Source organism: Lithobates pipiens, unplaced genomic scaffold (genome assembly GCF_037356315.1).
Source record: "Lithobates pipiens isolate NorthernLeopardFrog02 unplaced genomic scaffold, aLitPip1_a1.2 Scaffold_13, whole genome shotgun sequence".
Classification (NCBI taxonomy): Eukaryota; Metazoa; Chordata; class Amphibia; order Anura; family Ranidae; genus Lithobates; species Lithobates pipiens.
Window position 1 is genome coordinate 222,874,472 of NW_027507718.1, and position 252,796 is coordinate 223,127,267.

The 252,796-nt window shown below is 43.8% G+C and overlaps 2 protein-coding genes across 6 annotated transcripts; one reads left to right on the plus strand and one right to left on the minus strand.

Annotated features, from left to right (window-relative positions):
* Window positions 1-2,266: 2,266 nt before the first annotated feature.
* Window positions 2,267-103,732, minus strand: TBC1D2 (TBC1 domain family member 2). Of its 5 annotated transcripts, none has more exons than XM_077476253.1 (14): window positions 103,681-103,732; window positions 67,389-67,834; window positions 59,342-59,486; window positions 57,390-57,522; window positions 46,099-46,190; window positions 45,277-45,467; window positions 40,769-41,149; window positions 39,883-39,993; window positions 35,258-35,448; window positions 34,562-35,032; window positions 29,998-30,118; window positions 19,796-19,981; window positions 16,204-16,325; window positions 2,267-3,809 (listed from the first exon to the last, which is right to left on the minus strand). In XM_077476253.1, the coding sequence occupies exons 2-14, from the start codon at window positions 67,806-67,808 to the stop codon at window positions 3,608-3,610; spliced, it is 2,766 nt and encodes a 921-aa protein (XP_077332379.1). In that variant the 5' UTR covers window positions 67,809-67,834; window positions 103,681-103,732; the 3' UTR covers window positions 2,267-3,607. The 5 variants fall into 5 exon arrangements, with proteins under 5 accessions (XP_077332379.1, XP_077332380.1, XP_077332378.1 ...); XM_077476254.1 differs by lacking the exon at window positions 103,681-103,732 and adding an exon at window positions 103,437-103,584; XM_077476252.1 differs by lacking the exon at window positions 103,681-103,732 and adding an exon at window positions 103,194-103,428.
* Window positions 103,733-108,484: 4,752 nt separating this feature from the next.
* Window positions 108,485-241,622, plus strand: ELP1 (elongator acetyltransferase complex subunit 1). Its single transcript, XM_077476258.1, has 37 exons — window positions 108,485-108,637; window positions 114,839-115,010; window positions 118,651-118,803; window positions 120,611-120,692; window positions 122,130-122,210; window positions 123,253-123,338; window positions 125,985-126,084; window positions 138,149-138,239; window positions 139,580-139,703; window positions 145,793-145,883; window positions 149,891-150,121; window positions 150,986-151,156; window positions 151,611-151,704; window positions 156,360-156,521; window positions 158,044-158,150; window positions 159,539-159,642; window positions 162,725-162,778; window positions 162,874-162,979; window positions 166,113-166,228; window positions 168,211-168,284; window positions 176,266-176,344; window positions 176,428-176,507; window positions 186,255-186,392; window positions 196,919-197,004; window positions 204,665-204,810; window positions 205,113-205,236; window positions 208,302-208,399; window positions 208,945-209,146; window positions 212,548-212,609; window positions 213,325-213,387; window positions 225,787-225,847; window positions 230,827-230,940; window positions 233,183-233,294; window positions 233,381-233,508; window positions 235,736-235,890; window positions 240,101-240,179; window positions 241,328-241,622. Exons 2-37 carry the CDS (start codon window positions 114,861-114,863, stop codon window positions 241,393-241,395), a joined length of 3,972 nt encoding a protein of 1,323 aa, XP_077332384.1. The 5' UTR covers window positions 108,485-108,637; window positions 114,839-114,860; the 3' UTR covers window positions 241,396-241,622.
* The last annotated feature ends 11,174 nt before the right edge of the window (window positions 241,623-252,796 follow it).

Genomic DNA, 252,796 nt, shown 5'->3' on the forward strand with positions numbered 1-252,796 from the left:
CTGCACATGCTCAGTTTTGTGTGTATTGCGATCCCATTGCAATGAAGAGTTTATAGAAGAATAAATAAAGATAACGAATGCTAAATACACCATATATTATTTGGAGTCCCTACCTTACAATATCACCTTTGTTTGAAAATAGGGGTGGGCTTTAAGGCATAATTTCATATGACTATAGAAAGCAGCACATAAGTACTGTATATGCGAAGATTGAAGAAAAAGTCGCTCTCTGGCGACATCACTGTCCTTAAAACCATTTTATTCAGGTCACACAATCCACATTATTGAATCCTACCTGTCACAATGCGTTTCACTCTTACTGGCTCAATCATGGAGACTAGGGGTAATTCCGGGGAGAGTACGCAGCTCAGAATATACAGCTCTAATTAAACCTAAATAATCCAACATATCATGGCAACATTTTAAAGGGGACATATGACCTTAGAGGAACAAAAGATTTACATAAATGAATTGGATTTGACTGAATGGTCCTGTGATAGATCACAGGGTTCAGGTAAAAGCCTATAGAAAACCTATTTCAAAGTACTCACTTTGCGCTAATAGCGGTCTTCCTGTTCATGTTAAAAAGGATATCCTAATTGGATAGTTCATTAGAGCTAGATGTACTGAAAATGCTCCACTTTAGTGGATTTTGAAGTAGAAAATTTGGCTCTGGGGTAGAGATCTTTTGAATGGGGGTACAATCAACCGCAAGTACCACCTAAATAAGTGCTAAAAATACTCAGAGAAAGAAACCCTTGAAAATGGTCCTTCCTGGAGAGAGAAAAAAAATCAACAAAGGCTGTATATAGATACTTACCTATCCTAAGGGGAGACCCCAAACTAAGGCAAGTGTTATCCTTAGGTATACGTTTTGTGGCTAAAAAAGGCATCAACATTAGGCAATACCATATCATCCAGTCTAATTCACTGACGTGGTTGAGGATTGCAGGGATTTACAAATGTGGGGAATCCTGTTGCTCTAGTTGTTTCCTTTCAGGAGACCAACATAGAGTAGTGTCATACACAAATGAAGATGATTTGAGATCAAACAATTATTGACTTACCAAATTATATAGTGTACGTCATTGCGTAAAAAACAATGTGTGGGTAGGACAACAAGACACTTTTGTAATTGTATGAGGGATCATCCTTCTAATATTAGGACAGGGAAAACTCAAATGTGGCAAGACATTTTGTAACACACCATAAGTCACATTTAGAATCATTTAAAGTCCAGGTAATAGAAAGTATTGACTGTACAGTGAGGGGCTGTGATCATTTTTATATGTTAAGCAGGGATGAAATATACTGGATACTTAGAACGTTTGTTACGCCGACATTTCTCATTTTTGATATGTGTCTGCTATACCATGTACTTGTATGAGAAAATATCATCTTCTCTTTGTATTGCTTCCTTTATGTGAAATCCCCGGTGTTCCTGCCAATCCCTCTGCACTCCTATTAAAAACTGACCAGGCTAAGCAGGAGAGCACAACATGGTAAATTCTCTAGCTATGCTGGGAACGTGTTCTCTCCTCCAATGATCAGATTTGTCCTGACATGCCCCCGATGCATAGCCATTTACTGGGAAGCTTAGTATCTGCTGCTTCTCCTCCACCTAGTTCCTATGCAGCTGAGAACAGAGGGAAAGAGATCACTTATAAAAAAAAAAGGGGAAAAAGTTACAGAATTTATGTTTTTTATATCTATACAAAAATGTTTTGCTATTCATTTTTATTTTAAACTGAAAGGGTTGTTTTAAAAGTTGATGGTTTACAATCACTTTAAAGTGGTTGTAAACCACTTTGACCTACAGGTAAGCCTAGATTAAGGCTTACCTGTAGGTCCAAGAAATATCTCCTAAACCTATACGGTTTAGAAGATATTTACCTGAAGACAGCCAGCGCAGGCGCACTGGGTAAGCCGCAGATCGTGGCGATATGCCGTGAGTGTCGGCTCCCGTGCGCACGCGTGGGAGTGACGTCGTTGCTGCTCCGGTGAATCACAGCGCCGGAGCAGCGAGACCCACGGAGACCCACCAAGAAGATGGATGGTCGGAACTACAGCGGACAGCGGTGACTTCGCTGGCTCCTGTGTCAGGTAAGTGACACATAATGGGCTACTATGCAATGCATAGTAGTCCATTATATTTTACCTTTGCAGGGAATCAAAGAGGAAGTAAACCCATCAGGGTTTACTTCCTCTTTAAGTTGGATACTTGTATCATATCATATGGAATTAAGTTTGAATAAGACATGACACATTGTTAATAATAAATAATGATGATTAGTATTGTTAAATTATACTGCATATACACTATATTTACACACACATGAACATTAATGGCATCCTAGTTTTGGTCTGTAGGGTTTAACACTGAGTTGGCCCAGTCTTAGTCCGTAGGGTTCAATATTGAGTTGGCCCACCCTTTGCAGCTATAACAACTTCAACTCTTCCAGGAAGACTGTCCACAAGGTCTAGGAGCGTGTCTATGGGAATGTTTGGCCATTCTTCCAGAAGCGCATTTGTAAAGGCAGGCACTGATGTGGACAAGAAGGCCTGGCTCGCAGTCACTGCTCTAATTCATCCCAAAGGTGTTCAATCAGGTTGAGGTCAGAACTCTGTGCAGGCCAGTCAAGTTCATCCAGCCCAAACTTATACATCCATGTCTTTATGGACCTTGCTTTGTGTACTGGTCCAAATCATTTGGTGGGGGGGGGGGGGGGGAGGGGGATTATGGTGTGGGTTCGATTTTCAGGGGTTGGGCTTGGCCCCTTAGTTTCAGTGAAGGGAACTTTTAAGGAACTCTTAAGGTGTCAGCATACCAAAACATTTTGGGTAATTTCGTGCTCCAAACTTTGTGGGAACAGTTTGGGGATGGCCCCTTCCTGTTCCAACATGACTGCACACCAGTGCACAAAGCAAGGTCTATAAAGACATGGATGAGCGAGTTTGGGGTGTAGGAACTTGACTGGATTGTGGCTCACTGGATACCCAACAAGTGCTTTGAAACGTATACTAAAATGCAATGCCATAAGTGGATGTTTTACTGAATGAAAATTAGTAATTTAAGTTTGTCAAAATCTTTGCCAACATCATTTTGGTTACTCCAACTTGTCAAAATGATAAAGCTCAAACAGTATTTCATATTTTATGGACAGAATGTAATATGAGCATAATTTACAATGGGTAAAAAGATATATCTGCGCTATCCCAAAAGGATAAAAAAAAATAAAAATACGTGAACAGTGCTGCTACTTAAATAGCCTGAATACTCAGCTAGAAGTGTATGTATATAGAAAGAAAGCACGCATCCGCGATTTCTGTTCACTAGTGGATGTGCGTTTCTTTCTATATACATAATTTACAATGGGATATAAAAAGTATTTACAGTACTTACAGACTAATATTAAATATTGGAATATCTTTGAATGACATACAGCATCCAGAGTTGCAAAACACCATGTATTGTAGTTTTGCTTACAGTAATTTGTACATAGTGACTTGAGAATCGTTAGAGGCATATATTTTAATCATTATAATATGCATCAAACTAGTTTTTAATGCCCATTTTAAGCAACTAGAAATTGCTCCTTATTAATGTTCAAGTATCATCTTCATCCTCACTAACTCCCAAGTCATTATCGGCACTTCCAAGCTCTTCCTTTTGCCTAAAATATTCCTGTTTTATCTTTTCGAGTTCATCTAGGTCTGCCTTGACTTTCACCAAATGCATATCTCGGCGATTTCTTATATGTTTCATTGGGAAAGGGTTCATCTCATTGAAGGCAATGTTCATTAGTTTTCTGGAAAGAGAAAAGATGCTAAGTAATACAATACAATAAAATACATATGTATTTGAAAGATCTTTTTTTTTTTATATATACATATTTGCACGCATTATTAAATTCGGTTCCACCGTGCTAAATAAGCATAAGCATCTCATACAGTTTAGAGCAGCCTTTTTACCCCAAAAGGAACCCTTGCAATAATTTTCAGGTCTCAGGAAATCTCTGCTAAGATTAGTTAATTGGTGGTCATTGGAAAAAATGGCCCTTACGATGGTGTTGGGCAGTGGGAAGAATGCTTTCCTTATGGTGGTGGTCAGAATGTCACCCTTACAGTTATGCCTCTGGCTCTGCCAATTGGTGTTGGACCTGGAATTACGCAAGCACCTTCACATGGGTGGACAGTTAGCCACATATCAAGGAACCCCTGGCAACCTCTGGAGGAACCCCAGGGTTGCATGAAACCCTGCCTTAGAATGGCTGGTTTAGAGTACTATAATGTACGAGTCCATGTCTACAGGCACAATACAGCCATCCTCTGATTATTTTCCACATATTGGATAAAAACATGCAAGCTTCAGTTGCCAGATTGGGTGATTTATGTAAAACTGCATGAAAGAGGTAAAAGGAGAGAGGACCAGGGAGGCCCACTGGTGTTCGCACGTCTCAAAGGCGAGCAACAGCAATTGGACATACTTTTTTTTTCGTCCTAATAAATATCTCACTCAAGAGAAGTTGGCCATTCTATTTACTGCTGCTGTAGATGTGAGACATCCATATGTAAGAGTGCCTAGACCCCTGATGTTTCAATTAAGGGGACATTTTTTCCCAGCATCTCATGCACTAGCCCCTCACAACATCTCTTGTGACAAAATACGTTGAGAAGAGCTTGGCAGGCTGATCAAGCAATGCTGTGTTTTTATGCTGTTCACATCTTTGTGAGCACCCTCGTGCTTTTAATCCAATAAATATTATCCTTTTACTGGATTACACTATGCGCCTTCCTTCATTTCATGTTTGGTGTATTTATTGAGATTTATTCATTATTTGCTGTTGAGTGTTTATTGCAGAACTTATTGGTCTGATATCCAGGGTTGATATCCAGGGTTGATCCATTTGTGTGCATAACTTCATTTTGCAGGGCTCATTTGCTTCTGCTAAAAAAAACAAACATGATTTTCTCACTGGTAGTGGAACACTGAAGTCAGTATGTGTGGGTTATTTTTCAGATAGATCACAGATTACATAATGAATATGGACTCTTTTTTTTAAAGATGTTCACGCTTTAAGGATGGATGTTTTCACCGGTTTCTATTTTCTATATACTGTCACCAGGGTTGTCATTCTGTATTCCTCTATGTACTGTTACTTGACAGTACGTAAAGTGTTACTAAACCCAGGACCCAGCATTCACTAAATCTGGTCTCCCACAGTACACAGAACATGGAAATGCAATTATTTTAGTAAATATAAACTGCTAAATACCTTTTCTCATCAGCAGTATATAGCAGTCTTGTGATTTCTATTGGTTGCTGGTGAAGCTTGTAGGAGGAGTTTTCATATGAATGCCCTGAGCTGTTCTATGAGGTTGCAGGGCTCCTGACCCTCTGTCTGGACAGTGCTGATTGGCCCAGTGCTGATCACATGCACTCTCCCAACAAAAACAAAAAAAAAACCTCTCTAGTTATACACACCAAACTGAGCATGTGCAGCTTGACTCCAAAGGCTTAGCCAAACTTGTCCAGGGGGACAGTGCAGGGAGGGGAGGATCTGTGCATACAAGTAGCCTTTTTACATAATGCAGAGGATTAACCCCCTAGGTTCCGCAGTGAGTATAACCAGCATGCTTTGCATATACAGACTGGTTTTTACTGTTGTGGGTTTAGTAACACTTTAAAATACAGCTGAGAAGGAAATGTTTTTGGAGTGGTAGAGGAGTGCGGGCTAACTTTACCAACTAATGCAAAGATGGGTGAGGAGGCTGTCTCAATGGACGGCCTCCTCATATACCTAGAGGTTACTGTTTCTCCTGGTGAGGGAATGGGGGCATCGGGGAGGGAAGGACATAAGCAGGCATTCTCCTGTACGATAAAGTGGGGAGTCACTGCACTAAATCGCTATAAATCGCACCTCCAGCTGGAGGGTAATGTAGTGGGCATATCTGTCTAGGCAAGACTATACCAGGGCTGGGTTATTACCCTTTTTGAATTTGTTGTGGGTTTTGCTAGGTGGTTTCCGCTTTATGCGGGTTATTGTTTGTTTGTATGTCATAAAACTTAATAAAAAGTAATTTACAAAAAAAGTACAGCTGAAGTCTAACTGCCTTAACATAACATGATACATTTTTTCAAACTTTGCTCCATTAATCACTTTCAGACCGGACCATTATGCTGGCTTAAGACCAGAACACTTTCTGCGATTCCGCACTGCGGCGCTTTAACTGACAATTGCACGGTCGTGCGACGTGGCTCCCAATCAAAATTGATGTCCTTTTATTCCCACAAATAGAGCTTTCTTTTGGTGGTATTTGATCACCTCTGCGGTTTTTATTTTTTGCACTATAAACAAAAAAAGCGACAATTTTGAAAAAAAACGCATAATTTTTTTTTACCTTTTGCTATAATAAATATCCCCCAAAAATATGTAAAAAAAACATTTTTTTCCCTCAGTTTAGGCCGATACGCATTCTACATATTTTTGGTAAAAAAAATTGCAATAAGCGATTATTGATTGGGTGGTGCAAAAGTTATAGCGTTTACAAAATAGGGGATAGTTTTATGGCATTTTTATTCATTTTTTTTATTATTAATTTTTATTCATTTTTATTGTGACTGCGGCATTATGGCGGACACATCAGACATTTTTAACACATTTTTGGGACCATTGTCATTTATACAGCAATCAGTGCTATACAAATGCAGTGAAGGGGTTAACCAGGAGGTGTAGGGGTTAAGTGTGTCCTAGGGGCGTGTTTCTAACTGTGGGGGGCGTGGCTGTGTTTTACAGATCACTGATCTCTGCTCCAATCACAGGGAGCAGAGATCAGTGTCACTTGTTGCTAGGCAGAAAGGGGAGATGCTGTTTACATCGGCATCTCCCCATTCCTCCTCCCTGTGAGACGATCGCGGGTATCCCAGTGAGACGATCACCGGTATCCCCATGGCGATCGAGTCCGCGGGACCCACGGTCGGACTCACGGGGGTCCCGATCGGCACTCTTGCGCACAGTGGCACGGCGGCAAATTCAAAGGGACGTACCTGTATGCCCATTTGCCTGTCCGTGCCATTCTGCCGACGTACATCGTCGTGCGCCAGTCGGGAAGAGGTTAAAATGGAAATCATTTTTCAAATTTTTCTCACTTATTACTTTTTGTGAAAACATACTACTAAACTTGTCTGAAGGGGGTGGTGGGTGAAACTATTTTGTATTTCACCTTGCATTCTGGAAGTTCTGTAATAGAATTGGAAAACAACATTTCTCAGCAGGCTTTGTCGTATTTCTGCATAGTAGGGGTTTTTTAATGAGAGTGTAGTATTACAAAGTATGTTTTTGTATTTTGGGCAGGTTTTCTTCTAAAATATCTTTTATTGTAAAGTGCGTTTTTTTTTCGGCCTCCAATAAATTTCAGTACCTCAATATAATATATAAACAAAATGGTGCATATATGCCCATTATTACAAGTGGGTGGATGAAGGGAGGTATTCTAATGGTGGGCATATCCATTGATCACAGGCTGCATGAAAAAAAAAAAGATGACAACATATGCCCAACAAGGACCAGCAACGTACTGGTATGTTGCCGGACTTTGAGTGGTTATACCAGAATGATGCCTGTGGGTTTAGGTATCATCTTGGCATCATTCTTTTCAGCCAGCAGTTGGCTTTCATGTAAAAGCAATCCTTGTGGCTAATTAACCTCTAGACTGCATTTACAAGCAGTGGGAGGGAATGTCCGTCCCCCCACCATCTTCCATGGTTTTCTCTGGCTCTCCTGTCCCAACAGGAAACCTGAAAATGCAGCTGTGGTTCCGCCAGCTGACCATAAAGCTGATCAGAGACCAGAAGGGCTCCAATCATCTCTATGGCCTAAGAAACCAGAAGCTACGAGCATTTCATAACTTAGATTTCGCCATATATAAACAGCGCCATTGGGAAATTAGGAAAGCATTTTATCACACCGATCTTGGTGTGGTCGGATGCTTTGAGGGCAAAGGAGTAATTTAGGGTCTAATAGACCCCACTTTTTTCAAAAAAAGAGTACCTGTCACTACCTATTGCTATCATAGGGGATATTTACATTCCCTGTAAATCTAAAGTGGTAATCTGGAAGGGCTTTTAAAGGCTTTTAAAAATTTATGTAGTTTGTCGCCGCTGCACGTTTGTGCGCAATTTTAAAGCATGTTGTGCTTGGTATCCATGTATTCGGCCTAGGATCATCTTTTTTATTTCATCAAACATTTGGGCAATATAGTGTGTTTTAGTGCATTCAAATTTAAAAAAGTGTGTTTTTTCCAAAAAATGCGTTTGAAAAATCACTGTGCAAATACTGTGTGAAAAAAAAAACACCCAACATTTTAATCTGTAGGGCCTTTGCTTTATAAATATATATAATGTTTGGGGGTTCAAAGTAATTTTCTTGCAAAAACATGTTTTTTTCATGTAGAAAAAAAAAGTGTCAGAAAGGGCTTTGTCTTCAAGTGCTTATAAGAGTGGGTGATTCGCGAAATAAGCTTCTAAATGTTGTGTATAAAATGCCAGGACAGTTCAAAACCCCCCCCAAATGACCCCCATTTTGGAAAGTAGACACCCAAGCTATTTGCCAAGAGGCATGTTGAGTCCATGGAATATTTTATATTTTGACACAAGTTGTGGAAAAAAGACAATTTTTTTTGCACTAAGTTGTCACTAAATGATATATTGCTCAAACATGCCATGGCCATATGTGAAATTACACCCCAAAATACATTCTGTTGCTTCTGCCAAGTACAGGGATACCACATGTGGGGGACTTTTTGGGAGCCTAGCCACATACGGGACCCCGAAAACCAAGCACCGTCTTCAAGCTTTCTAATGCCGCGTACACAGGTAGCGGACTATCCGACAGACTTAGTCTGGCGGACTTACCGCCAGACTGTCCATCCGACTTTCCGAACGGGCTACTTTCCCACACGGCACTTTTTCAGCGGACCAATACGGCCCCCCACCCTATATGAATGAGTATGGGGTACAATGTACCCCCTACCCATTCACCTGTGAAAAAAAGTACAAAAAAAAACACAACACAGGGTAAAAATAGTCTATTGCACAGCTCCGGGGGTCTTCCATCTTCGGGGGTTTTCTCACCGGACTCCTCCGCTATCTTCTGCTAGCTCTTTTGCTAGTGGAGGAGCCCGGCTTTCTTCCTCGCCGCCGGCCTCTTCTTCTGACTTCGGGGGGCAGCGGCGAGGAAGAAATCCGGGCTCCTCCGCTAGCAAAAGAGCTAGCAGAAGATAGCGGAGGAGTCCGGTGAGAAGACCCCCGAAGACGGAAGACCCCCGGAGCTGTGCTATAAACTATTTTTACCCTGTGTTGTGTTTTTTTGTACTTTTTTTCACAGGTGAATGGGTAGGGGTACATTGTACCCCATACTCATTCATATAGGGTGGGGGCCGGTATCCAGGGGCCCCCTTATTAAAGGGGGCCCCCAGATTCCGATAAGCCCCCCACCCGCAGACCCCGACAACCAACGGCCAGGGTTGTTGGGAAGAGGCCCTTGTTCTCATCAACATGGGGACAAGGTGCTTTGGGGTGGGGGGGCCGCGCCTGGTACGGCACAGGAGGGGGGGCGCTCGCTCGTCCCCCCCTTTCCTGGCCGGCCGGGTAGCGTGCTCGGACAAGGGTCTGATGTGGACCTGGGGGGAACCCCCATGCCGATTTTTTCGGCGTTGGGGTTCCCCTTTAAGTCCATACCAGGTGGCGGGGCCAGCGACGTCTCCTTCGCGGGCCCCGCCTACCTGGAGACACGCTCGAAATGAGCGGACCTTTCTCCAGGCGGGAAAAGTCCATTCATTTCAAAAGTACGGCGGACTGGCATACGCACGGCCGGATTGTCCGCCGAAATGCGAGTCCGGAGGGAAGATTGGAGTGCAAAACTACTTTCTAAGTCCGCCGTATTGTCAAAAAAGACTTGAGTTTGCCGGACTTTTCCACCCGATTGTTTGATCGTGTGTACGCGGCATAAGGGTGTAAATTTTTTATTTCACTCCTCACTACCTATCACAGTTTCGGAGGCCATGGAATGCCCAGATAGCACAAAACCCCCCAAATGACCCAATTTTGGAAAGTAGACACCCCAAGCTATTTGCTAAAAGGTATGGTGAGTATTTTTCAGATCTCGCTTTTTTGTCACATAGTTTTGAAAATTTAAAAAAGAAAAAAATATATATTTTCTTTCTTCATTTTCAAAAACAAATGAGAGCTGCAAAATACTCAACATGCCTCTCAGCAAATAGCTTGGGGTGTCTACTTTCCAAAATGGGGTCATTTGGGGGGGTTTGTGCCATCTTGGCATTTTATGGCATTCAAAACTGTGATAGGTAGTGAGGAGTGAAATCAAAAATGTATGCCTTTAGAAATCCTGAAGGAGATGCTTGGTTTTCGGGAGCCTAGCAGCGTACAGGGCCCTGAAAAGTCCCACACATGTGGTATCCCTGTTCTCAGGAGAAACAGCAGAATGTCTTTTGGGGTGCAATGTCACATATAACCATGGCATGTGTGAGCAATATATCATTTAGTGACAACTTTTTGTAAAAAATACATTTTTCTTCATTAGTCAATCACTTGGGACAAAAAAATTCAATATTCAATGGGCTCAACATGCCTCTCAGCAATTTCTTTGGAGTGTCTACTTTCCAAAAATGGGGTAATTTGTGTGTGTGTGGGGGGGGGGGGGGTTGTACTGCCCTGCCATTGTAGCACCTCAAGAAATGAGATAGGCAGTCATAAACTAAAAGCTGTGTAAATTCCAGAAAATGTACCCTAATTTGTAGACGCTATAACTTTTGTGCAAACCAATAAATATATACGCTTATTGACATTTTTTTTTTTACCAAAGACATGTGGCTGAATACATTGTGGACTAAATGTATGACTAAAATTGAGTTTATTGGATTTTTTTTATAACAAAAGGTCTTTTTCCTTTTATAACGCAAAAAATGAAAATAGCAGAGGCAATCAAATACCATCAAAAGAAAGCTAAATTTGTGGGATAAAAAAGGAATTTAGTTTGGGTACAACATTGCATGACCACGCAATTACCAGTTAACCAAATTGTAAAAAGCCCCCTGGTTTTTAGGCTGCCAAATGGTATCGGGCTTAAGTGGTTAAACCTTTAAAGTGTGTGGGGATAATGCATAACTGCAGTACTGGTGGTCACTGGATCATCACACCACTCTCTTCTTCTGTTGCTTTGGTAAGAAAGGAGAGCAAAGGGTCAGAACATCTGTCAAGTTTTATTGCTGCCTGTGACTGTATTGGGTACATTCACTTGCTCTTTTACTAAGGACTCATACACAATATGCATTTATCCCTGGTGCATGAGGCTCTGGCATTTAGGTATGTGTAGAAAGTACTGGCACACCATCCAATCCAGGGGCGGACTGACCAGTCGGTCACTTGGGCGCCGCCCGAGGGCCCGCAGACATTAGGGGCCCGGACTCGGCCATATGAGAGGCCACTTGCAGCGGCTGAATTACATGCCGCGATGCAAATGCTAACTGTGCGCTGATCCCCGCCGGCCCCTCCTTCCCCCATCCATCCCAGGCCAGGTGCTTGTACTGTATGCATCGTGACATCACCTGACCTGGGACCGACGAAAAGAGTGGAGGGGCCGCCGGGGAGCAGCGCGCTGTTAGAAGTGTCTCAGGACTCAGGCTCAGCATCCAGTGACTCGGTGAGTGAAGCCGAGACACCAGGGGGCCGCCACACGTGATGGGGGGGGGGGTACAGACAGATGCATGGGCCCCGGGTCCCTCCATCCCACAGTGTCCTCCTGGCTGTGTGCATGTCCTGTGTGCATGTCCCCCTGTGCTGTGTGCATGTCCCCCTGTGCTGTGTGCATGTCCTGTGTGCATGTCCCCCTGTGCTGTGTGCATGTACCCCTGTGCTGTGTGCATGTCCTGTGTGCATGTCCCCCTGTGCTGTGTGCATGTCCCCCTGTGCTGTGTGCATGTACCCCTGTGCTGTGTGCATGTCCTGTGTGCATGTCCCCCTGTGCTGTGTGCATGTCCCCCTGTGCTGTGTGCATGTCCTGTGTGCATGTCCCCCTGTGCTGTGTGTGCATGTCCCCCTGTGCTGTGTGCATGTCCTGTGTGCATGTCCCCCTATGTGCATGTCCACCTGTGCTGTGTGCATGTCCCCCTGTGTGCATGTCCCCCTGTGTGCTGTGTAAGTGTGTGTCCTGTGTGCATGTCCCCCTGTGTGCATGTCCTTCCGTGTGCGTGTCCTCCTGTGTGCATGTCCCCCTGTGTGCATGTCCTCCTGTGTGCATGTCCTGTGCTGTGTAAGTGTGTGTCCTGTGTGCATGTCCCCCTGTGCTGTATGCATGTCCCCCTGTGCTGTGTGCAAGTCCTCCTGTGTGCGTGTCCTCCTGTGCTGTGTGCATGTCCCCCTGTGTGCTGTGTAAGTGTCCTGTGTGCATGTCCTGTGCTGTGTAAGTGTGTGTCCTGTGTGCATGTCCCCCTGTGTGTGTGTCCCTCCTGTGTGCGTGTCCCTCCTGTGTGCGTGTCCCTCCTGTGTGCGTGTCCCTCCTGTGTGCGTGTCCGTCTGTGCTGTGTGAGTGTCCCCCTGTGTGCATGTCCCCCTGTGCTGTGTGCATGTGTCCCCCTGTGTGCATGTCCCCCTGTGCTGTGTGCGTGTCCTGTGTGCATGTCCCCCTGTGCTGTGTAAGTGTCCTGTGTGCATGTCCTCCTGTGCTGTGTGCATGTCCTCCCGTGTGCGTGTCCTCCCGTGTGCATGTCCTGTGCTGTGTGCGATTCCCCCTGTGTGCTGTGTAAGTGTCCTGTGTGCATGTCCTGTGCTGTGTGCATGTCCCCCTGTGCTGTGTGCATGTCTTCCTGTGCTGTGTGCATGTCCCCCTGTGTGCTGTGTGCGTGTCCTGTGTGCATGTTCTGTGCTGTGTAAGTGTGTGTCCTGTGTGCATGTCCCCCTGTGTGCGTGTCCCCCTGTGTGCGTGTCCCCCTGTGTGCGTGTCCTCCTGTGTGCATGTCCTCCTGTGTGCATGTCCTCCTGTGCTGTGTGTGTGTCCTCCTGTGTGCGTGTCCCTCCTGTGTGCGTGTCCGTCTGTGCTGTGTGAGTGTCCCCCTGTGTGCATGTCCCCCTGTGCTGTGTGCGTGTCCCCATGTGCATGTCCCCCTGTGCTGTGTGCATGTGTCCCCCTGTGTGCATGTCCCTCCTGTGTGCATGTCCCCCTGTGCTGTGTGCACGTCCTCCTGTGTACATGTCCCCCTGTGCTGTGTAAGTGTCCTGTGTGCGTGTCCTCCTGTGCTGTGTGCATGTCCCCCTGTGTGCTGTGTAAGTGTCCTGTGTGCATGTTCTGTGCTGTGTAAGTGTGTGTCCTGTGTGCATGTCCCCCTGTGTGCGTGTCCCCCTGTGTGCGTGTCCTCCTGTGTGCGTGTCCTCCTGTGTGCGTGTCCTCCTGTGTGCGTGTCCTCCTGTGTGCGTGTCCTCCTGTGTGCGTGTCCTCCTGTGTGCGTGTCCTCCTGTGTGCATGTCCTCCTGTGTGCATGTCCTCCTGTGCTGTGTGTGTGTCTTCCTGTGTGCGTGTCCCTCCTGTGTGCGTGTCCGTCTGTGCTGTGTGAGTGTCCCCCTGTGTGCATGTCCCCCTGTGCTGTGTGCGTGTCCCCGTGTGCATGTGTCCCCCTGTGTGCATGTCCCTCCTGTGTGCATGTCCCCCTGTGCTGTGTGCACGTCCTCCTGTGTACATGTCCCCCTGTGCTGTGTAAGTGTCCTGTGTGCATGTCCCCCTGTGCTGTGTAAGTGTCCTGTGTGCATGTCCCCCTGTGCTGTGTAAGTGTCCTGTGTGCATGTCCTCCTGTGCTGTGTGAATGTCCCCCTGTGCTGTGTGCATGTCCTCCTGTGCTGTGTGCATGTCCTCCTGTGCTGTGTGCATGTCCCCCTGTGCTGTGTGCATGTCCCCCTATGTGCATGTCCCCCTGTGCTGTGTGCATGTCCCCCTGTGTGCTGTGTAAGTGTCCTGTGTGCATGTTCTGTGCTGTGTAAGTGTGTGTCCTGTGTGCATGTCCCCCTGTGTGCGTGTCCCCCTGTGTGCGTGTCCTCCTGTGTGCGTGTCCTCCTGTGTGCGTGTCCTCCTGTGTGCGTGTCCTCCTGTGTGCGTGTCCTCCTGTGTGCGTGTCCTCCTGTGTGCGTGTCCTCCTGTGTGCATGTCCTCCTGTGTGCATGTCCTCCTGTGCTGTGTGTGTGTCTTCCTGTGTGCGTGTCCCTCCTGTGTGCGTGTCCGTCTGTGCTGTGTGAGTGTCCCCCTGTGTGCATGTCCCCCTGTGCTGTGTGCGTGTCCCCGTGTGCATGTGTCCCCCTGTGTGCATGTCCCTCCTGTGTGCATGTCCCCCTGTGCTGTGTGCACGTCCTCCTGTGTGCATGTCCCCCTGTGCTGTGTAAGTGTCCTGTGTGCATGTCCCCCTGTGCTGTGTAAGTGTCCTGTGTGCATGTCCCCCTGTGCTGTGTAAGTGTCCTGTGTGCATGTCCTCCTGTGCTGTGTGAATGTCCCCCTGTGCTGTGTGCATGTCCTCCTGTGCTGTGTGCATGTCCTCCTGTGCTGTGTGCATGTCCCCCTGTGCTGTGTGCATGTCCCCCTATGTGCATGTCCCCCTGTGCTGTGTGCATGTCCCCCTGTGTGCTGTGTGCATGTCCTGTGTGCATGTCCCTCTGTGTGCATGTCCCCCTGTGTGCATGTCCTCCTGTCTGCATGTCCCCCTGTGCTGTATGCATGCCCCCCTGTGCTGTGTGCATGTCCTGTGTGCATGTCCCCCTGTGCTGTGTGCATGTCCCCCTGTGCTGTGTGCATGTCCCCCTGTGTGCATGTCCCCCTGTGCTGTGTGCATGTCCCCCTGTGTGCATGTCCTGTGTGCATGTCCCCCTGTGTGCTGTGTAAGTGTCCTGTGTGCATTCTCCCTCCAGTGTCCCCCCCTGTGTGTGTGCGTTCTCCCTCTGGTGTCCCCCTGTGTGTATGTTCTCTCTCCAGTGTCTCCCTGTGCAGGTTTGGCTTGAGTGTGGAGACCAAGGGGGCCCCATGATCTTCTGTTGCCCGGGGGCCCCATGAGTTGTCAGTCCGCCCCTGATCCAATCCCATTGCGAGTAGCCAGTAAAAGTCTATGTGAGGTTGACAACTGCTGTGGCTGGATATGGAAACACCTGGTAAAATAACAAAATCGTTATATAACATGGTGTTTGAACGCCTATGGCATAGCCTGTTTTAAGGCCCCTCTTTCCCTCATGGGATGGTGGTGGTAGGAGTTTCAAGCCCCCATTGATTGATTTCAGTGGGGGGGGGTTGTGATAGGTCAAAAAATGTCCTGGAAGTTCTGGGGGGTCCTCTAGTAAAGGTAATTTAAGGTCACCTGATCCCCAAGAATGTTCCAGAAATTTCCAGGACCCTTATTTAAGCAGTTTTAAAGTATTTATTGATTAAACGAGTTATGGTGAGTTATGGAGAGTTATGGTTACGGTTGTTTATATTTGTAGAAACCAAATAAAGCTGAATTTTGGGTAAGAAATGTTTTACCCTTGTAGTGGGTTTCCCCCCCACATACCTACTTTATTTTTTGGCTTCTTGTGCTTTCTTCCACTGTAAGATGTTCTGAAATGTGGGCAGGCCCTCAACATTCTTCTGTATAATGCAGGACTTCTGTTGCTGCATTGTACGGGATGACGTCAGAGAGCTGCAACCTGTGGTTTTTAGGGGAGCAGTCACACAAAGAGGGAGTAAGCCTGGGTAACAAGGAATAAGGTAAGTATATCACCTTATTAATCATCCCCTAGATAAAAAGTGCAGTTAGCTCTTGCAGTGGGAAGGGGGTCCAAGTGCAAGGGTAAATCATGTTTTCCCCTGGAGTTCAGCTTTAATACTGGTGCAGTACATTTTGTCTGAACTATCTAAAATGTTTGCCTTAAACTATCCTGTATACTGTGTTGGCTGCATACTCATAAATCTAAAAAAGATCAGTGTAGTCATGATGCAAATAATAATCCTATATGAGCACCTCCTCACCAGGCTTATTGTTTAATCGTTTGGACTGCCTCTGACAAGTCCTTATCAGCACCTTGTCGGTGCAGTACTTTCATACCTTATGTACTCCTTAAAATACTTTTTTGCTATACCGTATTTAATAACACAATAATTAGTAATGATTCTGATTTACCTGCCATCACAGATGGTCTTGGTGAAAAATGAAAGGTATTGGTAGATTTCTGTTTCATCATTCAGCTTTAAGATCTCTTCCTCATTATATTTAAATATTGCAAGTGCATAACGGAAAATGACCTGTCAAAGTGTTAGAAATAAATAAAAAATAACAGCTGATAATTGTCAATCATAAGATGCAACATGTGTAATGCTTAACATTTTCATAGGACCCTACCTCAAATAATGTCATTTAAAATACAACTAAATCATCCTTTATGGCAGTCTAAACAAGTCCCAATCAAGTTACTATGTAATGCACAAGCCTCATATAGTAAACAAAAAACTTCCTTAAGGCCCCTTTCACACTGGGGCTATTTTTAGGGGCGCTTTACCGTCTTTTTTAGCGGCGGTCTGCGGCCGATAGCGGGGTGGTTTTAACCCCTGCTAGTGGCCGAAAAAGGGTTAGAACCGCCCGTAAAGCACAGCTGCTGCGGTATAGCCGCGCTGTCCCACTGATTTCAATGGGTAGGAGCGGTTTAGGAGCAGTGAATACGCCGCTTCTTTCACCGCTCCAAAGATGCGGCTAGCAGGACTTTTTTCACAGTCCTGCTAGCGCACTGCTCCAGTGTGAAAGCCCCTCGGGCTTTCACACTGGAGTGAAAGGGGCTGTTTTTTTCAGGCGCTACACAGGCATTATTTTTAGCGCTGTGGCGCCTGAAAACCGCCCCAGTGTGAAAGGGGCCTTACCCCCTCCAAGTATGTGCTGTCATTCCAGAAAGCAGTGGGCATGAGTGGAAGTGGCCAGGAGCTGACAATCTACAGGCATCTACAATTAATTTGAATATTGTGGCATTTGTTTAAGTTTGACTGCAAAAGTTCAAACTCTCTAAAGTGATACTAAACACAATCTAATATATATTATTTCTTCTACTTACATATATGGATAATGAAATTGTATTTATTAAAAAAACAAAAAAACAAATCTAAGTACCTTTTCTCATGGCCATTATACAGCAGACACCGACTTTCCCCAGCTCTTTCTGTTCTTCAGAGAAACACCAGCAGGAGTCTCTATTAGCTGGCTATTGGCTGTAAAGGCTGGTTTGTCAGCCAGTGAGCCAATGAGAAAAGGGTGGAGGGTGGTGCTGAGCCGAAGCTCTATGTGTCTCATGGACTTGCTATTGGAGACACTGGTTTAGGGGGAGGAGGCAGAAGTGCAGAAAGGCAGGGTTCGAGAATGCTCTGTGCAAAACCACTAAACAGAGCAGGTAAGTATAGGATGTTTGCCATTTTAAGAAAAAACAAACCTTTAGAATCACTTTAACAAACACTGTAATGATATCTAGGGGGAAGTTCTGACCGTCGCAGCCTGCTCCATGCCCCTCTAGCCTTTGTCTATTGTGTTTATGTACTTAGAATTACAGGGAAGTAATGCCTCCATCAATCAAAATCTAATATCCCGTCCCTATAGTGTAGACCTGTGTAGATGGTGTGGAGGAGAGAAGGGGGGAGCTGTATTTTATATCTATATATACACCCACATATGTGACTCTATGGTCACATGGGCTGCTCAGGGAGAAAATGCTCAACATAGAAACACACTGAAAACCGATCATGCTCACTAGCTGTGGCAACGGCTGTTCTTCAGAATCTTCAGCTGCAGCGAGGACCGAGACAGAAGGGAGGGACAGAGAACAGGAGAATACAGAGGACAAATCTTAAAGTTGCTGAGTGAGAGTGATCAGCATACAGTACAACATTTATTACATTATTATACATTATTTATTAGTTCTTACTGATACGGGTTTATGGTCACTTTAAGTGTTTTAAAGTTAATCTTTCTCATGAAAACATTCAGTGGAATATCATTCCAAAAGTTCTTTATGAATACAACAAATTATCTCAGAAGCACTATACTACAGCACTATACAGTATCTCACAAAAATGAGTACACCCCTCACATTTTTGTAAATATTTTATTGTATCTTTTCATGTGACAACACTGAAGAAATTACACTTTGCTACAATGTAAAGTAGTGAGTGTACAGCTTGTATAACAGTGTAAATTTGCTGTCCCCTCAAAATAACTCAACACACAGCCATTATTGTCTAAACCGCTGGCAACAAAAGTGAGTACACTCCTAAGTGAAAATGTCCAAATTAGGCCCAAACTGTCAATATTTTGTGTGGCCACCATTATTTTCCAGCACTCCCTTTACCCTCTTGGGCATGGAGTTCATCAGAGCTTCACAGGTTGCCACTGGAGTCCTCCTTCCACTCCTCCATGATGACATCACGGAGCTGGTGTATGTTAGAGACCTTGCGCTCCTCTACCTTCCATTTGAGAATGCCCCACAGATGCTCAATAGGGTTTAGGTCTGGAGACATGCTTGGCCAGTCCATCATCTTACGCTCATCTTCTTTAGCAAGGCAGTGGTCGCCTTGGAGGTGTGTTTGGGGTCATTATGTTGGAATGCCACCCTGTGGCCCAGTATCCGAAGGGATCATGCTCAACTTCAGTATATCACAGTATGTGTTGGAGTTCATGGTCCCCTCCATGAACTGTAGCACCCCAGTGCCAGCAGCACTCATGCAGCCCCAGACCCTGACACACCCACCACCATGCTTGACTGTAGGCAAGACACACTTGTCTTCCTATTCCTCACCTGGTTGCTGCCACACATGCTTGACACCATCTGAACCAAGTAAGTTTATCTTGGTCTTATTAGACCACAGGACATGGTTCCAGTAATCCATATCCTTAGTCTGCTTGTCTTCAGCAAACTGTTTGCTGGCTTTCTTGTATATCATCTTTAGAAGAGACTTATGCCGTGTACACACGACTGGACTTTCCGGGAGACTAGGTCCGGCGGAATCAGTCCGTCGGACATTCCAATCATGTGTGGGATAATCCGATCGTTTTTCATTATAAAAATCCGATGGACCTAGAAATAGAACATGTTTCAAATCTGTCCAACGGACTCAATTCCTATTGTGAAAACCGTTCATCTGAATGCTGGTCTGACGGACCAAATAAGACGCAAGGGAAACTATTGGCTACTGGCTATTGAACTTCCTTTTTTAGTCCCATCTTACGTCATCATGTTCAAAACAAATGGACTTAGTCCGTTCGTGTGTGGGCAAGTCTGTCGGAACGTCCGTTGGGAAGACTGTCGGACCTTTTCTGATAGCAGTTTAGACATTAATGGCTGTGTGTTGAGTTATTTTGAGGGGACAGCAAATTTACACTGTTATACAAGCTGTACACTCACTACTTTACATTGTAGCAAAGTGTCATTTCTTCAGTATTGTCACATGAAAAGATATAATAAAATATTTATAAAAATGTGAGGGGTGTACTCACTTTTGTGAGAAACTGTACCTTCTGAAATTACTCCACAGAAATGATTTTTCACGTATTATACAAATGGCAAGCTGGCCATGCACTTCTACACCACTTTGTATTATTATTATTCAGGATTTATAAAGCGCCAACAGTTTACACAGTGCTTTAAAACATAAGGGCACACAGTACAATTACAATACAATTTAATACAGTAGGAATCAGTATTGTATTCATTTTGGTTAGGTCTCTGAAGAATTCCTACCTTTGTTCCTTCATACAGGAAGGCATCCCACACTCTCAGAAGTATATCACTAACCAGGCTATCAACAAACACTACCAGAAACCAGTTGTAAGTGATAAGAGAGAGGTCGATCTTGTATTGCTGAAAATGTGCATTCAAACGAGGCAGTTTTTCCAAAAAGCAGTCCTTGAATACTCTTTGATCAACCTATGGACATAACAGAGTTCCATGTCAACACTTATCTGAGTGATATAACAAACTGGTCATTTTGATTTGAAATTGTTGCTGCACTAAGCAAACTCTTGTCTGCAGTGTCTTCAAATATATTCGTAGCTTAGGGTGACAATAGACAGTAATGCCGCATACACACAATCGGAATTCAGGCCAGAAAAAGACCGCTGAGAGCTTTTCATCGGAAAATGCGACCATGCGTATGCTCCATCGGAATTTAGCTGTCCGAATTTCCACAAGCCAAACATTTATAGCATGTTCTCAAATTTCCAGACGGAAAAACTTTCTATTGGAAATTCCGATCGTGTGTATGCAATTCTGACATGCCAAAAATCACGCATGCTCAGATTCAACTACGAGACAGAAGCTATTGGCTACTGGCTATTGAACTTCCTTTTTCTAGCCCCGTCATACGAAATTCTGTTGGGAAAACCATCAGAGCTTTTTCCGACGAGAATTCCGATCGTGTGTAGGCAGCATTAGGGCTAGTTTAGACTTGCTTCAAAACAAGGCTTTGGACACGCTTTGTTAAAGCTCTCTGAACGCCAGTAAAAAGCTCCTGTCACTAAATAAAATGGTTAGCTTACAGTCCTGTTTACACCTTGCTTTTGCTGGGAGCTTCGATGGGGCTTTGATGAGGCTTCGGTGGGGCTTGAAGCGAGCTATGCCATAGACTTCTATGGAGGCTTTGAAGATGCTTTGAAGCACAACTAAAGCGACAATGGGGTATAAAGCGAAGCCAAAGAAAAGCAAAAGCAAGGTGTAAACAGGACTGTAAGTTAACAATTTTATTTAGTGACAAGATGCTTTGACTAGCGTTCAGAGGGCTTTTACAAAGCATGTCCAAAGCCTTGTTTTGAAGCAAGTGTAAACTAGCCGTTAATGTGTGTTGAAGCCAAACCAAATGTAAATGAGCCCTAATAGTGTTTAAGCTGTCCAAACACTGATCAAAATTTGTCTGGTTTAGTAAGAATCAGTGTGTGGTAATCCCAGCTTGACAAAAGGTGATTGTTTGATCGAGTTCTGTAGGAGGGTCATGTTGAAATGTTTTTCTTGATCAGCCAATCAGCCCGCAACTACTGATCAGCCTATTCTTACAACAGCCAGTGTAGTCAGAACACAATTTCCCCGCGGGGGTATTCCTCCATCCACCTCATTTATGTTTATAAATTAGGGCCAGGGACCCAGCCAGTGGAGGTGGTGCTTGCAGAGCAGCCTTGTGTGCCAAGCCAGGAACCCAGCGTGCCAGTGGGGCGACGCTTGAGAAGTATCTTGGATGTCAAGCTAGGGACCCAGCAGGGAAGCAGGGGTGACACTACTGAGAGAGAAGGTTGGAAGAGCTCAGGAGATCCAGTGGCAGTGGATCAGCAAGTCTAGTGAGAGAGACTGAGAGCTCAGTTGAGTGAAGATCTACAATAGGATATTGCAAAGGAAGTGAAAGAGTTCATTGTAAACCTTTGTTAGAAACTGTTCAAGAGTGTTGCCATAGCAGACAGTGGGGGTTATTTACAAAAGGCAAATCCACTTTGCACTGCAAGTGCACTTGGAAGTGCAGTCGATCTAAATGTAAGGGGTAGATCTGAAATGAGTGGAAGCTCTGCTGATTTTATCATCCAATCATGTGCAAGCTAAAATGCTGTTTTTTATTTTTCTTGCATGCCCCCCTCGGATATACAGAAACTTTACTTCCTAATGCACTTGCAGTGCAGAGTGGATTTTCCTTTAGTAAATAACTCTGTGTCTACACCTGCAGATGTGGTGTGCGGCTGGGTGCCTTTCCCTTGCATGACTGTCTACCTATAAAAGTCTCAGAGTCTGCCAATTAACACTGCAACTACTAAAGGGTGTCCTGGCCCTAAACCCTTTCTCCAAGAGTTCTGTTTAAGAGACAATAAATCTCTTTGTATTCAAGAAATGTCTGGCGCCCATGAATCTACCTTGCATTACACCCACCATGCCTCATAACCCACTCTACATAGGAGGATGTCAGTTCTCCTCTCCCTGACTTTGGAGGTCTCCATTAGGCTTCTGGAGACCTGGGCCCTTGCTACAAATAGGTAAGTAGGTTATATACACCTTTCCTTTACAGCGTTTTGTTTGATGAATAAAGAGGATTAGCAAATAACTCAACTTGTTGTAAACTTCCTTATTGAGCCTCATATTGCACTGTATAATACGTCTATTAATAGGCATTGAGTAACTGGTGTTGATGTTGTAATGCAACGTTTTGCAATGCTGTTGCAAACTTCCTTATGTAGACTCATATTTTACTTTTATTAATACCACTGCTAAAAACACAAAAATAAAGGGTAATCCTATAATGCAAATATCAGAGTTATATGCCTTTTTAAATTTACAAATAGATGTACTGTGCAACTGTATACTTAATTGCCAAAACAACAAGTGGAAAATTACATTTCAATACCTTTTTGATCTTTTCAAGTAATATTTAAGTAATATTTCTACACTCACATTCTAATTCTTTTGGAAATAATTCCAGCTCTATTAATTGAGATGTATGAAGCAGTGATGTAACCTTTTGAAACAATAAAAATGTAATTGAAATGAACTAGCCTTACAAAAAGGGGGCAATACTTTAGGAGGCATTGGCACATATACTGTGTGTAATTTATGTAATCATGTTTTTCTTTTCATATGATCTAGGGCAGGGGTAGGCAACCCCCGACATGGGTGCCACAAGCGGCACCTGAAGCCACTTTTGGGGGGGGAGGGAACACTGTGCCCTCACACATTGTAAAAAGATGGGGAACATTGTTTTTCTAACTTTGCTGTAGCTGCGATTGGCGGCTCTTGTGACGGGGAAGAAATTAAGTGCAGTTCTGCTAGGGGGTGGCCCCTGTTGCTAGGAGGATAAGGAGGAGGAGAACTGTGATTGGCCACTGCTAAAGCCAATCACAGTCCCACTAGCCTTCCACCATCCGGAGGAAAATGCCTCGCTTAAGTTGCCACTACCAATTTCAGAAAAAAGAGATTTCACTGTGATTGAGAAAACCATAATCAGATGACAGTTTATGGATTTACTGTTGAGTTTCTGGGAGACAGAAGAGCATGGGGGTACAGTGGTGGAGCAGATGTGGTAGAAGGTAAAGTGAGAAGAGAAAAGGGGTACAGTGGTTGGACACAAGAGCATGGCGGTACAGTGGTCAAGCAGGGAGTTACAGTGGTGGCAAAGATAAGCAGGGGAGTACAGTGGTGGGGCAGATGTGCAGGATAGTACAGTGGTGGGGCAGATGTGCAGAGAGCTACAGTGTTGTGGCAGATGTACAGGGGATTACAGTGGTGGGGCAAATGTGCAGGGTAGTACAGTGGTGGGGCAGATGTGAAGAGGGTTATGGTGGTGGGACAGATGTGTAAGGGGTTACAGTGGTGGGGCAGATATACAGGGGGTTACAATGGTAGGGCAGGTGAGCAGGGTAGTACAGTGGTGGGGCAGATGCACAGGGGGGTTACAGTGGTGGGCCATATACACAGGGGGTTACAGTGGTGGGGCAGATATACAGGGGGGTTACAGTGATGGGACAGATGAGCAGGGGGGTACAGTGATCTGAGGTGTGAAGGTGCAGGAATTGGGGCTGAACTGAGCACTGGAGGTGCAGGAATTGGGGCTGATGTGAGCACTGGAGGTGCAGGAATTGGGGCTGATGTGAGCACTGGAGGTGCAGGAATTGGGGCTGATCTGAAGTGTGGAGGTGTATGAATTGGGGCTGATCTGAGCACTGGAGATGCAGGAATTTGGGCTGATCTGAGCACTGGAGGTGCAGAAGTTAGGGCTGAGGAGGTGCAGGAATTGGGGCTGATCTGAAGTGTGGAGGTGCAGGAATTGGGCTGATCTGAAGTGTGGAGGTGCAGGAATTGGGGCTGATCTGAAGTGTGGAGGTGCAGGAATTGGGGCTGATCTGAAGTGTGGAGGTGCAGGAATTGGGGCTGATCTGAAGTGTGGAGGTGCAGGAATTGGGGCTGATCTGAAGTGTGGAGGTGCAGGAATTGGGGCTGATCTGAAGTGTGGAGGTGCAGGAATTGGGGCTGATCTGAAGTGTGGAGGTGCAGGAATTGGGGCTGATCTGAAGTGTGGAGGTGCAGGAATTGGGGCTGATCTGAAGTGTGGAGGTGCAGGAATTGGGGCTGATCTGAAGTGTGGAGGTGGAGGAATTGGGGCTGATCTGAAGTGTGGAGGTGCAGGAATTGGGGCTGATCTGAAGTGTGGAGGTGCAGGAATTGGGGCTGATCTGAAGTGTGGAGGTGCAGGAATTGGGGCTGATCTGAAGTGTGGAGGTGCAGAAATTGGGGCTGATCTGAAGTGTGGAGGTGCAGAAATTGGGGCTGATCTGAAGTGTGGAGGTGCAGAAATTGGGGCTGATCTGAGGTGTGGAGGTGCAGAAATTGGGGCTGATCTGAGGTGTGGAGGTGCAGGAATTGAGCTGATCTGAAGTGTGGAGGTGCAGGAATTGGGGCTGATCTGAAGTGTGGAGGTGCAGGAATTGGGGCTGATCTGAAGTGTGGAGGTACAGGAATAGGGGCTGATCTGAGGTGTGGAGGTACAGAAATTGGGGCTGATCTGAAGTGTGGAGGTGCATGAATTGGGGCTGATCTGAGGTGTGGATATTAATTTGTCACCATTACTCAAGTAGTTTACAGCATTTGCCTTATAAAAAAATAATTTTTGTGACTGAGATTGTGAAGTTAACATTTTTTGTTATAAAATCGGCATGCTCAAAATCTTTGAAAACATTTTTCGACACACTGTGCTCAAAAGGTTGCCTACCCTGATCTAAGGCTTCTGTTGTGGAGATTGTCACAGATCAGCAGCGGAGCTGATCTGTGTCTCACCTTTACTGCAGTGGGTCGGCTGGCATCTGTTGTCCACTGTCTAGTGTTCAGCTCTGTGCACTCTCCAGCTATGGGTGTCAATGCCCTTCACCTGTTGCCTAATATATGATTCCTTCCTGCTACTTCCTGTCCAGCCCTCATGTGCTTCTCTATTTAAACCCCTTTCAAACCTGCTACTGGTTGCTTGAGCAACGTTTGTTCCTAGCTCCCCTGTGTAACCTGTTTACCTGTCTTCTCGTGATCTGATCTTCTGTGTACCGACCCGGCTTGTTCTGATTACGTTGTCTGCAGCCTGTCCTGACCTTTGTTCACTACCTGGCTTTCCTTGCTTCATCCATCCATCCTTGTCTACAGTGTCTTCGGGTACTTCCCTAGTGAGCAGAGTGAACACGGGGGTCGTGACCTGGGGTCAGCACGCAGCTAAGTCCAAACCTTTGTGAGAGGGTCACTGGCGGAACACCGGCTGACTCTTAGGCCGCGTACACACGGGCGGACTGTTCGTCCAACTTTGTCCGCTGAACAGTGTTTCAGCGGACAGTCCACTCGTGTGTGGGCTTCAGCGGACAGTTTCAGCGGACAGTCTGACGAACAAAGTTTTTCGGAATTTCCGTAAGACTGTCCGCTGAAACTTGGTTTGAGCGGACAGTCCGCTCGTGTGTAGGCTTGTTCGGCCAACTAAGTCTCGCGCATGCTCAGAAAGAATTTACACGGCGAAGGTTGCATTGCAGTGTATCGGACGCCGAATTTCTCGTCCCGTCGTACGTGCCGTTCACGTCATCGCGCAAGTTTTCAGCGGACTGTTCGTTTGTCGTGTGTGGTCAAGTCCGTTCATGCTAATTTTGAACGGACTGTTTGTCAAACTGTTTGACGAACCTAGTTGGGCGGACAGTCCGCCCGTGTGTACGCGGCCTTAGATTCCACGCCCTGGGGGATCCCGTGTCACCTGCTCACCTGAGGGTTCGCTGTAAGTAGTACCGTGACAGAGATGAGATATAGAGAGTATATGAATAAAGTTGCAGGTGCAAGAAAATGTGTGTGAATGCTTAGGAATCTTCAGATGTTTTACCAAAAATATGTAGAAGAATACATACAATTGGCTTAAACTAAGGAAAAAAATTAGCTTTTTAAAAAAAAATTGGGGATATTTATTATAGCAAAAAGTATAAAATATTGTGTTTTTTTCAAAATTGTCGCTCTTTTCTTGGTTATATTGCAAAAAATCATTGAGCAGCCAAATCTTCTTGGGCTGAAGTGGTTAATTATGGATCTGGACACAGTTACCTTGTTTTCAATGGAGCCATTCACACAGGTGTGTAAACATGCTCTGCATTCAGATCTATAATACAGAATCCAAAAATCTAAAGTGGAGTACACGCAATAAGAAAATCAGATGAACGTTCGTCTGATTTTACTCTGTTTTACAGCAAATCGGAACAGATGAATGAATATTCATATGAAAATTCTTATGCGAGAAAGGTTTTTTTTTTGTTCATTTTTTCTGATCATGCGCAGTCTTTCTTTTTTGATTTTTCTTGCACAAAAATCGTACGAAAAACGGTACACGTTAAACAAAACACATTTGTCTCTTCGAGATTTTTCGTACGAAAATTTGGAATCGGCTGTCCAAAGTTGTGTACACACTATACGAAAATCATACGAAAATTCTTTGGATAAAAATGTTCGCCTGATTTTCTATAGCATGTATGAGCTTTAAGAACGTGCACTTTATGCACTTGCACGTATAAACGCATATATATAAGCTGGACATGTGCGGTGCATTTGTTCCGAATACCCGACTTACAATATAAACGAATATTAACAAATGCTCCGAATAATGTAACGAAATTTGTCTGAATTTTGGAAATTTAGACTGAAATTCTAATCGAATTTTACATTGAACTCCAGTCAAATTCTCACTACACATATTGCTGAAATCAAAGAGTTATTAGAGTACCATTTCGAAATAATGCTGTTTTTGTTAAGCCAAAGGTTATTTAAAGGGTCATTGTAATAATTTGATGAAGCATGTAGTCTCTACCTCTCACTGGCACATTGCAAGGACTCTTGGACCTGCACCAAAGTGGAATGAAGATCGTGGAGATGCTCCTCTAATGCGGGTATTCTTTGAGGAACAAATAAGCCAGGCAACATGGATGGTTGGGAACCATAATTCGCCATAAACTGAGACAATCGGGAAGCGGTATTGATGGCACTATTGTGAGCAAACTCCACCCAAGGTAGGAGGCCTAACCAGTTGTTATGGTGGTCAGAAATATAGCAGCGTAGAACCTGCTGCAAGGCTTAGTTGGCTTGTTCTGCGGCCCCATTGGACTGTGGGTGATATGCAGAAGAGAAGGAAAGCTGTCTCCAGGTTTTGGAAAGCCTTTTTAGAAATTCAAACTACCCCTGTCAGAGATGATAACCTTGGGTAGCCCATGTAACTGAAAGATCTCCTGAGCAAACATGGATGCCAGTTCTTTGGATGTGGCCAGCTTCTTTACAATGTGACATTTTTGAGAACCGGTCAACCACCATAAGAATCAACTGTGCTGCCCTGGGAGTTGGTTAACTCCACAATAAAATCCATAGACAGTTGGTTTCAAGGCCTCTCTCCCTTGGTTATGGGTTGTAGGAGGCCCACTGGAAGGTGTTGTGGTGTCTTACTCTGTGCACAGATGGAACAAGAGGCTGCAAAGGCGGGTAACTCAGCGTGGAGACTAGGCCAACAGAATTGTTGAGAAATAGCCCAAATGAGTTGATCCTTCCCTAGGTGGCCAGCCGCCTTGGGAGAATGGTAGGTCTGGAGCAAAACAGTGCATAGACTCTTACGGACAAAGCAGCAGTCACAAGGTTTCTCGAGAGGAGACAGGATTAGAGCGGCAAGCATTCTGTTACCCAAAGGTGAGGTGAGACTGGTGCGTACAGTAGCCAGAATGCGATTGGGAGGTATTACAGGAACAGGCACCGACTCCATCTTGGAAGTGCAGGAAAACTGTAGGGACAATGCGTCAGCCCTTACATTCTTAGCACCGGGTAAGAATGAGACTATGTAATTGAAGCTTGACAGAAAAAGAGCCCACCACGCTCTTCTGGGAGATAAGCGTTTAACCAAGAATGTGAGATTATTATGGTCAGTCAAAATGAAAACCTGCACAGTGATAGCTGAGCTGAGCAACCTGAGCACAGAGAAGGGAGGGCTGAAAGCCCAGCCCTGACATTTAAAAAAAAAAAAAAAATGATGTTACTCTTCAAGTCTAAATGGGGAAGAATAAATCATAAAAACAAAGTTATGCACACAAACTCATGTGTAATAACAGAAAACGCATGTGTAATAACAGAATTTTTTTTTTACAACCGTGTGAATGAAGCCTTAACAAAGGAGAAAAAAAAATTATCATTATGTAAGTATATGTGTCTTTACGCATTTATATGCAAGTAGTTTACTGGTCATTATGCAACAACTTTTCTCCAGTAAACCCATGTGTAATAACATCAGTAACATTTTTACAGCTGTGTGAATGAATCCAATGCATGACTAAGGCTTCATTCACACAGTCCTGAAAAATGTTACTTTTGCTATTACGTCATTCATTTTCAGTGCCACTGGGGCGACTCGCTTGTGGGATGTTCTGAAAAGTCCTGCAAGCAGCATCTTTGGGGTACTCAAACGATGGTAAAGCGCCGCTAGTTTTAAAAAAGTAACCTTACTGCTGCTTTGAAAGTAGAAAGTAACCTTACTGCTGCTTTGCTTGGGAAGCCTGGTCTGTTAATAGAAGTTGTAAAACAATTGACTTACTGGCCGGATCACCAGGTGAAAAAAAAAGCCTGAAAAAAGAAAACGAATCGAATGCCCACATCTAAGAACTGGTAAGCTGCAATACCATACATTTCTGTTTTTGTGTTTAATACTGCATTGATGGCTCACAAAACTTCTCGCAGCTACTAATAAATAAAAGTACAATATTAATTTAACCACTTCCCGACCGCTGTCAGCAAATATACATTGGCAGAATGGCACGGCTGGCCAAAGTAACGTACCCGTACGTTACTTTGAATTGCCCGCCATCTGCGCCGTGAGCTCCGTGAGCGTGCCCGTGGATTCGATCGCCACGGGGATAACCGCGATCGTGTCACGGAGCTAAAGAATGGGGAGATGCCGATGTAAACAGCATCTCCCCATTCTGCCTAATGACAGGACACTGATCGTCTGCTCCCTGTCATTGGGAGCAGCGATCAGTGTCATGTCACACACAGCCCATCCCCCAGACAGTTACAAACACTCCCCTATGACACACTTAACCCCTCCCCACCCCCTAGTGGCTAACCCCTTCACTGCCAGCAACATATTTACAGTAATCAATGAAATTTTATAGCATTTATCGCTGTATTAATGCCAATGGTCCCAAAAATGTGTCAAAATTGGCCGATGTGTCCGCAATAATGTCGCAGTCACTACTAGTAAAAAAAAAAATTATTAATAAAAATGCCATAAAACTATCCCCTATTTGTAGACGCTATAACTTTTACGCAAACCAATCAATAAACGCTTATTGGGATTTTGTATGAATATGTAGAAGAATACGTAAACTGACGAAAAAAACGTTTTTTGTATATTTTTGGGGGATATTTATTATAGCAAAAAGTCAAAAATAATGCGTTTTTTTTGTTTATAGCGCAAAAAATAAAAACCGTGATCAAATACCACCAAAAGAAAGCTCTATTTGTGGGGAAAAAAGGACGTCAATTTTGTTTGGGAGCCACGTCACATGACCGCGCAATTGTCAGTTAAAACAAAGCAATGCCGAATAACAAAAAGTGCTCTGGTCAGGAAGGGGGTAAATCCTTCCGGGGCTGAAGTAGTTAAATGTCTGCACAGCAAAACTTTGTAAGCCAGACTTATAAAGAAGACAAATGAGGGTTGGTTTACTAAAAGTGGAGAGTGCACAATCTGGTGCAGCTCTGCATAGAAACCAATCAGCGTCCAGTTTTTTGTCAAAGTTTAATTAAACAAGCGGAAGTTAGAAGCTGATTGAATACCATGCACAGCTGCACCAGATTTTGCACTCTGCGGTTTTAGTTAATTAACCCCATGGTCTCTATCAACCTCTTTCTTGTACTTTCTGCTATATATTTTTTTATCTTACCTGTGATCCTGTTAGGTTATTACTATAGTACTCTGGTGGCATTATGTTTTCAATAATATCAGCTAGACAATAAAATGCACTCTCCTCATCTTCCAAAACCAAAAGTGCTATGGCGGCTAACCTGCAACAAAATTAAAGCTGTGGTTATATTAAAGTGGAACTTCACTCTTTTTTTGCTTACCTTCTTTTTTTCCGGTTTCCAGGTTTAGGTCTCCCTTATTATCCATTCCCTTATTATCCATTCAGGCAAGAAAGATGTGCAGTGCAACTTGTGCCTATTGGGATATGCACGTCATATATCCCAGAAGGCATAGGGTTCCATTAAAGCGGGAGTAAACCCAGTTTAAAAAAAACACTTACATTCCCGGCATGCCGGAAATGTTAACTTTCACATTGGTTGTGCTCTCAACCAAACTTTCAAACCATCCAATAGTTGGTTTCATAACTGATCACATGTGCAGCATTATGGCAGTTGAAGAATCATTAGAGGCCAAGATGGCAGCTTCCTTGCCTGAAAATGATAGGAGGGTTTACTTCCACTTTAATAGGGGGACAAGCCAGCGCCGCATCATCAGGAGCCTCCTACCTGAACCTAGAAGGGACAGCCACCTCCCAATGATGTCACAGAGTGGGGCTGAGCAGTAGAGAAGTGGATCTCAGCTACAGAATGCTGGATCCACTGGATGGGGTGTATCTGAATTTAGGACAACCCAGCATCAGGTAAGCAGGGATAAAAAAAAGTTCCCCTTTAACCCCTTGGTGCTGACAATACACAAATTTGCGGCCCCACTGCACTGGGCTTTTTGAAATGGGGCCGCATTCTTGCATACCTCCATTTGTGCTGGAAGCCATGCCTCCCATGCCTCCCAGCACAGTAACTGGGGTCTCACCCTGTCTAAGGACAGGGACCCGAAAAGTCCGATTCCGGGTCACTTGATCGCTGTGATAGCCTCAGATTGGCTATCACAGTGATCAGTCACTGTGAAGCCGGCCCCCATGTTTTCTGTCTCTGTGAATGGATGAGAAAGATACATTGTCTGTCCTTGTAGCGATAGAAAAAAAAAGTGTGTCGAAAAAATGTAATAAAATAAATTAAAGAAAAATACCTAGAGGTTTGATCTAGGTTTGATCTAGGTCAATGCCAGGGTTAGCGTTTGGGTCAAAGTCAGTATTTTTTGGACAGGGTTTATTTATTTTTAATTAGTATTAGTGTCAGTTATGCCACGTACACACGATTGGACTATCCGCCGGACTTTGCAGCGGAGGTCCGCCGGGCTTTCCGAACGAGTGGACCTGCCCACACACGAACGGACATTTCCGGTGGACTAGGTCCAGCGGACAATCCGGCGGACTAGGTCCAGCGGACAATCCGGCGGACTAGGTCCAGCGGACAATCCGCCGGACTATGGTGGGAGTCTGCCGGACTTTTGAAATGAACGGACTTGCCCACACACAGAGAAAAGTCCGTTCATTTTGAACGTGGCTCCAGATAGACGGGACTAGCACAGGAAGTCAATGTCGCCGACTCCATTGGCGAGATTGACACCTCGCTAGCCCCGTCACCTGGTATGGACTTAAAGGGGAAGCCCTACGCTGAAAAAACAGCGTGGGGGTCCCCCCAAAGTCCATAGCAGACCCTTATCCGAGCAAGCAGCCCCACCGGTCAGGAAAGGGGTGGGGATGAGGGAGCGCCCCCCCTCCTGAGCCGTACCAGGCCCCATGCCCTCAACATGGGGGGTGCTTTAAGGAAGGGGGGCCCTGTGGCACCCCCACCCCAAAGCACCTTGTCCCCATGTTGATGAGGACAAGGGCCTCTTCCCGACAACCCTGGCCATTGGTTGGCGGGGTCTGTGGGCGGGGGGCTTATCAGAATCTGGGAGCACCCGTTAATAAGGGGTTCTTCAGATTACGGCACCCTACCCTATGTGAACGTGTATGGGGTATGTTGTACCCCTACCCGTTCACCTGAGGGAAAAAGTGTATATATAAAAAAAAAGTTTTTTAAAATACTTTATTAGACAGCTCTGGGGGGCTTCTCTTCTTCCGTCTTCGGGGGTCTTCTCACCGGACTCCTCCGCTATCTTCTGCTAGCTATTTTACTAGTGGAGGAGCCCGACTTTCTCCTTCGTCGCTGTCCGGGGGTCTTCTTCCGACTTCGGGAGTCTTGTCCTGCTCTTCGGTTCTTCTTGCCGGGCCTCTGCTTTCTTCTTCCAGCTCTTTTACTAGCGTTGGCTCGGTCTTCTGTCGCTGTCGCCGCCTTCTGCTTCTTCTTCTTCCTTCTTCCGATGTTGACACGACGCTCTCTTCAGCCTTAATGGCAGGGATGCATTGTGCAGCGACTTATATAGGGACAAGGGGCGTGGTCATCAGGTGATCTCACATGGTGACCCTGCCCCTTATGATGTCACAGTCCCAGCATCCTCCAGGATTGTCGGGAAGACCAGAGTCCGCTGGACCATGTCCGCTGGATAATCCGATTGTGTGTACGCAGCATTCTTGTGTTTTAAGGAAGGATAAAAAAAAAACAAGATGCACAGTATTGTTTTTGGGCTCTACTAAGGGTACAAACAGCAACTAAAATGTATTTTGGGTTGTTCTTTGGTGGTAGGTTATGTTGGTAGCAAGAAATATTCAGCTACATTTAAAAAAATATTATGGGCCAGTATTGCCTTGAAAATAAAAATAAATAAATCAGGGAGATATCTATTACCATTTACCACCCAATACAAGCCCAATTTGTCCTGAAAAAAACAAACAAGGTATAATCCTCTTGAAAGCGCAAAGTAGTTGTGACGATATGTACGGTGTTACTAACACATGTCAAAGTTGCAAAATTGGGCTTAGGCATTAAGATTTGTTTTACCCTTAGGCACAAAAAGAATTCATGTTGGCATGTTTTTCCTAAAGTAGAACTCTACAGGGTCCAAGGTAGACCATGACAGAAACAATAGTATTTTTTTTCAGTAGGGTGGGAAAGGAGTTACAATCTCTCTTTTTTTATTATTCTTTTTGCTCATTGGGAAGACTCCCCTCATAACCATTCCTGGATATGAAGACGCAGACAGTGGCCTTAAAGTTCCAACATTCTATTCAAGAACAGATTTTGGCTTGAGTTTGCACTTATAATAATTGTTGACAAGTCATAATCTGATATTAACCGATAAATGACAATTAATTTGACATTTCTTGCTGAAGGACTCTGGTCTTCACTAATAGGGTGGAACTGGAGGCTGGAAAACGTATATATAGTATGTAGGTTGTTCACTACTGAAAGAACGTTTCTTTTTAAAGTAATATCATCACCAGAAAAATATACAAGCAACCACTGGGCTGCTGTTAGAAATCACGGGGCCCTGTACAGCCTACCCGACAGACACCCCAGAAATATTAAAAGGATACTTTCTCTAAAAATACAGTAAAATCATTCATAGTGGGCAAACACAAAATTCCCGGTAAATCTAACAGATAAAACTGTATTGAGTTAATAAATAATGCTCTGTGTGTGTGAATAAGGTCTTGGGGCTCGTTTGCATGGTTCTTGGGGTTTGTATAGTGTGAATCAGTGTTTTTTTTATATGTGGCTGGAGCTGTGCGTACCCTGTGTTATGCTATGAGTATGCAGCGGCTGTTAGAACACAGCCGCAGATCATAATTCAAAAGGTGTCTGGGTGCAGGTCTACAGCTCCAAAACACAGAAAGTATGCGTTCAGGGCCATTCACCTTCACACCTGTCAAATAAGGACCTTCGGCTGTGTTCATACAGCTGCTTTGCCCTCATAGAATAACAGGAGGCTCCAAACATACCCTACAAACAGGTAGGGTGCTCGGCACGGTGGGGGGAAATTACTGGAACTCATCCCCTGTATGGCTCTCTCTGCAACAGCTAAAAGCTGGCGGGAGGGAGAAGCTGGCATTTAGCTGCTGCAAAGAGAGCCATACAGGGAAGGGTTTCCATTAATCCCCCCACCGAACCAATCACCCTCCCTGCTCACATCCAATTCCCCCTGCTGCCCGGGCTTCCCAGCTAGATCAGGCCCACTACAGGAGGACCGGTGGTACCCCCTTATTGGCAGCCCTAAGTAGCCTTAGCTGTTCTACTCCTGAAAATCAATGTTGTACCCCTGGCTGTGTTGAACTTTAAAAACTGAGACAGGAACCCAAAATAAGCACATGCTGATCTCGGGACTGGCCCGAGATCAGCACAGTGATTATGCACCAGCACATCGCACTGTTCCTTTTTTTTTTTTTAAACAAGCTTTATTGAAATGTCACAGACATCTCATTCAACTGCCAGCCCACACACCACTACAAGCGGTGTGAACCGGGCAGATAGGAAGACCAGGCATTTTGCCTTATTTGGTGGCACTGCACTGGAATAGCCTCCCAACGCAGTCCCACCGCATGTGTTATGACTGAACCCTTAAAGTATCTGCCTAATAAAATGTAACTAACATGTACTGTTCATTGATTCTGTGTACTTAATAGACAGTGCAAGACATGCTTTCAGGCAAAGATGTAATTACATTTCATAACACAGTAGTTGCCGTTTTATGTATATGCTTACCTGTTCAATCCCTGACAGTACCCTATGGTTGGGTTTTGCCATGAGTATGCAAGAAGCACCCTCCTCAGCTTCTGAATAAACTCTGATGTAGGGCAACTGAAGTGCTTGTTATTGGTCAAAGTTCGGTGTATATCAAGTTCAATCTGCTGAGAGGCTGGATGCTGAGAACTCTCACACTTTGTCTGAAGATCTGCATAATGGCGTGATCTGATGTGAATCCGTTGAGCAGTGAGCCATTTCCATACACGTTTACGGTGTTCTGGAGGGATTCCACACCTTACTAAGTTCTTCAGCTCCATAGAATGGTTGAGTTCCTCGATACTGTTCCATTTTATTCTTAAAGGTTTGTCCACAACCTCATGCGTGAGAAGCTTATTGGATCGAATTTCTAATGCTTGAATTTTAGCTAAAAGTTTCAAGTGTTCCACCTCATATTCTGGTATTATAGCAAAGCCATAGTCATCATATTCACTAAAAAATATAGACAAATTTTATGTTAGTTACAAAATAAAAAGGCAGAAGATTATATTCATATATAATACAAACTGTGATAGAATGTAAATAGGGCAGGATTAGCCAATGAAAGCGAATGTCAGGGCAAAATTATATAAAAACATATACTGTATGCAGTATATTTCTGCATTGCATGCACATTTTTTCCATCCCAGCAAGGTCACATGCAAAATAGTCACCTACCTGAGAGGACGAAAATGTACACTCAGTTGGTTATGATCCCCTTTCATGTCAGATTGTAAGGCATCTTCTATTAGATTTTTTATGACTTCACAGTACTCAGCATCCAGATATGGCAGAGCTTCCTGCAACTTTCTCAACACAATTAAATATTTGCTTTCTATTTGGCAATTTCTAGCTTCCAAGTATGAGCACTGCAAGACAAAAAAAAAGGTTGACAATTGGATTTGAATAGTAGGTAAAAGCTGAACTCCAGGTTAAGCAAATATTGTCTAAATACAAGAGACGTATATTCTTCCTTGAATTTTGGTGTGATTTGTGTATTTCTTCCAGATCTGTACAGTACTCTAGTGTAAAAATGCCCCCCTGTTATATAAGCTTCCTGTAATAAAGACCCCTTCACTGCCACTCTCTCTCTATGCACAGGACGACTGGTCTTGTATCCGCCCCCTTCTGTAGTTTTCTACAGGAAGCCTGTAGTGGGTGGGGCCTGCTGTGTTTTATATGGATTTATATCTTTATATCCTTTGTGGTAATTATTATTATAATACAAGATTAATTTTTAATTTTTACAGAAAAGTTTTTATTTATCTCAAAAAAAAAAAAAAAATACATACAAAATAAATAAATAAATAAATACAAAGAAAATCAAACAGCAAGGCACAAAGTTTAGTTCAGTGCAGTATACAAGAGATATATCTGGAAACAAGCATGTTATAATAGACAGTATGTTACATCTAGAGAATCAAGTATCTTCATGTCGGGCCTAATTCTCTATCTAGCTTAATACAAAAGCAGACAGTATAAATTGCCCTGGGGGTGGAGGGGGGAGGAGAAAAGGGGGAGAGAGGGGAAAACATATCAGTACCACAAAGTATTCAGTTAGCACAGGACGAGAGCCCCAGGGTTGTCAGGAGCTAAGGCTTTAACATGGACGCAAGTTTATATAATGGTAAATCTGAATCCACCATGGATCTCTATTGCAAGATCGTAGGTTTCCATTTGGACAGGATAGTCTTTCTGGCCAAGAATTAATATTATTAGACAAGACTGTTATTTATACAAGATTTATATAACAGTTTGGACAGCACAATTAAGTTATATATTTAAATAAATGTTTTTGTGCCTGGAGTTCAGCTTTCATCTCTAACAGGACCAAGATGGGCAATGTATTTTCTCATAAATAATGCATTTTTCATTAGCAAAAAACATCAGCTCAATGCAATGTGTTTCAAATTGTTTCTGTATTTTATAGCTTTCTAGATTATCCAAGGTGTTCCAGATCAAAGGTCTCAATTATGACCACTGGAAAATTCTTTATAATTGGCATAATCTGCTGCAATAATTATTATGTAATAGCTACATCAGAAATCCCAACATTTTATGGCAGGAAGTAGCAGGTATTTGGCTTTAGAAGTTTTTTTGAAGTCTATAGGCCTCTAGATTTTTATTGGTTAAGTTTTTACCATAAAACAGATCCCTTCAAGCCTTGGGGAGTGGCATGTACATGTAACCTACAATGTAATTATATAAAATAGATCAACAAATAACTAGTTTCAATACATTTTTCACCCAACAAGTTAACTAGCTTAAACTGGAAAAAAAATGAAATTTTTTTTATAAACATCCTGGTATTCAAGGTGTCAAGGTTTTGCAACTGTGAGCTTGGTATTAATTTTAGCAGCCCACTCGCAGCTTTCAGGGAAAGTGCTCTGGACAGCTCTAATAGAACTTTCTGATCACTTTTACAGGACCCCAGAAATGTGCGCTTGTCCAGGTTCCCGGGCTTCCCCTTCCTCTGCGGTAAACTGCTGCAAATGATCCCCCTATGACTAATGAAGCCAGAAGCGGCGGGTATTATGTTTATGTATTAGTTCAGGTTCAGAGCTAGCAGAGGTTACAATGGGGGTCTAATAGACAAAATTTGTGAGATATCACTATGAACATCAACTTGGGAACAACAAGGAGAATATGGAGCCCATGAGGAATTTTGGGTACAATAGGTTTTTGCAATTTTACAGGTGCGCAGTTTTATGGCTTGACATATTTGGTATTCATGTACTCAGTGTAACCTCTTTTAAATTTTACCAAAACCTTGGGTATTATATTGCATGTCTTTGCACTAAAATTAAATTTGGTGTATTTTTTCCTGCAAATGTCTGCTTGACAAACAGTTGCAAAAATATCATGCAACATAAAAAAGGAGCTACCCTAATTTTATTCTGGTTTCAGAAAATAAATAATTGTTTAAGAGTTTAAGGTAATTTCTAGCAAAAAATGCAGACTTTACTGTGTATAAAAATAAAAAAAACTCTTTAGGTTAACAAGTGTTTAAAGTCATACTAAAGCTGCAAATACTCCCCACCAACAGATTAAAATCCACAGCTCCCTCCCCAGCATCAACATTTTCTCCTCAGCTTCTTCCAGGTGCCAGGTTTTTGTCTTTTTGATTGCAAATCAGGAGATCAGTCATTTCAGCACACAGGCATTGTGGTGACAATGTACTCTGAGCTGGGCATGCACAACTCACTGTACTTTTTAGGGAAGACTGAACAGACAAGAAAGTCTTTTTTTTTTTAGCATGTCTCTTCTGCGATAAATAGCCTGCCTGCTTGCAGCTTATTTTTTTTTGTACCTTTAGGCCTGGTTCACACCTATGCATTTTTAAGTGCATTTTCAGTTTTGCAGAAACACACTACAGTCCATTTAATATGGTTTCCTATGGATGTAGTTCACATCTGTGCATTTTATGGAAAGGGTCGGGGACTTTTTTCTGGTTTTTGGTTCCATAGACTTCAATGGATCAAAAACGTGTATGGAAAAATGCAAAATGCACCTGGAATATGCAAACTGCAACCTGCATAGGTGTGAACCAGGCCTAAGTATAGTATATGTTTTGTACATAAATCTTTTGTACAACTTCTGACTAAGCCCTGCTAAAACGTTTTAATCACATGCCGACCGGGCCATAGCCGAAAGACGGCTACGGCAAGGTCGGCTTATTCTGGGAGGGTGTCCATGGACGTCCTCCCAGAATCTTGCTCCCGCGCACCCCCTGGGGCACGCACCCAGAAACATCTGTGCCCGCCGGGTCCAGAGGACCTAGCGCAACACGGATTACGGTAAATGGCCACTGGTAGCTGTTTACCACGTGATCGCTCCGTCAAATGACAGAGCGATCACTTGTAAAAAAAACGGCGTCACTTCATGACGCCAGTTCCTCCCTCCCCTCTCTGTACCGATCGGTACTGTGAGAGGGGAGAGGGGGAGAGATGGCAGCAGCGCTGTGGGCTGGATGTGAAGTGCCCACATCACTGCTCAGCGACAATCCTCTGCCCATACTGTGCAAAACTCTGCCAATACTCTACAACACTGTGCAATTCTCTGCCCATACTCTGAAACACTGTGCAATACTCTGCAACACTGCAATACTCTGCCAATACTCGCAAATATTTTTTTTTACCAAATTTTCAGTCTTTTTTGATTAATAGCGCAAAAAATAAAAAACCCAGCGGTGATTAAATACCACCAAATAAAGCTCTATTTGTGTGAAAAAAAGGACAAAAATTTCATTTGGGTACAGTGTTGCATGACTGAGTAATTGTCATTTAAAGTGTGAGAGCACCAAAAAGCTGAAAATTGATCTGGTTAGAAAGGGGATTTAAGCGACCAGTGGTCAAGTGGTTATGCAACTGCAGCAACAGTTTTATTTCTCTTTGTGAAACAAGAAAGGTTTATACCATACAAATAAAAGCTGACTGCAGCAGCTCCACTAATGTTATATGTTTTTTCCAACCTCTGTAACTGACAATTTATTGGACAGCATGTCCTGCATGTAAATGTGGAATAAAATAAATCCATGAAAAATAAAAATGAATATATTGATTACTGTACTATCTATACAGGTGTTAACCCCACAAGAAACCATACAATATATTTTGCTAGTGGGAAATAAAACCCACCCACTGCTTTATAACTTGGTGTGAATGTTTCAGAATGGTCATACTGTAAGCCTATCAGGTTATCTACACAACAAAGGATGTAATCTTCCAAGAAATTCCCAGAACCCCTTCCTAAAAAAGAATAAATGCCTCTGCTTTACTGGGACAGTCCAATGTTCCTTTTTTCCTTTGATAGTATGTTCTTTTTATTTTACATTTCTGAATACAAATTACAACTTACCTAACATGTTGGATATCCAATTTATGCCTTAATCCATCCTGTTGGATGTTTCTTTTAAGTCATCCAGAAATTTTGAATGTCTTTGTAATATTGTTTATTTAATCAATAAAAACGATTGAACCATAAAAAAGAACAAATGCAAAAAAAATACTTGCAATATTACATTTTGTGAATGTAAACTTTTTATTATTAACTATTTATTAAAATTATTTTCATTATGTTATTATGGGTGGACGACACCATATTTTGATATTGCAATAGCCAGAAAAAAATGATTGAAAGTGTAGGGGCCTGTTGGAGATCTCATCATTGTTGATGTGGAAAGATAGAACAAGCCACCATATTTCAAGCTAATTACACTTATACAAACATGAAATACTATATGCATTTTAATCAGAGCTGACCCTAGGAAGAAATCCCCAGGCCACAAAAAACAAGGCTGTTACCTTCATTAGAAGAGCGGATTCTTTCTCAGCTGTGTTTCTCCATAGGTCTGTTACTTGGTGGATTTCAGAGTTTAAAAACTGGTTCTGTGTTTTGTAGGCATTTATGTCATCCTTCAGAAGGAAAACAAGAAATTAAATGGTTACAGTCTATCCATACATTTGTATATCATGTTGTGCAACCAGGATCTGCTTTCGATACTAAAAAGCTACATGTCTTTGTCACATCTGCCCACAGTACATTCAAACGGCTTTGTTTGTTTTTTTCTTATGTGAATACACAACACTTTACCATTTTGTGATAACTTGGAACACAAGGTAGCAGATTTAATACCATCAGGTGAGTCCTGTGACACTAATTTGGTTGCATTGTCCTACATTTTAAGCATATCTAAATCCAAGAACAAAATTTTAATGTATTGTAGCTTACTTTTCCTTAATTTTATTTGTGAATTGTTTTCCTTTTTTTTTTCTTTTCACCTAGTGATCCAGCCAGAAACACACTTTGCATCCTAGGTGAGTGACAACCACACTGTATCCAAGAGAAGAAGGGTTGCCACCCTAACAAGAAAGTGTGTTAGGACTATGTAACATCTCCCCTTCTCCATGACATAAAGGAAGTGCTTTGTAGTCAACAGAGACAGTTTGGAACAATGTTGTCTGCACAGGAAAAGCGCACAGGAAGTTATCAGCCCTCAAGTTTTTTGGCTAAATTAATAGTTATTTTTTTATTGCACTTGGTGAACAAATATAATAAAACACTTTCAATATATTTAACAAAGCATAATGGAGCAAATAATAAAAATATATTGTTAGAGTTTACATGCACTTTAAGTTGTTTTATCACCACTTTGCGTTTCATTAAAGATGCATTTCAAATATATCTCACCATTAGGCTTTCAATCTTCTGGTAATGCTGCTGTAAGGTATCATTTAAGATGCTGTTTGCGACATCTGGATCATTGTGGCTGAGAAGTTGTTCATTTTGTTTCAAGATAACTTGCTGCTTTGCGTTATTTTTCTCCATTAACAGTTGAATATGCTCTTTTAGTTCGTCAATGTGGAAATCCTTGAAGCTAGCACACTGTTCCAGATCTTTCTTCTCCTGTTCAAGAGCCTCAACTCGTTGTTTTAGGTCCTCGATTTGCCTAATCTTGTGACGTATCATTTCAAGTCTATCCTTTTCGTCTGCAGCATTCAGGTAATCATTGCAGGCTCTCTTTTCCTGGTGAGCAGATTCAAGAGCTCGGTGCAGAAGCTTTACAAGATCCTGACATAAACAGAAGAAACAAGAGCAAACATGTAATATTCCTGCAACAAAATATCCTGAGATAAAAGACAAGGAAAATCTACGATTAACTGCTTGAGAAGGCCTAATAGTTCATTTTAAAGATTTTTCAATCAATAGGGTAGCATGTTCCCTAAAGCTGGCCATACATGGATTGCAATTTTAGTTTAGCAGAGAAGGCCACATTTTGAGCCATGTATGGGAACAGTGGTTGTGCAGAAGTTTATCTTCCGATCAACTTCTGTACAGCTAGCCTATCAAATAAGGTTGCTCGATCTATGCCACCAGTTACAGCACTGATCAGTGTATTCTGACAGCAAGTCTCCCTTGCTGTCAGAATCTTCTTTTGGGGGTGGCAAACAAATACCTGCCATTGGCATGGCATGGCAAAGAAACAGCACCTCCTGCACGGGCGGTCCAGCACTTGCCCACTTGTGTGTTGGGGCAGTGGTGTCCTCTCCTGGAGTGCGCTCAGCGGCCGTAGCGGCTCCGGTGTCCACTCCTCCAGCTTCCTTCGCCGTGCGTCTCCTCTTCCACCAAAGTGCTAGGCATACAATAGGATCGCCTGATGCTTTGGCCAATTGGGAAACAGGACCTGCCTCCTGATTGGCAGGGAGGAACTTTAGTGTGATAATAGCGAAAATTAATTTGCTATGATCACACAACTGGGGGGCTTCAGAGCTTAATGCTCTGCACTCCGAGGCTACCCTTTTTTGAAGCCTATTAGAGCCTCTAATCAGCTCTAATCAGATGCTTCAAAAAAAAAAAACACCATGATATGGTATGGTTCATAGTATGGTGCTACTGAATTGTAGATCAGGGGGCAGGATGCATGGATAGGAGAGACGGCGCCTGTGCGCCCTCTATGGATGGGCCGCCACTGATCCCTACTGTCAAAATACGATAGCTGGAATGTGAGGAATCATACTGAAAAAACTGAATCATCTATCGACTGCTTTAGTGGAGTGGGTTTTGGTTGCAAAACTCACGCATCATCAGCTAAGCAAATTTTTGTTTAGCAACAGACAAAAGTAGTGCCACAGCAGGAGGTCAGGGCATGAATGTTCACCCATGTACAGTATTTCATAAAACAAGTAAAAAATCTGGATTACTGCACTCCTTTGTTTTTCTGAGCAACACTTTATTTATTGAAAACGGGTCCATAAAAGCAGCTCAATGGTACAAAAGTACAATCACTGCAGGGATACCCGCGATCGTGTCACAGAGCTGAAGAACGGGGAGATTCTGATGTAAACAGCATCTCCCCATTCTGCCTAATGACATGACTCTGATCATCTGCTCCCTGTCATTGGGAGCAGCGATCAGTGTCATGTCACACACAGCCCATCCCCCAGACAGTTGGAAACACTCCCCTAGGACACACTTAACCCCTCCCCGCCCCCTAGTGGTTAACACCTTCACTGCCAGTGACATTTTTACAGTAACCAATGCAATTTTATAGCATTGATCACTGTATTAATGCCAGTGGTCCCAAAAATGTGTCAAAATTGTCCGATGTGTCCACAATAATGTCGCAGTCATCATAAAAATTTCTGATCGCCGCCATTACTAGTAAAAAAAAAAAAATTAATAAAAATTCCATAAAACCCAATTTACGTATAACTTTTGCGCAAACCATCAATCAATATATTTTACCAAATATATCTAGAAGAATATGTATCGGCCTAAACTGAGGAAAAAAAAAATTTTTATATATATTTTTGGGGGATATTTATTATAGCAAAAAGTAAAAAATAATGCATTTTTTTCAAAGTTGTCGATAATTTTTTTGTTTATAGCGCAAAAAATAAAAACCGCAGAGATGATCAAATACCACCAAAAGAGAGCTCTATTTGTGGGAAAAAAAGGACGTAAATTTTGTTTGGGATTCACATCGCACGACCGGGCAATTGTCAGTTAAAGCGACTCAGTGCTGAATCGCAAAAGGTGGTGTGGTCAGGAAGGGGGTAAATCCTTCCGGGGCTGAAGTGGTTAAGTAAAGCCAGTCATTCTAAAGTCATGATTAAAAAATAATTATCCCCTTTAAGATGCACATATAGTATTCTATTCAGTCCTGAAAAAATTGCCACTTCCGATACATTCAGGTCCGCCTGTCAGTTTTTTAGGCAAACCTGAACGGATGCTCCATACACCTCTATGGAGCATCGGATGTCAGCGTTGACATGTCCTCTGACATCCAACCCACTCCGATCCGAAAAAGTGTGACGGAGAAAAAACCTACTTTTCCATCCATCTGCGGATCGGGTGACGACGGACTCTGCAGTCCGTCGTCATCCGATCTCCCATAGGGGAGAGCGGCACTCTGACAGGTTGGATGTTCACGGGGCGGATCAGCTCGGATCCGTCCTGTGTGAAAGAGCCCTAACTCCTTCTTGAAAACACATTAAATGTTACACCTGTATAACATTCAACATGTTGATGAGCATTTCCCCACCACCTGAGTACTTCCCCATGACAGCGTGCAGGATTATTCTCCCCACAGTCACTTTTAGAACTGGCACAGCACTGCCCACACAGCTTGATTGCTGCTCGTGGCCGAAGCTGCCAGCAGTAATTGTGTGGAAAAAAAATCAGACAGGCTAGTTGTACCCAAGTCCATTGATAGATTGGCTTGGGTACAGTCAGTCCATAAATGAATCAAATCTTGGCTGGTTCCTGCTGAAATAGTCAAATTTAGATCCATGTATTGCCAGCCTAACTGAAAGCCCATACAGAGGTACCTCCAGGTTGCCATATTGCATTGCACTGTACAGAAAAAACAGAGCTGCAGATGGAAAAGATCATTTTTAATAACGTTCAATTACAATATGACTTGTGTCAGAATTGTATATGCTATATATATTTTTTTTTATTTGCTATTTTTTTCCCATATAAGTGGAGTTACTTTAAAAGGCCTTTAACCAGCATAGGACAACATCTCACATTTTTCTGATATTTGTTTTTTCTCTCAATATTTTTAGTTTTTCCAATTGATGATAGGATGGATGCATTTGCATTAGGCAAGTGATCACTCCCATCTTCAGAGATTGCTGTAACATACCATGCTACAGATTTAAGACATACATAAACAGGAAAGCCAAGCATGTCCATGCACTTAGCAGACAGCCTCATTGCCAACTTTATTCTAAGGGAACAACAGTAATTCCGTTTTGAATAAACTCTGGCAAATTTAATTTTATTGTAGGAAATATTAGCCAGGGACATCTAATTGGATTTGAAGGTGCCCATATATTTGGCTGTCATCCGGTAAAAATCATCTGTGGTTTCACACACACAGGCGTCTAGAGGATTCAAAGTCCTCTAGAGGAAAATCCCCTGGGTTTTTCCCAAATGCGTGAGTAAACAATGCAGACGCCATTGACAGTTACACAAGTAAGGCCACGTGCAGCCATTAACTTGTATGGTCGGCTGTATACTGAACAGTGGCAGTCCGTAATGCAGAGCTCAGAGGGCCACCCCCCTATTCGTGCATGCGGCTCCCTAATCTATATGCCGGGCGCTGGACGCATGGATTCAGATTTTTTTTTTCAAAAAATCAATAGCAAATTAACATTTGCTCCTGATTCTCCTCCCTTGCAATCAGGAAGCACCACCCAATTGGCCGAGAAGAGAAGTGATCTATTGGCCCCTAGGAGGAGGAGATGCAGATGCTGAGGCGAAGGAGATACAGGGGATGCCGCCACCCAGAGAAAGCGCTGCCTGCGACCTTAATGGGGTAAGTGCGGGGCCAGTGACCACTGACCGGGGGGGGGGGTGGATGCATTGTTTGCCCCAAAAAAATATATACCACCAGCCGCCACTGATGCTGAGCCACAGGAAAGCACCAAGAATTTATATGCTAGAGGGTTTTGAAGCCTCTAGACATCCAAGTGCATGAGGGCTAAGGGTACTTTAATGCTGATTGACAAGTGATTCTGACACTTTAATCTGTTTGGAAAATCTGCTCTTATTTAATTTAAACAATTTATTGTTTTTCCCCTAAATTATACTTTTTCAGAAACCTTGATTTATTCTGATCAGGACTGCGTTAGAGAGAAAATAGTGCTGCATGGCTCCAAAACAGAAAAAATAAAATAAAAAAGGTGCACCTTTTGAGACTTTAACTCCTCCGTCAATGCTTGTATCTGTTGTTGGGGATTGGATATCTTTTCAAAATGGATGGTTTCCGGCAATAAACTGTCATGATTAGAGGCTGCGCTCCAATTTTGTCTTCTTGCCTTCCTGTTGAAGTTTAATGATGGAGACAGCTTTGGAACTTGCTTTGCTATGGCTTCACTTACTGGAGAATCAAACAGAAACTGATTATATGTTATTGTTGTCATCACACCAAGGCCATAACTTAATAGCAGGAGATTGAACTTTGGTTTATGACAATGCTAAGAATTTATAATACGATTATAAAAATAACATTACGTTAATGTTCTACACTTATATATTTTAAAAGTATAAAGTGTGTATGTGGGGGAGGTAATAGCTCAAATAAAAATAAGAACAACCAAAAAAAAATAATAAAAGCACAATGCTAATTTGATGGTAATAATAAATGAAGCTTCAGTTGTCCTCCAGAAATTGCCAAAATCATTTACCAAAAGACAACAGAAAAAAATCCAAAAATAATGATGTTGTATTTTCTAAAGTACGGTACACAAGATTTTATGAAGAAGGTATAAAATCACACATCTTCTGCTAGATGGAAAAAAAGTGTCAAGAAAGGCTTGTTCTCATAATGGTTGCTATTGCTGCAGGCTAAAAACAAACAATTATTTTCTGAAATCTACATTTGGCTTCTTTAATGTGCTTCCTGCCTAAACACACACACACATATATATAGATATATATCTATATATCTATATATTTATTTCCTATAAAGAGAATTTAAATGGATAAAAACCTAAATATCACAATGTTACCTTCAGCAGCTGGTTCTAAATCATCAAAATGAAAAACACTTCTGCTAGTTGATGGAGAAGGCTTTGTAACACAGAGACTGCGTACTGTATTCCTATTAAGAAAAAAAAGAAAAAAAATCAGTATACAGAAATCTAACCTATAATCATGTTATTTGACAATCGAGTTAAAGCAGTAGCTACTGAAAACGAAACTCTAGGCCGATAACTAAATATGTATTTGGAAAGATGATTGAGATACATATACAGTATTTGACATGTATAATTCTGAGCTCAGGGTCATGTACTATGTAAGTACTGGAGTTATTGGACCAGATTTCCGTCTATAGTGTATTATGCAATGCACAAGCTGGCGCTTCCCTTCCATTGATTTTCTTGATGGGCATGCATTACAGAGAACTACTGTAACGTAAAGGCATGCAAATGATGATCTTTCGTATAGGAGTTTGGCTTGAAAGAAAACATATGCCTCCTGGGTCTCTATGTTGTTCTTTAGTGCAGTACGCTCAACAGCAGGGAAGCAGGAGGAGGACAAGACCCACCCTTGAAAGAAAAGGTTAATATTTGGTCATACCTCAACCACTTGATGATCCCCTTCGTGAACAGGCCATTTTTTTCCTAGTTAGCGCTGCACTTTTTTTTTTTTTTTTTAACAGGTAAGTTTTTATTTATCACCATTAAATACATGAAACAAACATTGGTGCGATACAACAGCGCATCGCACATCTCAACATAACAGAGTGTTCAGTGTATAATCAGTTAAACAGACTTAGAATTTAGCTGATGATGGTCAAGAGGTATAGGGAAGGAAATAAGGCAAAAGGGAAAAAGAAGGGGAAGAGGAAAAAAGGGGGGGGGAGGGGGGGAAAAAGAGCAAAAATCACATCTCCAGACATAGCTTATAGTGACAAACAGTTCACATCAGTACCGCTTTTAACCCACATCATTCAGCAATGAGCAAGTAAATACAGGAGAACATCCGAACATCCTGAAACCCGCAACCACCCATCCCGCTATTAGCCCATCTACACTCCCACCCAGGATCCCCAAATCTTATCAAATTTGGACGGGCACTTACGACTCATGTATGTCAGCTTATATAGTGGAAGGGCGGAGTCAATCAGCCCTTTCCATTGTGAAATCCCAGGGGGGTCCGCCTTCTTCCAGTTAAGGAGAATAGTCTTCCTGGCATAAAATGCCGCATAAAATACAAACAATTGTCTATGTGTACCCACCACCACTTTGTCACATACCCCCAACAGCAAGACCACAGGGTCCAGCCCCACCGAGAGGCCCCCCACCGAATTCAGCACCCCCACCACCCCCTTCCAGAAGGTCTGAATAGCTGGGCATTCCCACACCACATGCAGAAATGTCCCAACCTCCACACCACATTTTGGACATCTATCTGAGCTTAGTGGGTATATTCTCGAAAGTCTCTGTGGAGTGTAGTATGCCCTATGAAGAAACTTCAGTTGGATAAATCTGTCGCGCGCAGAGATCATCCGGGGAATATAATTCTGAATGCCCTCCTGCCAGTCCTCCTCATCAAGTGATGGGAGATCAGACCTCCATTTGCTAAAAAGGGCAGACTCCGTCTCGGGTTCCGAAATGGAGAGCCTAAGGTACAGGGAGGAAAGGATCCGATCCACATATTTGCCTATAAGAAACTTTTCAATTTGGTTCGAGCAGACCGAGATTGGGGCAGGGAATTGGGCCCGTGCCGCATGGCGCAGCTGCAGGCATCTAAAAAACATCTTATTCGGCAGCCCAAACTCCCTCTTAAGAGTATCAAAGTTTAGGAGGACCCCCCTAGGCATAATCTGCTAGCGCTGCACTTTTTTTAACTGGTAATTGTGCGGTCATGCAATGCAGTACCCAAACAAAATTTGTATTATTCTTTTCACAAAAAAGAGCTTTCTTTTGGTGGTATTTGATCACCACTAGGGTTTTTCATTTTATGCAATATAAATGAAAAAAGACTGAAAATTTTGAAAAAGGATGCCCCTTTCCTCCAAACAGCTCTCACACAGTATAAGCCCAGTCTTCCCACCCACCTCTTTGTGCTGCTGAAAGAAGAAGAAAGATTTATAACATGATCTGCACTTTTCAAAGTGTAGAAAGGGGAAGACAGCAGATACACAAGTAAAACCTATGTAGGAGGATTTGTTTAATCTCTAATTATATATGAGGCTATTCTCTTCACTGGGTATACAGTAAGTGAGGGTTTACAACCACTTTAATGCAGGGAATGCATTAGGGTAAAAAAAAATTCAACCTTTAGGACCACTTTAAAATTCTGACTTGTAATCTATTTTATTTTAAAAGATTTCAATATAAATAAACAGAACAAAAACAGAACATAAATCTTCACCATCAAGTTCCTAACTAGACAGAACAGATCTCTTTCTGGTAAGGGATGGGCTTCTCTCAGACAAAACAAGCTTTTTGCAAACCATTTCATTTCTTACAGAGCAATTTTCAAATACAGCTCTCTTAGATGGTTTTCCCGAGTCCCAGGCCAGAGCACCTTTCTTAGCCCTTGTAAACACGGTTCGAAATTCCGACGGAAACGGTCCGATCGGATTATATTGTCGGAAAATCTGATCGTGTGTGCGCTCTATTGGACTTTTTCCGTCTGAAAAAATTTGAGAGCAGGATCTCAAATTTTCAGACAACAAAATCCAATCAGACTTTGTATAGCATTCTGATCGGACAAAGTGCCACGCATGCTCAGATCAAAGTGCGAGAGCAAAGCTATTGGCTACTAGGCTGAACGTAGTCCCGTCGCAACGAATGAACGTCATTACGCTCCGAACAATCAGATTTTCCGACAACTTTGTCCGACCGTGTGTATGCAACACCAGTTTCGGACAAAATCAGACGGATTTTGTGGTTGGAATTTCCGATCATGTGTACAAGGGCTTACTCCGGCCCTTCCTTCTTTATCCCACCAGCTCCTGGTCAAAAGGGGGGAAGCAAAACCCAGTTCAACTTTCACACCGCCAAAGTGGCCGCAGAAAACCTTAGTTTCCCACATATGAAAGCATGTAAACATACCGTCCCTCAACCACCTCGCTTTCATTATTTCACGGTGTATATAAAAATTTAAAAAACAGTGATCCACATAATTATACTGACACCACAATCTGAATATCCTAAAGACATAGACAAATGTGAACACAAAACATTCAAATAACTGTCATGTTACTTCCAGTGAAGCGTCCACCAAATATTTATGGCACTCCCTCACATTATTGATATGATCTTTTAAAAAGAAAAGGTCCATCACACTTATCCTTTTAATAGCCAGGACTTGGCTCTGTCCTCTCCAGTGGATAAAAGTTATGTTCACTCCAAGAAATCAATCCATGCTCAAAGACAAAGGGAAGGAAACACAGTGCTCTCCATATTGAGATGTTTTATTAATACAACTAGAAACAATCACTATATTAAAGAGGAGCTCTAGGCTCCTTCAAAAAAATTTAAAGTCAGCAGCTACAAATACTGCAGCTGCTGACTTTTAATAATTCGGACACTTACCTATCCCAGGTTCCAGCAATGCGGGGGAATCAAAGCCCTGATCATCTCCCCCTCCACTCAGCGGTGCCAGTATTGTAAATGTGGGTGCCCAGCTGTGGCTTCACAGGCAGGCACCCACTGCGCATGCACGAGACACGCGCACGACTGGCTGCGCAATCATTTGAGACCTGTGACGTGTCCCAGATGATTGCCTAGAGAGAGGGGGGATAAGTGAACTTCCTTCCGGTGTCGAGGGTGCGCCAGAAGGCAGTGGTAGCTGGAACCCTCTGAAAAGAGGATATCCGCTCCCTCCCCAAAAAAATGACATGCCAAATGTGGCATGTCAGGGGCTCACCTTCTCTTAAAGCGGAAGTCCCATTTTTGGGTGGAACTCCACTTTAAGGACCGAGTCTCTTTCTGAGATTTGGTGTTTACAAGTTAAAAACATTTTTTTTTGGTAGAAAATTACTTAGAATCCCCAAACATTTTTTTTCCTTACACCCTAGAGAATAAAATAGCGGTTGTTACAATACTTTCTGTCACATCGTATTTGCACTGCGTTCTTACTAGCGCACTTTTTTTGGAAAAAATAACATTTAGATTTACAAAAAGGACAACAGTAAAGTTAGCCCAATTTTTTTTTATATTGTGAAAGATAATGTTACGCCGAGTAAATTGATACCCAACATGTCATGCTTCAAAATTGCGCCCGGAATAGCAACAAACTTTTGCCCTTAAAAATCTCCATAGGCAACGTTTAAAAAATTGTACAGGCTGCATGTGTTGAGTTACTTATGAATAAATGGTGGAACAAATCATTTGAGTTTCCATTATGTCTTATGGGGACACTCACTTTGATATACAAGTGCTTTGGATTACAAGCATGATTCGAAATATGCTTGCAATCCAAGGTTTTACTGAATTTAAACAAAATATTTAATGAAAGGTTTCCCAGCAGAGCAACATAATTATCACAATGATCATTCAGCATCATGCTTTATAGGTATGAAATAAGCTAGAAAAGTGTGATAGCTCGCCATTCTGAACCAAGGACAAAAATCTTGCTCTATGTTCACAGTCCAAAAGGTACATTGTAAATCTGTACGATTAATCATTAAAAAAATTGCGATCTCGATACCCCCTCATGATCCTAATCCAGCATTTTCATGATTCATGTAACAAGTGCAAAGCCGTTCTCTGCTCAGAGCTATCCAAAAACAAAAAAAAGAACCTCCGGCAAAGTTTATCACAACATGATCTCAGTGCTGAGAGATAAAAAGAAACATTTTATCATTTGGTTCTTTTAGCTCAAAGGGATGAACTTCGGTCTGCAAATGAGGGCAGTTTAACCACTTAAAAGAGAAGTATAGCCAAAGCTTGTTTGATTGTACTTCCCTTATGGATCACAGGAGTGCAATTCATTTTGCACTTCTGTGACCTATTTTCAGCAGAGAGTGGGCTGAAGTCTGCTCTCTGCTGACGTTACAGAATGCAGTCCAGGCACTGCGTCATCACGACAATGGAAGTTTGGGTCCGCCAAGTGCCTGGACTGACACCCCGCTCAGCCTCTCATTGAGCCTCTGAGATTCTGAGATGGCCACTCCCCACCCTTCCACAGCTCATCGCTCCAGTGAATGTGGAGGAGGCAGAGCTGAGAGCTGCTGATTGACAGTCAGCAGCTCTCTGCTCGGGGAGAAGTCAGAACCGAGTGATCGGCAATGTTTGATCGCTCGGTTCTCAGTGTAAAGGTGCCCGGGGAGAGATGCAGCATCAGACTGGTGCTGCATCCAGCTAGATAAGTATAATTGGGGAGTAAATAAAATCCTTTACTTCTCTTTTAAAGACTTATGCCCCGTACACACACGATCGGATTTTCCAACAACAAATGTTGGATGTGAGCTTGTTGGTGAAAAGTCTGACCGTGTGTATGCTCCATCGGACATTTGTTGTAAAATTTTCCGCCAACAAATGTTTATTGTCAGACTTTCCGTACACAAGTCCATCGCACAATGTCCGTGCATGCTTGGAATCAAGTACGAGACGGAGATATAACTAGCGTTAGTAATAGAGATATCACATAAATCTTGTACGTCACTATGTTCGTAATTGTTGGCCAACATTTGTGTGACCATGTGTATGCAAAACAAGTTGGAGCCAACATCCTTCGAACAAAAATCCACGGTTTTGTTGTCGGAAAGTCCAATCATGTGTACGGGGCATAAGCCTTTTTCTGAGACTTGTTGCTTACAAGATAAAATCAGTATTTATTGCTAGAAAATTACTAAACCCCCATACATCATATATATATTTTTAACAGAGACCCTTGAGAATAAATTGGCGGTTGTTGCAATATTTTATGTCACACTGTATTTGCGCAACGGTCTTTGAAATTCAATTTTTTAGGAAAAAATACACTTGACATGGCGTCAGTAGATTTCTGACTGAAAAAATCGAGTCCATCTTGAACTTTCTGTATTTGATGGATTTGTTTAGAGGCTTGAAATTGAAAATCAATCAGAATTTTCCTGTTGGTTTTCTTACCAGGAAGACATGAGAATAGAACCCCTCTTGCTGTTCTATTAGTGGCACTTGGATCACTGCACCCTGCTCCATCAGTTCCTCTAAAGAGGACTTCATGGCCAGGGCTTTTACTGGATCCTGTGGGGTATTCGTCACCAAAAACCTTCTTGGGGGGTTTTCGGTAAACTCCACTGTGTAGCCCTGCGAGAGAGTGGTCAGAATAAACTGATTTGATGTTATCCCTGACCACTGCGGAAGATACTTTTGTAGCCTTCTGCCCCCCCCGCAGGGTCAAGTCATTGGGGTTTTTTCGGCTTGTGTAGGAGGATGGAAAAGAATTCCGCTTTTACCTTTTGCCTTTTGTGTGGACCAATTTTTCCTTCTCCCCTGAAACTTGCTGTCTTGCTCCTGAGCTTTTTGAGGTTGAAAAATACATTTTGGGGGCTGCTTTTCTTTTTGACCGGGAAGGACCTTTTTTATTGGCTGTCCTGTCTAGAATATTATCTTCAAAAAGAAGGTCACCCGAAAAGGGAATCCCACAAAGTTTTCTTTTTGACGATGTGTCACCTGACCAGGTCTTTAGCCATAAAGCTCTTCTTGCAGCATTTGTCAAGGCTGCTGATTTAGCCGACATCTTAATTGCTTCAGCCGAAGCATCCGCTTTATAAGCAACTGCAAAAGGTCAGGGTAGAAAAAGAATCTAAAATATCTTGTTTGGGTGAATCTGCCACTATATACGATTTTAGCTGGTTAATCTAGTATTCCAGATTCTTGGCTAAACATGTTGTGGCCATTGCTGGCTTTAAATTGCTCATGACTGATTGCCACAATCTTTTGAGCAAAAGATCTATATGTTTATCCATTGTATCCTTTAGAACAGTGGTCATCCACCCCATCCTCAGGGCCCACTAACAGGCCAGGTTTTATGTATTACCTTGGGGAGATACAGACTAGAATACTGTTATCAATGAGCAGCAAATGATATCAACTGTAATGTATTTCAGTTATCTTGCAAACCTGGCCGGTTAGTGGGCCCTGAGGACAGGGTTGATGACCACTGCTTTAGAACCCCTGCGTCTTCAAAGGAAAGGTCGGTGGATCTCGACACCTGTGAGAAAGCAGCATCCAACCTGGGCACCAGCAGAGTGCAGAGGGGTCCTCCTCAAAATTAAAACATGGGCTTTGGAGAAAAAAGGTTTTCCTTCCGGATCCCACCATTCTTTTTGAAGCTTTTTAAGCCGTCCAGTCCAGAGGATCTCTGCCGGAACCTTGGTCAACATCACAGAATCTCCTGTGATCCTGTTGAAGACTTGCTTTGCTGACATCCTTTCTGTCTCCAGATCCTGCTTGCTGTTCTACTGCATTGATCCCTGACTTCTGGCTTGGCTCACTATCTGTTCCGGTTACTGAACTTTAGCTATGTTTTGACTATGTTTGTTCTTTTTACTTTTATTATTAAACAAGTGAGATTTAACTGTACTTCTGTCTGATTTCATGGTTTCTGACACTTAATGTGGATGTAAACCCGATTCATGAAACCTAACCTGAAGGGGGCTGTTGGTGGGGACTCTGATGTGAAGGGGGCTGCTGGTGGGGACTCTGATGTGAAGGGAGCTGCTGGTGGGGACTCTGATGTGAAGGGAGCTGCTGGTGGGGACTCTGATGTGAAGGGAGCTGCTGGTGGGGACTCTGATGTGAAGGGAGCTGCTGGTGGGGACTCTGATGTGAAAGGGGCTGCTGGTCGGGACTCTGATGTGAAGGGGGCTGCTGGTGGGGACTCTGATGTGAAGGGGGCTGCTGGTGGGGACTCTGATGTGAAGGGGGCTGCTGGTGGGGACTCTGATGTGAAGGGGGCTGCTGGTGGGGACTCTGATGTGAAGGGGGCTGCTGGTGGGGACTCTGATGTGAAGGGGGCTGCTGGTGGGGACTCTGATGTGAAGGAGGCTGCTGGTGGGGACTCTGATGTGAAAGGGGCTGCTGGTGGGGACTCTGATGTGAAAGGGGCTGTTGGTGGGGACTCTGATGCGAAGGGGACTGCTGATGTGCACTCTCTGATGCGGACTATCTGATGTGAAGGGGGCTGCTGTTGGGGACTCTAATGTGAAGGGGGCTGCTGGTGGGGACTCTCTGATGTAAGCGGGACGCTGTTGGGAACACTCAAAATTAAAGTGGGCCGATCATAATGAAGTCCAGGGCCAAATTTTTGTCCCAGTCCAGCCCTGCCTTCCTTACTGTATGCAAAATGGAAAAAAAATTGCCTATAGTTCTACTTTAATGTCAGGTGGTTTAACTTACTGTCAGGGCTGGGCTCAGCCCTTCTTTCTCTGAGCTGGCCGATCAGCTGTCGGCTAATTGCCAGCTCCCTATCTCTCCACAGTTACTTAGCTGTTGATGATATCCTGCTTATCAGTCCTGCCTACTTAAGCCGTCCAGTCCAGAGGATCTCTGCCAAAGACTTGCTTTGCTGACATTCCTTCTGTCTCCAGACCCTGCTTGCTGTTCTACTACATTTATCCCTGACTTCTGGCTTGGCTCACTATCTGTTCTGGTTACTGAACTTTAGCTATGTTTTGACTATGTTTGTTCTTTTTACTTTTATTATTAAACAAGTCAGATTTAACTGTACTTCTGTCTGATTTCATGGTTTCTGACACTTACTTAATGTGGATGTAAACCCGATTCATGAAACCTGACCTGGGCTAATATATCTGTAGTGTTTACATATCTCTCTCTAAAGCCCTAAGTGCCGTGTCTTTCTGCTGCTCCTTCCCTCTGTTGCTGAAGTCAGCAGATATACAAGTAAAACTTATGTAGGGAGATTTGTTTCATCTCTGTGTATCATCTGAGGCTGTTCACTTCACTGGGTATATGTGAGGGCTTACATCCAATTTAACCTTCATTTTAGTTTGTCAGTCACAAGGGAAATATGAAGGCTGTCATTTTTGGCCTCACCTGAAAAAAATACTAGTTGCTCAACTTTGCTTGGCTTTTATAATGCAAAGTAAAAAAAAAAAAAACGAATGAAAGTCAGAGAAGTGTCAGAATTTTTTTTCCCCATTCTTGTTTTGGGTCAGTAACTCAAAGTACTGCCAAATCATCACTAGAACAACCAGGCAACTAGTATTTCCAAATAGTGAGGTCATCAATGAAAGCCAATAAGATTTCTATTAAGCTAAAATACTTGTGTAAATGAAAGTTTGTAAAAAAAAAAAAAAGTGTGAGAATTGTAAAATTATTCCCATTCACTAAGTTTAAAGAAGCATCGATAAAGATGCTTTTACATTTTAATTAACTCCCTGAGAGACCAAGCAGCACTTGGTCCTGCTCTGAGAAGTGGCCCCGTTGTCTGCAAAACACATATACACAGTATATATATGTTGGCTGTAGCGCCACCCCTTTTTGAAACCCAAATTATGGGGCTTCCTGTGGGGGGAGGGGGAGGTACAGCCAGCACAAAGCCCTGCCCCTTCTCTATGCTGAGTGATCTGTCACTATTATGACTCAACAATCAACATTACCTGTTCATTTATAATAGTAAAGGGTCACTGCCAAACGTCACCCATTCTAGTGAATGCTGCCATGCCGCAACTGAGTGAAAATGGCGTGGCACCTGCCATTTACAGGGTTAAAACAGCTGGTCACCACCTGTGAAATGCCGCTGAAAAGTAAATGGCTTTTCAGAGGGCCGACAAGGCCTGCTGCTAGTGTAAACTAGTCACATTTACTTTTTCCGCTCAGCCAGCACAAATGAGGTGGATGGAGTAATTCTCCACTGCCGAAACATTATATTCTGACAGTTGTGCATGCAGTTGTGCATGCAGCTGTCAGAATACACTGATCAGCAACTGCAGATACAAAAATGTTTTCCAAAATGTCCCTTTCAAAGAAGCCAATCAAATTGTCGAGTGGGGATAGCCACACGCTGATTTAAATTTAGTCCTGCCGAACCAGACGAATTTCGATTAGCGTATTGTTGAGTTTAGCCTTACACAGTGACAAACCGTCTGTCTGTCACAAGACCTAATTAGCAGGTTTCTTTGCTCTCAGAATAATATTATAGAAAATTGTGTACACCAAATATTTTAGCATATCAGAATGTGAACCCATAAATCAAATGCCTGCAAGTAACACTGCTTCAACACAATTTTATCAGAACTTTACATAGCTGTATTGACATGAAAATTAAAATTTGGTGTTTAACCACTTCCCACCCGGCCAATGCATATATACGGCCGGGTGGGAGCCGTCTACTCCTGATAGGACGTTCAGGAACGTCATTCAGGAGTAGCGGGATCGCGCGCGCGCGCACGCCCGCGCAGCGGCGTGATCCCGATGTGCTCGTGTCACCCGGACACGCCACATCTCAGATCGGCAGGAGGGCTCTGTGATTGGCCCTCCTGATCACATGATGGCCGTGTCCAATCACGGCCGTCATGTGATGTAAACAAACAGCCGGTTGCTAGGCAATCGGCTCTCCTCTCCTCACATGGAAGTCACCGCTGAGGAGAGGAGAGCAGAACGCTGCAGCCGGCTGATGATCAGTGAGTATGGGCTGCTTTTTACAGCTTTTTACTCACTGATCATCAGTGTAGTGTAAACACACAACACACCACACAGTACAAACACAGTCCCCACATATGTCCCCAAAACACACATGTCCCCAAATAATAATAACACATGTCCCTAATAATAAAAACATGTCCCCCACATATGTCCCACTAAAATCACATGTCCCAATGATTATCTGCACACATATGTACGTGATCACCTGCACACATATGTACATGATCATTTGCGTACATATGTCCGTGATCACACAAACCAATTATTATACACTTAACGGAATTTTTTTTACCAAAAACATGTAGCAGAATACATTTTGGCTTAAATTTATGACAAAATTAGATTTTATTGGATTTCTTTTCAAATAGAAAAAAGAAAATATTGTTTTTTTTCCAAATTTCCGCTATTTTTGCGCTTATATCGCAAAAAAAAAAACGGAGTCGTGAATAAATAACACCAAAATAAAGCTCTATTTGTGCGAACAAAATGATAACAATTTCATTTGGGTACAGTGTAGCATGACCGCGCAATTGTCACTGAAAGCGCTAGAGCGCTGAAAGCTGAAAATTGGGCTGGGAAGGAAGGGGGTGAAAGTGCCCTGTATTGTAGTGGTTAAGAGCGAAAGCACGCCGTTTGTATGTGCCTAGAGTCTATTATTCATTTATGGAAAAAGCATAAGGTCCACGTACTGTATTTCCTTCCATGGATGCTTTAGAGAGATATTTTGAATAGAAGTTGACTCCTGAGGGGCTGGCATAGAGGCCACTGTTAGTCCTACTAGTTCAGTTGGTGTTTGTACTGGAGGCAAAAAATGATCTTCCCCTTAAAACAAAAAAAAAGTTATTGCTATTATTGAAAAAACACATAAAGAATACAGCAATGCCATAAATGTATGATAGATTATCCAAACGTTTTTTTTTACATTTTTAAACTTCTGTCTCGATAACTGACATGGATAGGGGGAGAAAATAAAAAGGGGAAAAAGAAAAGAAATAAAAAAAAAAAAAAAACACAGCATGCTGGCCACACCATTCAGAATGTATTGCCTTTTGGAGACCCACACTTATATTGAGAAAACTCTGCTCTACAACATTTACCAGTCTAGTGCATTGTTTTTTTTTACAAACACACACCTACTGGGGTAGGCTAGTACAGATACATGTATTTATGTATTATTGGATTTTACTGTATAAAGCACCAACAATTTATGCATTTTTTTCCCCATAAAGCAGTTTATGTATTTTGCTTATTCACATTAGTACATGCCCTCAAGGAGCTAACAATTTAATGCTGGCTACACAGGAATTTTTTTTTGTTTAATTCAGCTAGGTATAAACATGGCAAAAGTCGGCCGGTTTCTGCCAAACTAACTGTTTTCGGTCCATTTATGTCCCGTGTGTACCTAGCTTGAGGTCCCTAACTCACACAGACACAAGGCGAGTGTGAAAAGGAGCCAAATAACCTACCAGCATGACTTTGGAGTGTGGGAGGAAACTGGACTACCTGGAGATTAAGCTCCACTAGGGGACAAAACACATCATTGGAAGGGGTGGGTTGGAATTTCAACACTCTTGCTGGAACTTAAATAATCAAGTTGTTTTTAGCTTAATGAAGAATATTTTAACCTTTTATGTAAATTAACGTGTACTGTCGAGCATGCGTTAATATGTATTGGTGTGCACCCCTGACACTGGGCAGGCACACAGTCCTTCTTGACAGCTACCTAGTGTGTGAGATAACTGTTGTACTGCCTTGTTCATTGCTAACCCAGATTACCTAACTCTGCTCATGTCTCTGTCTCCTGCCCCCACTGTGTCCTTTACGGTTTTTCTTTTGGCTGCCACCTTCCTCAAACTCTGCCTGGACATCAATGATCATCTTGCCTGCTGCCTGCTTCAACCTTTGTCTGGGTACTGACTATTCTCAAGCCTGCTGCCAGCCTCAACCTCTGCTTGAATTCCAAATACTCTCATGCTTGTTGACTGCCTTGGTCTCTGACCACTCTGTCCCAGGGCCTTGGTGGAGCAATCCTGAGGTCTACCTTATGTCAGGTTGCAGCAAAGCAACATGGGGGTCACTAGGGTCACTGGCCCATCATGTTTTCAGTGGTTCTGTGTAATAGCAAAGTTATCCTTTAGACTCTGTACCTTGGGTGAGCCCACGTCACTTGCCAGGGCTGTCAATGCTGACAGCTACAATGCTCCAACATGATCACTGAGAAAATCTGACCGCATGCATCAAACTGATGGCACCATCTCAGCTCACCAGCATGGAGCTTAAGGGCTGCTTTTAAAAGATAAAATGTACAGCTTTTCTGAAAAATTATGCTGGCAATGTATATTGTGACACATCAGGAATTTATTCATGCAGACTTGTAAAGTTACTGAGATCTACTTTATGACAGAGTTACCTGAAAATTCCTCTAAGATAAATACCTAAATTGGTCTATCAGAAAGAAAAGGGGACTTCAATTTTGTTCATATACCCTTATAAGAATTTATGTGTGTGTTTTTTCAAGCAGAAGACACATCAGACATTTTAGAATGGCAGATACGCTGAACATAAACAATTGTGAAAAGAACAAACCATGACCTAGCCTAGCCTAGCCATACTAAAAACACTAGCTACATTTTATACATACCCATATTATTAGAGGCTGGCTTAACCTCAAATATTTCTGGTGAGAAAACTTTTTGAAGATTGATTTTTAGTTCATTTTTACAAAATCCTCTTCTTTTTAGTTGTAGTTGCTGCAACCAGTACATCTTTGCATGGTTGTTAGCTGCCTAAATGAAGTTAAGAAGCACAGTTTAATAAAAAGAACCATTAATGACAAACCTAAAAAAAAAAATGTATAGTTTAATAAAAAAGAAAAAGTACATGTATTTGTATGATTATTATAATCACTACCTCCTGGTAAATGAGGCAGCGATGGGCACTACTAGTGCTCTGTTGTATGCTAACCTGTACCTTGGGAAGGGGTGAAGATTTTTTTGTGATAATGAGCTATCTGTATACCTATACTATGTATTAACATGGCAAAGATATATAGATGATATTTTATAATTCTAGATGGGTTCATTAATTTAAAAAAATAATTTGTGGAATATCTCAGCAATCTAAAATGAACATTATCATTTGACAAACAAAATATTTTTTTGACAGTCATAACAAAATATAATGACCAAAGTCTTACCACATCTTCATTGTCAAAACTACAGCAGGAAATACAAAACCGTTATGCAATCAGTTCCCTCCCTAAAAGTCTTATAAGGGAAATCCCAGTGTATATGAGAGTTTCTAGAAATTGTAATCGAAATAAGGATTTTGAGAAAGCAGCAAAAAAAACTTAGATCAAGATTCTTAGAAAGTAGGTTATAAGCAAAGACGCTAAAGAGACAGACAAAAATGGAAAATGAAAAGCGTTAGAATTGTAGATAAGTCTCAAAAAAAGAACAAAAAGTTCTAAAATGTAAGATACGTTACTATGTACAATTGTAACAACTCCATAATATTTTCCATAAGTATTGGCTTTGGAAAGCAGAAAATCCAGTATTATCCAAAATGAAACCAACCACTCCAGAAATTACATTTATAATGCAAAATCATTTGGGGGCTTTGTAATGGTTACACAAGTGGCACAAGAACCCTATCTGTTGGCAGGGCTGTTTTTAAGGCAGGGCAAAAGGGGCAGCTGCCCTGGACCCTGTCATTGTTCTGGGGCCCAAAGCAGCTGCCTCATACTTCCCAAATATCCTGGTTTCAATTCCCTCAACGCTAGAGATTTTAGTCCTGTGCTGTGTCACAATATCTCAGTGTGAAGTGCTGCTACTAATGCTGCCCAGCTCTGCCCTAGTGTTGCGTACAGATGACTCACCTGCAAACCCTGTGTTTACATGTAAATAGCGGTGACATTCATATGTAAATCGCAGCAGTCGCGGCATTGATATGTATATCATGCCCCCCTGAGGTCATATCCACAGTAATCTCTAGCAACCAATCAACAAGCCGAAATCATGTGCTGTAACCTATAGAAACTAACCAGTGAGCTGTAATGTGTTCTGTAACTTCTAGCAACCAGTCAGTGAGTAGTAATAATACATGGACAGATTCCGCACTGCGTCGCTTTAACTGACAATTGCGCGGTCATGTGACGTGGCTCCCAAACAAAACTGATGTCCTTTTTTTCCCACAAATAGAGCTTTCTTTTGGTGGTATTTGATCACCCCTGCGGTTTTTATTTTTTGCGCTATAAACAAAAATAGAGTGACCATTTTGAAAAAAATTCATTATTTTTAACTTTTTGCTACAATAAATATCCCCAAAAAATATATAAAAAATTTATTTTTTTTCTCAGTTTTGGCCGATACATATTCTTCTACATATTTTTAGTAAAAAAATAAAAATCACTAAGCAAAAATCAATAAGCGTATATTGATTGGTTTGCGCAAAAGTTATTGCATCTACAAAATAGGGGATAGTTTTATGGCATTTTTGTTAATATATTTTTTTTTTTACTAGTACTGGTGGTAATCAGCGATTTTTATCATGACTGCGACATTATGGCGGACACCTCGGACAATTTTGACACATTTTTGGGACCATTGCCATTAACCACTTCCCGACCGCCGCACGACGATGTACGTCGACAGAATGGCACGGGCAGGCATATGGGCGTACCTGTACGTCCCTGCCTTCCCGCGGGTGGGGGGCCCGATCGGGCCCCCCCCCGGTGCCAGCGGCGGTCGGTATCCGTGCAGGAGCGATCCGGGATGAGGGGGCGGCCATTCATTCATGGCCACCCCCTCGCGATCGCTCCTGACGAATGGGAGTGAACCATTGCATCACTTCCTCTCCTGTAATGTAAACACAGGAGAGGAAGTGATGTAATCTCTCCTCCGTGTCGGTATTTTTCGTTCCGGCACCGAGGAGAGAGGATCGGTGAGTTGCACCAACACGACACTTCACAGTAGAACATGCCAGGCACACTCACACCCCCCCTTTACCCCCCGATCACCCCCCCCAATTACCCCTGCCCCCCAGTCACAGTGACACCAATGCATTTTTTTTTTTTTTTTGCATTGGTGTCATTTGTGACTGTAATAACTGTTAGGGCAGTTAGGGTTAGCCCCCTTTAGTTCTAATGTACCCCCCTAACCCCCCCCAATAAAGGTTTAACCCCGTGATCACCCCCCGTCGCCAGTGTCACTAAGGCTGGGTTCACATTGCAGCGGTTTATGAGAACGGATGTGATTCGCACCGCACTGCAGTGCAAATCACATCCGATCTCTGCGATTCGAGTTCAGCCATTCGCCGCACCCGCCGCAAATTCACACGGGACCCTTTTTTTGGTCCGCAGCAGAATCGGATCGCATGGGTGTTCACACCATGCGGTCCGAGTTTGCAGATCGCACTGCGATATGCTAACTGATCTGGGGGTGTCATTAACATTTCACTGACACTCCCAGGAGTTCGCATAGGGCAGTGTGAACTGCCGCCGGGAGGCATGCGATGCGGGAACCCGCCGCGGATTCGTGGCGTTCCCGCATCACTCCAGTGTGAACCCAGCCTAATAAGCGATCGTTTTTCTGATCGCTGTATTAGTGTCACAGGTGACGCTAGTTAGGCAGGTAGGTATTTAGGTTCGCCGCAGCTTTTTATAGCGCCAGGGACCCCCATATACTACCGCATAAAGCCCCCTGATTGCCCCCTAGTTAACCCTTTCACCAGTGATCACCATATAACTGTTACAGGTGACGCTGGTTGGTTAGTTATTTTTTTATAGTTTCAGGGCACCCGCCATTTATTACCTAATAAAGGTTTAACCCCCTGATCACCCGGCGGGTGTCATTTGTGACTGTAATAACTGTTAGGGCAGTTAGGGTTAGCCCCCTTTAGTTCTAAGGTACCCCCCTAACCCCCCCAATAAAGGTTTAACCCCGTGATCACCCCCCGTCGCCAGTGTCACTAAGGCTGGGTTCACATTGCAGCGGTTTATGAGAACGGATGTGATTCGCACCGCACTGCAGTGCAAATCACATCGGATCTCTGTGCGATTCGAGTTCAGCCATACAGATAGTATGGCTGAATTTGTGTCGCACCCGCCGCAAACTCGCACGGGACCCTTTTTTTGGTCCGCAGCAGAATCGGATCGCATGGGTGTTCACACCATGCGATCCGAGTTTGCAGATCGCACTGCGATATGCGAACTGATCTGGGGGTGTCATTAACATTTCACTGACACTCCCAGCAGTTCGCATAGGGCAGTGTGAACTGCCGCCGGGAGGCATGCGATGCGGGAACCTGCCGCGGATTCGTGGCGTTCCCGCATCGCTCCAGTGTGAACCCAGCCTAATAAGCGATCGTTTTTCTGATCGCTGTATTAGTGTCACAGGTGACGCTAGTTAGGCAGGTAGGTATTTAGGTTCGCCGCAGCTTTTTATAGCGCCAGGGACCCCCATATACTACCGCATAAAGCCCCCTGATTGCCCCTAGTTAACCCTTTCACCAGTGATCACCATATAACTGTTACAGGTGACGCTGGTTGGTTAGTTATTTTTTTATAGTTTCAGGGCACCCGCCATTTATTACCTAGTCTCACTAGTGTACCCCTAAATTTAGGGGTGTCTACTTTCCAAAATGGGGTCATTTGGGGGGCGTTTGTGCCATCTTGGCATTTTATGGCCTTCAAAACTGTAACGCCCTTAGAAAGCCTGAAGGCGGTGCTTGGTTTTCGGGGCCCCGTACGCGGCTAGGCTCCCAAAAAGTCCCACATATGTGGTATCCCCGTACTCAGGAGAAGCAGCAGAATTTATTTTGGGGTGTCATTTCACATATGCCCATAGCATGCGTGAGCAATATATCATTTAGTGACAACTTTGTGAAAAAAAAAAAAAAAGTTTGTAATTTTCCCGCAACTTGTGGCAAAATATAAAATATTCCATGGACTCAACATGCCTCTCAGCAAATAGCTTGGGGTGTCTACTTTCTAAAATGGGGTCATTTGTGGGGGTTTTGTGCCATCTTGGCATTTTATGGCCTTCAAAACTGTAATAGGTAGTGAGAAGTGAAATCAAAAATTTACGCCCTTAGAAAGCCTGAAGGCGGTGCTTGGTTTTCGGGGACCCGTACGCGGCTAGGCTCCCAAAAAGTCCCACATATGTGGTATCCCCGTACTCAGGAGAAGCAGCAGAATTTATTTTGGGGTGTCATTTCACATATGCCCATAGCATGTGTGAGCAATATATAATTTAGTGACAACTTTGTGTAAAAAAAAAAAAAAATTTTTTTTTTTGTCATTATTCAATCGCTTGAGGCAAAAAAATAAAATATTCAATGGGCTCAACATGCCACTTATCAATTTCCTTAGGGGGTCTACTTTCCAAAATGGGGTCATTTGGGGGAGTTTTGTACTGCCCTGCCATTTTAGCACCTCAAGAAATGAGATAGGCAATCGTAAACTAAAAGCTGCGTAAATTCCAGAAAACGTACCTTAGTTTGTAGATGTGACAACTTTTGTGCAAACCAATAAATATACAGTTATTGACTTTTTTTTTACCAAAGACATGTGGCTGAATACATTTTGGCCTAAATGTATGACTAAAATTGAGTTTATTGGATTTTTCTAATAACAAAAAGTAGAAAATATCATTTTTTTTCAAAATTTGCGGTCTTTTTACGTTTATATCACAAAAAATAAAAATCGCAGAGGCAATCAAATACCATCAAAAGAAAGCTCTATTTGTGGGAAGAAAAGGACGCAAATTTTGTTTGGGTACAACATTGCATGACCGCGCAATTACCAGTTAAAGCAGCGCAGTGCCAAAGTGTAAAAAGACCTCTGGTCATTTACCAGCAAAATGGTCCGGTCTGAAAGTGGTTAATACAGCGATCAGTGCGATTAAAATTGCATGCATTATTGTAAAAATGTCCCTGGCAGTGAAGGGGTTAACACTAGGGGGCGATCAAGGGGTTAATATGTATCCTAGTATGTGTTCTAACTGAAGGGGGGATGGGACTGTGCAGGGAAACTAACAGATTGCTGTTCATACTCTGTATGAACAGATGATCTGTGAGTTCACTGCTCAGAGAACTGGAAACTGTGTGTTTACACACACAGCTCCCGGATCTCCGTGTCCCCCCGAGCGATCGCGGGAGCCCGGCGGCGATCGAGACCCTCTAGTGGCCTTTATGCTACTGACGTAGCATAACGGCGATTCATACAGCCGAGCCATGCTGCCGCAGTACAACTGCAGCGGCTGGTGGGCATGCGGTTAAAGGAACATATTTAGAAAATAAAAAACAAACCTTTAGTATCACTTTGAGTTCAGACAGCCTGTCAGCCTACAGGCAGCCATCATTTTCCACAAATTGCAACAATTTAAACAAATTACAAATTACCTTGCAATTAAACCTGGCATTGCAGATTTGTTTTTGTGCAGCCGTAGGTTAACAGGACAGATCGATTAATCTTCTCATGTGGGCTGTTGTATTCTACTGAGTTTCTGGAACACCAAACAGTGCCAGCGTCTGACTGGATGCAGGTGCTGTTTGGCTGAAAAAAGTCCACTCAGCTCCTTCAACAAAAGTCAATTGCAAAATCGACTTTTGTCGATCTTGGCATTGCCAACAAGATCACCCACAGAGCAAAATTCTGCAAAAATCTGCTAAAATTCGACACATGTAAAGAATATGTTACCCCATTTCCTATTCCTGATATGTGCCTGCTGTACCATGTACATGTATAGGAAAGTATTCCTTTCTCTTTGTATTGCTTCCTTTGTGTGAAATATCTGTTGTTCCTGCCAGCCCTAGCTCTGCTTTCCTAAACTGACCCCACTACAAAAAAAATCTGACCACACTAGATGTGAGAGCACAGCATGGTCAGTTTTCTGGCTGGGATGGGAACTCAACCTGCCTGTCCTTCAATGATCAGACTTGAGCTGAGACGCCCTCCTGCACAGCCATTCACTTGGAAAATCAGTGTGCTGCTGTTTTTCCTCCCCTAGCTCTCTGAGCTCTTTATACCGCTGAGAACAGACGGCATGTGATTACATAAAAAAAAGGGAAAAAAAAGTATTGTTTTATGTCTAAAGACAAATGTTTTGCCTGTCATTTCTATTTTAAACTGAATGGGTTGTTTTACAAGGTGTACATTTACATATACTTTAAGGCTATAGCACTCTGCAGACAAGATTTCCAATTTCATCTAACCTGACTCAATGTCGCAGAAATGTCAAGAAAGTGGAATATTTCTTATCACTGTGCTGAGGCTAATAATGTGATTACAGGAAGCTGACTCTGCCACTAGACTCTCACTACCAGCAAGTGCACAAGCGTGTCTTATCTCCGTATCTACAGAACACAAGCAATAAGGATCTGTAGATGTTTGCTAAACTCCCTGCAGCATATATAGCTGACCTACAGGGGAATTTTCTTGGTAAAATTAACATATCAATTAAGAGATTCTAATGTATTAATTGTGCTTTATCAAAAATCTGGAGAGACTTATGGTCATCCTACAAAATTTGGTCTCAATAAACAGTTATATTTGGGAATTGTCTTTATACCTGAAATAATAATATTTTTGGAATGTTTCTCTCAACTTTTTGAAACTATATATGACCAAAAATACCAGCCAAGCTTACCCCCTTGATGCCAGACAAATATGTGGTGGCTTGGTGCGTGGGCCTTAACTTATATGAGGCTCTGTTAAACCTATGTACTGCACTAAGAACGCTCCCAGTGCACTTCCAGCACAGTAGCCAGCAGGTACTGGAAAGCTTCCGATGCATACTAGCGATCGGGAGCTTTCATTCATGTGACTGCTGTGACAGCCAATCACAGAGGTCACATGACCCGAAAGCCCGCCTCCTGGCTTTCAGAACACTTACAGGGCCGGGAGGCGGTCGGTGGGAGGGGGTTAATAAACATTGTATGAAACCAATTGCCACCATAACTGCAAACTCTCTTCCTCTTTTGCTTCCCCTTCTTGATTGTACTGAATACTCTAGTCACCCTAATGTAGGGTCCTGGGTTTAGTAACACTTTAACCCCTGCATTCTGTGCATTATATACTCCTGACCCCTGCACTCTACACTGAGCTGTGTGATATATACACCTAACCCCTACACTCTGTGCACTATGTACTCCCGACCCTGCACTCTACACTGAGCTGTACGATATATACACCTAGCCCCTGCACTCTGTGTCTTATGTACTCCCGACCCTGCACTCTACACTGAGCTGTACAATATATACACCTAACCCCTGCACTCTGTGCCTTATGTACTCCCGACCCCTGTACTCTATACTGAGCTGTACATTATATATACTTAACCCGTATACTCTGTGCCTTATGTACTCCTGACCCCTGCACTCTACACGGAGCTGTACATTATATAAACTTGACCCCTACACTCTGTGCCTTATGTACTCCCGACTCCTGCACGCTACACTGAGCTGTACATTATATACACTTAACCCCTACACTCTGTGCATTATCTACTCCTGACCCCTGCACTCTACACCAATGCAATACAATTCTTGCAATCGCACTACGTTTTGCGACCTGTTTTGGGGTGTCATTAATTTAACATTGACACTGGTGGCAGATCGCATGAACAAAAATTGATTTCAGTGCGGTGTGGGAAACAGGATTGGCTGATATAGATTCACATTATTCATACCTTTAGGACAAAAGATTTTTCTGGTGTTTTAATCTCAAACACTCCCTCCTCTGCTTCTACACTTAAATTAAATGTAGCTGCGCAAAGATCTATACTTCCCAGCGGACCGACATCTGAAGCCATCCTGTAGTACAGCAAGCGGCACTTCTTGGCATCATAGGAGAAAAATCGATACTTCCAGGCTTTAAGAGGTCCTTTCATCCCCAATTTGTAAAGATACCCACAGAGCAGTTTGGCCTTTAGTTTTTCATCATCTTTGTTGGGAGAAATAGAAAGACCTTCAGGTGTCGTGTCCGGGATGTCTTCACATTTCACCTTGGGTATTATGTGCTCATTTAAATGTACTTCCTGATCTCTCACTTCCGATAATTCATCCCCAGCAATGTCATTTGATTGATCGTTTCCAGACATTTTTATCATTTGTTAAACATGCATTCTTGTTCTTCCTAAAATGAATAAAAAAAAGTGATTAATCGAATTTGTCTTTGATGTGTCAATATATAGAGAAAAGTAAAAGAAGTGCAACACTGAGGAGCGAGTAGCAGAGTCTGCGTATGTTGTGAATAAATATGGCTGCCTCCACAATCATATATGTTTACAATACATATATTTACAAGGGTACCTAAAAACACACTGGGAAGGTTGTACATTCAATGTAATGAAGCCTTGGCAATTAGTGATTCATCATTGAAAATTAATTATCATCTTTCCTTCACCAATTAACATTTTTGTGTGTTTTTTGGATATTCGTGTTAAAGTGCACCTGTGCCCAGGCTTATGTCTATATGCAAGTGAAACTTTATGTATCACTTTAAGGCCTACACCCATTCATGTCCATGGGTGGCACCAGGGGCTCCCGGCACCAAAATACACAAGCATTTTACAGTAGTAGTGCTGTAGTAGTTATGTGCTTTATATACTACTGACCTCTGCACACTACATTACTTACTCCTGACCCCTTTACTGTGCATTGATTATTCCTGACCCCAGGGCAGGACTTAGGGTGGTGGGGGCCCCTGGGCTTGAGTCACTTTCGGGCCCTACCTTCTATACATTATTGGCTTTATAGGCGTATAACACGCACCGGCGTATAACACACAGCTGAAGTTTAGGAGGGGATTTTAAGGAAAAAAACTTTTAGGAGGGAAGTTTAAGGAAAAAAACTTACATTTAAATGCCCATCAATGCACCCTTATCAGTGTCCATCCGCAGCCTTGTCCAGTGTCATTGCAGCCATGTCAGTGTCATTTACAGCCTTGTCAGTGTAGCCTTGTCATTTGCAGCTTTGCCCCAGTGTCATTTGCTGCTTTGTCATTGCAGTCTTGAAGTTTAAAAATGGCGCCGCCGAGATACAGAGTTCTGTATATCTTGGTGGCTCTCGGTCCTCTCGGCGGGTTTTCGGGTCCTGTTGCAGTCCCGAGCAGAACAGCGAGTAGCAGAGTGTACTCGGCTTGGCTCACGGTCACGCCCAGTCCTTGTGTTATGTCCATCATAAGGCGGGACTGGGCATAACTGTGAGCGGAGCCGAGCCGAGTGCACTCGGTTATGTATCTCGGCGGGGCCCCCTATTTGGCGGGGCCCATGGGCTTGAGCCCAGTCAAGCCCAATGGTAAGTCCTGCCCTGCCTGACCCCTATACTCTGCATTAATTACTCCCGAATCTACATTCTGCATTACATACTACTGACCTTTTCACTCTATGTTACTTACTCCTGGACCCTGCACTGTTTTGTTACATACTAATGATCTCTGAACTACTTACTCCTGAACTGTACACTAATTATTCCTGGCCCCTACATTCCACATTACTTACTCCTGAATCTACATTCTGCATTACATACTACTGACCTTTTCACATTATGTTACTTACTCCTGCACCCTGCACTGTTCGTTACATACTACTGATCTCTGCACTACTTAGTCCTGAACTGTACACTAATTATTACTGGCTCCTACACTCCACATTACTTACTCCTGAATCTACATTCTGCATTACATACTACTGACCTTTTCACTCTATGTTACTTACTCCTGCACCCTGCACTGTTCGTTACATACTACTGATCTCTGCACTACTTAGTCCTGAACTGTACATTAATTATTCCTGGCCCCTACACTTCACATTACTTACTCCTGAATCTACATTCTGCATTACATACTACTGACCTCTTCACTCTGTTACTTACTCCTGAACCCTGTGCTGCGTGTTACATAATACTGACCTCTGCACTCTGTTTTACTTACTCCAGACCCCTGCGTTGCACATTAATATTCCTGACCCCTGTACTCTGCATGAATTACTCCTAAATCTACATTCTGCATTACATACTACTGACCTTTTCATTCTGTTACTTACTCCTGAACCCTGCACTGTTCATTACATACTACTGATCTCCGCACTCTGAATTACTTACTCCTGACCCCTGCACTGTACATTAATTATTCCTGGCCTCTACACTCTGCATTACTTACTCCTGAATCTACATTACATACTACTGACCCCTTCACTCTGCGTTACTCCTGAAACCTGCACTGTGTGTTACATACTACTAACCTCTGCACTCTGCATTACTTATTCCTGGCCTCTGCACTGTGCATTAATTATTCCTGACCCCTGCTCTCTGCAATAAATACTTCTGACCCTTACACTCTGCATTACATACTAATTACCTCTGCATTCTGAGTTACTTGGGACCCATTCACACGAGCCTGGGATCCAATAAAGGAATGTGTGTTATGTTGTGCATCCATATGTGTTGCATTAGGGCAAGCCATTCATTTGAATGAGCTGCCCAGTGTACCATGATGGACCAAAATTTGTGCTTGCAGCATTGTTGGCGATGCACCACAGTGACCCTTGAACTATTCAAACCTTTTTAATGAGGCTTTGCTAGGTTATCTCCTTCAAAAGAAAACATCTGATGCATCCAGGTGAACTTTTTTCTATGTTGTTCAGGTAGATCTCCACCTCTCGAGGGTTGCCTACCCTTCGAGAGGTGAGTTTGAATTGCTCAGGTTTACTTTAAAACAAACTTCACACTGGGTGAAGCGGAGTTAAATACCTTTCTGGGTCTCATTTTCAGTAATGTTTACTGTAGTCGTAGTCTTTCAACAAAGCATACCTTATATGCTTTGTTGAGTGACTATGAATACTATCAACAGGACTGCAAAGTAGATACAGGTGGGTATTTAACGTTACTTCACCCAGTATGAAGTTTGTTCCTTCCCCTAGGAACTGCTTCCTTTTTTTTTTTTTTTTTTTAATGTGTTGGCTGTCGAGGGCCCAATCTGTCCCAATCTGTCCCTAACCGCTATTATGTGCTCGGATACATGCGAAAACCGCGGACAGTCAAGCTTGCTCTGTACAGACTTCCCAATCACATCTCTGGGGATACACTGAATGGCGTCTAATACTCTTTTCTCTTAAAAAAATAATTATATATTTTTTTCTGTTCAAATGCAATTATTTTCATTTATTTCTTTTGTTAGTTTGCAGTTTAACATTAACATTATTTATAGCAAAAATAAAGTTATTTTACTTAGAAAACACATCAACACGCTTTGCATCAAAAACAGTTTGAGCATGTTGTACTTTTTCTCTACAATACCATTTTAAAACTTGAATAAAATAATGGTGTGCTCATTCCATCTGTGCAAGAGAAAAAGTGAATCTTACTAACTTCTTTCAGAAACTAGTGAATAATTATAAACAATGAGTGACATATAATAAAATTCTTAATAACGTTCTAATAAACACCCCAAAATACATATATTAATGGTACACTTTCTTGATGATACTACTGATCAGGCAATGATCGTTCAAATGGTTAATTCCTCATCATAATGTTAACACATAATTGTGTGGAAATACAACATGAATACAGTCAGGTCCCACTATTATGGGAAAACTAATGCTAAATAGTCCAAAAAAATTAAAAAAGTGAGTGTATATGTAAAAATTGCAGTGACTGCTATGAGACAATTCACTCCATACTCATGCCAATAATGTGATGGGTGATTCCATCGACTGCCACCACCACCTTTAAGTGCAATACCTGCTCACCTCCACAAAAGACCACTGAAGGTCAAGTCAAGCCTTTCCTTTTTATGGATCCTTAGCAATCTTTTGTGGAGGTGAGCAGGCATTACACTGAAAGGTGTGGTGGCAGTCGTTGGAATCACCCATCACATCGTTGGTACAAGTGTGGAGTGAATTGTCTCACAGGAGGAGAATTCTTGCATATACACTCACCTTTGGAATTTTTTGCACTATTTAGCTTTCATTTTCCCATAATAGTAGGACCTGACTGTATTCATGTTATATTTCCACCACACAATTATGTGTTACCATTATAATGAGGAATTAACCATTTGAACGATCATTGCCTGATCAGTAGTATCATCAAGGAAGTGTATATTTTGGGGTGTTTATTAGCATGTTATTAAGAATTTTATTATATGTCACATATTTTTTATAATTATTCACTAGTTTCTGATGGAAGTTAGTAGGATTCACATTTTCTTTTGCACAGATGATATAAGCACACCATTATTTTATTCTATTTTTATAATTGCAGGATGAGATCACTATCCCAATAGTTGCAGCTGTTCACAGGGGCGTTGCTAGGTCTACAAAAGATCTGGGGCTAGAGCCCATAGCAGCGCAGTAAAGAAAGTCATATGCTTGGGCGGGCATACACATATATATAATATATGTGTGTGTATATATCCCCAGAGAGCCCCCCCTTACATCAGGGTCGGTGTGATAAAATGCTATCCCAATTTCCCAAGGGCGCTGTTTATATCAAACGAAACCGAAGTCATGAAATGCTCGTAGCTTCGGGTTTCTTAGGCCATAGAGATAATTGGAGCCATTCCAAACATGGATGATGGCAGGAGGGGAGGGGAGTCTAATTAGCTGCTAGGTTTGCTTTTACATGAAAGCCGACCACTGGCTGAAAAGAATGATACCAAGATGATACCTAAACCTGCAGGCATCATTCTGGTATATCCACTCAAAGTCCAGCAACATACAAGTGCGTTGCTGGTCCTTGTTGGGCATATATTGTAATGTTCTTTTTTTTTCATGCAGCCTGTGGGCCCTGCATCCACCCACTTCTAATGATGGGCATACATGCACTATTTTTTATTTTTTTTAACTGTGGTGGTGAATTTTTTATTATTATACAGGTTTAATATAGCACCAACAGTTTGTGCAGTACATAACAAAATAAAGTCAGACATTACAGTTACGTTACAATTTGGTACAAGAGGAATCAGAGGTCACTGCTCATTAGAGCTTACAATCTAAAAAAGGGGGGGGGGGTCAATTGATACAAAAGTTAATAGCTGTGGGGAATGAGCTGATGGAGGAAGTAAAACAGTGTTAGAAGCAGATAGGCTTCTTTAAAGAGAAGGGTTTTCAGGCATCGTCTAAAGATGGATAGATTAGGGGACAGTCTGACAGATTGGGGTAGGGAGTTCCAAAGGATGATAGAAGCTCTGGAGAAATCCTGGAGGCGAGCATGGGAGGATGTGACAAGGGAGCTAGAGAGGAGGGGGTCTTGAAAGGACCGAAAAGAGCGGCTTGGTTGGTATTTTGGGACTAGGTTAGTGGTAGCTAGGGGCAGAGTTATGGATGGTTTTGTAAATTATTGTTAGTACTTTGAATTTTATTCATTGGGTGAGTGGAAATCAGTGGAGGGATTGGCCAAGAGAGGTGGAGGACACTGAATGGTTGGTAAGGTGGATGAGTCTTTCAGTGCATTCATTATGGACTGAAGGGGTATAGTGTATGTAAGGGTAATCCAATGAGGAAGGGAGTTGCAGTAGTCGAGGTGAGAGATAACCAGGGAGTAGGGATGAGCCGAACACCCCTCGGTTCGGTTCGCACCAGAACTTTTGAACGGACCGTAAATTCGTGCAAACTTTAGAACCCCATTGAAGTCTATGGGACTCAAACGTTCAAAATAAAAAGTGCTAATTTTAATGGCTAATATGCAAGATGTTGTCCTAAAAAGGGTTTGGGGACCTGGCTCCTGCCCCAGGGGACATGGGTCAATGCCTAAAATGAGCACTGATTTTAATGACGATTAAAGTGAAAAAAAAGTGAAATATTCCTTTAAATATCGTGCCTGGGGGGTGTCTCTAGTATGCCTGTGAAGTGCCACGTGTTTCCCGTGTTTAGAACAGTCCCTGCACAAAATGACATTTAACGGAAAAAAAGTAATTTAAAACTGCTTGTGGTTTTAATGTAATATCTGATTCTGGCAATATGGATGAAAATCATTTAGAAAAATGGCATGGGTAGCCCCCCTTGCCCATTACCAGCCCCTTTGGGTCTTGTATGGATATTAAGGGGAACCCCGTACCCATATTAAAAAAAGAAAAGGATTGGGGCCCCCAGGCCCTATATACTCAGAACAGCAGTATACAGGCAGTGCAAACAAGACAGGGACTGTGTAGGTTTGTTGTGTTAAGTAGAATCTGTTTGTAATTTTGAACTGGTACATTTTTAAAGTGTAGCACCAGTCAAAAAATCTATTTTTAAGCTTTTTGGAAAACATAGGGAAGGGTTATCACCCCTGTATAATTTGTTTTGCCGTCCGTCTTTTTTCATCTCACTTCCTGTTGTCTCCTTGCGTTTGCAAGTAGGAGATGTTTGTAAGTTGGATGTTTGAAAATAGGGGCCTGCCCTATATGCTCTGCAGAAATGGCGGAACAAGGTGTTGGTGTTGCCACAACATTGTAAGCCCTCAAAGTGACTCTTGGTGGGCGCTGGAACGCCCTGCTGTGAACGATTATATCAAGAATTGTAATTACATGCCATTGTTGAACAGTGGTAGAAAAATTGGTCCTTTGGTGGTTGTGGTGCTGGTGCTGGCGCCAGAACACACAACACTAAGTCCTCACAGTTACTCTCGGTGGGCACAGGAATGGGCCCTGCTGTGAAATATTATATCAAGAATTGTAATTACTGAAAGGTTATGTTAAGCATCCATCTTGTTTCTGTCAGCCATCTTAATATTCACAAACTTCCATTTTACAATATGTACAGTTTGAACACCCCTTTAACTTCTCAGATAACTGTCTCAACATGAGATTCTTCTAACTCATTTGTTCTCACACACTTATCTAAAACTTTCACACATTTTCTCAGCATTCCTTCAGCTACTAGAGAAAACATGAACTGTCTCACGTTTTTGTTATCTTTTTCTCACATTATTTTAGCCAGCTTAGAACAAAGAACAATAGCGTTTTGTCTTGACCAGCTGTAATCGCCTTGATGTCTACTGCGAATGTCTTATTCTGTGTGACGTGTAATTTACTATATGAATCACTTTGTGATAACTCAATAAAATTAGTTCTTGAAGGACGCCATGGTGTGTGTGATTTTATTTGTCCTTTGAGAATTGATTCCAGAGTACTCTGAATTTATACAATACATTGGATCTAAGGTCTGAGAGGTTGAAGGGACCACCCTAGACACAGGATTAACCCTTTCAGCACTGGGGGCTTGTCTCGGGATGGATGTTTATTTACCCTTAATGGAATTGGAAAGCTACTTTTAACGGATTCGGTAAGTTGATTCTATTCTTATTGAGTGAAATTGACTTGCCGGGGTCCAGGTGTCAGGTGTGTGACTTGGCTTCCATCCCACAGAGATTGCTGTTGGGTTATATAACCTCTCAGTATAGATAAGTTGACCGGTCATGACCTTAGGGGTCATATAGTGTTTTGGGGACACTTGAAAAGGTTTTGGTGACCTTAGAAGAAAAGGTTTTGGTGACCTTAGAAGAAAAGGTTTTGGTGACCTTAGAAAAATTTACAGAGTACTCTAGAGTTTTAGTTCTGTTCGGGACAGAACTGGTGACTGATGATCAATGTATTGTGTAAACTTTGTGTATGATTGTATAACTGCTTTGCTTTAAATGTATCACGCTGAATGAATTGCGCTGAGTGTGTATATGTGAACTGCTATTTTGTTTCAAGAACCAAAAGGCATACTTGGTGAGTGGTATTCCCGGAGGTTATAAAGTTACAATTTGGGTAAAGCTATTTTGGGAAAGGTAAACAGATTAATGTACATTGCAAAGTTAATTTCATAGAAGATTTAAATTTGTCTGAAACAAAACAGCAGCTCCATGAGCAAGATTGTGCGTTTATTGTATGTCTGAAATACTCTTGAACTTGTTCCAAATTTATTCTGTTACAGACTTGAGGTGATTGTAGCTGTATTAGTATAAAAAAGTATCAAGGACAGTACTGATTTTTTTTGTTAAAGGAATCTAAGTTGAGGTATTGTCTGATTGTCTGATTCACACCGTTGTCTGATTGTCTGCACCGCTAGGTGGCAGTCAAGCGCGATAAATTGTTTTGTTTTCATAGGAAAATGGAATGTACATCACTGCCTAGTTAACCCTTGGGTGGATCATATGGCAGGATGGACAGAAAGCCGGTTTGGGTATTCTGACAACTTTGGATCCATTATTGATCCAGACTTTCCTGAGTAATCTCAAACCCCATTTAGTGGTCCCAGTCAAACAAATGATTACTGAATGGTCAACACTTTCTAGAACTGACTTTGGCAAAGCTCTTTCACAGAAAGATGCAGCAGGTTGTTTTGATATACCAAAGCCGTCGCCTGTCTCCACACATTTTCAAGGGAATATGAAGGGAAACTTTAGAGGCAGAGGAAATTTTAGAGGCAGAGGAAATTTTAGAGGCAGATTTAAAGGCAGAAATGGAAGAGGGACGAGTCGCTCTACAAACAATGGATGTTTCAATTGCGGTGCTGAGGATCACTGGGTGAGTCAGTGTCCTCACCCCACCCCTCCTCAGACTCCCGATTCCAGCTCTGTCCCTAACCAGACACAACAACCACAGGCAGCCATCCAACAAGGTCCAACATTTCCAATCAAATGGGGAAATCAACAACAATGATGGGGCCTGGAGGGTAGGGTCTCAGTTTTTCCTTTTGTCTCAGATGATTTCACTGACAGTCCAATGGTTGTTATTTCAATAAATGGGAGACACCTCCCCTATCTCGTCGATAGCGGGGCCACTAGGAGTACTATTTATGAAGATCATTTCAGAGGCAAATGGGAACCAGCGGAACCCTCTTTGGGAATTAATGGGATACTGACAAAAACATATAGGACCCCACCCCTATCAATAGAAGATGATGAAGGGTACACCATATGCACATATTCTTTTATGTGCCCTGTAAATTTGTTGGGAAGAGACTTGTTTGGGCCACTAGGAATCACAATTAGAACCAACTCATAAGGAGGTCAAGACATTTCCTCAGATAAAATCACTATAGTAGCATGCAAACCAGGTTTATTGATGCGGTCACAACAAAATAGTGAAGAAGATTTTGAGGATATAGACCGTCAGGTTTGGTCTACATCAGATCTGGATGTAGGACTTGTTTCATGCACACAATACAAGGCCACTCTCACAAAAGGTGCATTTCCTATCTATCACAAACAGTATCCACTCTCTATAAGATGGATAGCATAGTGCCAATGGTGAAAAAGTTCCTGGAGGAAATTATTTCTCCATACAACACACCTGTTCTCCTTCAGATTTGTACAGGACTTGAGGGCCATAAATGACCTCATAGTCCCAATAGCACCCATTGTACCTGATGTTCCATCACTACTGTCCTCCATTCCAGCAACAGCCAAATGTTTTACTGTAATTGATTTAAAGAATGCAATTTTCTCTGTCCTTGTAGACAAGGAGACAAGGCCACTCTTTGCTTTTATTGTGTCGATTGACCAACACAATCGCCAATTTACCTGGTGTAGAATGCCCCAGGGTTACATAGACTCACCTGTGGTGTATTCTATAATGCTCCAAGCCACCCTCAGGCCTTGGACTGCCCCTCATGGTTTTGTACTGTTGCAATATGTTGATGATCTTTTGATTTGTAGTTCTTCAGAGGAGGACTGCCGAGCTGATAGTCTATCCTTATTGAAATGGTTACATACATGTGGTCACAAAGTGTCTAAGAAAAAATTACAATGGTGTAGACAGGAGGTTGAGTACCTAGGGTTTGTGCTGTCTCCGGGAGTTAGGAAAGTCAATCACAAAAGAACTGTTGCTATAGTGGGTCTGCCCCGCCCACTTACCAAGAAAGACCTGCTAACCTTTCTTGGAATGATTGGTTACTGCCGCCAATGGATACCCGACTGTTCTTTCTATGACAATATATTGAGACAAGCAACCCTCTCTGAAATGTCTGACATTGTGAAATGGTCTGATGAAATGTTAAATGCTTTTGCCATGCTGAAATGTGCAATGGTTACCAGCCCGAGCCTCGGCCTCCCTGATTTTGGCAAAATGTTTCACTTGTTTGCCAGGGAAAATTGCAGAACCATGGCAGGAGTACTGGCCCAGGAACATGGTGGGAGACTGCGCCCTGTAGCTTTTTTCTCAAAGGTGGTTCCAGTACAGGTGCAAGGCATGCCTGCTTGTCTCAGAGCATTGGCTTCTTGTTCTATGGTTGTAGAGATGGCAGCACCATTTACCTTGGGCCATAACACTACTTTACACACCTCACATAATGTTAACACACTCCTCAAAACTTTACATACTCAGCATATGTCAGCACAAAGATTGAGTGGGTATGAAGTCATCCTCCTGTCCAATCCAAATCTGAAAATAAAAAGTTCAAACATAAACTCTGGCCCAGCTCCAATTTTGAATGCCTTATTAGGTCTTAAAGGAGAACAGGATGACTTACCACCCCCTCATGACTGTACACAATCAATACATCAGGACACTTCACCTAGAGCAGATATGCTTTCAGTACCAATTCCTACTGCACAAACAGTTTTTGTTGATGGCTCTTGCAGCAGACCAAGTGATAATGTCTATCATGCAGGATATGCTGTTGTCCAACTGCCGGATACTGTCCTCAAGGCCAATCCAATACCCTATCAGTCTGTACAAGCTGCTGAATTGATAGCATTATCCCGTGCATGCCAGCTGTTTGCAGGAAAAGAGGTAAACATTTACACCGATTCCAGGTATGCTCATGGTGTGGTCTGGGACCATGGTGTAATATGGCTTCGCAGAGGATATGTGGCAGCAGATGGAAAGAGCATCTCACACTCTGACCTAGTCACAGCATTACTAGATGCAATTCAGTTGCCTTCAAAACTAGCTATTATGCACTGTAAGGCACATACAGGTCAAATGACTGATATAGCCAAAGGTAATGCACTAGCTGACAGAATAGCTAAAGAAGCTGCATCTACACAAAAGGCAGACATTCAAATGCCCATGCTAACACCTCAGCCATGTTCCCTGAAAGAGACACATTGGCTCACAGAACTGCAGGCTTTTGCCACCCCTGATTATATTGCGCAATGGAACTGTGATGGGATGATACAGAAGGATCCTAAAACAGGATTAATCTGCAAAGAGGGGAAGCCGTGTATTCCTGTTGCTAGCGCCCCCCTGTTCATTGCACAATACCATGGACTGGGTCACAAGGGATGGCAGGCCACATGTGAACTTCTAGATGCAGATTTTTTCATTGCAGGATTACCTAATCTAGCCAAAGCTTTTGTAAGGAGATGTGTCACTTGCATTAGGAACAATCCAACAAGCCCAAAGAAATCAAAGCTTGAACATCTTGAGTAGCCAACAACACCGTTTACAGATAGACTTTACACATATGCCCAAAGAAGGAAAGAAACAACAATATCTTTTGGTCATAGTGGACATGATGTCACGCTGGCCAGAAATCTTTGTCACCAACAATGAAAACGCACAAACTGTAGTGAAGATCCTCACACAGGAAATTATTCCTAGATGGGGATGTCCATTGCAAATAAATTCAGACAATGGCCCAGCTTTCACAGCTAAAATCTGCCAAGATCTTGTAAAAGTACTAAAAATAGACTGGAAATGTCACCTCCCCTACCATCCACAAAGTTCAGGGTTCGTAGAGAGAATGAATAGAACAATTAAAGACAGGATAAGAAAAGCTACGGGTGGGAATTTTGGCAAGTGGAAAAAAGTTCTCCCAGCTGTATTAGCTGAAATCAGAATGACCCCTCACAGTGTGACGGGTTATTCCCCCTTTGAGGTACTCATGGGTCGGCCATTCCCCACACTGTGGGCTAATCATCCCTTGATGGTAGAGAAAGGTGATTTGGAACAAATACAGGAGGAATATGTAAAAAAAACTGATTGAAACTCTTGATATTGTTGAAAGATGAGTTGCTCGCCCCTCTCCTTCTTCTTCACAGGTACCAACCCACCCGTTCCAGGTCGGTGATCAAGTTGTGGTCCAGAGGCTTCAGAAAGGTCAAAAGCCGCAAGAGGTTCCATTCGGACCAGTGACCAAAATGGTAGCCGTCACCAGGACCGCCATCCTTACAGAGGAAAGTCCTATTTGGATCCATGCCAGCAGAGTAAAGAAGGTTGATCTAAACCCAGGAATTGAAGAAAGGCTGAAAAGAGGTGAAGCAGGTGTTTTAAGTCCTCAAAAGACAAGCACAGACGTAAAGGACAGTGATGTCACTCATTTCACCACAGACTTCTGGGAAGGCCTTTTGCCTTCTGGTGATGTTTCTACTTCTGATCTTTGTCCCAGTGTGGATAATAACTAACTGTATCTTTCATCTTGATGACTTAGGAACTTGAAACTCATATGTGGTAAAAGCGAAATACACACCAACCATACTGACTTTCACCTCAGAAATCGCAGTAAAAGAGATGTCTCTAATGAATTGATCAAAGAAACAAGTTTTTCTGGAAAAATGTTACTGTTAGAATTTAAATATGCTTATGCTAGAAAGTCAGGATATGAAAAATGCTGGATTTGTAGTAAACTGCACCCAGAAACTGCTAAGACCCCACTTTTAGCTGTCCCTCTAAACCTGAAGTCATTATTGGAAAATACTCTAGTCTTAACCACTTCAATACCGGGCACTTATACACCTTCCTGCCCAGACCAATTTTGAGCTTTCAGCGCTGTCGCACTTTGAATGACAATTGCGCGGTCATGCTACACTGTAACCCAAACTAAATTTTTATCATTTTGTTCCCACAAATAGAGCTTTCTTTTGGTGGTATTTGATTGTCTCTGAGATTTTTATTTTCTGCTAAACAAATAAAAAAAAAACATGTTTTTTTTTGTTTCAGTTACAAAACTTTGTAAATAAGTACGTTTTCTCCTTCACTGATGGGCACTGACGGGGCTGCAGTGACGGGCACTGATGGGCACCGATGAAGTGGCACCAATGAAGTGGCACTGACAGGTGGTACTGATATGCGACACAGATAGACACTGATAGGTGGCACAAATAGGCACTGATAGGTGGCATGGATTGTCATGGATAGGTGGCATGGATTGGCATGGATGGGCGGCATGGATAGGTGGCACAAATGGGCATGGATAGGTGGCACGGATGGGCATGGATAGGCGGCACGGATGGGCGGCACGGATGGGCATGGATAGGCGGCACAGATGGGCATAGATGGGCACTGATAGGCGGCTAGGATGGGCACTGATAGGCGGCATGGATGGGCACTGATAGGTGGCATTGTAATTTAATGTTTTGTAGGGATGGATGCCAATCAGTGCCAAACAATAATGCATGCCAATCAGTGATGCCCATTGTGGGCACTGATTGGCATCCATTATGGGCACTGATTGGCATTCATTATGGGCACTGGCTGGCATCCCTGGTGGTCTAGGGGGCATACCTGGTCCTGGGCATGTCCTGGTGGTCTGCTGGTCGCCGTCCCTGGTGGTCCAGTGTGGGCATCCTCGGGGGGGGGGGCTGTGCTGATAATCGATCAGCACAGACCCCCCCCCCCTGTCAGAGGAGCCGCCGATCGGCTCTCCTCTACTCACGTGTGACAGACGCGAGTGAGGAAAAGCCGATCACCGGCTCTTCCTATATACACTGTGATCAGCCGTGATTGGACACGGCTGATCACATGGCAAAGAGTCTCCGTTGGAGACTCTTTACTGAGATCGTAGTTGCAGGGTGTCAGACTGACACCCCGTAACAACGATCGCCGCGATGCGTGCCCCCGGGGGGCGCACAGCGGCTTAATATCCTGATCACGTCATATGACGTCCGGTCAGGATATTACAACCACTTTGCCACCGTCATTTTGCTATATGGAGGGCGGCAAGTGGTTAAGTATTAAGAATGTCTCAGAAGGGTACCACAATCAGAGTATTATGTTTTACACTTTAGGAAGGACACATGAACCCGAGTGGTGTGTTCAGTTAGGCAATACATCCAACGGAATAGGTATGTGTTCCAAGTCTGTATTTAACATTTCAAAGGGTATTCCCTTCCACACCAGTAAAATTATCATAGGTCATATGTGTAATTACAAAAATCAATCCCTTAACAACACCTTAGTGAACTTATTACATACAGGAACACAACCTCTGGGATACTTGTGAGTAAACTTGTTAGTGCTGCATTTGAGGCTGAAACTGAGCCCCAACGTAGTTCTCTAAGAAGTTTTTCATTGGGAAACAATACATACATATGCTGTGCTAAAATTTGTTACCCATGGATCCCCGCAGGAGTGAAAGGATGGTGTTATTTAGCACAGTTGGTACCAGTCATGCCAGCCCTAGGCCAGAATCAGGAACATCACATACAAGTTACTTCAAGTCCAGTACATAGGTTAACTTATAAATACAAGAGAAAAAACCCACCTATGTTTTCTACTTCAGATAAGTCATGGACATGGTTTCCATCCTGGACAGGATGGGGCATAACCATGATGGACAAATTAAATAACTACACTAGTCTAATAAATGATGTTATGGAAAAAAAACTCTCAAGATATAGGACTACTCAATGTCGAGTTCAAAGCAATTAGAAGACAACTAGAGTTACATGAATTGGCTATTGAAAGCATGAGTGCAGCTCTGACAGGTTTATGCGAAATGACCCAAGATTATGAATGTTGTACATGGTTTCATAATACCAGCCTGGAAATCCCAGACTACTAAGATGTTATTAATCAACACCGAACACAGGTAAATGAATTAATGAAACAAGCAAGGGACATAGATAATTATGGATGGAACCCCTTTTCTAGTTTGGGTTTAGGTGGAATGTTTTCATGGTTAAAGAACATAGTGATTATGATAATTATAGTACTATTGTTAGGATTGAAAGGCTACCTGATTTTCACGCTTATTCTACTTTGTATTAGCAAATGCACTACACCAGACCAACCTTCTCACGCATATACACAATATCTGCATCTTTATGTAAATGAATATAACAAACGTAGCAAGAACCGTAGATTTCAGGAGGCTGCGGATCTGTAGAAAGTCATTCCAGTTTGAACACCCCTTTAACTTCTCAGATAACTGTCTCAACATAAGATTCTTCTAACTCATTTGTTCTCACACACTTATCTAAAACTTTCACACATTTTCTCAGCATTCCTTTAGCTATTGGAGAAATCATGAACTGTCTCACATCTTGTTATCTTTTTCTCACATTATTTTAGCCAGCTTAGAACAAAGAACAACAGCGTTTTGTCTTGACCAGCTGTAATCGTCTTGATGTCTACTGCGCATGTCTTATTCTGTGTGACGTGTAATTTACTATATGAATCACTTTGTGATAACTCAATACAATTAGATCTCGAAGGACGCCATGGTGTGTGTGGTTTTATTTGTCCTTTGAAAATTGATTCCGGAGTACTCTGAATTTATACAATACATTGGATCTAAGGTCTGAGAGGTTGAAGGGACCACCCTAGACAGGATTAACCCTTTCAATTACATGCCCCTGTAAAACAGGGGCTGAAAAATTGGGCCTTAGGCACTGGTGCTGGTGCCACGACACTGCAACCTCTCCCATATACTCTAGTTGTAGTGCAGGAATGAGCCCTGCTGCAAAGCATTGCATCAAAAAATTGAATTACATGCCCCTGTTAAAAAGGGGCTGAAAAATTGGGCCTTAGGCACTGGTGCTGGTGCCACGACACTGCAACTTCTCCCATATACTCTAGTTGTAGTGCAGGAATGAGCCCTGCTGCAAAGCATTGCTTCAAAAATTGTAATTAAAGGCTCCTGTTAAACAGGGGCTGAAAAATTGGGCCTTAGGCACTGGCGCTGGTGCCACGACACTGCAACCTCTCCCATATACTCTAGTTGTAGTGCAGGAATGAGCCCTGCTGCAAAGCATTGCTTCAAAAATTGTAATTAAACGTCCCTGTTAAACAGGGGCTGAAAAATTGGGCCTTAGGCACTGTTGCTGGTGCCACGACACTGCAACCTCTCCCATATACTCTAGTTGTGGTGCAGGAATGAGCTCTGCTGCAAAGCAATGCTTCAAAAATTGTAATTTAACGCCCCTGTTAAACAGGGGCTGAAAAATTGGGCTGGTCACCCAGAACCAAAAATGTTTTACCAAGATATCAGCGGAGGAGGAAGAGGATAGACAATCAACATAACAGGACAGTCACTCAGCATCAGCATAGGCAGTCTTGAAGATTTTTGATATTTAAAAAAAAAATTATTCGGTTACATCAGCTTCAGGTGCTTGGTAGCTGTGGGTGATCCAAGACTGATTCATCTTTATGAAGGTCAGTCGATCAACCGAGTCGGTGGACAGGTGCACCCTGTGATCGGTAACAAAGCCACCAGCAGCACTGAAGGTGCGTTCCGAAAGAACGCTGGATGCAGGACAGGCCAGTAGCTCAATTGCATACTGTGCTCTGGCCAGTGATCCATCCTCAAGACCCAGTAAGCCAGAGGATTTTCGGTGGGAAAGGTGTCCAAGTCTGACCTTGCCCCTAGGTATTCCTGCACCATGTAAATCAGACGCTGGCGATGGTTGCTGGAACCGATCATACCTTGGGGCTGCGGACTAAAAAATTGTCTGAACGCATCGGTCAGATGACCACCTTCTCCACCGCTCCTTCTGACCGATGCCTCAGCAACACGTTGTCCAGGACCAGGAGTTTGCAACCTACCAGTCTCCGGGAACGCGTTGCACAGACCTTTCTGCAAGGCCTCCCAGAGATGTCTCATCCTCTGCTCCCTCTGCGACGGCAAGATAAGGTCGGCAACCTTACCCTTGTACCGTGGATCATGGAGAGTGGCCAGCCAGTAATGGTCCCTCTCCTTGATCCGAAGAATACGAGGATCCTTCCGCAGGCTTTGCAGGGTCAGGGAGGCCATGCAGCATAGGTTAGCTGAGGCATTCCGTCCGGAGTCCTCTGGGTCACTAAGGACAACATGATCCGCAGCTACCTCCTCCCAGCCACGTACAAGTCCACAGGTTTCTTGGGACTGTAAATCATCCCTACAAGACTGCTGCTGCTGAGTGCCAGCCTCCACCTCCATGCTGACACAATCATCCTCCTCCTCCTCTTCCTGTGTGATGGGTGGGACAGCAGGAACACTGTCTGGATAAAGGGGGCCCTGAGAGGCAAGGAAGTCCTCCTCTTCCTGCCTCTGTTCTGCCTCAAGTGCCCTGTCCATTATTCCACGCAGCGTATGCTCCAACAGGTGGACAAGAGGTACAGTGTCACTGATGCATGCACTGTCACTGCTCACCATCCTTGTGGCCTCCTCAAACAGTGACAGGACAGTGCATGCATCTCTGATCATGCCCCACTGGCGTGGTGAGAAAAACCGAGCTCCCCTGCCACTGAGGAACCGCACATTGTACAAACTCACGGAAGGGAGCCGAGTCTACCAACTGAAAAGGCAGCAGTTGAAGTGCTAGCAATTTAGCCAAGCTAGCATTCAACCACTGGGCATGTGGATGGCTGGGAGTGAACTTCTTTTGACGGTCCAGCAGCTGGGGCAGGGAAATTTGCCTGCTATAATCGGACGTGGGTGTACTGCTAGCAGAGTGCCCGCAAGCACTTGGCTGTGACACACCTAATTCTACACCTTCATTCCTCTCAGCACAGGTTTCAGAGAGGACTGAAGGTCTAGTGGGGTTGGAGATCCCAGCTGATGAGGAGCAAGGAGAGGTCTGCTTTGTTCTTTGGTGTGGGTCTTTGAGGTACGCTTGCCAACGAGCTGCATGGCAGGTCAACATATGTCTGGTCAAGCATGTGGTGCCCAAGCGGCTGATGTTTTGGCCATGCGAGATACGCTTGAGACATATGTTGCAAATAGCAGTGGTGCGATCTGATGCACTCGTCTCAAAAAAGGGCCACACCAAACAACTTTTAGAATAACGCGCAGAGGCAGCGCCCTGCACAGGCGGAGCTCTGCGGTGTGATTCAGTCAGGGTGCTGGCCCTAAGCTGGCCCCCTGAGGGCATCCTGCCTCATTGGAGATGTGCCTCCTCCTCCTCTCTCCTACCAGGCACCCACGTGGAGTCAGTGCCCTCATCCTCCCCTCCCTCTTCATCGCTGGAGCAAACCTGGCAGTATGCTGCAGCTTGTGGAATATGACTGCCAGATTGCTGTCCTTCTTGAGCATCCCCTCTCTTTGCGCTAACGCTACTGTCTTCCTCTAGCTGAGTATCATCATCAGAGCCTACAAAACACCAGGCATCCTCCTGGAGCATGTACCGAACACTGTGCTCAAAGAGTTCAGGGGACTCCTCAGGAGGATGTGGTGGGTCTAGGGAAGGAGTCACTAATGATGACATTGAGATGAGGGAAGACAATGCGTTGGCAGCTGCTTTGCTAGTACCCTGAGCCTGGGTGAGAGAGGATGAGGAGGATGAAGAGGGCTTGGTCATCCACTCTACCAAGTCTTCGGCATGATGCGGCTCAACACGTCCAGCTGCCGAAAATAAGGACAAGCGTGTCCCATGGCCACGTGCTGATGACGATGCACCGCGTCCATGACCAGCACTGTTGTCTCTAGACACAGAGCCTGCTTGCCCTCTTTTATCGGCTCGTGCCTGTCTGCCTCTCCTTGTTGGCCTTCCAGAAATGGTAATGGCCTGAAGAGAGATGGGAAAACAGCAGTTGGGTAGTGTATATTGTGCTGGAGGCACACAACACCCACTAACTCCTGCAGATGCCTTTATTATAGAACAACAGGAATTAAAGGGTAAATACGGTGTATACTGTGCTGTGCTGGAGGCACACAACACCAACTAACTCCTGCAGATGGCAGATGGCTCAATTAGAGAAGAGCAAAATAGGTGGATAATGGTATATACTGCGCTCAGGGCACACAGACAACACCCACAAACTCCTGCAGCTGGCTGAAAGCTCAATTACAGAAGAGCAATATAGCTATATAGGTGGATAATGGTGTATACTGCGCTCAGGGCACACAGACAACACCCACAAACTCCTGCAGCTGGCTGAAAGCTCAATTACAGAAGAGCAATATAGCTATATAGGTGGATAATGGTGTATACTGCGGTCAGGGCACACAGACAACACCCACAAACTCCTGCAGCTGGCTGAAAGCTCAATTACAGAGGAGCAATATAGCTATATAGGTGGATATAATGGTGTATACTGCGGTCAGGGCACACAGACAACACCCACAAACTCCTGCAGCTGGCTGAAAGCTCAATTACAGAAGAGCAATATAGATATATAGGTGGATAATGGTGTATACTGTGGTCAGGGCACACAGACAACACCCACAAACTCCTGCAGCTGGCTGAAAGCCCAATTACAGAAGAGCAAGAACGCTAAATCGGTGGATAACAGACGGTGTATACTGCGTTGAAGGTACACAGAGAACACCCACTAACTCCTACAGATGCTAACACACTACACAAGTCCGCCGCGCTGGTGGCCTTATATAGTGTGGGGTGTGTACTACACAGCCTGAGCTATGATTAATAATGGCTCTCCTCACTGCCGGCTCTGTGATTGGCCAAGCTTGCGGGGTCACAATTCATGCTTGGCCAATCATGAGCCAGCAATGCACTGCGATGGCGCCACTGCGATGGCGCCACACGAATTTGTCACGAACGGCCCACAGAGTCGAACACCAAGCTCATCCCTACCAGGGAGTAAATTAGAAGCTTGGCGGTGTTATTAGTTAAAAAGGGGCGTGTTATGGAAATGTTGGGGAGGCATGATTTGGACAGGGATTGTATGTGGGCCTGAAAGGACAGTTCAGAGTCTAAGGTTACGCCTAGCACCCTGGCATGTGGGGATGGACTGATAGATGTGCCTTTGATCTTGGCAGAGAAGTCAGGGGAAGGGGCACGTGGGGGAGGAAATTTTAAGAGCTCAGTTTTAGATAAATTCAGTTTGAAGAAGTGGTTTGACATCCAGGCTGATATGTCTGTTGGTAAATCAGTCATGCGTGAGGAGATTGATGGGGTGAGCTGAGGGGCAGAGAGACAGATTTGGGTGTCATCAGCATATAAATGGTAGTGGAAGCCATGGGAGGCTATCAGCTGACCCAGGGAGGATGTGTAGATCAAGAATAGTAGGAGGTCCAAGGACAGAATCTTGGGGGACCCCAACAGTAAGAGGAGTTGGAGAGGAGGAAGTGGAATAGTAAGTGACACTGAAGGTGTGATGAGATAGGTAAGATTCAAACCTACGGAGAGCGCAGCCATGGAGACCAAGCAAATTGAGTTTTTTGAGGAGGAGGGGGTTGTCAACTGTATCAAAGGCAGCGGAAAGGTCCAAAAGTAAGAGTACAGAAAAATGACCGTTGGTTTTGGCTGTTAGTAAGTCGTTTGTGAGCTTTAGGAGGGCAGATCCGGTAGAGTGCTGTGGGCGAAATCCAGACTGAAGGGGATCAAGAAGGTTATTCTCAATGAGGTGGTCGCTCAGTCGGTTGTAGACTAAATGTTCAAGGAGTTTGGAGGCAAAAGGGAGTAAAGAGATGGGTTTTAGGTTGTTAAGATTGGTGGGGTCTAACGAGGCCTTTTTTGGTATGGGAGTGAATAGCGCATGTTTTAGAGGGTTGGGGAAGATGCCAGTAGAGAATGAGAGGCTGAAGATATGAGTTAAGGAGTGTAGGATAGAGTCAGATGGTGATCATAGTATTTGAGAAGGAACAGGTTCCAGGTGGCAGGAAATTAGGTGGGCGTTAGAAAAAATTTAAGTGACTTCCTCTATAGTAGCTGGCTTAAAAGAGGGAAGTTTTCATTGTGCAGGAGGACAAGGAGTATAAAGTGAAAGAGATATCTGTAGAGCGGAGATCTCGAAACGAATTGTATCAATCTTATTTTTGAAGAGATTAGCAATTTTCTGGTTAGTGAGTAAGTTAGTGGGTGGAGGTAATGGAGGACGAAGTAGAGTGGTAAAGGTAGAAAAGAGTTGACGGGGACTGTGTGAGAGGGTGTTAATGAGACTGATAAAGTAGGTCTGTTTGGCAGTGTGGAGGCACGAATGGTATTTTTGGAGGGCAGATTTATATTGGCTGAAATCTTGCTGTGACTAATGCCGCGTACACATGATCAGACTATCCGGCGGACTTAGTCAAACCACCGGACTTTGCAGCGGAGTTCCGCCGGACTATGGCGGGAGTCCGCTGGACTTTGGAAATTAATGGACTTGCCCACACACGGAGAAAAAAGTCTGTTCATTTTGAACGTGGCTCCAGGTAGACGGGACTAGCGAAGGAAGTCAATGTCGCCGCCACCATCGGCGAGATTGACATCTCGTTGTCCCCGTCACCTGGTATGAATTTAGAGGGAAACACCTATGCCCCCCAAATTCCATAGCAGACCCTTATCCGAGCACGCAGCCTGGCCGGTCAGGAAAGGGGGTGGGGATGAGCGAGCGCCCCCTCCCCCTGAGCCGAACCAGGCCGCGTGCCCTCAACATGGGGGGTGCTTTGGGGAAGAGGGGCCCTGTGGGAAGAGGCCCTTGTCCTCATCAACATGGGGACAAGGTGCTTTGGGGCGGGGGGCCGCAGGGCCGCCTTCCCCAAAGCACCCCCATGTTGAGGGCACGCGGCCTGGTACGGCTCGAGGAGGGGGGCGCTCGCTCGCCCCCACCCTCTTTCCTGACCGCCCAGGCTGCGTGCTCGGATAAGGGTCTGCTATGGAATTTGGGGAGACCCCCACGCCGTTTTTTCGGTGTAGGAGTTCCCCTTTAAATCCATACCAGGTGACGGGGCCAGCGAGGTGTCAATCTCGCCAATGGAGGTGGCAACATTGACTTCCTTCGCTAGTCCAGTCTACCTGAAGCCACGTTCAAAATGAACGAACTTTACTCTGTGTGTGGGCAAGTCTGTTCATTTAAAAAGTCCGGCGGACTAGCACGCAGACAGGCGGATTGTCCGCTGGACTGCCGAGACAATTTTGAGTCAAAACTTTTTTCTAAGTCCGCCGGACTTTTGGAAAGAAAAAGTCAGCCGGAGCCAACACACGGGCATATTGTCCGGCGGACTCTGGTCCGCCGGATCAAGTGCGCCGGATAGTCCAATCATGTGTATGCGGCATTAGTCTTACGCAACAGACACTGGCTACATTTTTGGAGGCTTTTGGTATTGTCTGTCTGCCAGGGTTGTAGCGGTCGGGGCTTGTTTCTGTGCATAGTGAGGGGGGCGAAATTAATGTAGGGTGGATGACAATGAACTGTTGTAGAAAGAAGTGGCCAAGTTGGGGCACAACAAGGATGAGATTTTTTTAGTAGAGACAATCTGTACCAGAAAAAAGAAGAGAAGGGTTAAGATGTCGAAGGTTTCTATGATATAGTTTGGTAGTTGGAAGGCAAGGAGGAGGCAGACAAGGAGAGAGTGAAACTAAAAAGGTGGTGATCAGAGAGAGGAAAAGGAATATTGGAGAGGTTGTGCAGAGTGCATAGGTAGGAGAATATGAGGTCAAGACAGTTGCCAACAGAGTGAGTAGAAGCACTTGTCCATTGTTTTAGGTCAAAAGAGGAGGTTAGGCTCAGTAGCTTAGAAGTAGCGAGAGTGTTAAGATTAACAAGGATGTTGAAGTCACCAAGAATGATTGTTGGAATTTCAGAAGAGAGAAAGTAGGGTAGCCAGGCAGAGACGTCCCCAAGGAAGTTTGATACCGGTCCAGGGGGGCAATAGATAACAGCAATTCTCAATGAACCCGGAGAAAATAGACGAATACAGTGAGCTTCAAATTAAGGGAAAGGGACAGAGACGGGGGTGGATGAAGAATCTGAAAAGTGCTTTGAGGGGATAGGAGGATTCCAACACCACCTCCTTTCCGTCCACTAGGCCTGGGAAACTGAGTCCACAGGAGGCCACCATAGAAGAGAGAAGCAGGAGAAGAAAGGTCAGATTCTTGAATCCAGGTCTCACTAATTGCAAGTAGGTTCAGGGAGTTTGTGATAAATAGGCCATGGACAGTAGTGAGTTTGTTACAAACAGAGCGGGCATTCCATAGGGCACAGGAGAAGGGGAGGCTGGTTCTAGGCTGAAGAGGAATAGAAATTGGATTGTGTGGATTGCAGCTGCTATCAGAGGATGGGGGGTGCCGGGTATGTTGGCCAAAAGTAAATGATGGAGGTACAGGATTTGGGGAAATATCTTCAGAAGTTAGGAGAAGCAGAAGGGTGAGAGAGGTGATATTGGAGTGTGACTTATGTGGGGGGACATGTCCCAGTGTCCTGCAGGTTTTATTGGTATATGGGTTCAATATTAGCAGGAGCTGATACGTGCAGTAATAAGGTGAAGACAGGAGTGAGGGTGATTATATATATATATATATATATATATATATATATATATATATATATATATATATATATATATATATATCTATATCTATGTATATATATATATATATATATATATATATATATATATATATATATATATATATATATAAAAGCTGTGGGGTGGAGAAGATGGGTGAAGGAGAGAGGATGCAACTGTGAAAAGGAAAAGAAGGGACGAGAATGATACAGAGTGGTGAGATTGAGAGGAAGCCTGAATGAGAGGTGAAAAAGTTTGATGGAGAATCAGGTCACCTGAAGTCTGTTTAGTGTTCTGCAGAAGTCAGTTGTGGATTTTCGCTTTGTGCATTCACTGAAGTGCTGCGCTGAAGCGTAATTCTTAATCCAATATGAATACTTTATCCAAGATGATAGTTGCCAATGCAATCCCTGCCTGTGCATCCCCTAGAGGCCTAAATTTATTTTAGTTTGGATGGGGGTATTGCCAATTAATTAGTCAGGATTGCATAGGAGGAACACATGGCTAACAGAATGAACTTCTCACACCAGAGGCTGACTACATGACACAGCAAGGGAGCAGAAGGGTCATAATCATAAAGATAACAGCTGACAATTTAGGTATAGACAATAAGAAAGCAAAATAAACATCACAGTGATATGGACAGAGGTAAAGAATTTGAAGGCAGCATAGATCACCAAAAGCACATACACAGAATTAGCAAGCAAATCCCAGTTTCAATTAAAGGTGGAAGATGTGGTTGAGCGGATACATACACAGAATTAGCAGGGGATCAAAGCCCCACTTGTCTCCCCCTCTGCTCTGCGGCACCGGCATTGTAACTGTAGGTGCCCGGCTGTGGCTTCACAGCCGGGCACCCACTGCGCCATGCGCAAGCGGTGCCACACGCCGTGATTGGTCGCTCAATCATCTGGGACCTGATTCGGTGCCACATTTCACAATACCATGATCAAATAAGTGAATAAAAAGTGGCACGCTCGTGTAATAATTGTCCAGGTACAAGTGGTACCCATTTCCGAATAAAAGTGACACCAAGTATCAAACAATCTTTACAGTGCTCCCTATGTAGTCTGGGCAGTTCTTGGGCTCCACGTGACTATCTTTTCCCTCGTAAACCCTAAAACTATAGGTATAGCCTGTTGCCCTGTCACAGAGTTTATGTCATGGTTATGCAGTGATCTTCCTGTTTGCTTACCTCCCCTCATGTGTTCAGACTAAGAGGCCAGCCACTTCCACCTTGTAGTTTTTATAACCTCTCCTCTAAGCATGGCTCCACCCCAGGCCCTATCAGGGAACCTTATATTAACCTGTGCACTGCAAGCCAACAGTGCTGATCAACCATTGTGTATTCCATTATGTATTAGCGTCCTGTTACCTGCCGTGTGCTCTTCTGTTGTTCCGTTACCGACTTTGGCGTGTCCTTGATGATCCCTGTTTGCCTGTGATCCTGACCTTGGCTTTGTCCCTCACTATCCCTATCCTCCTGTTGCCTACTGTGGGTGTGAGCTGGGGGACGCTGGGGGTCACGACCTGGAGCCAGTTGCAGCCAAGTCCATCCTCACCACTAGAGGCGCTGGTGAACACCTGCTGGCTCTTAGACTCCGCGCCCCAGGGAATCTTACACTCTAACCCCCAGTGGGATCTGTCTCCCGTCCGCAGCAGTCCGCCATAGGGTCCACAACCTTGCCGTGCACTCCTGATCCCTACGGTGTGCATCTGTCACCTCGCCTCAAGGTGACCTGACAGTTTATACATTTTGACCCCATATCTGGTACGCTTGCTGGGAAGATACTGTTTGAAAGACAAGCAGAAAGAAAATGTAATCAGGGACTCGTCAATGTAGACAACTTAATCAGGAGTAAACAAGGCTGCAAACTGTTGGGTGAAGTGGTTTACGAAGGGCTGAATTTTGTGCAGCCAATCGTATTCAGGGTCACCCCGAGTACAACAGAGTTCATTATCATTAAAATGCATGAACTGCAAGATCTGCTCATATCTAGCCCTGGTCATGGATGCAGAGAACACTGGCATATGGTGAATTGAGTTAGTGGACCAATATGACCGCAACTCACTTTTTTTAGCTATGCCCATGAGGAGGGATAGGCCCAGGAAGGTCTTAAATTTGGAAACCATAATAGGTTTCCAATCTCTGGCAAGGGTCAACTGGGCATTAGCAGAGATGAATTGACCAGCATACCAATCGCTTTGTTCCACAATAGATCTATAGATCTTCCGTGAAAAAAAGCGAATAAAAGTCAAGTGACATAAAATCAAATCAATCAATGACTTGAATTCCGGGTTGGCCAGTGAATGGGGGAAGTATTGGTGTTGCAGAAGTGGTGGGCTCCCAATTAGGATTGGCATATTCTGCAGGAAGGACACTATGGACTCAATGGGTCTGCGTTTGTCTTCTTGGCGGCTGCAGGACACTACTTGTGCTAGGCACTGCACCAGCTTGAACCACACTTATGGGACTCACCCCATCACCACATGTTACTGCAGTGCTGGATGTATGACCAGGGTGTACTAGGCTGCTGGTACTTGCCAGTTCACCAGAAGGATGAGCGGCACTAGTACTGGAGAGCCCTGCGGTTCTTGCGCCTCAACAACAGAAGAACGGGGTCGGGTACACCTGACCTTAGCAGGGACCACTACTCCATCATCAGAGCTATCTGTCAGGGTGCCGCTGCTGTCTACAGGTTTGTATTCTGAGCCTGAATCTGACAGATGGGTGACTTTCTCTTTATGCCGCGTACACACGACCAGACTTTCCGGCAGACTAGGTCTTCCCGACTGACTTTCAGTGGAGTTCCGACAGACCTTCCGAATAAATGGACTTGCCCACACCGGCCTCCAAACTCAGCATTTACAATGGCGATTTCGCCCGCAACACCAACCGGCAGCCTCCCCCACTCCACGATGGACCGGTTTGTGGAAAAAACCGGGCCGCGATCGTACGCGGCCACCACCGCGCGGCAGGCCTCACCGCAAATCGAGGCCCCGGCTTCGGCCTACTCAGCTCCGGCCTGCGTGGCCCCTCCGGAGGAGACAGCACCTGACATGGAGGTAGGCGAACACACAGAGGGTCAGACAGCCTCAAGGGACACACCATCCCTACAGTCTCCTGCCCATCCACATCTGCCTGGCTTTGCTTCACCTCTCCTCATGCAGCAGTCCCTGATACCTCCACCATTACAAGACTGTCACACAGAACTCTTGGCACAGGCTGTGGCTGCTCTCCTCTCCCCTATGATTGCTGCCTCAGTGGAAAAAGCCATCAGTACAGGCATGCAGAAATTTCAAGCCCAATTAGGGGAACATACTTCTAGATTGAATGAGGCTGAAAATCGCATCTCCAATTTAGAGGAAGAACTCTATCAGACACAATCCCTGGAACAAGCCCAGGACAGAACCAATAAATATGTGCTGGAAAAGCTCGATGACCTTGAAAATAGGTCCAGGAGGAGCAACCTGTGATTTGTAGGAATTCCTGAATCGCTTCCCCAGTCTACTTTGTCAGAACTCTCTGCACGCCGCATCCCTGAGGCACTGGGTCTCGGGGGGCCCTTTACAGTGGAACGTGCACACCGTGTGGGAGCTTTCAACTCAGAACGCAAAACCCTGCGCCCGATAATAGCTAAATATCTCAACTACTCGGACAAAACCTCCATTCTACAGCAGTACCGACAATCCAGGTCTCTTCAGATTGATGGAGCTAAAATCTTAATCTTTGCTGACTACTCGGTGGATGTTTCCAAGAAACGAAAGGCCTTCCAACATATCTGCACGGAACTCCATCAACGACAGCTGAACGACAGCTGAAGTTCTGCGGATTAAAGCGCCTAATGGCGAACAACTTTCTTTTTATGACCCTGATGAGGCAACCCGCTTCCTGAAGTCGCTACGCTCGGACCCTCATCTCAGACCCACACCCAAGGCAGCTCCAGTCAACCGAGCCCTAGACCAAAGAAGCCCACGGAAAGACTCTCCTAAGCGCTTCAGGGCTGCGGGCCCGGCTCAACACGCTCAAAGCTCGCGTTGATGGGCTTCAGTACCCTGCAGGTTCTCTCACTTCTCTCCCGGGTTTAAGGCCCTACACAAACCCTTCTCTCGCCTGGATGAAGTGACCCGTTTTGAACCTTTCCCCTCCTGGGCCGTTCACACTTGTCAGGTAGTATCAGAAAAGGGTAAAAAAGGGCTTTTTGAGCCATCCTGATCTGTACCTTTTTCTGTACATTTTTCTTTTTTTCTTTAACTGTTCTCTTTTACTATTACTTGAATTGTTTTCTACAAATTTACAACTGCTTTTCCCCTAGGGTTTCCTATGTGCAGATCTTCACGCGCACCCTGGACCCTGCCTGGATTGATGGCGTACCCCGTTCCCCCTTTTGTAGGGCGGCAGTACCTGCATCAACCACGGGGCTTGGTTAATGGAGCTGATCTGCACAGTGGCCCCCATGCGGAAAAAAGTGAAGTTGGTGATTGTTTATGTTAACTTCCTATATGTATGTGCCTGGCATTCACACCCTTCCCCCCCCCCCCCCCCCACCTCCTCCACCTCCCCTTCCTCCTCACTAAGCCTGCCCACAAGCAGTCTTTACTCGCTGTTGTCGTACGGAGGGACATGTCGGCCCTCCATACGTTAACGTCCTCACTTCTGCAGCTCTCTAGGCTAACCAAACAAATGATACTAATACGTTCCAGTCATGTCCCCTTTAACGCTCCATTATGCTTCAGATAGTCTCATGGAATGTGAAAGGGCTTCGTTCCCCCCCCAAAAGGCTGAACATATTGAGGCACCTTAAAAGGCTTAAAACAGACATAGCGTTGTTACAGGAAACCCATCTCTCTTCAGCTGACTTTGACCGGATGAAGAAGCTATGGGTGGGTGATGTGGTTGGCTCTGAGGCCGTTGGCCGTAAGGTGGGAGTACTTATCCTCATCAATAAGACTCTTCCCTGTAAGATCTTATCTACAGACGCAGATCAACAGGGCAGACTCCTCTCTATCCGGGCCCGAATAGGGACCAAAGAGCTTGTAATATCTAATGTATATGCCCCTAATAATCCTACAAAGCAATTCTTTAGCATGTTAACTGGCTGGCTCCTGCGTTTCCCTCACCTTCCACAAATTGTAGGGGGCGATTTTAACTCCACTTTTCACCTGCTCGATGATAGGTCCTCGTCTCCGCGCCCAGCCACACCTCCAGCCCCTACCAATCCCACGAGCCTTTGCGTCGACGATAGACTCCCTTCACCTCCATGACATCTGGCGACTACACCACCGGACCGACCGTGAATTTTCTTTTTACTCCCACCCACACAATGTCTTCACTAGGATCGACTACATCTTCTGTACAAACGACCTGATTCCCATACTCCCTGGAGCAGACATCCATGACATAGTTATATCGGACCACACACCCATCTCGGTGACCCTAGAGACCCCAGACGTTCACCCCAACCCCAAAATATGGCGTTTTCCGTCCTACCTTCAACACAACACAGACTTCCAATCATACATGGAGAAAGAGTGGGCAATTTACACACAAACGAATGCGATGCACACCGATAGTCCAAACCTGTTTTGGGATTCTGGCAAAGCGTTCCTCAGGGGACACATTATCTCCTATGCATCCTCATTTAAAAAACACGCCCTTCTTAACTACAAGACCTCCAGTTCCAGATTGCACCAAGCCCAACGAGTACTCTACACCAATGATTCTCCCGAAAATCGGACGGCTTGGCACTTAGCCAAGCAGTCTTTTGACACATGGGCTGAAACCTTGGAAACCACCAAAAGGGCCTACCTTGATGCTACTTTACATAAATTTGGCAACAAAGCTGGCAAGCTTCTTGCCAGACTTTGCAAAGGTCCATACCGCCCGTTGGTCACCCCATCCATACGCGATTCAGACGGTCGTGTTACGACCACGCAGAAAGGCATAAACGCGGCTATGCTACGCTACAACTCTGCCCTCTATTCGGCAGACCCTATTGACCAGCACAAGGCACGCAACTTCCTCGGTAAAGTCGAGTTTACCCGAATATCTCCCGACCAACTCGACGCTCTAAATGCCCCCATCTCGCCTTTGGAAATATCCTCCACGATTCGGACTCTAGCCTCTTCCAAAGCCCCTGGCCCTGATGGCCTAACAGGCGAATTTTACAAATCTTTAGGTCCTCTACTGACTCCCACTCTTACGAATGTCTACCAACACATATGGTCCGGTGGCCCCTATATACCCTCAGGCAACCAAGCGATTATCAAACTGCTAGAAAAAAAGGGAAAGACCCACAAGAACCTGGGTCGTACAGGCCCATTTCGCTCCTAAACCTTGATGTCAAGATCCTTTCCAAAATAGTAGCCAACCGCCTGGCCAACGTCATCCCCTCCCTGATACATTCCGCCCAATCAGGTTTTGTCAAGGGCAGAACAGCAACCATTAATATCAGGAAGGTGATGATAGCGCTGCAACACGCTAGATGCAACCCTAACAGTGACCTGGCCATTATTACCCTTGATGCCGAAAAGGCTTTTGACAACATCAATTTTGAATGGCTGTCCATGGTTTTGGGCGAGATGGGCTTCTCTGACCCCTTTCTTCACCTAATCAGCTCCATGTACACCTCCCCAGCAGCTAGGCTAGTCGCCGCAGGCCTCCTCTCAGATGAGTTTCGCCTGCATAAGGGAACCAGACAGGGCTGCCCTCTATCCCCTCTCCTTTTTAACATTGCTCTTGAACCACTTTCCAGATACCTATCAAACGTAGCCCCGTTGCATGGGATCAAAATAGGGTCACACAAACTAAGAAAGTCTCTCTTTGCAGATGATGTTCTTATTTTCTCTGCCAACCCGTCTGCTGACATGCCCATGATTAAAGATACTTTTGACCAATTCAGAAAATGCTCGGGATTGCGTATAAATTACTCCAAGAGCGAGATACTCCCTTTGGGCTCCCGTCCACATCCAACATGGGCCCAGCATTCCATTTTCACAATAGCAAAATCACATATCACTTACCTGGGTATTAAAATTGGGAAGCTCCCTTCTTCTCTCTACAACCTGAATTACCCTCCCCTCTTTGCCAAAATTGTTCAAGAATTTGAAAACTGGATGGATCTACCTCTTTCGCTTCTAGGAAGGTGTCACCTAGTCAAAATGGTCAGTTTCGCACGCCTATTATATCCTCTTCAGACGGTCCCTCTACTTCTTCGGCACAAGGACACCAAACTCCCAAACGCCGCAATCTCCAAATTTATATGGCGAACCAAGAGACCACGCATAGCGTTTACCAAACTTCACCTTCCTAGAACCGAGGGAGGTATTAGTCTCCCCAATCTAAGAACATACAACCTAGCCTGTCTTTTGAGGGTAGGCATGGACTGGATAACCCAAAAATCCCGTTGCTCAAACTATCAACTGGAGGCTGAAATGACACATCCCTACTAACAGCCCTTCTCCACTGTCACTCCAACATAATCTTTTGCTGAGAGATACAGCTATCGCCTGGAGAGAGGCAAGAAAAGGTCTCAAACTGTCTCCTTTCATGTCAAGACACCTCCCGATACAGGGTCATCCAAACTTTACCCCAGGTCTGGACCACCATCCTTATGAAACATGGTGACAAAAGGGCCTTACTACCTTCTCATTCTTATGTGACTTGGACTCTGGTCGCGCATTATCTTTCCGGTCTTTAGCCCACAAATTCTCCTTGCCGGAATCATCTGCCTTCCACCATGGCCAATGCCTCAGTTTTCTACAGAAATCCTGCAGGGTAGAGCACACGAGGTTCAGATCCTCTTTCATTGAAACACTTCTCCATAAGGACTCCTACAGAATCTCTGACATCTACAAACCTTTACTTCTGAAAACAACGCCTCCTCTGAATTCATCCTCAGTCTCCAACTGGGCGAAAGACTTTTCGGATAATGACATAGTGGAAAAGATCCTGCACGGCCTCAACTCGGTCTACAACCTGGTCCCAAATGAATCCTGGAGGGAAACCCAGTTAAAGATTTCTCACCGAGCGCACATACCGTTCCTGCCATCAGTGACACCACATAAGTCTCCTGATTCATTGTGCCCTCTCTGCCAACACCCAAGACCTTCCCTCGCTCACCGCTACTGGTCCTGCTTGGTCATCTCATCATTCTGGGATCAAATCTTGGCCTTCATCTTCGAGATCACGCTCCTGAAGCTTCCTAAAGAGCCGCTACTCCTTATCTTTGGGTACTGGGACCCCAAACTACTCTCATGGTCAACCACTTCCTCACCTCCGGGCAAGGAATGGGCCCTGATTTGTCTGTTACTTGCTAGGAGAGCCATTCTAGCCAACTGGACGTCCACTGCCACACCTTCGGTTTCTCAAGTCAATAGAGACCTCATGCACCTTCTTTTCCAGGATAAACTTAATACAAATCTGCACCAACCAAAAACCACACAGCGTTTCCATAGCAGATGGGACCTGTTCATTGCCTCCAAACTCACTCTTCAGGAACAAACCCGCCTTGAGGACCACTCTTTCATTCGCAAGGATCCCCTGTTACCAGCGAACTTTGCTACATCCTGAAGCTTCAGTTTACAGTCTACGGAACAGCAAACTTTTTTTTTTCAAACCCTCGCCCCCTTCACCGGGTCTGGTTCCCCCCCCCCATGTATGGACTGCTATACCTGACTCAGCACGTTCCACCTCCCCCCCCTCCTCCTGCCTTCCCTCTAGTCGTCTGTTTTATCCTTATGCATGCTACATGTTTGATTTTGGCTCCTTTTGAGGATATCATGGTGCCTTACTATTCTCAGATCCATCCAGTTGAGGCCCCCCCCCTTCTCCTTCTTCTGAGGGAGAATGGGTTGGCCTTTATTTCTTGTAAAGAGTACTGTGTTCATAATACATTTCATGTCATGTAACTGCTTGTATACGACTTACATTCTACTTCAAAAATTCTTTGTGCTTACCACGTTGTATTCTTTGTCATGTACCATCCTTTTAAAAAAAAAAAAAAAAAAAAGAAAGTTCAATAGCCAGTAGCCAATAGCTGCCCTTGCGTATTTGGTCCGTCAGACCAGCATACAGACGAATGGTTTTCCCGATAGGAATTGAGTCTGTAGGACAGATTTGAAACATGTTCTATTCCTAGGTCAGTTGGATTTTTTAACAAAAAACGCATTGATGCGCCCGGACTTTCCGGCAGACTAGGTCCGACAGAATCAGTCCATCAGGCAATCCGATCGTGTGTGGGCTAATCAAATCGATTAGCCCACACACGATCGGATTGTCTGACGGACTGATTCTGTCGGACCTAGTCTGCCGGAAAGTCCGGGCGCATGTACGCGGCATTACTCTCATCTCTCATGCTCAGAAACATGTAGGCCTCTTAACTAGTGGCCTCTAAATATACTGGTACAACTAGTGCAACTCACAGGCAAAAAGAGCACCTGATTGTCAGAGCCTGCTTCAATCGCTACCAAAAAAACTGTTATGCTGCGTACACATGATCGGACTATCCAGCGGACTTAGTCCAGCGGACAACAAGCTGGACTTTGCAGCGGCGGTCCGCCGGACTTTTTGAACGAGCAGACTTGCACACACACGCCAGACTTTTGAAATGAACGGACTTGCCCACACACGGAGTAAAGTCTGTTCATTTTGAACGTGGCTCCAGGTAGCCGGGACTAGCGAAGGAAGTGAATGTCGCCGCCTCCATCAGCGAGATTGACACCTTGCTAGCCCCATCACCTGGTATGGATTTAAAGGGGAATCCCTACGCCGAAAAAACGGCGTGGGGGTCCCCCAAGGTCCATAGCAGACCCTTATTCGAGCACGCAGCCTGGCCGGTCAGGAAAGGGGGTGGGGACGAGCGAGCGCCCCCCCCCCTCCTGTGCCGTACCAGGCCGTGTGCCTTCAACATGAGGGGGTGCTTTGGAGAAAGGGGGGGTCTGCGGGAGGGGGCTTATCGGAATCCGGGAGCCCCCTTATTAAATACTGATACCGGCTCCCACCCTATGTGAATGAGTATGGGGTGCCATGTACCTCTACCCATTCACCTGGTGAAAAAAGTGTAAATAAAAAAAACACAACACAAGTTTTTTAAATAATTTATTAGACAGCTTCGGTGGTCTTCTCTTCTTCCGTCTTTGGGGGTCTTCTCGCCGGACTCCTCCGCTATCTTCTGCTAGCTCGGCGCCGCCATCCAGGGGTCTTCTTCTGACTTCAGGGTCTCGTCCCACTCTTTGGTTCTTCTTGCCGGGCCTCAGCTATCTTCTTATAGCTCTTTTACTAGCGTTGGCCTGGTCTTCTGCCACCGCCGCCTTCTTCTTCTTCCTTGCGATGTTGACACAACTCTCTCTCTGGCAGCAATAGCAGGGAATGCGTTGTGGGGCGACTTATATAGGGATAAGGGGCCCTTATGCTGTCACAGTCCCGGAGGATGCTGAGACTGTGACATCATAAGGGGCTGGGTCACCATGTGACATCACCCCTTCCCCAAAGCACCCCCCCCCCCATGTTGAGGGCACACGGCCTGGTACGGCTCAGGAGGGGGGGGGCGCTCGCATGTCCCCACCCCCTTTCCTGACTGGCCGGGCTGCGTGCTCGGATAAGGGTCTGTTATGGACTTTGGGGGGACCCCCAATCCATACCAGGTAACAGGGCCAGCGAGGTGTCAATCTCGCCAATGGAGGCGGCGACATTGACTTCCTTCGCTAGTTCCATCTACCTGAAGCCACGTTCAAAATGAACGGACTTTCCTCCGTGTGTGGGCAAGTCCATTCATTTCAAAATTCTGACGTACTAGCACACAAACGGGCGGACTGTCCGCCGGACTGCCGAGTCTGGCGGACAATTTTGAGTCAAAACTTCTTTCTAAGTCCGCCGGGACTTTTGGAAAGAAAAAGTCAGCCGGAGCCCACACACGGGCGGATTGTAAAAAAAAAAGTCCGCCGGATAGTCCGATCGTGTGTATGCGGCAATAGCGTTCGAAGGGATCACAGGCTCTGTGAACGCTGCAGTTATGTGTGTTGCGTTTTGTACGTGACAGTGATCGTTCTGTCAGTACAGAAGGCATGGATCCTCTGTTCCAGTAAAGCAGGAACACGGATCAATGCCTTTCATTAGTAAAAGAACCTCTCCCACTACACTGAAACACCAAGTAGGCACACGGTTAACCCTTTGCTCGCCCTGATGTTATCCCCTTCCCAGCCAGTGTCAATAGTACAGTGACAGTGCATATTTTTAACACTGATCACTGTATTGGTGTCACTGGTTCCCAAAAAAAGTGTCAAAAATGTCAGGTGTACGATTTGTGCACCACAAGATCACAGTCCTGCTATAAGTCGCTGATCGCCGCTAGTAAAAAAAAATTTAATTCCATAAATATATCCCATAGTTTGTAGACGCTTTTATGCAAACCAATCAATATACACTTTTTTTTTAAACAAAAATATGTAGCAGAATTGATGTGATTGTATGTGTCCAAGTCCATTCATTCGGAAAGTCCGTCGGAACTCCGCCGAAAGTCCGTCGGAAAGACCGTTGGACCTAGTCTGCTAGAAAGTCCGCTCGTGTGTACGCGGCATAGCACACTTGGGTGGGCTCCGAGCGCAATTTTCTGCGCTCCGAGTCCACCCTATTTTGAAGCCTATTAGAGCCTATTATGCTTCAAAAATACATCACCGCTGCTGTAATTCAGGCGCCCACATCCTGAAAGGGGCTGGACGCCTGAACAGGGGGTGGCCGCGGCAGCCATGGATAGATTCATGCTATCCATTATACATGCAGGGGGGTGGTGTGATAGAGGGGGTGGCGCCTGTGCTCCCTTATTAGACGGGCCCCCACTGCTTTAAAAAGAAACACTTCTAAGAAGGAAGTATTATAATCACCAAGATCTAAAAACAGAAAAGTGTGTGTTTTTGTTGAATGGAAATAACCAATTAAATAAATATTAAAATCGGCAAACAAACCTTATAGAAAGTCGTAAACACCAATATGAGTGCTTATCAGAACAGAGAAGACAAAGCATTACATATTTACCCAAAGAGCGGTTTGCCACAAAATAAATACTACATTAATAATAAATAAAAAAAATAAGCATAATTAGTAATATGAAACAACAATAGCATAATAATAACAAAATGACATAAATAATACATTAACAAAAGCCTGATAAAAGGTCAATGGCTGAATATATTAGACTTTCAAGGCAGACATACCCAGTTAGCACAGCAATGCTGTTTCTCGTAGATCCACAAAGCTCACTGACTTCCTGATCAGAGCTGTGAATCAGCTCAGCAAGTTAATACAGGATTATATTCTCCAGATAACATTCCATCCGCCTGGTATATCTGGTCTCATGACACTGTGCATAAAATCAGGGTGCTTCTACTGACAGTCATATTCTTTAGCATGTGTCATAGTCAGTCTATGTCCCAACAGCTAGATTTTGCCATACATACCATGACGTCTCCCTTAGGAAATCCTCCCAGTGTCTGGGGAGGGCCCAGCAGCTCTTCAAGCCAGTGCCTGTTGACCACTGCTATTAAGCAATTGTGGTATACTTGCATTTTGAAAAATATGAACACGTGATTGTAGGTTTTGTTGTCTGATTTCTAAATCACTGTACAGTAAGAGAAAGTTATCATGGTAAATATACCTACAGACATATACCTACAGACATACGGCTTCGGTTTCGCTTCTTACCTGATGCAGCTTTATCTGCAAATCCTGGCATGTCTGCTATAACTGCATATGCGTAGTCACAACAAATACAGCCTTCGTGACAACAGGAGGTCACACTTATGTAACAGAAAAGAAAAAAACAGAAAACCAGAGCGTGCTGGCAGTGTTGATCAATAAATTTTGTATTAAAAAAAAGTTTGCACTTAAGTGAGACAAACTTGGAAAATTATTATTATTATACAGGATTTATATAGCGCTAACAGTTTGCGAACGGTTTACAACATGGGGGCAGATAGTACAGTTACAATACAATTCAATACAGGAGGAATCAGAGGGCCCTGCTAGTTAGAGCTTACTATCTAGGAGGGAGGGTCAAGTGGAACAAAAGGTAATAATAGCTGTAGGGGGTGATCAGATGGAGAAAATGAAAATACAGTTGTTAGCTAGGGATGAGCCCGATGTTCCAGTCAAATGTAAGTTCAACTGGAACATTAGGTGTTCGCTAAACAGCGAACAATATGCGTTGTTCGTGGCAAATTCGAAAGCCGCCGGAAAACCGTTAAAAGTCTATGAGACACTAACATGAAAAATCAAAAGTGCTAATTTTAAAAGCTTTTATGCCGCGTACACACAACTGGACTTTCCAGCAGGCTAGGTCCGACGGACTTCCCAACGGACTTTCGGCGGAGTTCCGACTGACTTTCTGAATGAACGGACTTGCCCACACATGACTGGGCTTTCCGTCAGACTAGGTGCGATGGTCTTCCCAACAGACTTTTGACAGAGTTATGATGGACTTCCAGATGAACCACGTGCCCACACACGGACTAAATTCCATTCATTTTGAACATGATGAGTTATGAAGGGACTAGAAAAGGAAGTCAATCTTGCTGCTTTTATCTGCGAGATTGACACCTTGCGAGCCCCGTCGCCTGGTATGGATTTTAAGGGGGACACAGCATGGGGGTCCCCCCAAGGTCCATACCAGACCCTTATCCGAGCACACAGCCTGGCCGGTCAGGAAAGGGGGTGGGGACAAGCAAGTGCCCCCCCTCCTGAACCGTACCAGGCCGCATGGGAGCTTTGGGGAAGGGCTGCGGCCCCCCTCACCCCTATGGACCTTGTTCCCATGTTGATGTTGGGTTCTGCAGGCGGGGGGCTTATCGGAATCCGGGAGCCCCCTTTAATAAGAATGTTTACTACTGTGATTGTTGTCATTGGTTACAACGATCAAAATGTTAACCTGATCTGTGAGCTGCTGTGTCCTTCACAGATTACGTCGCAGGAATGGGGGGACGTGCTGGTACATCCTCCTGATTCGAGGAAGCAACCATTCAAGCTTGACCAATGTAACAATAGCTATACCTGAAATTCATCTTTATTATAATAAAAAATAATTAAATATAATGTAAAAAAGTAATCAAGAATAGAAAAGTGATTCATGAAAGCACTTCTATTAAAGCTCAAAATATGTGCATGCTGAAACTAGTCTGCTTTTTTTACCTTGTACACACTTTTAATTTTTTCTCTGGGTTGAATGAAAAAAAACCTGACAGCTCAGGCTGAAGCCATTGTACTAATGATCCGATGTTAGTACAGCAATCTCCCCTGCTGTGCTATTGTGTTCTAACAGGGGGACGGCCAGAACACTCCAGTCAGCTGACCTTTTTTGGTCACGACCCTTCAACATAAGTCGGACCGGCTGCCGTACACATGGGCTGAATGTCGGCTGGTTTCAGCCTGTGTGTACTAGGCTTAAAACAGTCGGCGGTCTTAATGAATAGATTTGTCACTAGTAGCTTCCACTGGTCTTTTTTTCCTCATTTAACTGACAGGTGTATGTTGCCAATTGTACTTCTGCCCTTAGCTCAGGCTTTTAGACAGGAGTGTGTGCTTAGCTGAGAAAGCACCTCCTCCCCTATTGAAGACTCTTGTGATGTATTACATAATTTTGGCCTAGGCCAGAAACCAGGAAATAACTGAAAAAAAAAGTTTAAAACAAGTAAATATGACACACTTTTTTTTTATCTATTTACTAATAATAGCAGCAGAAGGATTAATCGCTTCCCGCCCGCCCTATAGCCGAATGACGGCTATAGAGCGGGAGCTCTCGTCCGGGAGGCCGTCCCTGGATGTCCTCGTGTTTACTTCCGCAATGCGGGGAAGTTTTGTGTTTGCCGTGTCCCCCGGAGACAGGCAAACACATATCGCTATAAACGGCCAATCACAGCGGCCGTGTACAGCGCGATCGGCCTATCCAATGAGAGATGATCTCATATGTAAACATATGAGATCATCTCTCAGCGCCGCTCTCCCTCCTCACACAGACAGCGTGTGAGAGGGGAGAGATGAACGGCTGCAGCGGCCGTAAGTGAAAAAAAAAAGTGCCATCCGCCCCCAGTGCCATCCACCCCAGTGCCATCCACCCCAGTGCCATCTTCGCCCAGTGCCATCCTCGCCCAGTGCCATCCTCCCCGGTGCCATCCTCCCAGTGCTACCTGCCCCCAGTGCCACCTGTTAGTGCCACCTGTTGTCAGTGCCACGTATAAGTGCCATCTGTCATCAGTGCCACATAGTGCCATCTGTCATCAGTGCCACATATTAGTGCCATCTGTCCTCAGTGCCACGTATCAGTGCCATTTGTCATCAGTGCCACCTGTCAGTGTCACGTGCCATCTGTTGTCAGTATCACGTGTAATCAATGCCACTTATCAGTGCCATCTGTCATCAGTGTCACGCGTCATCGGTGCCATGTATTAGTGCCATCTGTGCCACATATTAGTGCCACGTATTAGTGCCATCTGTCATCAGTGCCACGTATTAGTGCCATCTGTCATCAGTGCCACGTATTAGTGCCACGTATAAGTGCCATCTGTCATCAGTGCCACAAATTAGTGCCATCTGTCATCATTGCCACGTGTCATCAGTGCCACGTATAAGTGTCATCATTGCCACGTATCAGTGCCATCTGTCATCATTGTCACGTGTCATTGTCCTGGTGCCCCAGGGCCTTCAAAAGTGTAATAGGTAGTCAACAAGTTAGATGTGTAATTTATGCTCCTAGAACACGTGATGGCGCTCCCTGCATGTTGGGCCTCTCTATGTGGCCAGGCTGTGAAAAAGTCCCACACATGTGGTATCGTAATACTCAGGAGGAGTAGCAGAATTTTTTGGGGGGTGTCATTTGTGGTATACACATGCCATGTGAGAGAAATAACCTATTACATTGACAATTTTGTGGAAAAAAATAAAAAATCTTAATTTTGCAAAGAATTGTGGGAAAAAAATGACAACATCAAAAAGCTCACCATGCCTCTTACTAAATACCTTGGAATGTCTACTTTCCAAAAAGGGGTCATTTGGGGTGTATTTGTATTTTCCTGACTTGTTCGGGTCACAAGAAATGAGATAGGCCACCAGTACATCAGATGTGATCAATTTTGTGCGATTCGCACCACAGCTTGTAGACTCTCTAACTTTCACAAAGACCAAATAATATCCACTAATTTGGGTTATTTTTTACCAAAGATATGTAGCAGTATAAATTGTGGCCAAAATTTATGAAGAAAAATTATTTGCATAATTTTGTCACAGAAACAGAGAAATATGCGTTTTTTTCAAAATTTTCGGTCTTTTTTCATTTATAGCGCAAAAAATAAAAACCCCAGAGGTGATCAAATACCACCAAAAGACAGCTCTATTTGTGGGAAAAAAAGGACAAAAAATGTATTTGGGTACAGTGTTGCATGACTGAGTAATTGTCATTCAAAGTGTGAGAGCACCGAAAGCTGAAAATTGGTCTGGGCAGGAAGGGTGTTTAAGTGCCCAGTAAGCAAGTGGTTAAAAACAGTCACCGTTTATTGAGAGAGTGAAATTCTGTTTTAAGTCAACGAGGCCTGGTTGCAACGGTGAGCCAAATGGCTGACTTGCTGTGTGACATGTTGGCCCCCTTACAAAGTGCTGCTTTGCTGTGAAGAGACATTCTGAAGGCAGTGGCATCGCCTTCTGAATACCTATGCATACATCCCAACTTTTTATGGTGGGAATGAGGGACACCTATCAACAAAAGTATGCAGGCATAGAACACACCCCTTGCCACGCCCCTTTAAAGAAGAAGTGTGCAAAAAAAACAAGATTGGTTAAACCCACAAGTGCTTTTTTTTTTACCAATATCATTCCTTTATATTGGCTTTTGGAATTTACAAATTCAGCAATTTAGATGAAAGGTTTAGCACTGGGAAACACTTTTTAGTTAGATAAAAAGTGTATTTTATATACAACTATAGAGATCAGACCAAAATGAGGGACAAATGAGGAGGAATGAGGGATAGAGGGACATTGCTCAAAATCAGGGACAGTCCCTCGAAATCAGGGACAGTTGGGAGCTGTGCCTATGGCTGGTTAGACATATTCCTGTATGTTAGAAAAAGCAAGTGTGACACAGTTGAAGGAAAGCTGTGTGTGTATATGTGTGTGATATATAGATAGATAGATAGATATAGCATTTATTTACTTCATTTGGGAGTGGTGTACCTCTAACCTATATATAATAACAGGGCCAGGTTTAAAGAAGAAACAAATATTTTGTTTATATTAGTCTTCGTTTAAAAGATAACATGTTCCGTTTAAAAAAAAAAAAAAAAAAAACTCTGGCAATTGTTTACATTTCATTTTGCCCATCTCAAACATGGCCACTCAGCCTTCTAGACATTGGAAGGCGGAATTACGTCACATAAGCGTACTAGAGCACAAGTAGTATGATATGTTCTGTCTCCACTTGGGGGAGCCATTTTGGTTTGGCCTCTCGGCTTATCGTCACGAAGCCTTGGTCTTCGGAAACATGTCTCGCCAGCTTTCAGCCGTTCAGAATAAGAGACAGCGTTGAGAGCTGAGAAGCGGACAGGAGTGCGTTGCAGTGAATGGTGGGCTTCTGGCACTGCATGGGAAGCAGGAAACGTGGATAGTGCACCGATCTTTGGTATGTGATATCCTGTTCGTTTATGGCTGCTATAACATACAGCTTCTGCCATAAGTCATTGCAATCATTCCTGCTCTGGTGTGTCGTTTTTGTTTCTGAGCAGTAATAGCACACACTGCCATTTCTTTGTGCTGTAGCTTCTCGCTTTTAAAGTGCAGTTAGAAATAATCTTGTATGTGAGTCTGCTGCAGGCAGGTGGGAGCATTTCCTCAGTCTCCTCTCTACCAGTGATCGCTGTCCTGTGTAACTCTACGGAGGCTTATAAGGTGAGGAGGAACAGCCAGTCCCCTCCCCAAGTGAGCATAACCTCAGAAGGCAGGAGAGTCTTCCCAATCACGTTGTTGCTGTTGACTGGCTGTCACATAAATGCAGCACAAGTGAATGTAATGTGATGACACAGATTAAAGGGTAAAAATACACATCAATGTTCTTACTTAAAAAGTGGGGTCAGCGCATATCTGCACGTCAAATCTGTACATTCTTTTTATGCATGCATAGTGTGAATGAGCCTAAGGACATGACATGTAGGCCCTTTTCACACAAACAAACATTCTGATGGGGTACACCTGTCCATATTATTATTATTTTTTTTTTTTTTTTTAGTTGGACCCAATCAGAACCTCTGTTCTCCGCTTTGGAGCGGGATGTAAACAGACATGTGTCAGTTTACACCCACCTGCATCCAATCGGATCTGCTAAAAACAGAAGGATCGGATGGCAGTCGTTTTTCTTTCTAGAAGTACTCGCTCCAGTGTCTGCTGCACATTATCGCTGATTCCGGTTCAGAAATGTGGGTGTGCCGCGCTGGGATAATATATATTTTCACTGCAGTAATAATCTTACATTATTCTCAAATCATTCATTACTAATCACTCGTTTTCAGAGTCCGCTAGGATCTTTAAAGTGGTACTAAATCCAAAATTTCTTTTTTTACCTGGTGATCCTGCCACAAACACACTTCTTGTCTTAGGGTGTCTCCACTCTGGATGAAGGAGCAACAGTGATACATTTTGGACAACAGCATTGTGGGTCTGGGAGCAGGCTAGTGTTAGGCCCCTTTCACACATGCGGACGGTATGTCCGTATTTCATCCATCCGTTTTCGGATGAAATACGGACATACATTCATCCCTATGGGATAGCGGGTGTCTGCGGATGAACATCCGCAGACACCCGATTTCGTCCGCCTCCCCTATTGTCCGATTCTGCAGACGGAGGAAAATCCTATTTTTCTATCCGTCTGCAGAGCGGATCGGATGAACACGGACAGACGGTCCGTGCTCATCCGATCCCCATAGAGGAGAGCGGAGAGCTGACAGGGCGGTCCCCGCACAGTGTGCGGAGACCGCCCTGTCCGCAGCCAGCTCAGCGGGGACAACGGAGCGATCCCCGCTGAGCGAGCGGATCATTACTGATCCGTCCCGTGTGAAAGGGGCCTTAGACTAGCAGATTTAGGCTCGGTTCACACCTAAACTGGCCGTGGATCACACAGAAACGCTGTGCTTCCCTGTTCTCCATTTCGGGGAGGAATCAGGGCGGTATCTTTGCCTGAATTCAGCCCTGAAACAGAGCCACAGCTGCGCCGGAGATATGTGAACCAGCTCCCTAGAGAGCCGGTCACGTTCTCCTGCTATCCCCGCATCCAATTTGTATAGGTGTGAACCCAGCTATAGACAGACATGACTAACAAATTAAAGCTAAACTCCAGGTAACACTTTGTAATCAAATACAGCATTTTTTTTTTTCTTGTTCTGGGATAAAGGTGTTACATAAATAAAGGGTGATCATTTTAAGCAACACTGTTGGTGATAAATAGTTGATCTCAAACTTCTAACTGCTAATTTATCTGGACAGCTTGGTCAGTTGAAAAATAGCAGTCTAAAGCCTCATACATACGGTACGATTGTTGGCAGGGGATTGTCTGTTGACAGACTGTTTGTCCTAAAATCTTACCGTTAGTACGCTCCTTTTGAAAACCGTTGTCCAGTTTTCCGCCAACAAATGTTGGATGACAGGCTAGTACATTTTTGGCGGACAACAGTTTGACGTCAGATTTTCGGATGGTCAGTACACAAATCCGTCACACAAAAGTCGAAAGTACAAACGCGCATGCTTGGAATCAATGGTCCAAACACAACATTAGCAGAAGGGGTCCAAAGGGTGGCGCTCAAGAGCTGAAATTTCTCGTATGTCACTATGTTTGTTGCACGACAATTGTGATTGGCCATAGACCTATACATTATCTGCAGATTTTCTATGGTCAGATGGAAAAAGTGGAACAGATTCCTCCATCTACGCTGAACTGTGTGGATGGAGGAATCTCCCACTTTTTCCATCTGACCTTAGAAAATCTGCAGATAATCTATAGGTGTATGGCCAGTCTTAAGGCCCACACACACGATCAGACTTTTTGACAACAAACATGCAAATTAGCTGTTTTGGAGCAACATCCAACCGTGTGTACGCTCCATCGGACAAACTTTTTTGGTTTTCATCGGACTTTTGTTGGCTGTGCGAACGGACAAACTTTCTGGCAACAAAAGTCTGATGGAGCAAAGTCTGATCGTGTGTACAGAAAACCATAGGACTTTTGTACAAAGTACAAACAGGCATGCTCAGAACCAATGCAAAAGATCAGACAACATTACAGAAGTTGACCAAAGGTGGCGGTAAAGAGCAGAAAAACCACGTGATTTTGTGAAAGTTGGCTGAAAAAGTCCTGCTGTGTGTATGCAATACAAGTTCAGGGCCGACGCCCTTTGTACAAAAATCCAAGGGAAAGTTTGTACAAAGTCCTATCGTGTGTATGAGGCTTTAGTATGCAAGACAAGATTCTGGCACACACCCTTAAGACAAAAAAATCAGATGCTTGGTTGGCCAACAGTCGTACCGTGTGTACGAGGCTTAAGGCTTCACACCGTGTGGTTCAGCTGCGATCATCGCACCATAAATCATGCGGAAATCACAGAAGACCACACCGTGCAAAGCTTGTCAAGTGAAAGAAAACCCTGAAACCTTTTTTGGGTGACAAGCTTCACGCCGTGCAGTGTGCCAACATAGCAGCGTGATTTATCACAGCAGAACCGCACCGCGTTTGTAGGTGTCATTAAAATGAATGACATCTGAAATGCACATTTTGTGATTTGTCATTTTAGCAGAGCTTTTTGAAATTGCGGCGATTCCGCCCGTGATTCAAAATGCCCAGGTCTATTACCGACCGGGCAAAAATAAAAGAAAGAAGTCTAAAAAAGAAACTAATGTAGCCACTACGTCCTAAGAATTGTTGAGCTGAAATAATACATTTTTGTTTTGGGCTCCAATACAACTTTAACTTTTTTCTTTCGTTCATGGCTAGTGTTTGGCTGAAGCCATTTATTATCAATCAACTGTGTTTACTCTTTTTAAATCATAATCACAACAGAATCTACCCAAATAACCCTGATTAAAAGTTTACATACCCTGCTGATTTTGGCCTCATAACATGCACAGTTGACACAAAGGGGTTTGAATAGTAACCATCCTCACCTGTGATCTGTTTGCTTGTAATTTAGTGTGTGTGTGTGTATGTGTATATATATATATATATATATATATATATATATATATATATATATATATATATATATATATATATATATATATATATAAAAGGTCAGTGAGTTTCTGGACTCCTGACAGACCATTGCATCTTTCATCCAGTGCTGCACTGACATTTATGGATTCTGGGTCATGGGGAAAGCAAAAGAATTGTCAAAGGATCTGCGGGGAAAAGGTAGTTGAACTGTATAAAACAGGAAAGGGATATAAAAGATATTCAAGGAATTAGAGAATGCCACTCAGCAGTGTTCAAACTCTAATCAAGAAGTAGAAAATGAGGGGTTCTGTTGAAACAAAACCACAGTCAGGTAGATCAACAAACTTCAGCCACAACTGCCAGGAAACTTGTCCGGGATACAAAGAAAAACCCACAAATGGCTTCAGGTGAAATACAGGACTCTGAAAACATGTGGTGCGACTGTTTCAAGATGCACAATAAGGAGGCACTTGAAGAAAGATTGGCTGAATGGTCGAGTTGCCAGAAGAAAGCCATTACTACACAAATTCCACAAAGTATCCCAAGTACAATACGCCAAACAGTACCGAGACGAGCCTCAAACCTTCTGGCACAAAGTCATTTTGGAGTGATGAGACCAAAATTGAGCTTTTTGGCCACAACCATAAACACTACATTTGGAGAGGAGTCAACAAGGCCTATGATGAAAGGTACACCATTCCTACTGTGAAACACTGAGGTGGATTGCTGATGTTTGGGGATGTGTGAGCTACAAAGGCACAGGAAAATTGGTCAAAATTGATGGAAAGATGAATGCAGTATGGTATCAAAAAATACTGGAGGAGCATTTTGCATTCATCAGCCAGGAAGCTACATATGGAATGTACTTGGACATTTCAACGTGACAATAAACCAAAACACAAGGCCAATTCGACCGGTCATTGGCTACAGCAGAATAAAGTGAAGGTTCTGGAGTGGTCATCTCAGTCTCCTGACCTCAATATCATTGAGCCACTCTGGGGAGATCTCAAGCATGCAGTTCATGCAAGACAGCCCAAGAATTTACAGTAACTGGAGGCTTTTTGCAGAGGAATAGGCAGTTTTACCATCTGAGAAGATAAAGAGCCTTATCCACAAATACCACAAAAGACTTCAAGCTGTCATTGATGTTAAAGGGGGCAATACACTAGAGCTGCCACGACGCGTCGACGTAATCGACTAGGTCGACTAAGAAAATACGTTGACGTGCGTGCAGGGCGTCGATACGTCACAGTGGGGTCAGTGCTTAGTATCTACCGCTGCCCTCCGTGCCGCCATCCCCCTCTCTTCTCCCCCCTCCGTGCCGCCGTCCCTAGGGGTGCAACGGATCGTCACCGATCCGTGATCCGAGCGCACATGCCACGATCCGTGGAGCGCTCCGCGGTCTGGGCCTTAGGAGAGGCCGCGGCTTCGGCCTAGCTCCGAAGCAGTGGCCATCTTTCTACACCCAGGCGTTTACAATGTGATCGCTCCGATGGAGCGATCACTTGTAAACAAACCGGCGTCATGACGCCGATTTTCTCTCTTCCCTCTCTGTACTGATCTGTGCAGTGAAGGGGAGAGGTCGGATGGAAGCAGCCACCCCTCCATACCCTGCCAATACTCTGCCAGCCAATGCAATACTCTGCCCGCCAATACTCTGCCCGCCAAAGCAACACCCTGCAATACTATACTCTGCCAGCCAAAGCAATACTCTGCAATACTATACTCTGCCAGCCAATGCAATACTCTGCAATACTATACTCTGCCAGCCAATGCAATACTCTGCAATACTATACTCTGCCAGCCAATGCAATACTCTGCAATACTCTGAAATGCAATACTCTGCCAGCCAATGCAATACTCTGCAATACAATACACTGCCCGCCAATGCTCTGCAATACAATACTCTACTCTCAAGGTTATCCAAAGGATTAATTAGCTAATCAAAAAAAAAAAAAACACTAGATTCATTAAAAAAGAAAAAAAATAATCGGATAGTCGTTGACTAATCGAAAAAATAATCGATAGATTAGTCGACAGACAAATTAATCGTTAGTTGCAGCTCTACAATACACGGTATTAAGATCTGAGGTATGTAAACTTTTGATCAGGGTCATTTGGGTAGTTTCTGTTATGATTTAAAAAGAGTAAACACAGTTGATTGATAATAAATGGCTTCAGCCAAACACTAACCATGAGTGAAAGAAAAAAGTTTTTGTGTTATCATTCATATTTTCTGAGAAATGTCCAAGAAATCATAAATTCTGCCAGGGTACGTAAACTTATGAGCACAACTTTATATATTGGAGCTGCTGGATTCTGGTTAAAATGAGAATCGCGATTTGTTTTTGCTTAGAATAATGATTCTCGCGGTGTAACATCTTTCACATTATACAAAAAAATTGGGCTAGCTTTACTGTTTTGTATTTTTAAATTCATTGAATTTTATTTTTTTTCCAAATAATTGCGTTTGAAAGACTGCTGCGCAAATACAGCGTGACATAAAATATTGCAACAACCGCCATTTTATTCCATAGGGTCTCTGCTAAAAAAAATATATTTAACAATCTATCTAAACCAATTTTAATATCATATAATGCAACATATTATTATTTTTTCTTTCTGCAGCTCTTTGGTAAACATCGTCAAAATGCGAAACCTTAAGTTACTCAGTACTCTGCAGTGCAGATCAGCTCAAGGAATGGGTATCCCACAATGCAGCTCCATACGCACTGACACTGGAACAGTTCTCATTGGTTCAAATTATGGGTTCGTGGAGTTAGACCCCAAAACAGAACAGGTAACTGATATAATACATATTCATTGTATGTCAATTTTGTTTCTGGTTTGCAGAACAGAAGACACAGAATCCCCCTGGTCAGGTATTCAGATCCCATTAAGATAATTTGTTACTCTTGCAGAAAGTTAGGATAAAGGCTTGCATGAAAAAAAAATCCTGATCTTGATCACTTTAGACATGGTGGAATGGTAGGCTTTGGTAAGGTTTCTAAAGTAGGTTTAGGTGTTTGTTATTGTTTTGTCATACCACTCAGGAAGAGACAAGACATTTTTCATTGAGGGTGCCAATTCTGCCAAAGTTAGAATTTCTGCTCACTTTATTGAGATTTCCTCTCCCTCCTTGTTGTGTATTGATTTGGGACACAGATGGTAATAAGAACTTGAGGTTTTTGCCCTTCCACACTGGGTCCAAAGCTAAAATACATTTTATCTTGAGTTCCACTTTAACACAGACTGATAAAACTGAATAAATCTAAATGTTGTCCCCCATTTGGATATAACAGGAGCTGTGCATGTGTAACTTTTACTTTAGATTGGCCCAGCTTAGTTATCTGTAAAGCTGTATGTGCTCTATCCAAAAGGCTGCTGGGGATTCAAAAAATCGTGAAGGCAAAATTCACTTTTTTTGTAAAAAATAAATAAACGCAAATGATTTTGCAGATAAAAAAAAAAAAAAAAAAAAAAAACAGGAGCTTGCAGAGCATTGTACCCATCATCGGTGGATTGCAGGTTCTGTGGACACTGCCTATGGCTTTGTGCCTGTACCCCTATACGGACAGACAGTTACTGTGAATGGGCTATGAGAGCGCTGATCTGTTGAGATCTACAAGTCCATCTGCCACAGTGAAAGATTGGACTTGTAGTTTATTAATTCACAGATCACTGTGAATGAATGACACGGCTGTGACAGCGGCTGCAGGGAGGTGAACCCTTGCTCAATGTCACAATGGGAAAGGGCTGTAGGGGTGAATGCCAACATGATGCATGTTACACCCTAAATAAGGGTGTAACATATAACATGTTGGTATAGGTGAAACCATCCTTTAACATGCTAATGCATTTATTTTCATTCAGCCTGTGGACTGAAGGAAAAAACAGATCCCTCCATTCACACCAACAGCACATATGGGCCATTTCCCCTGCTAGGCTATTGTATTGGGACAACCACCGCTCAGGGCCGCTGATAGGCCAGTACATCTGGCCCTGCTGTACCGGGCCTGACCAGCAGGGGGGCCCGGGCAACCTGAACTGCAAAAAATGCTATGTATAAAAAAAATAAAAAAATACCTCCTCCACCAATCAGTGATCGCCATAAATAACGCTATCAGCAGATAACATCCAACCTCGCCACTACCCCCCATTTAGTACACTTTTTTTTTTTTTTTTTTTAGATGTGCTCTACGCTGTGTATGCGGCTGCAGTGGGGGGGACTCTTTCTTCTATTTCGGGCGCGGAGGAATACATCTTCTGCACCCACTCCGCACAGCATTAGCATAGAAAGGTTATGTTGCGGAGTGATATGCCCAATCCTCTCTCTCTACGCGTGACTAACAAGAAGCAGAGAGAGCAGGGGCCAGGCGATCCAGTCCAGATCTTGAAGTTGTGGTGGACAAGGTGAGGGGTGTATTCATGAGGTCTAAAAGATGACACAAAACTGGACTGACCTGCTTTTGTGTCATACTCATAGTGATTAGAATCCTGTATTTTAAAAATCTTAAGCAATTTTGTACTTTAAGCCTGGGTTCACACTGCTGCGGCTACGAGAATCGGATGTGATTCGCACTGCAGTGCAAATCACATCCGATCTCTGTGCGATGCGAGTTCAGCCATACAGATAGTATGGCTGAATTCGCATCGCACCCGGCCCAAACTCGCACAGGACCCTTTTTTTGGTCCGCAGCAGAATCGGATCGCATGGGTGTTCACAGGACTAGTTATGGCTTTCTTTCAACAATGGCTTTCTTCTTGCCACCCTTCCATAAAGGCCAGATTTATGGAGTGCACAACTTATAGTTGTCCTGGGAACGGTCTCTCCCACCTGAGCTGTAGATCTCTGCAGCTCCTCCAGAGCTACCATGGGGCTCTTGGTTGCTTCTCAGATTAATGCTCTCCTTGCCTGGCCTGTCAGTTTAGGTGGACGGGCCATGTCTTGGTAGGTTTGCAGTTGTGCCATACGCTTTCCATTTTCGGATTAGGGATTGAACGGTGCTCTGTGAGATGTTCAAAGCTTGGGATATTTTTTTTTATAACCTAACCCTGCTTTAAACTTCTCCACAACTTTATCCCTGACCTGTCTGGTGTGTTCCTTGGTCTTCAAGATGCCTTTTGTTCACTAAGCTTCTCTAACCTCCTGAGGGTTTCGCAGAACAGCTGTATTTATACTGAGATTAATTTACACACAGGTGGACTCTATTTACTAATTCAGTGACTTCTGAAGGCAATTGGTTCCCCTAGATTTTAGTTAGGGGTATCAGAGTAAAGGGGGCTGAATACAAATGCACACCACACTTTTTATTTTTTCTGATATTTATTTGTAAAAAAAAAAAATTTGAAAACCATTTATCTTCACAACTATGTTCCACTTTGTGTTGGTCTATCACATAATATCTAAGGGTATTAATACTTTTTCAAGGCACTGTATGGGCTCGTCATTCCATTGGCTGTTGTTCCTTTCACTTTCCACTCACAGGCTGGCGAAGGTTTGACCTGTAAGTGTTAAGTTGGCCTTAGGCAGAGCGAAATTCAGCCAGTTGATACGATTTTTAATGTTTTTTTGTGTGCAATCACTGCTGGTGGCTATAGCCGCCAGCATTGATCATTGTATTCTGCCAATAGGTAAAGCTCCCCTGCCAGCACAACACAATAGTGGGAGAGCTTCCCCTATCAACACTGACTGTGTTGACAACCATGGGTTGAAGGTAAGAAAACTGCATAAGTTATGGCTAGCCTTACATAACTGTAGCAGAGAAAAGTTAGTTTTCTGTCCTGCCAAGAAACGCTCTGCTTTTGACAAAATTTACAATTCCTGTACAAGTGAAACACCTCCTATATATGTATTTAGCTGTTTGCCCGGTGTTAAAATTTGAAGGCTTCTAAAATGGTGCAAATACCTCTTCTCTCGCTCTGGACCCTTCCACTCTCAGATGAACCCTCCACCGCTTGTTTCATTCCCTGGGATCTGTAAATAAATGAAAGACCTGTAATGGACTACGAGGGTTTATAATCAGTGCCCATGTAGTCCACAGATTCTTCCTCCTGCTCTCTGAGAGCCAGAGGAGGAGTATGCAGGTGCCTGACAATGCACCTGCAATCCACTGACTACATTTATTATTATTTTCTTTATAAAAAGTGAACCTAGTCTTTAAACTATTGACGTGAAACATTTTTTTAACAGGAAAAATGGGATCATGGTGTAGGAAGTATGATTTATAGCCTTATATTTACCTTCTTGGATTCTTCCAATTCCTGCTTGGTGGAGCATCTGATCTCATTATACAGTACTTCATTGCTAGCAGAGGCATTCAGCTTTCCTGCTCCTTATATTGCATATCTTATCTCCTAATTTATCTTCTCTCTTAATTTATTTAGAAATTCACATGTGTATTATTTTTTTTTAATATCAACACTGTTTTCATTTTTAGATAATTACAGATGTCTCCCTAACATCTGAGAGTTATCTGCCAGAAGATGGAAGTGGCCAGGTGGTTGGTATACAGGATGTCCCTGATCAGCAGTCCTTGTGCCTTGCCACTGCCACAGGTGATGTCATCTTATGTAATCTCAGCACTGGCCAGGTAATTATTTTTATTCTGAAAGGATAAGTTCACCTTTGGAACATGGAACATGTTCCAGCTCCTGCCTCCACCCCGTGACACCAGGTGGGAGATCTTCTCCCAGCACCCGCTGTCAGAAATGCACCATTCATTTAAGGAATTCTGTGAATAAATGACCTGCAAGTACTGTCAGCCGCCGTGGGTAATGGCTTGTAGTTATCAATGAACTATAAAGGCACTGGTGAGCGCTCTTGTAGTCCATTGATCCTTCTTGCCATACAGTAACTGTCTGCCTGTATAGATTATGGGAAGACGGCTCTACTGAGTGCCTATAGAATCCTGGCATTGCACCCACGATCAACAGGCTGCAGAGTAAAAAAATAATAAATGCACCTTTTTTTTATTTTATTTTATTTTTTTCCTGCAAAAAGATGTGCATGTATTTATTATTTTCATAAAAGGTGAACTTAGCCTGGAAGTTTAACGTTTTTTTTCATTATGATGTGATCTCTAATGTTGCATAGTTCGTAAGGCTGGAAAAAAAAAAAAAAACACAGGCTCACCTGGTTCAACCTCTGTACGAGCATGTGATTTTTTTTATTTTTATTTATTGATTTTTTTTTTTCTCTAATTCCAAGTACAAACGGCCGGAATTTCCGATGGAAACAGTCTGATGGGAGCTTTTCATCGTATTTTCCGACCGTGTGTATGCCCATCGGTCTTTGTCTGTCGGCATGTCCGACGGACTTTAGATTGAGAGCCTGTTAACTTTTCCGTCGGAAATTCCGAGTTTTGGACAGTGCAAAGTCCAGCCGTGTGTACGCGGCATAACAATTTCCATAGTCCTGTATAGTCTGCTTCCTGAGAAAGACATCTACATATTTTGATGTTGGCACTCCCAGCTACTATCACTTCTAGGGGGACACAGTTTTCAATTTTTACTGCTCTAATAGTAAAGAACCCTTTTCGCAAATTAAGGTTCAACTTCTTTTCTTCTAACCTCAAATTTTGGCCTTGTGTCCTCAGGTACCTTAGAGTAAACAATTTATCACAGAGTCATCATTGATTTATATTTGTACATTGTAATCGTATCCTCTCTCTTGTCAATACTTTCCTCCTCATTGTAATTGATTCATTATCAATTATATAAAACCACTTTTAGATTAATTGGATATCCATCATGTTTGCAAAGTACTCCTTTGATAGACATTCAGCATATCTGATGCATATGTGATTTCATGTTTTATGAAGTCCTAAGTTGCATATTTTAAGATATCGAGTAGGATATCTTTACCTGTTCAACACTAAGGTAGTTGTCAACCTACTTGCCCTTAATAGAGGGTAAAGGTAGAGGTTTGTACTTAACCTCTTTTATGCTTGCACCCTACTGGAATGGCGTATGCTGAAGAGTCCAATGCCCCCATTATTATTTTTTACTATACAGGATTTATGTAGTGCCAACAGTTTGCCCAGCACTTTACAATATGAAGGCCATTATCATTAGGAACCCATGCTTTGGGAGTGACCCTTCTAAAAGCACCAGTTTTCATTGCTGGAAGGCATGCAGGCTGCCATTGGTCCTTTAAAATGTTAAATCTTTGAAAAACAAATCATTCATTCACTGCCAAAACTCTCAAAAATAGGCTTTTTTCTTTTTTTTTTTTACCCCTAACTTCATCATCAATCTGCCAACAAAACATTTGCATATTTTAAACAACAATTTTTACTGCCAACTGTGTGACATATCTGGCCAAGATAACATGCATCAATTCAGATGGATGTTAATTTCTCCAAATCTTTCTATATTTTTTTTTTTGTCTCTTTGCAGCTCGAGTGTGTGGGGAGCGTGGACAGTGGCATTGTTGCGATGAGTTGGAGCCCTGATCAGGAGCTTGTTCTCCTTGTGACAGGTATACCCATATGCTGTTAATTGTTTTCAGTATATAGCTAAAATAAGGTAAACTTCTGTCTTTTGGCTAGCAAAAGATTAGGAATGCTCTAACAAACAGATTTGTTCATATCAAGGCTATATCGTATTTGTAGCCAAATAGATAAATAATAGATGATTGGATATTATATTGAAAATTGGGAAGGTATCCTAACTTTGACACACATGGAAGTTTTTCATCACATAACAGATTGTTATAGCATTAGATGTTACAGAGGAATATGCATATTCCTATATAAACTCCAGTGAACTATTGGATAGATCTATTACCTGATTGGCACGTTTTGACAATATTTTTTTTTAATTATTTATTGAGGGAATTGTGCCATGTATATGGCCTGATTGTTATACAAAACAGTCAAAACTGGAGTATTCGATCAGGAATCTGTAGTAAAGTTACAGATATTTGTATGTTTAGCACAATATTTACTAAAAGACAGTCACATTGTGAGTGACCGGAGCAGCAATACCCGGGAAGAAAATGGACGCTCCATACTACAGGGGACAGCGGTGACATCGCTGGCTCCTGTGTCAGGTAAGTGACACATAGTAGCCCATTATGCTTTACCTTTGCAGGGAGACAAAGAAGAAGTAAACCCATCAGGGTTTACTTCCTCTTTAAATACAAGTTTGCTTTAAATTAAAAATATATAAATAAAATCTTTTGTTCAAATTTGTACTGTAGTGTTTAATTATTTTTGAGAATAAATGGCTACTAAGGTAGACTTAAAGCGGAGGTCCACCCTGAAGTGGACCTTCTGCTCATCGGAACCCTCCCCCCCTCCGGCGCCACAATTGGCACCTTTCAGGGGGGAGGGGGGGTGCAGGTACCTGTACAGTACAGGTATCTGCACCCACTTCCGGGATAGCTCTCTGCGGAAAGGGGCGTAGGTTACGCCCCTTTCCGAAAGTCCCCCGCTGCCTGCTGGGAAACACGCAGATCCCAGAGGCAGCGGGTCCATCCTTGTTGCGCAGCGCGACTCGCGCATGCGCAGTAGGGAACCGGGAAATGAACGCGAAAGGCTCCACTTCCTGATTCCCATACCCAAGTTGGCGGCGGCAGCACCCAAGAGACGAACGAGAGATCGGCTTCGGGTGCCGACATCGCGGGCGCGCTGGACAGGTATATGTCACTATTTTAAAAGTCGGCAGCTGCAGTATTTGTAGCTGCTGGCTTTTAAAAAAAAAAAAAAAATGCGGACTCCCGCTTTAAGCTTTAAAGAAAAAAAAAAATCAGTATTTGAATTATTATAACAGGATTTTAAAGTCCGTTCTAGTAATTGACCTAGTGCAAGAATGTAAAGGGAGAAAAACAGAAGTGGCTCTCAGTTTTATTATTTTGATGTAAAAAAATAGGGAAGTTTTCAATCAATGTCATTAATTACTTTTGTTTCTTAAGGCCAGCAAACACTCATCTTGATGACAAAAGACTTTGAACCAATTTCTGAAATACCAATTCATCAAGAGGATTTTGGCGAAGGTAACGTGTGTGTGTGTGTGTGTGTGTGTGTGTGTGTGCGCGCGCGTGTGTGTGTGTGTGGGTTTTTTTTTTTTTTTTTTTTTTTACGGTGTTTATTTTAGTTTTCAACATTACAACTTAAATGTTAAGCAGTATACATAGAATATAACAATGTTACCTAACACAAACAGACAGCTTTATATACCCTTAATGCTTATATATTAAGTACTGTATAAGTTGGTACGAGTTACCACCCAGCTTGAATGCTGTCATACAGCTCCCCGCTACCATAATCATGACAGCCAGGGCAAAAATGTTACTCGACTCTGCCAAAAGGGTACTTCAGAGAAAAAGAAGCTGAGAAACAACAGAAACGGAACAAAAGACAAGACATACCAAGCACACACCACATTCATACACATCACCGTCCTGCTGTTCATGTCAAAGTACCAAAATACTCAACATCAATGCAGTTTCTTATTGCATTGGATTTCCTTATAATCTATACTTCCTGTTAGTATTCTACAGCTCATACCAGCAACCACCAGGCCCAGCCCTACCCCCAGCAACCCCAACTAGGATAGTTGCGAGGATAGGACTGTCCCCCAGAAGGAGCCAGAGACATCCAACCACGGTTGCCACACTTTATTGAATTTTTTAAGACAAGCCCTATTTTTATATACAATTTTGAATTTGGGAAGTTCCCCATTAATAATACCATACAAATATTGGGTTTTGGGTGGGGGGGGGGGGGGTCACTCTTTCCAGTTCAACAAAATTGCTTTACGTGCATAGAATAAGATGGTATGGAGTAAAATCCGAGCAGATGCCTCGTGAATTAAGTCAGGATGCCCAGTAGTCCCACCTCCGGAGTCCGGGGTATCGGCAGGGCAAGTTGGTCTTCAAAGAAATTGAACAGGTCCTTCCAATTCTTATCAGTGTTGTCACATGAAAAGATAGAAGAAAATATTTCCAAAAATGTGAGGGGTGCACTCACTTTTCTGAGATACTGTATGTGGCTGTAGCTTTCAAAATGAAAACAATTTTGTATTTGTTTCAACAGGAAAATTTATCACGGTTGGTTGGGGCAAGAAAGAGACCCAGTTTCATGGCTCTGAGGGAAAACAAGCAGCACAGCGGAAAGTAAAGGTAGAGTGTTACAATGACTAGTAAACTGTTGGAATGGGGTTTCATGATTTGTACATGTCAAAAAGCCTGCAGAAGGATCAAAGGCTCATTCTTGGAGGCAAAGCGAAAGAGAAATGCCTAACAGTGACTGCATTTTGTAAGCTTTAGGGCTCATTCACACAAGCAGAAAAACCTCTACGATTAGATGCATATTTTCTTCATGAAAGCAAGGTACTTGCTGGCAGAACTTCAAGACCCTGCATAAAATACACACCTAAAGTACTCACGTTTTATGTGTGCATGTGTGTGAAATCTGCATATTTACATGCATAAAATCTGCCACTATGCTCTACTTTTTTGTGCGCGGCTAAATGCAGCTAATATTTTTTTTATTTATGTATGAGTGCTTTAATTACTGCAATATGTGTACAAAACTATCTGCAGTAAGCAGCGTGTGTTTTTATTTTTATTTTTTTCTGCTTGTATGAATTAATTCTTTGTCACTCTTATTGCGTGATACAGTAAACACAGAGGGTTTGATTTAATAAAACTGGAGAGTGTAAAATTTTGGTGCAGCTGTGCAATGGTAGCGATCGGCTTCTAACTTCAGCTTGTTTAATTAGGCTTTGACAAAAAAATCCTGGAAGCTGATTGGTTTCTATGCACAGCTGCGTCAGTTTTTGCACACTGCAGTTTTACTGAATCAACCGCATTGTGTTAAATCAAAGCACCTGACTTTTATGCAAAGAGCACTCTTTTACTTCTGTTACATTTTGTTTCTCAGTTAAAGTGTTACAAAAAAAATCAGTGCTTTTAATACTCTGTAGAACCTAAGGGGTTAATTCTCTGCATTGTGTAAAAAGACTGTTTTGATTCGGTCTTCTCTGAGCCTCCCCTTCTTGCACTGTCCCCAATCCATCTCGTGGTAAGACAGAGCCTTTGAAGTCACTCTGCACGTACCTCTGGTGTGTATTGCTAGAGAGGTTTTCTCTTCTTTTTTTTTTTTTTTTTTTTCTTGGTTGGGTGCATGTGATCAGCGCAGGGCCAGTCAGAACTGTCCAGAAAGAGGCTCAGGGGTCCTGCAGCCTCATAGGACTGTCAGAGTAGAATGAAAACTCCTCCTTTAAGCTTTCACCAGACACTGACAGCTGTCACAAGAACGCTATACACTGCTGATGAGAAAATATATTTAGCAGTTTATATTTACTAAAATAATTGCATTTCCATGTGAATGCAGGGTCCTGGGTCTTAGTAACATTTTAAGTTGTAGGAACCTCATGCAATGTAGTGCATTGAATTACTTCACTGAACTACACACAAAATTGTCTGTCATCAGTGTGGAAGGGTGAGGGTGCATATTGGTATATTAGGATGTGTCCAGTTGTCTATGGTCAGTGGACCTTTTAGTAACTTTATAATTTGCATAAGGCTGGATTCATACCTATGCTTTTTGCATTTTGCAGATTTGCACTACAGAACGTGTTCCATAGGAAAATGTTAAATGGACTAGTGCAAATCTGCGAAAATGAAAAAAGCACTAAAACTGCATAGGTGTGAATATAGCCTAAATGAACTCTGTATGCTGTAGGCAGTGCCCTCCTGGGCTCTGTAGCCCACTGTGAAATAGATTTTGACGTAAATAATTAGACAGCATTTGGTAACTGTAATTCTATATGTATCTTTTCTCTGTAGATACACATAAGGGTATTTTTTTTTTTTTTTTCTTAAACTTTTGCTGATATTACCAATCTTATGCTAACTTAAAGTAGTACCAAAGGCTCAGTTTTTTTTCCCATAAATGCATTTGTATCAGCTCACTATATTAAATATTTTCTTCCCGAATGTTATTACAGCTGCAGATTTTGACTTCTTATTTCTACTTCTTTCTGTTGTGGAATGCTCACTAATAACTTTGGTAAAAATAACGGGATCCTCCTGCCCAGGGATACATGTAATTCATGGTGCCACTGACCAAGCATGTCTCATGTCAGCCACTGTCAATCACTTCCAGGAGAGGGAGAGGCATGTCCTTTTGTGTATAGTGTTCGCTGGCTGCCTGCCCGTGTCAAACATGGTGTTGTCTTTTTGGAGGAGAAGCAGAGGCGTGTCTCTTTCTGTATATTGTTCCTTGGTCGCCTGTGAGTGTCGGCACAGGCAGCATGCTGACATCAGCGTGTAATTCTTTGCGGGAATGCATACGAACTGGTGGCTTCATAGACCTTGCAAAGGAGGTAATTGAGGCACCTGAAAACCAGGATGCAGGGGTAGCGATCGTGGGAACTGATGAAACCGAGAGAAAGGCAAGCTTAAAAAGATGATGATCAGAGGTTAGTGTTGACCTCAGGAGCTGAAATTGATTTAATATCACATTAAGTGAAATTTTTTTGTTTAATTTCCAAATTTCTGAGATGTCCATTACTTTGTTTGGTGTTTCAATGAACAATGTAGTCCACTCTCCCATTAACTTTTTCCTTGGAAAATAAAGGAGGATTTGGTTAGCCCACAAACCAAGCTAGGTAATTTTTTGCAATGGCAAGTGTGTGATGTAAAAATGTGCTGTACCATGTGGTGCTCCAAGCAATGCTGTTGTATTCTAGCTTAGATGGACTTGGCCTTTGAGTGACTAGTTAATATGCTGTATGTTAATGTATATTTCTCACTTTACAGAGTGTTCAGCCTGCTTTACCCTGGGATGACCATAAATCTCGCATCACTTGGAGAGGCGATGGACAGCTCTTTGCTGTCAGTACCATTTGTCCACAGACAGGTAATCATAGTTGTTATAAAGCCTCTCTCTAAAGGAGAAAAAGTACCTGTTTTTTCAATAAGTTTTGGGTTGAAATAAGCCACGGTTCTATAGGGTAAACCAAATGGAGGTTAACCACTTGCCGACCGCCGCACGCCGATGTACGTCGGCAGAATGGCACGGGCAGGCATAAGCACATACATGTACGTCCTTTGCCTCCCGCGGGTCGGGGGCCCGATCGGGCCCCCGCCCGGTGCCTGCGGCGGTCGGTTTTCGTTCGGGAGCGATCCCGGACGAGGGGACGGCCATTCATTCATGGCCACCCCCTCGCGATCGCTCCCGACGAATGGAAATCCCCGGTGACATCACTTCCTCTCCTGTAATGTAAACACAGGAGAGGAAGTGATGTATTCTCTCCTCCGTGTCGGTATTTTTCGTTCCGACACGGAGGAGAGCGGATCAGTGAGTTGCACCAACACATCCCACACACAGTAGAACATGCCAGGCACACTCACACCCCCCCTTTACCCCCCGATCACCCCCCCAATTACCCCTGCCCCCCAGTCACAGTGACACCAATGTCATTTTTTTTTTTTTTTTGCATTGGTGTCATTTGTGACTGTAATAACTGTTAGGGCAGTTAGGGTTAGCCCCCTTTAGTTCTAATGTACCCCCCTAACCCCCCCAATAAAGGTTTAACCCCGTGATCACCCCCCGTCGCCAGTGTCACTAAGGCTGGGTTCACATTGCAGCGGTTTATGAGAACGAATGTGATTCGCACCGCACTGCAGTGCAAATCACATCCGATCTCTGTGCGATTCGAGTTCAGCCATTCGCCGCACCCGCCGCACCCGCCGCACCCGCCGCACCCGCCGCAAATTCGCACGGGACCCTTTTTTTGGCCCGCAGCAGAATCGGATCGCATGGGTGTTCACACCATGCGATCCGAGTTTGCAGATCGCACTGCGATATGCGAACTGATCTGGGGGTGTCAGTAACATTTCACTGACACTCCCAGCAGTTCGCATAGGGCAGTGTGAACTGCCGCCGGGAGGCATGCGATGCGGGAACCCGCCGCGGATTCGCGGCGTTTCCGCATCGCTCCAGTGTGAACCCAGCCTAATAAGCGATCATTTTTCTGATCGCCGTATTAGTGTCACAGGTGACGCTAGTTAGGCAGGTAGGTATTTAGGTTCGCCGCAGCTTTTTATAGCGCTAGGGACCCCCATATACTACCGCATAAAGCCCCCTGATTGCCCCCTAGTTAACCCTTTCACCAGTGATCACCATATAACTGTTACAGGTGACGCTGGTTGGTTAGTTATTTTTTTATAGTTTCAGGGCACCCGCCATTTATTACCTAATAAAGGTTTAACCCCCTGATCACCCGGCAGGTGTCATTTGTGACTAATAACTGTTAGGGCAGTTAGGGTTAGCCCCCTTTAGTTCTAAGGTACCCCCCTAACCCCCCCAATAAAGGTTTAACCCCGTGATCACCCCCCGTCGCCAGTGTCACTAAGGCTGGGTTCACATTGCAGCGGTTTATGAGAACGGATGTGATTCGCACCGCACTGCAGTGCAAATCACATCCGATCTCTGTGCGATTCGAGTTCAGCTATACAGATAGTATGGCTGAATTCGTGTCGCACCCGCCGCACCCGCCGCAAACTCGCACGGGACCCTTTTTTTGGTCCGCAGCAGAATCGGATCGCATGGGTGTTCACACCATGCGATCCAAGTTTGCAGATCGCACTGCGATATGCGAACTGATCTGGGGGTGTCATTAACATTTCACTGACACTCCCAGCAGTTCGCATAGGGCAGTGTGAACTGCCGCCGGGAGGCATGCGATGCGGGAACCCGCCGCGCATTCGTGGCGTTCCCGCATCGCTCCAGTGTGAACCCAGCCTAATAAGCGATCGTTTTTCTGATCGCTGTATTAGTGTCACAGGTGACGCTAGTTAGGCAGGTAGGTATTTAGGTTCGCCGCAGCTTTTTATAGCGCCAGGGACCCCCATATACTACCGCATAAAGCCCCCTGATTGCCCCCTAGTTAACCCTTTCACCAGTGATCACCATATAACTGTTACAGGTGACGCTGGTTGGTTAGTTATTTTTTTATAGTTTCAGGGCACCCGCCATTTATTACCTAGTCTCACTAGTGTACCCCTAAATTTAGGGGTGTCTACTTTCTAAAATGGGGTCATTTGGGGGGGGGGGGGGTTTGTGCCATCTTGGCATTTTATGGCCTTCAAAACTGTAACGCCCTTAGAAAGCCTGAAGGCGGTGCTTGGTTTTTGGGGCCCCGTACGCGGCTAGGCTCCCAAAAAGTCCCACATATGTGGTATCCCCGTACTCAGGAGAAGCAGCAGAATTTATTTTGGGGTGTCATTTCACATATGCCCATGGCATGCGTGAGCAATATATCATTTAGTGACAACTTTGTGAAAAAAAAAAAAAGTTTGTAATTTTCCCGCAACTTGTGGCAAAATATAAAATATTCCATGGACTCAACATGCCTCTCAGCAAATAGCTTGGGGTGTCTACTTTCTAAAATGGGGTCATTTGTGGGGGTTTTGTGCCATCTTGGCATTTTATGGCCTTCAAAACTGTAATAGGTAGTGAGGCGTGAAATCAAAAATTTACGCCCTTAGAAAGCCTGAAGGCGGTGCTTGGTTTTCGGGGCCCTGTACGCGGCTAGGCTCCCAAAAAGTCCCACATATGTGGTATCCCCGTACTCAGGAGAAGCAGCAGAATTTATTTTGGGGTGTCATTTCACATACGCCCATAGCATGTGTGAGCAATATATCATTTAGTGACAACTTTGTGTAAAAAAAAAAAAAAAATTTTTTTTTTGTCATTATTCAATCGCTTGAGGCAAAAAAATAAAATATTCAATGGGCTCAACATGCCTCTTATCAATTTCCTTAGGGGGTCTACTTTCCAAAATGGGGTCATTTGGGGGGGTTTTGTACTGCCCTGTCATTTTAGCACCTCAAGAAATGAGATAGGCAGTCGTAAACTAAAAGCTGCGTAAATTCGAGAAAACGTACCTTAGTTTGTAGATGTGACAACTTTTGCGCAAACCAATAAATATACAATTATTGACTTTTTTTTTACCAAAGACATGTGGCTGAATACATTTTGGCCTAAATGTATGACTAAAATTGAGTTTATTGGATTTTTCTAATAACAAAAAGTAGAAAATATCATTTTTTTTCAAAATTTGCGGTCTTTTTACGTTTATATCGCAAAAAATAAAAATCGCAGAGGCAATCAAATACCATCAAAAGAAAGCTCTATTTGTGGGAAGAAAAGGACGCAAATTTTGTTTGGGTACAACATTGCATGACCGCGCAATTACCAGTTAAAGCAGCGCAGTGCCAAAGTGTAAAAAGACCTCTGGTCATTTACCAGCAAAATGGTCCGGTCTGAAAGTGGTTAAGCCCATTCATTTTCGTCCTTTTCATTGTCAATGTGTTTTTTAAATAGTTTATGCTTGATCTTTTGCTCTTTCTTCACCTGTATTTGGTAGGCCCCAGCATTTGTATGAGTGAATGTATATAAAAAAAAAATGATCACTGTCATGATACCCAGGAAACCATCAAAACTATTTTGGGATAAAGTGCTGAAGACACACCAGTCAGAGCTGTGCAGTTAACCACTTGCAGACCAGACCAATTTGCTGGTCAAAGACCAGACCCCTTTTTGCGATTCGGCACTGCGTCGCTTTAACTGACAATTGCGCGGTCATGCGACGTGGCTCCCAAACAAAATTGACGTCCTTTTTTTCCCACAAATACATTTCTTTTGGTGGTATTTGATCACCCCTGCGGTTTTTATTTTTTGCGCTATAAACAAAAATAGAGCGACAATTTTGAAAAAAAACGCATTATTTTTTACTTTTTGTTATAATAAATATCCCCCAAAAATATATAAAAAAAACATTTTTTTCCCTCAGTTTAGGCCGATACGTATTCTTCTACATATTTTTGGTAAAAAAAATCGCAGTAAGCGATTATTGATTGGTTTGCACAAAAGTTATAGCGTTTACAAAATAGGGATAGTTTTATAGCATTTTTATTAATAATTTTTTATAATATTTTTTTTTTTACTAGTAATGGCGGCGATCAGCGTTTTTTTTTTTTTTTATTGTGACTGCGACATTGTGGGGGACCCATCGGACATTTTTGGGACCATTGTCATTTATACAGTAATCACTGCTATATAAATGCAGTGATTCCTGTGTAAATGACACTGGCAGTGAAAGGGTTAACCAGTGGGTGGCAGTGTAGGGGTTAAGTGTTCCTACGGGTGTGTTACTAACTGTGGGGGGGTTGGGCTTTCATTTAGTGAACACTGATCTCTGCTCCAATCACATGGAGCAGAGATCAGCGTCACTAGTTGCTAGGCAGAATGGAGAAATGTTGTTTACACAGCATTTCCTCCATTCGGCCGCTCCGTGAGACGATCGCGGGGATGCCCGCGGCGATCGGGTCCCGCGACCGGACTCACGGGGGTCCCGACCAGCGCGGGAGCGCACCGCCGGTGGCGAGCTCCCGATGGCAGGGCGGCATTGAATATTGGACGTACCTGTACGCCAATATGCCTGCCCGTGCCATTCTGTCGACGTACATCGTCGTGCGCTGGTCGGGAAGTGGTTAAATAAATAAAAAAAATAAAAAATCCATGAACAAAAGATAAAAGTACCTTGTGACTTCTTTAAATTAGTGTGGTTAAAAAAAGACACAAGTCAATCTAGTTCAACCAACAAAAGGGGAATAAAAAAATCATACAATCCAATATACACAATCCTATACGCACAGTTGATCCAGAAGAAGGCGTAAAACCCCAATGAAGCATAATCCATTTTGCTTTAAAAAAAATCCTTCCTGATCCCCTGAGAGGCAATCTGATATCATCTGGCTCAACTTTACCTATAAATGTACTACTACTACTAATCTACTGAGCTGAACATAACCACCTCTGGAGGGAGTCTAATCCATATTTTTACAGCTCTTACTGTGAAGAAGTCTTTCTGTATTTGGAGATTTAAATCTCTTTTCCTCCAGACATAAGAGAAAGTGCCCCCTTTTCCTCTGTGATGACCTTAACCACTTGCCAACCGACTGCAGTACATATACTGCAGCAGGTTGGCTCTATTGCCTGAAACGACGTACCTGTACATCATTTCATGCAACAGCCAGCGGGGGTGGGGGTCGCGGGCTGATTGGCCAGAGGGAGAGCCAATCAGCGGTTCTGGCGGATGCGATGGCCACCTGCGATCGCTCCCCAGAGAGATAGAATGGAGGTTCGCCGATGTAAGACCGCCGTTCTGACAGGAGTGAACACAGTGATCTTGTGTTCCTGCTAATCGGGAACATAGATCTCTGTGTTCATCCATTGAGTCCATCACCTACACAGTAAGCACCCCCTAGGGCAGTGATGGCGAACCTTGGCACCCCAGATGTTTTGGAACTACATTTCCCATGATGCTCATGCACTCTGCAGTGTAGTTGAGCATCATGGGAAATGTAGTTCCAAAACATCTGGGGTGCCAAGGTTCGCCATCACTGCCCTAGGGACACACTTAACCCTTTAATTGCCTCTGGTGTTAACCCCTTCCCTGCCAGTGTCAGTACAGTATCTATATATTTTTAGCACTGATTACTGTAGTAATGTCACTGGTTCCCAAAAAAGTGTCAGGTGTCTGATCTGTCCACCTCAATCCCGCTAAAAAATTTGTATTCAGCCCCGACACCCCCGAGTCAATACTTCTGTAGAACCACCTTTGACTGCATTTACAGCTACAAGTCTTTTTAGGGATGTCTCTACCAGCTTTGCACATCTAGAAAGTTACATTTTTGCCCATTTTTTGCAAAGTAACTCAAGCTCTGTCAGATTGGTGGAAGAGCAATTTTCAAGTCTTGCCACAGATTCTGAATTTGATTTAGGTCTGGACTTTGACTGGGCCATTCTAACACGTGAATATGCTTTGATCTAAACCGTTCCATTGTAGCTCTGGCTGTTATCTTGTTGGAAGGCGAACTTCCGCCCCAGTCTCAAGACTCTCTGCAGACTCTAACAGGCTTTCTTCTAAGATTGCCCTGTATTTGGCTCCACCCATCTTCCCATCAACTCTGACCAGCTTCCCTGTCCCGGCTGAAGAAAAGCATCTCCACAACATGATGCTGCCACCACCGTGTTTCACGGTGGGGATGGTGTGTTCAGGGTGATGTGCAGTGTTAGTTTTCCACCACACGTAGCGTTTTGGTTTCATCTGTCCAGAGCACCTTCTTCCGCATGTTTGCTGTGTCCCCCCCCACATGGCTTCTCACAAACTGCAAACAGGACTAATGGTTTTCCTGTGGACAGATTCTCCCTCCTGAGCTGTGGATCTCTGCAGCTCTTCCAGAGTTACCATGGGCCTCTTGGCTACTTCTCCGATTAATGCTCTCCTTGCCTGGCCTCTCAATTTAGGTGGACGGCCATGTCTTGGTAGGTTTTCAGTTGTGCCATACCCGTTGAATTTTCTGATGATGGATTGAACAGTGCTCCGTGAGATGTTCAAAGCTTGGGATATTTTTTTACAACCTAACCCTGCTTTAAACTTCTCCACAACTTTATCCCTGACCTGTCTGGTGTGTTCATAGGACTTCATGATGCTGTTTCTTCTGTGATTTCTGAAGGCAATTGGTTCCACTAGATTTTAGTTAGGGGTAACAGAGTAAAGGGGGCTGAATACAAATGCATTCCACACTTTTCAGATATTTATTTGTAACACATTTTGAAAACCCATTTATAATTTTCCTTCAACTTCACAATTATGTGCCAGTTTGTGTTGGTCTATCACATAAAATCCCAATAAAATATATTTACTTTTTTGGTTGCAACATGACAACATGTGGAAAAAAATTCAAGGGGTATGAATACTTTTTCAAGGCACTGTAAGCTGCATGCATATTCTAAGCCCCCAAGTGCATAACTTTATATTAATCAACATTAAACCTCATTTGCCACATAGTTGCCCAATTAAACAGTGCATTGAGGTCGGCTTGTAAATTGGAGACATCCTGTAGGGATGTTATTCCACTGTATACCTTGATGTCCTCTGCAAACATTGAAATGGTACTTTTAATATAAAAGTAAGGGTCCCAACACAGAACCTTGGGGTACACCACTGATAACCTTAGACCATTCAGAGTAAGAATCATTAACCACTACTCTTTATCGTAAGGTAAGAGTGCAGTTACCAAAATGCCATGTGTACTGACTCACCAGGAATACACTGTGTGACCCAAAACATGCACATAAAAAGAAAGCTGAAAGGCTGAAAGAAAACCCAAAATGGTAGTCACACAAGGGTCAAACAATAAGTAGAAACACGGCTCTGTTAAACACTTGCCACATAGCAAAATGACGGCGGCAAAGTGGTTTCAATATCCTGATCGGACATTATATGACGTCTTCAGGATATTAAGCCACTGCACTCCCCAGGGGGCGCACATCATGGCAATCGTTGTTGCGGTGTGTCAGTCCGACACACTGCAACTCTGACAGAGACTCTTTACCACGTGATCAGCCATGTTCAATCACGGCTGCTCACGATGTAAACAGGAAGAGCCAGTGATCGGCTTTTCTCACTCGTGTCTGTTAGACGCGAGTAGAGGAGAGCCGATCAGCTGCTCCTCTGACAGAGGGTGTCTGTGCTGATCAATTATCAGCGCAGCTTCCACCTCTTGAGGATGCCCACACTGGACCACCAGGGGTGCCCACCACTAGGTATGCCATCCTAGACCACTAGGGATGCCAATCAGAGCCCACAATGGGCATCACTGATTGGCAGGCATTGTTAGGCACTGATTGCTCTCTATCAGTACAATACATTGGAGTACATCAGCGCCTATCCGTCCCGCCAGGACTGGTGCAAGGATTTTTGACACCCTAGGCAAAACCTAATTTTGCCGCCCAATTGGCTCCACCCCTGACTCCACCCCTTGTGCCCTGCCAATGTGAAAGAAGTTGCTGCTATACAGAAAGCATAAGCTCTGCTTCCTCTAGCGCTGGCTCCAGTACTGTGCTGCACCTCTAATTACATTAGCGGTCAGACTGAGTTAGTTACATGCTGCAGAGCATGCAAACGCGGAGGGAAGCCAGTGGCCAGGCGCCCCTAGGCAGCAGTGCACAAACTAGGCGGCTGCCTAGTTTGCCTAGTGGTAGCACCGGCCCTCCATGCCGCATATTGGTGCCCATCAATGTCACCTCATCGGTACCCATCAGTGCCGCCCCATCAGTGAAGGAGGAAACGTAATTATTTACAATATTTTGTAACAAACAAAAAAAAAATAATAATCTTCAAAATTTTCGGTCTTTTGTTCAGCAAAAAATGTAAAATTGCACAGGTGATCAAATACCACCAAAAGAAAGCTCTATTTGTGGGAATAAAATGATAAAAATTTAGTTTGGTTACAGTGTAGCACGGCCACGCAATTGTCATTCAAAGTGCGACATCGCTGAAAGCTGAAAATTGGCCTGGGCAGGAAGGTGTATAAGTATTGAAGCGGTTAAACAATTATGCAAATACAAAAGAATATAAAAAAAAAAAAAACATCCAGCAATACCTTTTGCCAACCGACCCCTGCACATATACATCTGCAATTTGAAGAGGGATATCTCGGTAACGGCAGCAGCTGCTGCTACAACAGAGATATCCGTCTTTACAGGAGGCGGTCCTGTTTACGATAATGGTGGTCTCCGTGGCGGGTTCGCCGCGAGATCAGTTATCGGCGACGGGAGAGGTGCCACCCCCCCTCCCGCCGCTCTCCCGCGCCCTCCGCCTCTTACCGGAGCCGTCGGTAGCGGCGGAGGCGATCGGGTCCTGCACACTGCTGGGTATGGAGACGAGTGAGGCTAAGATGGCCCCCACTCTTCTCTATACCATAGGAGGGCGGAAGCGACGTCAAAACGTCACTTCCGCCCACACCTCTTAAAGCAACATTTTTTTCAAATGACACTTTTTTTTTTATTGCATTTTAAGTCCAAATATGAGATCTGAGGACTTTTTGACCCCCAGATCTCATATTTAAGAGGACCTGTCATGCTTTTTTCTATTACAAGGGATGTTTAAATTCCTTGTAATAGGAATAAAAGTGATCCAAATTATTATTATTTTTTTTTAAACGGTGTTAAAATAAATAAATAAATAAAAAAACAGATTTTTTTTTAGAAAACACCCCGTCCCAGACGAGCTCACACACAGAACCGAACGCATATGTGAGTAGCGGCCGCATATGAAAACTGTAGTCAAACCACACATGTGAGGTATCGCCTCGATAGGTAGAGCGGGAACAATAATTCTAGCCATAGGCTTCCTCTGTAAGGCAACACATGCAACCTGTAGAATATTTTTAAATGGCGCTTATGGAGATTTTTGAGGGTAAAAGTTTGACGCCATTCCACAAGCAGGCGTAACATTATCTTTCACAATTAAAAAAAAAATGGGCTAATTTTACTTACCGTATATACTCGAGTATAGGCCGACCCGAATATAAGCCGAGGCCCCCAATTTACCCCCAAAAAAACTGGCAAACTTATTGACTCGTGTATAAGCCGAGGGTAAGACATGCCTGTCCATCCCTGTGTGTGTGTCCGTCCATCCCTGTGTGTCCGTCCATCCCTGTGTGTCCGTCCATCCATCCCTGTGTGTGTGTGTGTCCATCCATCCATCCATCCCTGTGTGTGTGTGTCTCCATCCATCCATCCATCCATCCCTGTGTGTGTGTGTCTCCATCCATCCATCCATCCATCCCTGTGTGTGTGTGTCTCCATCCATCCATCCATCCATCCCTGTGTGTGTGTGTGTCCATCCATCCATCCATCCCTGTGTGTGTGTGTCTCCATCCATCCATCCATCCCTGTGTGTGTGTGTATCCATCCGTGTGTGTGTGTGTGTGTGTGTGTCCAGCCTACCTGTGTCCCGAGCCTCCGTCCCGTGCCGAGCCTCCTTGCCTCCGTGCCTCGCCGCCGTGCCTTGCCTCCGTTCCGTCCCGTCCCGTCCCGTCCCGTGCCGTGCCTTGCCTTGCCTTGCCTCCGTCCCGTGCCCTCTTCGTTCGTCGGCGCCTCGGCGGCCATTGTAAAATTCAAAAGCTGCGCCGCCGCCTTCGCCTGTGATAGGCGGAACACTGAATTTCCCAGCAGCCTGTGTTCCGCCTATCACGTACATCGTATCATCCTCGTCCGTAGTACGAGGATGATACGATGTCCGTGATAGGCGGAACACAGGCTGCTGGGAAATTCAGTGTTCCGCCTATCACAGGCGAAGGCGGAGCCGGAGGCGCGGCTTTTGAACTATAGAATGGCCGCTGTCTGTCTGCTCGACACGCTGATCGAGCGGGCAGACAGCGATGACTCGAGTATAAGCCGAGGGGGGCACTTTCAGCCTCAAAAAAGAGGCTGAAAATCTCGGCTTATACTCGAGTATATACGGTATTTTTATTTTTTTTCAAAAAAGTGCATTTTCTGAATAAAAAAAAAAGTATTGCAATGACCGCCATTTTATTCTCTAGGGTGTTAGAACCCCCAAACATTGTATATTGTGTTTTTTTTTTTTTTTGTAAGTAATTTTCTAGCACAAAAAACTTTTAAACATGTAAACACCATGTCTGAAAAAGAGGCCTGGTCCTTAAGTGGTAAAAATGACAACATTGTCAAGGGCAAAACTAGCAGCTGCTCTCGCCAACAACCATGCTCATAGTGAAAGTAGGCCTCCTTTCAAAAGAGGACAGGGATGGATCGTTGGGCTCACAGGGATATACCCCTTATAGACTATGCAGCTAAGGGTCATGCGAAAGCCACCCCAAACTCAAACACAGATGCTGCAGGTGATCCCAGAGTTTAGTGAAACCTCAGTGAAATACTGGGGCTAATGGGGACCTTTCTCTAAATGACTAAACACATTAGGAGAATTGGATAAAGTTCATGGTCACTAATAGCACTAGTGCACTCAAGATGATTAAATCCAGATGTCAGTCTTGCTGTTCAGCCAAAGACTATATACCACGGGAAAGAGCTCAGTGTGGCTCAGATGCAGAGGATGGTATAATACACGATAGGGCTTAAAGACAGTCGATAGTATGTAAAGCTGGCATCACCGGCAGCATCTGTGTATGGGCTTGGGTGGCTTTTGCATGACCCTTAGCTGCATAGTCTATAAGGGGTATATGCCAACAATCCATCCTTGTCCTCCTTCTTTTTTTTTTCGAAAGGAGGCATATTTTCACTGTGAGCATGCTTGTTGGTATATGCGGTGTGAACAGCTGCTAATTTTGGCTTTGACAATGTTGTAATTTTAACAGTGGTATTAGTGGAGGTTTTTTTTTTTTTTTTTTTTTTTTTTTTTTTTTTTTTGTAAAAAAAATAAGTTTCCCTGTATTTGCTTAAATGTTTGTTAAAGCTGTGTTTTATACTTGCTGGGTAACCCTTGTGTGACTACCCTTTCAGGTTTCCATTCAGCCCGCTTTCTTTTCTTATTAAAGAAAATCCAGACTCTTCACATTTCCCTGGAATATGTTTAACCCTTTTACTTCTGCCACCATAACTGTTATGAGACAGCAACAGCTGAATGTTTGTTTTTATTTTTCGTTAAACTTGTAAGCCAGGACCTAAAAAATAAAAAAAAACTTTTAGGATAAGTGAGTGGCGAGAGATTAGCGAATGTCTATTCACTGACCTTTACTGCAATGAATGAACCTGGGTTCAGAACTGTTAAACCTCTGCGACTCTTGTGGGGAAAACAGCAGTGTGAGTACACAGTTTGTGCTTTGGTTGAGGAGTGTCTGGGGGTGTCATTATTTTAGGGGTCTAATGATATATTGCTAAAGAGAACCTGTCACCTGCACGATGTTATTACATAGGGGGCTTATCCTGTAACACCAGTACAGTTAGAAAAGCAAATTTGAAACACTACAACAAAAAAACTTTTAAAGGTCCCCTGCCCCCACATACAGGCACATAATAAAAAAGAAAAAAAGCATGTGTCAAAAAAAAGTATTACTGCATTGTTGCATGTCTTTGCATGGTTTCACAGGCTCCCGCAAGATCAGGGTGTGGAACAGAGAACTATCCCTGCAGTCTACCAGTGAAGCAGTGGAAGGCTTGGAACAGTCGCTGTGCTGGAAGTAAGTTTATTTCTTCTTCACTAGACTTTATCCTCAGTATGATCCTGCATTGTAAATTTATGCCAAAAGCATCAGGTTTTTATTAAATAGATGGGAACAATCCACCCATTTATATTTATGGCTTGCTTATTAGTGCAAAATCCCTGCTCCCACCAGGCTTCTGTAGCTGGCACCACAATATTTTGCAAATTGAAGCTTGGGGAACCTTATTTATTTTTATTTTTTTATCAAATTGTTATTGGTAAAGTTCCACTTTAAGCAGTATTTAAGTTGGCTGACAAGGAGTAAACACAAGATTTTGACATTGGATAGCAGACTAAGCTTTAAAGGCTAAGTTCACATTAGGAACATGTAGCAGCTCCTGCCCCTGATCCCGCCCCAAACCCCCCTCCCCAAACTGTCACTTTTTAAAAACAATGGGGCTCCACCCTCAAAGCATGAATAAAATTCAAGTGCCGTCTGCCATCACAGCTGATGGATTTGTACTTTCAATGGGTTCTGGAAGTGCTAATGACTGCTCGTAGTCCACTGACATGCTCTGGCTTTCAAACAGAAACCGCAGGTGCAATGCTTTCCAGGCTCCTGCAGGAAAAATAAATAATTAACATTTTATTTTCTGCAAAAATATCTACATTTTCTGTAAATACCTGCTCCTTTTTAAAACATCAACTATGTGAAATAAGCTCAAGCCAATAAACTTTATATGCCATGTCCATTTTTTATGTGGGGGGGAGGGAATAGAGCTAATTAAACGATACTATGTGACTAATGGTTGTTTTCAAATATTAGGCTTGCTTTATAAAACGGGAAAGATTAGAACCACTTTCAACTTTTTATGTTTACCTCTCTGAGGGGGTAGATTGACCCTCCCTAGTTTTCCTGTTGACCATTGTCACTGAGACAGGTGCATTAAGGTAAAAAATATTTAGGCATCAGTGTCCTCCCTCTCCCCCCCTTTTACTTACCCGAGCCCTCATTCAATCCAGCACTGTTCCCGTCTGCAGCTCTTGTCTCCTTGTCTCCCCTCACTTCCTAGCTCACAGTCTCTGCTGAGGCAGCAGGAGCCACTGGCTCCTTCTGCTGTCAATCAAAAACAGTGAGGGGGGGCAGGTCCGAGTCACGCTGTCTGTGTCAATAGACAGCGAGGCTAGAGAGAGCCTTTGTGAGTGCCCCTCCCCTCCCTTCCCCCCCCCCCCCCCCCCGCTACTTTACTTTCTTCTGACAGTGGGTAGGTAAACCGAGAGTGCTGAAGGTGTGTCTGGGAGAGGGGCTTGTTTATGGAACTAATTTTAAAGTTACTGTAATCAGTTGCCTGTCTTTTATATTGTATTTAATTACAGACCTTCTGGAAGTCTGATTGCTTCTACACAGAGCAAACCCAACAAACATGATGTCATTTTCTTTGAGAAAAATGGGCTTGTGCATGGAGAGTTTACCTTACCTTTTGCAAAAGGTGAAGTTCAGGTATGTTGCGGCCTAGCAATGAGTTGAGCTAGCTATGAAGTAATACAATAATATACAGGAATAATGAAAAAAAAAAATGGACGTGAACTTAAGGCACTTTTTTTTTAATAAATTCAGAATATTCTTAAAAACTAAACATATGGTGGACAGGTGCTGTAGAATACATTACAGAGTTAATATATATTTATTGCCAAAACTTTTAGTTTCGGATATAGTGGTGAGGGGTTAGTACCCTTTTCCAGTTTTTACTGTTGTCCTCAGTAGGGAGATTTACTCTTTGTGTGTGTGTGTGTGTGTGTGTGTATATATATATATATATATATATATATATATATATATATATATATATATGTATGTATATATATATGTATATATATATATATGTATGTATGTGTGTAATATATATAATTTTAGCAAAGTTTTGGCTTTTAATAGTTTTCAAAACAGCAAAAAATCAGCCTTGAACTCCTGCTCCATTGTATGCTGGACAAGAACACTAAAAATTGCATCAGAGCTCTAAGGTGGTTAAATTCGATATATACAACATGTACACACAAGCGGAATGTCCGACAGAAAAAGTCAGACAGAATCTTTTCATCGTATATTCTGATCATGTGTATGCCTCATCTGACTTTTTTTTTTTTTACGAAAATGCTGACGGACCTAGAAATAGAATGTGTTAATTATTTTCGACGGAACCAATTCCTATCTGGAAAACCGCTCATCTGTATGCTTTTCCGACGGACCAAAAACGACGCATGCTCTTTACGCAAGTACGAGACAGAAGCTACTGGCTATTGAACTTCCTTTTTCTAGTCCCGTCGTACGTGTTGTACATCACCGTGTTCTTGATGATCGGACTTTGGCGTGATCCTGTGTACGCACGATAGTTTCAGCGGAACTCCGTCGGAAGAACCTTCTGAGTTTATTCCGACGGGGAAAACCGGTTGTGTGTACAAGGCATTAGAGTTAGAATACCTGTCAAGATTTTATTGCTGTCTGTGTCCCTGTTAGGGAGATTCACCCTCTATTTGTTGTGTTTACTGTTAATAACCAGCATGAAAGTAAAAGAAAATCGCAAATGTTGGGTTGTCACTAGAACAGGAGTAGAGGGGAAATCTTCCTATGGGGACACTAGTGTTGGTGATCCTTCACTTTGGAGGGATTTCCTTTCACTTCTTGCTTTAGCTGTGGGACAGTAAGTGAAGGGGAATCCCCCCACTTCTCCCCAATGGGACACAGATGGCAAAAATACAGCTGTGCTCATAAGTTTACATACCGTGGCAGAATTTGATTTCTTGGCCATTTTCAGAGAATATGAATGATAACACAGACATTTTTTTTCACTCATTAGTATTTGACTCAAGCCATTGATTATCAGTCAACTGTGTTTACTCTTTTTATATCATAACAGAAACTACCCAAATGACCCTGATCAAAAGTTTACATACCTCAGATCTTAATACTGTGTATTGCCCCCTTTAACATCAATGACAGCTTGAAGTCTTTTGTGGTATTTGTGGATGAGGCTCTTTATCTTCTCAGATGGTAAAGCTGCCCATTCCTCTTGGCAAAAAGCCTCCAGTTCCTGTAAATTCTTGGGCTGTCTTGCATGAACTGCACGTTTGAGATCTCCCCAGTGGGGTTCAATGATATTGAGGCCAAGAGACTGATATGGCCACTCCTGGACCTTCACTTTAGTCTGCTTTAGCAAATAACAGGTCGACTTGGCCTTGTGTTTTGGATCGATCATTGTCATGTTGGAATGTCCAATTACGTCCCATGTGCAGATTCATGGCTGATGAATGCAAATGTTCCTCCAGTATTTTTTGATACTGCATTCATCTTGCCATCAATTTTTACCAAATTTCCTGTGCCTTTTTGTAGCTCATACATCCCCCAAAACATCAGCGATCCACCTCTGTACCTTTTATCATAGACCTTGTTGACTCCTCTCCAAATATAGCATTCATGGTTGTGGCCAAAAAGCTAAATTTTTGGGCTCATCACTCCAAATGACTTTGCGTCGAAAGGTTTGAGGATTGTTTCTGTGCTTTGGCGTATTGTAAGTGGGATACTTTGTGACATTTGCTTAGTAATGGCTTTCTTCTGGTGACTCGACCATGCAGCCCATCTTTCTTCAAGTACCTCCTTATTGTGCATCTTGAAATTGCCACGCCACATGTTTCCAGAGAGTCCTGCATTTCACCTGAAGTTATTTGTGGGTTTTACTTTGCATCCCGAGCAATTTTCCTGGCAGTTGTGGCTTTTTCACTTCTTGATTAGAATTTGGACACTGCTGATTGGCATTCCCAATTCCTTGGATATTTTATTTATCGCTTTCCTGTTTTTATACGGTTCAACTACCTTTTCCCACAGATCTTTTGACAATTCTTTTGCTTTCCCCATGACTCAGAATCCATAAACGTCAGTGCAGCACTGAATGAAAGATGTAAGGGTCTGTCAGGAGTTCAGAAACTCATTGACCTTTTTATGTACACACTAATTGCAAACAAACAGATCACAGGTGAGCATGGTTACCTTTAATGGCCAATCCATACCCCTGTGTGTCAACTTGTGTGCATGTTATCAGGCCAAAATCACCAGGGCATTTAAACTTTTGATCTAGGTCATTTGGCTAGTTTCTCTTGCCGTTATGTTTTAAAGAGAGTAAACACAGTTAATTGATAATGGCTTCAGCCAAACACTAACCATGAGTGAAAGAAATGTTTTTGTGTTATCATTCATACTCTCTGAAAAATGGCCAAAAAATCATAAATTCTGCCAGGGTATGTAAACTTACGAGCACAACTGTAAGTTGACAGGGGTTATAATTATCCATTACTCTATCCAAAATGAAAAAAAATAAGTTTTGCCCAGTATAAAATAACCTAAAACCCCCCAAGCATTATACATTTTTTTTTTTTAGCAGAGACCCTAGGGAATAAAATGGCAATTGTTGCAATTTTTTATGTCGCGGTATGTGTGCAGCAGTTTTGCAAATGCAATTTTTGAGGGAAAAAATACACTTTAATGAATTAAAAACAAAGCGCAATAGTTACTTCAAATATTTTTTTTTTTTTTGTATACTGTGAAAGATGATGTTACACCAAGTAAATAGATACCAAACATGGCATACTTTAAAATTGCTCACGGTCCTGGAACGCGACAAACTATGGTACTTAAAAATCTCCATAGGCGATGCTTTAACCGCTTGCGGACCAGCCGCTGCAGTTTTACTGCGGCAGGTTCGGCTCCGCTGCGCGAATTTGCCTTATTGTACGTGATCTCGTGAGGCCTGGCTAGCAGGCGCGTGTCCAACCACGATTCCTGCGGACTCTGTCCGCGGGGATACCCACAATTGTCTCACGGAGAGGAAGAATGGGGAAATGTTAATGTAAACAAGCATTTCCCTGTTCTGCTTAGTGACACTGTCACTGACCATAGCTTTTTTATTTTTTTTCTGATCACTTTTATTCCTGTTACAAGGAATGTAAACATACCCTGTAATATAAATAAGTATGACGGGTCTTCTTTATGGAGAGATCTGGGGTTAAATATTTTTAATTAATTATTTTTTTTCCAGCCTGGACCGGAAGTGACATGACGTCGCTCCGGTCCTCCAAGGCCATAGTCGATTAAAGAGTTTTAACTCTTTAATCACCTATAGGAGCAGCCGGCTGCACCATCAGATCGTTAAACGGAAACAGTAAGCCCGAGAAACACCGACGGGAAGGGGGAGATCACCTCCCGCTGCTTCGGAAACCGACCCAGTGGCTTATGAGCCACTCTGACTAGTTTTTATGAGAAAGCCGGGCGCCTGCAGAAAAAAAAAACAGTATTGGGGTTATGGCTGACATCTTCAGCCATAATCCTGGTAAGCTACATGTAGACCTCAAGGTGTGTGTGTGTGTGTGTGTGTGTGTGTGTGTATGTATGTATGTATGTGTATATATATATATATATATATATATATATATAATGTGTGTGTGTGTGTGTGTGTATGTGTGTATATGTATATATATATATATATATATATATATATATATATATATATATATATATATATATATATATATATATATATATATATATGTATGTGTGTGTATGTATATTATAAAATGTATTGTGGTTAAATTAGTAGCAGATTTTATGATTGAAAGGTATCATGGGACATTATAGTACCAGAAACATTTCATGAACAGACATTGGGAGTTATTTACCAAAGGAAAAATACACTTTGCACTGCAACTGAGGAGAAGCTCTGCTGATTTTATCATCCAATCACGTACAAGCTAAAATGCTGTTTTTTTATTTCCCTTGCATGTCCAAAACCCCCCCCCGGATCTATAGTGACTTTTACTTCCAAGTGCACTTTCAGTGCAAAGTGGTGGATTTTTCTTTAGTAAATAAACCCCATTCTGCTGCTGCACAGACCTGGCTGCTCTGAATAGCGCTCACAATGGTGTAATAAAGTGCATGGTGAAAAATAAATTTAAAGTTGCTGAAAAAATGAAATTCTGTGCAATGCAATAAAAATCCGTCAAATGTGTAAACCAATTCTAAAGAGCTTATACGTAAAAAAAAAAAAAAAGCCACAGTCCATTGAAATGTCATTATAGAAATAAAGTGAGTTAATATCCAGAGTAAACGACCCAAAAGATCACTTCACCATGTGCAATAAAGAGGGGGCTTACCAGATGGTTGTGACCCCAATTAAGGTGGTCAATATGGGCCTTTGTGGATACAATGGGACAACAATGGCAACCTCACTGGTAGTGTGGATAACAGAAGATACTCCGGGCGCTCTTACCTGCCTCAAGGAATAAACGTCTTGAACCTGATCTTCCCCTCAATCAGTAGGGTAGGAGAGTTGTTGCTGTTCCATTTCTTTAACCACTTCAATACTGCGGCACTTTCGCTCCTTTTTTTCCCAGGCCAATTTTCGGCTTTCAGCGCTCTTGCACTTTCAATTGGAATTGCGCGGTCATGCAACACTGTACCCAAATTTAATTTTTATCATTTTGTTCTCACAAATAGAGCTTTCTTTTGGTGGTATTTATTCACAAATCAATTTTTTATTTTTTGCGATACAAGTGAAAAAAAGAGCGGAAATTTTGAAAACAAAAAAACATTTTCTACTTTCCGTTTTTTTTTTTTAATCCAATAAAATTGAATTGTGTCATAAATTTAAGCTAAAATGTATTCTGGTACATGTCTTTGGTAAAAAAAAAATAAAAAAAAATCCCGTTAAGTATATAATAATTGGTTTGTATGATCACGGACGTGTGTGCAGATGATCATTTGGACATATGATTTTAGTGTTACGTGTGTGGGGACAGTGTTTTGGGGACATGGTTTACATGTTTGGGGACACTGTGCCAGTGATCAGTGTGTAAACCAACAGCTCATACTTACTGATCACAAGCTGGCTGCAGCGATCTGCTCTCCTCTCCTCACTGACAACTTCCGTGTAAGGAGAGGAGAGCCTAGCAATTAGCTCTCTATTTACATCACATAATGGCTGTGATTGGACACAGCCATCATGTGATCGGGAGGGCCAATCGCAGAGCCCTCCTGCCAATCGGAGATGCGCCATGTCTGGGTGACATGAGGACATCGGGATCACGCCACTGCACAGGCATTCGCACGATCTCCCTCCTTCTGAGGAACGTTCCTGAGGAGGAAGCTCCCATCCGGCCATATATGTGCAGTGGGAGGTGGTTAAATGACAAGTTTTATTATTTTAGTGTAAGAAAATCCAAAGCTTTAATATCACCTTAAGTAGTTCTTGTGAGATTTTTGTGTAGACACGGGTATTAAAGTTGAGAACAAGGCAGTTATAAGAGAGCTGGGCTTAAATACCAATATAAATGGTTATGCAAAATGTCCCTCATTTAAGTGTCTTGCATCACTTTCTTCTGTTTACATTTTGTATTAAAAAGCATCTATGAACTACTGATTTATTTGAAGCGATCTGATTACTTCTTTAGAATGAACTGGATTTTTGAAAATGCAGTTTTCTTGGTTATATTATGCACACAAAAACTGTTCTATGTAGCCCCTTACACTAGATTTGTCTTCAACAGGTGAAAGAACTTCTGTGGAATTCAGACTCAACAATTTTAGCAGTCTGGCTTCAAGACATTGAAAAGGATGACACAAAACCTCATACTTATGGTAACTTTCTATGCAGTGATAACAACTCCTTTTTCTAAGATGAGGAAGATAATATAGAAAAAATAGAAAAAAATGGGCTGACAAGTGGAAAATGGGCTTACCTGTATATATCTGCCAATGTAAATAAAACGAATCTTTCTAAAAGCAACTATGCCTTCTCAACCAGAAAGCTTTATATAGTCGCCAATACTAACATATTGTCCTTAGTACATTGTCTATATCTGCCTTTTTCAACCAGGGTGCCCTGCGTTTTCTTCAGGGGTGCCTTGGCAAAGTGCCTAAAATTGCCCCAAATTGTATACAAGTCAGCAGATGGATGAAGCTTGCCTTTTAGTTACACAAAGCCACAAGATTTCATTGTACACCATTATGCCCTTCTAGCCACCGGCATCCTAACAACCAATGACTCTCCCCTTCCCCTTTTCTGTCAGTTCTGGGGGTCACGTTAGCTGAGTGATGGAGAAAAACTGAGGGAGAAGAGAAACATTGGAATACTAGTCCAGTACCAGTGTGCAAAAGTGTATTGAATTTGGAAGAATAAATCACCTCTAATGTTGGGTGTCCTACATGTGTGGGTGTTGATGTATTAGAATAGGTGCCTCGACACTGTGCATAATTTTAAAGGGTGCTTTGACTGAAAAAGGATGAGAAACACTGGTCTATATTGTATGTAAAATGCATGGAGACAATTTACTGAGGACGATACATTTGTAATAATGACAAAACAAAATGTTCTGATAAGTAGTCATCTGTAGTAGAGAGAGATCTTGTTTCATTAAGGGGAATGCTGCAGTGAGAAGGGAGAAGTATGTTCTGACTTTGTTCAAAAGGTATATTAGATCTTGCAAATTGCATGCAGATGGATGTCCAGATTCTTCTGCTTTCAGTAGAAATCTGATCCTCCAGAGTATTGACAAGGTGAATATAGTGTGGGTTGGGAGGGCCCCTTTGCAATGACCGTGACAATTTCACTTGCATTAGAAAGGTATCAGAATCGTGTAACACTGCACCTCTTGCAATGCTGGTCAATGAAAAGAAAAGAAAATGACCCTGCGGTGGTCAGTGGGAAAAATGTCCGGCAATGCAGAACTACCAAGTTTGCAAAGGCTGCACATGCAACTGGGCCTTGCCGTTCCACCACCATGCAGGGACCCCAAGATGCCTGTGAGACCAAAAGGCTTGGTTCACACTGCTGCAGTCCCAAAGTTGGGAGACTTGCTTGTGATTTCCTTGCAACTTTCTTGCGATTTGCTTGCAACTTTTGTGATTTAAAATATAACTAAATGCAAAACATTTTTTTAAGTTTTCAGATAGAGTAGAGAACTTGGCAGTTTTTGCTGCCTGTGTGGAAGGGGAGATTCACTCTCTATGCCTGTTCTGTTTACCATTATCATTGAAAGTGAAAATAGAAGAAAATCCCAAATTGTGGGTTGTCCCCAGAAAAGTAATATTAATCTTCCTATGGGGGCACACTAGTTCGGGTTACCTGGAGTTAAGGAATTCCCTTAATTTGCAGGGATTTTTTTTTTTTTTTTTTTCTATGGGACAGGAAGTGAAGGTAAATCCTCCCTTACTCTATCCAAAATGAGAACAAGTTTTGCTTATAATTCTGCTTTAACTTTGCAGTCTATGGCACTCAAATCCAGACCAGACGAAAGGGCCCCAGTGGTCAGGGGTGCCCTTTATGTCTGACATTATTGTTTAGTGGAAGAGAAAATGCCCGGCATGATCGATCAGTGTAAACTAAAATTGCCTTGTGGCAGTGATCGATGGGATGAAAATGCCTCTGCATTATGGGTTGGGAAAAAACAGCATTAGAGGGAGTAAAAATTGCTCCAACATTAGTAGTCTGAAAGTAAACATGGTGTCAGAAAGTGTTAGAAAACATCTGACCTCTATACAGGTTCCCCCCCGCCCCTTTAACTCCTTCAGACCTCAGATCAGTTTTCTCATTCAACCTCTTCAGACAGGGCACTACAGGGCGCTTTGAACTTTTTCATAGACTACCCTTCTGACTGTGTCATGTGAGGCTTTGTAACATCTAAGGTCAGTTACTGGCACCAGGTACTGGAATAAACTTTGCAGCATGTTGCCCCAGAACCTAGGAAAAAACTTGGCAGGTGCCAGGAGATGAATGCATAGATACCCCAAACAAGCAACAGGGACACTGACTGCATCTGCCACCTGACCCAGCCCACCTCTGATGCCTGGAGCACCAACTGGGTCCCCCTGAAGAGCAAACCCCAAAACGGCTGCCTGTGCTGCCATAGCTGAACAGTGCCTTGAAAAGGTATTCATACCCCTTGACGTTTTCCACATTTTGTCATGTTACAACCAAAAATGTAAATGGATTTTATATAGACCAACACAAAGTGGCAAACATGGCACATACTGTAATTGTGAAGTGGAAGGAAAATGATAAATTGTTTTCAAACTTTTTTTTTTTCAAAATAAATATCTGAAAAGTGTGGCGTGTTTGTATTCCGCCCCCCGTGTCAGTACTGTGTATAACCACGTTTTTCTGCAATTACAGCTGCAAGTCTCTTTGGGGATGTCTCTACCAGATTTACACATCTAGATAGTGACGTTTTTGCCCATTCTTCTTTGCAAAATAGCTCAAGCTCGGTCAGATTTGAATAGGAGCGTCTGCGAACAGCAATTTTCAAGTCTTGCCACAGATTCTCAATTGGTTTTAGGTGTGGACTTTGACTAGGCCATTCTAACACAGGAATATGCTTTGATGTAAAACATTCCATTGTAGGTCTGGCTGTATGTTTAGGGTCGTTGTTTTACTGGACGGTGAACCTCCACCCCAGTCTCAAGTCTTTTACAGACTTTAACAGGTTTTCTTCTAAGTTTGCCCTGTATTTGGCTCCATCCACCTTCCCATCAACTCTGACCAGCTTCCCTGTCCCTGCAGAAGAAAAGCAACCCCACAACATGATGCTGCCACCACCATGTTTCACAGTGGGGACAGTGTGTTCAGGGTGTTGTGCACTGTTCGTGTTTTGCCACAAATAGCGTTTTGTTTTTAGGCCAAAAAGTAAAATTTTGGTCTCACCTGACCAGAGCACCTTCTTCCACATGTTTGCTGTGTCTCCCACATGGCTTCTCACAAACTGCAAATGGGACTTCTAATGGCTTTCCTTCAACAATGGCTTTCTTCTTGCCACTCTTCCATATTTGTGGAGTGCACAACTAATAGTTCTCCTGTGGACAGATTCTCCCACCTGAGCTGTAGATCTCTGCAGCTCCTCCCAGAGTTACCATGGGCCTCTTGGCTGCTTCTCTGATTAATGCTCTCCTTGCCCGACCTGTCAGTATAGGTCAGTGATGGCGAACCTTGACACCCCAGATGTTTTGGAACTACATTTCCCATGATGCTGCACTACACAATGCATGTGCATCATGTGAAATGTAGTTCCAGAACATCTGGGGTGCCGAGGTTTTAACCCCTTCCCTGCCAGTGACAGTAATCGGTGCGTTTTTTTATAGCGCTGATCGCTGTATAATTGTCAACGGTGTCAAAAATGTCCAATTAGTCTGCCGCAATATCGCAGTCCTGATAAAAAATTGCAGATCACCGCCATTACTAGTTTGTAGACGCTCTAACTTTTGCGCAAACCAATCAATATACATCTTCGATATACGTTAATTGCGAATTTTTTTATTTATTTATTTTTAAATATGTAGAAGAATACATATCGGCCTAAACTGAGGAAACATTTTATTTTTTACAGGATCCTTTGTTAACCTAAAAAAACAAAACAAAAAAAACTTTAATTTTATTTTACATTTTTAACTATTCAAACTGTTATTTTATATTGCCCTGTGTGTACACCCACAACTGTGTATATGTGAAACAGTTTTTACAAATAAACACAATTCCCCAGTCACTACAAGAGTAAGCACAGCAGTACATTTTTCTCATTGAATCTCTCATTTGTTAATTTGAAGGCAGCAACATGTTAATGACTTTGAATGTTTTTCTTTCTGTTTTTTTGCAGTTCAGCTGTGGGTTGTTGGAAATTATCATTGGTACCTCAAACAAAATTTACATTTTGGGAATAATGATGACAGTAAAGTTGTATCTGTGGTTTGGGATCCTGAGATCTCATACAGGCTACACGTGGTATGCGTTGGATGGCAGTACTTCCAGTACGACTGGTGTTGGAGCACAGACCGCAGCAGTGGGAAGAGCCCAGGAAGTCAGGCTGACGTGGCTGTTATTGATGGCGGTAGGATTTGTTCCCATTTTTATTACTTTGTTGCTAAATACAGTCATAATATAGAAAAATTCAGTAAATTTGAAAAGTTCTGGGTGTGAAAACAATATGAGCCAAATTCTACTTTATTTGTATCTCGTGTTCTCCCCCTCTCACATACTGCAGTTTAGAATTGGAAGGTTTCAGTAACGGAGGCAATGCTGTCAATCCAGAAAACAGTGGACAGGGCTGGGTGTGACCAAATACCGATTGATAAGCTAAGGTAGCCATGTCCCCTGCAACATTTTTATCCCACTCTAGTGTAAGCAGAAAACGCAAAAAAAGCAGCAATCCTTTCTTGGCTTTATATAAAAAATTAAGTAGGGAGAAGAAAAAGCCATTGTGTATTTAGGTTCACTTAGCAGGTGAAAAAAAATGCAATGAGCTTCATGTTTTTGTGCTGTCTGTCAAAACAAGCACACAGACCAAACTGAAACGGCAAATACTATATAAAATAGTATAATGCATTTGCAAGGAGTTAGACGTTATCATTCCATTTTGTGTGCTATATGTTACTTAAATTTCCACATTATTGCTTTTTGCCCTGCCATATTTAAAGAAAATAATCCTTTTCCACGTTTTTGTTTAGTAGTGTTCTTTTCCCATTCTTTTTTACTCATGAATATATTCGCTTTGCAAAAGTTTTTTCTTTTTTTTTTTTTTTCTTTTTTTTTAGTTTCTAAATGTACTGAAATACTTGATGTTTATTATCTTTGCCATATAGCAAGACAGGAGCAACGAGACATATTTATTATATAAATTGCCCCGTGTATTTTGTATGCTGAGACTTAATTATTATGCAGCAAAAATTTAAATGACGTTCTTCTTATTGTGCAGATAAAGTCCTGGTGAATTCTTTTGTCCAGTCTGTGGTCCCTCCTCCAATGTACACATATCACATGCAGTTCCCTCATTCAGTGAATGAGGTTGCCTTCCACATGGATCCTGAGAAGAGTAGTGACCTGGCGGTACTTGACAACAGTAATACAGTTTACATCTTCAGATATGGTGGGTTGGTAATACTAACTGTATTTATGCATTTATGTGTGCATGTATTTAACTACAGGCAAAGCCTTTTTTTTTTTTTGGAACCCCGTTCAAATTTGTGTGTCTCATTGCAGAGATTTCTTTTCACTTCCTATCCCACATGAAGTGAGAGAAAATCATTACAAATTAAGCACATTACTTTGGGACCCCCCCCCCCCCCCCCCCTTACTTGTCTGGGAGCAACCCAAAATGTGTGATCTATCTTTTTTACTTTCACTTTTGATGATAATGGTGAACAGGACAAAAAGAGAAAGTAAATCTCCCTAACGGGGGCACAGACAGCAATACTAACTGAAAAGTGTTGTAAATCCTCTCTACTCTATCCAATACAAAAAAAAAAAAAAAAAAAAAGTTTAGCCTTTTAGTTATACTTTAAGTTCAATAAGTTTTATAATTAATTTTTAATTATTTATAGGAATGGATACTGTTAAGGAATCTGTTGTAAAAATAGTAGGAGGAAATGGATTCACAGCATCTACAAAGACTCCAATCCTAGAAAAGGAGTTCAGGTAGGTTTTGGTGACTTCCTGTGATTTTATCTATGTGCTGATTTTTGTTTGGAGTCAACACCATTCATTATTGTCCCGTATACTCCAACATGCCTTTAATCAATTTCTTTATTGGAACCGTGTTGGGAGGATGTGTCGGAGTACAAATTAAAACTACATTAAAGCGGGAGTCCGCGTTTTTTTTAATCTTTTTTTTTAAAGCCAGCAGCTACAAATACTGCAGCTGCTGACTTTTAAAATAGTGACACTTACCTGTCCAGCGCGCCCGCGATGTCGGCACCCGAAGCCGATCTCTCGATCGTCTCTCGGGTGCTGCCGCCGCCATCTTGGGTATGGGAATCAGGAAGTGGAGCCTTTCGGCTTCATTTCCCGGTTCCCTACTGCGCATGCGCGAGTCGCGCTGCGCAATAAGAATGGACCCGCTGCCTCTGGGATCTGTGTGTTTCCCAGCAGGCAGCGGGGGACTTTCGGAAAGGGGCGTAATGTACGCCCCTTTCCGCAGAGAGCTATCCCGGAAGTGGGTGCAGATACCTGTACTGTACAGGTACCTGCACCCCCCTCCCTCCTGAAAGGTGCCAATTGTGGTGCCGGAGGGGGGGAGGGTTCCGATGAGCGGAAGGTCCACTTTAGGGTTGACCTCCTCTTTAATGGTTTCCTTAGGTTTGTAGATGGATCTGACCCGGCATGTCCAAGATGTGGTAATTTTGGGTCTCTGATACACCTATTGTGGCGCTACCCCAAGCCGCGCTTAAGTCACCAGTTCTAATCAGTGTGTGCTGTTTGCGGCCCATAGGAAAATTACCATTAAGTGAACTTCTCTGCACCCTGACCCTTTCCATTGGATATTACATCTTAATAGGTATATTTCTTAGGAGAGAGACACTTTATTTTTTATTTTTTATTTTTTCATGAACTCCACCCAAAAGTGGAACTTCCGCTCATGCTGGGCCAGTAGGAGAGAGGAGCCTCGCGCATGCGCACTAGGGTTCCCTGTCTGAAGCCATAAGGCTACACTGCCAGGCACCCTTACCCGCAATGGCGGCGGCGGCAGCACCCGGCAGCTGATGGAAACATCAGCTGCGGTGCCGACATCGTTGGAATCCAGGACAAGTAAGCATCCTGTTAAAAGCAAGCAGGTGCAGTATGTGTAGCTGCTGGCTTTTACATTTTTTTTTTTTGGGGACAGAACACTGCTTTAAAGAGGTTTGAAGCAATTTGGCTACCTTGTTTAGAGCAATATGACTTTTGAAGCAAATTGGTCTTTAATTCCTTCTAAGCACTTGCTCCTACACATATCTCTAAAAGCAGGACACATAGCGTATTCCAGTGTTTATACTATGCCACTTCATTTGCTTATTGCAATGGTGGTTTGGTTTGCTTTTTGTGTATTAAACTAGTCATCCCTCCAGTGGTGTCCTGGCTTGTCCGCAACCCTCCAGGGGGGTGTAACAAGCACAGGAGTAGTGATACCGATGTCGCTACTCCTGACGGCGGCAGCACCCGGGGCATACCCCCCAAGTTTCAGCCCTGAAATACAGTATCTTCATTGATCACTGAACCAAAAAACAAATGCTCGCACCCCTTTCACACCACCCTTTGCGTCGGTGGTAAAACGCCGCTATTTTTAGCGGTGTTTTACCGCCGGATTTGCGGCGCATTTCGGCCGCTAGCGGGGAGATTTTACCCCGAAAGGGTTAAAACCGCCGGCAATGCGCCGCAATAGCGGCGTTTTGCCGGCGGCATTACAGCGCTGCCTCATTGATTTTAAGCGGTGGAGGAGCGGTAAACACACCGCTCCAAAGAAGCTGCTGGCAGGACTTTTTTCTGACGTCCTGTCAGCGCACCGCTGTAGTGTGAAAGCCCTCTGGGCTTTCACACTACAAACAATGGTGCAGCTTCTTTAGGGCGGATTGCAGGCACTATTTCTAACGCTATAGCGCCTGCAAAACGCCCTGGCGTGAAAGGGGTGTAAAGCAGAAAAACCTAATGCATGGTGTGTGTGTGTGTGTGTGTGTGTGTGTGTGTGTGTGTGTGTGCGCTATATATGAGAAAGAGACATGTTGCAACCAAAAACATAAATGTATTTTATTGGGATTCTATGTAATAGACCAAAATAATGTGGCATTTAAATTGTGGAAAGGAAATTAAAAATGTTTTTCAAAATTTTTCACAAATTTGTATTTGAAAAGTGTTACATGCATTTGTATTCAGCCCCCTTTACTCTTATACCCCTAACTAAATTCTAGTGGAACCACTTGCCTTCAGAACTCCTAATTTAGTAAATGGAGTCCACCTGTGTGTAATTGTGTAATTTTAATATCCATATTAATACAGCTGTTCTGTGAAGCTCCAACGTTTGTTAGAGAACCTTAGTGCACAAACCGCATCATGAAGGCCAAGGAACACACCAGGCAGGTCAGGAATAAAGTTGTAAAGAAGTTTAAAGTAAGGTTAGGTTATGAATAAAAATAACCCAAGCTTTGAACATCTCACGGAGCACTGTTCAATCCACCATCCAAAATTGAAAGCGTATGGCACAACTGCAAACCTCACAAGACTTGACTGTCCACCTAAACTGACAGGCCGGGCAAGGAGAGCATTAATCAGAGAAGCAGCCAAGAGGCCCATGGTAACTCTGGAAGAGCTGCAGAGATCCACAGCTCAGGTGGGAGAATCTGTCCACAGGACAACTATTAGTTGTGCACTCCACAAATATGGAAGAGTGGCAAGAAGAAAGCCATTATGAATACTTTTTCAAGGCACTGTGTGTGTGTGTGTGTGTGTGTGTGTGTGTGTGTGTGTGTGTGTGTGTGTGTAAAAAAAAAAAAAAAAAAAAAAAAAAATATATAATCATTCAGCACACACAACTAAAGCTTGTTAATTTGAGGAGGAGTTGCTCCACAGTGGCTGTAGCTATAGTAGTCAATGAAAGCTTTTTTTTTTTTTCAAAGTTTGTTTCTTGTGAGAAAATATGAGAAAAAATATTGTAATGTCTATTCTTCTTTTAGGTTACTATTTACATACATAAACTAAAGCTGGCCATACATTATGTATTATTTTTCCTTCAGCCAAGGGTTAAAGGAAATAAAATCGATTGATTCCTCCATCAACACAGTCAATGTTAACAGGGAAATCCCCTCTCACTGCGCTATTGTATTCTGACAGTGGAAGGTTTCCCTGCCTATAGAATACAGTGATTTCTGCTCCCGGCTATAACTGGTGGCAGTAATCATATGAAAAAAAAACTACAGGCTGGTTGGACTAAAGTTGATTCACCAGCCTATCCATAGATGGATCAAAATGTGGCTGGTTTCTGCTGAACTGGCTGAATTTCTACGGCTGGCTTTAAGTCAAACTGCAACATAAATAACAGCATTGCTCAGGGTAAATACTGAATCCCTAAAGCTGGTGACACTCTGAAATGGAGTACTGACTTTACTGACTGACTTTATCAAGAGCTTACCTAACCAGGCCTGCCTTCAACTTGGCTGCCTAAAGTCAGTGTTTGGATATCAAAGCAACCCAGTTTTCAGGGGAAGTTAAAGTGGAAGTAAACTTCCCACAATAAATTGAACCTATAGGTAAGGATATCATAAAGCTTACCTATAGGTAGTGTAAATATCTTCTAAATGTGCACCGTTTAGGAGATATTTAGTGTACATGCAACCAGTGACATCACTGGCGCATGCATCTGAGGGAACACCCACCCATGCCGTTCCTTCAGAGCCCTGTGCCATGAATGGCGGCTCATGTAGATGGGAGTGACTGCATCGCAGCTCCCGCCAGTCACAAAGCCAGAGTCTGCAAATCGGAAAGCAAGGTGGGTGAAGATGAAAGCGGCCACAAGTGATGAAATTGTGTCGCTGGAATGCTTTGCTTTCAGGTAAGTTTCACATAATGTGCTAGTATGCGATGCATACTAGTACGTTATGGCTTTACCTTGCAGGTAAGGGAAAAAAAAGTCCAGTGCTTTAGAAGCTTAAAGCGGAGTTCCGCCGGAAAATAAAATTAAGTTAGCAGCTACAAATACTGCAGCTGCTGACTTTTAAAATAAGGACACTTGCCTGTCTAGGGCGCCAGCGATGTCCTCACCCGAAGCGGACCCGTCCCTTGGCTTCGGGTGCCAGCGCCAGCATCTTCAGTAAGGGAATTAGGAAGTGAAGCCTTGAGGCTGCACAGTCTAGTTCCCTACTGCGCATGCGTGAGTCGCACTTCATGTTCTGACTGGTCCCTTCTGTATTCTGGGACCTGTGTGTTTCCCTGAAGACAGTGGGGGGGCGGAGGAGGGGCCGAAAGTGGACTTCGCCAGAAGTGGGAGCAAATGCTTGTATTAGATGGGTATCTGCTCCCCTCTGAAAGGTGACACTGGTGGGGGGGAGGAACCGGATAAGCGGAAGTTCCATTTCTGGGTAGAAATCTGCTTTAAGAGGGTGCCCAATTTTCCCTAATAGTGTGTGTTTTCTTCATCTATGTCTGGCAGAGAAATGTTAGATGTCTTTTCAGATTTCTGATGTCTGTACCCTTGTAAAATCCCTTTTAGCTTTTGACAACTGTAAGAAAGTTGGGATGTATTATAATTTGAGTAATGGTAAAATAATAAAAACTACAGCGTAGTTATTGAGCATAAAATTTTAACAGAATTTTATTGTGTACAGGTTACATGTTCCAACAGAAAACATGCAGCCTCTTTTTTTCCACCATTTGACGTGGGTGCAGGATGACACTTTCTTGCTTATCAGCCAAGGGCAGACTTCCTCTCAGTCGACAATTTACCACGTTACTGTACCATTGGAGAATGGACAAATAATTAATCCCCGGTAAGCAGTATGGCTTTCTTTTTGCTGTCTTCTTTTTTATTTATTTTTTGGTTTTGCTTTCACGGTTTGGCTACAATTCCATTTTTATATATATTTTTTTTTTGGAATTAACGCTTCAATTATTTGTTGAATTTCTGTTACATATGGGTGCACGCCACTTTGCTGCAGGTTGGAGATGCACAAGCCTACAAGGCTTTTCTACTACTCTGTGAACTGTGCCTTTCTGGGTTTTGTGCATTGTACACCCGGAAAACAACCTTGCATACTCAGATGGTTCACATCCATTTCTGGCTCAGAGAAAATATCTATCCGGGTGTAGCACTGAACTTCAATTTTTTTATTAGCATTTTTACATCAGATATAACAATAGCAAAACATGTAGACATTATATCAATTGCAGAGTACCTGATGTTTGTTTATACAGAACACTGGGTACCTCTTTCTTGGCACTCAGTACTCGTTAAACTCCTTCTGAAACCAAAAAGATATAAAATGGAGAGAAAAGAAGAAAGAAAAGTGGGGAGGGGAAGACCCCAAGCTCTGGTCCCTGCCGCTCAAAGGCTCCTCAGCTCAGAGCCGTACGGGGGGATCTCGAGTCAAGTATCTGATCCACGGGCCTCAGACTTTTTCAAAGACCACTATTTTGTCATTCAAGACTGTTGAAAGACTTTCATTGATCATGAGCCAGGAGAGCTTGTGTTTAAGTTGGTCAAATGGGATTGCAGCTGACCTCTTATTTCTGGCTATAGCGATTCTGGCAGAGATAAATATGAAAATGAGAAGCCTTCTCTGTTTTTTTTTTTTTTTTTTTGAGGCCCTGTCATATTTAAGCCCCAGCAGGGCGTGTGTAGGGGATTTAGTGAGGTTGATTTGGGTTAGGGTAAAAATAAAGTTGTAAACCCTTATCTAGAATCTTCACACTGCATTGCCACCATATATGGTACAATTCTAGTTTGGGAATAGACACAGATAAAAAACGATGACCGTTCAGCCCTTTTCATTGTCTGAGTAGTTATTTACTTTTTTCTATTCTTAAAGTGTTGCTAAACCCAAGAACCTGCATTCACTATATCTGGTCTCCCACGGTTCACAGTACACAGAACATGGAAATGCAATAGTTTTAGTAAATATAAACTGCTAAATACCTTTTCTCATCAACAGTTGGAGCCGTCTTGTGACTTCTATCAGTGCCCAGTCAAGCACTGGTTAAAGCTTGTTAGGGGGAGTTTTCTGACTTTTCTATGAGACTGTGCTGATCACATGCACTCTCCCAAGAAAAAAAAAAACTTCTCTAGCAATACACACCAAACTGAGCATGTGCAGCCTGACTCCATAGGCTCTGTGTTATCAAGAAATTATCAGGGGACAGTGGAGGGAAGGGAGGATCTATGCATACAGGATCAAACAGCCTTTTTACACAATGCAGAGGATTAAATGCACAGTTGGATGTACTTTATCTCTTGAAATAATATTTTGGTAGCTGTGCTAAAAAATATTTTCATTATTATGTTCCTGCATACAGGCAAGGTGGCATAGTTAATGGCCGTGTTATCACTATGTGCTATAGTACAAAAACAAAGACATGTGCTTTCCAAACCGCAGATGGCCAGGTCTGGAAGTACTGCAGGGGTGAGTATATTTAAAATGGGGTGTTAAAGTATTTATTTACTAGTTATTCATTCTGCATTGTTAATTTAGCATCTGGGGGACAGATAAACGTTTATACAATAATGCTTCTTGAAACTATATATTCATACTGATTTGGTTACAAACTGAGTCGCTACTTCTAGTTCAGTTAGCCTCCTTGCTGAATGTCTGTAATAAGAACCTAAAGTATAGGATAAACCATCAAGATGGTTTTTGTGTTTTAGATTTTTTAAAGTCCATTAGACTTTGCATTTAGAAGAGTATATCCACATGCAATGTTTTTCAAATATGTTATCTTTAAAAATATTATCGTTGTCATCACACTAAGTGTGTGTGTGTGTGTGTGTGGCACATGTTACACTGTAAATACAGGTGTAACATGGTGTAAAAGAAGGAGCCTTTAGGCAAGTGTCCTGAGTAGCTCAAATTGCTGTCTCTCCCTCTTCTTATCTTGCTTCGTAGTGGATTACAAGAGGTTCATACCAAGTTAGATTCCGGTATTTATGCTAGTTCTGTGCAACACTGCATTATGTTTAAGGAGTACATACAGTAACTGAAGTAAATATTATTTGCAGTACAGTATTAATTTGTCATTCAGTATCCTTGCTCACAATGGTAGTAGTAGTTGAGATACTGTATACGCACAGGGGATTGTATTAAAACTGGAACAGCCATAATCTGGACCATTTGTGTATGGCGCCCAGTCAGCTTCTATCTTTCATTTCAAAGTTTAACTAAACAAGCTAAACATACTGTGTTTCCCCAAAAATAAGACCTAGCATTTTTTTCCAGTAGAGCTGCAATATAAGCCGTTCCCCCGAAAATAAGCCCTAGTTTAAAATGCTTGTAAATTCCTCTAATCCACTCTAATACAGTAGTATATAATGTACAATGTGTGTGTTTCTGTAATATAATTGCGGGGAACAGAGCTCCAGCAGGTCACAAGCGCAGACCGGCGCTATAATGAAGATATTTGGCACATTTATATTACAGAAACACACACATTATACATTATATACTACTGTAATAGAATGGATTATAGGATTTTACAAGCATTTTAAACTCTGTTTACACTGGGGATTCCTGTCAGGCAGGGAGGGAGAGGGGGAGAGAAGACATACATTAAATGGTAAGACCTACCCTGAAAATAAGCCCCACTGTGTCTTTTGTTGCCAAAATTAATATAAGACCCGGGCTTATTTTCGGGGAAAGATGGTAGAAGCTGATTGGATGTCACGAACAGCTGCTCCAAATTCCAGTTTTGATAAATTCCCCAATTTATTACGTAGTATCAGTTTCAACGTGCCTTATTTAATCAAAAATCTAATTTAGAATGAACCATTGCAAAAATAACTGCTTTTTCCTTTCAGAGTCGCCATCACCTGTTCTTGAGCCCTGGAAAGATGATATTGGTCAAGATGTTAAGTTTCAGCATCCTTGTATCCAAACTGAAATAACCACTATTAATGGGGAGGTATGACCTTTCCTGATTTGTGTAACATATATTGCAAATCCCCCCCCCCCCCAAAAAAAACACATTTTAAATTTTATATACATATGGGTCCAAACGCCTTTGGATGCCCTCAATATGTAGAGACCAGTATTAGGAATGACTAGGGAATAGCGAAAATGAAGATGCCCTAGATGAAGATTATGGATGTAAATATAATGTACTTTTTATAGTAATTAGTTTAGGTTACTTGACACCAACATACTCTAAAACAGTGCTCGACAAAACCCGGTCGCCAGGTCGCATTGGCGACTAGAATCAGCGACCTTGCGCCTGGGGCAGCATAGCTGGGGGTATCCCGTCTCCGTGGACCCCCCCCCCCCGCACGATCGCGTCGGGCCGCGCCGCAGGCGGCCGGTAATTGAGCCCCCGGCTTTGAGGCCTTCTGTGATCCTATGGTTCCTTCTGGAATCTGGCGCCCTCTTGTGGTGGCCGTTGGAATTACAACCAACAATGCTAATGGGCCAGTCTTTCTCCATCCCTTTACTTAGAACCCCTAAACAAAAAAAAAACAAAAAAAAAATATATATATATATATATTATATTATATTATATTATATTATATATATATATTTTAATATAATATAATATAATATAATTTTTTTTTTTTTATTATTATTTATTCTAACACCCTAGAGAGTAAAATGGTGGTCATTGCAATACTGTCTGTCACACCATATTTGCACAGCGGACTTACAAGCGCACTTTTTTTGGGGAAAAATTTTTTATTTAATAAAAAAAAAAAGACAGCAGTAAAGTTAGCCCAATTTTTTTTTTTTTTATATTGTGAAAGATAATGTTACGCCGAGTAAATCGATACCCAACATGTCACGCTTCAACCTCACATGTGTGGTTTGAACACCGCTTTCATATATGCGTTCGCTTCTGCACGCAAGTTGGCAAGACAGGGCGCATTTAAAACAATTTTTTTTTCTTATTTTAACTTTTATTTTTATTTTTTTCACTGTTCTTTAAAAAAAAAAAAAATGTGTGTCACTTTTATTCCTATTACAAGGAATGTAAAAATCCCTTGTAATAGAAAAAAGCATGACAGGTCCTCTTTTATATATGAGATCTGGGGTCAGAGAGACCTCACATCTCATATTTACACTAAAATGCAATTTAAAAATGTCCCTCTAATAGCTATGGGCTATGGGTAATGACTTGGAGACAGGTGGGGGGCGGCACTATCTTCCCCTCACTCGTCTCCATGTCAGGCCAGGGACAGGTCCAGATCGCCGTCACGGACCTGGCTCCTAACTTATTTAGCTGGCTCCTAGATTCCAAGCAAATTTGTCAACCCCTGCTCTAAAAGCTTTCTGTAGTTTCTGATTAGAGCTGCTTGGTGGTTTGGAGATCATGCCACTTAAAGTGTTACTAAACCCACAACAGTAAAATCAGTCTGTATCTGCAGTAAAGCATGCTTATTATACCTACTATGGAACCTTAGGGGTTAATCCTATACATTATATAAAAAGACTGTTTGAGATCCTATCTTCTCTGTTCCTCCCCTTCTTCCACAGGCCCCAATCTATCTGCTGATGGAACAGAGGCTTGGGGACAAGCTTTACATGCTCAGTTTGGCGTGTGTTGCTAAAGACATATTTATTTATTTTTTTCCCTGGGAGAGTGCATGTGATCAGCACAGGGCCAATCGGCACTGTCTAGACAGCGCGTCAGGGGTCCTGCAGACTGATAGGACAGTCGGGGTAGAATGAAAACTCCTCTTACAAGCCTACAGTCTTCTATTTCCAAAAAAGATTGCATTTCCATGTTCTGTGTACTGTGGGAGACCAGATATAGTGAATGGGTCCTGAGTTTAGTAACACTTTAATCACTTCCAGCCCGCCATGTAGCAAAATGATGACCGGAAAGTGGTTGTATTATTCTGACTGGGCATCCTATGATGTCCAGCAGGATAAGCCGCTAGCGTGCGGGGGCACATGGTGATCGGTGGTGTGTCTGACACACCGCATCTACGATCCCTGTAAAGAGCCTATGACATAGGCCAATCATAGCTCATCACATTGTAACCAGGAAGTGTCATGTAGATAACTACACAGTGTATGTGTGTTTTTTTTAATTTATTTATTTTTTTCCTTTTTTAAATTCTGCTAAATACCTTTTTTCACATCACTGATGTGTGGTCACACGCTCTCCTTCCCCGATCTAAGGCCTACAGAGGGAGGGGTGAGATCCCCCTCTGACTTCAGCCGGGCGGTCACATGACCGTACATCTGCGATGTGGAATAATGTATTTACCTGCAGAATTTAAAATAAATATATATACTATGTATTATATCTTGCTATAACAGAGGGGCTGGTAGTAATTGAGCACTAACTTACAGCCACACGGAGTAGCGGCAGGAGGGGAGGGGCGGGTTTGGATATCGGCCCATACACAGGAGCTGACAGGCACGGGGTGGAGAGGGAAAGACTGTGTTTTTAAACTGACCATGGTATCGTGGATCAGCAGTCATGATTACCGTGGTCTGCACACTAAGCCCTTGTACACACGGTCGGACGTTCCGACAGAAAAGGTCCGATCGGACCGTGTTGTCGGATAATCCGACCGTGTGTGGGCTCCATTGGACTGTTTCTGCCGGAATATCCGACCGACAAAGTTTTAGAGCTGGGCTGTAAAATTTTCCGACAACATGATCTGATCGGACTTTGTCCGATCGTTTGTAGAGAATTCCGATCGGAAAAAGTGCCACGCATGCTCAGATCAAATTCCTAGACCAAAGCTATTGGCTACTAGCCTGAACGTAGTCCCGTCGTAACGAAATAACGTCATCACGTTCTGAAAGATCAGATTTTCCGACAACTTTGTCCGACCGTGTGTATGCAACACCAGTTTCGGACAAAATCCGTCGGACAAAAAGTTTGATGGAATTGGTTGTCGGAATGTCCGCCCGTGTGTACGAGGGCTACACATGCTAACATGCTATAAAAGAACTGGATCTCTTTAGGTTCAACCTCTTTAAATTATGAGCCATGCGATAAGATTCTTATAAATTAATAATGTTTTTTTGTTGCATTTCAGGAAGTTGTCTTGGGTATAACTGATAGGTCACGTTTATTTATTGATAATTTGGTGGTAAGTTTTTTTGCTTTTACTTTTTTAATTACAATTATTTAGCTGCGGGTTGGTTTTACATCTGGTAAATAAACATTTCTACCTTATCCTGACAGGTAGCTACCAATATCACATCCTTTGCAATATATGATGACTTCCTACTTCTAACTACCCACTCTCACACATGTAGGTGTGTATCCCTGAGAGAAACGTCGCTAAAAGGCAAGTTTCCAACTCTGATGAATGTACAGTTCCTCCTTTGTTAATTATTGACATATGTCTTTTACAAAGTTCTGGAGGTTTTATTTTATGTGATGCCTTGCTGGGAAATGAGGCAATAAATATTGATAGTACAGCTGCTAGTTTCAATGTTGTCTTGGCAAGACTACTCTTTAACCACTTGGCCGATCGCTGCACGCTGATTTACTCCAGCAGAATGGCACGGGTGCGCAAAAGGGTGCCCCCGTACGTCCTTTCTTATATCCCGCCTAGCAGGATCCGTGGGTCCTGCAGACTCGATGTTCACCGGTGGTCCGAGATTGGAAGGAGGAGAGGCAGAATGGGGAGATGCCTATGTAAACAAGGCGTTTCCCTGTTCTGCCTAGCAACATGACAGTGATCTACTGCTCCCAGTGATCGGGAGCAGTGGTCTCTGTCATGTTCTAGTGAGCCCACCCCCCCCCCCAGTTAGAACACACTGAGGGAACATATTTAACCCCTTGGTCGCCCCCCTAGTGTTTAACACTTTCCCTGCCAGTGACCCTTCTACAGTAATCAGTGGCTATTTTTAGCTCTGATCGCTGTATAAATGTCAATGATCTCAAAATAGTGTCAAAAGTGTCTGCTCTGTCCGCCGCAATGTTGCAATCACAATAAAAATCGCAGATCACCAACATTATTAGTAAAAAATAAAAATTCCATAACTCTATCCCCTATTTTGTAGATGCTATAACTTTTGCGCAAACCAATCAATATACATATATATTTTTTGTAAAAAAAAAAAAAAAAATGTAGAAGAATACATATTGGCCTAAGCTGTGGTAGAAATGTTTTTTTTTTTTTTGGGGGGGGGGGGGATATTTAGTATAGCAAAATAAAAAATATTGCTTTTTTTTTTTTTTTTTTGTTTTGTAAAAAATAAAAACCGTAGAGGTGATCAAAAACCACCAAAAGAAAGCTCAATTTGTGGGGGGGAAAAAAGGGCGTCAATTTTGTTTTGGTACAACGTCGCACGACCGCGCAGTTGTCTACTGAATTGCAAAAAATGCTCTGGTCAGGAAGGGCGTAAATCCTTCTGGGGCTGAGGTGGTTTAATAGACCATAATTGCATGCGTGATTCTGAGGAATTGATATACTGGATTTTGTGTATTATTTTAGAGAGTAGTTCAAAAGAAGCTATTCTAGTGCTGAAAGATGACTTAAAGGCTTCTCCTAAAGACCACCTATAGGCTTGATGGAGATGATCGCCTACCGCATAGACAGTTAAAAGAGGTGGGCATTACCATGTATTTTGTAGGTATGAAGTTCTATTTTGGAATAGTGGGGTTAAGCTCTGTCTAGCTAGCTGTAGTGGCCAAGGGCCAAACTTTAGCAGGGCTGGACTGTGGCCAGTGGCAGTAGAAAATGTCCTGGCATTGTAAGAAGTAAGAAATGCCCTAGGCTTGGTGGTCAGTGGTTAAAAAGTTAAAGTTAAAAAAAAAAATGCATTCATTGGTGTCAGTGGGAGGAATAGTACTCCATTGTTGTTGTCAGTGGGGGAGGGGGGTAATACCCCATTGTTGTTGTCAGTGGGGTGGGGGGGTAATACCCCATTGTTGTTGTCAGTGGGGGGGGGTAATACCCCAGTGTTGTCAGTGGGGTGGGGGGTAATACCCCATTGTTGTCAGTGGGGGGATAGTACCCCATTGTTGGTATTAGTGGGGGGGTAGTGCTTCGTGTTTACTGTCAGTGGAAGTAACAGTGCCCCAAGGGCCAGATAAAGGCAAGCAAAGACCACAGTTTGTAGACCCCTGATAATGTGTATACTGAGTGTAGAACCTGTGACACTTAACTTTGCAACAATCTTACATTGTAGGAGAGTTATGGTAACACCAGCTGTTTTCAAATGAGTATTCGTAAAACACTGATATTCCATCCCGATGCCCTTGATTTCTGGAACTATCAAAGGATAGTAGTTGGAGGACTCATTGTTAAAGTAAAAACTTTATGTAAATAAGTATTGCATTACCAAATTACATTAATATTTTAAGGAAAAAAATGATCACATTCTTCCTACAGTTAATAAACTATTGTTACAAAGCTCACAGCCCAGGCATCCCAGGTCACGTAGTCTCTGCATAAAAATACTTTTTCTTCACTGTACTCACAGATTACATACACATTAATCTATGAAGGTGTTTTCTCCCCTCTTTGAAGTGAAAAATAAATATATATATATATATATATATATATATATATAATCTCATTTTATAATATTTTTTGTTTATTGGATTTTAAAAGGTATAATTATACAAAACAAAGCCTATTGAGCATACCCAGGCTTAAACTAACACAATATGACCTAACAACACAACTTAACACAAAACACACTTGAAATGGCAACCAATGTCTCACTCCTAGGGCAAATTAATTAGCACGACTGAAGGCACTATAACTAACATACAAATTGATCGATCCTACAGCACCAACCTTTTTATTCTATCTAAAGGCTACTGTGTAGTTACCAGGATTTACGTAATTGTCATCTCAGGGCCAACATCTTAGTCCAGTGTGATCCTGGATGATGCCCAAACAAAGAGGGCACTATCTGGCCAGAAAGGAACATGATGGTATCACCAGGGAAAGCTCTTGTTACATACATACATTGGTTACAGACCAACATATTACTTGGTATACATACAACGTAAACTAAAGTATCTGGCACTTGAAGAAAGTACAGTAAGAATCCAGGCTGTGCATGCTTTATCATGTCAACATTTAACAAATGATGTTTACTTTTGATGTAGTTAGCTGTTGAATGTTTTCCTTTGAGATAGTGGCTGAATAGCAGTGGTGGTCAACTTTGTAAATCTAGAAGGCTTCAAGTTAATTTCCTACATGTCAGGTTTTGCCACTGTTTGTGGGTGACAGAGCAAAAGACACGCCATGTTCTGCATGCAGAGTGTTGGTGGGCTGGGTGTTGGACACCAGGGCTGGATGGTCAAGGGAAAATGATGAAAATAATTTACGTTTTTGATCAAATTCTAAGATCAAAATATAGTGTTGTACAAATGCATTAAATGTTTTTTTTTTTTTTATTTTGAAGATACCCTACAAGCAATAATAACACATGCTTTATGTCTATTTTATTGCACAGAGCTGGAAGCTGTCCTGGGCAACACATCGAGCTCAAATGATGAGACCATTCGAAAAGTGGAAAGAGGATCTCGACTTGTTACAGTAGTTCCACAGGATACCAAAGTCATTTTACAGGTTATTCTGAATTTTATTTTGAAAGAAGTCCTAAAACAAATAGTGATATATAATTTCATGTAGTAGTGACTTTATCTGCACTTCTAGTGTAGGTAAAAATATTGATTAGTCAAATGACGTTGAAGTATTCAATGTTGGTGTACCTGTGTATCTGTGTATGTAGTGTGATGTAACTTATTTATCTTAAAGTGTATCTTTAGTCAACATGATGCAAGGGGAAATCTATTCCTTACAAGGATTCTAACTGTTCCCTTTTAGAGCTCTTTCACACTGAGCCGCCGTGGGCAGTGTTAGCGGTAACCGCTAACGGGCAAAGAAAGGGTTAAATGTGCCCGTGTATCGCCACTGCCGAAGCGCTTTGCAGGGCAGGAGCTGTGGAAAAGCGGTGTATACACCGCTCCTCCACCGCCCCAAAGATGGTGCTTGCGAGACTTTTTTTAACGTCCTGCCAGTGTAGCGCCCCTGTGTGAAAGCACTCAGGCTTTCACATTGGGGTGGCAGGGGAGGCGTTTTTCAGGTGCTTTTACAGGCACTATTTGATTAGGGGTCTCATTTAATAGTCAAGCCTTATATATTTTTATACTGATGAGAATTGTGTATGCTGCTTTTGGTGACCTTTATTACAATGTTGGTCACTAGAGCACAGATTTGGAACAAGCGTGCAGATATTTCTTTTTCGCTGTTCTGGGTCAGTGACTCGAAGTATCAAAGCCTTAGAGAACCAGGCAATTTGCATTTTCAAAAAGAGGTCAGAAAAGGCAGCCTCCGAATTTAATACAGGTTATTTAAAGGCTAAGTTCAGCTTTAACAAAAAATAATAAATGCAGTTTTTTGAGCGTAGAAAAATGTGTATGTATTATGTTTTTACCCAGGAACCTGCAAAGCATTGCACCCACGATCAGTGGATCACGGGTGCAATGTCGTCCTCTGTCCGGGCTTTCGGCTGCTGAGCTGCAGGTAGTAACAATGGTCTCAATGAAATGGGTCTATTATAACCCTGTCAGGATTTTTATTTGTCCTATTTGGGAGATTACCTTCACTTCCTGTCCTATAGCCACAACAGGAAGTCAGAGGAAATCCCTTCAAAGTGGTTTTCTGTACAAACCAATATTTGGGATTTTTTTTTTTTTTTTACTTTTGATGATGATAGTAAACATGACCGAGAGGGTGAAACTCTCTAACGGAGGCACAGAAAGCAATAAAAACCCATCAGGTGTTCTAATCCCGCCCCTCTCTGTAAAAAAAAGTGTTGCATTTAGCAATATTGTAAGGATAAAGACTTTGTCTTCTATTATCCCTAATTCATGAATGACTTTGAAACATTCTTCATCAGGTGACTTAATATAATGTAGCTATGGTTGATGATATCTTTGTGTTGTTTTTTTTTATATGAAATGTGTTTACTGTGCAGATTTAAAATACCCATTTTGTGTTTGCAACCTCTTTTCCTTAAATAATTTACCCAGAAAAAATATTTACTTAGTATATGTGCACTGTCCCCCAAGCAGAAATATAGATAAATGGCAAACCTGGCACAACAAGCACTTCAGGCTTTGTGTGTTTGGCCACATGTTGGCAAGTCTGGAGATGTAATTAACAGCTAAGTTCACTTTGAAAACAAAAAAAAAATATTAAATATAGATGATTATGCAGGAAATGTGTGCATTTATTTTTTTTTCACATGAGCCTGCAAAGCATTGAACCCATGATCCCTATACAGGTGTAACATGTTACTAAAAGCGGGGTGTAGCCTTTAGATTCATACAGTATATCACTACCACGGTAGTCATATTCTGCAAATGCATTGAGAACTTGCGCAAACAAATCTAACTACTTTCTGCAGTGATCACAAATTTAACGGCTCGTAACTTTTCCACAACTTTTCACCCTGTAGAATGTTTTAATTTGGATTTGATTGCGTGTGTGTTTTTTGTTTGAGTGGCATTTTTGATTATGTCCCATGATCATTCTTTCTCTAACAGATGCCACGTGGAAATTTAGAAACGATTCACCATAGAGCTCTTGTCCTTGCACAGATACGGAAGTGGTTGGATAGGTGAGTTATCAACTACTAAGTAGTTATGACATTACAAAGCTACATAATGTGTTTTTAAAATGCAGTGCAATATCATTTCAGGAAAAAATACTACTGTTTCTGTCAGAAAATGCTATTTGATTTTTTTTTTTTCCCTGCATTTGTATTATACATGTGCAAAGGTGAAGTTATAGGTTCTATGTGTGGCTGCTTTTAAAAAGCATGTATTAGATTCCTACATCTGAACAGTAATAAAAAATCCCAAGTAACCACAATGGGAAATTTATCTTGCTTCCATCAACTGTTATTTCTGCTGCTCACATGACGTTGTAGAGGGGATATGGGTAGATGCCTATTGGGGTGGCAAGTATTGGGTTTTCATTTACAAGGTACCTTTTGTGGGGGAAAAAATGGCAAAATTTAATATAGCATATACAAATGTGATACAAGTCATATTATTGAATGTTATTAAAAATGACCTTTCCTTTTCTGCAGCTCTGTTATTTTCTGTAAAATTCAATATGGCAGCCTGGAGGTGTTCTGAACACAGAATGTGTACAGGAGGCCCCCCAGAAACATAATTTCCTACTTTTATGATTGTCTCATTAATTTTCCCAGAACTCCGTATTAAGATACAAGTCAGATTTTGGGCAATCCCCTTCAACAACAATGTAATTTTTTGGTGAGGTACTCCTAATAGGAAATCACATCCAAGGCCTGGTTAACACCTATGCATTTCCAGTTTTGCAGAAACACACTACAGTTAATTTAACATGGTTTCCTATGGATGTAGTTTACATCTGTGCATTTTATGGAAGGAGCCTGGGACTTTTTTTTTCTAGTTTTTGGTTCCATAGACTTCAATGGCTCAAAAACATGTATTGAAAAACATGAAATGCACATGGAATATGCAAACTGCAACCTGCATAAGTGCGAATCAGGCCTAAAGTGATGCAGACCCTGCAGTTTTTCTCATTAGAGCCCTGCAAGTGCAGCAACTGATTGATAATTATGAAACCACTCCCATTAGATTCACTTACCACATGGACACAAACACAAATGATTTCTTCAGAATAACAAAAGGTAGAAATCTGCAGCAAAGTTTATTAAAATCCTTGTAATGTACATGGATCACCCAAAGGGGAATGTTTTTTTTATTTTATTTTTTATTTATTTTTTTCTCAACAAAAGTAGAGTTACTCTTTAACTGCTCTTCAAATTCTAGGGAAAAGTAAAGAGTGCCTTCATTTTCAAATTAGTCAGTCACATGTTAATGGAAGGTACAGATTGATGGTTAAGACCAGTTGCAAAAATGAAACATCCAAATGTATATATTTGTCTTCCCAGTTGATAAATTATGAGCACGTACAGTTAGCCAGAATGAAGGATGATACTATATGGTTGCATTGCTTCAATTTATGGCTGTCAGGCCAATCCAATCATTGATTATAAAATAAATAAAAAAACTGTGGAACAAGATAAAATGTAATACGTTTGGTTTACAATATACGTAGGACCCAGACATTTGGGTTTTTAAGTATCTAATAAAGATGTCATGTGTTGCTATAGGTGTATAGATTTTATGTGCAACTGGAGAACTTGTATTGCCACTGGTAATCGTTGAATAGTTGATTCAATCGTCTCGTTAAAATGTAGTGCACAATAAAGCACATCGTCTGTTCATTTCAGTGCTAGGGAAAAGCCTTGTGCATGCAGGATGTATAAAGTATATATTTTTTCTTCTTCCTCTGCTGAATGTCTTTACTCCAGGGAAGGTAAACCCAGCTGAAAAAAAAAATGCTTCAAGCCCTGCTTTGCATGCATACTCGTGCATTTGGTATTAATGCACTATGTTGACCAGAATAATAACTTATTCTGGCCATGAGAATACATTAATGCGTGAACATGCATTAATGCACATTTATTGTGCCCAGAGGCCCCTGTCCTGAGCATGCTGGTGGTCCATTTCTTTTTCTGTCTCTAAACACTCCAGACTATAAAATTCTATGTGTACATGGACGCATAGGCTAACCTTTAAGGGGGAAAAACGGACAGTTCAGCAGAAACTGGCCAACGGCTGATGTCTACAGCTCCCAGTCCAACAGAAGCCAGTCTCACAACCAGCTTCTGTTGACCGTGCATGTAAAAGCAGCATTGAATCAGCGCTTGAGTATGTTCTGGGGGGGGGGGAGTAGTCACTGCAGTCAGAACACAATAGCTCAGAGGGGGAGATTGCCGCACTAACATTGCTTGTGTTAGTACAACAGTCTACGTTTTTTTTTCTTTTTTTCTTTTTCTTTTTGGTGACCCAACATAACAGCTTCATTTGTGTGTAAATTCAAAGGCAGATCCAAGGAGCTTGAATTTTACGAAATGAGGGAAGAATTCTAAACCTTGTCATGTGATTAGGTCTGGGATTAACAAACAGTCAAGGCTACTGGATTATTTTAAACAGGGATTGATCTATTAACCTTCCAGCCGAGCGTACGCAGATGTGCGTACTTGGCTTTCGGGGGTTATACCGGGATGATGCCCGTAGCTGCAGGCATCATCCCGGTACCGTTTTGTAGAGCGGGTAATTGGCTTTGCAGGTATAACAACCGATGTGGCTAAAAGCCGCTCGGCTGTTATAACGGAGGAGCGGGACAGGACGTTCTACCGAAAGGCACGATCGAACATCCGCTGCTTCTGGCGGCTAGAGACAGACTGGAATGAAGCCTGAAACGGCTTTGTTCCAGTCTCCTGGATGTAAACACGGAAGCATCACAACATCACTTCCTGTTTACTCAGCTGCCTATGGCGCCGGATTTAAAAAAAATATACAGTATTCAGATACACAGTTTTTGGTGATCTGAATACTTTGAAGTGTAAAGGAGGGATTTGGGGTCTTTTAGACCCCGGATCCCTCCATAAAGAGTACCTGTCACCACCTATTACTGTCAAAGGGATGTTTACATTCCTTGTGACAGCAATAAAAGTGATTTTAATAAAATAAAAAAAACACAATTTAATAATCTAAAAAAAAATAAGAAAAAAAAATTTCAAAGTGCCCCCTCACTGCGAGGTCGCGCAGCAAAGAAAATGCATACAGAAGTCGCACCTGCATATGTAAACGGTGTTCAAATCACACATGGGAGGTATCAACCCGATTGTCAGAGCGAGAGCAATAATTCTAGCATTAGACCTCCTCTGTAACTCTAACCTGGTAACCGTAAAAAAAAATAATTAAAGCGTTGCCTATGTAGATTTTTAGGTACCAAAGTTTGTTGCCATTCCACAAGTGCATGCAATTATAAAGTGTGACATGTTTTGTATCTATTTACTTGGCGTAACATCAAAAAATTGGGATAACTATACTTTTTTTTTTGTTTTTTTAATATTCATGAAAGTGTCCCTTTTGCCAAAAAGTTGAGTTTAAAACACCACTGCACAAATACCGTGTGACATAAAATATTGCAACAATTGCCATTTTATTCTCTAGATTCTCTGATAAAATTTATATATATATATATATATATATATATATATATATATATATATATATATATATAATATAGGGTTCTAAGTAATTTTCTAGCAAAAACTACGGATTTTAACATTTAACAAATGTCAGAAATAGGCTTAGTCATGAAGGGGGTGTTAAATATTGCATAGCAAAACATTCATGCAATAGACTTGTCTCATGTCTCCACCTAATGTTTTTTTTCAAATAACAGTTTTTATTTGTTATCTCATCAGAGAATGGGACAAACACAGAACAAAATAATCTCCAAGTAATACTGAAACATGGGTACAGCAAATGCAAGCACTATAGTAACAATTGGCACAATCTCCTTGCTAGGTCATGCCATGAACTGTCAGGTAACATATGGAGTTTGCCACAGCTGAGATAAAAACTTTTGAAGTAGAAAAGAGAGTGGAGAGAAAAGAAAAAGAAGGGTAGGGAAAAGGGGGGATTTGGGGGAAAGGGGGAAATGAAGGAATAACAGAAAAAGAACGCATTAGCTCATCCACGGGCTCAAGAATGGTTCTCTCGAAGATGCCACAGCTCCCAGACCTGATCATGTATTCCCAGCCTATCCCATAGTCTAGCGGTCATTCTTTCCATTACTGTAGCTCCACATCTTTTATTCTCTCATACAGAGCATCTTGGGAAGGCGGGGAACTCCGCTTCCAGTTGAGGGCAGCCAAATAGTGTGCAGCGGTAAGGATGTGTCTGCGTAGTTTCTTGTACTGTTTGGGAATTTGTAGTGGTGATACACCAAGCAGGAAAACTTTTGGCGTCAAGGGAACTGGCACCTCAGAAGGGCACCATCAGGGGTCGGCTCCAATAGATATGGTAAAGAGTACCTTTATCCCTTTTGACAACGCCAGCTTCAATCAGAGATAGATGGTGTGGGGCACGTCTGGAGTTGGGTACCAAAAGTAAAGGATTTTATAGGCATTTTCATTGTAAAGTGTGCAAAAGGAGCTCTTAGCTGCCTGGGTCCAGATCATCTGCCACGTCATCTCAGGGATTTCTTCATCTAGTATGTTTTCCCAACAGAGCATATATACAAAGGAAAAGCTTTGGGACTTTAAATGAGGTGTAGGACGTGTAAGTCCAATGCCTCCATCCCTAATATGCGAGACAAAGAAAGACAGGGTTTGGGACTTAAGATGAAGCATATACCTGGATGCAAAAACGCACTGTGGGTCTGTAAAGTGTTTTTAATAACATATACTAATACAGATTAAATAAAACCACAATGCAGGTAAAATAAGTATAGCTGTAACCTAAGATTCAATATGTAAACATAGTAACATTACACGCAGGTACAAATAGTATCATGCCACTATCAACATCCATGTTGCACATGATATAGCACAAAACATAATTGGCAAGATGTAGCATAGTCAGACATAGTTGGTAAAAACCATATTAATATAGTTGTATATGATGATATAGCTGTGCCATCAGAGAAAGCTTGACGTGTTTCGTGGATATGTCCACTCATCAGGAGCATATGCAACAAGAATATCTATGGAGTATTTATAGATATAATAAACATCAGTCTGACTAAAAGAGGGAAGAGGTATAAAAAAGGCATTTAGAATGAATAAACCCCATCTGCCCATACGCACAAAAATGGACAGTGGGTGTGGCATGTAATGGCAGGCACAAGGTGGACTGAGAACCTCACATCTCACGGGAGCTGAGGCGGAAATATACCAATGCTTAGCATCAGGTGGTGTTAAAAGATAAGATGTTTCAGGGAATGTGTTCCCCACATAAAGAGAAGTGATGGAATGTAACTCCTCAGTAAGGACCTATGGGAACAAATTGTAAATTTGCGTATGAGTAGATCATTGGTAAATAATATATGGGTGTAAGCAGAGATAACCTAGGTGGAAACCTAAATAGTGAGATGTGTTCCAAAAAGGAAAAGAAAATGAAATGGTGATAAAGATGGAAAGAACTGACCACCAGAGTAGATGCCTCAGACCAAAGTAAACCTACCATGATGCTGCCTTAAAACCACACCAGCAAGCAAGAACTCCAACCGGTGTGTGAAACCCCAGACATGGAGACATCACAATTGTGCAAATTGGTGATACAGAAATCCTAGTACCAATGCGTTTTGGAGATGAGTGTAAATATGTAATCTAAAAAAAAATACAAAAAGCCAACAATCAATTTAACATATTTAACCAAAATTACATTGCCCATAAGGAAAAGTACTATTGGGAGACCCTGTCACATGGAGTAATTCCGCCGTCCCATACACACTGTCCCTGCTTGGAAACTTTAAAAGAGGTATCTCAAACCCAGATTCGGTATCAGAGAAGACTGTGTATATGTGGACCATGCCCCAAAATCGAGAAAACAAAAGGGGGGGGGGGGGCGGTTTATGTCCTAGGTTGGAGCAAATCACATGTTGGGGACTATAAAGCAGGAATCCTGAAAAAGATGTAATAAAACGTGTATATGAATAAATAGTCCAAACAAGAAAACTTGTGGACGAACATACCTGCAATAATGTGCATCAAAAATTGCTGGCAACCAGGCCGAGAAGGACACAAATATTCGGAGAGGCTGGGAAAAGATCCAAACACAATTACCGCAAAAGGCTGATCATAATCCCAATGTAGGGTAAAAGAGACAAAAAATGGAATGAGCGTGAGTAGCCACCCTAATCATTAAGTTTATGCTAAAATAGCCCATAGGGAAGATGTAGGAAAAAATATGAGTATAACAGAGATCCACAAAAGACACACCATAAATGTGTTGGGTCTACTTTCAGCAACTCCGGGTGTGTCCTCCTGTTGGCCGTGCTTGTATTTGTATGCCTGTGATATCTGAGTGTTTATATGCAGGCTAAACTCGGGCGTACCGCCCATCATGCCAGACAGCTAAGTAGCTGTAAATCCGATTCCATACAGGCCCCCTGAGTCATGTCCGCGCCGGGCCTTCCCACAATTCGTGCATGACATGTCATGCGCACGCTCTGCGGAATGACGTGCGGCGCGCGCAGCCCACCAGCACGGAAGTGTCTCCAGGTGAACACACTGGTCGCCCTGGAAACACAGTGGGAATGACAATGTTGATGGAATACCATCTCACTCCTAAAAAGGACACTTGAAAAGTGACCTCACCATGCCAGGAACACGCGAATGTGCCACAACCAATAAAAAAAGGCAAAAAACATATAGTAACTCGATCGGGTTAGAAAATTGAAAATGGCATATAAAAGACAAGTTACGTCTTATGAAATTTAAATGCGACAAAATACCGTCACAGAATTGCCAAGATCACATGATCCATATTGGCATCTAATAGTGAATGATCTAGCAGGTCGTGGAGGGGATGACAGGGGCTGTATGTGACAGAGTTTACATAGAGGCAGCAATAGATAAACCTGCAGAAAACGACTGAGCAAACTTGAAAATACTGTGATCAAATGAATAAATGATCCCCTCTATAGCAGAGGAGACAGACAGCATAGAGAATGGAGTAAGATAGATTAAGCAGGGAGGTGAATGGTATATATACACTGTTTTTGTAATTTACATAGATGGGACCCATTATGTGGCTATTTCTCCATCCCTCCCGAGGTGAATGCTTCAAGGAAGGGCTTGAAACAAACCGCCTCGTTCAGCCCTGGTGGATGGGTAGCCTTCAACATATATATTCAGCGCAATTCAAGTTGCAGGAGATTTTTGTTCGTCTCCTCCTCTGGGATTGGGATGAATACAATCTAAGATCAAGAATTTGATCTTCAGGACTTTGCCTTGGTAGACAATAGTGGTATGTCTAACGGGACTAGATCAGGGTTGCATGTCTGCATGCTCCTAATATGTCGGTAAGCTCGCTTCCAAAAAGCGAGTTTTAGTCTTATCGACATAGAAGCAACCACAGTCGTATCTTAGGAGATAAATCACACCAAACGTTAAGCAGGTCGCAAAATGTTTAGGTATGAAGGTCTTGCCATCTGGCAGGATGTTTTTTTTTTTTTTTCTAGTATCCATATATTTGCAGTACCCACAGGAATCACACATATAGGTACCTCCTGTATTTGCAATGTTCACTCTTCACTAATTTAGAAGCAATAGAGGTTCCTAAATGTAAAGAGGGGAAACTCAGGAATTAAACTACCCAAGGATGGGTCCATAGTAGGCACATGCCAAAATCTAGAAACAATTTTACTGATGTGGACATGCTGGTTGCAATTTTTAGTGATGATTCTCAAAAGGGTTATCTGCACTTGGGGTTTTGTGGGAAGACAAAAGCTAGCTAGGTACGTGAAGTGGCTCGTCTAAAGGCCTTCAGTGAGCTGTGATGAGATTTACCAGCCTCCACAGCAAATGTATTGTCATCAGTACAATTCCATCTTACTCTAAGGTACTTGACTGTAAGTTATAGATCTAACCTAAAGACTGTGGGAGAATTTGAGCTCTTTAATTTTGTGACTAGATCATTAATAGATGTCATGCTAATTATATAATTTTTTTTTTTTTTAAGTTTGCAGTTTAAAGATGCTTTTGAATGCATGAGAAAACTGAGAATCAACTTAAACTTAATATATGATCACAATCCAAAGGTATTACCATCTTCTACACTTGATCTTTATTTTCTTGTTTCGAATATGGTATGGTACTTAAAGTTGGTTCTATTGTGTTACAGGTTTTTCTGGACAACGTGGACATATTTGTTAAACAGATTGACTCTGTAAATCATATCAATTTGTTTCTTACTGAATTGAAGTAAGTATAATATATTTTGCTTTTTATCATATTGTTGTTCTCTCTAGTGTCACTTGAATAAGGAAAATTAAGTTCACAAATGTTACCTTGCTACTTAACTTTCTTTTTATGATTTTATTCTAAAATACTATTTTAAAAAATAGAAATGAAAAATTTACTTAAAAAAATAAACTAAAAATATCACAGTGCTAATGCAGTCTCCCTTATAATTAGGACTGGTGATTGATCTTTGTTTTACAGCATACGTTCCATTCAACTTGTTTTCTTTCTATACTTCTTTTGATATCATGAATAGTGGCTTAGCTATCATCTGACCAAGTTGTAGGCAAGCACTAGACGTGTAATTCGTTTCGGTCCACATACAAATTTGGATGAATTTTCGGTTATTCGGAGATTTGTATGTACTTGAATCTCCGAATGAAATAGTAATGAGTTTAGTGGAAATCCGTTAAAATTTGTTTTGTTTATTCATTTTCTAACTGATTCCAACTTTTCAGAACAATTAGAATTGGGATCGGTCAAAGAACAATCGACTGATATGAATTTTGTGTGAAGAAATAGCTGGTTGTTAAGCACCAGGCCAGGAAGCCGGCTGCCGTGTCCTAACGACCATGAGGAGACATCTGTCAGCAGGCTTCCCCACTGACAGATGAATGTAAAGATAAAGAATACAATAGAAAAATGTTTTAAAAATGCCAGAATTGGAAGAAAAAAAATAGCGTGGGGTCCACCCCAAAATCCATATCAGACCCTTATCCAAGCATGCAGCCCTGCAGGTCAGGAAAGGGGACGGGACGAACGAGTGAGCCCCAACCCAAAGCACCTTGTCCCCAAGCCTGCTGGACCCAAAAATTGGGAAAAAATAAAAACGCTCTGCCTGCTGGGAGGCTACCCGCCGTATGCCCACTCTGCACTTTTACGGTTCTTATATAGGTAAGGGGCGGGGTCACCCGACTATGTCAATGGTTGTGCTGCCCCTTTTGACGTCACGTGACGCCAGACAAGGGTGGTGCCTCTGCATGACCCCTTGCCTATATAAGAACTGTCAAAGCATAACGTTTTTATTGTTTTTCTATTTTACGGTTTCGGCGGACGTCGTGATTGACCATGGATGTACATCGAGGGACGCCTTTTTTTTTTTTATGAAGGCCTTGTCAAAAACTGTTTCCTGTGGTTTTTACTTTTTTGGCGAATGGTACGATGCCCGATTCCCAATACCCATTCGCATGAGGGGGCCGGGATCTGGGGGCTTCCAGTTTCTAATAAGCCCGCATGCCCGAACAACCACAGCCCAGGGTTGTCGGGAAGAGGCCCTTGTCCCCATCAACATAGGAACAAGATGCTTTGGGGGCCCCCCCATCCCAAAGCACCCACCCCCCCATGTTGAGGGCATGTGGCCTGGTATGGTTTGGGAGCGGGAGGGACCCCATTCTTGACCTGCATGCTTCGAATAAGGGTCTGGTATGGATTTTTGGGGGACCCTACGCAGTTTTGCCTTTTTTTTGGGGCTTGGGAGCATCCCTTAACCACTTTCAGACCGGACCATTTTGCTGGTAAATGACCAGAGGTCTTTTTACACTTTGGCACTGCGCTGCTTTAACTGGTAATTGCGCGGTCATGCAATGTTGTACCCAAACAAAATTTGCGTCCTTTTCTTCCCACAAATAGAGCTTTCTTTTGATGGTATTTGATTGCCTCTGCGATTTTTATTTTTTGCGATATAAACGTAAAAAGACCGCAAATTTTGAAAAAAAATGATATTTTCTACTTTTTGTTATTAGAAAAATCCAATAAACTCAATTTTAGTCATACATTTAGGCCAAAATGTATTCAGCCACATGTCTTTGGTAAAAAAAAAGTCAATAATTGTATATTTATTGGTTTGCGCAAAAGTTGTCACATCTACAAACTAAGGTACATTTTCTGGAATTTACGCAGCTTTTAGTTTACGACTGCCTATCTCATTTCTTGAGGTGCTAAAATGACAGGGCAGTACAAAACCCCCCCAAATGACCCCATTTTGGAAAGTAGACCCCCTAAGGAAATTGATAAGAGGCATGTTGAGCCCATTGAATATTTTATTTTTTTGCCTCAAGCGATTGAATAATGACAAAAAAAAAATTTTTTTTTTTTTTTTACACAAAGTTGTCACTAAATGATATATTGCTCACACATGCTATGGGCGTATGTGAAATGACACCCCAAAATAAATTCTGCTGCTTCTCCTGAGTACGGGGATACCACATATGTGGGACTTTTTGGGAGCCTAGCCGCGTACAGGGCCCCGAAAACCAAGCACCGCCTTCAGGCTTTCTAAGGGCGTCAATTTTTGATTTCACGCCTCACTACCTATTACAGTTTTGAAGGCCATAAAATGCCAAGATGGCACAAAACCCCCACAAATGACCCCATTTTAGAAAGTAGACACCCCAAGCTATTTGCTGAGAGGCATGTTGAGTCCATGGAATATTTTATATTTTGCCACAAGTTGCGGGAAAATTACAAACTTTTTTTTTTTTTTTTTTTTTTTCACAAAGTTGTCACTAAATGATATATTGCTCATGCATGCCATGGGCATATGTGAAATGACACCCCAAAATAAATTCTGCTGCTTCTCCTGAGTACGGGGATACCACATATGTGGGACTTTTTGGGAGCCTAGCCGCGTACGGGGCCCCGAAAACCAAGCACCGCCTTCAGGCTTTCTAAGGGCGTAATTTTTTGAGTTCACTTCTCACTACCTATTACAGTTTTGAAGGCCATAAAATGCCAAGATGGCACAAAACCCCCACAAATGACCCCATTTTAGAAAGTAGACACCCCAAGCTATTTGCTGAGAGGCATGTTGAGTCCATGGAATATTTTATATTTTGCCACAAGTTGCGGGAAAATTACAAACTTTTTTTTTTTTTCACAAAGTTGTCACTAAATGATATATTGCTCACGCATGCCATGGGCATATGTGAAATGACACCCCAAAATAAATTCTGCTGCTTCTCCTGAGTACGGGGATACCACATATGTGGGACTTTTTGGGAGCCTAGCCGCGTACGGGGCCCCAAAAACCAAGCACCGCCTTCAGGCTTTCTAAGGGCGTTACAGTTTTGAAGGCCATAAAATGCCAAGATGGCACAAACCCCCCCCCCCCCAAATGACCCCATTTTAGAAAGTAGACACCCCTAAATTTAGGGGTACACTAGTGAGACTAGGTAATAAATGGCGGGTGCCCTGAAACTATAAAAAAATAACTAACCAACCAGCGTCACCTGTAACAGTTATATGGTGATCACTGGTGAAAGGGTTAACTAGGGGGCAATCAGGGGGCTTTATGCGGTAGTATATGGGGGTCCCTGGCGCTATAAAAAGCTGCGGCGAACCTAAATACCTACCTGCCTAACTAGCGTCACCTGTGACACTAATACAGCGATCAGAAAAACGATCGCTTATTAGGCTGGGTTCACACTGGAGCGATGCGGGAACGCCACGAATGCGCGGCGGGTTCCCGCATCGCATGCCTCCCGGCGGCAGTTCACACTGCCCTATGCGAACTGCTGGGAGTGTCAGTGAAATGTTAATGACACCCCCAGATCAGTTCGCATATCGCAGTGCGATCTGCAAACTTGGATCGCATGGTGTGAACACCCATGCGATCCGATTCTGCTGCGGACCAAAAAAAGGGTCCCGTGCGAGTTTGCGGCGGGTGCGGCGGGTGCGACACGAATTCAGCCATACTATCTGTATAGCTGAACTCGAATCGCACAGAGATCGGATGTGATTTGCACTGCAGTGCGGTGCGAATCACATCCGTTCTCATAAACCGCTGCAATGTGAACCCAGCCTTAGTGACACTGGCGACGGGGGGTGATCACGGGGTTAAACCTTTATTGGGGGGGTTAGGGGGGTACCTTAGAACTAAAGGGGGCTAACCCTAACTGCCCTAACAGTTATTAGTCACAAATGACACCTGCCGGGTGATCAGGGGGTTAAACCTTTATTAGGTAATAAATGGCGGGTGCCCTGAAACTATAAAAAAATAACTAACCAACCAGCGTCACCTGTAACAGTTATATGGTGATCACTGGTGAAAGGGTTAACTAGGGGGCAATCAGGGGGCTTTATGCGGTAGTATATGGGGGTCCCTAGCGCTATAAAAAGCTGCGGCGAACCTAAATACCTACCTGCCTAACTAGCGTCACCTGTGACACTAATACGGCGATCAGAAAAATGATCGCTTATTAGGCTGGGTTCACACTGGAGCGATGCGGAAACGCCGCGAATCCGCGGCGGGTTCCCGCATCGCATGCCTCCCGGCGGCAGTTCACACTGCCCTATGCGAACTGCTGGGAGTGTCAGTGAAATGTTACTGACACCCCCAGATCAGTTCGCATATCGCAGTGCGATCTGCAAACTCGGATCGCATGGTGTGAACACCCATGCGATCCGATTCTGCTGCGGGCCAAAAAAAGGGTCCCGTGCGAATTTGCGGCGGGTGCGGCGGGTGTGGCGGGTGCGGCGGGTGCGGCGAATGGCTGAACTCGAATCGCACAGAGATCGGATGTGATTTGCACTGCAGTGCGGTGCGAATCACATTCGTTCTCATAAACCGCTGCAATGTGAACCCAGCCTTAGTGACACTGGCGACGGGGGGTGATCACGGGGTTAAACCTTTATTGGGGGGGTTAGGGGGGTACATTAGAACTAAAGGGGGCTAACCCTAACTGCCCTAACAGTTATTACAGTCACAAATGACACCAATGCAAAAAAAAAAAAAAAAAAAAAAAAAAATGACATTGGTGTCACTGTGACTGGGGGGCAGGGGTAATTGGGGGGGTGATCGGGGGGTAAAGGGGGGGTGTGAGTGTGCCTGGCATGTTCTACTGTGTGTGGGATGTGTTGGTGCAACTCACTGATCCGCTCTCCTCCGTGTCGGAACGAAAAATACCGACACGGAGGAGAGAATACATCACTTCCTCTCCTGTGTTTACATTACAGGAGAGGAAGTGATGTCACCGGGGATTTCCATTCGTCGGGAGCGATCGCGAGGGGGTGGCCATGAATGAATGGCCGTCCCCTCGTCCGGGATCGCTCCCGAACGAAAACCGACCGCCGCAGGCACCGGGCGGGGGCCCGATCGGGCCCCCGACCCGCGGGAGGCAAAGGACGTACATGTATGTGCTTATGCCTGCCCGTGCCATTCTGATGACGTACATCGGTGTGCGGCGGTCGGCAAGTGGTTAAATTCTGGTCTGGTATGGGCTGGGGGGGGGGGGGGGGCGGGGAGGCAGGCCTACGCAGTTTTTTTGTTGTTTTTTTTTAAACATTTTTCTATTCCTGGGAAATTGCAGCATTCTTTATCTTTACATTCATCTGTCAGTGGGGAGGCCCGCTGACAGATGATGACTCATGGTTGGTTAAGGTTGTGGGTGGCTGGCTTTCCAGCCTGCTGCCTATCAACCAGCTAATTCTTTACACACAATTCAGATTCGGTCGATTGTTTTTCAATCAATTTGAATTCTAATCGTTCTGAAAAGTTGGAATTCCTTTAAAACATTATTAAATTAAACCAATTTTAACAAAAACAAAACTAAATTTTACAAAAAGGTAACAAAACTAATTTCAAAACCAAACGAAACAAATTCCATAATGAAACGAAATGATACGAAACAAAACAAATTTTTCTGTTCTAGCAAGCACAATGTCTTGATTTTGGCTTGTATCTAGTGTATCTAAACCCAAAAACAGAAAATTATACTATGGCAGCATTCCAGTCCTTAGGCTGGCCATACATTAATCTTTTTTTTTTTCTCCATTCAACTAGCAGGTTAAACAAAACAAAATGATCAGATTTTCCCCATCCACACACACTCAATATGGACTGGGGAATTACTCCCACTGTGCTATCATGTTCGGATGGTGGGGAGCCTTCCCCGCCATCAGAACACACAGATCAGTGTTGCCGGCTATGGCTGGCAGAAATTATAGTTTGGGGAAAACCTGACAGATCAACTTCTGTACAACCAGCCTGCTCATATATGGAATTAAATGTGTCTAGTTCCCTGCTGAACTGGCCAAATTTTGATCTATATATGGCTGCCTTTGGATGTGGTGGCTGCATTAGTTTTCTTTTTCACACTTTTTTTTTTCCCTCTCTTTATTTTACCCTGGTAATCCTGCCTTGAACTCTGTTCCTGTCCTAGGTTGACAACCATACTGAGCAGCCTTGTGACCCTAGGAAAGGGAGTGTGTTAGGACTACATAACATAACAATTCTCTCTCTTCTCCATAGCAGTGGGCAGTGTTTTGTACTCCATAACTGGGGAACAATGCTGGATAGATTAGATAGTCCAGGGTGTATCCGTTTATGTGCCTCCGTCATCCATGGCCCTCTCCTATCCTCTCTTTTTTTATACAACACACACACAGGGGAACATATCATTAGGAGACTGAGCGGATTATATAAAGTAAATCATGTGGGTTAACAAACCCTTTTTTATGATCTGATCAAAGAGTAACAGATGATCAAGCTGTCGGCTATATGCTGCCAGCTTACATGTCAGAGCAGAACTCTTTAATGATATCTTGCAAAGTGGCTATTAGCTCTGCTCACCAAGGTGAGACACCTTCACATCAGACCTGAATGTTCACAAGCCACAGAATAAAATGATCTTTTTTGTAGAAGAAGACTGCAGCGTGACTGGCCCTGTTAAAATAACTCGCTGTGCTGAGAGTTCCAGGAGGGCAGAAACCAGAGGGGATCTGTAAGCTCCCAATGCATACTTTTGATCAGGAGCTTTCCGATCATGTGACTGCTGTGACAGCCAATCAGTGACCACATGACTCGAATGCCCACCTCCACCTACGCTTTTAGAACTCTTAAAGGGACGGGAGACAGTTGGCACAAAGGGCTTAATGGAAACAAATTGGTTATCATAATGTTAATGAAAACCTAGCTTTATGACTACATTTCATAGGTTTCACCCCTTTTTGCTATGCCCACTTCAGATAAATGCTAACCATTTTACCTGCAGATAATGACTGTCGCTTTCACCATAACCACGTTATGTATGGACATGCAGGCAGAGTCCTACTGACCTCAGGCCTCTCCACTGTCCAGTACTTTCTGAAAAAATTGTGATCCGACTTCAGGTCGCCCCAAGTTGCGCTTTTGAGGAAATCATTGTTAGTTAATTGAGCCCTCTTAATGTACACTACAGCAGTCACTCCGACTTCAAAAAAGGTTCCTGTACTACTTCAGTCCGACTTCTAGGCGACTTGTACCCATTGATTTCAATGGAAGTCGTCTCCAAGTCGGATTTCCATCTATATTGAAGCGACAATGTCGCCTCTCACAGAATAATCAGCTCTTGAGGGAGAACTCCACGCCAAATTTTAAATAAAAAAACTGGCATGGGTTCCCCCTCCATGAGCATGCCAGGCCCTTAGGTCTGGTATGGATTTTAAGGGAAATCCCCCTACGCCGAAAAAACGGTGTGGGGTTCCCCCCAAGATCCATACCAGACCCTTATCCAAGCACTCAGCCCGGACGGTCAGGAAAGGGGGTGGGGACGAGCGAGCACCCCCCACCTCCTGAACCGTACCAGCCCGCATGTTCTCAATATGGGGGGTGGGTGCTTTTTGGGAAGGGGGGCGTCCTGTGGCCCCCCCTACCCCAAAGCACCTTGTCCCCATGCTGATGAGGACAAGGGCCTCTTCCCGACAACACTGGCCATTGGTTGTCGGGGTCTGCGGGCGGGGGGCTTATCAGAATCCGGCAGCCCCCTTTAATAATACCCATTCACCTGGGTAAAAAGAGTCAATAAAAAAACACACTACACTGGTTTTTAAAGCAATTTATTAGACAGCTCCGGTGGTCTTCTACCGACTTCGGGGGTCTCTTCCGACCCGCTCTCTCCGGCCTCTTCTCCCACTCTCCGGTTCTTCTTCCGGGCTCCTCCGCTATCTTCTTCCAGCTCTTTTACTAGTGGAGGAGCCCAGTCTCCTCCGTCCTTCTTCCCTCTTCTTTCTTCTTCTGATGTTGACACAACGCTCTCTCCCGCTGTAATGGCATGCGCGATGACTTATATAGGCATGGGGCGTGGTCAACGGGTCATGTCACATGGTGATCCCACCCATTATGACATCAAGTGGCATGATTGGACTGTGACGTCATAATGTGACATCATCCGGTGACCACGCCCCATGCATATATAAGTCGTCGCGCAAACCATTACAGCGGGAGAGAGCATCAAGTCAACATCGGAAGAGGATAGAAGGACGGAGGAGACCAGGCTCCTCCGCTAGTAAAAGAGCTGGAAGAAGAGGCCGGAGAGCGAAGGAGTCGGAAGAGACCCCCGAAGTTGGAGGAAGAGCTGCGGGGCTGTCTAATAAATTACTTTAAAAACCTGTGTAGTGTGTTTTTTTTTTTTTTGTGTGTTTTTTTATTGACCCAGGTGAATGGGTAGGGTTAAGATGTGCCCCATACTCATACACATAGGGTGGGGGGCCGGGATCTGGGGGCCCCTTTATTAAAGGGGGCTCCCAGATTCCGATAAGCCCCCTGTCCACAGACCCCGACAACCTACGGCCAGGGTTGTCAAGAGGCCTTGTCCTCATCAACATGGGGACAAGGTGCTTTGGGGTGGGGGGGCCGCAGAGCTCCCCCTTTCCCAAAGCACCCACCCCCCCATGTTGAGGGCATGCAGCCTATTACGGTTCAGGGGGGGGGGGCGCTAGCTCATCCCCACCCCCTTTCCTGACCGTCTGGGCTGCATGCTCGGATAAGGGTCTGGTATTGATTTTGGACGGACCCCCATGCCGCTTTTTTCGGCGTAGGGGGTTCCCTTAAAATCCATATCAGACCTAAGGGCCTGGTATGCTCTTGGAGGGGAAAACCATTCGGTTTTTTTTATTTAAAATTTGGCGTGGAGTTCTCCCTCCAGAGCTGATCATTCTCTGATTGGCCACGGCCAAAGTCTGGCCTGGGGCGACTTAAAATCGTGTTGAAGTCCCCCCAAGTTGCGCTGTTATTCATACTCAAGTCGTGTCCAAGTGGCCTCCAAAAGTCGTGTTGTGCCTGTGTGAACCGGCTCTGAGAGATTTGTGTTGGTGTGTACACACTCATACACAAATACACCCATCCTTTGTTTACAGCATAGTTTGCAAGTACCACATAGACTTTGAAAATGCAGTGGCTGGCCAGTTATTTCCAAATCTACTGATTAAAGTACAACTAAAGGCATAATTTTTTTAGTTTCCATTTTGGATAAAGAGAGGGAAGGTAATAACGACTGTTAGTTGTTTGTTTTTTTGCCATCTGATTTCCCTACACTTCCTGTCCCATTGCCAATACAGGAAGTGAGAGGAAATCGCTCCAAAGTGAGGGAATCCTTGGTAGTCACCATAAACGGTCCCCTCTGGAGGATTTCCGCTCTACTACTCTACAACCCAAATTTGTGACTTTAACTTTCTCTTTCAGGGCAAATAGGGCAAATATCCCACAGACGGATAAAAACATAACAGAAGTTCTAAACCCTTTCTACCCTATCAGAAACAAAATAAAAATGGTTTGCTTTCAGTTATACTTCTATTGTAATGGTCCCTTGCACATTACCCAAGGACATTTTGAAAAAAAAAATAGGTAACAAGATAAAGAGACTTAAAGATTAGGAAAATAAAACAAACCTTTTATTTTTTGAATCATTGTTGTCATTGTTCGAGTTCTTGCTAATGATATAACTTTGTTCTCAGAGAAGAAGATGTGACAAAGACGATGTATCCCAGTCATACGCCTTTATCCCCGCCATCTTCCCAGACATCTCGAGCTAAAAAAGTTGATATTGTATGTGATGCCATCAGAGAGGCCATTGAGAAATTGAGTCTTCAGAAGTACGTTGTGAAGGTTTTTTCTTTTTCTTACTATCAATGCATAAAATCATATCTGAGACTGATAGAGAAGTATGAAATGATTTATTTGAAGACATCATGCACCAAATTACAACCCCAGTTCCAAAAAAGGGACACTATTAAATCTACATAAAAACTGAATGCTTTTATAAAAACAGATTTGCAAATCTCATAAACCCAGATTTTATAATCGCAGAATAGAAAAATAAAAAACATTCATTGTTTAAACTGAGAAAATGTACAATTTTAAGAAAAAAATAAGCTAATTTTGAAATTGATGGCAGCAACAGGTCTCAAACAAGTTGGGACAGGGCAACAAAAAGCTGGTACAATCCTAATTCAATTTTTTTGGGAATTGTGGTTGTACATTAGGTTATTTAGTATTAGTATAAATCAGTGTTTCTCAATTATTTTCTGTCATGCCCCCCCTAGGAAGAGGAAAATATTTCGCGCCCCCCCGCGCGACTGTAAATAGTATCATTTGTCTATAAAATTGTTAAGTACACCTCTACATAACACTGTATCCTTATTAACGTATATGGAAATAAAAAAAAGAAAGAAATGTGGATCAATTTAGCACAGGATTTAACGGAGCGGGGGGGGAGGGTATTGCAGAGTATTGGGTAATGCAGAGTATTGGCGGAGTATTGGTGGAGTAATGCGGAGTATTGGTGGAGTAATGCAGAGTATTGGCGGCGTATTGGTGGAGTAATGCAGAGTATTGGCGGAGTATTGGTGGAGTAATGCAGAGTATTGGTGGAGTAATGCAGAGTAATGGTGGAGTAATGCAGAGTATTGGTGGAGTAATGCAGAGTATTGGTGGAGTAATGCAGAGTATTGGTGGAGTAATGCAGAGTATTGGTGGAGTAATGCAGATTATTGGTGGAGTAATGCAGAGTATTGGTGGAGTAATGCAGAGTATTGGTGGAGTAATGCAGAGTATTGGCGGGGTAATTCAGAGTATTGGCGGGGTAATGCAGAGTATTGGCGGGGTAATGCAGAGTATTGGCGGGGTAATGCAGAGTATTGGCGGAGTAATGCAGAGTATTGGTGGAGTAATGCAGAGTATTGGTGGAGTAATGCAGAGTATTGGTGGAGTAATGCAGAGTATTGGCGGAGTAATGCAGAGTATTGGCGGGGTAATTCAGAGTATTAGCTGGGTAATTCAGAGTATTTGCGGGGTAATGCAGAGTATTTGCGGGGTAATGCAGAGTATTGGCGGGGTAATGCAGAGTATTGGCGGGGTAATGCAGAGTATTGGCGGGGTAATGCAGAGTATTGGCGGGGTAATGCAGAGTATTGGCGGGGTAATGCAGAGTATTGGCGGGGTATCGCGGAGTATTGAGTAATGCAGAGTATTGGTGGGGTATTGCAGAGTATTGGTGGAGTAATGCAGAGTGCTAGTGACTAACCTGGTTTACTTCTCGGGTAGAGGGGAGGGAGGAGACAGTCCGGATCCCAGCGGCGTGTGTCTGCCGCTGGCTGCGCTGGAGGCCGTATGCGCACTTGTCCACGTGTATGGCCGATGTCATGTGACCGGTTGCTAGACGCGGAGCGGCCCTAGCCTAGCAACCAGTCACTCGGGAGGCAGAGGAGGCGGGCTACTCGAGCCCTGCTTGGAACGCACCGCACTGCGTGTAATGCCGCTTGTCCGAGCGGCTGTTTGTCACGTGGAGGGCTCCGAGATAGGAAGGGTTGCCATGACGACTCTCCTGCTCCTGCTTACATGATGTCAATCTCCAGTGTCAGACGGGCCCCCCTTTACGGAGCCTCGCGCCCCCCCTGGGGGGCGCGCCCCACTATTTGAGAAACACTGGTATAAATAAAGTTGGCCATACTCTAGAACAGGGTTTTTCAACCGGGGTGCCGCAAAGTATCCTCGTACCACAGCCACATCCCATTCTGAGCTCTACTTTATGTTAACTCCCATGCAGTGGGACTCTGCAAAGGGAGAGAGAGCTCAGCCCATATGGCTCTGTCCTCCTCCTCCTCGTAGCTATGTGTATTATTGCTGGCAAAGTAGAAAGCTCTGCGGGTTGGCTGTCTGCGTCCTACCAAACGATGATGTCATCAGTTGTTAAGGACATGTCAGCGGCACTACAGCTTTATTTTTTTCCTGGCAGTACTAAACATAGCTGCAGGGAGGAGGAGAGAGCTGTACGGGCTGTGCTCTCTCGCAGATTTCTTGTGCTGGGGGGGGGGGATTGGGGAACAGGGGCTTTGTGCTGGAATGGGGGCTGAAGGGGGGATTTGTGGGGGTTTGTGCTAGGTGGAGGGGTTGTGCAAGGAGGTGGGTTATCTATGCTAGGAGTGAGGACTTGGGAACATGGGGGGTTGTGCTAGGAGGGTGATTTGAGGGGGGTGGGGTTGTGCTAGGAGAGGGGATTGTGTAAGGGGTTGTGCTAGGAGAAAGAGAGGATTCAGCAGGGGATTTGTGCTAGAAGGGAGGATTGGAGTGGGGTGTGTGCTAGGAGTGGGGATTTGGGAACGGGGTTTGTATTGGGGGGGGGGGGGTTATGCTGGGTGATGGAATTTGGGGGGGGGGGGGGTTTGTGCTAGTAGTGGGGATTTGCGAATGGGGGGATTGGGGCGGACGGGTGGTTGTGCTAGGAAGAGGAATGGGGGTGGTTGTGATAGGAGGGGGGATTGTGATAGGAGGGGGGATTTGGGAACAGAGGCTTTGTGCTGGAATGGGGGTTTGTGCTAGGTGGAGGGTTTGTGCAAGGAGGGGGGGGTTATTTATGCTAGGAGTGGGGACTTGGGAACATGGGAGGGTTGTGCTAGGAGTGGGTTTTGAGGGGGGGTGGGGCTGTGCTAGGAGACTGGATTGTGAAAGGGGTTGTGCTAGGAGAGGGGATTGTGTAAGGGGTTGTGCTAGGAGAGGGGATTGTGTAAGGGGTTGTGCTAGGAGAAAGAGTGGATTCGGCAGGGGATTTGTGCTAGAAGGGGGATTAAAGTGGGGTGTGTGCTAGGAGTGGGGATTTGGGAACAGGGGGTTTGTATTGGGGGGGAGGGGTTGTGCTGGGGGCTGGAATTTGGGGGGGGTTTGAGGGGGTTTGTGCTAGGAGGAGGAATTTGGGGGGGTTGTGCTAGAAGCGGGAATTTGGAGGAGTTCTAATCTAAGACCACTAAATTTTGCCTTAAGCCCCGTACACACGAGCGGACTTTTCAACATCCAAAGTCTGACGGAATGATTCCGGCAGACTATTCGATCGTGTGTGGGCTGCAACAGACTTTTGATTCGCAAAAGTCTGACAGACTTTAGAAATGGAACATGCTTCAAATTTTTCCGCCAGAACTCTGCCGGACCCAGTTCCTACCGAAAAATTTGCTCGTGTGTATGCAATTCCGACGGAAAAAAACCGACGCTAGGGCAGCTATTGGCTACTGGCTATGAACTTCCTTATTCGAGTCCAGTCGTACGTCATCACGTTCGAATCCGTCGGAGTTTGGTGTGATTGTGTGTGGCCAAGTCCGCTCATTCGAAAAGTCCGTCAGAACTCTGTCGGAAACTCCGTCAGAACTCCGTCGAAAGTCTGCCGGACTTAAGTCCTGTCGTGTGTACGCGGCATAAGTCTACATTTTATGGCTTGTTCACACCAGGTGCAGACAGTGAGGAAACACGTGCAAAATCACACGTTTTCCTGTACTGCACAAATATGTGCTGCATTTCGCAGTCGCATGTGGGTGCCATTATTTCCTAATGACACCCCCACGCCTCTAGCAAATGCGTGTACATTTGCTAGAGGCAAATGGAATTGCAAAAGAAATGCATGCTCGGACGCACCTCCTGGTGTGAACGAGCCCTCAGACTGGTTTTTCTCCCTGGGATTGTGCACAGTTCTACAGGATGCCTTGACTGAAAAAAAGGTTGGAAAACGCTGCTCTAGAAAAATATAATTTGAAACTTTTATTTCAGGAACGTCACATGACTGGCACACCCTTGTGCTGCTGTGGTGCAGCTCTGTGATATCCTTATCAGTTCCAAGAGGGAGCATGATCCATTTAGATTTTGGTTCTGTGTGCTTGCACAACAGTGGTTTCCTTCTTTCTTCCTGGAGTTTTTCTGGCAGTCTGTTACATAATGTAGAAGTCGTGCTGTAACATCTTGGTTGGGCTAAGGTGTACCCAACAATAAGTCTATCTTTTGTGATACCTATACTTAACAATGATTGAAGCAGCACCTAGGAGCCCAAGTACAGTGTTCTCCAGAGAAATCAAGTGATAATTTTTTCACATCCTTCTGCTGTTACTAAAGGAATTTCCTTTAGGTGTTCATTTATGAAGCAGAGATCCCAAGGATCGCTGCTGATCACAGCTCATAAACAGTTTATGAAACAGAGATAATCGGGGGGAGAAATGTTTGAACATGTTCTCCCGCCTATTATCTCCGCACACTGAGAATCCTCATAGAACGACACAGAAACGGGCAGTTTATGAAGCTGCAATCTCAGCGCTTCATAGGTGATCTGTGTCCGAATTCACATTCCCTGATTCACCAGCTCAGAGGTGGAGAATCGGGGAGTGAAGAGGAAATCTGGGGGGATCCGAGGAGGAAAGAGGAAGATTTTTAACTTCCTTATGCCTTGTTCAGACCCCTCAAGGCAGTTACCACGTCCCCCTGTCATATATATGTATGTATGTATGTGTAGATGTGTGTGTATATATATATATATATATATATATATATATATATATATATATATATATATATATATATATATATATATATATGTGTATATATGTGTGTGTGTATAATAAATATATATATATATATAAAATGTAGGGGGACTCTTTATTTTACTGACATTTAATCACGCCGTCTGTCAGTGTATTAAGCGGTGATAATTTATCTAATTTAATTAACTCACATCTCGGTGTTTCTGTGAATTTCTGGTGCTGTAATCTCAAAGTCTCATGAGATTTCAGTATCAGGGGCCGTTCTCCACTGTTAGAAGCGTTTGTAGATCACTTCCCTCCTTCAAGAGTGAAGAGATCTACTCCGCTTCATAAACGGGCACAAAGAGGAGAAATATCTCCTCCTGAGAATGGCGGAGAATGAAGCAGTGAATAGATTTCACTGCTTCATAAACGGACACCTTAGGCCGCGTACACACGCGGGGACTGTTCGCTCAACTTTGTCCGTCAAACAGTTTCAGCAAACAGTCCGCTCAAAATTAGCATGGACGGACTTGCCCACACACGACGAACGAACAGTTTGCTGAAACCGTGCGCGATGACGTGAACGGCACGTACGACGGGACTAGAAAACGACGTCCTATACACTGCAATGCAAACTTCGGCGTGTAAATCCTTTCTGAGCATGCGCGGAACTTAGTTTGACGAACAAGCCTACACACGAGGGGACTGTTCGCTGAAACAAAGTTTCAGCGGACAGTTTTTCGGAATTTCCGAAAAACTTTGTTCAGCAGACTGTTCGCTGAAACTGTCCGCTGAAAGCCCACACACGAGCGGACTGTCCGCTGAAACACTGTTCAGCGGACAAAGTTGGGCGAACAGTCCCCGCGTGTGTACGCGGCCTTAGAGTGAAAACCTCTTTCGCTTTTAAATGGTAACAAATCAATCAATCAATTAATTCATCTCGACACATTGTTATATTAGTACTTATGGGAAAAAAGGCTTCCCTAAGTACACCAAATTTCTCTTAATCGTACAGGACACAAGAGCTTCAATTTTAATCATGGGTTATATGCAGCTACCTTCACACTGACAAAAACAAGTTGCAGGGACAGCCGCTTTAGAACTCCTACCACAACCTAGCAAACCTTGTCTTTCGCTAGTATCCTTGGATGATGGACGCTGCACCTGACTCCTGAAGTGCAGCACAGCAAACCCTGGATGCTTCCAGGGTTCCAGTAGCCTATAGTGACTGACACAGAAACCTGCACCCTTCCCTCTCTGTGGCAAAGAAGCATGTGACCCCTTTTGGGACACCTGGCACAACACATGGCAGATGGCAGATCATAAACTCATAGACAAGGGGTGTTTATAGATGGGGCCTCTTTCTGTCTCTCTGAAGGGCCCTTGTCCATTCTGTTCTGACCACTCACCCCAGTGTGATTCTCTGCCTTCTTCCAAGAACTCTGCTGCTCAGTCACACACCCCTCCACCTAGACACACCCCTCCACCTAGACAGTGAAAATTTATTTAAAACCTCGTGCCAAAATACCTAATTTGTGATACAATCAAGTGGTATTAATAATTACCTTAGTGCTAATATAAACCATTAAGCAAAAAGATGGTGACAGCTGCTGACCCTCGTGCTAGACAAACCTTCTAGATAAATGTGACAAAAAATTGTGTAATGAGAGGGCTGAAAATTGAACATATTTATCTATAATTACCAAACGCATCTACGCAAAAAAAAAAAAGAATGTGAAAATAGTGCTATTAAACATAAAAGTCCAATCATAAATGAAGTCAGAAAAATGCAATAAGGTACATAAAATGTGTGCAATCCTGAAAAGATATATATATATGTCCTCTGTGCAGATTCCAATCCGAGCTGTTTATGATTATGCGCAGAAATTACTTCCACTGTGCAGATGAAACCACCTTCACCAACTGTAACACACACCCAAATGTGCTCAAAGTATGGATGTCTCCTTACTAGCAGGTGTTGACCTTAATGGTTAGAAAAAGGTCAAATGCGCTTTCTGCAAGTGTTACTTGCTGTCTCAACCAAGCATTGTCCCATGCAGAGTTTATGCACCTCCTCTCCACCAGTGTATGCCAGCCGAGGTATTTAGCCAAAGAAATCAGGCAGCAACATAGTGTAAACCCATTTTAATCGAACATATGATAAAAACAAGATGCCAAATGGCCACTTACTTTTGATAGTACCAGCACACGGCACTGGGGCTAACAAGCGCATACAATAATGGCGCGTACAATAATGCCGCGTACACACGATCAAACAATCCGGTGGAAAAGTCCGGCAAACTCAAGTCCACCAAACAATCACCCCGTGTGTAGCCTCCGGCATACTTTTTTGACCCGAAAGTACGGCGGACTTAGAATGCCGTGTTGCACTCCAATCTTCCCGCCGGACTCGCATTTCGGCGGACAATCCGGCCGTGTGTATGCCAGTCCGCCGTACTTTTGAAATGAGCGGACTTTTCCCGCCCGGAGAAAAGTCCGCTCATTTTGAGCGGGTCTCCAGGTAGGCGGGGCCCGCGAAGGAGACGTCACTGGCCCCGCCGCCTGGTATGGACTTAAAGGGGAACCCCAACGCCGAAAAAAATCGGCGTGGGGGTCCCCCCAAAGTCCACAAAAGACCCTTGTCCGAGCACGCTACCCGGCCAGCCAGGAAAGGGGGGGCGAGCGAGCGCCCCCCCTCCTGGGCCGTACCAGGCCGCGTGCCCTCAACATGGGGGGTGCCTTGGGGAAGGGGGGGCCGCGCGGCCCCCCACCCCAAAGCACCTTGTCCCCATGTTGATGAGGACAAGGGCCTCTTCCCGACAACCCTGGCCGTTGGTTGTCGGGGTCTGCGGGCGGGGGGCTTATGGGAATCCGGGAGCCCCCTTTAATAAGGGGGCCCCCGGATACCGGCCCCCCACCCTATGTGAATGAGTATGGGGTACAATGTACCCCTACCCATTCACCTGTAAAATAAAAGTACAAAAAAAACACAACACGCGAGATAAAATACTTTATTGCACAGCTCCGGGGGTCTTCTGTCTTCGGGGGTCTTCTCGCCGGACTCCTCCGCTATCTTCTTGTAGCTCTTTTGCTAGCGGAGGAGTCCGGCTTTCTTCCTCGCCGCCGCCCTCTTCTTCCGACTTCGGGGGTCTTGTCCCCCTCTTCGGTTCTTCTGCCGGGCCACCCGCCTTCTTATAGCTCTTTTACAGGCGGTGGCCCGGTCTTCTGTCGCCGCCGCCGCCTTCCGTCCTTCTCCTTCTCCTTCTCCTTCTCCTTCTCCTTCTCCTTCTCCTTCTTCTTCTTCTTCTTCTTCTTCTCCAGGAGATGTTGATTCCAGGGACGCGCTGCGCTGCCACTTATATAGGGACAAGGGGCGGTGTCACATGGGTTTATGTCACATGGGTTGATGTCACATGGCGACAGTCCCAGCATCCTCCGGGACTGTGACATCGTAAGGGGGCGGGGTCACCATGTGACACCAACCCATGTGACATAAACCCATGTGACACTGCCCCTTGTCCCTATATAAGTGGCAGCGCAGCGCGTCCCTGGCATTGCGGCCGGAGAGATCGTCGAGTCAACATCTCCTGGAGAAGAAGAACGGAAGGCGGCGCCTTCTTATAGCTCTTTTACAGGCGGTGGCCCGGCAGAAGAACCGAAGAGGGGGACAAGACCCCCGAAGTCGGAAGAAGAGGCCGGCGGCGAGGAAGAAAGCCGGGCTCCTCCGCTAGCAAAAGGGCTACAAGACCCCTGGAGCTGTGCAATAAAGTATTTTATCTCGTGTGTTGTGTTTTTTTTGTACTTTTATTTTACAGGTGAATGTGTAGGGGTACATTGTACCCCATACTCATTCACATAGGGTGGGGGGCCGGTATCCGGGGGCCCCCTTATTAAAGGGGGCTCCCGGATTCCGATAAGCCCCCCGCCTGCAGACCCCGACAACCAACGGCCAGGGTTGTCGGGAAGAGGCCCTTGTCCTCATCAACATGGGGACAAGGTGCTTTGGGGTGGGGGGGCCGCGCGGCCCCCCCTTCCCCAAGGCACCCCCCATGTTGAGGGCACACGGCCTGGTACAGCTCAGGAGGGGGGGCGCTCGCTCGCCCCCCTTTTCCTGGCCGGCCGGGTAGCGTGCTCGGACAAGGGTCTGTTGTGGACTTGGGGGGGACCCCCACGCCGATTTTTTTTTTTTTTTTCAGCGTTGGTTTAAGTCCATACCAGGCGGCGGGGCCAGCGACGTCTCCTTCGCAGGCCCCGCTTACCTGGAGGAGCGCTCGAAATGAGCGGACTTTCCTCTGCGTGTGTGGGCGAGTCCGTTCATTTCAAAAGTAGGGCGGATAGTACGGCGGACTTAGTACGCCGTATTAGTCCGCTCAAAAAGTGCCGTGTGTGGGCAAGTAGCCCGTTCAGAAAGTCCGACGGACATACCGCTACGTGTGTACGCGGCTTTATGGAGAAACCGCTCTGTATCTGTATTCTGCTACAGCGTGCGTTCCAGCGCTGACAGCCAGAGGGGCCAGAAGAAGAAAGCTAGACTTGCGTAACCAGGCACGCCTGGACGTACGTTTCGAGTCCCGTCCTCAGGAGGCGTGGCGCTTTCTCCATTATTCTTCGCGCTTGTTAGCCCCAGTGCCCTAGTGTGCACTATACCAATACTTGGTCGGGGCTCCTTTTGCATGAATAACTGCATAAATGCGGTGTGGCATGGAGGCGATCAGCCTGTGGCACTGCTAAGGTGTTATGGAAGCCCAGGTTGCTTTGATAATGGCCTTCAGCTTGTCTGTATTGTTGGGTCTGCTACCTCTCTGGTGTCCCCAAATCATCGACTGTGAAACTGCAACTTGGATTATGTGCCTTTCCACTCTTCCTCCGGACTCTGGGTCCTTGATTTCCAAATGAAGTGATGAATTTTCCACAGTCTGTGGTGAATTTGGGAGCCATGTCATCTGCCAATGTTGGTCCACTGTGTTTCATCAAGTCCAAAGTCAGCGCAGCCCTCTACCTGGAAATTCTACAGCACTTCATGCTTCCCTCTGCTGACCAGCTCTATGGAGACGCTGATTTCATTTTCCAGTGGCACTTCCAGTGCCTGCTTAAACTGCCAAAATGACCAATACCTGGTTTAATGATCATGGTATCACTGTGCTTGATTGGCCAGTAAACTTGCCTGACCTAAACACCATAGAAAATCTGTTGGGTATTGTCATGAGGAAGTTAAGACACCAGACCCAACAATACAGACAAGCTGAAGGCTGTTATGAAAGCAACCTGGACTTCCATCGCACCTCAGCAGTGTCACAGGCTTCCCTTGTTATTTATGATCTCCCTGTTGCTTGCTACAAAAAGCAGGCTGGCTGGGAATTGGAGGGGTTATATAGGGGATTTTCTGGCAACTGTTATGCCAGTGTCTATTCACCTGAAGGTAGCTGCATATAATCCATGGGTAAGACCAAAGCTCCTCTATTCTGTGTTGTACTCCAGTAAAAAGATTTTACAGGTAAGTCAAAAATACTCTCTTGCTTTGCCTTGGTGAAATAATGTTACATATTTCCTTCATTGGCCTTTTTGGCTTTGTTGCTTTGATTTGTATTAACTTTTGTGCTAAAATTAAGGACAAAATGTGTTGCTGGTAGTCATTTTACAACCATCATGAAAGAATATTTACTGACACGTTTAATATTGTTCTATGCATCATCTTAACCTTATTGGAAAATACAGACAAAAACTGTGTCCGCCTGCATTTTTTTCATGCTTTCTGAAGGCTTGCCTGTATTTCTGAATCTTTGTTGCTAGACTTCAACACATTGCATCTGACAATATAAATAATCCTTCTACCTTTATCCCCTAAGATACTTCTTATCAATCCTCACATCTTATGTCCGTAAAACAATCCCGGAATTGGAAATCGCTCTTCAAAAAGTACATGAACTCAGAGGTAAAAAACGAAAGAATAAAGATCTAGTCATAATAATATATTTTTGTGTGTGTTTTTAAAGTAGAATTCCGGGATAACCTGAACTACTCCTTATACTGTCCTACCCGCTTACCAACACCTGTGCTTACTAACCTGTATAAGAAAGATGTGTATATTTACTTATTTTCAGGTCACTCTGGCCCAGTCACATGATGCCGTTCCCCCGTGTCGGTTAGCGCTGCTGCAGGGGAGAGGAGGAAGTGCTGACAATGAATGGACCATTGAAGCCTATGGGTGACATCAAGGCTCTGGGTTTTGCTAGCCGTTGTCGGAGCTCCCTCTTCTCTCTACTGAGGCTGCCACTGCATCCCAGTTGTCCCGGAATTCCACTTTAAAGTTAACCTATTGCAAAGATGTCCCCAGCACTTCAAATAGATACATTTCATGTGTTTATTTTGAAGACTGCATAAGAAACCAACATTTCAGGGCTCTGTAGGGTCACTTTTTTTGAAGACAACACAGTGACTATGTGAATTCCCGGAACAATGGTTTCTTACAGAGGGGATGGAAAGTTTGGGCACCCCAGGTAAAAATGTGTATCAATGTACATAACGAAGCCAAGGAAAGATGGAAATATCTCCAAATGGCATCAAATTACAGATTAGACATTCTTAGAATATGTCAAAAAAAGTTAGATTTTATTTCCATCATTTACACTTCAAAATTACAGAAAACAAAAAATGGCGTCTGCAAAAGTTTGGGCACCCTGCAGAATTTATAGCATGCAATGCCCCCTTTGCAAAGCTGAGACCTGCCAGTGTCATGGATTGTTCTCAATCATCGCCTGGGAAGACCAGGTGATGTCAATCTCAAAGGTTTTAAATTGCCAGACTCATCTGACCTTGCCCCAACAATCAGCACCACGGATTCTTCTAAGCAGTTGTCTAGAAAACTGAAACTGAAGATAGTTGACGCTCACAAAGCTGGAGAAGGCTATAAGAAGATAGCAAAGCGTTTTCAGATGTCAATATCCTCTGTTTGGAATGTAATTAAGAAACGGCAGTCATCAGGAACAGTGGAAGTTAAAGCAAGATCTGGAAGACCAAGAAAAATATCAGACAGAACAGCTCGCAGGATTGTGAGAAAAGCAATTCAAAACCCACGTTTGACTGCACGATCCCTCCAGAAAGATCTGGCAGACACTGGAGTTGTGGTACACTATCCCACTATAAAGAGATACTTGTACAAATATGGTCTTCATGGAAGAGTCCTCAGAAGAAAACCTCTTCTACGTCCTCACCACAAAAATCTGCCTTTGAACTTTGCAAATGAACATATAGACAAGCCTGAGGCATTTTGGAAACAAGTTCTGTGGACCGATGAGGTAAAAATAGAACTTTTCAGAAGTGCCGGAAAGAGCAAAGGTACGTTTTTGGAGAAGAAAGGGCACAGAATTTAATGAAAAGAACCTCTGTCCAACTGTTAAGCATTGGGGTGGATCAATCATGCTTTGGGGTTGTATTGCAGCCAGTGGCACAGGGAACATTTCACGAGTAGAAGGAAAAATGGATTCAATAAAATTTCAGCAAATTTTGGATGGTTACTTGATGCCATCTGTGAAAAAGCTGAAGTTAAAGAGAGGATGGCTTCTACAAATGGATAATGATCCTAAACACACCTCAAAATCCATGGGGGATTACATCAAGAGGCGTAATCTGAAGGTTTTGCCATGGCCTTCACAATCTCCTGACCTCAACATTATTGAAAATCTATGGATAGACCTTAAGAGAGCAGTGCGTGACAGACAGCCCAGAGATCTCAAAGAACTGGAACACTTTTGTAAGGAAGAATACCTCAAACAAGAATTGAAAGACTCTTGGCTGGCTACAAAAAGCGTTTACAAGCTGTGATACTTGCCAAAGGGGGCAGTACAAGATATTAACTCTGCAGGGTGCCCAAACTTTTGCAGACGCCATTTTTTTGTTTTCTGTAATTCTGAAAGTGTAAATGATGGAAATAAAATCTAACTTTTTTTGACATATTCTAAGAATGTCTAATCTGTAATTTGATGTCATTTGGAGATTTTTCTATCTTTCCTTGGCTTCCTTATGCACATTAATACACATTTTTACCTGGGGTGCCCAAACTTTCGATCCCCACTGTATGAGGAGAAATGCTCAATGAGTACACAGTGGACCTCTATCTAAATTAAAGAAAAAGTTTGGGCTAGAGTTTGGATTGGAGTATAAACCATACAGAAAGTGTATTTTTTTTTTTTTTTTTTTTTAAGAAAATCTACAGACATAACTTTGTCCATAGGCTTTCCATGAGGTAATATCATTGAAGTGCAAGAGAATGTATGGTCTGTGTGTGTTTTTTTTATTTTTTTTATTTTTAATTTATCTCCTATTTTATTAATTTTCAAAGTAATATAGCGATCAGTACAGGGTAGAGGTGCACAGCAAGATGGTGCAGGTAATCCTGCACAGATGAAGTATTAATGTACAGCATATGTATAATGACGTCAGTAATTCAATATATCTGTCTGTATTTTAATTATTGCTCTCTGAGGGACACAGCAGACCTCCAGATGCCAATATAATGTTTGAAATAAAAATTTGTCTTTTTTGAGTTGTGCTGTAAAAAGAATCTCCTCTTTTGTTTGTTTAGTGGAAAAGGTAGATTCTATGCGCTTTTTCTGGCCTAGGTTTTTATGAGAGAAGTAGGTTGCTGTTGTTGTAGGTTTCTTTCTCAAATTGCTAGATGTCTCACTGGGGTTGATTAACTAAAACTGGAGAGTGCAAAATCTGGGGCAGCTCGCTAGCTTCCAGGTTTGTTTGTCAAAGCTTAATTAAACAAGCTGAAGTTAGAAGCTGATTGGCTACTATGCACAATTGCACCCGATTTTGCACTCCAGATTAAGTAAATCAACCCCACTATGTCTGGCGTTGATGTGTTTCAGTCTTATGCTGACCATACATACCATACAAAAAATCGGCCGAACCCATTTTCAAAAAAATGAACATTCGGCCGTGAGCGCAAATGATAATGCCATCATGTAATGACCGATAAATCGTTCAATGGCCATAAATGAATACATTTTTTGTTAGTTTTTTTTTTTTTTTTTTTTTACATATACCTAGTGCAAACGGTTTGGACGAGAAACACATAACTTTTTCAATTTATCGTTTGTTCGGCAGAAAATTTCCAAACCTGTGCTTCGTTTTTTCAGCTCAAAAACATCCCAACTGATTACTGATTTTGTGCCCATTAACTGGCTGAAAAATGAACAAACTGGCCAAATGACCAAATTTCGGCGTTTTTTTTTTTGTTTTGTATAGTGTATGGCCAGCATTAGGCTTGATTCATACTAATGTGTTTTCTCATTCTTTTTGCAGAAATGCAGGGCATTTTTTTTTATTTGGATTCCTATGGAACCATTTCACATCAATGCATTTTTTTGCCTTTGTCTTTGGAAAGGGTCGGGGACTTATTTTTTTTTTTCCCCACAATTTTTTTCCGTGAATATTTATTTTTTAGCTGCAATTTTTACATTTTTTTACATACATATAAGGATGCCACGACAAAACATACAAAATGCAAATGGTGACAAAAACACAAGCACAGCAAGTGGTACTGCCGAAAACGCTCAAAAGCAACATTGTATAGATGTGAATCGAGCCTTAAAGGGGTTGTAAAGCTTCATGTTTTTTCAGCTTAATGCATCCTATGCATTAAGATGAAAAAACACCTTGCACTCTCAAACCCCCCCCCCCCCCCCCCCAAGCCCCCGTTTTTTACTTACCTGAGCCCCGAATCTCCGTGGGCGCGATCCTGCATTGCTTTCCCCCCGCTCTTGTGGGCTCTTCATTGGATGATTGATAGCAGCGCAGTCATTGGCTCCCGCTGCTGTCAATCTAATCAATGACGCGGTGCGTCGGGGGCCGGGGCCGAGTGTATAACACGGGAGCGCGCCCACAAGCTAACCCCCTTGGGAGAGCGCTTCCCAGAGGGGGGTTATCTCTTGCGGGGAAACAGCCGCCGAGGGATCCCAGAAGACGAGAATATGGGCCACTCTGTGAAAAACGAACTGCACAGTGGCGGTAAGTATGATATGTTTGTTATTTTAAATAAAATAAAAATGAAACCTTTACAACCCCTTAAAGGGAAGTTCCACCAACCACTTTAAAAATTAAGTCAGCAGCTGCACATACTATAGCTGCTGACTTTTAACATTAGGACACTTGCCTGTCCTGGAGTCCAGCGATTTCGGCACCACACCCGACATTACTGGTAAGTGAACCTAGTAGTGTCTTTTGGCTTCATGGCTGGGTCCCTACTGCGCATCTGCGAAGTGCGCTGCACTCTCTCACTGGCCCAGCAAAAGGGGAGGAAGGGGGGCAGAGCTGCTGACAGACTTCCACGCAGCCCGGTCTCCCGAAAGTGGGGACTGGGTACCTGTAAAAACCAGGTACCCACTCCCCCCCGTAAGGTGCTAAATGTGGCACCAGAGGGGGGTAGGAATCAGATAAACAGAAGTTCTACTTTTGGGTGGAATTTCCGCTTTAAGTCTCTGAAAAAGAATGCTGTTAATGAGTGTCAAAAAATGTCAGAACGACTTTCACAATAATGAGCTTAATATACTTGTTCCAGCAGCAACTTGGCTCTAAAGTCCAAGCATTAGAATAACTTCCAGGGAGCTAGCATCCTCAAAACAGAGTTCAAGAATGGCAGCCTCCATTAGCCTCCCATGACTGTTTCCCTTTAGTCTTTTTTTCCTTCCATGTTCCTTTTTATTTATTATCTCTTCTGTCATGTAATTAAAATGATTGTAAAGGCTAACGTTGTATTTATTTATTTTTTTACCATAATGCATTCTCTAAGGATGAATGAAGCACAATAATAAGCATTTTTTTATTTCGTTGAAAAAAAATGACACTAAACAATATCCTTATTCAACAAAAAATAACCCATACACATCCACTACTTAATAGTCCTTTGAAATATTTTTAATGAAATAGTTTTTATTGTGCTTTTCTGCCTCCTTGTAACATCCTCTGTGAGATTCTGAACCTCTCCTTCTCTCCTTTACGTTTGTTTGAAATGAGCAGTGCAAATTAGTGGCGGCCATATGCACTACCTTATGCATACTACAAATCCCATATTATCTTGTCCATCTCAGGAGTGAGTGATTACATTCCTTTCAGCAGTGGAACAATGAACCTGGTAGCCACCCTCTAACTGGAAGACAAATCACAGCAGAAAAAAATAATTTGGAGGAGACTGAAAACATGGGTGTTCTCACCCATGCAATCCGATTCCACAGTTCGCACTGTGATCTGTGAACTTACATAAACTGAGCAAGTGTTTTTCCTGCAGCCACAGGTTGCAGGAAAGAAATTAGCTTGGTTCCCCCATAAACACAGAGCGTGTCGATGCTGTAATCCCTCCTGCTGGGCCAGTGTCTTCCCCCTGGCGGGGGGGCAGGGGGCAGACCGGGGAAGCCATCCCCACCAGGAGAAGACAGTGATTATAGATAATCGCAAGAGAATCCAGCAGGCTGGTTGTATCCAAGTTGATCAATCAACTTGGTATATTCAGCCTGCTCATAACGGTTCGAACCATGTATGGATGGCTGAGCTGTGTTTGTTCTTAAAAATGTACCCCCGTCCCCCCACCACCTTTTCTTCCTAAACTGTTTAAAAAGATTTGTATACTTGCCTATTTTGAACCTCCTCCAGTGCAGTCATATTATTCTGCAAATCTGGCTCCCCTGTGTCAGTAAGTGTCAGATCACAGGAGCGGAAGCTTGGTTACTCAAGTACAATACTGTTTGTTAAATACAATGCTATTTAGTTTCTTTAATCTTTATAAATTAATGTATGTGATGGGAAACTCTTCTCACCTTTTTATGAGATAAGTGGCACATAATACATTAAGGTTTAGCAGTAGGTATAGATGAACCACATTTACTCCAAGGATGGTTCAAATTTATTTTGTTGATTCTAAGTGTAGCGCTACCCCATAGAGATCCACTGGATTTTGGGTCCCCCCATCCCTGCTCAGCCAGGCAATATGCATTTTCAACTCTCATTCAGAGTCAAGGAATCAGTCCATGGGCTTGTAGTTTTATTGAGTTAATAACTTGGATAGGGTATAAGGTTTATGGGATACCCAACTTGACTTAAAGTATTACTAAAGTCTTAATTTTCTTTTTTTTCTTTTAGTTAAAAATAACAGTCATTACCTCCTCTGTGTAATGGTTTTGCACAGAGCAGCCTGGATCCTCCTCTTCTTCCACTCTCCTGGCCCCTCCCTCCAGTTGAGTGCCCCCACAGCAAGCAGCTTTCTATAGGGGCACCCGAGCCACAGCTCCCTGTGTCCATTCAGACACAGAGCTGTGGCCTGGCCCCGCCCCCTTTCTCTCCTCACTCGCTGACTGCTTTGATTAACAGCAGCGGGGGCCAATGGCGCCATGCTGCTACCTTAGCCAATGAGTAGGGGAGTCCCGGGCAGCCGAGACATTCCTGCAACATCGTGGATCTAGATGGACCTCTGGTAAGTATGAGGGGGGCTGCTGCACACAGAAGGCTTTTTATCTTAATGCATAGAATGCATCAAGCTAAAAAAAACTTCTGCCTTTACAACCACTTTAAAGAACAATGGTGAGGATAACTTCCTTCTCTATGCACACCAAAAAAAGTGAACAAATCCTTGACTGCATTCTCTCCGGAACAGCAACAGTCTTTCTTGGTCTTGGCAAAGGAAATCCCTCTTCTAGGAGCTCTGTGTCCCCTGGGTAGAATTTTAGCAAAGTCCCAACTTGCCGGAGCTCTATGTCCCCTGTCTTGAAAATATCAGCCCTCTGGATATTGCGTCTAGCAAGTTTAACCCTTTTCGGCCCTGGAGGTGTAGAAGTACTCACACTGTCCCTGCAAATCTTGCTGCTTCAGAAGAGACTACTGTTCTTGCTGTCTAGGTGCTTCCATGCAAGCCAGGGTATCTCCTAGAAGAGAATGTAGGGAGGGTAGTGGAGATCCCTCTGTCCTTCCTTTCTCAGTTCCTAGCCTGGAGGCAGACCCCCCCCCCCCTCAGCCCCAGGGTCCCCTCCCAGGCTGAACGACACAGCTTTCTCACTCCATCTTTCACCCAACTCCCCTTCGCTGCCCAGGCTCCACAATATTTATGGGCTGACCCAGCCACCCCACCAGGCCTCCTGTCGAGGGATTGGCCAGATTCCTGTAAATATGCAAATCAGGACCTCCTGGCCTCCACCCGCTAGCTTCTTGAAACTTCTCCAAACTTCTACAACAAGGGAGAGGTACCAGAGGCCTGACCTGTAGAGCCCTGCAGCCTGACAAACAGTAACCCCCAACAAATTACCAGACTCACACAACTACCATGAGTCAGAAGTAAATTTTCCTACTCTACACTGGGCACTAGAGGGTGCTACATACTTAAGGATTAAGTTTTTTTAATACTTTTGTTGATAGTTTACTACATGATCAACCTGTGACCCTCCAACTGTTGCAGAACTACAAATCCCATGAGGCGTTGCAAACTGCTGACAGTTACAAGCACGAGTCCCAAAGACAGAGACATGATGGGACTTGAGGGCCACAAGTTGAGCACCTATGGTTTACCATAATGAAGTATTTAATACTCCATATTTATTTTATAGAGAATCCATCATCTCATGACGATGTCAGCGCAGAGGAAGCGCTAAAATACCTGCTATTTCTTGTGGATGTCAATGAGCTTTATGATCACTCCCTTGGAACATATGACTTTGATTTGGTCATTATGGTGGCAGAGAAATCGCAGAAGGTAGGTAACCAATTTTAGTTGTGTGTCCTCATTGCATGTTTTTTCCTTTGCAAGAATGTGAATATACAGAACTGTAGACCAATTTGCCCATGCAAGAACAGTATATTGGAAAGTGAAACCGATGTTCTGAAAAATAGCACAGCTCAGGAATATCTGATATGGAGAGTTTTTTTGATAATTTCAATAATGACTAGTCAAGGACTAAAACCATGTTTGGGATGAACATGTTTTTGCTTATCTTTTTTTTTTTTCTGTTCCGATGAAGCTCCAATAGTTTTTCTTCTCTCTGTATTTTTTCATAGGACCCTAAAGAGTATCTTCCTTTTCTAAACTCACTGAAGAAGATGGAGTCTAATTACCAAAGATACACTATAGATAAACATCTTAAAAGATACAAGAAAGCTCTTGGACACCTCAGCCAATGTGGTAGGATATGTATTTGTATTATGAGCCTTCTCTGTGGGGGGAGGGGGGAGCTTACCTGGCAAATATTGCAAAATTTTATGATAGAACAATTTCACCCATGTGTTATCATCTCTCAAAATTTCATTTGGACTGGTATGATCAAGCCAACTGATTATCCCTGCATAAACCTCTCCAAAGCAATGTCAGAGACCACATACAAGCTTCAGGACCCTTTGAAAACTGCCTGCAGGGCATAAACATTTTAATATTGAATAGTCTACAGTAAAGAATGCTTTGTCCACTTTTTGGCATCTCCTAAATTAGATTTTTGAACTCAGGAAAAGTTAAAGTAGAGCTACACCTAAAATGAAATATTGTCCTAAATACGCATCCTGTATTTCAGTAAGCAATCTATTATAATGTCTTTTTACATTTATTATGTGTTCTGCGTATTTACCTGTGTGCCTGTGCTGGTGTGAAAATGCATAATTTCCTGTGGAGGGTTGTCAATGATTTGATAGTGCTGCTGAATTCATAGCAGCTTGTCAGCCCTTCGATCTGCTTCTTCCCATTTTTCTTAGTGTTGCCACATTTATGCCACCGCCCACCACCCTATAGGCATTGCTAGCAGGAAAAAGTGCTGACGCCACCTTCAGGCTTAAAGTGTTTACCATTACATTGAAATTGTAAAGGTGAACTAACACGGACACCCCCTCCCCACCCCCAGTCCCTGCTGTACCTACCTCCCAGGGTTGCCAAGCTATCAATGCAGCCGCTTCAGCTGTCCAGAAAATTTGAGATTCTAACTCTTCTCCCTCTTTTCTGTTGGCACTTTCAGAGCAGAGAAAATGGATTTTGGTCAGCGTCGTCTCATTTACTTTACTGCTTCTCCCCTTACAACAGAACCCCACTGCCCGTGAAGGAAGAAACCTAAATAAGGCATTGGTGGCCAGAATAAAATGCTTAAACACTTGACCTCCAGAAGATTTGTCTCCCTTCATGACCAGGCCATTTTCTGCGTTACTTTAACTGACAATTGTGCATGCGACGCTGTGCCCAAATAAAATGTATGTCCTTGTTTTGTTTTGTTTCCCCCACAATAGAGATTTCTTTTGGTGGTGTTTAACCCGGTGACACGGGCGCATCGGGATCGCGCCGCTGTGCGGGCACGCGCGCGCGCGCGATCCCGCTCCTCCTGATGGACGTTCCTGAACGTCCTATCAGGAGTAGACGGCTCCCACCCGGCCGTATATGTGCATTGGCCGGGTGGGAGCCGTCTACTCCTGATAGGACGTTCAGGAACGTCCATCAGGAGGAGCGGGATCGCGCGTGCGCGTGCCCGCACAGCGGCGCGATCCCGATGCGCCCGTTTCACCGGGACACGGCGCATCTCAGATCGGCAGGAGGGCTCTGTGATTGGCCCTCCTGATCACATGACGGCCGTGTCCAATCACGGCCGTCATGTGATGTAAACAAACAGCCGGTTGCTAGGCAATCGGCTCCTCCTCTCCTCACACAGAAGTCATCGCTGAGGAGAGGAGAGCAGATTGCTGCAGCCGGCTGATGATCAGTGAGTATGAGCTGTTTTTTACAGCTTTTTACTCACTGATCTTCAGTCTAGTGTAACACACCACACAGTGTAAACACAGTCCCCACATATGTCCCCATAACACACATGTCCCCAAAACATACATGTCCCCAAAAAATAAAAACACATGTCCCTAATAATAAAAACATGTCCCCCACATATGTCCCACTAAAATCACATGTCCCAATGATTATGTGCACACATATGTACGTGATCACCTGCACACATATGTACATGATCATTTGCGTACATATGTCCGTGATCACACAAACCAATTATTATACACTTAACGGAATTTTTTTTACCAAAAACATGTAGCAGAATACCTTTTGGCTTAAATTTATGACAAAATTTGATTTTATTGGATTTCTTTTCAAATAGAAAAAAGAAAAATATTGTTTTTTTTCCAAATTTCCGCTTTTTTGCGCTTATATCGCAATAAATAAAAAACGGAGTCGTGAATAAATACCACCAAAATAAATCTCTATTTGTGCGAACAAAATGATAAAAATTTCATTTGGGTACAGTGTAGCATGACCGCGCAATTGTCACTGAAAGCGCTAGAGCGATGAAAGCTGAAAATTGGGCTGGGAAGGAAGGGGGCGAAAGTGCCCGGTATTGTAGTGGTTAATCACTTCTGTGTTTTTTTTTTTTTTTTTTTTTTTTTGCACTATAAACAAGAAAAGACAAAAAATTTTACTTTCTGCTATAATACATATCCAATAAAAAATTCGAAAAAATTTTTTTTCACAAATTTAGGCCAATATGTGTTCTGCTACATATTTTTGGTAAAAAAATAAATCCCAATAAGCATATGTTGACTAGTTTTCACAAAAGTTATAGTGTCTACAAGAAAGGGGATAATTTTGTTTATTTCGATTTTTTACTAGTAATGGCAGTGATCAGTGAGTTATAGCGGACTGCGATGTTGTGGTGGACATTCTGACACTTTTTGGGGACCAGTGGCACCAATACAGTAATCAGTGCTAAAATAATATGCACTGTCATTGCACTAATGACACGGGCTGGGAAGGGGTTAACGTTAGGTGTGATCAAAGGGTTAATTGTGTGCCTAACCAGTGTTTTACTAAACTGTGAGGGGGTGCTTTTACTGGGGGATGGCATGTATCCATGTCCCTGCTTTGCAGGAACAATGGATCCATGCCTTCCTTATTGTCAGAATAGCGATCTGCTTTGTTTATATAGGCAGACCACCGTTCCATCTCTGCAGGATGATTGACCTGTACCACATCGAGTCCCCTGTACCCACCAATAGGGAGTCACCAGCGGCATGCATGTGCGCACCCCCTACCCGAAAATATACACGATCTGGCGCAGAGGTGCTGCCCTGTAACTGGTTAAACAATATTTAAAGGCAAATTTGTTGAAAAAATAAAAATATTGCTGCAAAGGGCTATTTTCTTTGCTTTACCACTTCCTATTTTTCAGTGTTCATTCTTGCCACCTACTTTATCCTTTTATAATGTTTGCTTTTCAGGCCCAGAGCATTTTGTGGAATTTTTGAACTTGGTTAAAGATCAGAATCTATACACTGAAGCCTTGAAACTATATCCAGCTGGATCAACTGAGTATAAGGTTAGTAACAGCATGGTACTGTATATCACAAAATATTCATCATTACTTTCAATCTCGGGGATCATGTCTGGGATTGCCTACTTTTTTTTTATACTTTTATCTAAATCGTTTCAATATTAGAGAAAAGGAAAATCGTTATGAGAGAAATATGTCAGCTGCCATTGATTACATTTCTTTTCAGTACTTCCTTACCTGAAAGTATACAGATAAGGACGTTTTTTCTTTTTTTCCTGTAAAGTTCTCAATAATTGTACTTGTTCAGAGACAGTATATCACTGAAGCTAGAGCGCAAGTGTAATAGCATTTTCAGAAATAGGTCAACATTAGCAGTCTTGCTCCCCTCATGACCGATCTACTTTAAAGTATATGGATGATTTTAGAATAAGCGTATTATTTAGTGTCACTTTAAGCTTAATCATCCACACAACTTTCTGTGATTTACTGATGCTCCACATCTGTGCTGTACTGCAAAATTCATAATGCATGTTTAACTGCATTTCTGTATGTTATTGCTTTCTAAGAATTCCATGAATTGTGTTTTACAGTCTATCAATGATGCTTATGGGGATCATTTATTTTCAAAACATCAATATGAACAAGCTGGTCTGATCTTTGCTCGTTGTGGAAGTTTGGAGAAAGCTCTTGATGCTTTCGTTGCATGTAGTAGCTGGCAGCAGATACTGTGCATAGCTTCCCAGCTGCAGTACCCAGAGGAAAAAATGGCTTCCTTAGCTCGGAGTGTGGCAAGTGAGTTATTACCCCTTCTGTAATGGGAAAGTCTTTTAAGTAAATCTATGCTGAAAGTGTACATAAACCTACATGCTCAATCACATTTCACCATTTATTTGCTGCAGTTGTAGTTTTTTTTTTTTTCTTCTCGAAATACCTACCATTAGTAACTATATATGAATACTTATGGACTTATAATCTTATGGACTCAGATTTGAAAATACACAAACAGCTGTTTTCATATGAAAATTTATAGGTGTGGGGAAATTCACTAATAAAATGATGTGGAAACCATGACAAACCAAATGTGGAAGGTGCCTGCAATCACTTAGCAACACTGTGTGAACTCTTATCAAAACTTTATCAAAAATGTGGAAGTTTGTATAGCACATATTGTATAACCACGTGCCAACTGCCCCATAGCAGATTTACTGCTCCAGGGTGGATGTTCTGTGCGGAATCGCGTATATATACTTGATTCTGCAACTTTTGCATAGGGGGCGCGCATGCCACTTCTGCCAGTCAACGGGTGCTGGCCAGTGGATGTCCACAGCAACCGCTGATTGCAGAGGAGACACACTGGACAGAGCTCTGCCTATATAAACAATGCAGAGCTCCATCCTCTCTCTGGGGGTGTGCTGGGTTTTGTTGCCCCGCAAAGCAGGGAATAAAATCCAGTACATCCCTTATTAAAAGCAGCACACTGTGTACACAAAAACACTGATTGGCACACATTTAACTCTTTGATCACCCTATATTTTTAAGGATTAGCTCAGGCATGTTCATAACTCCATGTGCCCACGCCCGCCAGAAAGCTGACACTCCACACCCCTAATCACAGGCAGACATTTCCCGATCTGCGGCTGCATAGATAGGGAAATCTCATTACTTGTGATTAGCGCTGCAGTGTGTCAGCTTCCTGCCGGGCACGGGGAGTTGGTAACACGTTTGCGCTGATCTTTCTGTTTAACCCCTTCCTAGCTAGTGGCATTACTACAGTGACTGTATATTTTTAGCACTAATCACTGTATTGGTGTCACTGGTTCCCACAAAGTGTCAGTGTCAGATTGTTAACGGCAATATCGAAGTCCTGCTATAAGTTGCTGATCGCTACCAGAAACTAGTATAAAAAAAAAAAATGTATAAAAATTCTAGTATGTATACCATAGTTATGAATACAAAGGAGGGTTTGAATGCGGCACATGAAAGCGACCAACAAAAATAGTAAACCTCATGACATTTATTCAGCATGTACACGTCTTGTGGTATAACACCTTGTACATACAGGTGTAAAAAAACAATTTCACATATCGTGTATCATTTTATACAAATGATACATAATTCATCTATATACAGAAATGTAAAATATTGAAAACCAATCTTGTTTATACTATAGGATGGTCACGAAAAACAAAAATTGCATGGTAGGATCTGAAGTAAAATATCAATAAAATGTATACGCCGTATCCTGAAAACATTATATGCATCTGGAATTTCTCAACTCGTTTCGTGGACCTATTCCACTTCTTCAGGAGTGAATGCATAAAATGTGTCTTAAAAAGATATATAAAGAGACCAGTATAGTCCATTATTTGATTCTGGTGAAAAGGAACAACAGGGGGATAAGAGTGTAAAAAGTTCATCCCTATGGTACTTGCATATAAATTGGCTCTAGGTCTGCTACTGAAGGCTAAGGGCTTGCCAAAGGTGTCTATCTCGGGAGCTGTGGTGTTGAGGGCCCACGGGAGAGCCGGGCACATACAGTTGTCCCAAGAGGATGGGAATTTCAAAGCTGGAATCACTAGTGGCACACAGCATGTTCATTCAACGTGTCTAGGTTATTAAAAATATGCATACTATAGTTGTGTGTGAATAAGTGATGCTGCTGCCATAAGTGAAGTGTATCAATAATAATGAAAAACTTGAAACAAAAAGGAGGCGAGTGTAAATAAAAAGGCAATTGAGTGAAACATAGGCCCGGTGTGAAATGGAGGACGAAAGTGGTGATAGAATATTTGCATGGAACTCACCATGAATTTGCCCCGAAGGGGGGACAAAGAAAAAGGCAGGGACAGTGATGAAAGCATTGCATAGACATCACCATGCAGGTTCCCAAAATGGGAATAAGCATTGAACAGCCTAAAGATTAATATGTGACTAGGAAGAACGCTATAAGTGAGCAGGCCCTGGAAGGTTACCTTGTAAGTCCCCATGTGATCATGGTCCACATATGTTGTGTGATGGGCCCAGAAAAAATGGGCAACAGGATAAACCAACCTTCATAGGGACACTATATGCATCCTGCGCAGCCAGGGGCCCCACCCCCAGTGTCACTCTGGCATGACCAGTATGGAGAGGTGTCCTCGCCAGCGCCTCTCCCATGAATAGGTCAATTGGATGAAGATGCCGCCCTGTCACCATGACGTCGGAGACCAACACCATGCATGCTGGGTGTGGCACCAATGTGCAGCGGCACAGGTGCACTTACCCTATTTATGGTAGGCAGCGGTTCTCCTGTGCTTGACCGGTGGCTTCCCCTGCTCGGCGGCAGCTTCCCCTGCTCTCCACAGGCATTGGGATGGCTTCCGTTTCCCCTCCTCTATGGCAGCCAATTGGGACTCTTCTCTTTTCAGTCATTCGGAAAACAGGTCTCAGACCTGCTTCTGGTTGGCCGGATTGACGATCTGTGTTTCAATAGCGAATATTCATTCACTGTTGTAACACTTGAGTGGGCTCGTAGCGCAATGCTCTGCATCATGAGCCCACCCTATTTTGAAGCCTATTAGAGCCTCTGGCTCTATTTAGGTGTTTTAAATAAAACACCCCCACCGTTGAACTTCATGCAACCGGTGTCCTGAAAGGGGCTGGATGTATGAATAGGGGGTGATGGCCATGGATAGAGGGGGGCGGCGATTGGGCGCCCCTGATGGATGGTCCGCCATTGCATGATAGTATGGTATATGGCCAGTGATTGTCTAAACTGATACAGACCCAGGTGGGTTCTGCTAACTGGAAAGAATAAACTAAAATAAACATTAATAAATAGTGAGTCGCATAGCAGCAATACATGTGCCTCCATCCCTATTGCAGTTACGCTAAAGGGGTTATATACCATAGTTTGTAGACACTATCTTTCGCAAACCAATCAATATATGCTTTTTGGATTTTTTATTTCTTTTTAATCAAAAATATGTAGCAGAATGCATATTGGCCTAAATTCATGAAGAAATTAGATTTTTTTTTTAAAAAATTTATTGGATATGTTTTATAGCAGAAAGTAAAAATAGCACAGTGCTTTATAGCAAAACGTGGCCTGGTAATGAAGGGGGGGGGGTAAATCTTCTGGAAGTCAAGTGGATAAAGTAGTTTACTTTATATGATCCTGTACATAATTTTGTGGTTTTGTTGTTTCTATCCAGGCAAACTGGTAGAGCAGCGGAAGCATGAAAATGCAGCATTACTTCTGGAACAGTATGCTGAGGTATAGTCTCCTTTTAATTATGTTATTTTGGACAAAATAATAATTTTTTCTCTATATCCGGCATTGAAAAGGTGTGAAGATATACAACAGTATATAACATTCATTTACGGTGATATTGTGGTTTTGCAAGGCAATAATAGTAGATGTTTGGGAATTTTTTATATATGTTATATGGTGGGGATCATTTATGACTTCTATTTGCAAATAGTATTTCTTTTGAAAGCCAGTTGGATTTGTCTAGGTGGGTGACAATAGATACAGTTCTTGATATAATGTTCCCTTTCATGTAGCTGTTAGTTTAGGAAGCTTTAGGGCCTGTGTTGAAGGGCTTTTGGGTTGTGTTGATTAAATTTGATTGAGATGCAGCTGTATTTGACTTGCAGTCAACCTCCTTCTCACCTGCAGTCAATCTGCTTCATGAGGGTTTTGCGCCCCCATAGGTTTGTAAGGGAATGCAAACCCTGCCTGACGTGAACAAAACCCATAAACAAAGGCAGTTACTGTGTGTACATATGGTTTAGTTTACCCAATGCTTTTTTATCTAAAAAAAAACAAAAACAAAAAAAAGTGTACATTGAGAGGTTTTACATGCTTTTCTTTTCTTCTTTCTTTCATATATATATATATATATATATATATATATATATATATATATATATATATATAACAGTGAAATAGTTGCTGCTTTCTGTTAATAATGCTCTTTTTATTTCAGGATTATGAAGAAGCAATTCTATTGCTGTTGGAAGGAGCCTTCTGGGACGAGGCCTTGCGATTGGTAGGAATGTTTAAAAAGATGAATTGTTGGCATTATATAAGGCTGGCCATAGACAGAGCGAGTTTCTTTCCTACAATAATTGCATGTAAAATCTGGCAGGCTGGTTTTACTCAAGTTGATTGATCAAATTGGGTACATTCAGCCTGCCCATAAATGGTTCGAATCTCGGCCACTTCCGGCTGAACTGGCCAATATTCAAGTCTAAGGCAGTCTTAAATGCCTGTAATAAATGATTAAATTACTACTCTGCTGCCTTGTTGGCTTAATTGACTTGGGTATATGATTTGATTCTGACAACCAAATAGGACATCAACAAGTGGTGTATTGTCTTTTATATTATACAAATTTGTCAGGTATCCAGATGTGCAGTATTCTCACAACTTTTATTTATTGTAAGGGCTTGTTTAGGCTACTTTTACACTGGGGCGGTGCCGGTAAAGCGCTGCTTGTGCACTCTGAATGCCAATCAAAGCACCGCTCTCTAAATAAAGTGGTCACCTTACAGTTCTCTTCACACGTTGTTTGCTTCAAATATTATACCCCATGTTGCTTTCTTGGTGCTTCAAAGCATCTCCAAAGCCTCCATAGAAATGTAGTTTTTTTTTTTTTGGTTGAACTAGATGAACTTGTGTCTTTTTCTCTAGCGTTCATTGACGGATACAGCAGCTCTTCTTAGGGTTATATCGCCCCTTTAGGAGAGCACTAGGCAGAAAGTGGTAAAAACAGCTTGCACAGCTGCCCAGGGGGCGGTCCTACTGGCTATAACCCCTCACACTGCATCCAGCAGCTCAGTTTTTTTCTGCCTAGTGTAGGAGAAGGATCTGGCTCCCTGAGGGGACCATTGGTCCTGGGATTTTTTTTTTTTTTTTTTCTGCATTTTTGATCCTGTAATCTACAATCAACAGCCGGGCTGGGTGACAGGCTGGATAATATAGATCCTTGTAGTCTCCCCAGTCTGGCCATCGAGCATGAGTAGACCTTAGCTACGTGCTGGGTTGGCCACGACATGCCCCTTTCTGGTCCAAGGGCAGCTGGTGAGCTATATGCTCCAGGGCACACATATGACCAGGCTACGGCTGTCCGTATCACAGTGTGCCGTGGCTGACAGCCACCCCGTACTGCTCGGGTGATGGGTCTGTGGTGGAATGCGTCCAGAAGTCCCGGCAGGAATGGCAAGTATGGTTCCACCTGTCTCGGCAGGATGGAGCAGCTGGGCATTCCCTGGGAGGTCAACTAGGGGGTCTCACTCTCCCTTTCTTCTCTCACTGTCCCTCTTTCCCTTCTCCCCATGCTATGGGCCACTGTGTGACTGGGCATGAGTGCAGTGCACGTACCTGGCCGGGGGGGGGGGGTGGCTCCAGGCCTTGGGGTTCGCTCATTCTTTTCCCTGTTTTTCTGGGTCACGGGGAGGTGTTCAGGCTGTTTGTCACAGGGGGGAGGCCGTCGCGCGGTCCGCAGCCATTTTCCTGTAGCCTTAGTCAGGATATCACTGTCGGACATTTTCTAGTAGGTTCGGTGGCCATTTTCTCGGCGCCTCAGACGTTTTTGGCTAGGACGGCCAGCGGCCATTTTCTTGTAGCCACAGCTTGTTTTACCTCTAGCGCTGGGTGACTGCTTGCTGTAGAACAGCGCAATTTTCACACACAACACCTCATGGCTGACACAGGGGAGAGCGGACAGCGGCAGCACAGCGCAGTACGTTGGTCAGGGTGGTGAGTCCTGCGGGGGGCCCCTCAGTCTGACAGCTAGGAGGGTGGGCTTTTGTGTACCTTGCCTTAGGACCCTGAGTGGTGACAGGCGAGTGTGGGTCAGCATGGCGTCAGAAGCAAGCGCTTCTTCCCCAGACATCCCTGTTATTGCAAGCGGCGCACCTGTGGTGCCTATGGACGCATTGTCGGTGGTCCTGGAGTCCTTTGTTGCCAGGGTGGAGGTGGCATGCGGGCGCAAGGGGTGTAAAAAAAAAAAAGCCCCCTCCCCCCACCGTCTTCTGGGGAGAGCTTTGATTCAGACCCACTGTGACTGGCGGCCCCTGTTCTGACGTGTCAGAGGATGCGGACCAGGACCGTTTGGACAGTGAGGATAACTCTGTGTCCGGGTCAGCGCAGGAGAAATTGCTAGTAGGAGCACATATTACAGCGGTGTGGGATACCTTGAAGATACAGGATACGGCAGGGACATCTGCAGAGGTGTCAATCCCTTTTGGGTCACACAAACTGGCCCGCAACTACTAAGGTATTTCCATATTTAACTTATTTTGATAAGTTCATTCACAAGGAATGGGGAAGCCCGCAACGGGCCTTTTCAGTCCTGAGAAGAATGGCAGTGCATTACCCTTTTGAGGAGAGCCTTCTGAAAAAATGGACATCTCTGGTCCTCGGTATCCAGGTTGGATAAAGTAACCACGATTCCGGTAGAAGGGACTCCTGCCATCAAGGACCCTGCCAACAGGAGGGCCGAGACAGTGACCCTGTCCATGTTTGCGGAGGTGGGGTCAGCGTTACGACCAGTATTGGCCACGGCCTTGGTGTCGCAGACGCTTACTGAATAGGCAAAATTGTTACACCGTGAATTGGAGAAGCAACAGGCTTCCCCAGACTGCATAGAACTGGCATAGGTGCATGGCCTTAAGTATGTCTGTGATGCGGCCCTGGATACGGCCCCCCTGCTCTCTAGAGCATCAGTATCAGCAGTAGTGCTATGGTGCCTGATTTGGCTGAAATGCTGATCTGCAGACCAGGCATCTAAGAAAGCACTGGCGGATTTTCACTTCCAAGGTGGGAGGCTATTTGGAGCCTCGCTGGATGAATTTATTAAGAATGTTACTCCTGCGAAGAGCACGTTGCTCCTACAGTCCAGGAAGGGTAAGGAGCCAGGCCGTAGGCAAGGGCCCTCTTTTTCCATTCAGAAGCGGCTTTTTCGCCCGCCCGGGTCAACAGGTAAGCGTTCCCAGTCCGACAAGGCACCTGCTGACGGACAAAAGCATCCCTGGTTTGGCAAGCTAAACAAGCCTGCGAGCAAATCTGCCGCATAAAGGTTTGCACCCACCCGACTCTGGGGTGGGGGGGTCGCCTTCGGGAGTTTGCAACTCTGTGGGCCTCCCTACTTTCTGACCAATGGGTCAGTGGACTGGTTTCGTCAGGCTACAAGATAGATTCTTTCCCTTCAACCTTCACCTCCTTCCGTCTCGTCGGGAGGCCCTGTTTTGGGCAGTACAGGACCTGCTACTGCGTGGCGTGAGATTACCTGTACTGACGCTGAAAAGGTTTCAGGGATTCTACTTCAATCTGTTTGTAGTTCCAAAGAAGGAACGGGTCCATCCAATCCTGGATCTCAAGGCCCTCAACAGCTTTGTGAAAGTACGAATGTTCAGAATGGAATCTGTTCGCTCCGTGGTCGCTGCAGTCCATCAGGGGGACTTCCTGGTGTCCTTGGACATCAAGGACGCATACTTGCATGTACCCATATGCCTCAGGCATCGGAGGTTTCTGCGATTTGCAGTCAGGGAAGAGCACTACCAATTTGTGTCTCTCCCTTTTGGCCTGGCGTCGGAACCCTGGGTCTTCACCAAGGTGTTAGCCCCAATTCTAGCACTGTTAAGGCAATATGGGTTCGCAATCGTGGGTTACCTAGAAGACCTCCTGTTGAAAGCGACTTCCGCCTCAGAATTAAGGGAGGATGTGGCGATCACCATACAGACTCGGGAAGTTTGGTTGGGTACTGAACCTCCAGAAGTCTGTGTTGGTACCGGCTCAAAGTCTGGGGCACCTAGGCTTACTGCTGGACTCTTCAGAAACGAGAGTCTTTCTCCCTTTGGACAAGCTGCAGACTCTTCAAGCTGCGTTGAAGTTGTTGGTGAACCGCAGGTGGTTGTGTGTGCATTTGTGCAGGCGAGTCCTGGGTCTCATGGTAGCCACTTTTGAGGCGGTACTGTATGCTCAATTCCACACTCAAGTATTGCAGAAAGAGATCCTGACCAAATGGGACAAATCTCCGTTATCCCTGGATTGTCAAATTCTGGTGAGCCAGCTAGTCAGGGAATCCCTTCTCTGGTGGCTGAGGTCTCCGGCCCTTCGGTCCGGAAAATCGTTCCTTCCTTTCCATTGGACGGTGATCACAACGGACGCCAGCCTGACCGGTTGGGGGAGAGTTTTGGGCGTACAGTCGGCCCAGGGTCGCTGGACGCAGGAAGAATCCCGCCTGCCGATGTAATGTACTAGAGCTTCGGGCGATCAGGCGGTGCCTCTCCACATGGTCAAAGAGGCTGCAGGGGCAGGATCCAGTCAGACAATGCCACGGCGGTGGCATATGTCAACCATCAAGAATGAACAAAGAGCTCTGCTGCAGCACGGGAGGTCGCTCACATCCTGCAGTGGGCAGAGCGGGGCATGCCAGCCTTGTCGGCCGTATACATTCCGGGCATAGAAAACTGGCAGGCCGACTACCTAAGTCGTCTGATGCTGGACCAAGGGGAATGGTCGTTGCATCCGGATGTATTCTGGCTCATTTGCCTAAGGTGGGCCACACCAGATGTCGATCTCTTGGCCTCTTGGCTCAATCAGAAGGTACAGAGGTTTGTGGCCAGAATAAGCGATCCCTGGGCAGATGTGTTGGTGGCTCCATGGAGGCATTATTGGCTGATTTATGCCATCCTCCCACTAAAACTTCTACCACGCCTGCTACGCAGAGGGGAGGCTGAGAGGATTCCATTGATTCTGATTGCCCCAGATTGGCCTCAGCGTCCTTGGTACGCTGACTAGTACAAATGGTGGCGGATGTTCCTTGGCGGCTGCCGTTGCGAGAGGACCTTCTATCGCAAGGTCCAATAATTCATTCTGCTTTACCATCGCTGGTTTTAACGGCATGGCTATTGGAAGCCAGGTGCTAAGGGCCCGGGGTCTGTCAGACTCGGTAATTCCGACTATGTTGAGGGCACGGAAGTCCTCTTCTCTGAAGATTTATCATCATATGTGGAGGCCTACATCTCCTTTTCTGAATCCTGCTGTTTTTGCATCGAGGAATGGATCAGAAACTTGCTTTAAGCACCAACAAGGGGCAGATATCAGCCTTGGCTGTCTTCTTTCAACAACCCTTGGTGACTCACTCATTGGTGAGTACATTTGTGCAAGGGGTTTGACATGTGGCCCCTTTGGTTCGACCACTGCTTCCTATGTGGGATCTGAATCTGGTGCTGTCGATTCTTCAGAATCCGCCATTTGAAAGTATTAGGGAGATTCCCTTGTTGACTCTTTTCTCAGAAAGTAGTCTTTCTAGTGCCGATTACATCTGCCAGGAGAGTTTCTGAATAGGCAGCCTTGTCATGCAAGTCCCCCTACCTGCACAGGGATAAGGCGGTACTGCGTCCGCAGACCTCTTTTCTCTTATGTTCACTAATTGACACAGCTCCTTTCTTAGACCATAGGGTTGTTACCCCACCTTCAGGAGAGGACTAGGCAGAACATGTTAAAATGTTATAATAAAAGTAGAACTTTCTAGTTCCGCCTAAGGGGCGGTCCCTTAGGTAACAACCCCTCTGCCTGCTACTGCAGCCTCAGTTTTTTTTTCTGCCTAGTGAAGGAGAAGGACCTAGGAACCCTGCGGGCCCATCGGTCCGTGGATTTTTCTGCAGAAGTTTTGCTTTTTGCGCAAGATTAAAGATCCTGTGATCTGCTGTCAACAGCCGGCTGGGTGACCCTTATCCTTGTAGTCTCCCTAGCCTGGCCAGTGAGCGTGTGCAGACCAGAGCTCCGTGCTGTATTGGCCACGACATGCCCCCATCTCCAGGGGCGGCCGGTGGGCATAATGCCCCGGGGCACACACATGACCGGGCTACTGATGTCTGCGTCACAGCGTGCCGGGCCAGCAGCCACCACGTACTGATCGGAGAGTGGGTCTGTGATAGAATGTCTCCCAGCTCTTCAGGACTGTTAAGTACAGCTCTCCCTGCCTCTGTGGGGCTGAGCAGCTGGGGCATTCCTGGGAGGTCGATTCACCTCCCTCTCTTCTCTCCCTGTCCCTATCTTCCCTCACCCCCCCTTTTTCCTGTGTGGGGATGCTGCATGGGCTGCTGAGCGGTATGTGTGCCATAGACAGAGACTCCCCGGGGGGGCTCTCATCTGGGGGGGTACTGTGCTGGATAGCTGTGCCCTTAATGTGTGTAGGTCTCTCCCCTGAGGTGTCTGGAGGCTGTGTCTGCTGATCGCTGTAGCGCTGTTTTACCGCCATTTCTCTGCAGCGCTGTTTTACCGCCATTTCTCTGCCTGTTTTTTCACTGTTCTTCATTGCATACAGTGCTCAGCCATTTTTGGTGTGACCAGGGAACAGCATGCTCTGTCCTCATTTCCCCTGTGATTATGTCCTTTATACTGGACGCTCGGCGACCACTTTGTTAAAGCCTGAACACATTTTTCAGCTTCAACGCTATTCAGAAGAGTTCAGCAGAGAGCAGTTTGGTCTCTTCTGCATCTGGGAGCTGACACAGGCACACCTAGCTGGATGGCGCAGATCTCGGTCAGGGTGGTGAGTCCTGCGGGAGGAGCCTCTCAGCCAGCAGCAGTTAGGAGGGTTGGACCATCACTGTCCTAAGTCCCCAAAAGGTGGTAGACAGGGTAGGGTCAGCATGGCTTCAGAAACTGGTGTTTCTTCCCCGAAATCCAGGCAATTGCAACCGGTTTGCCTGCAGAGAGTGCAGTGCCTCTGGACGTTTTGTCGGCGGTCCTTAATTTGTTTTTTGCCAAGATGGAGGCGGTGCATGGGGGCAAAGGTGGTAAAAAAAAACGGCCCCTGCCCACCCCCGTCCTCCGGGAAGAGCTCTGACGCGGATTCGGGACCCGCTGAGACTGGTGACCCCTGTTCTGTTGTTTCAGACGACGCTGACCAGGACTGTTCGGACAGTGAGGAGGATTCCCCGTCCGGGTCCATGCGCGATAAAGCGCTTGTTGGAGCACTTATCACAGCTGTGCATGATGCCCTGAAAATTCAGGAGCCAGCAGATCCCTCTGCTGATGTAGCGGTCCCTTTTTGGGTCCCGTAAGCCAGCCCGTCTGCCTAAGGTGTTTCCGTATCTGACTTATTTAGATAAGTTCATATACAAGGAATGGGGTCGACCGCAACGGACCTTATTGGTTCCCAAATACATGGCGGTGTGTTATCTCTTTGAGGAGAGCCTTCTCAAGAAGTGGTCAGCTCCTCCGGTCGTGGATCCCCCAGTATCCAGGTTAAACAAAGTAACCACGATCCCGGTAGAGGGGACTCCTGCCTTTAAAGGACCCCACAGACTGGAAGGCGGAGGCAGTGGCTCGTTCCTTGTTTACGGTTGTAGGGTCAGCAATGCGACCAGTACTGGCATCTGCACTTGTGTCACTGAGTGGGCAAAACTTTTGCACAGCGAATTGGGGGAGCAGCAGGCTTCTCCTGTCTGAGTGGAACTAGCAGACCAGTTAGTGCTAGGCCTTAAGTATGTTTGTGACACATCCTGGATACCCTTCCTCTGTTACCCAGGGCTTCAGTGTCAGCAGTGGTGCTGAGGAGCCTGATTTGGCTAAAATGCTGTTCGGCAGTCCAGGCATCTAAAAAAAAAAAAGCCCTGACGGATCTATCCTTCCTTGGCGAACAGCTTTTTGGAGCCGCATTAGATGACATTATTAAAAATGCCACAGGTGGTAAGAGTACACTACTCCCACAGGCCAGGAAGGCTAAGGAGCCACGCCGTAGGCAAGGGCCCTCTTTTTCCGCTCACGGCTTTTTCATCCACCCGGGGCTTCTGCTAAGCGCCCCCAGCCCGACAGGACGACCTCTGAAGGACAAAAGCATCCCTGGAACCGCAAGCCTAACAAGCCTGCGAGCAAAAGTGCTGCCGCATGAAAGTTTGCCCCGCCTGCAACACGGGTGGGGGGACGCCTTTGGGAGTTGTAGCCCGGTGGGCCTCTCGGCTGTCTGACCAATGGGTCTGCGATCTGATTTCCTCAGGCTACAAGATAGAGTTCCTTGGCCACAAAACAGATTCTTCCCCTCCAGCATACCCGTACTCCCGGAAGCGAGAATCTCCCTTCAGACAAGCTGCGAACTCTCAGAGCCACGGTAAAACTGCTGATGAACCGCAGGTGGTCGTCGCTACGCTTCTGCATGTGAGTCCTGGGACTCATGGTGGCCTCCTTTGAGGCAGTACCTTATGTCCAGTTTCACACAAGTTTTGCAGAAGGAGATCTTTACGAAATGGGACAAATCTCCGTTATCCTTGGATCGGCAGATTCAGGTGAGCCAGTCAGTCAAGGACTCCCTGCTCTGGTGGCTGAGGTCCCCGGCACTTTGGTCTCAGAAGTCATTCCTACCTCTACGTTGGACAGTGATCACAACGGACGCCAGCCTAACCGGCTGGAGTGGAGTAATGGGAGTTCAGTGGACCCAGGGCCTCTGGACGGAGGAGGAATCCAAGTTGCCGATCAATGTGCTCGAGCTGTGAGCAATCAGACTATGCCTCTCCACATGGTCGATAAGACTTTGAGGGTGTCCGATCAGGATCCAGTCAGACAACGCCATGGCGGTGACATATGTTAATCACTAAGGAGGAACAAGAAGCTTGGCTGCCGCACGGGAGGTCACTCACATCCTTCAGTGGGCAGAGTGACATGTACCGGCCCTATCAGCTATTTACATCCCGGGAGTGGAGAACTGGCAGGCGGACTACCTAAGTCGCCAGATGCTGGACCCAGGAGGTGTTCAGGCTACTGTGCCTGCGATGGGGCACACCAGACATGGATCTTCTGGCCTACCGTCTCAATTGGAAGGTGCCGAGATTCGTGCCCAGGAAATCCTTGGGCAGACGCGTCAGACTTGCTGGTGGCTCCGTGGGATCAGTACCGACTAATCTATGCCTTTCCTCCACTTAAACTGTTACCACGTCTGCTCTGAGTGGAGTCCGAGGGGATTCCAGTAATGCTGATTGCCCCAGATTGGTCCCTGGTACGCAGACCTAGTGCACCTGGTGGTGGACGCCCCATGGCGACTGTTATTACGAGAGGACCTGCTGCCTCAAGGTCTGATTCTCCATCCTGCTTTACCATCGCTGGTTTTAACGGCATGGCTATTGAGAGCCAGGTGTTGAGAAACTGGGGTCTTTCGGACTCAGTGATTCCAACTATGCTGAGAGCACAAATCTTCTTCTAGGAAGATATATCATAGTACCTGGAAGGCCTGCATCTCCATGTGTGAGGAGAAAGTATAACGTCCGCGCTCCTTTTCTATATCCAGGATCCTGCTGTTTCTACAGCAAGGAGTAGACCAGATATTGGCTTTAAGCACCATTAAAGGACAAATATCAGCTTTGGCTGTTTTTTTCAGCGACTCCTGGCGTCTTACTCTCTAGTGAGCACTTTTGTTCAAGGAGTCCGACTCCTTGTTTGTTTCGGTGGCTGGTCTGAAAAAAGGCATGGCGGTCTCGTCGGCCAACATTTCCAGGTGGATCAGACAGATTGTATTACAGGCCTACACCTTGAAGGGGTCCCCCCTTTCCGGTCACGGTCCACTCCACCAGGGCAATTGGAACGTCTTGGGCCTTCCAACATCAAGCGCCTGTCGCTCAAGTGTGTAAAGCAGCGACTTGGTTGTCTGTTCACACCTTTACAAAATTCTACAAGGTAGATGTCGGTGCTTGGGCTGATGCCTGTTTTGGCCACAAAGTTTTGCAGGCGGCCGTGTAATTGCAATTTTTTTAAAAACACAGTACCTTGGAGTAAATGCACTGTTGCATTTGTTACCCCAGGTTCTGGTGCGGTTTGGAGGTTGTGACTCCCAGATTTGAGGAGCACTCTTTGTTTTTTATTTATTTTTTTGTTGTTTTTTTTTGGTGGGTAAAAAAGTTCTTGGTTATTCCCACACACTGTTGTTTTTTGTGGGTAAAGTTTTTATACTAGTTCCCACATGCCATTGTGGGTGAAGTTTTTATGCCCTTTTGGCACTGCTTGGGGACGTCCCGATGGTCTAAGAAAGGAGCTGTGTCAGTCGGTGAACGTAAGAGAAAATAGGATTTTTTGTACTCGCCGTAAAATCCTTTTCTCTGTAGTTCACTGACACAGCACCCTCCCCTCCTAATTTTATTTATTTTTTATTTTTTTATGTTCTACTGCTTGTTAACGTACTGAGGCTGCAGTAGCAGGCTGAGGGGTTGTTACCTAAGGGACAGCCCCTTAGGCGGAACCAGAAAGTTCTAGTTTTATTATAACATATGTTCTGCCTAGTCCTCTCCTGAAGGTGTCAGTCAGTGAACTACAGAGAAAAGGATTTTACGGTGAGTTCAAAAAGGTATGGCGGTCTCGTCCACCACCATCTCTCGGTGGATCAGACAGATCGTAGTTCAGGCTTATACCTTAAAGGGGCGGCTGCCCCCCTTTCCTGTCAAGGCACATTCCACCAGAGCACTTGGCGCCTCCTGGGCTTTCCGACATCAAGCGTCTGTCTCCTAGGTGTGTAAGGTGGCGACTTGGTCATCTGTTCACACTTTCACAAAATTTTACAAATTTGATGTTCGTGCATCTTCGGATGCTTGCTTTGGCCGCGAGGTTTGCTTTGGTGTGTAAGGTTGCCATTCACACTTCCATTTAAGTTACAAGGTTATTGCAAACGCAGGCTTTACTGGCGGCCGTTTAAGGTGGCAACTCCTCTGTTGAGGAGTTCCTCTTTGTTGTAGATGAAGTTATTTTTTGCTGTTTCCACCCCTTTTTTTTTTTTACGCTGCTTGGGGACGTCCCTAAGGTCCAGAAGAGCTGCTGTGTCCGTCAATGATTGATAGAGAAAATAGGATTTTTGTACTCGCCGTAAAATCCTTTTCTCTGAAGTTCTTTGACGGACAGAGCACCCACCCCTCCTATTTATGTTTGTACTGCTTATGACGAGCTGAGCTGCTGGATGCAGTGTGAGGGGTTATAGCCAGTAGGACTGCCCCCTGGGTGGTGCTGTGCAAGTGTTGCTGTTTTTAACGCTTTCTGCCTAGCCCTTTCCTAAAGGGGCGATATAACCCTAAGGTCAAGAAGAGCTGCTGTGTCCGTCAATGAACTTCAGAGAAAGGGATTTTACGAGGAGTACAAAAAATCCTATTTTTTTTTTCAACCTGACTAACTATGTAACTATGAATCCAAAACTAATATTGAGGTTAAAACATGCTCTGTAAAAAAAAACAAAGGCAAGGACCCTGACCCCTCATAGTTTCTGCTTTAAGTATATTCATTTAGGGTTTGATTCCCTCCATGGTTATTTACAACTCTTTGCACAGAGTTGGTGCAAAGCTTACTTTATTATAGTGACAAAGTCGTGCATCTCTGTTCAGTTTGTGCATATTTTTTCACAAGTTAATTCTAAGGGGAATGAATTCTGTTAGGCACATGCTATTGTGTGCTTAGGCGTCCAACATTAAAGTGGAACTACACTGCGTCTGAGCACCACAAACCAAAAACACTTAACTTTTTAATATTCAGAACATACTAACCCATCCATGCATGTCTCCATGCTTTATTTTGATGAGAAATCACTTTGAAAAAACACCCTCTAGATGGCTATGGCCATCTTGAGTAAGGGCAGATGATTCATGTAGCATTTATTTCCTGGAATCCATCTGCTCTTAGCTCAGGAATGCATGCAGAAGGGTGTGTTAGCTGAGAAAGCCCCTTCTCTTCTGAAGACTCCTGGGATGTTTGACATAATTTTCCTAGGCATGGAAAGCAGGAAGTAACTGAAGAAATGTGAAAAAAAGTAAAAATGATACATCCATCTGCTCTTAGCTCAGGAATGCATGCAGAAGGGTGTGTTAGCTGAGAAAGCCCCTTCTCTTCTGAAGACTCCTGGGATGTTTGACATAATTTTCCTAGGCATGGAAAGCAGGAAGTAACTGAAGAAATGTGAAAAAAAGTAAAAATGATACATCCATCTGCTCTTAGCTCAGGAATGCATGCAGAAGGGTGTGTTAGCTGAGAAAGCCCCTTCTCTTCTGAAGACTCCTGGGATGTTTGACATAATTTTCCTAGGCATGGAAAGCAGGAAGTAACTGAAGAAATGTGAAAAAAAGTAAAAATGATACATCCATCTGCTCTTAGCTCAGGAATGCATGCAGAAGGGTGTGTTAGCTGAGAAAGCCCCTTCTCTTCTGAAGACTCCTGGGATGTTTGACATAATTTTCCTAGGCATGGAAAGCAGGAAGTAACTGAAGAAATGTGAAAAAAAGTAAAAATGATATACTTTCCAATCTATTTACTGATGTTAGCATTATAAGGATTAAAATGGTCACTGTTGATTGAGAGAATGAAGTTCTGCTTTAAACTGTGTGGTAAAAGGAGTTCTTTGTAAAACAAGAGCATTGTAGAAACTAAAGGTTAAATTAGATAATGTGATTTATTTATTTTTTTTAACCCTTAGATATACAAATATAAACGTCTCGACATAATAGAAACAAACGTGAAGCCTGCAATAACTGAAGGTAAATGCATTCTATGGATAATAAATATCTGAGCATCATTTAGCAGTTTAATTTTAAAAAAAAATGTGTTTGCCTAGTTTTTTTTTGTTCTAATAATTTTTATTACATTTTTCAAAACCGCATGCAGAAATTTATGCTCAGATATTCATCATAAAATTGTTGAAACAAGGATTTAATATACACTATGATCAGTTGCCCTTATCAAATACATATTAACATAGTAAGAAAGGTGGTATTTTGGCAAGACAGACTTCCTTGTCCCCTGACGGCATCTTACAAAACCATCATTTGCCCCCTCCGCCTCCCCTTGCCCCATCATCCTGGTTTAACTGAACCAATGCCTAAAACAGTGAGGGAGCGGAGAGAAAAAAAAAAGGGAAAGAAGAAATGAAGAATTATGCCACGTACACACGACCAGACTTTTTGACAGCAAAGGTCCGACGGAACGAGTCCATCGGACAATTCGATCGTGTGTGGGCTCCATCGGACCTTTGCTTGCCAAAAATCCGGCGGACTTTAGAAATAGAACATGTTTTACATTTTTCCACCAGAACTCCGCCGGACCGAGAAATCCGTTCGTGTGTATGCTAGTCCGACAGACAAAAACCGACGCTAGGGCAGCTATTGGCTACTGGCTATGAACTTCCTTATTCTAGTCCGGTCATACGTCATCACGTTCGAATCCGTCGGACTTTGGTGTGATTGTGTGTGGCCAAGTCTGTTCATTCGGAAAGTCAGTCGGACCTCCGCCAAAAGTCAGTCGGACCTAGTCCCTCAAAGTCCGGTCGTGTGTATGCGGCATAAGAGTAGAACAGATTGGGAATGGGTCCCCCCCCCAACCCTGGCCACTCATCACAAATAACCCAGCATTCAGGGAGCTTGGCGATAAGCAATCTAGGGATTTCACACCTTCTCAAACCTGGCTTGCTTATCTCGTCTTATACTGGCCAGTTTTTCATTGATCGTAATCCAGGACACCTTGTGTTTCACCAAGGTAACATTGATTACAGGTGTTTTCCATGCACGTGCTATAGTTATTTTAGCCGCTAGGAGAATGAAAAATATGAGAGATCATAGATGTCTGGGGATCTCCTCAAACAGGTCAGTAAACAACCCCTGTTTTGGCTTCTCTAGGTATATTTTGTCCTGTCACTGAGTAGATCAGGTTGAATGTTCTGATTCAAAAACATCGGACCTTCGGCATACATGATACATATCTCCTTCCTGTCCGTACCCCTGAAAGCAAAGGGGTGAAGTACCGGGTATAGTTTTGCTAGCCTTGTAGGGACAAGGTCCCAACGCGCTAGCACCTTTAAAATTTACCTCTACCAATGATGTGTTTAGTATGCCTTTGTGCACCATGGTTGACCATTTTATCCATACTTCCACTTTCACTATTTCCCCCAGGTCCGATTCCCGACCTGTTTGGTAGGCAGGTTTGTTACCCTGATTATTGAATAGGGTATATAACTCTGTTATCCCTCCCCGTGATTCAGGTCCTCTTAAGCAACGGTTTTCAAAAAGGGTCCTAGTGGTTATATCCACCTGGTCTTTCAACAAGGTTCTCATGAAATGGGTAATTTGGTACAGGCGATAAGTCTCTGTGGGGGGGGGGGGGGGGGGGGGCATTTGTAAGGTTTCCGTAAAATATTCAAGTCTTCTTATCCCTTTATTATCTATAAAGTGAGCAATTCTGTAAAGACCCTTGTTGATCCACCACGTGAATTGGGTGATCTGTTGGCCTGGTCGGAAGTGTGGGACATATTAAGAGGGGGAACGAATGCGCAAAATCAAACTTGCTCAGACGGATAAATTAAAGGATGTGAGAAGCCGACAACATATGTGTTCCCACACACAAATGTATATAAGAGGAATGTGGCGTTAACTAAAATAATACACAAAATCAAGTGACAAAAAATATAAACGCACTGACTGCCAGCCACTAACAGGGATGTGCTATGGCCAGTGTTTTAGTAGATAAACGTGACAAATCTTCAATAACAATGTTGACTAGACTATATAAAATAATTAAAGTGCAAATGGATTTAAAAAATGCAAAAATAGTGCAATATATGATCTGTTAACGTCCGATATTCTTGTGAAGTGCATACAACATAATAAAGTGGAATGTCCAAAAGTGCAATCAAACTCCAATGAGGAGGGAGCAGCTCTCCATGTAATAGTTCATGCAAAAAAAGAAAGAAAGTGCATGTGCAAGGTATTCGATTGGTGTCCATTTCCTCCAATCACTAACACCATCCGTAGTGTGCCACTAATTTCCCCCAGCCTCTCACCTCAAATGGAGACCCCTACGGGTCAAATCGAGCCTTTAGTATGGGATAAAACCGAGATCCCAGCAATCAATCGACTTCCAGCGATCGCCACGATAATACCGGTGTTTGGAAGGCGGCTTCAGGCTCATCAAGTAAGGTGAGATAATATTTGTTGGAAATACTACACGATAGAGCCATCCCTCTTTATTTCATGTTCTCACCTTACTTGATGAGCCTGAAGCCGCCTTCCAAACACCGGTATTATCGTGGCGATCACTGGAAGTCGATTGATTGCTGGGATCTCGGTTTTATTCCATACTAAGGCTCCATTTGACCCGTAGGGGTCTCCATTCGAGGTGAGAGGCTGGGGGAAACCAGTGGCACACTACGGATGGTGTTAGTGACTGGAGGAAGTGGACACCGATCGTATACATTGCACATGCACTTTCTTTTTTTGCATGAACTATTATATGGAGATCTGCTCCCTCCTCATTGGAGTTTGATTGCACTTTATGAGAATATTGGACGTTAACAGATTTATGAAATCCATTTGCACTTTAATTATTTTGTATAGTCTTTATTCAACGTTGTTGTTGAAGATTTGTCACGTTTATGTACTAGCGCAGCACATCCCATTTAGTGGCTGGCAGTCAGTGTGTTTATTTTTTGTCACATACCTATAAGCCCTTGTACACATGGTCGGACATTCTGACAAAATCCGTCAGATTTTGTCCAAAACTGGTGTTGCATACACACGGTCAGACAAAGTTGTCGGAAAATCCGATCGTTCGTAACGTGATGACGTTATTTAGTTACGACAGGACTATGTTCAGGCTAGTAGCCAATAGCTTTTGTCTAGAAATTTGATCGGAGCGTGCGTGGCACTTTGATCGTTTGTAGAGAATTCCGATCGGACAAATTTTTATATCCAGCTCTCAAACTTTGTTGGTCCGACATTCCGATGGAAAAAGTCAGATGAAGCCCACACATGGTCGGATTATCCGACAACGCGGTCCGATCGGACATTTTCCGTCGGAATGTCCGACCGTGTGTACAAGGGCTTATATACATTATTGAAAAGTGGGGCTGCTGGCAGACAGGGGGGATTATAAGGGTGTAACCTGCATGCTGTGTCCCACAGACACTCCCTTTGCAGGGAGCCACATTAGAAGATCCAGTGGAATGGTCGGACTGGCTTGCACCTCTAATTGGACCCAGTCGGGTCTGTATCCTTCAGCAAAAATTTTAGTATAATTGGACCAGTTGTGCCACCCTATATTATTGCAAGAAATGTGGGACTCCCAGCCCACCTTGCCATTTGGACCTGTATAGGGTAGAACAGGCCACCTGGCAACCACCCTTATTCCAGATATATTTATATATTAGGGACTGTAACTGCCGGAAGAAAACAGAAGGAACTGGTATCGAAAGAGATCTAAAATAATATAGTATGATAGGGAGAACCGTCATCTTGACGGCCGCTATTCTACCCAGCCAGGAAAGATCATGGGTTTGCCAGGTCTGCAGGTCACATTCTGTAGCATCAAATAAAGGTCTTTGCCTAGTTTTCAAATACATTCTGTCACTGACAGTCATCTTTACTAACTGAATCTCCACTGTCGACTCTTAAATTTACTTTTTTTGTATTCAGTTTTCTCCTTGTCAGAGCAGGAGTATTAGACTGTAAAACTGTCCAAAAAATTGTCAATAACAAAAGATGCTGTTAGGATTACGTAAATTAAAGCTAATGGCTTTTTTATTGGACAGCTTTACCCCTCTCCAGCAGTCTGGACAGCATCCATTATTAGGCACATGGATGACATATCTGTTCTGACCAGGAGAAAATACAATATAGCACACACACGCCTATCACTAAAAGAAAGGATTTAATGTCCTAACAAACCTAAGAGTGGAGATTGGTTAGACATGGAATGGTTATTGTTATCCTTGCTGCATGTTTCACTAGCCAGGAACCAAGGTTTAGCTGGCTCACAGCTGTATAGCCACATGACCACTTTTACAGTGGAGGCGGTGCAGTAACCCCCCCCCCCCCCCAGCGTGGTTTTCAGGCTCTCCTGCTGTTACTATATTGATGGGCTTCAGGATGGCAGGTGTGAGAAGACTAAGGGCCATCCATTCTTCGATCTCCTCTGCAGTGAGTGAAGCCGGAAGCAACAATGATATCCCCTCTCCCAGTTTAATAGCCGTCATTCCCTCGCTGATACAGTAAGGTAAGCAGCTATTCCAGCATGATCTGTGCTTGAATAGCTGCTGTGAAGGGCAGGGAAGACATTGGTGGACTGATAGACCAGAGCACCCAATTTCAGAACTTGACATATTTGGTATTTACTCAACGCAACACCTTTTATATTTTAACAAACAAATTGGGTATTATATTGTGTGTTTGCACTAAAATTAATTTTATTTTATTTTTCCTGTAAATGTGTGCAAATATTGTGATAAAAAGAAATGCAGCCAATTACCTTTTTTTTTTCTTTTTTTTTTTTCTACAAGGCCACTGCTTACGAAAAACATATATGTTCTAAGGGTTTTTAAGAAATTTTATAGCAAAAAATTCAAATATTTACATGTTGCGGAAAAATGAAACTGTCACTCGGATGGTTATGTTGAAAACTTTAATGATAATGCCTGGATATGATTTTATCTCCTTAACTGTTTATTGAAAAAATCATTCATTATTTTCAGCTCAGAAGAGTCACATGATATTCCTGGACAGCCAGAAAACAACATTCGCTCGACACAAACAGCGCCTGTCTGTTGTACGAGAGCTGAAGGAGAAAGCTCGACAAGGCTTGCTGGGTATTTGATGTGAATTGTTTTGTATATATATTTTCCAGTCTTTTTGGGCCCATTCACACCAGAAACTGCACGTTCTTGCGTTTGCAGTGATATGAATTTGAGGCACATTTGCTGTGCATTTTTTCCCAAGCTTGCATTTCCTTTGAGGTCAGTCCTTTCTTCTTTGGCCTTTTATGTGCACTGTACTGCGTTGCAGTGCATTTTCATGCATTTCTATGCATCTGCAGTGCAGAATAATGCAGCATGCTGTACTTTTTTCCCCCTGCACTGTAATAGTGTGAACTATGCCCATAGGATAACGTGGATTTTGGACTGTCTGTTCAGTTGGAGCACAATCAAAAATGTATCCCACTGCATCTGGTTTGAATAAGCCCTTAAATCTTCAAGAGCACCTTAATAACTCACCTCCTTAGACAACCATACAAATATTAGGTCATTCTCTTCACTGATACTTTTTTCTTTATCATCTGACAAGGGGCACAGAAACACTTTATATACTGCTTACCTTTGTGCTTCACCTACTTGTTTCTATCCCTGTAGCGCATGTCGTTTTATCTCATGATGTGAAATTAAGAATCTCATAACTGCTACCACTGTAGTGTTTTGGCTCTTAAACCATTATTTCAGTGATCAGATCTTGAAGTGATCACCAATTGCCTGGCGGTGTTCATCTTCAGTTCACTTGCAGCGACCCCAAGCAAACTGATTGATTATATTTGCAATTTAAATCTCTGGACATAGCTGCATCAATAAATTCAAGATTGATTAACTTTTTTAACCACTCCACAGTAACACAACCTTAGTACAGCAAGTTGACGCCTTTCAGCCTCAGTTGGCCTTAGTCATTGTTATGACTAAGGCCAACTTGCTGTACTAAGGTTGTGTTACTGTGGAGTAGTTAATAAAGTGAAGATTTTTACGAACAATACACAGAGTTGTGGATCATCTATCTGGACTTTATTGATGCCTTTGTGCGACCGTGGATCATGTACCTATTTTCTCAGGGGATTTTCTGAAGTTATTGGGTTGTAGCACCATCTGTTTCATAAACATATTGGAGTCTTGATGACATAGATCCATTGGCAGAACAGACACACTTGCTTAAAATGAATGAAAAATAAGTCACCCAACTTATAAAAAATGACAGGTTACAGAAACAGCAGGTCTTGTAGTCTCAGGATTACCCATTATTTACTAGGGACTGACTTGCATCTTGCCCTGCAATCCGATGAGTTTCATTGGTCATAACGGCAAAAGCCCCCTGGCCAGGCAGGTTGTGAATGCTACGCATATCAGACTATGCAGCCACTCAGTATTTTGTGACATCCAAATTTAGACTCCAGTAACTCTACTCCACATAGTAAATATAACACTGAGCTAGCTGATTACTTAATTTCTCTGTGGTAAGCATAAATGTTGCTCAGTAAATTCTAATACCAGTTGCAGTCTGAGCCCAATAACTTTATATGAAGATTATATATTAATCTAGCAAGACAACCTATTATCCTTTCAAATCGTAGCTTATGAAGGCAGAGTTTTGTCTCCTGAGGTTCTTGTCTTTGCTGGACAATTGTACAGTAGGTATAACTCTTTAGTACAAGTTTAATTAAATTGGGCTTTCAAATAGACCAAAAACCATCTACCAGCAGAATGCCCTAAACATTTCAAAGACACCGAAGACATTAAGCCCTCATTCACACTGAACACAGCTTTGAAATTGTGAGTTTGTCTGAATTCGCACGATTTCAAAGCCACATTTCAGTCAGACTTCGGGGGCGACTTGAAAGACATTGGTGCATGTTCATGCACTGATGTCTATTGAAATCTCCATAGAAGTTGCCAAAAGTAGTGCAGGAACTATTTTTGGAAATTGGTACGATGCCGCAAAGTCAGCGTTGCACCGATTGGGACTATTGCCGGCAACCTAGGGCTGTCAATCAGCTGGAGATCCCTCATCTGTCACCTTTTTTTTTCTTTTGGTGTCAGGAAATCTTGTCATAAGAGACTATTGCTCATAGCAGAGGAGCGAAGCAGCAGACAGAAATGGCACTTAGTGCTCTTATTGAGTAAAGTACACACTATAGAATGATCTGCTTTGTTCATATTTCATGTATGAGGTTTACGACCACTTTAAGTTCCTCCATTCACAGTATACTATCTTTTATAGGGCATGGTTATGAGATATTATAAGATTAACACATTAGCATCAGTAAAATTGTTTTTCTTTTTCTTCCCTTTCTAGACGATGAGATCCCTGGAGGTCCAGAATCTGATCTGTTTTCCGACACGAGCAGCATCATGACTACAAGTGACATGAGTGGAAAATATTCTCACAGTAATTCCAGAATCTCCTCGTAAGTGGCTTTTTACGATAGGCATAAAGATAGTTTTACACACTGCGAAAGTGTTGTGACTTGAGATTTAATTGTTTCACATGTAGAAGAACTTCAAAAAACCGTCGAAAAGCAGAGCGCAAGAAGCACAGCCTAAAAGAAGGAAGTCCCCTAGAAGATGTAGCTTTAGTAGAGGCACTTGGAGAAATTCTCCGCACAGTGGATAAAATGAAAAGTGAGTGTATATGCAACCATATTTTGTCGTTTGAAATTTCATAGACAGTTCCTTAGGCAGTGGAGGTTGATCCTGAATACAGAAAAGCCCCACAGGCCTCTTTTTTTGTGATTGGCTTTCCTTATCGTAATTCACATTAATGGCTGACCTTCAGTACCTGCCATATGAGAAAAGCTGCAGCATCACACACCTTGTTTCCATGGGCTTTGAATAACATTACTGAAATAATGCTGTTCTTAAAGGATTTTCTACTTTCGTAAAGCCCATTTCTTTAGCGTACATCACAGGACACAGAGCAGGTTATAATCATTGCTATCTGGGTTATGCGCCACCTATAGGTGAATGGACACTGGCAGATCAAACAGGAAGCCCTCCCCTATTCAACCCCTCCTATACAAGAAGTGCCTCAATTTTATCCACCAGTGTCTGTAAGATGGGGGTCACTGATGTGCTACATATGCTCGTGGAGCATACTTGGACATCCAAAACGGTTCTAATGAGAATCATGGACTTCAATCTGATCCATTTGAAAAGCTATCAGCCAAAATGGATGGCACCTGAGCCTCGGCGGATATAACAGAAGAATCTTTGAGGTTTGCCTGTAATGCAGCCTTACAGCACTGGACCTTGTGCATTGTTTGTTCTTTCCAGCAGGGTGCCAGACAGGTCCAGGGAAGTGGACCCCAGTTTAAGGGGGACCGATTCCTTGAAGGTATTTTATAACAGAGCTCGCAGTGATGGGTGTACAGTCCATCCTCTTATTATGAGGAATCCTGTGGCGGGAATGATAGGTTTGCATTTGCAGTCTAGAGGGCGCAGGCTCGTTTGGTGTAGCCTACTCTTGTGCAGTTTAGGCAGAAAGTAGAAGGGCAGCCATTTTTTACGTTTGAAGTGTCAAGTGGGCCGAAGAATCGGCAAGGCTTCTAGAGACGCACAACAGTCTGTGGCTATATGAGGTATGAGTACTACCTATGGGAGAGCTGGGAGACCAGACAGCACAATTATGTACTGTATTGGTGCATAATTTGCATAAAAGTATACTTGTCTAATCTGGGGGGGCTTGTACAACTGTTGGTCAATACACCCCTGCATGGGTATCAGTGCACTTAAAGGAGTTGTGTCTCCAGAGTAGCTTACATTTTATCTGCAGGAGCTTACATTTAGGCTGCACTAAAGCGGCATAGAGGCTGCATTGAGGATGTGTTGGATATGCTTGGCTAGTCCTGAAAAATCTAGTATGGGGCCAAGTGCAGGTGGGCATAAATGATATTATGGCATGTGTACATGTATAATTGCATTAATCTGCATAATGCATATTTGCTTTGAACTGCATAAATGCATAATACCTTTGTACTGCATACATGCATCTGATCTGCATACATGCCTTTTTTACATATGAACTGCATAAATGTGGTTTTTGCATATGAACTGCGTGTTGGTATAGAACTGCGTACATGCATTTGGAACTGCATACATACATGCGTATGTGCATTGAACTGCATATTTACATGCGTATTTGCAGGACATTTGAAGAAATCTTTCAAAATAGGGATGCAGATTGCAGATAAAACCTGACAGAGGCTTGACTCTTCCCTGGTCCATCTAAAGTTTTGGCTGGCACTGGGCTTTAAAGACACTAGGGAGGGGGTCTTGCTGATCAGCTATTTCCAATGAAAGTTTGAAGATCTAAGTGTTGCTTTTGTTTAGAAATGCCTACAGTATGTTAACAGCAGTAATGCCCAGTAGCATATTGTAGGTTTACTGCTAATTCTTTCTCTTCACAAACTGGAAAAACAAAGCATTGTTACCCACTGGAGACAAGGGTAAACTAGAAGGGAGACCAGTTAGACAATACTGCCCTAGACCAGGGTTTCTCAACTAGGGTTTTGCCAGAGGTTACTAGGGGTTCCATAAGCTATTTATTATAATTATAAAAATATATATATTTTTTTTAGCTATCTGTAAGGGGGTAATTCTTAATGACCACAAGTGTAAGGGGCATTCTTCCTACTGACCATCACACTAATGTATCATGTGCTGTCGATATATACATTTTTAGCAGGGGTTCCCTGAGACAGGAAATTTATTTCAACGGTTCCTCTGTGTTGAAAAGGTCGAGTAAGGCTGCCCAAGACACTTTGGCTTGCTGTTTTTACTAAAAGTGATACATGTGTGTTTATTACCTTGGTTGGTGGTGTACCTTATTATAAAACTTGTTTTTCTGCAGCCGAGGTGAACTGTCTTCTGAAAGTGCATGTCCTCTTTGGTTATGATACTGAAGCCAGACATCTTCAAAAAGCATATCATGAATTCCTTCAGTTGATAGAGATCTCAATACCTGAAATCTGGATTCCTAATAGCCAATCAAATGCAGCAACACCGGTAAGTTTCCTGTTTGTGTAGTGTATGGGTTTCTGTAGACCGGAAATAGGTTTTCCCATAACCAATTCTCGGAAAGCTAGTGAATATTCCTTGTCTTGCACATTGTTTTTGCTTGTGAATCCCAAAGAGGTATGACTGTAGTTTGAAGGAGACTTTTTTTTCCTTGGCCAAAGCAATATTTAGCTATCCCATACACCCAAGGCGAAAAGCGTTATAATTCGCTAAATGCCTCAGCATCTGCCCCACCTTTTGCCTTTAGAACCACTTTGAATGATTCACAATGAAAATGACCTCCAACCTTTGTGTGGAAAAGCTGAAGCTTAGCTATAGGCCACTTCAGTGCTCAGCACTTCTATTATAGGAAGCACAGGGGAATGTACAAACATGCCTCACACCTGAAAGTATAAGAATGTTGATGGCACCAGTAATGGATTGAGGCAGTGGGTGACACTATCCAAGAGCAGGAACCTTATCCTGTCTCCTGCAAGGCTTGCTTATTGTTTTTGATTAATATTTCCTAAATGCAGAGTCGCTTTAAAGGGGTTGTAACCCTAAATTAGGGTTTGCTGCCAGCCCCCCTATTTTAAGCTGCCATCCTGCACTTTATAACTTTGTTAGAATCGATGACTCTAAATACCTTTTTGTGACGTATCTTCAGGCCGGTCACGTGACTCCTGGCCGCTCTAATACTCTGATCCAGGGCTCCAGCAGAAGGAGCTGAGCTCTCCCTTTGACGTCAGTCGGGAGTCACATGACCGCCAAACTAGCCACTCAGCCCCTTCCGCTGTAGCCCTGGAACGGAATAGCAGAGTGGCTGGGAGTCACGTGACCAGCCTGAAAATGCAGCACAAAAAGGTATATATAGGCTTTGTTTCTAACAAAGTGCAGGATTGCAGCTTAAGAAGGGGACTGGCAGCGTTTTTTTTTTTTCTTTTTTTAACTGTAGTTACAAACAGCAGAGGGGGCACAGAGACACAGACTCCTGAGCTGGCAGGTGGAGAGGGGGGAGAGAAGAGAGGAGAGACAGCAGATGACTGAGGCACGTAAGCTGACCACGGTGTTAAGACTCAGCAGCTATGATATACCGTTGCCAGTTTACAGTGGGAAGGCAGGATCAGCCAGGTTTTTTTACAGTTTCAAGAGGGGCAGGTTAGACAGCACAAGCACTGTGCCGTTTAACCTGCTATAAGGAAACAGGATCTCCTATATGTTTTGTTATTTATTTTTTCGGGTCAATTGTGTAATTCCATCCTCCTGTTCAAAGAACCACAGACTGTACACGTTCTCATGCGCTGTAATTTTAATGTGGTCACTTAATTGTCTGTTGTTAGTTAGAAGGAGGGGCAGCAACTTTAAGGCTGCATTTGCATGGGCTTTTAGCCATGGTGAATCACAGTGCCAGGAATCTACTGTTCCTGCCACAGTGTTTTTCATGTTTATTTTGCAAATTCTGTTTGAGTTATTATTATTACTAATATGAAACAAAGCCTATTGGGCATACACAGGCTTGAGTAGAACAGGGGTAGGCAACCCCCGGCACACAAAGCCTCTTTTGCTGGCACTGGACTCTCTCTCCATCAGCAGAGCAGGGAAGTGTCAATGAGACACTAATGCATTCCAATTTCAGACTTCCCCACGCCGCACCTGCACTGAGGGGGAGGCACCGTGCTCTCACACATTGTAAAAGAAGGGAAACTGTTTGGTTCTCTAACTTTGCTGTAGCTGTGATTGTCAACTTTTCTGATGGGGAAGAGATTGGGTGCAGTTCTGCTAGAGGGGGGCGATCCCTGTTTCCAGGAGGAGGACAGTGATTGGCCACTGCTAAAGCCAATCACAGTCCTGCTAGCCCTTCTCACCATCTGGAGCAAGATGACTCGCTTGGTTGCCACTACCAATTTCAGAAAGAAGGGATTTCATTGTGATTGAGAACCACAATCAGGTGACAGTTTGTGGAATTACTGTTGAGCTTCTGAGAACTTTGAAATTATTCCTGAACCTTTGCCTCACTTACTGCTTGCCCCGGCACTCTGTGTCCCTTTTAAGCCACAGCCAGTATTCAGAGCGATGAAAATCTCACCCAGCTTTTGCTGCTGTGCAGAAACATTTTCTTAGCTGTGGGGGCCCAACTAAAGATCCTGCACACAGGCCCACTGCTTTCAGAAAATACCCCTGACCTAAGCTTATCATTGCGCATCCATTCCAGATGCTTGTATGTGACATCACATGCTGGGTGCAAGAGGTGGATCAGCAGGATGAGTTTGTCAGGACAGGTAGATATGTCTCATCTCTGCTTCCTTTCCCCACTCTGCATATCACACATCATAGTTGAGAAGAGGGTACAGTGGTAGAATACAGCTGTGGGGCAGATGTGCAGGGAGGTACAGTGGTGGAAGAGATGAGAAGGGGGTTCAGCGAATCAGATGCGTTCCCATAGAGAATAATGTGCTTGTAATTCGCACCGCAATGCCCAGAAAACGCACACATTTTTGCAACACATATGTGAACAAGATACATTAATTTGAATGTATTTTAAAATGTCCTGCGAATTGGCATTCATGCAGCTCCCACCAATGTGGTGCTGACAATCTGCTAAAATTCAAGCCTTGTGTGGCTCGTATTTTAAATTTTTTCTCCCATGTATAGCAAAAGCGACACAAAGGTAAATAATGCAATGGGAACCACCCTAAAATACATACCAGACCCTCAGCCTTATTTTATTGGGTGGAAGGGGGTCTCCATACAGGAAGCTTGTATGGAAATGTTAATCAATTGCATTTTAAACTACTTTTTTTCCCTTTCGTAATTTCCACTTTTGCTATACTAATTTGTTTACATTGGGGGTCGACAAACCTTCGATCGCTGGCTACCTCTCGACCACCGTCAGGTGATAGGTAGACGCTGTTGCCGAGTCCGCCGACTGGGTCCTTGCTCCAGAGCGGCGCATTTGCGCATCGCTCGCCCAATTCCAGGCTGCAGAGGCAGCCCCCGCCCCTTGCATATGTGCGGCTGCGGGGAGGGGAAACCCTCCGGAATAGCTCGGGTGTGTTTGGGTTCTTCTCTGAACACGCACGAGCGCTCCAAGCTCGTCGCCAATGACCCTCCTCACCGATCCAAGGGAAGGTGAGAGAGGCGCCAGGGATCAGGGCCACAGCACCTTCACTTTGCCACTCTGCATATAAAACTTCTTTAAACTCCAGTCTTAATGTCACCCCCAATATTTTACCCTCCCGTCACTACAGCCCTAATAACACCCCCAGTACCATACTCACTCCCTGCCTCTCCAGCCTTACTGACAACCTAGCCTGCCCGATCCCACCCCCAATATCATGCCCTCCTGACATCCCAGCCCTACTAACAGCCCCCCCCATACCATACCGCCTGACACCCCAGCCCTCCTGACCCCCCCCAAATACTATACCCTCCCGACACTCCGGCTTTCCTGCCGACACCTGTACACCGCCCTACATACTACCGGCCCCTGTACACTGCCAAATCAGAGCAGGTTGCCAGGCCTGAAATTAGTCAAAAGTTGCTCCCCAGACAAGAAAAAATTGTGAATGAAAGTGAATTCCAAGTGATATTAATTTTAGTAGATTTTTCATGCAGTCTTTACTTTTTATTGGGGGCTTACAAGTTGGCTAATAAAAAAATTTAAAAAAAAGGGGGGAGGGAGCTGCACCTCTGTGATCTTTGATCTCTTCAATGTTGTCCAAGTAGAGCTCAATCTCTCAAAGTGCATCTCTACCCCTGGTTTACTTGGTAGAGGTCCACCATTTCAAAAGTATCTATATTTTTTTTAGGAATAGTGTTTTTTTAATGTTGAATTAAGTATTATTAAATTCACTGCAAGACAGTTTGCAAAAAGTTTTCTTGCATTTGTACATGCCCCCTGGGGAAGTGCCTAGCACTTTGCCAATTCCTTGTCTATTAGCCTTACAAAATGGGGAAAAAATGGTTTGACAGATTCAGCTCCCATTGACCTCAATGGGGGGCAGATTTGGCATTCAAATGTACAGCCGAACCCAGGCATGTTCGGCTCAGCCCTAGTACTAAAGTATTCCAACCTTTTATAACCCTAATCATAAATGGGAAACGTTCTCCTTTACAGATCTCATGAAGGGGCGAACTGTGTTTTGTGATGGAATACATATATGTATAGTGAAGGCAGCTTCAAACTAAATAATATAACCAATACTTATTTTTATTACAGGTCCTAGGTCCTCATGCAACTGCTAATAGTATAATGACTTCATATCAGCAACAGAAAAACATAAAATCAACAGAACAAGGTAAGATTTTACTTTGTGTTCTTATTAGATCAATTCCTATCTTATCTAAAGAAAAAATGTATAATACCCTTGGACCACTCTTAAAGTGATTGTAAAGTCTTGTTTTTTTTCCTATAAAAAAAAAACAAATATGTTATACTTACCTGCTCTGTTGCAGTGGATTTGCACAGAGCAGCCTGGATCCTCCTCTTCTCATGTCTCTCTTCTGTGATCCTGGCCCCTCCCTTCTCTTCAGTGCCCCCACAGCAAGCAGCTTGCTTTGGGGGCACCCGAGCTAAGTCACAGCTCCCTGTGTCCATTCAGGCATGGAGCCCCGCCCCCTCTCTCGATTGGCCAACTGAATTTGATTGACAGCATCGGCAGAGAATGGCGCCACTGCTTTGTCTTAGCCAACCAGGAGGGTGAATCATGGATGGCTGAGACACTTGTAGACATCGCTGGACAAAGAGGGACATCAGGTAAGTGTTAGGGGGAGCTGCGCACAGAAGGCTTTTTATCTTAATGCATAGAATGCATTAAGATAAAGTTAAAAAAGCCTTCTGACTTTACAACCCCTTTAAGTTCAATGAATTTATAGCCTCATTCTAACATTGAGATTGGCTAAATATTAGGTAACATACTGAAGTACAAGTTGCCACAATGCAGTAATTTGTTTATATGTTTTAGGTGAGAATGCATTTATGGGCAATCTTTCAGACCCCTTTCACACTGGGGCGTTTTTGGGCTAAAAATAGCACCTAAAAAACATCTCCCCTGCAGCCCCAGTGTGAGATTCCAAATGCTTTCACACTGGGGCGGTGCGCTTGCAGGATTTTATAAAAAGTCCTGCAAGCAGCATCTTTGGGGTGGTGCAGGAGCGGTGTATACAACCACTCCTCCATCGGCCCTGCCCATTGAAATGAATGGGCAGCACTGGCAAAGCACTTCCACAGCGGGGCTTTTCGGGCACCATCAACCCTTTTTTCGCCCGCTAGTGCGGGTTAAAAGCTAGCAATCAAAAAGCGCTGCTTTACCACTAATGCGGCTGACAGCCAGGGTGAAAGGGCTCTGAGTGATCATTTTGTCTTTGGCAATAGATTGTCTTTGTTTTTAAAACAAAATTCTCTCTCTTTATCTGATATGTATGTTTTTATCATTCTGTCTTTCAGATTCTGAACTGACTACAGCTCCCAAGCTTTGTAAAACCACACAGTGGAAGCTTGATCTGCTTGATTAAGACTGGCCACCCCTTAAGTCTATGGGGAAAAACAAAGATAATGCAGCTACTTCAGAAGATATACTGACCAAGATGCACCATGCATGACTTTTAGGCAAGACCATATGCAGTCTTGCTAGCCCTAATATTATAACATTTTCCTGGCAAAGCAAAGAATATGGCTACTTCAAGCCCTCTGCAATCTTAATGTTCAGTAGTGAATAAACACAAACAATTCTTATGCTAAATAGACCATAATGTGAGGATTTTTTTTTTTTTGCTTCAACTATGAGTATTTTAGACACATTTGAATCTTGTTGTACGTCACTCTTGAACTGATTAAGCAGAGCTTAAGTCAATATTTGACTTTAGGTTCACTGCGGCAGAAAAAGTAACAACCCTGAAATGCACTAGAACAGGATTTTTGGGTAAACTGGTTATTATTACTTTGACATTTCTTTGGCTACTGCGTAAAGTGGAATTCCAAGGGGACCCCCAGATCCTGGCCTCCCCTCTGTGTGAAATGGTAAGGGGTACAAATATACCCCTACCATTTCACAAAAAAGTGTGAAAATGGTAGAAATGATATGACACTGCTTGGGACAAGTCCTTTAAAAAAAAGAAAAAATGTCCCACAAAGTCTTCCTCCTCCTCTTCTTCTCTTGCTCCACTGACAGACCAAAAAAAAAATGCATCCAACCCGCCGTGACGTTCCCGGGTGAGCCTGCCCCCCTCTGACGCAAGGGGACTTCCCTATGGCTTCCTCTTAGTCAGAGGGGGGTGGGGCCACTCTGTTACGTAAAAGGGTGGCCCTGCCCCCCTCTGATGCCCCAGGCAAGCCATTGGGAAGTCCCCGTGTGCCAGAGGGGGGGGTGGAGTCAACTGGGAACATCATGGTGTGGCCCCACCCTCAGTTATAAAAGAACTGTCAAAGCGAAGACGAGCCATACGGCGGGTGCCTCCCGTGGAGGTGGGTCGGTTGCGTTATTTTTTTTTCTCTTATATTCACCGACCGACACAGCTCCTCTCTGTAACTAAATGGGTTGTCGGCCCGATCACTGGAGATAACTAGGCAAGTTGTAATACAACTCTTCAGAACTTTTAGTTCCGCCCAGGGGGCGGTCCCTAGGCTACAACCCCACAGCCTGCTCTAGCAGAACTTTTTCTTGCCTAGTGAGGAGATAAGACTTAGGAACCCTGCGGGCCCATAGGTCCGTGTTTTTTGGTGCAGAAGCTTGGCTTGTTGCGCAAGATGAATGATCCTGTAATCTTCTATCAACAGCCGGCTGGGCGACAGGCTGGTTCACTTATCCTTGTAGTCTCCCCAGTCCGGCCATCGAGCGTGTGCAGGTCGCAGCTACGGCTCGGCAGGCCATGACATACCTCGGCTCCAGAGGTGGTCTGTGAGCTTTATGCTCCGGGGCGTACATATGACCGTGCTGCTGATGTCTGCGTCACAGTATGCCGAGGCCAGTAGTCTTCCCTGTACTGATCAGGCGCTGACTACCGTGGAATGTCTCCCAGCTTCAGGACTGGTAAGTACAGCTCTCCCTGCCTGTCAGGGTGGAGCAGCCGGGCATTCCCTGGGAGGTCGATTCGGGGGCCCCCCTCACTTCTCTCCTCTGTCCCTGACTCCCTCCTTTCCCCCCCCCCTCACGGGAGGGCTGTACATGTGCTGAGCGGTGCGCGTGTGCCTGGGCTCTCACCTGGGGCTTTTTAGCTGTACTGGGTGCCTGGGTCCAGCAGCTTATCCCGCTAGATGCCTGTGTAGTCATGCCCCTGTGTGGGTGCAGTGCTGTGCCTGCCACATGTTCTCTCTAGTCCCCCATAGCACTGTTCAGCAGCCATTTTAAGTATGGGCAAGGGTCAGACTGGGTTCTGGCGGCCATTTTCCTGGTGAATCTATTGAGAACACCGGCTGCCATTTCTTGTAGCCGGACCACGTTTTTGTGCTCTAGCAGCTGCCCCTGTGCCCTCTGTTTCCTGTTTGGTCATCACAGAGCGCTGGGGAGGTTATCCTGTGTTCTGAACACGTGTGTTTGATCGCCCACAGATCGTTCACGGATCATGCGACCGGCAGGCCACCGACACAGTTTTTTGCTATCTCTGGATCTGGGAGCGCTGGGGATCATCAGGCATTGCGGTAATACAGCGCGGAACAGCCCAGGGTGGTGAGTCCAGCGGGTTAGAGCCCCTCAGCCAGCAGCAGCAGGAGGGTGGGACTGTCACTGTCCTAAGTCCCCTATGGGTGGCAGACAGGGTAGGGTCAGCATGGCTTCAGAAACTGGTGTTTCTTCCCCCGAAATCCAGGCAATTGCAACCAGATCACCTGCGGACTGTGCGGTCCATATGGACACCCTTACGCGGTCCTCAATTCGTTCGTTGCCAAGATAGAGGCGGTGCATGGGAAGAAAGGTGCTAAAAAGCTGCCCCTGCCCCCCCCTGTCCTCTGGGGAGAGCCCTGACGCAGACTTGGGTCCTGCTGAGGCCAGTGACCCCTGCTCTGTCTTGTCAGATGACGCTGACCAGGACAGTGAGGATGAGCCCCCGTCCGGGTCCGTGCGCGACAAAGCACTAGTTGGAGCACTTATTACAGCTGTGTGTGATACCCTGAAGATTCAGGAGCCAGCGGATCCCTCTGCTGATGTACCGGTCCCTTTTGGGTCCCGCAAGCCAGCACATTCACCTAAGGTGTTCCCGTATCGGACTTATTTTGACAAGCTCATTTACAAGGAATGGGGTCGCCCGCAACGGACCTTTTCAGTCCCCAAATACATGGTGGTGCGTTACCCCTTTGAGGAAAGCCTTCTCAAGAAATGGTCGGCTCCTCCGGTCGTGGACCCCCCCCCCCGTATCCAGGTTAAATAAAGTAACCACGATCCCGGTTGAGGGGACTCCTGCATTAAAGGATCCCACAGATAGGAAGGCCTAGGCGGTCTCTTGTTCCTTGTTTACGGTTGTGGGGTCAGCCGTGCGACCTGTACTGGCATCCGCACTGGTGTCGCAGACACTGAGTGGGCAAAAGTTTGGCACCACGAATTGGGAGAGCAACAGGCCTCCCCTGTCTACGTGGAACTAGCAGACCAACTAGTGCAGGGCCTTAAGTACGTTTGTGACGTGGTCCTGGATACTCCCCCTCTGTTATACAGGGCTTCAGTGTCAGCTGAGGTGCCTGATTTGGTTAAAATGCTGGTCTGCTGACCAGGCATCCAAAAAAGCCCTGACGGATCTTCCCTTCCTTGGCGACCGGCTCTTTGGAGCCTTGTTAGATGACATTATTAAAAATGCCACTAGTGGTAAGAGTACTCTACTCCCACAGGTCAGGAAGGCTAAGGAGCCACGCCGCAGGCAAGGACCCTCTTTTTCCGCTCACAATCGGCTTTTTCGTCCGCCCGGTGCTTCGACAAAATGTCCCCAGCCCGAAGGGACGCCCACGGACAGTCAAAAACGTCCCTGTAACCGCAAGCCTGCGAAAAAAAGTTCTACCGCATGAAGGTTTGCCTCCACCCACGTCTCGGGTGGGGGGTCGCCTTCAGGAGTTTGCAGCCCGGTGGTCCTCCTGCTTATCCGACCAATGGGGCTGTGATTTGATTTCCACAGGCTACAAGACAGTTTCTCTCTTGGCCGCCAGATTCTTTCCCTCCAGCATACTCGTGTCCCCGGTTCGCCGGGAGGCCCTGTTGGGGGGCGGTAAGGGACTTGCTGAATCGAAGGGTGATGGTACCAGTTCCGGAATCTACTCAAATCTGTTTGTGGTTCCCAAGAAGGAAGGGGTACATCCGATCTTGGACTTAAAAGCCCTCAATCACTTTATAAAAGTGCAGAGGTTCAGAATGGAATCCGTTCACTCAGTAGTCACTGCACTCCATCAAGGGGATTCCCTGGTGTCTTTGTACATCCAGGATGCGTAGCTGCATATACCCATATGCCTTCGGCATCAAAAGTTTCTGCGTTTGGCAATCAGGGAAGCCCATTACTAATTTGTGGCTCTTCCTTTTGGTCTCTCTTTACCAAGGTACTGGCTCCAGTATTAGCGCTGCTGAGACAACGTGGGATTGCGGTCGTGGGCTACCTGGACGATCTCCTCCCGAGAGCATCTTCCGCCTCAGAATTAGAGGAGGATGTGGTGATCACCATGCAGACCCTGCAAGAATTTAGGTGGCTGTTGAACCTAAAGAAGTCGGTAATTGTGCCGACCCAGCATCTGGAGTACCTAGGTTTACTGTTGGACTCCAGGGAAGCGAGTTTTTCTCCCTTCAGACAAATTGCAGACTCTCAGGTCCGTGGTAAAACTGCTGATGCACCGCAAGTGGTCGTCGCTCCGGTTTTGCATGCGAGTACTGGGACTCATGGTAGCCTCCTTTGAAGCAGTACCCTTCGCCCAGTTCCACACCAGAGTACTACAGAAGGAAATCTTGTTGAAATGGGACAAATCTCATTTGTGAGCCAGCCAGTCAGGGACTCTCTGATCTGGTGGTTGACGTCCCCGGTGATTCAGTCCGGAAAATTGCTCCTTCCTCTGAAATGGACGGTGATCACTACGGACGCCAGTCTATCCGGCTTGGGTGGAGTGATGGGGATTCAGTCGGCTCAGGGCCTCTGGTCGACGAAAGAATTCGAGTTGCCGATCAATCTGCTCGAATTGAGAGCGATCAGGCTGTGCCTCCACACATGGCCGGTGTCTTCAAGGGCGTCCGATCAGGATACAGTCAGACAGTGCCACAGCGGTGGCCTACATAAATCACCAAGGGGTAACAAGAAGCTCAGCCGCTGCTCGGGAGGTCGCTCACATACTTCGGTGGGCAGAGCGACACGTACCGGACCTGTCGGCCATTTACATCCCGGGGTGGAAAATTAGCAGGCGGACTATCTGAGCCGCCAGATGCTGGACCCAGGAGAAATGGGCATTGCATCTGAAGATATTTAGGCTGCTATGCCTAAAGTTGGGCACACCAGATGTGGATCTATTGGCCTCCCGTCTCAATCGGAAGGTGCCAAGACTCGTGTCCAGGACAAGAGATCCGTGGGCAGACGCGCTGGTGGCTCCGCAGGATCAGTACCAGCTGATCTAAGCCTTTCCTCCACTGAAACTGTTGCTACATCTGCTTCGCAGAGTGGAAGCCGAGGGGATTCCAGTAATCCTGGTTGCCCCAGATTGGCCTCAGCGGCCCTGGTGCATCTGGTGGCAGCTGCTCCCTGGCGACTGCCGTTGCGAGAGGACCTCCTATCTCAAGGTCCAATCTTTCATCCTGCTTTACCATCGCTGGCTTTAACGGCATGGCTATTGAGAGCCAGGTGTTGAGGAACCGGGGTCTTTTGGACTTTGTGATTCCAACTATGTTGAGGGCATGGAAATCTTCTCGGAAGATATACCATCGTACCTGGAAGGCCTACATCTCCATGTGTGAGGAGAAAGGGTGGCATCCGCGTTCCTTTTCCATAGCAAGGATCCTGCTGTTTCTCCAGCAAGGAGTAGACTAGAGATTGGCATTGAGCACCATCAAGGGGCAAATCTCAACCTTGGCTGTCTTTTTTTCAACCACCCTTGGCATCACACTCCTTAGTGGGTACCTTCATTCAGAGGGTACGACATGTTGTCCCTCCGGTGTGCCCACCGTTACCCCCATGGGATTTGAACCTGGTGTTGTCGGTGCTTCAAAAACCGCCATTTGAAAATATCAGGGAGATTCCCCTGTTGACTCTTTCCCAGAAAGTGGTCTTTCTAGTGGCCATCACATCAGCCAGGAGGGTTTTGGAATTGCCAGCCTTGTGTTGCAAGTCGCCTTATCTGGTCATCCACAGGGATAAGGTGGTGTTGCGTCTGCAACCATCTTTTCTACCGAAGGTGGTCTTGGCTTTTCATATCAATGAGGACATTGTATTACCATCATTGTGTCCTAAGCCGAAGCACCCAAAAGAGGTGGCCCTTCACACTCTCGATGTGGTTAGGGATCTGAAGGTGTATTTCTGCCATGGCTCCCTTTTGGAAGTCAGACTCACTGTTTGTTTCGGTGGCTGGTTCAAAGAAGGGTATGGCCGTCTCGTCTGCCACCATTTCCAGGTGGATCAGACAGATTGTAGTACAAGCCTACGCCTTGAAGGGGCAGGTGCCCCCTTTCCAGTCACGGCCCACTCTACAAGGGCAATTGGAACGTCTTGGGCCTTCCGACACCAAGTGTCAGTCGCTCAGGCGTGTAAGGCGGCGACTTGGTCGTCTGTCCATACGTTTATCAAGTTCTACAAGGTAGACGTCAGTGCATCGGCTGATGCATGTTTTGCCGGCAAAATTTTGCAGGTGGCCGTGTAGTTGCAATTCCATATGCAATAATATTTTTTCCTGGTTTTTCGATAAAAACGCAGTACTGTTATGTTAATGCACTGTTGCATTACTTCCACAAATGGTTGCGGTCTTGGGGATCACTCCTGTTGAGGATACCTGGTTATGTGGTGGTATTTTTCCACACACTGAAGTTCTTTTGCCGTTTTTCCCACCCCTTGTTTGGCACTGCTTGGGGACGTCTCATTTTGTTAGAGAGGAGCTGTGTCGGTCGGTGAATATAAGAGAAAATAGGATTTTTGTACTCACCGTAAAATCCTTTTCTCTGTAATTCACCGACCGACACAGCACCTGCCCCTCCTTTTTCTCCTTATGTTATACTGCTTGTTGACATACTGAGTTCTGCTAGAGCAGGCTGTGGGGTTGTAGCGGAACTAAAAGTTCTGAAGTGTTGTATTGCAACTTGCCTAGTTATCTCCAGTGATAGGGCTGACAACCCATTTTGTTGCAGAGAGGAGCTGTGTCGGTGAATTACAGAGAAAAGGATTTTACGGTGGAGCAAGAGGCTACCCCAAAGCACCCTCCCCATGTTGAGGGCATATGGCCTGGTATGGTTGGGGGGGGTGCTCTCTCATCCCCCCTCTTTTCCTGCGGCCTGCCAGGTTGCATGCTCTGATAAGGGTCTGGTATGGATTTTTGGGGGGACTCCATGACATTTTTTTTTATTTTGGCGTGGGATTCCCCTTAAAATCCATACCATGGAGGGTCTGAAGGGCCTGGTATGGATTTTGAGGGGGACCCTCATGCCATTTTTTTTTGGCTCGGAGTTCCCCTTAATATCTATACCAGACCTGAAGGGCCTGATAATGGACTGTGGGGGAATCTCATGCTATTTTTTTTTTTTTTTTTTTTTTTTTTTAAAGCAGGCCCAAGATTTGGCCAGCATATCAGAAGCATTGGGATTACAGTTGACGCTATGAAAGATTCTATTCTCCAGGCCTCATGGCTCATGCTAGGGCTGGTACATGTGCGTAGAATCCTATGAATTTTAATGGGAAAGTTCCCTTTTTTCCAGTTGAGAAGTTTTTCTCTCTTAAATATGCTTCTTCTCCAGTACCAGGGGCAGTACTGTCCTAGGGAAATGGTCCAAATCAGAGAGGACCTTGCCTATCGATATTCTAGAGTTTCGGGCAATATGCCCTAGACACTCAGACTACAGAATTGTCCCGTCAGGATCCAATCCGACTATGCCACAGCAGTGACCTATATCATTTCACCAAGGGGGCGCGAGAAGTCATGCAGCCCAGAGAGAGGTGAATCATATTCCATCTTGGGCAGAAAACAAAATTTCTTGCTCATCCAGAAATTTTCATTCCAGGAATAGAGAATTGGCAGGCAGACTACTTGAGTTTCAACAATTGTTTCTGGGAGATTGATCCCTTCACCCAGGCATCTTTCTGTCAATATGTCGAAGAGGGGGAGTTCCAGACGTGGATCTGTTTGCGCCCAGGTTCAACAACAAGATTGACAACTGTGTCAAGGACAATGGATCCAATGGCATACGGAACAAATGCCTTTGTTTTTCCGTGGGATAAAATTTTCTTCATTAATCTATGCGTTCCCTCCTGTTTTGCTGCTTCCGCGTCTTCTCGCAGGCTCAAACAAGAAGGGAAGGAGGTGATTCTTGTGGCCCAGGAGATCTTGGTTTGCCGAGATCATAAAGATGGCAGTAGGGGACCCTTCCGCTATGGCCAGACCTTCTCTTGCAAGGTCCGGTATTCCATCCTACCTACAAATGCTAAATTTAGCGGTTTGACAATTGAAATCCCCACATTCTGGATTATCGTGGGCTGTTGGCTTCAGTCGTTTCTACTTTTGGTTAATGCTAGGAAGCCAGCCCCTAGAGTCATATTCTATAGAATTTGGAAGGCATATATCTCCTGGTGTGAATCCAGGGGTTGGCACCCCAGGTAATATGTCATAGGTAGGATCCTTGTATTCCTATTAAAGGCCAGGTGTTGGCCTTACCTTTTTTTTTTTTTTTCTACGACCACTTGCTTCACACTCTCTCTGGTTCATAACTTTTATTCAGGGGTAATGTGGATTAATCCTCCAGTTAGGTCGCTCCTGAACCCTTGGCACTTAAATTAGTCCTGTTGGCTTTACAGAAGCAGCCTTTTTTGAGTCAATACAAGATATTGTCTTGGTCCTCTTGATGAGGAAAAATAATTTTCCTTTTTGCCATATCTTCTGCAGGAAGAGTATCAGAGTTTGCTGCTCTTTCTTCTGAAGAGCCATATAGGTTTATTCATAAGGATAAGGTTGCATTGCGTCCTCATCCTGTATTCCTACCGAATATAGTATTGGTTTTTCATTTAAACCAGGATATTGTTCTGCATTAATTTTTTCCAGAACCTCGTTCTAGGGAAGAAGGTCACTACATTCTCTTAATGTGGTGAGAGCGGTCAGGGTTTATTTGACAGTGATCACTTGGACGGTCCTAAAAAAAGGGGACAGACATCATCAAAATCTACTATTTCTAAATGGATTAGTCAAGTGATTGTTCAAGCTTGTGGTTAAAGAGAATTCCTCCTTTTCATATTAAAGCACATTTCTCCAGGGAGGTTAGTACTTCTTAGGCAGTGCATCACCATGCCTCAGATCTACAAGGCCGCAACTTGGCTTTCAGTTCATACATTTACCAGATTCTATCAAATAGATGTAATAGATCATGAGGATATCGCCTTTGGGCGCTATGTACTGCAGGGTACAGTATGAGTCCTCTAGTCTCTTGGTGCCCTACTTTTGTTGTCTCCCTCAATTCAGTTGGCATTGCTATGAGACACCCCACATAGTAACTACTATGGCTCTGTATCCCGTGATGTACAAGAAGAAAATAGGATTTATAACAGCTTACCTGTAAAAAATCCTTTTCTTTGAAGTACATCATGGGACAGAGAGGTCCCTCCCTTCTGTTGTATACACATGTATTACTTTGCTACAAAACTGAGGTTTATATAGGGAGTGCACTTTTTAAGTTAGGGCGTGCTAGTGTCAATCATCTGAAGGTGGCTTATAACCCACATAGTAACTACTATGGCTCTGTGTTCCATGATGTACTTCAAAGAAAATTATATTACAGGTAAGCTTTTATAAAAATCCTATTTTTTTTTTTTTTTATTCATTCATACTCACTTAGCCACTAGAGGATTCTTTTTCTGTAAACTGCAAAAATAAAAATAAAGTGTTGATCCTGCTCTTTGCTGTCCTTCCCTCCTATTTGTGTCCCCACTGCAGCCTGAGATTGTGTAGAGTGGCCATTGTCATAGCTGGTAAACATGCTCCATTTTCAGTGCCTTTCTAAGCCACTCATTTCCTCCTTCTTTGCATCTCAGTAACCCACATTACTATAAAACAGTGATAGCGAACCCTGGCACCCCAGATGTTTTGGAACTACATTTCCCATGATGCTCATGCACTCTGCAGTGTAGTTGAGCATCATGGGAAATGTAGTTCCAAAACATCTGGCGTGCCAAGGTTCGCCATGACTGCTATAAAATCACACATGGGGGTGGTATACACACTTATGAATGACAGTTCCCTTCCTGCCCACATATTGCAAAACACTAGTGCTGAGCTGGGGGTGGGGCTACGCAGGTACAGGTTACATGCCCTGTTACGTAAACAGGCCCTCCCCCAGGCTGTGCAAACTTGATTGGAACGGTCATTCAAGGCCTGTCCAAAGGCATCCACTCTGGTATTGGAGGGCCCAGTGATGACACAGGACATGTGACCTGCTGTGGTTTAGCCCCACCTCTAGCTGGTCCGTGCTGAAGCAAAAAAAAGTCATGTGACCCTAGATTGGGGGGGGGGGGGGGGGGGGGGAGTATTTATTGATTTTATTCATAATGTAGCTTACATGTAATGAATGGCTGCTGGTGTGACGCTGTAACAGTATCAGGGTTCAGAATCACTTTAACCACCTCCCGGCCAAACTGTAGCCGAATGAAAGCTACAGCACGGGCCTTAATTGGCAAGAGGGCGTCAATAGACGTTCCTCCCGTGCATGAGCTGCCTGCGCGCTCTGTGATCACCTAGTCAATGAGACTCTGTTGATCACAGATCCCAGCCCCTTACTGCATGATCAGCTGTCGGCTTCTCACATGATATGTCAGTCCCGACCAGGGAGAGGCACTGCTGTAGTGCCCTCCAGTGCCACCTACAGGTGCATATCAGTGCTGCCTCATCGGCGCACATCAATGAAGGAGGAAAATTACTTGATTTTATAACAAACTATGAAAGGTGTTTTTAGCAAAAAAAAAAAAAAAAAAACCCATTAGTGATTAAATACCACCAAACGAAAGCTCTATTTGAGTGAAAAAAAGATAAACATTTCATTTGGGTACAGTGTTGCATTAATGGCGCAATTGTCATTCAAAGTGTGACAGCACTGAAAATTGGCCTGGGCAGGCAGGGGGTTTAAGTGCCCAGTAAGCAAGTGGTTAATATAATTTCAAAAGTAAGAGACTTCAAAAGACAGTGCAAGTGCTGAGGCAATACCAGCAGCTCTGGACAAAAAATGTATTACATGTAAATGTTGTCTTCATACTTTTTTTTAAGTAATTGTATTAATTTAAAGTAACCTACAAAACATACATGGAATGGGTACCCATTGATGGGTCAGTGACACAATATGGTATAGCAAATGTTACTTAAAAAAAAAAAGTCAGCAGCTGCAAACACTGTAGCTGCTGACTAAATAAGCCGACTTACCTGTCCAGGGCGCCCGCGATGTCGGCCGCCCGAGGTCGACCCGTCCCTCGGCGCCGCCATTCTTTCTAAGGGAAACAGGCAGTGGAGCCTTGCGGCTTCACTGCCCATTTCCTGTCCTGCAGCACTTTGTGAATGGGACGCGCTGTGTTCTGGGACACACAGTTCCCAGAACACAGCGCGACCCATTACCCAGAAGACACCGCGACGAGGAAAGAAGATCTCAGCGGAAGAGGAAGATTAGGATTATGTGCCTAGCAACAGGCATTTCTGGTAAGTAAAAAAATATATATATATATTTTTTAGATTTTTTTTTTAATTTTTAATTTTTTTTTTTTCAGGGTGGCCCTCCACTTTAATGAACAATATGTACAT

Coding starts and splice junctions, on each gene's coding strand:
- TBC1D2 (XM_077476253.1), bottom strand. CDS start 67,808: ATGATAAAAATGTCTGGAAACGATCAATCAAATGACATTGCTGGGGAT. Junction 45,468..46,098: donor TTTAGAACCAGCTGCTGAAG/GTAACATTGTGA, acceptor TTGATTCTCCAG/TAAGTGAAGCCATAGCAAAG. Junction 19,982..29,997: donor ATAACCTAACAGGATCACAG/GTAAGATAAAAA, acceptor TTATGTCCATAG/GTTGATCAAAGAGTATTCAA.
- ELP1 (XM_077476258.1), top strand. CDS start 114,861: ATGCGAAACCTTAAGTTACTCAGTACTCTGCAGTGCAGATCAGCTCAA. Junction 186,393..196,918: donor GAGAAATTGAGTCTTCAGAA/GTACGTTGTGAA, acceptor TTATCCCCTAAG/ATACTTCTTATCAATCCTCA. Junction 205,237..208,301: donor TGGACACCTCAGCCAATGTG/GTAGGATATGTA, acceptor TTTGCTTTTCAG/GCCCAGAGCATTTTGTGGAA.